The 212,405-nt window shown below is 41.6% G+C and overlaps 13 protein-coding genes and 1 long non-coding RNA gene across 40 annotated transcripts; 8 read left to right on the forward strand and 6 right to left on the reverse strand.

Annotated features, from left to right (window-relative positions):
• Positions 1 to 3,639: 3,639 nt before the first annotated feature.
• On the reverse strand, positions 3,640 to 34,653 carry SBNO1 (strawberry notch homolog 1). 5 transcript variants are annotated; one of them, XM_083804431.1, is made up of 33 exons: positions 34,421 to 34,599; positions 28,252 to 28,385; positions 27,562 to 27,666; positions 26,511 to 26,820; positions 24,695 to 24,736; positions 24,218 to 24,318; positions 23,040 to 23,136; positions 21,779 to 21,939; positions 21,014 to 21,147; positions 20,788 to 20,878; positions 19,713 to 19,874; positions 19,024 to 19,159; positions 18,843 to 18,948; positions 17,417 to 17,570; positions 15,759 to 15,941; positions 15,535 to 15,632; positions 14,783 to 14,934; positions 13,977 to 14,174; positions 13,508 to 13,678; positions 13,245 to 13,414; positions 12,061 to 12,192; positions 10,727 to 10,862; positions 10,216 to 10,328; positions 10,040 to 10,111; positions 9,481 to 9,580; positions 8,885 to 8,959; positions 8,469 to 8,615; positions 8,296 to 8,390; positions 7,986 to 8,078; positions 7,427 to 7,564; positions 6,637 to 6,713; positions 5,872 to 6,065; positions 3,640 to 5,057 (listed from the first exon to the last, which is right to left on the reverse strand). In XM_083804431.1, exons 2-33 carry the CDS (start codon positions 28,381 to 28,383, stop codon positions 4,915 to 4,917), a joined length of 4,218 nt encoding a protein of 1,405 aa, XP_083660557.1. In that variant the 5' UTR covers positions 28,384 to 28,385; positions 34,421 to 34,599; the 3' UTR covers positions 3,640 to 4,914. The 5 variants fall into 5 exon arrangements, with proteins under 5 accessions (XP_083660557.1, XP_083660558.1, XP_083660556.1 ...); XM_083804432.1 differs by lacking the exon at positions 34,421 to 34,599 and adding an exon at positions 33,516 to 34,070; XM_083804430.1 differs by lacking the exon at positions 34,421 to 34,599 and adding an exon at positions 30,018 to 30,304.
• Positions 34,654 to 35,344: 691 nt separating this feature from the next.
• On the forward strand, positions 35,345 to 48,586 carry KMT5A (lysine methyltransferase 5A). Of its 2 annotated transcripts, none has more exons than XM_083804446.1 (8): positions 35,345 to 36,203; positions 38,604 to 38,698; positions 40,735 to 40,891; positions 42,020 to 42,236; positions 43,004 to 43,088; positions 43,421 to 43,480; positions 44,495 to 44,685; positions 45,846 to 48,586. In XM_083804446.1, exons 1-8 carry the CDS (start codon positions 36,146 to 36,148, stop codon positions 46,054 to 46,056), a joined length of 1,074 nt encoding a protein of 357 aa, XP_083660572.1. In that variant the 5' UTR covers positions 35,345 to 36,145; the 3' UTR covers positions 46,057 to 48,586. The 2 variants fall into 2 exon arrangements, with proteins under 2 accessions (XP_083660572.1, XP_083660571.1); XM_083804445.1 differs by lacking the exon at positions 35,345 to 36,203 and adding an exon at positions 38,034 to 38,274.
• LOC310883683 lies at positions 36,364 to 38,254 on the reverse strand. The gene is made up of 2 exons (XR_014573646.1): positions 38,115 to 38,254; positions 36,364 to 36,712 (listed from the first exon to the last, which is right to left on the reverse strand). It is a non-coding gene; the product is annotated as an uncharacterized lncRNA (long non-coding RNA).
• Positions 48,587 to 49,925: 1,339 nt separating the features above from the next.
• Positions 49,926 to 54,168, reverse strand: RILPL2 (Rab interacting lysosomal protein like 2). Of its 2 annotated transcripts, none has more exons than XR_014573644.1 (4): positions 53,814 to 54,168; positions 52,895 to 53,046; positions 50,696 to 51,294; positions 49,926 to 50,245 (listed from the first exon to the last, which is right to left on the reverse strand). XR_014573644.1 is itself a non-coding variant. In XM_083804460.1 (4 exons), the coding sequence occupies exons 1-4, from the start codon at positions 54,165 to 54,167 to the stop codon at positions 50,221 to 50,223; spliced, it is 642 nt and encodes a 213-aa protein (XP_083660586.1). In that variant the 5' UTR covers position 54,168; the 3' UTR covers positions 49,926 to 50,220. The 2 variants fall into 2 exon arrangements, 1 of the variants encoding a protein (XP_083660586.1); XM_083804460.1 differs by having other exon boundaries at positions 50,696 to 50,806.
• On the forward strand, positions 53,069 to 56,187 carry SNRNP35 (small nuclear ribonucleoprotein U11/U12 subunit 35). 3 transcript variants are annotated; one of them, XM_083804458.1, is made up of 2 exons: positions 53,069 to 53,680; positions 54,976 to 56,187. In XM_083804458.1, the coding sequence occupies exon 2, from the start codon at positions 54,979 to 54,981 to the stop codon at positions 55,774 to 55,776; it is 798 nt and encodes a 265-aa protein (XP_083660584.1). In that variant the 5' UTR covers positions 53,069 to 53,680; positions 54,976 to 54,978; the 3' UTR covers positions 55,777 to 56,187. The 3 variants fall into 3 exon arrangements, with proteins under 3 accessions (XP_083660584.1, XP_083660583.1, XP_083660585.1); XM_083804457.1 differs by lacking the exon at positions 53,069 to 53,680 and adding an exon at positions 54,246 to 54,386; XM_083804459.1 differs by lacking the exon at positions 53,069 to 53,680 and adding an exon at positions 54,446 to 54,872.
• A 967-nt stretch (positions 56,188 to 57,154) lies between these two features.
• On the reverse strand, positions 57,155 to 81,434 carry RILPL1 (Rab interacting lysosomal protein like 1). 2 transcript variants are annotated; one of them, XM_083804444.1, is made up of 8 exons: positions 80,870 to 81,434; positions 77,351 to 77,501; positions 72,100 to 72,218; positions 70,697 to 70,915; positions 67,195 to 67,367; positions 66,652 to 66,744; positions 62,473 to 62,560; positions 57,155 to 60,005 (listed from the first exon to the last, which is right to left on the reverse strand). In XM_083804444.1, the coding sequence occupies exons 1-8, from the start codon at positions 81,173 to 81,175 to the stop codon at positions 60,000 to 60,002; spliced, it is 1,155 nt and encodes a 384-aa protein (XP_083660570.1). In that variant the 5' UTR covers positions 81,176 to 81,434; the 3' UTR covers positions 57,155 to 59,999. The 2 variants fall into 2 exon arrangements, with proteins under 2 accessions (XP_083660570.1, XP_083660569.1); XM_083804443.1 differs by lacking the exon at positions 62,473 to 62,560.
• Positions 81,435 to 83,851: 2,417 nt separating this feature from the next.
• On the forward strand, positions 83,852 to 89,828 carry TMED2 (transmembrane p24 trafficking protein 2). Of its 2 annotated transcripts, XM_083804461.1 has the most exons (4): positions 83,852 to 84,091; positions 84,989 to 85,181; positions 87,332 to 87,439; positions 88,311 to 89,828. In XM_083804461.1, the coding sequence occupies exons 1-4, from the start codon at positions 83,912 to 83,914 to the stop codon at positions 88,433 to 88,435; spliced, it is 606 nt and encodes a 201-aa protein (XP_083660587.1). In that variant the 5' UTR covers positions 83,852 to 83,911; the 3' UTR covers positions 88,436 to 89,828. The 2 variants fall into 2 exon arrangements, with proteins under 2 accessions (XP_083660587.1, XP_083660588.1); XM_083804462.1 differs by lacking the exons at positions 87,332 to 87,439; positions 88,311 to 89,828 and adding an exon at positions 85,599 to 87,313 and having other exon boundaries at positions 83,864 to 84,091.
• A 290-nt stretch (positions 89,829 to 90,118) lies between these two features.
• DDX55 (DEAD-box helicase 55) lies at positions 90,119 to 96,820 on the forward strand. The gene is made up of 14 exons (XM_083804439.1): positions 90,119 to 90,290; positions 90,553 to 90,603; positions 90,692 to 90,778; positions 91,053 to 91,144; positions 91,258 to 91,320; positions 92,032 to 92,181; positions 92,662 to 92,851; positions 93,108 to 93,190; positions 93,516 to 93,647; positions 93,769 to 93,861; positions 94,423 to 94,537; positions 95,295 to 95,463; positions 95,801 to 96,093; positions 96,585 to 96,820. Exons 1-14 carry the CDS (start codon positions 90,183 to 90,185, stop codon positions 96,750 to 96,752), a joined length of 1,794 nt encoding a protein of 597 aa, XP_083660565.1. The 5' UTR covers positions 90,119 to 90,182; the 3' UTR covers positions 96,753 to 96,820.
• A 109-nt stretch (positions 96,821 to 96,929) lies between these two features.
• EIF2B1 (eukaryotic translation initiation factor 2B subunit alpha) lies at positions 96,930 to 100,948 on the reverse strand (the record flags this gene model as incomplete). 2 transcript variants are annotated; one of them, XM_083804448.1, is made up of 9 exons in its annotated part: positions 96,930 to 97,372; positions 97,808 to 97,933; positions 98,141 to 98,216; positions 98,667 to 98,735; positions 99,592 to 99,704; positions 100,183 to 100,299; positions 100,385 to 100,521; positions 100,614 to 100,715; positions 100,786 to 100,948. In XM_083804448.1, 9 exons carry the CDS (start codon positions 100,946 to 100,948, stop codon positions 97,217 to 97,219), a joined length of 1,059 nt encoding a protein of 352 aa, XP_083660574.1. In that variant the 3' UTR covers positions 96,930 to 97,216. The 2 variants fall into 2 exon arrangements, with proteins under 2 accessions (XP_083660574.1, XP_083660573.1); XM_083804447.1 differs by having other exon boundaries at positions 100,777 to 100,948.
• On the forward strand, positions 100,815 to 106,406 carry GTF2H3 (general transcription factor IIH subunit 3). Of its 3 annotated transcripts, none has more exons than XM_083804453.1 (13): positions 100,815 to 100,956; positions 101,094 to 101,173; positions 101,497 to 101,606; positions 102,005 to 102,168; positions 102,410 to 102,472; positions 102,727 to 102,756; positions 103,080 to 103,108; positions 103,193 to 103,267; positions 103,758 to 103,811; positions 104,523 to 104,591; positions 104,721 to 104,856; positions 104,940 to 104,976; positions 105,059 to 106,406. In XM_083804453.1, the coding sequence occupies exons 1-13, from the start codon at positions 100,947 to 100,949 to the stop codon at positions 105,126 to 105,128; spliced, it is 927 nt and encodes a 308-aa protein (XP_083660579.1). In that variant the 5' UTR covers positions 100,815 to 100,946; the 3' UTR covers positions 105,129 to 106,406. The 3 variants fall into 3 exon arrangements, with proteins under 3 accessions (XP_083660579.1, XP_083660580.1, XP_083660581.1); XM_083804454.1 differs by having other exon boundaries at positions 101,500 to 101,606; XM_083804455.1 differs by lacking the exons at positions 102,410 to 102,472; positions 102,727 to 102,756.
• Positions 106,407 to 106,613: 207 nt separating this feature from the next.
• TCTN2 (tectonic family member 2) lies at positions 106,614 to 117,493 on the forward strand. Of its 2 annotated transcripts, none has more exons than XM_083804437.1 (18): positions 106,614 to 106,780; positions 107,124 to 107,237; positions 107,528 to 107,601; positions 108,676 to 108,871; positions 109,100 to 109,200; positions 109,438 to 109,634; positions 109,869 to 109,992; positions 110,606 to 110,750; positions 111,414 to 111,479; positions 112,151 to 112,279; positions 112,935 to 113,012; positions 113,311 to 113,391; positions 113,782 to 113,893; positions 114,285 to 114,388; positions 114,804 to 114,960; positions 115,682 to 115,807; positions 116,318 to 116,406; positions 117,201 to 117,493. In XM_083804437.1, the coding sequence occupies exons 1-18, from the start codon at positions 106,702 to 106,704 to the stop codon at positions 117,314 to 117,316; spliced, it is 2,088 nt and encodes a 695-aa protein (XP_083660563.1). In that variant the 5' UTR covers positions 106,614 to 106,701; the 3' UTR covers positions 117,317 to 117,493. The 2 variants fall into 2 exon arrangements, with proteins under 2 accessions (XP_083660563.1, XP_083660564.1); XM_083804438.1 differs by having other exon boundaries at positions 106,615 to 106,780; positions 110,606 to 110,741.
• A 454-nt stretch (positions 117,494 to 117,947) lies between these two features.
• ATP6V0A2 (ATPase H+ transporting V0 subunit a2) lies at positions 117,948 to 135,816 on the forward strand. Its single transcript, XM_083804436.1, has 20 exons — positions 117,948 to 118,199; positions 119,306 to 119,384; positions 120,815 to 120,912; positions 121,474 to 121,611; positions 122,142 to 122,242; positions 122,967 to 123,093; positions 124,197 to 124,279; positions 124,628 to 124,721; positions 125,048 to 125,260; positions 125,688 to 125,838; positions 126,619 to 126,758; positions 127,720 to 127,877; positions 129,375 to 129,465; positions 129,766 to 129,884; positions 130,346 to 130,556; positions 131,088 to 131,207; positions 131,498 to 131,617; positions 132,823 to 132,940; positions 133,547 to 133,718; positions 134,631 to 135,816. Exons 1-20 carry the CDS (start codon positions 118,083 to 118,085, stop codon positions 134,731 to 134,733), a joined length of 2,553 nt encoding a protein of 850 aa, XP_083660562.1. The 5' UTR covers positions 117,948 to 118,082; the 3' UTR covers positions 134,734 to 135,816.
• A 217-nt stretch (positions 135,817 to 136,033) lies between these two features.
• On the forward strand, positions 136,034 to 204,594 carry DNAH10 (dynein axonemal heavy chain 10). Of its 10 annotated transcripts, none has more exons than XM_083804406.1 (78): positions 136,034 to 136,339; positions 137,399 to 137,544; positions 138,349 to 138,454; positions 139,806 to 139,921; positions 140,441 to 140,633; positions 141,332 to 141,489; positions 142,231 to 142,461; positions 143,116 to 143,306; positions 143,748 to 143,970; positions 144,700 to 144,894; positions 145,525 to 145,695; positions 146,431 to 146,607; positions 146,940 to 147,113; positions 147,438 to 147,607; positions 148,347 to 148,498; positions 148,896 to 149,060; positions 149,754 to 149,961; positions 150,845 to 151,001; positions 151,983 to 152,456; positions 152,914 to 153,072; positions 153,475 to 153,591; positions 153,664 to 153,766; positions 153,993 to 154,171; positions 154,852 to 155,063; positions 155,379 to 155,535; positions 155,949 to 156,182; positions 156,282 to 156,404; positions 156,554 to 156,787; positions 157,299 to 157,522; positions 158,008 to 158,277; positions 158,367 to 158,550; positions 158,832 to 158,966; positions 159,580 to 159,732; positions 160,298 to 160,486; positions 160,596 to 160,742; positions 161,953 to 162,144; positions 162,312 to 162,430; positions 162,604 to 162,762; positions 163,081 to 163,216; positions 163,342 to 163,464; positions 164,764 to 164,898; positions 165,202 to 165,418; positions 165,900 to 166,019; positions 166,930 to 167,075; positions 167,499 to 167,651; positions 168,216 to 168,476; positions 169,149 to 169,321; positions 169,703 to 169,796; positions 170,927 to 171,094; positions 171,408 to 171,596; positions 172,105 to 172,276; positions 173,202 to 173,405; positions 174,195 to 174,275; positions 174,702 to 174,899; positions 175,554 to 175,715; positions 176,252 to 176,426; positions 177,277 to 177,458; positions 178,220 to 178,356; positions 179,265 to 179,482; positions 179,867 to 180,088; positions 180,715 to 180,862; positions 181,388 to 181,667; positions 182,059 to 182,288; positions 183,378 to 183,651; positions 184,097 to 184,201; positions 184,705 to 184,859; positions 185,598 to 185,752; positions 185,989 to 186,172; positions 186,801 to 187,001; positions 188,179 to 188,388; positions 188,781 to 188,876; positions 189,550 to 189,721; positions 190,221 to 190,352; positions 190,857 to 191,068; positions 191,141 to 191,308; positions 191,581 to 191,761; positions 192,851 to 192,996; positions 200,786 to 204,594. In XM_083804406.1, exons 1-78 carry the CDS (start codon positions 136,108 to 136,110, stop codon positions 200,789 to 200,791), a joined length of 13,650 nt encoding a protein of 4,549 aa, XP_083660532.1. In that variant the 5' UTR covers positions 136,034 to 136,107; the 3' UTR covers positions 200,792 to 204,594. The 10 variants fall into 10 exon arrangements, with proteins under 10 accessions (XP_083660532.1, XP_083660530.1, XP_083660531.1 ...); XM_083804404.1 differs by lacking the exon at positions 200,786 to 204,594 and adding an exon at positions 199,713 to 200,778; XM_083804405.1 differs by lacking the exon at positions 200,786 to 204,594 and adding an exon at positions 199,872 to 200,778.
• On the reverse strand, positions 193,709 to 211,772 carry CCDC92 (coiled-coil domain containing 92). 4 transcript variants are annotated; one of them, XM_083804449.1, is made up of 4 exons: positions 211,652 to 211,772; positions 198,368 to 198,575; positions 197,989 to 198,030; positions 193,709 to 196,540 (listed from the first exon to the last, which is right to left on the reverse strand). In XM_083804449.1, the coding sequence occupies exons 2-4, from the start codon at positions 198,495 to 198,497 to the stop codon at positions 195,765 to 195,767; spliced, it is 948 nt and encodes a 315-aa protein (XP_083660575.1). In that variant the 5' UTR covers positions 198,498 to 198,575; positions 211,652 to 211,772; the 3' UTR covers positions 193,709 to 195,764. The 4 variants fall into 4 exon arrangements, with proteins under 4 accessions (XP_083660575.1, XP_083660576.1, XP_083660577.1 ...); XM_083804450.1 differs by having other exon boundaries at positions 211,656 to 211,748; XM_083804451.1 differs by having other exon boundaries at positions 198,368 to 198,514; positions 211,652 to 211,748.
• Between the last annotated feature and the right edge of the window lie 633 nt (positions 211,773 to 212,405).

The following is a 212,405-nucleotide window of genomic DNA, read 5'->3' on the forward strand; positions in this document are numbered from 1 at the left end:
TTCTCTCCTTCATGTTTTTCTCCTCAAAAAGAGAATTGTTGCCTCTCAAACTGGGTGTACAACCTAAGCAGCAAAGGAGGCCAACACTGCTCTCGGCTGTCTGCAGCGTCAGCCCCGGAGGTTTCCCATGTCTCATTCTGCACTCACGCATGTTTGTGGTTGCATTACTTCATTACTTCTGCCAACTTTGTCAGCCTTTACCATGAGATTCCGCGACACGGAACCATACAGCTACCAGTACATGACCAAAACACTTCTTTCTCAGCATTCATTTTTAAGCCTGTATTGACCATAGAAACTACCAGAAGTATTTTGCTGCTATTTGCAGCTGGACGCTTCTTACAATGACTCTCCAGTCAATGGACTTTGCAAACCACTTAATTCTGGAAAAAACTGTATGGGCACAGTCCATCCCAGCATGAGCAAAAGGGGAAGGGCAAAGCTGGTGTGACAGCTGCTGGAAGCTTAATAAGCTAAATTAGAAACAGACAATTCAATGAAATTCTCATCCATCTCTAACTTAGATCCAAAGATACGTGTTTTTATCTGGCAATTAAAAATGTGCACCATTTTCCAAAGGTATAGAAATTCCATTACCTCTGTTTCGCACATTTACACATTACAGGAAGCTCAAAACTTTCCCAGGAAACAATCTACAAGAGCAGCATCTTTTCTACTGCCAAATTATCCCTCTTTTCTAGAGTGCTTTTAAGACAGTTAATATTTAATATGGATATAGTAATCAACCTTTTACACGTTAGGCTAGTGGGCAGGTTCTGTTGCTGATGTATTTAATTACCTAGAACTCTTCTTGTAGGAGCTCACTGAATGCATAATTGGAGATACCGGTAGGTGGAAGAAAACTGAAATTTACCTAGGACTGAAGCTTAAGATCTGAAACGCACTGAAAAGACTAAAGAAAAACAAAATATGTTTCTTTCTGATACAGGCACTAGAAGTGAACAGTACAAGTCAACTGGAGGATAGTGGGAACCAATTTCTTGCAAGAAAATGCATTATACACTAAAAATATCAAATAAAAACACACAGCATGAAAAGGACCGTGGAAGACAGACAACTGATAGTCTCGAAAAAAATGATGACAACGTATTAACATCTACAACGTATGCAGACATCCCTTGGAAGTTTTATATATGCTATATATATTTCAAAGTACACACAAATTGCCTATTTGGCAAGTTGAGAAAATAGGAATACATCTTGGGAAGGTCATGAAGAAAAAAAAACACACAAAGGAAAACAAGAGTTATTTACATTCATTAATTCAGTAGCCTTTAACATCTCTATATACATACATATTCTTTCTATATATGTACAGACTGCAATAGGATCTGAACGAAGCTTATTCCAAACGCAAAAGAAAAATACAAAAACTCCTTGATAATTCACTTGACAAATGTTTACAGGTTGCAGAGCTTTCTTCATTTACAAAGAAAATACCACACATCGAGTAGACAACTAGCATCTTTGGGGAACTTTAAGTCCTTACGAGAGGTGTATATTCCTAACGCACCACACAGCAATTGGAAAAAATCCGAAAACTTGCTGTGCAGAGTGGGTTTTTAGGGGGGTTATAACTGCATTTGCTGTGTCAGACACATCTTAAGTATGAAACTAGTTAACAAGTCAATATTCAGTAGCTGTCAAGGGACGTTTAAAAAAAAGAAAACCCAAGTTTTTTTATCCCTTCATTTCTCGAGTCAACTTGAAGAAGTATCCTCCCCTTCTACAGCATGCTTCCAGAACTCACCCAGTACAGGAATTACCACCAGCATCTTACATTTAGGCTTGCCTCTGTTATCAGAAGCATCCATCCTTTATAAATTTAACATCCATTTCAGATGCTGATTTTTGTGAAACAGTTCTGTTGTTCCAGAAGTAACAGATATATCCAGAGATACAGATACAATTCTAGCCTTATAATTTATATGACGCGACAATTGGTCTCTCCTTTTTCCTCCCTTTGAGGATGCTTTTCTTACAGGCAGTGCTGCAAGATGTTAACACATAGCTGTCCTTAGCTCATCCATAGTGCTATTCATAGTCCTTTTCTTCCCCAGGTCTTACCAGCAGTTAATACAAAGACATATTAGCAAATAACAATTTAAAAGATCTAGCAGGATTTTTTAAGAGAATGTTTCTGTAGCTTGAAGACTAACTTTCCTTCTTTGATGTTAACCTTTGGGATGTTGCAACACTGGAGCTGTGGATGCAGCTGTGTTAGTAACAGAATGACAGAGCCAAGGAATTGATAGTGGCAAGCGGGAGAGAACATGCAAAGAAGAGCAGGTAGGGGGAACCCATTACTGGAATAGGAACAATTCTTACAGCTCTTTTAGTATGGTTTTATTTTTTCCTCCAGGTAACACAAGTCTATGGGAAATTTAAGAGGGGTGAATGAACAGTATACACCTTCAAATCCTGAAATTAAGTGGTGGTATTTAGTTATCGATACAGGTAACATCCAGTTAGTTGTTGCTCAACCCAACCACCGAACTTAACATAGTCGGATGAGAAGAGCACTCAGGAGCTGAAGTGTATTTAAATAACCACTTGTTACAAGAATTGCTATTTCATAGAATCAGAGAATAATTTGGGTTGGAAGTGGCCTTTAAAGATCTAGTCCACCCCGCTGCTGCCAGCAGGGACATCTTGTGAATTTACTACTCCATTTTACTGAGGGTTAAGATGGAAAATACCATGTCACCCTCACAGTACAGAAGTTATTTCTACATTGATTAAAAAAACAACTGAAGTCCACATACACAGCTTGCTGTTACTAGCAATTTGGTTCACTATCTGTTGCAATAGTAATCTGTCAACATACTTCTCAAAATCCCATTGCTTTTCCTGGAATGGATGCCAAATACATCCAATGGTGGGTACATAACACATGAACATCCTCCCCCACACCCTGTCTGTGGTCTTGAGTTCTCCAATGCATAATCAGCTTCTACTGATATCACAACATTCAGGCAAGCTTCCCTTCACTACCAGAGGATTAAAAAAAAAGCCTCAAGACACACCTACTACCTGCATTACAAGTACTTTAGAGAGACGTAGCAGGTGCTAGAGCAATAGCATGCATGCCAATTTATTCTGGATCTGTATTTCCAGTTAGTCAGAACTGTGTGCAAGAATCACCCCCCGACCATTTCAAGTCGTGGAGCTGAGGAGAGCAGGCTGAGCGCCTTCCCCAACAAGCACGTGCACCGTTACTACATGGGGGTGCTGGCACTGGTAGCACTAACGGAGCCTCAAGTGAAATAATCCATGCAAGGGAGCTCGCTTCAGCCTGAAGTGATGGAACTTCTGGCCCCATTACTTACGGAAAAACTCTGTGACACTTGAATCTGGCTCCCTGAAGGTTTACAAAGTGACACGCTACGATGAATTGCTGCTCTGGCAGGAGACCCTTATTTAAAATTTGCATCAAGGTTTAAATACAGTTTACTTCTTGCCTCACTAATGAGCTCAACTGAAATATTTGGACTGCAAGACAGAAGCCTGGTTAAAGCAGACCAGAACATGCCAAGTCCTGTAAATTCCAATTGTAAAGACTTGTTAGTTTTTGTTTTTTTTTGGAATACAGTGATTGCCTAAACAAGACTCCACTTCTTGTTAGTACAATAACTTTTATTTGACATCTACAAGATCATTATCTTGTAGTTTTTTTGGACAGGTTTATACAATCTCAATTTTTCAATAGTGCAACCTGTGCAAGCAAGAAATGACAAACATTGTCCTTCACTTTCTTATAAACATCTACTATTATAGGCAAAACAAAACTTACCCATATTATAGATAAGTGACTATTCACATTTGTACATTACAATTTCTTTTAAACAGCTCCAGATAAACTCTACAATGTCTTACAACATATTAAACAGTATTCAAGTTACTGGGTAACAGAAACAGCACATACAGCGGAACCCTCAAGTGTTTCCCATTCTCTAATTTACAGCTCAAGTAAGGTTTCATCTTACAAGTGACAAATTAAATTACATTAATGAAGTAAAAAATATAAGATTGTATGCGAGATGGAAGTGAATTTGCACTTAAGTTTCCATAACCACCTCGGATTAAGGAAATGCTTCAATTTAAGGAAAAATAGGCATCCAGCCATCTTTGCAGTACACATTAGGAATACCATTAATACATTAAAAATGAACTAATTTTAATTTAAGATGTTTATCACAAAAAGAACATGTTGTAGACTCAAATATATAACCCCCAGGAGAGAACCAGAAAAAATGCAACACCTGGGTATAAACACTATAAAAATGCAATAACCAATGCTGTACAACTAAGATTGTGTTTCTCTCTGAATTCCTGTCTCGTGTATTTATCCTGTCCATGCCCGTTTCCAAAGACATGCACTGTCAAACAGAAACTGGGAAGGAACCTGAATGCATGATGTGCAACCTCTAGGTTTCATGCTTTTATAAACTTATAAATTGAAGAGAAAAACCCAATATATATTTTCTATATATATACTCAATACATGCATTCAAGGATATCTCCCACAGCAATGGCATTGATGCACTGCGTTAAACCCTGAGCACTGTATGACAAGATAAAAATAAAGCCTGCTTGGGGACTTTCAAGCATTTTCAAACAAATTGTGGTTTGTAGCTTAAAAGGCCAAAAGTAAAAGCAAACAGGAAGCACTACAGAGAGCATAAGGAAAGACAGATGCACCACCATGAACAACTGCTGGCTTTCAGTTCTACCAACCTTTTTAGATCTCTTTATTTCCCAAAGTATTTGAGAGCACACAACTGAACTGAAAAAGTTATATTTCTTTGGAATCTGTCCCTGATTTTTATGCAAGTGATATGCTTTTACAGCCTTTTCCTCAAACACCAAAGTCAACACCTGTAGTTTGTCCTCTTATGCATTGTTGAAATTGGTGATGCTTTGTGGGTGATGCTGCTGCCATATCTGCTGCTGTTGTACTGCAAGCTGTTGAGACTGGTCTGACGTCGACAGGAGGTTTACAAGGGGCGATACACAATTTGCAGGAATGATCAAACCTGAAAACAGCAAGAAATCAGTTGTTTCACAAGCATACAATTTTGTTCCTTAGAACTTCAGGCCAAAGGCTGATGATTCCACCGTTTAATTTAGGCAACACAACGGTGCCTGTTTCTAACATCAATCTAACCAAGCACAGCTACAAGCTTTGCCACGTAAAGCCAGAATTCAGCTACTGCTGCTTTTCTAGTCTCAAAGAAATTACAACAGCATGAAAATCGAAATACAAAACACCTAGTTTCAACATCTTATAAAACTGGCACTATTGTGACTTTACAGATAACGGAAAGTCAACATTTGGAAAAAAAAAAAAAAGGAGATTTCAGGCTCTAGGGTATCTATGTTATGAGAGCTTCCCTAAACGGTTTAGCAACAAGACATTACACACTTATCTCAAAGTCACTCTAAGCTACTGGTTACTTGTGTTCAAAAACCATGAAGGCAACCATTTCAAGGGCTCACTGTTACTTGTGAGAAATGGAAAAAAAGTTGAGCCCTTATTGTTTCAAGGGCAGGCTGGCTGGAACATGCTGAATTTTGGTGCTTGTGAATGAAAAGAACTGAGAGAATAAATGTTCCAAAGCCTGTCTGGAAAAAGATTCTTCCTTCTTTAACTTGAGTCAAAACAGTGTTTGTATCCCCAAATCCACATTTTAATAGTACCTTCTGCCCCTCTTCAACATACACACAAATAAGCCTTTTCTCCTGTAAGCATCTTCATAAAAAATCTCCTACATGGCTCTCAGAGGGACTTGTAAGTTACAGCCACCTTCTACCTCAAAATGGAAATAAAGGAGCAGACAAGCCACTTACCTACGATCCTCTGACCGTCTTCTGTTCTTAGACGAACTATTTGCATTTTCACATTTGTACCACTCACAGAGGCTAGAACGCCTTCTACTTTTGTCCAGACGCTCAATACTGAACCACACAAGACATAGTAAGTTCGACAGCGGAGTCCCACTTCACAAACTAATCCCAGGCCTGCCTTCTTACAATTGCCTCTCCTAGAGGAAAGAGGAGGAAAAAAAAGCTTTCAAACCAAAGTTCAGTTAAAAATAAGCCTTGAAGTTATTCAATATTATTCAGAGTTAAATAAGTGCTCCAAGTATACAGTAAATGGAGGATACTTTATCGTCCAGCCACAGAATGCTTCTGCTGGGAAAGTTTTGAGAAGTTTTTGCCTATTTATAACCTCATCTTCACAATGTACCGCTTTAAATCAAAGATACTACTCATTTAAATCCACTAAATCTGTTACATATGAAACCAGTACCTGATCAGCAAGTTTCAGAAGTTCTGATATTAACCTGAATGTTTTGCCATAGTGCTGTTCCTCTGGAATGAGGACATCAGCTGCTGAGTTCAGACACACTGCTAGAAGAGGTAGCACGAGAGCAGCTGTTGCTGAACAACTATTTTGTCTCTACATGAAGTATGAATATTCCTCCCCTCCCCCAAATAATACCTGAACTATTCTACCACAAACAAGGTCTCACAAAGACAGAACACCACAACTGATAAACCAGTTCAGGTAAAACAGCTGAAGAAAGCATCTATCTGCATACAAATACTAACCAATACGCATGTGTGCAGGTGTCTGCAGAAGAATTGTACTGCTCTAACCAGTGTGGTAGAGCATCTTCAGAAGGTACCTGGAGAAGTAATTCAAAGCAGAATTAGTAAGACTGATAAGTAAAACACATCAAGACTATAATAGAACAAATCCAATTTGTTCATTATTATGAGAAAATGGGGAGCACCAGTGGTGAAAAAGGTACGGTATTCTATAATTCCAAGAATATTCAATCAAAATGCAGTCTCGAAGGATGAACAAAATACTTAACACAGTAGAATCTCAGGAAGAATCGTGGAATTTCAGAGTTTTCCAGTAATTAACCTGATTTAAGTTTCACTTCAAAAAACAATTAAAATCAAGAAGTTGTTTTTAAACAGAAGCCAGGTATATGACCAGCCTCTAACCAAAATAATCCACTGCAGTATTTAAGAAAAAAACACAAACACATTAACAGTAAGCAGCTGAAGCTTCAAAATCATTCCTTAGAATACACCATATGTAGCTGCTTATCCAAGAACATGCCTGTACACCTTACAGAGAAGTAAGGCTTTTCCTTGCCAGCCCTGAAAAAACAACTCATTTTATATTACCACAATACAAATTACTCGTATTCAGAAAGCTTTGGATATAGCAATACTGAAAGCATGTAGCCATACTTGCAAAACCTCAGATACAGGCTGTGCTATGGAAAAACAATCCATAGCTTTGATTTGACGCAACTGTATACAAACATCAGAGAAAAAAAGAAAACTTTTTTAAGTTTGAAACTAGCATCATTTTAATAGTTACCTTCTTGTATTTCTTTTTCAGGTCTGCACATGTTTCTAGTTTGAGCTGTTTCCCAGTATTTGGTCTGTATACTAAAAAAAGCTTCTTTTTAGGATTCACTTCCTTCACGAGAATAGCGGTTTTCTTGTTATTTCTTATCTGGAAAAAAATTAAGTTTCAACATGCTGACAAGCCCTACGTTAAACAAGTCCATACTGTGTTCTTAGCCACACTTGATAATAGCATATGCTCAATAAATAATAACTTTAAGGAGTATCACTATATCAAGCTTTCCTTATAGTGAAAGCACCTGGCTTTCTTGATGAAGGTTTTAAACGAAAGCTCCTCACTTAGGCTCACAGTTCTATCCACAAATACCCAGAACTATTAAAAATGAGTGCTTCATACTTAAAGTTTGAAATAAACTTAACATGATTCTTGAAGTAAAATTAAAAGCATTCTGAATAAACTGAACAGTGATTGACTTGAACATTACATTTTTCAAACTAGACAGCTTATTTGGTTAGCCCCAAAATAGACTTCTCTGAACATAATCATAGACACAAGCAAAGGATCTTACCTGTAGTGATAAATAAAACCCATCGTCTGGACCTGTCTGTTCTGCCCAGAGCTTAGTCGCTTCATCCCAAGACATTCCTCTCTCTACGCTGATCTAGAAGAAAGCCACACAGGGGTATTTGAAAAGGAACAGGCATTCGAACAGTTACAGAAATGGGAACTAAAGGACCACAGAACCTACTATCACCAAGTGAAAGGCACGGAACCCCTCACTCAATGCAAGCTTAGCTCATCACAGTATTTTAAGAACTTACTGAAAAGCAAGTTTTACTAGTTCATACCAAAGAGGGGGAAAAAAAGGAAAAACTTACTGTGTATAATTCTACATGTCCAGAGGTAGAATATCCGGGAGTTAAAAACTTCTTAACATCTGCCTTCCTTACTTTCTCGTCCCCAGAGCCCAAATCTTAAAAGGAAAGAACAGAGTTATTCCTCTTGTCTTTTCTTACCTCATTGCAAGAACATTGAGATGTTGAGTACTCACCTAAGATGCCCATATCGTATCTTCCATTCTTTTTAGCATTTTGAATGACTGCATTTAATGTGTCAGAAAAGTACTGGAATAAAGCATTCTGCTGATGTACTTCCATACCAAGAATTCTATTCAGAAATTTTCCTATATTGTTATAATCTAAGAATAAGAAATACATACATCAGGTCAACAAAGATTAAACTTAACGACAACAAGCTTTCAATGAATATTCAAAGCATCTCAAAAGGACTACTTAAATCCATTCTTTCAGAAACGAAGAAAACATTCAGAAATTCTTCAAAGAGGTCTTTTTTTTTTTTTAAAGATAGTTACAAATTCAGTTCTGCTGTTAGGAATCCACTATCATAATATGAGCGTACAGGTGATTTTTCTTAGTGACATTCTAAAGGTAGGCTAAAAACAAATACCTTTATCAAGCGTTAGAATTCCAGATCTGTCTTCTACATTTATTAAGCCTACACCAATCAATCCTTGACGAACATCTACGGGAAAAAAAAAGTTAGATCACAGCTGCTTTGACATCTAAAAATAAACCAATGACGTAACAACTTGTTTAATCAACCTTGTTTCAAGACTGAATCCCATAACTTCGATACCCCCAAATACATTGCTAGCAATTACCACGTAATATATTGATAAGACAGAACTTCGCCTTCTGTCCTTTCAGAAAGCACAAGTAAAAAAACTACTAGTGACATTATACATGAACCCATAGGAGAACAAGATACTTTAACTTTCACCATTATCTGTTATAAAAGAGCTGTACTTAATACTTTGGCCAACCTGATACAGAACATGCGTAATATTGATTGAGAGGGTTCACTTATCTTGTTTCATATGTGAACTTCAACATTCAGCAAAAATACATAGGAATAAAATCCAGTGAGAACCAGCCGATCAGTTCAAAGAGCAACAATATTTTCTAGCTCTAGAAATACTTGCGTTTTCTGCATTGTGCAGAATGACTAAAACCAAGTAATTAAATCCAGTGGATTAAAATTACCTTTGAAGAAGTCTCCAGGAAAATCAGGTGGCGGAGAGACCATTGGGGAGTCTAAATTCACAATGGATTTCATAACAATCTCTAAAGCATTCCTGCCATACTGCATAAGAAAAAAAGTTGTTTTAACAACATGATTCAGTGTTTGTGCCTCAGCTCCAAGCATACACGGGTTAAAACAAGCATTTCTGATTCACAACGGAACTTTTCACTCTTTATTAGCTTTTCAGTTATAAGTTACACTACATAACAGCCCAGTGTTAATTTCTAATTACAATTGCCAAATTAATCTTTTAATTTTAAATGAAAAGACATCATTCACTTCTGACCTGGATTGTTAGCAGATGCAGAGAAGTAACTTACATGTGTATTTCTGCTCTATGTTTTCTGGCTATTTGTAAAGCCATGATCTTAATTCTATTTCAAGAAGAGGCCTTTCATCAGAAAGTAGTAGTTAAAAGTATAAAATGCTTCACATGAGATGGAAGAGATCCTTCCTCAACAGGTCATTTGTGGAATAAGCACCACAGCATGAACTTTCAAACAAAAATAGAACTGTCACCTTGTTGTCAAAATTGAATCTGCTGAGGTCTCGAGTTTCTGTAGCCCGTCTGTCACCATGGGTGAGGGCTCCCTGTTAAGACACACCTTTGTGATTAGAACAAATTAAGGAAACAATAATTTAAGCTCTATTTTCTCAAAAGAAGGATCAGATTTCTTGGAAGGATCAGATCTTACCAAGCTTTCCAGTCTTTTTGCAACTATGGATGCAAATCTTTGCTCTCCAGCCAACTCAGAAATTAGGAATACATACTCTGGAGCAGTCACTTGGTTGGACCTGTGAGTCCTTCCTGGATAGTTAAATAGAATCACATATATTAAATAAATTCCACTTCAATGAACATTTGAATTTTTGAGAATTAAGAAAATAGTTTAATCCTACTGAAAATCAGCTTCTGCTGTAATACAACCAATGGAAAGTGGTACAAAAAAAATAGAGTTTTGGTAACTTCATAAAGAGATTTGATATATGCAAAACAAACTAAGCTGTGGTGTAAACTTGTTCACTAGGTTTCTTTCAAAGCTTTTGAGACTATTAGCTATGACTATTAATGGAGGTGATTCTACCCCAGGTGAAGGAGATTGGAAGGGTTCCTTAAGAGGCCACTTAGTCATTCTTTACATGAATTAACTGTAAATTTAGTATTACCGAATCTGCTAGGAGAAAGATACAAGAAGAGCTATTTACCAAACTGCTGTATTGCTCTATCCGCACTCCATGGCAACTCCAGAGTCATGTGAACTCTCCGCCTCTGATTCTTAGCTCTACGGTCTGCTTGCAGTGAGATACCAGAGCTGGCAGCCTCCGAGATTATGGCAATGTTCTTTTATTAAAAAAGAAGATATTTAGTAATAAAGCCGAGATCAAGTTTCAGTTTTCAGTTTCTAAGAAAAAGATGATGTCTGGAATAGTATCACTGTCATTTGGTCTTAATATCTCAAGAAGGGAAAGAAAGAGGGGAGTGAAAAAAAGTCTGGTTCTCTATCATAGTTAGAAATGCTAACAATTTTTTTTTTTTGAGAAAGTGTTTTTCACTTTTTGGCAACACCTTTCTATGCAAATGAAAAAAGGCAGTATGTTACAGTCTTGCCATTCTAAAGGACACATTTCTCTGATGGGAAGAGGAAGAAAAGAGAAGGGACAGAGGGAGACCTGTGCAACAGCAAGCAACAGAAAAGAATTACAGAAAGTTGTGGCTAATACCGCATAAGGAAGAACACGTGGCCATTCTGGTATCTGCATTTGCCTTGAAAGAATTTAAGCTCTTGGACTGTGTGCAAGTCACTTACAGGAACATGAATATTTCCCCTCGAGTGTAATAACAGATCACAGAAGTTCCATGCAACAGCTACATTTACTTGATTTGCCCTCTTGTGGTAGCATACCCAAGTGAATCAGTTACGGTGTTTGTTTTTTCCTCCTCCTTTTATCAGCTCCAATTCTATTATTTTAGTCATTATTTCCTTTCAGAGTACAATTTAAAGGACAAAAGCTATTGCTCTTCCCAGCATTACTTCTCCATCTGTGTTAAGGTTAACAAACTCCCACCGTTTCTCATTGAAACTTCTTCTCCCCCTATTGCACCAAGTCAATCTAGTTTTTACCCCTCTCAACTGTTTGCTCTTTGTAGCAGAAGTACACCTTAATCCAGATAAAGGAATCCGGAAGACATGGAAGGTTTATCTGCTTTATAAACACATGCTGTTTCAACAAGACTAGTTTAAGGGTTCTAGCTTTCCAATTGGCACATTTGTATGTGCCTCCTAGGAACAAGCCTCCATGCCCACCCAAACAAGAGCCTGACCTATGAAGAATGCTGTAGCCACATATTAGATAGAACTACTCATCACACTGGTTTGAAAAACAGAATGCACAGCACTGAATAGGAAATGCTTTCTAGCTGGTACTTATCGTACTTAAAGTCACTTACAGTGAGATAAAAGTAGACTGAAATATTCAAGTTGTTGCTCTATGTGACTGACTCATCTAGCAAGTTCTTCTAAATCGTATTTAAGAGCTACCTTATCTCCATCCATGAACCTCTGCTTTTCTGTGATGTTCAGAATTTCAACAGGCACATCAAGTTCAGATCTTGACTCATAAGATATGCTGCCATCATCATTGCTCACAACTCTCCCTTTGCGGCCTGTCATCTTTAAAAACAAGAAGGGAATATAAACTCATTATGGTAATACCAAAATTATTACATGACCCAAACTTCAAGCAGTGATGCTATTTATTCATATACCAACCTTAAAACACAAATTACTGATTCTGAAATTTACCAAGTACAATACTCCAAGCACAAAGCTACCTTTGAGAACCTGCATTATATTTTTTGCTTGACGTCATTATCTGCTATGTGGAACACTTATTCAGAGGTGGCTCATGGAATCAAAAGTACAACAAGAACATACCTATGAAGAAACATATACTATACCACTGTCCATAGCGGAGCTGTTAGTCATCAAATAATTCTACAGACTACTGTTGAAGTTATGTCTTAAAATGAAGAGTCTAATGCCTGTCAGAAGTGAAGAAAAGCTGTCACATACTAAGAGCTTGCTATTTTTACTCCTGACAACAGCAACTGGGGACATATAAAAATGCTCACAACTCCAGAGGACTCCAAAGGTACTAAGAAAATGAGCTGAAATGGTAGCTGAGATTGTCAATAATTTTAACAGGGTCTTTTAAATCATGATGATGTTTCTACCTGAAAGGGACAGGTAGCTTAGAGACATGTTCCTAAGATTTTTGAGAAAGAGATACGATCGCTCATCTGACTTTCCACAAATTCGGTTTTATTATACAGGTTCTTAATCTTTATTGCTCTTATGTACCAGCTTCAAACTGACAACAGCTAGTTTGAACTATATACCACTATTAAGAGAAACAGGAACTAGTGTTATTTATCTAATAAGAAGCTACCACCAGTCTCAGAAATAACCTGTTTATCCATCAGAACTCTTGCCTGTATTCCAGTAAAATCTTCCAAGTTTCTCCTTCACGCAGGGGCATTCAGCAAAACTAGGTTATATTCTCATACCTGTGAGATGTCTAAAACTGATGAACAACTTCTCTTTTCAGATACTTAGGCAATACATTATCTTGAATGACAACAGTGATTTACTGCTGCCAGATCAGTAACATACAGCTGCAGTAGAAAAAACATCATTTTCTCTGACCGTAAACATCAGCCTACCTCTGCAACATTTTCAGGACCACCCAGTTCATCTATAAGCTCATCCAGTGTATTAGGTGGAAGATCTTCAGCCAGCTTTTCCAGTTTATCAAGCAGTTCCTTCTTCATTTGTTGGGCCCTTTCAACAGCATCCTGACTTGTTACAAAGCTGCTGTTTGTGTTACTGTTTGCTGAAAATTAAGAGGAAAACCTTTGATTAGAATTTCACTGATGAATTGCTAAGGTGAACCAAACAAGTGAATTCCAAAGAAATTTATTCTTACCTGATGTGTTGGTGCTAGAAGTAGTGGTACCAACAGTGGAAGTAAAACAGCTAGGTCGTTTTGAGCCAAGACCAGAAGCTAATAAGGCACTTTGAATAGAATCTGGGTCTATACTTTTCTTCTTTTTCTTGTCTTTATTTTTTTTATGCTCTTTTCTAATTAGCCAGGGATCTACGATTAAATGAAATATTTTCAAAAAGTTTACAAGTATTTAACAGAAAAATGCATCCCTTCCTTTGAAAACCAATGTTCTCATTACAAAAGGTGACTTACAGAAGCCTGAACTTTAGTGTGTAAAAATCTGCTGAAGAGATGCAGATCACTCTAGAACTAATTCCTGTCTCAGTAGGATTTAACTACACACTTATCATTTGCAATCATATTTTTGGCTCACTGAAATATTTAAGACTTTACGCTTACTATATACAAGTACAGATACTTCCTTCATGAAGCGCTTAAACTGCCTTACCATCTTCATCATCTTCACTGGATTCATCTCTGAATGGATTGAAGTCATCATCATCTCCAGAACTCAAAAATCTGAGGCTCTCATTATCACTTTCTTCATTGTCTGAAGCATCAGACTCGCTTTCACTCTCATCAGAGCTGCTACCTGCAAGGCCACCTGTTTTACGAGCTTTTTTGGCTTCTCTGCTTACTTCTTCACCTAATTCCATCACCACCCCAGGACAAAAAGGTAAAAAAGTTAGTTTAGACCTTGTAGTCTACTTTTGACATTTGTTTTCACAGCCACTACGTACAAACTGAAAAAATATTCAACATTAAAAACAAAACTGTTTAAAATAAATAAAGTTTTTTTTTTAAAATAAATAAAGTTTTTCCAGTAAGCCCTCCCCCCAGCACTTTTAAAATCACTTTTTTTTGGTAAAACTACCACCAGCCTGTGGAAAGAGGGTACCAGGCTTCTCTTTTCTTAGTCATGAGAACAAGGAAGCAGTTATTTGCTTGACTGCATCAGGAAGTGGTCTGATATACAAGCTGCTTTGGGACACAATCCCACACTAGTTATCAGCCCAATTTTTGAATGAAGTAATAACTAAAATTTACAGACTGTATTATTTTGGCAGCTGTTTTAAATCTATTAACAGAAATTTGTAACAGAAGTCTTAGAGACCTGTAATACACACTCTTTCCTGAATATTGGTACTGATACTTACATTCCCATAATTTATTTTTTCCCCTCAGAGTTCACTTTTCAGCAGTTGTAAAACTGCTATTTTCACTATGATACTAGTGTAGCAACTCAAGTGTTACCTTTCCGTTTCTTTATTTTGTTCTCCTTGCAAGGGCTGTCTCTGGGTGAATTGTTGTTGCTTTGAGCAGTCAAGTCAATTCCCAACAAGCTAAACAGTTTCTTCCTGTCAGGAGCTGGAAAGTGCTTTTCAATAAGAGACTGGAATACTCCTCTGTTTAAGGAAAAGAAAGTTCAGTCCAATTTGCATTCATCTAAAGTAGAAACTTGTAACATTTGAACAGCTTGACTTCTGTGAAGAATTATTCCTCATGAATGCAATTACAGATGCACCCTGTATAATTATCACCCATGTTACTGTGTTTGTCACCCTCTAAAAAACAGTGGTAGGAGACATTTACTTTACAGCACTGTTACTTTTAACTCATTAAATTGGATTTTGGTGTCAAGTGTTATTGCTACTGACATTTTCTTACCGCTCAACGTTTAAATGATAGATTAACTTAAATTATTAAGATCTTCAGCAAGGTAGTCTCAGGGTTGGATCTGGCTCATCTGATAAAAGTTCTTCTGTAAATGCAACATGCACTTGACACATTTACCCTCCCTCCCACTTTGAGGTAGAACAGTACCAGCTGTTCCACCTGAAAGCATCATTTAACATGGCATCAGCAGAACCAGGAACTAAAGAACGACTCATATAAGTAATCCTGTCAGACTTCACATACAGGCAGCTTAAGCACAAATTGCTACATGTATTCCAGTTTTCCAGACACTTTGCTAAAGCGCAATTCTGACAAACATCATATCTTACTTTGCTGTAGAAACAAAGTCATTCAGTTCACCACCACCTTCCTCCAAAGCTTCTAGCGTCCTTGCTTCTCCTGTTGACTGCAGGCCAATAACAACACACTAAAAGACAAATTAACGCAAGGTACACGTTTCAATACCAGAGAGTACAAAAGCATGTTCCTACCATGCCTTTTAAAATATTTGTTATAAACAAAAATATTTAGAGGTAAGTCTTCATCAACTTACTTTCCCATTTTTGATTTCTTCCCGAGCTAGCTGCACCACCCTCTTCACTTTAGATGCTATGCAAAGGTACTTGAAAAACCTCTGATGAGCTGACCAAAATTGACCCCACATAGACTTTTTCATTCGTTGTTCTGCATCAATAAGATCAGCCGCTTGTTGAAACCTTTCTCTAGCGCTGACCCACTGAAAAAGAGAATGTTAATTGCTTTGTGTGTCACATTTCAAGGCTATATAGATACATTCTTTAGTATCCAAATAAAGATAGAACTGTAAAGTTAGGATACTATGGGACTGCAAGTCAAGAAACTCCTTGTACATCAAAGCTCACAAAAAAGAAGTTATGGCTGAGTAAAGTCAAAATGTAATTACTTTCATAATGAAAAGCAGATATTTACATTACTGCCAATGCAAATACACAGTTTTTTCTAATTATCTACTTTCTCCATTAATATATTCAGGCTACAAAAGCCAAGAGAACTGCCCATAATTAGGCATAAGCAACAACCAAAAAAAAAAAAAACTACTGCTTTCACATTTACAATGTTTTGTTATACCCTTTAAAACTTGTCTAAGACAAGAACGTTAAAGTAAGACTTCTGCATGCTTTTAAGTAAGCTTTGGATACGAGTCTAATGACTTTTAAACAACTTCATAAAGTAAAATGCTGTTTTGAAGTTGATGTTATAGCTGTCAAAGAACAATTTTAATTATTGTAGCTATGCAGCATGAATACTGAGTCATGCTTAAGCATTTATTCAGCAGGTAAAGACCCTGTTCATTTTAAGCTATGTCCAAGGAACAATTAAGCTGTGTCAGGAAGTTCAGATTCCCTATTAGGAAAAAGTTCTTCACTGAGAGGATGGCAAAGCACTGGAACAAACATCCCAGGCAGGAAGGAGGATCACGGCTCTAAGCCTGTGTTCAAGAAGCATTTGGACAACGCTCTTACATATATGGCTTAACTCTTACGTTGAGCTATGTAGAGTCAGGAGTTGGGCTCTATGATGGGTCCTTTCCAACTCAGGATATTCTCATTCTAATATTTTTCCTAATACAGTGGTGACGGTGTACTAGAAAGTGTACAAATGAATGTGTTTTGTGGACAACGTTAGGAACAAGAGATAACCAGCCAAGAAATAAACAAAAACATTAAAGGCAACGACAGCTTTGCCAATTTAGACTTGATCCACTGCACACGTAAAACTACCGTCCTGCACTGTTTTAACTACAAGCACAGCTCTACCATACTGCTTCCGTGAAGAAGTGTGTGCAGTCTCTCTGTCTAGTGCTTTTGCAGCTTGTTTTCATCTCAGTTGCCTAAAGAGGGAGGACTGGAGCAACTATAACCAGCAGGAGAACAGCGTAATCTAAGGCAACAGTGACCAAGGTCTCTGAAGCGCTGCAAGAGGGCTGCGGATCTGTCAGATACTGGAAGATGCACCCTAAACTACAGCTTTTATGACTCCAAACAAGAACTAGCAGCTTTTGCCGAAGTCTTAAATGCAAATCTTTACACTAAGATGGTACAAGTAGATGCCATTCCTGTCTCTCAACAAGCAACACGACTATATTTTATTTCAGAAGCATTTAAGTTTAATGCAAGTAACTTCAACCTCTCAGAACTCAAGACAGAAGCAAATTTAAAGAAGCATTCTTACCAGTTTCACAGATTTATTGTACATTTTAACATATTCCTGTGAAAGCAGAACTTCATCAATTTTGAAAGTTACACCTGAAAAACTCAACTGTCTAGCTATGTACATTCCTCTCAGTTTCATATCCATAGCAACTATTTCCATGGCACCAACACCTCTAAAATAAAACAAAAAGTGAATGTTAGCATTTTCAAGAGCAATGATTTGTTAAAAACACAAAACAAAATTCAAGTGCTTTACAAATAAATAGCATGCTTACAAATGTGGAGGAATGTTTTCAAAATCATTAGGAGTGTTTAACTAAACAATACTAATAAAGAAGGTCTCGAAATCTAGCCTCCACATAAAACTACATCCCTGCTCCATGAGTACTATGTGTACTCCAGCAGGTATAAAACACTCAGATAGCTACTTTTTCCCCAAAAATGATCCAGCATGCATTAGGATATCAACTTATTAACTGTAAGTGAACAAAGAAGTTGGTCCAAACATATAACAATATTTTATTGCAATTTTATGAACTCCAATGAGGACTTAAAATAATGGATACAAACTATATTAAGTTATTCAGATTTATGCTGGTATGAAAATAATTAAGTTACCTAGTAACTTAAGTTCTCTTCAACAGAAACGCACCTTTAGCAATACCTCAAGAGCACTGAAGTCAATTGCAAAGCTAAGCTACTCACAAGCTCAGGCCTGTAATTTCATTATTGCTCATTTGATGCATACTCAGTAATAAAGCGGAGACTACACTTGCACAGTCTAGAAAAAGCATGCATCATGTAGATGGTATGTGAGAAGATGCATACTAAGCCCTATTGTAGCATTCTGAAGTGTTCAAAAATCCTTGTCAAGTAGGCAAAACAGAATATATTAAAATGCTCACCTACCAAAGAATGCAGCAGTGGCATTATCTCCCAACCTCGCACATTTAGTTTTCTTTAAAAGGTCTGAAATACGAAGTACCTTTCAACAGCACACGTCATTTCTCTGAACTGGGTTCTTATACCAGAAAGCTTAAGAACAAGACTTCTTACTGTTAAGCTGCCTAAGCTGAGCGCATAAACATTAGAGGGCTTTTGCATATAGGGAGACACTGACTATACCGAGCGTACTTGGTATACACAGTGTGTTTTCATGATTAGCAGCAAAACATTTTCACCTCATACCACCACCCATGTTTTGAGAGGGCTATTCTCCTAGCCGGCTTCTAAAGCTCTCAAAGTCTTCTGCACGTAAGGGAAGCATCTCATCTTTCACCACGTAAGATAAATTACATTTTTGCTAGATTTAGAAGCTAGAGGCAGAAAGTCCTTAGTGACTGGATGAGTTTGAGAAGGACTCTGTGCGAGCAAAGACAAAGGAACTGGAAAGCACATTCAATCACAACCATATGTGTTCTTGCTATAGCTCTTCAAATTATTACCTTCTTTCGACAGCCTGAATAAAGTCACTGAATTCCCTAAATGGAGTTCCTTCACCCCATATTCCAAGACGGTTCATGTATGCCATATTTCTTGGCTCAGATGCACCTAGGAGAAGAACACACTTTGTACCAGTGCCAGTAAAAGCACACAGACATTTAATGCTAACCAAGTAGTACATACCTGTGGCACTAGCATAAACAACCCTAGCTTTTGGAAGTTTATTTTGAAGTTCCAGTACAGCCAGACCTGTTTTTGTCGGTTTTGATGAACCAACAGGACACAGATTCTTGGCTTTATGACACTCATCAAATACAATCTGAACCATAATTAAGGAAAAGGTTTGTTACACTGATTTTTTTGTGTGAACTTAGAGTTAAGAAGAGAAAACAAGAAAGTCTACTAATTAGAGATAGGTTACAACAGTAAATTGCACTTTTTACTAGTCACATTTAACAACTTTAGGAAAAATATTTAGCTAGTATTTAATAGCACAACTACCCATACTCTTCAGAATTGAATCCGTTAGTGTCGTCGATACTCCCAGACAAAAACACTTAATATACTGGAGAAAGGGAATGTGTAAGCTTAAGATTCTTAAATACCATTTTAATTTTGTGTTCTTTATAGAAAATGCAAAAGCTCATCTCTTGTACAAGAGTTGTGTAGTAACAATATGACGGTCGTAGACTGCCATGAAGTTTTTAAGACTTCAAGTCTACTGTCAAAGCATCAATGCAATTCATTACTGTGTGACAGTACTGTGAGAAAGAACAAATACAAAAGTACCAGAAAATAAAAACATGGGATTGTCTTTAAGGATGTGTGCTCAAACAACAGCTTTGCTACAACCAACTCCAGATAAAGGATACGACTCCATCAAAGTCTTCACCACACCAGTGAAGAAGCTGCTTTAATCTGGTCTTGTATTTACCACCAGACTGACTTTCACCAATAAGAGAGGAATATGTGGCAAAAATGACACCCTTCTTCACACTTCCATTGTGTTTGGAAGAAATCTTCCCATACTTGAACTGCCATAGAGATAAGAAAAATTATTCAAGGGATTCCTCCTCAGGACCATCTCTACCATATGACTACGGCATGCTGGTGTTCTTAACCTTATGGTTTGTGTACTTTGAAACCCCTGGACCCTACATCGCGCTTAGGGTATATCTGGCTTATGGGAAGTTGGTTAAGAGGTTTTACAGCACTCTGCTTAAACATATACTTAAGAAAGACTAGATCTGAGGCCTCGAAGATTAACAGCCAAGTTCTTCAACTTGACGGTTTCCTTAAAGACAATTAACATTTTTGTTCCAATGCATTCCTTAAAGCTATTTAGAAAGCGTATTTATGGCTGCTACTATAACTGACAATTTCTAGAAGCTTTACTGTATTTTAGAAAAAAGCAAAAATACTAACTCAAAAGGAATTTTAAGTTCAGACAGTGAACTCAACCACTAATCACACTTCACAATTTATGTAAGTGGCTAATCCTAAGCAGACAGCACAGAAAATAACTTCATGCGCTGCTGCTGCTTTAATACATTCTGAGAAAGTCTATTATACAATAATTATACACAAAGTGTACTACATACAAAATCTGCACTGGTGGGGTAAAAATGAAAAAGTGCTACAAAGTCTACGTGATTTAAGGATTATTTCAACTTCTAGAAGACACTCTACTAGTAGTATCAGTAGTGGTTTGAAGAATAATGTTTAAAAGTCGCATGGTAAGATTTAATCCTACAAGGGGCCTATTTACATGATTATCTTAAAGCACTGCATGGTTCTCACAAGATTAAGGCCTGTCAAACAAGACCTCGACAGCAGTTTTATTGAAATCAGTACGTTCTTGCTCTTAAAACAGTTAACATGCACAACTTGTCACACAAGCGTACCTAAAGTTTTGCCTCAACTGTACATAGTAAAAAGTTTCCACACCTTGTTTAATGAATGAACCAAAATGTTTTTTGCTCCAATATCTCTCAAATCTCTTTCAGCATCATATTTCAGATCATTCGACACGCTAAACCTGAAGATATAAAAAAGCATTTAAGTTACAGCAGTTCAAAAAGCAGTTGCTAAAACATTTCTCAGAAGAGATTACACTGAATTTAAGTGCTATAGTTACTACAGTGTCTGCTCTAACAAGTCCTTACACACTTACCAGACTGCTCTTTTTCTGCCTAACAAGTAATTTTCATAGATTATCCCAGCTATGGTCCTTCCTTTTCCTACACCAGCACCATCACCTATCAAGAATCCAGCTCTGTCTCCATTGGGCAGGAATGTTTCATGTTGCTGTAGGAGAAAACAAAAACTTGTACTCATTCTCCAAAACACATCACTGCGGATTGTCATAAATAAGCCAACATAAGAAACATCCTATCGGATGAGACCAGTGGTCCACCCCACCAAGCAGTTTCTGACAGCATGAAGAGGTTTTATTGAGAGAGAGCATATGAGCTTGACTGCTCTACGTGGTCCTGATCCCTGCCTCCTTTCCTCAGCACCTGGAACTGCTGTAAAGGATGTGCATCTGTCTAAGTCCTTTTAGCATCCACTAATAGATCTTTTTTTTTCAAACCCTTCAATACAGTCACTGCTTACTGTGTAAACATTCTCTTATCAGTTTCATCAAGCTCCCATTTGTGCCCATTTTGTGGAATCTGATGAACAGTTCCACTGCCTTCTTGATTATGTAAATCTTGATTTTCATCCCCCTTTATTCTTCCCTCTTCTCCAGCCTTAGGCCTAGCCTTTAAGTCTCTTTTTCAGGAAGCAACTTCTTCCTATGACCATTTTAGTTGTCCTCTAACCTTCACTACCTTCCTGATTTACAGAGAGCTGCATAGCCAGTATCAGACATGTGCCCACTGAAGTTTTTAATACAGCAGTAAAACACACAGAAGAGATGTAACATCTAGCATACCTGGGCTGCGTAAGTGATCGCTTCAAGTTGCAAAGCTGACAACCAGCCATTATCAATTGTTTCTTCTGATATCGATGTCTGGTACCACACATCAGGAGGAGTTACACTGGATAATGAGCTGGTTTCCACTACCGGGTCAGGATGACGTAGACCGATTTTTACTGGTTGGAAAAGTAAGGGGAGGAAGGAAGAGGATGAGAACATCATAAACAGATCTGTTGCTACAGAAAAGGTTGGTTTATTTACTAAAACAAACTGCAGTTGACCACTGCAAAGGTTGAACTCAAGAAATACGCTTCAATGTTTACTCAAGTCTAAGTTGCTTTAAATTATCACATACAAAGGAATACATCAACCTGGGTTTACATAACCGCAATTCTTAACTGTTTCTCTTTTAACCACCTTCCCCCAATTTTAATGAAGTTGTACAAAAGCTCATTGTATAGAAAATTAAAAATATTTATGTACTCGATATGTTTGAAACTGCCCTGAACTTTGCCTTCTCCAAAAAATAGAGGCAGCCTCAAATGTCAGAATCACAAAAGCAACATTCTTCTCACTATTTATACAGGGCTGTTTTTAAGTAGTACAAGAAGAGAAAAGATTTAGAACAGACATGGTTTAATTACTGACAGATATCTCTGACAATAAAAATTAACCATTTAGCTGCAAACCCCATACAATTTTTTTGCTTTACTTTTAGAGCTGATCATCAAGCAACTAGTAAACAAGATTAGGCCTTTTTGTCACTAATTCCAATAAAGAGGGGAAAGGAGAAAAGAGAGGAGATGGCAATTAACAGCTGTAAGAGATGCGCTTCCTTTTTAGAAGAACAAAAAGGCAATTCTAAGAAATAAAAGTCAGGAACAATACAGGAAGAAAGCACTTAGGGTAAACTTCACACTGAAAGACTCAAAATGGATTTTAAGGATAGTAGTGACCACTCAAACTTTTTATAAGAAATTCCTCTGCTGAGACAGAAAACTTAAAGGTAAAAAACCCGATTTCAGTTCAACTCTATTTATGAAACAGGCACTGCTCAATGAACTCCTTTTCTGTTAAGGAAAGGAACATTACCTTCCAAAACTAAGTGCTATAGAAGAAAAAAATCCTAGGGAAAAAAAACCACCATAAATTCAGATTTTTTCTTCATTCAGATAGAAACCTATAGGACTTATGGTGTCTGCTATTCACTCCTCTATAAGTACTAAAGATATCATCACATTTCAGCATTTTAATGCATTTAAGCTTTAGGTCATACATTTTATTGGCATATACTCAGCGTAAGTTTCTGCATGGCCCATTTCTTCTTCATCTTCTTCCTCAGGTTCCTCCTCCTCTTTTACTGCTGGCACTTTCTAGAACAGAGGAATATCTGCATTAGAGTACTAATAATGTGCTGTTTGACTATGTCCTGAAAATTAAACTGAGAAACGTAATGAACATAAACTTGCACTTGACTGTTTTCTTAGCACATGTAATAAAGCAGCTGGGCAAACTACAGAAGGAAACGTACATCTCTTAGGCTCTGAAGAAATCTTCAAACACAACATCATGGAGCTTCCTCTCCCGTATAGAGGGAATCACTACTACAGCATTTTAAATCCAAGCTATGACTTAAAGAAAACAACAAGTTAAAAACCTAACTTTCAGGTACTCCTGTGAAGTCTCTTCTAGTTGCACATTCATTGCACAATTTCACACCTTCAGGGAACAGTTACGATAGTTACCACAGTTATATCCAGTATTCTCCCAAACTTGACAGTTATCCATTTTTACTGTGATTTTGGTTAACGTAAATATACTAATATTTTAAAACACTCTCTAGACAACAACTCAAAGTCTTTCACAATTAATATTTAATATTTGCCCAAAGAAAATTTTTTGTGCCAGTTACTGAGGAGCACTGCTCATCACAAATTTCAACCCAATTCCATCAGTGATGATGATGAAACTCTAAAATACGTTCTGGTGCTGTAAACATCTATTAAAATTTAAGGCTATTGAATGATACTCTATTTACATCTTAAATCAAACCACCCAAAACGTCAGTCATGCTAGAGAAAGTCTCCTAGTTTCCTTGTTGCTAGTTACACAGAGATACTTTAAAAGAAGAAGGTCTTAAAAACACACAGCGAGCGAGGTGTTTATCAGCTTTAACTGGAGCACATCCTTTCGCGTCCACACAGCGAGGTCCTGTTAAAGGTAACTTCAAGAAATTGCCATTTAGTATGCAGGCTGCCTGGTCTACACAGCTGTTAGTTTTAGTCATCTAATCAAGTACTCTTAGCAGAGAAGCAAACCTTTTGAAGAAACAGATGCACTCAGTACAATTCTACCACAACAGGCAAATACAAGTAACCACCGAAACCAGTCACAGTTGGCTGGGGCCGATAAAATATAAACTCATTTAGCAGATTAACTACTTGTACTACTTACCATAGTAGGTGAAAAACTTCTCATTTTAATATCATTTATCCATATTCTTGCTACCTCTTTTGTGGAAGCCTCCTTCTTCACTGCACCATTGCTTAGATCAGCTACAAAAAAAAAGAAAAAACACCCGCTGTGTTTTACGGGAATTCCCTCTAAACGCTGACTCAGATTTCAACACTTCTCTTCCAGCTCATTAACAGAGAAGGACACTACTGTTCAGTAGGACACAGGTGCTTCATAATGCTATCAATATTTGTGTCCAAAACTAACGTGTCTGAGCACACAAGGAGTTAGGTCCCACTACTATTTAAAATTTCCCATGCAATACCATCACATTTGATACAGGCGTGTATTAGTTTCAAAATAAAAAAGAGACCTTCACCAAATCTAGACACAGTGTTTAGAAGTACTCCACCTTGTGAACCTCTGGAGTTTAACAACAAACCAGAAAGCTCAGTGTTTCAACAGAAATGAACGTACCTGGTTTGGTGGCATTTACCACCTTAGGAACTACAATTATGTCTGAAAAAAAGAAAACCAACTTTGGTCTCAATTGTTTAGAGTTTATAACAGGATCCTTCAAGATGGAGATTTACTAACTTGCCTGTCTTCACCCACATTTGGAATCAACTAGCAATAGGGCTCAGTACAGAATTAAAAGAAATTAATGCAAGGAAACATGTAAAACAATTAAAAGAGCGGTCAAGCTTCCATGAGGTCAATAGTCAATACATATTAGATTTCATGCAACTGACCCTAGAAAACAATTAAAACAATTGCACAGAAAGCATTTGCCTCAGAGAGGCTGTTTAATTTTTATTTTTTATTTTTTTTTTTTACAATCTAGAACTTCTGCTGCCTGAGTTGTATGAAAAGACCACGCTTCCTTCCACAAGCTTCTCTGCCCCAAGTTTTCTACAAGTACTTACCATTTTTTTTAATTATTTTTGAATAAGAACGAAAAAGGTCCAAAACCACAAGCACATAAATAAGACTAGAAATGTGGTTCTAAAAGTCATGTCTCCTTACTTGAGAAGATGCATATTCCACTACTTTCTGCAGCTGTGCCACTACACCACCTATTGGGTCTTGATAATTCCTTATTCTTTACATGCTTCTGTGAGCTTTCATTTAGTACAAAGAGGTAAGTCTGAGATCCTAAAAAACTCTTTCCTGTTCTCCCTCACTGCTTTTCCTGCCTCCCACCCCTCAACTTCAGTAACTTCAGTTGGTTTTTTAAGTTCAATTTTTGTTAACCACTTCAGAACAATGAGCAAGGAGGAACATTCTTGTTTCCATCCTAACAGCTGGCTTCGTTTAGAGCGCATTCTACCTGCAGATGAAAAAGAGGCGTACTTTCAACTCTGCCTATAAAAATCAGTAACATTTATTTCAGAGACAATGATAAAATAGTAACACAGAAGAAGCCTGTGTACCTCTCAGGAAAAGCAGCAATAGAGATATTTTCAAACTCAAGTAGCCCAATCTTACCTCATGCTAAAAGCAGAATAACTCAAAAAAATGAAACCAATACATTTCATGCAATACTTTAGACATTAAACTGCAATTTAAAAATAGGTATGCACGCAGTTTTTCCCCTTTTATTTAAGCTAATCATGTAAGTTAACTACATGTTAGAAATAGCATACAAGAAAAGACTATGAAAGGTATCACAAGGTGAAGATTTAGAGCGCGGTAATAAAATACTTCTGGCACATAACACCATCTTAAAGCAGTAACATGGAAGCAAACAAAGTTTTTAGCACCTTTTTTTTTTTTTTTTTAAACATAACAGGTCTGATGCTTCCCATGAAATATACAGGGCTACCAAGATTCTCCTTTCTTGGGAGATACTTTAGAGAAACACTGTATGATAGGAGTACTACAGAGCTGTTTTGGAAGATGCAAGGGAACAAGCCCATCTGTCGTAGTTCCACAGCAAACATACAGCAGAACAAGAACTCACACAGGCTCAAGAAAGCTAAGCCATCAACTTCAGTAATGCCCACAAATTAATTTTACGAATTTGCCAGCTGCATTTTAAAACATCATTTTCCTCATTCCTTATGGTAAACTGAAGGCGTAACTTTTTTAAAGCCTGTTATTTTGTATTACTTCACCCTGAATTCTAACACTATTAGAGTTTGAACAGAATTTATAAGGTTTTCTGCACACTTTCATTTTACTGTGATATTCCAAAAATCAATCAAAATATAAGATGTACAAATATCTTCACACAAGATTATTTTACCATTTATCCAAAATACTGTAATTATGAAGAAAGAAGAACACTCACTTGCTGCTGTTGCTACTGGTTGGGCAATGTTAGGAGGTGGCTTCAACTTCATTAGTTCATTAAGACTATTATTCTTCAGAAGATCTTTCAGCTGAATCTGGTCCTTCGAAGGTGCAGTGGTCAAGGCATTCCGTACTGCTGGTGCTGCAACTGAGGGTCGAGTAGTTGTGCTGGTCTGAATGATTTTTGCTACAGTAATAGTCTGCCTCGTGGTTGTAACAGGTGTTGTTTTTGTCATCACTATTGTAGTCCCCAAAGTTGGAAGCTGATTTATTTGATTCAGCACAAAGGTTGTGGTGGATGGTGGTTGCTACCAACAAAGAACCAGGGAGATTTTTCAGACGGCAGTGAAAAAAGCAGACTATTAGCCTTTCAGCTAGAGCACAAGAGTCACCATTTACGAACTCTGTTAGTAAGAATTGCCTTGTGGTACAACAGGCTGAGCACAAAGTGTCTTTCAAAACATTTACCACTATATTGCTGTTCGTGTTTTTGCATTTTTTAAAGGCAAGGGAAAGTAAATAAATAGGATGAAGGATTAAACATCTAGGCACAAAACATAACTTCCATGGGTATAGAAACACTAAACTGAAGAAAATTTCCAACATACAAACTATCTCCACAGTTGTGGAGTAAATAACTTGGATTACTTGAAGTACTTGGGGCAACCTTTCAGACACGCTGCAGATCTGGCCTTTTATATTCTCCCTTCAGGTGCAACTACCACACTTGTGGTGCTCAAAATTATCTGCAGTTACAAAAGGTGATGCATAGTTCAGGCACAGGATTCAAGTTCCCAAAGCTTTCATATACCCAGAATATGCATGCAGGGGAAGTAAAATGCACATTGGACACCCCAAAATGTTTTTCTGCATGCTGCTTGTCCTCTTTGGTGCTCCTTGCCATGAAAATCCTATTAACCCATGGGTCTGTTCAGCTCTCACAGGCTCAAAATACATAGTACTGAGATGACGGCTAACTGGCATGATACAGTCCCAGCTCTTTTGTGACGTTTCACTAACATACACATACAAAACCCTGAAGTTCTTACCCGAACATTTAATAAGGCTGGAGTTGATACAGTCTCTGGTTCTTGTTTCACAGCAGCTGTGGCCTCAGTTTCCAAGCCTAGCTCTAATGCACTAAGTGGCACTGACTGCAGAGGGAGGAAAGAAAGAATCACTAGGTACTGGTATTAGCAGGAAATCAAATTCAAGTCTGAACACCCACCCACAAAATGAAAGTTAATAGGGAAGTCCTTAACTGAGCTTACTAACAAAGGCTGCACTGAAAACAAAAGGTCATCAAGTGGTTATTTCCATCCAGAAAAGTTGAAGACCATTAGTTAACTGCAGAGAAAACGTTATTAGGTTCGTGACGTCACTGACATCTCATAGGAAGCAGCCAGATATTAAGAGTGTGCACATTTTAAGGGAGAGCAAGACGACTCCAGTAATGCAGAGTTCTCTATGGCCACATGACAGTACATCCCCATTTAACATAATGAAACCAGGCAAGTTAAATATATGACTATACTGACCTAAATAGCGTGTTTCAGATTGTGTTAGTATAAAGTTTAAAATGAACTGACAAGTCATTTTCCAATCTCAGCATTATGAAGCAATAAATTCATGAAAATTCCACATTCTTTGAACATTTGCTATGGATCCTCCCTCCTCTCCCAATACATCAAGTACAAGCTCTTATGTCCTCTAGCAAACAACAATGTTCTTGTTTTAACCTGCTGAACAGCTGGAGTTGGAGCTGGATTTGCAAGAACCACGTCCGGAGAGTCAATATCAAATAGATCATTTGGACTGATTCCACTCTCACTCAAAGCAGCAAGCAACAGATCTTGTCCTGGCTCCACCATCTCTAAAAAATTAAGATCATAAACACAAGTTACATTTAATTGTGACTTACTGTGCATGTGCACACACATTTAAAGTTTCCTTCCCTGTATTTAAGAACACGTGCAGTGCAGTCACCTGCATACATAGTTTCACTTTCTGTATTTGCTCCGGCTCTTTTGTTCATTTCAAAAAAATATTCTACAAATCTTTTCAATATGCCCAAACTTAGAAGTAGGTAGGAAAAAAGTTTGCTACGCAGAATGCTATGACACTCATTAACTTACAGAAAAAAGATGGCCTTTTTAGTCTTCATCACACTACATTTTTAAGCATGACAAGAAATATCAAGAGGCAGAAGTGGCGAGACTATTATGCTAATGATGCATCTCTGTCAGTAAAGCACACCGCACGAGGGAAGCACAATTAAAATTCATTTAGTTTATCTTGTAACAACAATTTAGCGATAAAAAGCTTGTAAGGGAAGCTTTTATTTCTTGCGTACCGTTTCATTAGGTAGTAATTCATTCATGGGAGAAATTTTGTTTTGCATAGGGGAAAGAACAAATGTTCCATATAGTAGTACGTTAGCTACACATTAAATAGGACACCAGCATCAGGTCACAGGCTCCTTCACGTGTAGGACAAGCAAAATTAATTCCAAAAAGCTACGCTAGGCAGTGTATAAACTTCTGAAAAAGCCAAATGCTGTTCAAGACAGATGTGTTTTGCTCTCCTAAGGAAGTCCTAAGAGAAAAACTGAATTTCACTTGTTACCTCAGCTGTTGCTTACATATTCCGAAATACACCTTAAGCAGAAATTCATTTCACTTGCTTTCCGCACCACCACTACCACCCATTGGTAACAAAACAGAAAACTAACAAAGCTGAACACATACTTTGAAGCAGATAAGAACACAAAAACATTTGCCATTTCAGACACGTTCACAGATGAAGCAGCATTCAGTCGCTTATCCTTCTCTACGGGTACACTAAGCCACAGCTAGCTGGTCGGTCACACACATTACCTAGCACGTTTGGCAGAACAGGTAATTCTTGTAGTAAATAAAGCCTCGGGCATTTAATTCTTGCTCTTCCTAGCTCTAGTAGGCCCAATAATAGGGAGAGACCTTCTTCTAGTGGACCAACTCTCAGACGGTGGCACCGCAGCCGAAGGAGTTGACGTATGGTACAGGGACAAGCGGGAAGATGTACTTTTAAGCCTCAAAGACTGTTCTGTCCAGAAGAATACCAAAGCAACAAAATAATCGGTGGAGCTCCTACTAACCCAACGCGATCCCATTAAAGGCCATTTGCTATGTCAGAACTATACTCTGACCTTTTTTTCCCTAAGAAAAATAAAGCACTTGAGGTGATCAGCTAAGTCGGCAGAACAGCCTACTTTGTAGTTTATTGGCACGGCAGATCTGAAGATAGCGAGCAGACAAGTTACGTGTCAGCTCCTTCAGAGGACATCACCTCCCACGAGTCCGTCTCCTGGAGTCCTGAATGGGTCAATAAAAGCGAGTAAGAGCAGACTGCTGGCTTTACCTTTCAGAAATATTAAGCCCCCTATCTCAGAAAAGGGGTCTATAAATGCATACAACCACTGAAATGGGAAGGATAAATCTAATTTTCATCAGACTAAAATACTGACCCATCATTTTGGTTAAAGGCTTACAGCATTGTTCCCTGATTATAAACTGGTGGGAGGAGAAAGATGAAGCCTGCAAAACGAAGTTTTGGCTTCTCGATCCTTTTGGTGTTCAGAACTTCAGCCGTTGCAGGTGAGTTTGTACAGTGGGGGGAATTAACACTGGTCACCCCTTCAAACTGGCGGCCCTGCAACACTTCACAATTGTAACTTTGCAGCACTCATTTGGGAAGGAGCAGGCACTCTTCTGCACAGCGCAAACACCTTTGCTCACAGTCAAACAAGAACACCTAAATGTACAAGAAGAGCGACAGTTAGGTCATTGTTCAGCCTGCACGTAGTTTTCCTTGAGCCACCTCTAGAAGGAGGTATGGCTAGAGCCCAGTTGAGAGATGCATATGCACCTCTTTACAGAACAGGGGCATAGGAAAACAGAAGCTTGGAGCTGTTTACTTCAGTATTCTTTTGTCCTAGTTCTCTTTAAGATAACTTCTAGTCTAGTACTGCAATACGAGGCAAGGACTTCCTATGAAATTAAGGCTCAAACCGAGGCTAGGAAAAATAACAGCACCACACACACAAACGCATCTTCCCCAACCACTCTAAAATGGTGCCACAACCTATCAAGTCTGTTTAAGGTCAAGTTTAACATAACAATTGCCCTGAACACTTCATTTTTAACCCTTAAAAACACAATGGCTTGGATATTTGAATCAGTCTGAGTTCCAAAAACCAGTCACAGAAGTAATTTGTTAATTGCTTGCTTCAAAGTTTCTGCGAGATGAGCAGCAATAAAAACTAGCATAGCAATTCCTAGAATTCCAGAGTGCATACGGTCAGCTCCGAACCCCCACTTTCCTACCAGAGCTGTCTTCATCCGAGAAATCCCCCAGCTGTATTCCTCCCATGCTAACTCCTATTTGAACAGTCTTAAAAATTAGCTTTGGCTGGACTGTTAGCAACCGTTAACAGAAACAACAGCAATTGTTTACTTGTCTGTCACACAGCTTGGACAATGAAAGTTTGACTAACTAGTTTCATTTATTTTGTTTCTGGATGGTAGGAACAAAGCTGCATTGTTTGAAACTAGAACAAAAGGAATTCTGAACTTCTAGAATTTTTACATTAAAAGCCCTGAATACTTGGCACCAGTTTTAGATTTTGTGAACCTTCCAAGTGCCACCGCGCTGCCACCCCCCCTTTTCTCCCATGTAGTTTTAGATTAGTAAGGAAGAGAAGATTAAAAAAATATATAGGAAAAGCTGCATCTTGATAGCTTATTTTATTTTTGTGACATACACTAGTCAAGCCTAAAACGTTATCAGGCTGAAACAGCCCCATAATCTTGCAAGGTAGGAGGCTTCCTAGTTAACATAAGTGAAAGCAACTTTATCAGGCTCTGCAGCTCAGCTTTGGCAATACTATATAAGGACCTGTTTGCCACATCTTAAAAAACTCCAAAAGAAAATATTTATAACAAAAAGTTGTGAATATTACAAGCTGTTCCCTGAGCATTTCACCAGTCGAAGAGCCGTTCTGAGCATGCAGAAGCTTGCAGACAAGGTTGTCTATGTTTAGTCAGGCTGTCCAGTGTCACAGAGCAAGAACCAACCTGTTAGATAAAACTAAAAATATGGATTTATAGAATTTCAACTGTAGTATCCCAGCTATTCTTTGCATTAAAAGAGAATACAACCTGCTGCCATTTCAAGAAGGCCTAGGAAAATATACCAAACATTTTTGTAAGGTGCTATACTGCTGAAGAACACGGCCTGAAACTTTGACAAAACGACAGTTTCCCTATCACTGTGCATTATGTAAATAATTTCTGATTTAAAGAAACAAAACCAGAATGCCATGTTTAATATTACGACATGTATCCATGCCAACCTGGCTCTCTCCCTCCCTCCATTTTAGCTTTGTTAGAAAGACAGAAAACAAAAAAAAAATGCTAAAACACATGGTAAGCAACCTGCTCTCCATTTCCCCCAAGAAGAGTAGGGTAGAATCTGAAACCATAAAAAGGTTTCACTCCTAAATCTGTCAGTTACACATTGTAACGCCCTATAGGGTAAGAACCTATAAAAGGCACAGAACTACAGTATCACAACTTAGCCTGAAGTTAACATCACAATCAACTAGGGAATCTATTGCTAAACCCTTCAGACAACCGGCCTCCGGCATGCCCAACCTGCAAACTCGGTTTTATTGCTCAGCCTTCGACACTACCACAGTTAAGCAACTAGTTCTCCTTTTATTAGGAGGAGCTTTCAGAGGAACACACGTCACTCAAGCTATATTAGAAGCCATGTGAGGTATCATGCAAATCATGATGCAGCCCAGAAAAGCAGATGTGTCCCCCAGTCCCCACCTGCCTGACCTGTGCACTACTGGCAGCAGAAACATTTCACAATCCCCTCGGCGGCAGCCTCGCACAAGAGATGTGTGAGGGCTGTTAACTCCCAGTCCCGCTCAGCAGGGTTCGCTGGATATCCACATGGGTTCTGCTCATCCCACCTTTTGCCTCTAGAAAGTAGCCTGGGTAACAACAACAGAAACGGAAACAAAAAACCTGAGCTCAAACCCAAGGCTAATTACCCCACTCACCCATCCTTACACCCTTTAACCTCAGGACTACTGCTTAACGTTGCAGGTAAATGTACAAAGTTATCTCTAGATTTCTGTGAAAATCAGTCCAGCCCTGTAAATACCCTACCAGTTGTTCAAACACTACTTCTCTCTCCAAAGAGAAACTTCGGAGGACACGAGGCACAGCTCAGGATACCACACCGTGGGATTCAACCCTGCCCTAAAGCTCTCTCCCAACTGCTTTATGAATTTTACAGCAGGCAGGACGTACAGAAAGAAGATGGGAAATCCAGTTTTTTTCCTTAATATTAGATGGCTGAACAATGCAACAATTTGGTGTGAAATCAACTTTCAGACTAGATGTATGGAGGTTAAGTTAGCTGACAGGAAAGGTTTTTAAGAAATAAAAACCCAGAAGAGATTATCACAGCACCTAAACACCAGAACCCTTCCTCGGTTTTGCTGTGGGAGTCAGTTCCAGGTGTAACCCAAGGCGCAAGCTCCTAGAGCAGCTATCAACCAGTTCTGACACCAAAGAACTTGTCTGAACAGTCAGACAAACTGCCCACATTTTATTTTTAAAGACTAAGATCACTTTCAAATATAACAGCACACCAGCAAGAAAGATAATAGAAAAGAATCTGAATGTCAGGCTGTTACACAACTCCTACCATAGTAAATTATTTGTTTGACATCATCATCAAGCTCTTCGATTTAAGAAACTAGCAAAATATCCAGGCATTTTTACTCGTTACTTTAATCCAGACAATTTATGTACTTCAAAAGCAAACAGTCTATCGCTGAGTTAATTCTTAACTAGAAGTTTTGTGTTTTTGTGTAAGAAATCGTCGTTTGCTCACGCTAATAATTTAACAGATTAATTTAACTCCTTTTTACGCGTAAGGCACTAACCTAGCCTTCAGCGGGCACCAAAGACCAAGAACCACGCCGCAAGCACCTAGAGAAAGAGCTCCGTGCTCCTCGTTTCACCCCTCCAACAAAGCGCGGAACCCGGCCGGCTAAAAATAACAGCGGGACGAACGCGGGGGAGCCCCGCGAGGCCTCCTCTCCCTCGGCCCGTCAGGGACGCAGGGAGCGCTCCCCCTGGCAACCCGGGGGCGAGGCGCGGCGGCCCCGCAGGCGGCCGGGGGGAGCCGGGGGGGCTGAGCCGCCGCCACGTGGGGCGGACAAAAACTTCCGGGTTGGGCCCGGAGCGGCTGCGTAACCCCGGTACCGGGGGCTGCTTCGGCTGCGTAATGCCGGTACCGGGAGCTGCCTCGGTGCGCGGCCTTCCCCCGCCCTCCCCCCCCGCCGCCGCCGCCGCCGCTCCGAGGAGCCTGAGGAGAGGGGAAAGGGCGCAGGGCGGCACCGCGGGGCACCGGGAATCCCCTCCGAGGGCAGCACGGCGGCCCCGCAGCCCTGAGGCGAGCGGCGGGGGCCGAGCACAAAGGGCCGGGGGGAGCCGCGGCGGGGAGGCCGGGGCCGAGGCCGGGGACCGAAGGCAGAGACCGGGGGCCGAACGGAGGCCGCCCGCCCCCGCGCCGCCCCGCTCCTCACAGCCCCCGGGGGCTGCGCCGCCCGCCCGCCCGCCCTCCCGCGGCCCAGCCCGGCCTCCACCCCGCTCCCAACCGCCCCCCGGCGAGGCCCGGCCCGCGCCCAGACGCCGAGGCAGGCCCGGGGCCCGCCGCCACCCCCGGCCCCTTCCCCCCGGAGCCCCCCCCGGGCCCCGCTGAGGCGCTGAGGGAGCCCCGGGGGCGGCCCCCGCGCGCAGGGAGCGCCCCGAGGCGGCCGCGGGGAGCGGCGCCGGGCTCACTCACTCGCTCGCGTCTCGCTCCCGGTCCCGCCGCGGCCGCTCCCCGCAGTGCCCGCCGCCGGCCCCGCCGCTCTCTAACTGCCGGCCGCCATCTTGGCCCTCCCTCCCCTCTCACAGGGGAGGGGAGGCCGGAGGGGAGGGGGAGGGGGGGAGGGCCGCCCGCCGCGCCGCCCCACGTGACCGCCGCCGCGCACCGCCCCCACGCGACGCCAGGCACTGCCCGCCGCTGGCGCGCGCGCGGCGAGCACGTGACCCGCTCCCCTCCTCCTCGCCCCCCCCAAGGCCGCGCGCGCGTCACGTGACCGCCTGGCGCCGCCGCCTCGCGCCCCTCCCCCCGCCCCCGCCGGGCGTTTTGGCGCGCTCCGGCTCGCGCTCGGCCATCACGTGACGCGCCGCTCCTCTTCCCGCCCCGCCCGGGCGGCGGGGGAAGGCAGCCGGACTCCGCGGGGGGGGGGAACAAAAATAAAAATTAAAAAAATAATAATAAAAAAACCGGCGAGCGGCTCCCGCGTTCTCAAAAAGCGCCGGGCCCAGCCCCGGGGCGGCGGCCGGAGCCGGGAGGGGCCGGGCCGGGCCCGGTTCCCGGGGGTGGGGGAGGGGAAGGCGGAGGCGAGCGGCTGCAGGCGGTCACGTGATCCCGGCGCCTCCAAGATGGCGGCCGCGGCGGGGACGCGAGAAGCGGCGCTCTCGCGAGACCCGCCTCCCGCGGGGCACCATGGGAAGAAAAAAGGGGGGGGCCGGGGCAGTGCTGCGGGGTGGGAGCAGTGCGCATGTGCGGCGGCTGGGCGAGGGTGGTGCTCGCGCGCATGCGCGCTGCTGAGGCGACGGGGAGCTGTGCTTGTGCGCGCTGCTGAGGCGCCGCGGGGGGGGGCGCTGTGCTCAGGCGCATGCGCGGTGCTGAGGCGGAGGAGCGGGGACGGTGCTGAGGAGCCGCGGGGGGGCTTGGCCCCGGCCCGCCGCGACCCGCGGGGCTGTCCGGGGGTCTCCGGGGCCGTCCGGGGGTCCACGGGGCCTGGGCACACTCCTGCGCCCCCCCGCGGCGGGGATCGCCCCGTTCCCGCCGCTCCCCTGACAGGAGCTGCCCGGCCCCCTGAGGAGAATGCGGGCGAGGCCGGCCTGGGGGCGCCCCCCGGCCGTGCCCCCCCCCGGCTCGGCCCTGACGGGTGTGCCGCAGGGTGTGGAAACGGCTGCCGCAAAGACCTGGCTGCTTGAGAGCCCGCCGGCTGCACGGGTTGGCTCTACATCTGGGAAGAGCTTTGTGCCGCTGAAAGCCCTCAGACTCGATTTTTTGCTAAAAGGAAGTCTTCCGTCAAAAGGTTTACCCAGTTGTGTAAGAGCGCAGCCATTTCGAAGGATTTTCATAAAGTTGAAGCAGGCATAAAGTGTGGGCGGTCGTGAAATCTGCTTAAAATGTTAAGGACTGCTCATTCAATTTTACCGAAGTCCACCCCCTTCTTTTTATTACACAAAAAACAAGCAATAAAAGTTAGGCAATTTAAGATTTAAGTAATTTAGATTAATCAGTGATGCTTCAGACACTAAATGGAGGAAAAGATGACAGACGTCTGGCCAGAGATGAGAACAATTTAAATGGCACCTCACATCTCGACTGTTGCCCTCTACACACCTCAAGTAAAGGCACAAAGAAGTACAGGTCACGTGCCGTGTATTTAACGCTAAATGCATCCGTACAGCTCCACACAGTCGTGACAAGAAAGTGACATTTTTGATGTCTTGGGTTGAAAAGAGGCCTGGGAGCAGAGTTTATGATCATCCTCGACTGGGAGGTGAGTAACCCGCTGGTGGCACTGCTACTCCCTGCTCACGTGTAATTACCACATGAAGAGCTGTCTGCAGCACTATTTCCCTATGACCTGAAATACGAATTAAGTATGTCACCAAATGTATTTTGGTTAGAGAAAATATTTTTTACCACTGGGCAGATGCTACTCTGAATGCATTTTTATAATCAGGGAAATGTAATTGATGCCTACTAACATTTTACTGTACAACTCTGTAAAATAACATTGCTTAGCGTAGCGCTCAGCAGTTACCCTCAAGGCATTTATTTTTACTTGCTTTCCAAGGGAGAGGTACAGTGGCTGAAACACAAAATTGTCAGCATTTCATCTCGTAGAGAAGTAATCTGCGTAAATGTTGTGATGTTTCACTGCAAATTTGACAGGTGAGAAAGCGAGACGTGCAGCAATCACTCGTGCTCAGTTGGAAATACTTAAGCACATCTTTGCGGCGTATCTGAAAGAAATTGAACTTTCAGATTCAGAGGCAACCAGTCCTAAAAAAAAAAAAAGTGTTTAAGAAAGGAGTTGAAGTGTTAATGGAGACTGGGTGTATTTACTCTCTAAGATTTTCTTTCCCTTCTGAGCAAACCCAGCGCCTTGCTCGCTATTTCTCTTGCTGTCCATTTCACGTTTCGCTGTCGGAAGGCAGCGCTCCGAGGAGCTGCTCCGACGCTCTCGGGGAGATGAGGTTTGGGTCCCCGGGTTTCACAGCTGGTGCGAGGAGGAGCCCCGCTGCGCAGCCTCCGTGGGCTGCGGCCCCATAACGCTGGAACTTCCCCTCGGCGCCGGCTTTATGGCCCCAAAAAGGAGGAGCTGGCGCGGGGAAGCCGGCCCGTCCTGCGGGCTCGCAGCGTGAGCGCTCCGTGCTGCGGAGCGGGGGCCAGCTGGGGCTGACGCCGTTTCCTTTGTTGCTCTAGAGATGAGAATTATTTAGCTTGCTTTGCCCTCTAGCGGCGGCCTGGACGGCTTCGATGCAAACCCGGTTGCTTTGTTTAGCATACACATCCATAAAATATCAAGAAATATCTGATATTTAAAAAAAAATAAATAAATAAACTGAGCGAAACTATAGGAAAGGAATTTCCAGAGGTTGCCCGGGATATTACGAGTACAATTCCCAAATTACTGCAGGAAGGGAACCGTCGTTAACAATTCATGCGGTATTTTTCCCCGTGACACCGTAGTCACGCCAAAAGCGCGGCGTGAATTGGGGTGGAAAAACCTGCAAAGGCGTCAGTGGGCAACCACTCGGTGCCACGGCGGAGGCTCAGGGGTCGCCCTGGGCACGCAGACAGCTGCTGTCGGAGGAGCCTTGGAAGGGAAATAGGGCAGAAAGAAAAGGGCCAGGCGGCGCCTTGCGGCTCGGTGTCACCGCTCTGCCTACGCACCAGGGAGGCCGTGCGTGGCAGCTTCCCGCCCGCATGCTGACAGCGGAGAGGAGCCTTCGGCCTCCCGCTGGTGCTCCCCCCGTGCCCCGGGTTTTATTGCTAGTCCCGTCCGGACATCGGTAACCTCCCGCTATTTCACCGCAGGCGCTGCGGGCAGGGCGCTGACAGCTCCGCAGGCGCTACAGGCGGCAGAGGCGGCCCCGCTGTTTCCTGCTCGGGTCCCGGCCCCGGCCCCGGCCCCGGCCCCGGCCCCGGCCCCGGCCCCGGCCCCGGCCCCGGCCCCGGGGTCGCCCTCCCCGCCCCCACCCACGTGGCGCAGCCCCGCGCCTTTGGGGGCGGTCCTCCGCGCTCCGCCAATCAGAGCGCCCGTTGCCCTTCGCGCGGGCCAATCAGCGCCCGCGGAACGCGCGTTTAAACGCCGTTCCCGGGAGCTTGCCCCGGCTCCGTTTGACACGGAGAAGGCGGGCTTGAGCCACGAGAGCCAATCAGAGGGCGCGGCAGCGCTTACCGACGGCGCTCTGAACCAATGGGAGCGCGGCGCAGGGTGCGGCGTCTCCCCGCGGAGCAGTTGGCGGCGGCGGGGGAGCTCCCGGGGAGGGCGGCGGCGGAGCCCGGCCGCGGGGGGCTGCTGAGCGCCGGGCCCGGCCGCGCCGCCGCCATGGCGAAAGGTGCCGGGGCTCGGGGAAGGGAGGCGGCGGGGCCGGGGGTGGCGGCGGGGCCTCCGCGGCGCGGGGCAAGGCGGCGCCCGGGGCGAGGCGGCTCCCGGCGGCGCGGGGCGGCCGGGGCGCGGAGGCTCCTCCCGGGAGGTGCCGGCGGGACTCCTCCCCCGCGCGGTGTGCGCAGCTCGCCGGGAAGGGGCTGGGCCGCCGCGGCTCGGCCTGCCGGGAGGCAGCGAGCCCTTTAAACATGGCGCAGGCCGCGGCGGGCGGGCGATGAGGGCGGCCCGGAGGCAGCGCCGGCCATGGCTCAGCCGCCGCTCTTCTCCTCTCGCTCCTAGGGAAGAACATGCCCAAGGCCAGGGCGGGCGGCGTGGAGGAGGCGAGCCCCGAGAACGCCGAGAGGAAGGGCCCCGGCCGCCCCCGGGCCGGTGGGGTAAGCGCTGCCCCTGGGCCCGGAGCGGGGCGGGAGGCTCCCGGGGGTTGCCGTGCCCCTCGGGTTCCCCCCGCGGAGCAGGGGCGGCCGTGCGGAGCCTCAGCTCCCCGGGAGCCGGGTGTGTGGGGCTCCTGGGGTGGGTCAGGAACGGAGGGAGTGTGGGGGGAGCTAGGCTGCGGCCGTGTCCCTCTGTGCCCTGCTGCCAGCTGCCCTGCATGTGCCGGGGGCTGCTGTCAGCCAGCAGGCAGGCCCCAGGCTGGGCGGTATTCGTGACAGCTCTGGTGCCCTGTGGTCGTTCTAGAGGCGTCTAGCCAGAGGTTGGTAATCCCGTTGCATTTAAACCTCCATGGAAATAACCGCGGGTATTGCATCAAAACCCAGCCTTCCTCAGCAGCTCTTAACGTGCTCTGCTGTGCTGAGAAAATGTTTGCGCTGGGTCTGAAGCCTGGCACAGACAAAGACGTGGCAGCCGTGCCTCTGCGCCTGAGAGCGTAGCAGGCAGGGAGGTGGGAATGGGGGAGGAGGCCGAGCTGAAAAAGTGGCTGTTTGGTGCCTCTTAACAGCGTGCTCAAAGCCAGGAGGCTTCCTTGGCAGGTGAACTGCTGCAGTTGGCTGCTTCTGGCTTTTTCCAGAAATGCTGATATTTCAGGTTCTCACTAAACCTAAAGATTTTCTCAGTGCAGGGTTCACTGCTTGCATTTGTTAAAATGCAATGTTTTCACAGTACTTAATCCTTAAAGTACTTTTTAAAAGAAGCAAGTCTCATTTCTTGATAGACTCTTTGGTAATATTTCCGTGGGAGGGAAGGCTCCAATGGACTTGCTCCTTCTCAGGTTGTTCTGCTGTAATCTTAATTCTTACTGAAACTTGTTTATGGTCTAAGATTTGAGCCTTTAACTGATCTTACTTTGAGTGTTACTCATGTCATATTAACTATTAAAATTATCTTCTGTATTCTATTGTGTGCTTTGTTTGCTTTACTAGTTTTATGGGACAGCATACACTGGAGCATTACTTTAGTCAAGTGGCATCTTTGAGCTGTTTTGTTTTTTTAACCAATGGGAACCTTTGTGTGCTTAACAAGGATGCAATTTTTTTTGTTGTTTCATCTGGGGCTGCAGTGCCTGTAAGTGCTTTTAGTTGAGTTGAAATATGCCAAGGCAAGCTTGTTCTGGCTGAGCTGCCCCTGTTTGCCCAGATGCTGAGGTTTACAGTTGCAATCCGCGTGCCTTCTGCATGCAGCACGGTCAGGCCTGGCCAGGTGGCAGAGACCATAAAAGCAAAGGCGGCCCAACTCCACGGAACTGCGAAATCTGTACTCCTCACCGCTGATGTTCTCAGAGCCTGAGCCCACACACAAACCCTGGTCTATGTGGTGTTTAACCACGCTGGAGCCCTTCACCATTTCCCTCCTGGGACCAAGCGTTTTGCCCAGGCTCTGTTGTGTTTCTTGTGCCATGAACAACGTCTACGCTTTACTTTGTGTGTTATAACGGATGAAGAAAAGATAGCATTGTTTATCTCCCAGACCTTACTGAGAGATGTCACTCAAGGTAGGCTGTCCAAAACTGATTCCTGTCTTCAGTGTTGCTCAGCAGAGCGTATAATTAATGGCAGTGATATTTGACGCCTTATGAGAGTGTTTGGGCAAGCTCGTACCTCTCTGACTGTGAGAGATATGTCCGAGGCTTGGGCAGTTCTTGCTGTGTTATTTGTACTTCGCTTGGCTTGCACTCTGAGTTCACATTCTGAAGCGCAGGACGGAAACTGTAGTTATGAAATGTGGTAGGATGGGATATTCATATGAGCGTCTTCTTGAACTGAAAGTTTGCATTAGTAAAGTTCTCCAAGTGCTTACCACAGTTATGTTTTCATGTAGTAGAAATAGCAACGGTAGCAAACATGTGGCATTACAGCAATATAATTTCCGTTGGCACAGTCAGCTGTTAACCCTGTTTTTGCTGGGTGTTGTGGGTGCCAGCTGGAGGTTCCTGGCACGTCTGTAACGTACTGATTTTTGTGTGGCTCTGTTCTAGGAGAATGTGTTTATTGGTCAATCCAAAATCTACAGCTACCTGAATCCTAGCAAAACTCCTGGTGCTCGCCCCCCACTTCAAGAAGAAAACTCGGTCATGTATCACGAGGTGAAATGTCAGGGCAAAACACTAAATGAAACCAACAGAAAAGGAGATGGTAAGCGTGATATTTGGATTACTGGCTTTACGAGACATTGTTTTTTCCCCCTGGTTTCAGAACTTCAGGAGACCTGGCAGCTCCCCTGCCCCAGTCGCTTTCCCAGTCCTACAGCTCTTATCAGCAAACGGACTCTACGGGGGTGATGGTGTCCTTATCCTTTTCAAAACTTAGGTCATGGATTTACGGGGCATTGATGAGAAAACAAATTAGCTGGTTTCTGTTTAAAGGTGTGGTTGTTAACTGTGGTAATCTTTCAAAATGTTCTGATGCAAACAGTTGTAGCAAAATGTGTTTTAAGCCCCATTTAACGCAGGGAGCATGAGGCTTTCTGGGAGCTTACAAGCTTTAGCTCCCCAGTTTCAACAAGGTGAAGATGTTGTAGCCTGTTGTGCAGTGGAGCTGTCGCCTGTCAGCTGTGCTTCATTTCTCTAGGGAGACTGAAGCATCTGTTTTGTCATGTGGGGCTTCAGCCTGGTAATTTGCCGTATATAAAAACTTTATTCAGTCTTAAAGCATGCTTATTTACCTCTGAATCAGTGAGCTGAGCAGGAGGATGTGGTCAGCTCAAGGTACGATGCACTCAGCAAAGACAATGGAATGGGTGTGGATTAGGCTTTTTCTTGCAAGTGCCTGTCCTTCAGGTTCCTGAGTGGTATTGACCGCTTTGTACCAGCATGCGAGGCTATTGATCACAGCAGTGCAGGATCCAGAGACTCACACTCCTTCAGTGCGGGGTGCTGATTCATCAGCAGCAACTTGATAACTTAGAATGCCGAAGGCATTGACTGGCAAACTGAGCACTTGTCTCAAATACTGCACTGAAGGTGCTATGGGTTCAGGTCAGGTTTGCTGCTCGGTTTTCCGATCACGACCAAGTACTTGAGCTCTGTTTTACCCTTTCCCTTTCTCTGTTCGTGCCTCCCTCTGTGCTGCATGTAGTGTAGCAATGACTACTCAAGAGTCTAGTAACGGTCTGTCTGGGTTCTAGCACAAAGAGATTGTATCATTCATTCCCTTCCTCTTTCTCCTGTTTGACAGGACTAGAAACCATTGGAATTCATTTTAAAAGCACTCTGGTATAGATGATCTTGAGTTCAGAGCCTTACTTTATTTTCCTGTCACCAGAAAAAAAGAACGGTAGCAATATAATAGAAGGTGCTATGAAACCAGACGACCAGAAAGATAAAGAAAGTGGGTGCAATACTTCGGTACCCTCTTCGGATCAAAACCAAGAAACTGCAGAAACTGAAAAGACACCTCTGCCTTCCGATGGTGCTGATGAGGCCAATGCAAAGCCAGCTCAGAAAAAGATGGTTAAAACAAAACGTGGACCAAGGAGAAAGTAAGTGGCTTCCGAATTGTAAAAGCTGTTCTGCTTTCTGCCCTTTTGCACTGTTGGACATGACCTACATCTTATGCTCAGGGGCTATAGTCAGACTTACAAATAATGTTTCTCTTGTTTTTAAGCAAATGGCTATGTTTGAGGGAACAAATTTTAAAGATGGCTTTTCCTCAAGACTAGTATGTTTGAAAGTATAAAATAGCACCCAAAGTAAAGTACGTATCTTCTTGCAGATGACCTTTTCTTGCAAGCAAGGCTTGTGTATTTTAACTCAAGTGGAATACTTGCTGATCACCTCTAGAAAATGAAATTAACAAGCCATTAAGACCTACTTTTCTGTTGACAAATGGGAGTGTTTCTTGTCAGAAACAGGATATTGGATTAATTGCAGATGGTGGCTTTCTGGCTGAGCTGGAACCCTTTCTCATGTCGTTGGAGTAATGTAACCTAGTATTAATGAATTCTTTGCCGAACAGTTTTCGTTACCTAAATTTTAGAGAGCCTTCTGGAAGGGCCAGTGGGGTTTCAGAGTTGTAATGTGACTTTCAGTTGATTTCCAGTGGTATCTCATTCCTGTGGATAAGGGACTAGTAGAGGACGTAGCTCTTGGCTTGGGAGGAAGAGCAGTGATGAGAAACATTGATTCATACTGATCAGCTTTCAACATACCAAGCTGAAAGCGAAAACTTTTTTACAGATACTTGTTGTAGAGGCGTAACTTCAGAAATGGTCTGATATGTGTGTACCCTATTTTTCTTCTTCCCTAGAACACAAGGAAGAACACCAAATCGAAAAGTGACAGATTATTACCCGGTTAGAAGGAGTTCCAGGAAGAGCAAATCTGAATTGGAGGTAGTGCTTCTTGTTAACATCACATTGCCTATAATGTTGCAATTTAATTGAACATTTGAGAAGGTGCATAACTATCTGTAAATGGCTTCCACTGGCAATAGCCAGTTCACTGGAAGTATTGTTAAGAACGCTAATAAAATACAGAACTGTTGATCCATTTCTTTTAGGATAGAATCTACATTTTTGGGGGTAGAAATCTAAGATTTTAGGAGGATGGGATGGTTTGGAAAAATGAATGTCACTGGCTAATCATTTCCTCTTAGCTGTGGTACAAACTACAAAAACTATGAAAGAATAACGTGGTCTTGTATTTTGTCTCGTTTCTTCCCCAGACTGAGGAAAGGAGGAAAATAGATGAACTAATTACAAGTGGGAAAGAGGAAGGAATGAAGGTAACCGCAGTGCCAGCCCGAGTAGCCGTGCACAGTCTGTTGCTCTTAATCTGTTTAAAGAGAAAGTTGCAGAACTCGGAACTGCTGCAGTTCCTTGGTTGAAAGATGAAAGTGGAGCACACTCTTTTCATTTTGAATGGGTAATATTTGACTCTGGAGACCATATTCTTCCAAAAATGGGGTTAGATATATCCCCTTAATTGTAATATGTATGAAAGGTAATGCCCATGTATCCACTGAATGGTAACAAATTCTCTTATCCTGTCTGCAGCTAGTTGCTGTGGGTTCTTCATTATGGCACTGAAGCTAAATGATTCTACTGGTTCTCCTCCCTGTGGTAGCAAATGTTAGTTATTGGCACCAGCTGCTTACTGTTTGGGTTACTCTGACCACCCCTTCTAGAGTTTAAAGCAGAAGTAGCTCCTGGAAGTGCAAGAGAGCTGTGATTCTCAAGAAAAAAAATGCAAACACTACCAACAAAAAAAAAACTAGCCTGTAGTTAACACTGGATCTTCTAGGATAGTGACAGGAGAACTTTCTTGGAGTGGGAGGGTTGTCCGGGTTAGGCTGGGGGCACAGGGGGAGTAATAAAATACACTAGTGAGTGACAAATGTAATTTCTGTGATTGATCTTTCTGTACCTCTGACATTTTTTCCTGTGCCTGCTGATGGTGCCCTTGAAATGGAAAAGCTTAGTCCATCAGTAGGGGTAATTTAAAAGGAAAAATGGATAACTTCTGTGTATGTAATTTATTTAAAGTAATTCTTAATTCCTTGATTAGATGATGTTTTATCAAAATCCATGATAATTCATAGGTTGCGTTCTGAACTCATCCTGTTTCTTCCATGATATCGTGCACTGTGCTTCCATGGCTCTGTCGGCAACACACAAGTACCATGCTGTAGCAGTTTTTATGACAAATGTGACGCACACTGATTTCCTAGTAAATGGCATATTTGCAGTCATGTAAATACTTTGTAATTTCCCAGCTGATTTTCTTTTCAACTCAACAGATTGATTACATTGATGGCAAAGGGAGAGGCGTAATTGCTACTAAACACTTTAATCGAGGAGAATTTGTAGTTGAATATCATGGGGATCTCATAGAGATCACTGATGCTAAAAAGCGGGAAGCTGTGTATGCTCAAGATCCATCCACAGGCTGCTATATGTACTATTTTCAGTACCTCAGCAAAACGTACTGGTAAGCTTCTTTTGACGTAAGTGTAGTAGTTGAATGGTAGAAATACTGAATGCTGTTTTTTCTTGTGTTTTCGTACAATTTTTTTTATTGGGAGCCATGAATTAGGGAATCTTCTTGGAGCACTGTTTCACGTTTCACAGTCCAAGAGCCTCCTGTATCTCAAGGCTAAAAGGAATGGTGGATGACTCAAAGCCCTCATCTCTGAAGCACAGCACAAGCTATGTGGAAAGCTGTATCTGCTTGGATGAGACTTACAGCTTTGCCATGGATTTCTGCCTAAACTCACTGTTCTGTAAAATTGATTACTTCTCCTGAGTTGTAATGACTCTTTTGAAAAGCAGTAAGGACAGACCCTGGAAGAGCAACACCTCCTTCAGCCGTACTTGCCTGGGTCTCTTTTCTTTCTCTAGTACCTGGCAACCTCATGTGCATGCTTTATCACTGTTTGCTGTTTTATTTGCCCCAAACTCCAGTTCTTCTAAAGCAAATGCTCAGACAACCTTCTTTCTTCCTTGGCTGATGCTACTATAGACTGGAGGCTACTATAGACTGGAGTGTGGGTTAGTTAATCTGTCTGTTAATTACCTTGAAGAGCTCTGCATTCTGAGTATCTGCCTTGCAGTCTAGATGTCATGGCAATAGCTGCCATTGTAATTCTTAGAGCAGCGAGGCACTAGAGCTTTAGGATGAGTGTGTCTCTGGAAGCGGGATGTGTAGCATTTGTGTGTTCTCAGTCTCCTCTGTGAGTAGAGGCTTTTTCACTTACTTACTCTGTGGAGACTACTTAGCTTTGACACAATTTTCTTGAGGGAGATTTTTTCAAAGGTATCAAGCCTTTCTGGTGTTATCCTGCATTTGGGTTGTGCTATTCCTCGGGAGCAATTGAGAGCTTCTTAGAAACAGGCAACTTGAGAACATAGTCTGAAGCATTCATTTTTCTGGTAACTTACAAATCTCCCAGAATTACTTTGGTTAACCTACACAGTTGTCTTACATGCTGTTTAAACATATGAATATTCTGTAACGATCTTTTTTCCTTCATTTTTTTGAGCCTTGCGTGAATTCCTAAATCTTTATCTGGCTTGCACTTTGGTTTTTGTCCCCTGACATGACTTGTGCGTGACATGGAGCAATCCTGCACTCTGTTCTTGTTCTTTCAGTGTTGATGCTACAAAAGAAACTAATCGTCTGGGAAGACTGATTAATCACAGCAAATGTGGCAATTGTCAAACAAAGCTCCATGACATTGATGGTGTGCCTCATCTCATACTGATAGCTTCCAGAGACATTAAAGCAGGTGAAGAACTGTTGTATGACTATGGAGACAGAAGCAAAGCTTCCATTGCAGCACATCCATGGCTGAAACACTAACTCTTCATCTTTGGGTGTGGTTTTGTGTGTGGGTTTTTTTTTGGACTGAGCGCTCTACAAGGAGTCAGTGGATTTTTATTTTATTCTCTCCTGCCCTCATTTCCCTCAGCTTTCTTAGTGGACTGCTTATGGTGTTCTGAGCTCCTTGAAAACTACCTTTTTGCTTTGCAGTTTTTAAATTCCTATTACAGATTTCCAGGCAGGCTTGAGTAATTGATATTAGATTGCCAAAACTTTTATATTGTAAAAGGAAACCCTCCCTAAAAACTGAACAGTTTTTCATAGTGACCAGTGCCACCTGAGCATGCGAGGACTTGCACAGATTGAAACGTAATCATTTGGGTTGTGCTTCTACTTTTGCAATGAAATCTCATGCTCCGTTTTGTGGGGTGATGAACTTGGCATTAGCTTTGACAGCAGATGTACTTTTGTATGCTGACTCCTACATTCAATGGCTTGTCTACTTGTCAGACTTTTTTTTACATCCCAGTGCTGACAGGATTTTTTTTGAGATGATGCTGTTGTTTCTATCATTCTCAAATAATCTGTGTTAGGGATCTAAGTTTTTTCCAGTGCGGTGTCTCTGGTAATGAACTTTAAATGCACTTGTGCTGAGGGAAATGGATGGTCAAATTGGCTGCTTTCATCAGAGAAATGACTCCAAGCCAAACGTGGATGGATTTTGATAGACTGGGTTGATACTGATTACAAATGTGGAGCTGTAACTTCACAGTGAGAATCAATGCTTGACGTTACTTATTTTCTAAATTTGAGATGGTACCTTTTTATAGTTGACGGCTGATTCTTGGAGGTGTCTCCTAGAGGGTTTTAAAGAAGCAAAAGAAGCTCTCTCCAAAAATTTTTTATTGCCTTTCTATGCTAACTAGCCACATCAGAAGCTATTTATTTACTGTGAATGCTTGAAATAGAGCATAGTGGTTCCAAAAATAGGAGTCATCTTCATATGCAGCTTCAAACTGTAATGATGGAGTTCATGCAATGAAGAAAGTAGATTCCTTATTGCCTGGTCCTGTAGGTCTGTCCAGCACGGTCTGGTCCCACTGTCCTAAATGGGAGCTGAGCGCTTAGCATCTTACAGATGTTTGTAACACGGCTGTTGGAGAACCAAATGTGTGGTATAGGCGGGCAATATACAATGCAGGTCCTTTATGTTAAAGATTAATTCTTACCGGTTGGAATTTTAGCCAAGGCAGGCTTGGCATGTGTGTAGATGAAGATGGCTGTGAGCCATCAGCCACGCTTGCTGCTGGAAGATGTCGGCAAGGGATCTGTGGCTCTGTTAATGTCTTCTATTCCTCACGTCTTGAAGGCTGCAGCTGCTCCAGCTAATGCCCTCTAGGACAATCTTACATGCTTGCCTATGTGATAGGTTAGACAGCAACAACATCGTGGTTGTATGCTCCAGCAGCAAGAGAGGTGGCTTAGTGATGTATTTTTTAAATTAAAAACTTGAAGACAATGTCTCTGTAAAATAAAGAATATATTTATTATTGATGAAGTGGCTGCTATAGTACCTGTCTCCATTGCAGATCGTTAGCATTTTGAAAGAAAGCTGTGAAAATCATTAGCCATTAAATGCTTAATGTTATTTACCATTTAACACTAGGCAAGCTCAGCAGAGAAAGCCTTTGTATTTTCACAATTTCTGAAGGATTAACTGGAGACCTGTTACCTTACATGTACTGAGTTACAAGTAAGCTTCTTTGGCTGACTTGTTCTAGTTGGCAGTGATTTCTCTCCGGTCTCAGTAACAGAGACGCTACAGCAGTGTACAGTACCCTGCTCTAGTAGAGTGCTTCCCTGAAGTCAAAATTGGAATCAAATGCTTCTTTATTTGTTCTCTATTTAAACATTTGCTTGTTCTCTATCAGGTTAAATAGCTTAAAACCTCTGTTCTTCGGCATCACTTTCGTAAACAAGAAAGGGAAAATCTCTCCCTATTTTACATAAAAAGGAAAATGTCTTCTCTGAAATGCTTAACTGGTAATCAAGTAGCACTGCATCGGAAGATGGTAATAAAGCTGATATTGCACTGAGAATGTATCTTTTACTTTTCTAGGAGCTATATATACAAGTGTATGTATATATGTGTGCATATATATTTGTGTGTATATATTTCAAAATAATTTTCACAGGAACACGGAGTTCTGACTTTATCCTTGTGCCTTATAGGAAGGATTTGTCTTCTAAATAAGGTTTGAAGCACTTAGCAGGGAAAGATGCCCTTGGCTTGGGAGTTAAACGTCTTTCATACGGCTTGTTCCTCTTTACCAGAGGCAGCAAGGTTGCTTTAACAGGGCTTCGACCCACCATAGCCAAGGAATTTGCTTCCCTTCTGAGAGAAGCTGGGCAGTTCACTTGACACCAGATGGAATGCAGCTATGATGGTGCCAGAAAAGAATTGCCCCAAGAGGTTGGGGTGCAAGAGGTTGGGGTGCTCTTCTGTCCACTCTAACTGGTGAACCCCTGCTTCTAGTTTTCAATAAAGAACATCTTCAGTGGCAACTTGAATAACTGCAGCATTCCTTGTCTCCTTCAACTAACAGTAAAGAAGGGCTGTGTTACAGTCTTCTGTACCTCCTCATCAAGCTGGTACTCTTACAGACGTCTGTTTAATTTCTGTACTTCATCTGAAGTTGTTTCATTAAGATTGGATAGTGTAATTATTGTGGTTTTGGGCGTAATCCCCAACCCCTCCCTGGATCCTGGAAAATACATCTTTGGATGAACCACCCAGGAATTTGCATTTCAGAACACGTTTATATCTTTCCCATTCAGAGATGTGGCCTGGCTCTTGCCAATGCCTGATACTTTCTTTTTTTTCCTTTAACTCTAAACCCTTGAAAGAGGATACAGCAACTTCCTTCTCTGCTACCATGCTCAAGAAAATCTCAGGCATGTGAGCAAGGCTTATCAGTATGCTGAAGATGACAAAGTTACTTCATAATTTCAGCAATGATTTCAGTGCACTGGCTGTGTTAACTGTAAACAAACCTACCTAGGTCAAGCATCTTTGTCACCTTGCTAATGGACAGTTGCCAATAAATTCTGAGCCTGAACTCCTACCTTCTGCAGAGCCACATTTGCAGTGTGTGTCTGAGCAGATATGCAAGGTGCCCTACATTGTTCATGCTGATAGCATACGAGAGGGAATCAAAAGACTTCAGAACCCGCTTTTATTTCTAAAGAGCGTAAGATCATAGTTGGGTTCCTGTCACTTCTCTTTTTATGTCTGTTCAGACTCTACTGCTCTTGAAATTCAGCTTTTCTAAATGTAGAATCTAATTGGTATTTTTCAAGCTTTTTCTACCCTTCTGTTTGCCCTATATCATTCTGCCAGTGATAAGTGTCATTACTTAAGCTAATACACAGCTCCTATTGGCTAACTGAAAAATAGAGCTTATGAAAAATAAAACTGTCTACCACATAAGGCCTTCAGCTGTCAAATGAAACGTCTGCTGCATCTGTTCCAGTTTGAGTTTGTCTGTGCCTCTGAAATGTTAGCAGTCCTTGATGTGTGTGAAGCACAATGCTTCAGCTTTTCCCTTGCTGGATTGTTCTCTACCTTTCATCTTGACCCCAAAGGGTTGCTCCTGCGTATGCACCTCTAATGCAAAGAAGGGCAGAACAAAAGCAACGGGGGGCCTTTCTTCAAGCAGTTGTGTGTTAAGGTAAAGTAGGGAATTACTTTCCATATAACATCAGTGAGAAGTACAATTGGAATGGGTGCTTCTTTCCCAGCGCTTTGCTACGAAGGCACTTGTGAATGGCATATATCCTTTATAAATAAAATCTTAATCTCATAAAATCATTTTGGGCTGAGCATTTTGATAGGCAGACCAGATAAATGTGTGGCCACAGGCTTTTTTAATAAGAATAAAAAAACACTCATACAAACATTTATTCTTTCCAGATGGGTAACGTCTGGCAGGAATCCAACAATGCAAGAAGTGTCAAACAGTTTCTAAAAAAGTAAAGTAAAACCTTCTGTGAAAGAATATTATACAACAGAATTCTTAGGAGATTGCTTATTCTCTACAGTAAGAGTGATGCTTTATTTTCCAGTCCTTGACTCCTAACTCCTTCAGAGGCTTTCAGCAGTGCCATTTCTGAACACAAGGGGTTAAAAGTTCTCAAGGACGTTCATTTTCCATGTTTAAAAGAGAACCTGCAGAAGAAAAAAGTACAGATGGAAAAGAAGGGTCATACAGTGCGACTGCTGTGTCCTGCTATTCTGGGGAACTTTTAAGGACAAGGCTTGAGAGTGTGGGTACTGCATACAGCTGCATGCATACAGTGTAAACAAACCTCCAGGGACAGCTGGCATGAGCTTTCATGTGCTAACCAAATCACACAGTTTTGTTCTGAAATGCTGATTCTTTATAGAAAAAAGTGATACCCTGCTTGCCAGGGTGGAGCTTGCTTTCCTGTGGAGTACTTTTTCCACAGGAAAGGATTTCCCTATCAGGTTTTAATTTTATAGAGAGGAGAAAACAATGTCCAGCTAACTAGGCCAAAGTTCAGATTTCATCCCTGAATTCACTAAGTGTGAGGCGTGTCCTTGTCCCATGTTCTGCCAAAAAAGTTGGAAAAAAACAAACAAACAAACACAACTTACAGACGTTTGGTGATTTTCTTCTCTTCGCTGTCCTTTCTGGTGCTTGGGCTGCTGCCACAGGATTTTTTTTCCAATTTTTGAGTTTGGTCCTTTGTCTGTGAGATGATCCCACTGGCAAGAGAAGTGGATTTTTTTGTGTGTGTGTGTGGTTTTGTGCATAGCATGGTATAGCATTGCTGTCCGCATTTAGTCCTTCAGTGGGCAGCCTGGGACATGGGTGAAGGGGTGTTCCCAGGACAGGCACGGCAGCCTGGCCCACTCCTTTTACTGAATTATTCATATTTTCCTTGAATAACTACTGCATTGTAATTTTGCTTAGGCTATGCTGTGATGAGAACACTAAAAAAAGTAATGAGCTGACTTTTCAATGAAGGAAAAATGGCAAACCATAACACAAGTGAAAGGGAAGTGTAGTTACACACTGGATTTGTTTAAGAGTCCAAAGACAAAAACAGGATGCAGACACAAATAGTGACGTTCTGCTTGGGTGGATCCATGGTACCTTCAGCGCAGCCATGGAGGCTCAGGCCACGCAGCTGGGAACAGAAGGGAGATTCCCAGCTTTCCCTGCAAGGCAGGTGAGTGTTCCTCTTTCCGTCCTATAGAGCAGAAAAGAAAGGCTTTGCCTGAGCTGTAGATTTTGTCAGGCTGCTGTCGTGCTGTTATACTTCACAAGGCTGTAACCACATTCTTCAGCTTCACCAGCTTCTCCTGCTTGGAATCAGGCTAAATTTTTACCAATTGCATATTACACTGTGTTTTTGCAGCATGCTAACTTACTACCCTGAGCTGACCTCTTCTATCTGAAGAACCGAGTGGATCAAAGCTTGTTACTGCAGTAGCTGAAGGCCGAAAGTAGCTAAGCAGCACTGGTTTCTGGCCATCAAAAATACATACATTTTAGAATACATGTTCAGATTTATCCTCTTCCCCTGCAGTTTTATGTGAATGCCTAAAGGGAAGGTGGTTTTTGGCTTAACCTGTAACACTGTATGAAGAGAAAACCACATAGCACTACTTGAACCGAAAAGTAGCCTTGATGCCTTTTCTAGGTACAAAGCACTGTGACATTCACTCAAAAATGTAAAACATTCATACCGTTAATTTTTAACTTGGCGTGTAGTGAGCTGTGTAACACAGCTGCGAAATCAAAGGCAAGAAGCTGTTCCAATGGTTACACTGCAAAGGTAGTCAGATGGGATGGGGAAGTTGGTGCCTCACTGTTACATGAGAACTGCTGCTGTGCAGACAGTTTGTAAACTGACTTTTTGGATTTAACTTTAACTTCTTGGCTTAACTTGACTCTTACAGACGAGGCAAAGGGCAGGCTTAGCAAATCTAAGAGGTTGTTGCTGAGATATCTCAACTGAAATCTTATGTGCTCAGTCATTTTGTGTCTAGATTAAAAAGTAATTTCTTGCCCCAAAGAGCTTATAATACAGCCAGACGATGAGGGGCACAGGTGGGTGGGGAGAACAGCCTCGTAGGTGAAGCAATTTGTAGCACCAAGAGAAAGACCCTTCCTACATCCCATTCTTTGGACCACATTGATTCTCCCAGGCTGTTCCCTTTTAGAAAGACAGAGATCCTTCTCTGAAAGAACTTGTTTTGCATAATTCAAGTGTCTTAAACAACTCCCTGTTGGTACTCCTTAACAAATAAAATCTTCTCAATGATAATGAAAGGACTTAACAGTCTGCTTCCTACGTTAATGCAACACTCACTCTGGGGACAAAGGAACAGTAGATAAGCTAGCGTACCCCCATCTGTACCCAACAGGCACGTTGGAGGAGGAAGGAAATTTTGACTAAAGTGAGATGGAAATCCCCACGATCTTCTGGTATGTGGCTTTAGACAAGAATAACACGTGTGCAACTGCTGTGACTATGTAGGTTAATTTGTGTGCATGAGAATCCAGCTTGTGTGTGGAGTTGCAGTAACCGCATGTGGGCTTTCAGTGGGACAACCACCAGAGCAGGCTGCTAACTGCACAGACTAAGAGGGAGTTTAGTTTTAAAAATACGTTGCATAGATACTTCACTGTTCCCCCGTATTTCTTTGCTCATTTGTAGGCTCTTAGGAGCAAAGATGTCTCTTACACGTTTGGACGGTTCCCATCCCAAATTAGATGCTCAAACCTGCAATACTTTGATCTGATAAGCTCCCCAGACAATGTTATTAGTTCTTTGCACGCTATACCTTTTATAGCACTGTAGCTCCTCTTGCACCACTAGAAGCTGAGCTTTCAGCTGGTTACGCTCCTGCAGCACTTCTCGCAGCTCTTGTAATGTGAACCGAGGGCGATTTGGATCCGTGAGGTCTATTACCATTTTGTCTGGTCCAAGGTTGAGCTGTAAAATAAAGGGGTGAACGTGATCTTGTAACCTGTCAAAAACTGGGCATTCCTAAAGTAAAGTCTCAGAATTTTATAAATCATAGTAACTCTTAGTATCTGTTTTTCACAACCCTGACTTTTTTCAAGCAGTTATTGTTTTTCATATTTTCTGTCTTCCCAAACCAAGTAGGGGGCCTACCTGTGAGGCCCTGACCACATCTAAAACCAGCCTGTTCCAAAGAGTTTGCAATCTCATTTGCTAGGAAGCTGAAAATGAAAGCAACTTTTCTGGTGGTGAGAGAGGCTGAGAAACCTATGATCACACCAAAACGCTGTAGCAGACAGAACAGAATTCTGCTTTCTTGAGGCCTTTTTATTAATGTCCTTTTTTTTTTTTTAGTCATGTTCATCAGCTTTCCTTGTGCAGAGGACGAAAGCTTTATTGTACGATAAATGGCAAAGTGTCTGCATGGGACAGACTGGTGCTGAGAGCTGTACAACTGAGGATTTGTACTCTGAAAACCTGCAGCTGCGTGTTTAAACTTCTGTGGGCTCTACACGTAAACCTGCAGCGAGGGATCCTCAGCGAGGGATCGTGGCCCCTCCGAGACCCCTTGGGCTGCGACAAGAGCCTGCTGACGGTGACAAAGGTACCCTCCGACCCCTCTGGCGTTAACGTGGGTTTCGTGACAGGCGTGTGGCGGCTCCCGGGGCCTGTCCCGGGGGCAGGGACCCCCGCAGCTCCCTGGCAGCCCCCGACCCCCGCCGGGGTCCCGCACCCACCTGCCGGGCGCTGCCCGGGGCTCCCTCTCCCCTCAGCGCCTCCACCTCCTTCCTCAGGCGGTCCCGCTCCAGCCGCAGCCGCTCCTCGGCCAGGCTGCCGCCGCTCACCAGCGCTTCCAGCATCTCCAGCACCCTGACGATGCTGAACTGAAGCCGGGCCGCGGCGGCGGACGCCCGGGGGCCGGCGCTGAGCTGCAGCAGGTCCCGGCCCACCACGGAGGAGATGTCGTACACGTCCTCGGCCGTCAGCTGGAAGGGGCTCTTCTCCAGCGCGCTCTCCGCGCCGCCGCCGCCCTCCTCCTCTTCCTCATCTTCCTCCCCTTCCTCCTCCTCCTCCTGCCGGCCGTGCTGCATGCCCGCCGCTGCCTCCCTTCCCCGGGGCGGGCCGGCCGGGCGGAGCGCCCCCCCCCGCCGCCCTCCTTCCTCCTTCCCGCGGGGGTTTCCATGGCGGAGCCCGCTCCTCGCCCTGCCCCTTCCCCTCAGCGCTCGCCTCAGCTCGGGGGCGGGCCCGGGGGAGGCGGCCGCTGCTCCTCGCCTCCTCCTCCGGCCCGTGGGGCCGCGCCGTGAGGAGAGGTGAGGGGAAGGGAAGGGAAGGGGCCGGGGGGAGCCCTCAGGACGGGGGGCTCCGTCCCGCCGAGCCCCGGGGCCCTCAGCGCCCGCCCGGCCCGGCTGCAGCGGGGCAGCGCCGGCCGCAGGCTCCGGGAGGCTCCGGGAGCCGCGAGAGGGCCCCGCTGGGCCCCGGGGCTGGCTTTGGAGGCTTTTTTTTAAATTTATTTCTAAGGATTGTTGTGTTCTGGGAAGAGTTTTTCAGCGTAATGCCGTGGGAGGGGGCCGGCACCACCCCGTGAGGGGTTTCGCAGCGTTTTATAAATGTTTGTGCTCACAGGAGCTGATAGCTGCTGTGGTGGCAGAACGCTGCTGCTGAACAGGCTGGGCCTCAGCACATGCCCACACCAGGAGCCTACGTAATGCTGTGGTGTCCTGCTGAAAAATTAGGATCTAACAACAGTGACATGACCAGTTTGTCATACTTTCGGGGATTCTTGGACGAAAAATGCTGTACGGCAGTGCTGGAAGTGCTTCTCACACCACCTGCTTTTGTTTATAAAATGTCAGCAGTGACCTGTGAGTATGTGTAATGTTTTTCTTTTTTTCCCTCTAGACAATGAATGACTGGGCCCCCATAGCAAAGGAGTATGACCCCCTCAAAGCAGGGAGCATCGATGGCACGGATGAAGAGCCCCATGACCGTGCCATATGGAGGGCTATGCTGGCACGTTACGTACCCAACAAGGGAGTTACGGGAGATCCTCACCTCACCCTGTTTGTAGCAAGGCTCAATCTTCAGACAACAGAGGAGAAATTAAAGGAGGTCTTTTCCCGGTACGGAGACATCAGAAAGATCCGTCTGGTTCGAGACTTGGTCACAGGATTTTCCAAGGGTTATGCGTTTATTGAGTACAAAGAAGAACGTGCTCTGTTGAAGGCCCACAGAGATGCCAACAGGCTGGTTATCGATCAACACGAGATCTTTGTGGACTTTGAACTGGAAAGAACTCTTAAGGGATGGATTCCTCGGAGGCTTGGAGGTGGGTTTGGAGGCAAAAAAGAATCTGGGCAGCTACGGTTCGGAGGACGGGACAGACCTTTCCGAAAGCCCATCAATTTGCCAAACGTGAAAAATGACTTCTATGGAGAAGGCTCAGCAGAGAAAAGAAACTGGTCTCGAGAGGGAACAAGGGACTGGAGAACAAGGGACCGAGACCATGAAAGGAGCAGAGAAAAGAGATGGCCAGAAAGGGAGCGGTCATGGGCTTGGGGTGAAAGCGAGAGAGAGAGGGACTCCAAAGAGGAGAGGAGCAGAGGAAGAGACAGGAAGGACAGAGACAGGAAAGACAGAGAGAGAGACCGGAGCAGAGAGAGAGATACCAAGAAGCAAAGAGATGATGATAAGCATCGATAGCTGACAGCACCTCGTCTTATGGGAACAATGGGAAGTTTGGGTGTGGTGACTACTTTTATCCTCCCCTTCAATAGCGTGAGCCAAGTCCTACTGCCCTTAGTGCTGCCCGGGACCTGCCTCTGCTGTCCTGGTAAATGAACTGGCGTGGAGGAGGTGATGCAGCAGGTTCTTGTCTCCGCAGTCTCTCGATAAAGCTGCTGCACCTTCTGGAGGACATGGACATGATTCAGTTGCAGATGTCACCGTCAGCTTGGGGCTGTGCGCTGCGTTCCCTGAACTAGCAGCGGTCGTGTTACTGTCCTGTGCCTATGACTTTCACCTGCTAGCAGCTCTCTGTAGTTTGGTTCCTAGTGCAGTTACAATACCGTTTGTTGAATTGTTCTTCAGAGAAATTAAACTTTTCTATTAATATTTTGAAGTGGTAAATACTGTAAGAAACTCACTACATGTACTGGCACCCCACTGAAATTGAGTACACACCTCATTTGATACTCAGCTTGCTGCTTGGATTAGTGTTTGTGAGAGAGCTCCATATTTAATTCTTTGTGTGTCAGATGTTCACACTCATTTTGTGAGACAGATGCCCTTTATGAAGTCACTTGTGAAGGAATAGAAATGAAACAATAGCAGCAAACTAAGCGTTTGAAAAATGTGGCCTAAACCAGACGCTGAAGGGAAGTGACTTTATTTTCTTGAAGACACTGGGACAGGTGAGATCCTTTGTAATACTCCATCCTTAACTAGTTCTGTAAGGTATGAGAAGCATGTAATAAGAAATCTATTTTTAACATCATGGGAGGGTGTAATTCCCTTTATTAGAGGAATGCACACCACAGAGGAATAAGCAGGTCAGAAAACATCCCCAGTCATTATGTGAGCGGTCACTGAAGGACGGTGTCATGGCTCGATGCTGTGGTTGCAGCTGCATCCAGCTCTCCTTTCTCCCTCTCTGCAAGTGAAGTCCTATCTGCGCAGGGTTTAAATCTTGTTCTGGCAACTGGGCTTGCTGCTGGTTCTAGCTGAATTGGGGAAACCAGAGGGCAAAGCCCCCTCTATTTTCTGTCAGGATGTGTGTACAGGATGCGTATCCAGACATGCATCTTCCACTGAGGAGATTACAGCGCTCCTCAGTGAACCAGAAAGGATCTGTGGTGTTCTTTGCCATCATCAGCAACTCCTAAATATGTGATAATATATTTTAAATCATATTTTTGGCAGTTTTTGAATGGCAGTATCCTAAACGTTGCTCGGTTTGAGGCTGTATTTCCATTTATAAGCCTTTTTCAGGGGAGAGAAGACAGACCTGTACACTCCATTCCCAGAACAGGTAGTATTAGACTTCCACAAAGAAAAAGGACACAAGTCTTGCAGAAATACATGTTTTTCAGAAATATTTATTAAACCGTTAAAATTATTTACTGCCCAACCAAAACAAAACCAAAAAAAAATTCAGTGATCCTGCACTTTGGAGACAGGATTGTTATGTCCCATACCTGACAACATCCCGGCCCCTTTTTTAAAAGCAGATTTTAGTTAATATTGAGAAACTACACGACAGATCTTCAGCTCTTTACATACTCATCCCTACATGCCATCTTCTCAGATGACGCTTGGTGTGTATAAACTCAGCGCTTCTAACGTGAGAAGGAGGAGCGAGGTGGTTAATACTAGCAGGTCAGGAGTGACTGATTAGATTTTTGAGGTAATGGGCTACAGAGATGAACGGGGAAGGTTGTACTGCTTAGTGCCATTGTTCGAAATCGGCTGCAGATTCGACCCAATAGCGCACTGGGCTCTAGCGTATGGGACTAGCTGTACGTGCACTAGGCCAGGAGCGTTTTTAATACATGAGCTTAGATGCTGGGGGAAAAGAGTTCAGCCTGGGGGTTTCTATTATCCCAGCTCAGTGCTCTTAGCTGATTTGAAAGCGATGTGCTTATCCAGGCTGGGAATCTGCTGCATTCTTGCATTGTTTCTGATCACTGCATCTCTTCTGAATGTGTCAAATGACTGTAAACTGCGCTAGGGAGAGACAGGAATCATTCACAATTTATTTAACTGCCTGATACAACTGTAGTGTGCTTTTTATTCCTCCGCCCTCGTGCGGAAGTGAAGTCAGGACGTTAGCAACTTAAGTGTTACAGTAAGACTTCCCCCATGTAAGAACTGACTCTCATGGCAGGGGAGAAGTGCTGCTCTTTTATGGATACAGCTTTCTGGAAGCATAAAACTCATGATGTGTTACCAAAACGTAACCAGGCAAAATTATCTCTGCCTAATATTAGCATCAGATGCTAGTGTCATTATTTCAAGTGGAAATGCCTTCCGTGTAAGGCCACGTTTCCCCCTCCTGCCCCGAACGGCAATGACGCCTGGCAGGCACAGTAAACACTTCTCTACCTAGGACCCGCTGAGGGTCTGTGTTCAAACATAACCGTTACAGGCGGGAGCAGAGCAGCGTTCAGCCTACCGCGGCAACAAAATGGTTCCCTGGCACAGCTTCCCAACAAGTGAACCGTTTGCTGCCCATACACATTTAGGAAGCCGGTTGTGGATCATCCTGGACTAAAAACAACTGGCCCGCACTCAACGCCGGGCTCTTCACAGAGCAGACGCAGTTGCTGCACTGCCACCAGCAGCCCCCAGCGCTAAGCAACACGTGCACAAGTTGCGCGCAGCCTTGCTGTAGCTCGAGAAACTCCTCTCCAGCAGTGCTCTGCTTCAGCACAGGCTCTCCTGGCAGGCAGCAACGTTCACAGGTGACCTCCTCACCACCTCCCTCGTGAGGAGCAGCCAGGGGGTGCATTTGCGCTCTCCCACCGGGGCAGAGCCTGGTGAGGTGCAGAGCCAGGGTGCCACACGCAGCGGTTAAGCTGCACGGAGCTTTAGTGTTAAGTTTTTTTTTTTGTAAGTACAACCTCAGGCGGTCCCAAGGGTCTCACACATAATTACAAAGCAGATCTAAAAACCACCTCCCGGCAGTTCAGCCGTGTTCACGTGCGGGGCTTTAGGGGACAAATTAAGGCCCCTGTAATTGCGGGTTACCCAAACATCAATCAACAGCAGCAGAGCAATCTGCATATGCAGAATTTGCCCATTCTGCCACCCAAAATAGTGTTCAGACTAGTCAGAAAAAAGGTTTTGAGTTGGGGTCATCTCTAAGTCAGTTAAAATAGCTCGTGTCAGCTACTTGAGGATGTCTTTTACTCTGAGTTAGGCAGTCTTCTCTAGGCAGAAAAGTGGAGTGTGACTTAAATCTAAACCTGGCTGTGGGAAGGGGACCTAACTCCTTTACAGCAACTGTCTGCTACTTCAGGGGGGAAGTCCCTGGTAAGAAAAAAAAATAAGTGTTAGAATCCCTCATAGTAAGCGATTTGTTTTCCATTAATACTGCAGAACTCATGGCAAAATGCAAGGCACGCTCACCTCGTACATTGGTTTCTTCATGCTTTAGGCACTATAAGCAGCAAGGGAAATGTATACACTCACTATCCCTCTCAAGGCTACTCCAGTTTATCGATTTGTATCAGGTGAATTTCCAAGTGGTTACTCTGCAAAATGCAGGTGCCAGCTGAATGTAACAGGACAGAGCAGTGCTAAGACCTGCCACGGAGAGTGGCCGGCTGCGGTGTTTTCCTCTTGAAAAAAATCCTAGCAAATTAAGAAAAAGCAAACAACCCAAAAATTTAACAAACAGGGTAACGGAGTCTTTGCCAATAGATATTGTACACTGCAAACAAACTTCTATTAATGGCACAGGTCCTTTTTTTTGGTTTAGAGAAGCTCGTGTTACTGTAGTTAATGCGTGAACAAGAACGTGGACTTGTTATTCAGCACGAAACAAGTCATCTAGAAGCTTCAGCATCCCAGGGCATCGATGACTGTTACTGCAAAGCTTGGACTCTGTTTTCAACAGTCACCAAGTGAACAGTGCAGGATCCCCTTGGAGGAGTACAGCTGAAACACAACCACTGAGGTGTGCGAGGCAAATAAAAACGACGAGCTGCCAGATTTGTTCACAGAAGCTTCTTGTTACTAGACTGTCGAGATCTACTGCAGGAAGCTGACCACCTCAGGGTTTTAGTCACAGGTGCTGCAGGGCTTCTTGTCCTTGTTCGGTGTAGGCGTCATCTCTATTTGAATTTGACCATTCGCCAAAAGTATCCTGGAAGTGGACGTTTTTCTGTGATGCCTGCATACGTCTCTTATCACGAGAGAAGAAACTAAACCTTCCGGGTAGGAAGGAGGAGGAAGGGAGGGGAGGGAAAAGAAAGAAGACTGTTTACCGTCTTGGAAACACTTCAAACCCCCGACACGATACACAGCACAAAAAAACACAGAGCAAAAAAATCCATTTGCATCTGCAAAAACTAAGGCAGTGAAGCCTGATGGGAGTGCATGTCAAAATGTTATTAGAGATGAAGTCATTGCAATCTCAAGCAGCTTTGCTACGGAAGCTTCACATAAGCTCTAAATGCTGTTGACTCTGCAAGGTGCAGTTATTGTTTTAGGTGTATAACCCGCCCCTTCCCCAGCCCTGAGATACAAAAGCAACAAAATACAACACGTTAGTTTCTCAGCATAAGTAAAGTGGTATCTTTAGCATTAAATCTGTATAATTTACCATGAAGCAGAAATAAAGAGTATTTTTAGGGGTGCCAGCAGGGAAATTCTTAAGATAAAAGAAGTGAGCCTCCACAATTTTTTTCCACGTGAACAGATTTTGATTATACATAGACTAGATTCCTGCAAAAATAATTGAACAAATGCACGTGGGCTCTCAAGAGTTTGCAGGATGAAGGCTCTGAACGAATGCACACAAGTGTGCACGTCATTTCCTGTCACACAGCTTGGGTGCTCTAAGATAATGACGTACGTGAACCAACAGCCATTAAATACAACGACATATTGCCAGCTGACAACACAGCTAAAAAATAGTCGGAAAAACCCTTAGTGTCATTCTCATTTGTATGGCGTGAAGTTACTTGATTAAGCAAAGTCAATATTCAGAATGAGTTCAGTACAAGAGGTGTTAGTGCAGTGTTTAAGTCTGCTGAGAAATGCAAAAGTTTTGGTTCCAACTGCCGAGGGTTCGATTTGGCTGCATGCCCTTTTGCCCTCACTGGTGCACTTCACGGGGAAGCACTGTTTTGCTTGCACAGGACCACGCACAACGCGGTGCTGATCCAGGACAAGAATTGCTAAATGCTTCTACAGTAAGAGATTACACAAATATAAGCGCAGCTCTTGCAGCAGATGGACTATTTGCCAGGGCATAAACCTGGCCCTATGTCTGTACCCCACTGTCGTCAGCGTTCCTCCTGTGCCCGCGCACCCTTCAGCCTCCGCTCAGTACCACGATCCCAACCATCCCAGCTGTCTCGTGCAAAACAGGGCATCCTGCCTCTGATGTCACATAAGAGGCTGAATTGAGCATCAGGTGAGGCTTAAGGCAGCTTTCCCACAAAGACATCCCATCATATGTGCAGGTAAGGACACTGATAATTATTTATAAGCTGTTCTTGACTAGAAAGTGATATAAAAGGCTACACAAGTGCACCGCAAGGTAACGGATGTTGCTAGCAGGACCTGAACTTTTGCATTTCCTGGCTTCAAATTGCAGCCTTAACAGTGAAATAAGTCTTTTGCACTTAATTAGTCTCGTACTTTTCTACCACTTCCATCACAGGAGCTCAAATTCACACACATATGCTCTATCTTTTCAGGGCCAGGTCCAACTCCAGCTGACACGTGACGTGTGCAGTCACTAGGGCTTTCTGCTGGGCACCTTCAGTCCTGCGTGGTCAGGCCAAGCACCCCAAAGTCCACACAGAGGACTGCTCTATTTATGCAGTAAGTTTCAAATGTCAGCCTTCAGTAATTTTTCACTTTTTATCATGAAATAAGTAAGAGAAAAATGTTTTCGTAAAATCTCTACACCAAGCAGAAGGATTAGGGGGTTTTATTCCTTCTGAAACAATGAAAATGGTTCTTACAACTTGAAAATGTTTATGGAGGATGTTTCAAAAAAGCCTATTTGTGGAGAGGAAGGGAAATCTGAATACTGTGTTGCTGCTGTAGATATAAAGACCTCTAAAACAGCAGCTCTAATGCAAAAAGGGTTTGGTTTAACAATTATCAGCAAGCACCTCCTCCAGGGACAGCCAAGAATAGGGTGACAGAATTGATTATTGAGTGTATACTCTATTCCAAAATACATAATGAGAGACAAAATCTACAGTGCATAGAGAGAAAGAAAACATGGAAGCAACAACCTATAATTAAAACTGGAAATTACTGTAGATATCAGCCATTACATTCTGCAAATCTAACTGATTTGTAACAAGTCATTAGGACGACATTTATTTTTTTAAAAAGCATTCGTGTGAATTATGAATAGGCTGGCTTAGTAAGCAAAATTAACAGATTCTGGTTAAAAATGCATATTCCAACAGTTTTGTAAGGAGTAATGATTGGTTTAGCATGGTAACAGTAAGGCAAAAGGTGGTCAAATGTCAATAGTTGGATGAGCACGGAGGACTATGACAAGTTGTGCACTGACTGGTCATTCTGATTGGCACTTTGTGCTTCTGTGATCCCACAGGCAGCCGATGAGAATGCAACCAGCAGTGCATGTTAACAGAGGGTCATGCAAAAGGAAAATACGGTACCAAACATTTAAAAAAAAATTCCTACAAGGGACACAAGTCTTCTTATTGGCTGCAATGTGGGATCGTCTGGAATCAATCCAGCTGCTACCATGGGCATTATGGCTGTAAAGATCCTGGTCAGGAAAGTACAGACACAGAAGAGGTAAGACTGGAGCAAGGGAAAGAAAAAGCATTCCATTAAAAAGAAAAGAGGCAAACATGATACACGGGGTTACTTTGAATTATCACACAGGACATACTACAGGGAGAGGTGGATCTGCATCACCTAAGACAGCTCTTCTCAGTGAAAAACTCTCATTTAGAAAAAGCAGTCACTGAAACAGTTTAAATTGCTCTAGAATTTCTAAAAGATACCACTTTTCTGTTGTGAGGCAGCCTGCAGTCTGGGTTGGATTTCATCAGGGTATCACCACCTCTAGCAATGCAGAGCAGAGTGCGCATTTTTCTTCCCAAGAAACAAACGGGCACGGACATAATGAAATGAACGATGAAGGTGTATGTTAAGAAATACAAAACAGGACTGTGCTGTGACTACCGGCTATGTGCACAGAAAACAGGGTTAGACAGGACGAGCATTACAGTTAAAAGACTTTACAAATTAACATTTGTTAATAGTTGATAGTTTCGAGGTAAAAACCAACACCACAGCTGAAATCTTAAAATCATCTCCTGTGCAAGCTACTTGGTTAAAGGGCCTTGGTACCTCTTCCAGAAGAGCCTGCATTGTTTCACATGCAGAAAGATGCTAACTGCAGGCAGCTCAGTACTGGTTTGAGACCTTGCAACTACTCCAGCAGAAGGACTTTCTGGCTGGCTAGCAGCAAGATCATTTCTTTGTAAGGATTCAGCACTTTCACTAGGCATTGGACAATCATGCAACTTAGAGGCTGAGAGAGCATGCCAGCTGGGTGCTCAACGCCCAGCCAGCCCCACACAAGCCTGCCAGCACACCTTCATCCATACCTGGAACACCCTCTGTTTTTCTAAGGGTTCTCCTCAGAGGTTCTCCCTTGTGCCAAATATTTTTTTGAACTGTGGACTAATGTCAATTGAAAATTAAGTTGAAATCACGAGAGACATTTCACTTGTGACCAAACGCAGCTCTCCCCAACACAGCCACCCTTAACTGCTATTCTTAAGATTCCAAATGAAAACAAACATTGTTCTACCATTAGCAGTAGCTAGGACTTGTACTTTTACACATTGTGGCACACTCAGTTAGCTGCAGCGATCAGGCAGACACATCAGCTTTTGTAGGCTGCAAGAATAGGAAGAAAACGTATGGCTGTTTCAGGCATTACATCAGTGACAAACAAGCACGTATCCGTGAAGAGAAAACAAAAGGGTGTTTTCTGCTCAAAACAGAGGGAGCATTTTCAGTCCTTGTACTCTTCCTCCTCAATAAAGCCTCCTGGTTATATTATTTCATCGAAATTCTGACATGTGATGTGGTTGAGACAAACGCAGTATGATGAGATCAGAACCCAGTTTGCCCCAAACCTGCAAACTCTGGCAGTGAAAAAATGTGGATTACTGTGACTTCTGTTTCCTTTTCTTTATGTGGGTGCTGCACAGAAACATCCGAGCACATCTTAGATGGCACAAGCTATATATATCTCATTCCCTGAGATACTGCATGGTCAAAGAAAAAGGGACACACCACACAGACAAGGATAAAAACTTCTCCTAAGATGACAGCATCAGTCTCTTACTTTTGTACTTCAGCTTTTTGTTTAGTTAGGAGGAAAAGCCTGAAACAGAGGGCAAAAATAAACTACTTTCATTTATAAAAGCACTCCGCACGCAGATATCAGCCTTACGAATTTTCCTCACGCCATTAGGGTACGCAGAGTTTGTGTGTCAGCCTGTTACCAAGGCGTCATAGGTGAGGTGCTGAGAGTGTTCGGCCTGTGACAGGGAGAAAGCAGCTCTGGAGACAGCTCACAGCAGGCCAGGAGTGCAGGTGGAGGTGTTAGAACAGGACAGGACAGACGCTACACTTGGGTTCCTTGTTTCTCCCAGCAGTGAAATTTCCTGACTTTTTAAAGCCGACAGCTACACCCCTGCCACCAGCCCCTTCTTAACCACTTTGAGGACTGCTTGGGTTGCAGGAGTAACCATCTACAAGCACAACGTTGACGAGACACACAGCAGAGGGGGGCAAGGAAAATAAACCCACGCGTGGCAAATCCCATCCAGACAGGCTGCAAAAACACGACAAATCCGAAAACAATTACTGTCCTTCACGTTATTTAAGTAGAAGGTTTTATCTTCCCTTACTTAATGTGAAGGCTAAGTAAGGAGAGAGCAGAAAGAAACTTGGGGATGGAAGATGGCAGCTAAAGAAAGTAATTCCATCCCAACAGCAGGCTCAATATGCCCTTTCACTGTCCAGCAGAAGAGGACTCTTACCTTCTCTGAAAGGGGCCAAAAGAACACGTTTTCACTTTTTATTGTGCGAGTTTTCAATTATATAAATTTAACCCAGAATCTGAGAAACAGGAAGATTAGATAGGCACCTGAAAATGTGCATTGATCAAATGGCCTGATGCTCTGTGGGTACTCGCTGATAAATTAACTGAGAGGAAGAAAGCAGCAAGCACCACAACTAGTTGAAGACCCGAATGTTCCTCCTGCCATGGCTCCCTGCACTGTGATGTCTGCATGCAGACGGCAGAGCCAAGGCTGACACCCAGTCAGTGTGTGCTTTGACTTACAACGTCTGGTTACGGTTTTGTGCTGCCTTTTCTTCATAAATCGAGCATGGGAACTGCAATCAACACAGACTGGGTATGCTGACAACAGCCACCCCCCCACAACAGGGCAAGCTTTAAAAAGTACTAAAATAAATTTAAAAGAAAAAGAAGCATTACAGGGGAGAGATCTTGTGAGACAAAGTATTTTTACCAGTTACAGAATGAGTCCAAACTCAAGTGTGATTTCCAGTCATACGACAGGAAGGGCTCTCAGCAAACAAAGCAGCACAGAGGGAAGCTGGAGACTCTTGAAAATGATCAAAAGTGCCCTCCTGACTTTATGGGTGTTTTGGACCAGCACAGATCTTCCCATGAAACTTACTCTTACAGAGCTGCTGCTATTATTAAACAAAATCTGGAGGTTATGGACATGGAGACAGGATGGAAGAGCTTTTTATGTTGAAACAAATGATTGTTCCAAAATCCTTTATGCAGTTAAAAAAGCTATGCTTCTGGTATCAGAAAAAAATCCAAAGACTTGCTGTGAGATTATGAGACTTAATTTGGAATAAATCTAGAAGGAAGGAGTTTCAACTTCACTTTTGGACAGCACCATTAAACACTTCACCAGGAGAGGGTGGGGTTCTTTCTAGGCAAGAAAGCTGGCATCCTCTCCAGCAGGGCAGCTGTTCAGCAAACAAAAGGTTTTGTGCTGTAACAGTCAGAATCTAAAGACTTTGATCAACATGGAAACAAGCCCAGCAAGGTCATGGTGAAACCTTATTCTCCACACCCAACTGCCAGAGGTCTGCAGTTGGCTTTACTTGTGAACATCTTCTTTACACATCTTCTGAGCATGACCTGGGGGCCAGTGGTTTGCGACATTCCACCACCTCAGGGACTGTGCGTTCAGGAGCTGGGGCTTGTGCTTGAACAGGAGCAGTGCTCCTTCAAGCCTTGCATGCTGAGATTGGTGCTGACTTCAGTTCTGGGCACACAGGACAGGCTGAGTGGTGCTCTGGATAACACCACAACTATTAACACCTCCCTTTGGAGTATGACTGCATGGTGGAGACAAAAAAATCCTCTGGGAAGATCAGGTGTCTGTCATTAGGAGCTCACTGGCTCATACAGCTATAATGAAACAAAGCAACACGTGCTCTTTTGGCTAGCCTGAATTGCATACTTAGGAAAGAAACAGAATTGGAGTGGGCTTCTTGCACACATCCATCTTGCCTATAAACACAAGCACATGGAATAGTTTTATTCTCTACTGCTGTCTGCATGGAGGGAGCAAAAGGTGGCACAGCAAAATCTGAGATTGGAAGCTCACCTATAAGTAGGCTGGAGTTTTGGCCAAAGCCTACTCTTGTTTCATGACACCTATCCAATGTTCCTTTCCGAAGAAAACACTTGCAGACATTCAGGATCTCTCCCATATACATTAGGGATGTGGCTATTAGCATTTGCAGACTATATCCAGTACCCTTAGAAAATACGCTACTTACAGGCGTTTGATTCCAGATTCAGGCTGAGTTGAGGGTTTTGATTGAATTATGGGCGGAGGTTGAGGGGTTCTAGTTTCTTCTTCTGTTTCCTCACTTGAAAGAAAGAAAAGGTAATTAATATTGTCCTCCAAGCCATGGAAGCACTTTCAGTTCTAAAATTCAATCTGAAGGTGGACTGTTCATGGAGAAAGGGTCTCCTTTCAGTATTTTCTTCCCATTTTGACCAAAAAAAAAAAAAAAAAGTAGAAGAGGAATGCATGGAATGTTCTATAATATGTTCTATTATATGTTCTATAATATCCATTTTAGACCTACGATTACCCTCACTTTTTAAGTTCAATTTTTTAAAATGCTTCTAATCTTTCCAAGATTCAGGGGGAATCTGGGAGCTGGGAGTTAGGGACGGATATAAGTTTTTCCCAGTGTTGAGAAACCAGATATAAAAGCTCATTGGAGACTATTTAAAAGCACATTTATTGTTTCTAGACCTGCTCTATGGCTCCTCTGTGCATAGCATGTAACGGGAGAGAAGACCTAACCTACCTTTTGTAATATAAAAGCTCCTCTTGAAGTAAAAACACTTTAGATTTCAATTCATTCCTCTCATGAAGGACATCCCGGAGCTCCTGCAAAGTGAATCTTGGACGATTTGGATCTTTTAAGTCCATTGCCATCTTTTCCGACTCCGAGAGGCAGTCGTCATTGTTCGGTTCTGTCTAGGAAGCGAAACACAGGCTTTAAATTCACTGTGCGAATGCATTTCTGAGGAGTTTAAAATATTTATCAGTCTAATCCCCAACCTCTTTCTTTTCGGCACTATTAAATATTCTTTTAAGAGGAACAGCAGTTTTAAGAGAAAAAACACAGGAGTTTTTTATTTTATTTTTCATGTTAAAAACTGTCAGCAGGAACAGCTCAGAGATCTGATCGCTTTGTTCTTTCTTGTGCTCAGATCGACTGATGACACACACAGGGCTGGTGATACCATGGCAGCTCTCTGAAAGACGATCTGAGCGCTGTTCTACCTCTCTTCCCTCGCTGCTCAGGGGAACCTTGCAGATGAGGATGACCTAAGTGACCTTCAGTCAAAGCCCTGTGCTCACAGGAACCTTTCCCAGAGTTGTATTTTTGGGAAGACAAACACACACAGCCCAATTGTTCCTAGCAGCCTAAAAACTGGGTCCAAAGTGGGCCACCACACAGGTGTAAGCTTTCTTGTGGAGAAATTCCTCTGGAATCCAGCCTGCTAGAAAGCCTATTGAAAATGTAAAGCCTCATTTTTGATAAACAAGTCTGTTTAAGGAATTTATACTTTTAACAAATAGGGTAAATCAAACGTCAGCCTATTATATAAATACTGAAAAAATAGCATTGCAAAAATCTTAACAGTTCCTTCCAGTTCTCTCACAAAGAGAAAGCTCGTTTGGGTGTAAATATATTGAGTGGAGATTTAAGTTCTTATTGCCTTAATGCCTTTATTTAAAAATGCAGGATTGGTATTAGCACTAGGATCTAGCTACGAAGTGGAAGAAACCTGCAGACAAAACAGCAGAGCAATGTTCATCTGTCCATTTGTTTGATTCACCCCAGTAATCCAAACACATTCCTTTACACAGATCGTACTAAATAAAGACAGATGCACCCTAACAAGAAGTTCAAATGAAACTACCCAAACACTTTTCTTCTTCACCCTCCTAGACTAGAGTCTGATCTGGCTTGTACAAATAACCTTTTTTTTGCTAGATTTTGCTCAAATCTGCAAAGACTGAGGGCCGGTAGCCAATGCAAATGTACTTGCCAAAGCCAAAAAGCGATGTCCATGGCAGAGCACGCAGCTATTCGAGCTGCACGCTTGCCACTGCAATTCCTGTCTAACCATCAGCCTGGCACAGAAAGCGGGGAACGGCTCTAATTAGAAGAGGCACCATTGCCACGGAACAGATGAGTTAAAGAGAGGTGAAGAATGCATCCTTTCTCCCCAGAGACTGAAGACACTTTCACTCCTGCTGGCTTCGGGCCTAGGCTCGGTGGCCCCATTTACAAAGCGGGGTGTCCTGGCTGAATCAGCAGCAGTGAAGTCATCCTTTCCATTATTAATACACTGCTTGCCCAATTCAGCAGCGACATGTTAACAGTGGCTGTTACATTCCTGGGGGTACCAGGGCACCCCATCAGCCTTTGCCTCTGCTTCCTGATGTATGGCCCTGCCTCCTACAAGAGAATTAGATGGTTTGCTCTCTGCTGCAGTCCCTCAGGCACATAAAATGCTGCTGTGCTTCTTCAGCGGCTTGGTACTGGAGCTCTTACCAACACAAGCAGCCACACAGCTCTATACCATAGTGCTCCTTGAAGTTCTTTCATGCTGTAATATCCCTTATCCCACTTCTTACTCTAAGAGCAGCATTAGGAAAGGGAAATACAGCACATTTGCTTGAATAAGACAGAAGTAGTGTCACATGCACAAAGGAAAGTAATAGGAACCATGAAGAAGACTAAGGGATACAGCAGAGCAGAGAAACATCCCCTTGGATTTGCATTCTTACTACTCTGATCTCAGCACCAAGCCAATTTGCAGATTTTCATTTTGCCTGTTCCAGCAAGTATTTGAGTATGCAAGCAACATTTGCTTTTCATGAACATTTGTGCTAGTAACACTTCACTGCACAAATTCTAGTGGGAAGCAAAAGCAGGAATAGGGCCAAAGTTGTTTCCTCTAAAACATGCCTTCAAATATTTATATGTTGATTCTGCAGCAATAGAGCAGCTCTGTCCCGACAATTAGATCAAAATGCCGTAAGCAGTGCAAGAACCAAGTGTGCTCTCACTCATTTTTGCAGCACAAGACTCCAGCTTTCCTGTCACTTCTTGGATTAAGGAAATCCTTATTCAGTTGTGAACAATCAGTGAGGCAATGGATAGAAGCACGGTCAGGAAGAACAGAAAGCACAAGTCTCTGCAAAGCTTGTATTTTCAAGTCTCTGGATACTCACGGGTTGCAGTGAAATGCTGTGTTATTTGTTGGTCATAATACAGCATATCATGGAACTGTGACTGCACTGTGTTTTGTTTCTACCCCAAAGGTTTATACGCTATTAATTGTAAAGCCACTGTAAATAAAACCCGGAAGATACAAATAAAAAAAATAATCCACAAAACATGCAACAAGTTGTACTGGAGTTGCAGAAGGATGTTAAAACTGAGTTGCTCAAAACAATATTCAGAGGAAGGGGGAAAATGCCATTCTTCTCCAGACGCAGAGCCACAGCTACCAAGCTACAAATGCACAGCACAGCTTTGTTCTGGACGTGGTAACGGCTGCGTCTCATGCATGGTTTAGGCAGGAACCATTCTAACCGCAGGGCTCCTCAGCAGTCACAGACCCAGAATGACCATCACGAGCATCACAAGATTCCTCTCCCTGAAATGACTGAATGCCAGAAGCCGGACTAACGTTCAGGCCTGTTCGTCCCACTGCAGACCAAGATGTGAGACAAATCTGGTGTTTGTAAAGACTCAGCAGAGACTTTTGTAAAGAGTGTTTGTAAAGACTCTTGGAGATGCTGTTCCTAGTCCAGTCACCGGCACAACCTAGGCTTGCCTGCGCACACAGCCGGGGAGAGCTTTAGCAGGGTGACAGCAGCCAGCCCTCCCTTCACCCTTTGTTTTTCATTCTTTACGTTACGTCCAGAGGCCTGAAGAGGACAGGTAGCATTTTAAGATTATGAAACAGAGCAGAGATTTCAGGCAGAGCAGGCATATTCCACTGCATTGTGAGCGTTCTGCCCTCAGGCACTGTCTGCCTGCAGAGTTCTGCATTGCCTCTGGGACCCCTTCCAACACAATTTCTTTCCTCCTGCGGTTCTCACGCCACCGCTGTCATAGTGCTGTGCACCTTCAGGACCTGTTGGGGCTTGCAGATTTGCATGCTCAACCACCACTGCTCCTGATGCACGTTGATCACATTTAGCCAAAGAAGAGGTGCTTGATACAAAGACTGAGGATCTGTAAAAGGCTGATTTTAAAAGTGATTTATACTGCCTCTTACCTTTATTTCCTCCCCATTTTGGCTGTCCTCACCCTGCAGTTTTTCCCTCAGTTTCCCCAGCTCTGCTCGTAGGCTGCCCATCTCCTGCTCCTTGGTTTGCAGATATGCTTCTAACTCCACCTTCTGCTCGATCAGCGCCTTTCCCTGAGCCTCAACAACAGTGATCCGGTGCCGCAGGTCGTGGTTAATTTTCATTAACCTGTTCTGTTGCTGCTGAAGCTGCAAATGTAGAAGGTCAGTAGAAGTTTAGTATCCATTCAGCCATCAGCCATAATGGCCAAGTCACAAATATTATGTTAAAGACCAAGTACTGAGTTCCTGTTAAATCTGATCTGGAAAATTCTCCTCACCCCCTCATTCATTTTTTAATATCTTATCATCTAATACCGTTGCAGGCACCAAAGCTTCTTTAAGTGGTTTCTAGAGTAAAAAAAGCGGTACTTTCCCCAAAGCACAAGGAATTCTCCAGCTAAAACCAAATCTATCGCTTCCAAAATAATGTTTCAAAAAAGCAAAATTCAAGAACAGGGTGGATTACAGGATTCTGAATCACATCTTAAACCCAGAGCAGAAAAGAGAAAGACAAGGCAGAGAAATCCTTACTATTCAATTTGTAAGCACTTTCCTTTGAGCCCGTAGGTGAGGCTGGGAAGCAAAATACATGTAAGGAGGTCATAACAGAAAGAACCACGACATCAAGTGACTGCCAAGGTCACGATGGAGTCTGTGACTCACTTAAGACTAAATAAACTCTTTTATCTTAAATCTTTTGTGCACTCCCCATCCCCTTGGGGACCTTCTGTTCATTGCTGGCAAGTGTTAAGTGACCCAGGCTGGGCTCAGGCCCCTTCCTCCCTCCCTCCTTCCCCTTCTGTGTGCACAGAGGTAATCCACATCGCATCCCCGGCGTGCGAGTGCATGAGTGGAGTCCCTGCTGCCAAACTCTGTGGACAGTGTATAAAAAATACGCAGTACCTGCTCACCCAAAGCAGGGGTGGGTGAGAGGGTTGAGGCATGGGGGTGCTGAGGGAGGCTGCACTGCCAAAGCAGAGATTCGTGAAGCCAGAGCAAGTCACCTGTCCTGTTTCCATGAAAGGAGGGAGGTGTCAGGTCTTCAAGGAAACAAACAAAACAACAACCTGTCCTTCCTCCTCCTTCCTCCCTTGTCACACTGGTTTCCAGTCACGTTCCGAGTGTGCCTGGTCCCTCCAAATGCAGCAGAGGGCGTGTGCCTGCACCGCCTGCCTAATCATTTGGGGCATTCCACAGTTATGCTGGACACGTCAGTTTCTGGACTGATAATCTGACATTGCTTAAAAATTCCACGTTAACTTACATTTGAAAGAAGGCTACAGAAGCATGGGTGAGAAGGAAGGGAAATAGGAAGAGCAAGAGCCACTTACAGCCTCTACATCCTCATTTTTAAGTCCGAGTTCCCGGTCCTTTGCCCTGATTTCATCCCTCTGTTTATCTACAACTTCCTTCAGCTTCTTCATGACTTGCCGCTCTCTCTCCGACATTCCTGGTTAAAAAAAGGAACACAGAAAACAAACTAAGGACAAGCAGGAGCTGCTGAGACTAATAACAGTGAGAAATATTTGGATAAAGACTCTGCAAGGTGCCTGCTGGTGGAATTAAAGAGAAGCTGCTGGGAGGTTATTTGAAGGTTACTTTGAGGGCAGCAGGGAACACAGATGACAAAGTCTGCTCCACAAAGCCTCTGCACAGAAACTCCTTGCAAAAGGAACCAACACTCCTCAGAAACATTTACAACAGCGGAGTGATACTGCTGTATCTGCTGCCTCCGTGGTTTTACATCAGTGTTCACATCATGGCCCTTGGAGCTGGTTCATTTGTGTGACAAGCTATAGAAGCAGCTGGCCAAGACGTTAAATTGTAAAAAATAGAGATTGTTTGGACCCTTAGCAAGATCTGAACAACATTTCACTATTGTGGACTGCATCTAGATCTAGAACAGCTGAGGTGCACCGGACTGTTTTTGTATCGAAACCCAGCTTCGTACTGGGTGAGACAGAGATGAGTGGGGAGCTTCCAGAGAGTACCTCCAGCCCAAATCCAGACATTCAGCCTGAATTATGGTCACTTATTTTGTCTGCATGTCTTGCAACCTGTTCCCCATCCTACTGTACGATAATTCATCTTCAGGGTACTTGTACTTCAGAGAAAAGTAACACGGGGCCTTTCACTTCGGAAAGATGTTTGGAACATTGCCAGGATTCCAACATGGAGCCTGTTTGAAGATGACTAAAGGATTACCTTAACCTGAAGTCTGACCAGGGAATCATGAAGAAATGTCATGAATCACAAAACAGAAAGCATTATTCCATAATCTGCTATTACAGAGATGATCAAGAACTCCTGGACTACAGCAATGGGCTCTTCAGAGCCCAGACAGATTTACCACAGACCAGAAGATTTACCGTGTTAAGATGATAAATCTATATAAATCTATTGCCCTAACTTTTTCTTGTCATTGTACAGAGATGTGCAATCTGACGACCCTGAACTGTCACGTAAAATCACCTTGCACAACATCCCAATAGCTTGAGGACGAGAGGCAGTGACCAGGGCAGCGTGTGGCTGCTTGTCTGTTACCTCTGGCAAAGCACTTAAGTTACTTGGGTCCTCGGCTTCCTCCACCCATGAAAGCAAGTAGTGATAATTCACTCAGCTCCCTGGGATGGCTGGAAAGCTACTTCCTTCTGTATTAAGGCAGTTCCCACATGAAACCCACTGCATGCACATCCAGTGGAGCCAGCTGCTCAAGTCTCTACCTTCTGACATCAGCTCTGACTACTGCTTATGTTCTTCCTTCATCAGAGAAATCCAAAATTGCTCCCGTAAGATGGCGTATGTTGCATGCCTTTAGGGACTCCAGCTTACAGAGCTTAGGAACAGTAGCTTACAGCTACATTTGAACTGGTGGATAATACAACGGAGCAAGACAGACCTGAGAGAGACAAAGGGAGCAGTAACTCTGGTGGGTGTGCACTTCTGCAGCAGCTGGGGGTTCCCATGGGGGTGTACAAAGTGCATCACTGCAAACAAGGAGAAGAGCAGCTCCAGTCCCTCATTAAAAAAGCACCTGGAATGTCCCAGAGCAAAGACCGGGTAACTGCTCTGCTGGGAAAAGGACAGGGGAACAAGGCTGGCTGGGAAGCTAGTTCAGAGGACGTGTTCCCATCAAAGCCCAGAAATCAGCTGAGTGACGACGTGGTGTTCATGTTCTCATCTTAGGTTCTCATCTTTTTAGGTTCTGTGATAAGTCTTCCTGCTCTATTTCGGGAGCCTGGTCCTCTTTGTGTTGCAGGCTCTAGTGTTTTGCAGGATACTTTTCATTCTTCACTGCAATAATGGCTCATACCCACTCGGGAGGACAAGTAGACACTGACACACGCTGCTGCTTGCTCTCCTAAAAGATCCACGCTCCTATCACAACACAGGGCTGGAGGGCTAGAAGCCTGTACTCAGCTCTGACACCTCTCTCATCCCTAAACCTCTGACTTAGTTTCCTGACTTGCAGGGACATAGGAAAAGACAGGAGAACCTTGTTAACATCTGAAGGGAGCTGTGTAGAAGAAAGAAAAAACAAAAACAAACAAAACACAACCAACCAACAACCAAACAAAGAGCCAGACAAGGACCCTTGCACCAGCCAGCACAACAGAGCACCGGAACCTTCCCACAACTTGTTCTTGTTTACTTGCAGTTCTTCACCACTGCTGTATCTGCAAAACCCTGCTACAGGCTCTTGGATCCACCCCTTCCCAGCCACTCTCAGGGCTGGGGCCTAAAACATCAGCTGTATTAAAACAAAACAAAACTCCAAAACTTTGCCTTGAGGTACGGAGGAACTGCAGTGAGACTGACCAGCAGTTTTACCCCGGTAGGACCTCAGAATAGTGAGTGCAGCTATATTCATTAGTATTTGTGCAAAGCTTTGAGATTTCTAGAGAGCAGGTGCTATTTAAAGAATAAAGTACCATTTCAGTGCTGACTGCTTTTCCTCCCACTGTACTCAATTTTCTCTATAACATTTGGTGAGCATCAAAGACTCAATTGTGTGCACGGATCACTACATTATCCTCTTTATTTCAGGAGGAGAGGAAAGGAAAGGTGGGAAGTGTTTTGGAACAGTCACATCTTCTTCCATTTCCCAGGCACTAGGGAAGAGGAGAAGGAAATCACTAAGTGTCCTAAATGTAAAGTAATTATCTCTAAATGACTCAAACTCTAATATCTGCAACATCTTAAAGGGCACACCCAGCTGGCTTCTACAGGCACATCCTATGAATTCAGAGCTTCCTGTGAATTGCTGCGATCACAGCAGTGTTCTAAGGAGCAAGAGAAAGGAAAGCATTTAAAAAAAAAAGAAAAGAGAGGAAAAAAGACCATCCTTTATGTTTATGCTCGGGGACCTGTTTACTGTTGAGTTTATCCAACGTCTGTTGCAAGAAGCCAAAGCATGGTCAGGGTCTGTGGCACTTCCTAAACATTCAGAAGAGAAATTTGCCTTCACTTTGGAAAGGGAACGGCAGGCTGCTCGGCAGCTGAGCCCGAGAGGTTTACACGACTGTCGGCATCCCGCTGCTGGTCTGTATTACCATCGCCAGCCCGAGAAGGCAGCTCCTCTCGCAGCAGAGACGCAGCAGCCTGCTTGTCCTGTTTGACACATGGGTCAAGTTTGCTCGTGGCATTTCACTAGGATATTCTGATCCGCCAGCACCAGCAAATAAGCGCTCAGTTTGAGCTCAGGGAGGAGGAGTGTTAATGGAGGTTTCAGATTCATCTTTAACCTCTCCTACGTATTTTGTATTCTGCCACATGGACCCTTTCATACAAACACTGCTCGGCTCAGACTCTCAGAGAGCACATGCTCCTCCTATTTATACAGGGTTGTTTGCCTTTCTCACAAACACCTTCATTATGCTGAAGCAAGGCTCTGTGAACTATAATACGACTATTAATTGGCAAGATTGAATCTCAAAGCCTTAGCACACCCAGATCGCTGGCCTCTGTTACCCGTACTAAAAACAACTCCTTTAACTAACTGTCTGGTGAGCAGGCAGCAAGCTGCTAATCCCAGGAGAGTTAGCCACTAAAGGAAGACATGAGCACACCACCAAATCATGCTGAGATACGACTGGAGTCTGGGCAAAGTTAGTCTAGCCAACAAAGCATTTAGCTTGAAAACCTGCCTCTGTAGAGTCTGCCTGTATCAGATCAAATGATGGAGAGGGGAAAAAAGCAGCATGACTGCTTTTTAACGTTATCCAAACGAGTAGTTTGAGACAAACCTGACTCCACTCATTAATGACAAAAATTCCTACAAATGAAAAAAATTGGGCTTGTTATAACAAGTCCCACTAACAAGCTGAGGTTACTGTAAGTGAGGGTGATCTGACTTAAACTGATCATTTCAGCTAATGAATATCAGTGATCCCAGAATCTCATCTCCGGAATGGGTTTTGTTTGTTTTGTTATACTTGCGTAGACACAGTAAAAATAACATGAAAAGCATGTGTGGCATTTGCTTGGCTAGCCGAATGTAAAGAGTATGGCTATATTTAAATACAAGCACATGAGCTGCAGCGAGCTAGATACCCACTGGAAAAAAAGACGAAAAAACAAAGGGGAAGATGGTTCTTTATAAGAACATGTCAGTCTCTGTGGCCTGTGACACATCACTGCCATTCTGACACTTTCCATGGAGTTTGTAGGCTGGCATTAAGCTACTTCTTAGAGATTAATTGGCTACTAAATTGAAGGAGCTGCATTTGTTTTAGAAAAGTGGAAATCTTTAAAAGTTTTAATAATTTTTGCTTTGAATTGTGGAGCAAATAGACATCTGCTCCTCTGCCCCTGCTCTTTGGAAAGAGCTATTTGCTGAGCTGTGGGTAAGAGCTGGGGACAGCAGCTGTTTCAGTTGCTGCAGCAAAATCTACCTGCAGTTGCCAGTCAGAACCTTTTGTCTTGAAATTCATTCTGCCTCCAAAAAGAAGGTGCTCATGAATTAATCAGTTATTTCAGCTCTTCAGGATTCACCCACATCCTGGTTTATAAATCTCTTCACCTACTCTAAATTGGATGGAAGTGTCCTGAACAGGTGAGAGAATCCTAAAGGGAAGTAAACCAAGTAAAATCACTCTCTCAACATATTTTTCTAGCATATCTCTGTATGACAGATTGATGTAATTCAGACAAATCTTGATTTGTTGCTTTACAAACAATTATCCTGGGTAGATTGACAGTTACACTTATTTTTGTGCATAACGGTGTGAAATTGCTGAATGGATTATTTTTTGTGTTAGAGAACGTAAGGAGGGATTAAGAATGTTTTTTACAAAATGCTAGCTAAAAAGAAGAAAAAAAAAGCAATAGACCAAAAAATGATGCTAAACTACTTTCAGAGATGCTTCTCGGCCAAACAGAAAGCTGTTCAGGCTTCTCTTTTCCTCCTGCCCCCACCTCTTATGCCTCCAGCGTAATCATGTGTTCAGAAATTTTCAATTCAGAAAAAAACCTGCATTAGTCTATAGGAAAAAAAAAGCCAGAATATCCACTCAAAATATTTTGATAACGTATTGCTTTTTATAACAAAAGCAAGTACTGAATTTGAAACACCAAACTTGCCTTCATGCTTCTGAAATTCCTCTTCCGTGAAATTAATGTCTTTGTGAGACAAGTTTGTCATCAGTTGTTTATTCTCCTCCTGCAGCTGTGCAATTTGGGTAAGAAGGTCCTGTGCTTCCCCTCGCCAGACATCCTCCACCAGTTCTAATTCCTAAAGGGTAGATTTAAACACGTTAAGAGTCTTGGACTGGACTATTTACAGATCAAACCAGTAACAATACTACTACAATTCTTACGGAAAACAATTAAAGGAGACTACTTTGAATTTCTTGGAAGATATCTACTTTTGTGATGCTAGCGTCAAGAAACCATCTGAGTACCAGTCTCCATACGCTGAATGTAAACACACGAGGAGTCAATTCCTGATGCAAACGTTTTTGACGCGTGAGTTACCCAAAGAGTGCCTCCTTACTCCCCGTTTTTCTGTGAGAAGATTAAGGGGATTGCTGTGTTAGACAATACAGCCAAACTTGAGCAAGAATTCCCTCCTGCATCACAGAAAGCAACCACAAAAGCTGTTATAAATGCCCCAGAAACATCACAGCGCAGACAAGGGGAGGCAGCGTTAGGCGCGCTCATTTGGAAGGAGCAGCATCTCTAATCTGAATTTCTGTTACAAAGCACAAGTGAGTGCCTGAGACTGTGCCGCAGACCCAGAGCTCCTAGTCCAAATGGTAAACACAAGACAAAACTGTGCTGCTTCTTACATAAATCGTTCTGTATGGAAGTCTTGAGGGACATCTACGTGAGCGGCAGCGAGAAGGGTCAAAACACCAGCTCCCATTTGTCAGGACACCGTGTGTCAACAGCAGCTGTCACCAATCCCAGTAAAGGTCAAATTAGGACAAAAAGTATAAGGGCTTAAGGAAAAAGGGTTGTATTAGAGCTTCACTTGCTCCAAACGTCTTTGCCATAAACCATACTTCTGCAGTGGGGGCATTCTCTACTCCGTTTTCATGTATGTGCTTCAAACAGAAAAAGCTGCATGCAAATCACTGGAGCCGGGCTGAGTCACTTGCTGACTTTCGCATTCATCCAGCAGGCCCCTCTCCTACCTAACAACAAAACACCCAGACAACAACCCCGCCAAGCACAGCTCTAGGCTAAAATAAGCTCAGCTGAGAGATGAAAGGATAGCTCTCTGCTTTGAATGCACGCTCTGACACTGGGAAATCACGTTCCTATTGATTTCCGGGTCCAAATAAAATGCTATTTTATTCCAGCATTTATTATTGCATCGCTGTCATTTTATAACGTCTGTTAGTGTGCTGTGAGGTTTGCAGAAAACACTGACAGATAAACAACATATAGAGTGTTGTAAACTATGCAGACTTAAGAAAATTCCATGAATCACAGCTATTTTTACCTGAAACTCTTTATCCTGAGAAATACAAATCTGCAATGAAACTGTTTATTGCCCAGTAATACCTAGATGATTTACAGTGATGCTGCGTGTTTTAACTCTGTAGCGAGAACAACGTGCTGACCTAGTTTAGAAGATGAAACAGCACATTCATCAGTTATAAGCATACTGATAAAAAATAGAACACGCAAAAACCCAGGCTAGCTAAACTTACCTAGTGTACAGGGAGCTACCCTGTAAACACACAACGATGCTAAGGTTTAACCTGGCAAACGTTCTTATTTATTGCTACTGAAGAGCCCAAGGAACTGGAGCAGAAGCGAACTTTTGAATCCTCGCTAGCAGAGGTGTCCGACAGAGCAGGCAGGAGACCTGCGGGCCAGTATGTGCCAGCCAGCTCGGGACACTCCAGCCACGCAAGGATTCCCACCTGACGGCTGAGTGCTCTGAGTGCTAAAACCCCACCAGCTGCTGCTTGCCAAGGTCCACTAAAAGCTGCCTGGATTGGCTTTTGGATGCTTCTTGTTCACAAATATATCTCAGTCTCTGGCCTCTTCTGCTTACCAGTACCTGTCCTGTGAGAGTTCGCCTTGAAACGCTCGCACTGGAAGACAGCAGGATGTGACTCTACTGGACTACAGCAATGCAGCGTGCTGGCAATCAACTTACTTAAAAAAATGCATTGTGTATTTTATTTTCCCCATTCAATGTTTTCACACAAGTTTCACGTGGATTGTCTGAACGCTCCGTGAGCCACTCTGTGACTCCTGGAGAAACCGGCAGCGTAAAGGTGGTTAGCTGGCAGGGACTGGGTGGCACCTGGCAAGCACAGCTGTATGCGGCTGACATGTTTAGAAAACTTCTTAACACAGATGTGGACTTCAGAGGCACCTACACAGACTGTCAGCTTTTCCAACGATACTGGCTGCTGCTACCAGGCCCAGGTCAATGTCCATTTCACCAGGCAGCATTTTTTTAGTATCCAGAGGTAAAGAATTCCTGCTGGCTGACAGTACAGCGGTCTCTGGCAACCCAGCAGAGAGATCTGACTGCAGACACAGTACGGGACCAGCACAACAGCCCACCCGCTTGCTTGCATGATCTGTTAGAAGGACAAAGGCATGGGTTTGGGACATGCTGTAATTGCATCCATTCTCTGGACCAGTGGCCTTCATACTCTGGAGACTTACCAGGGCTTTATACACTGAAGATCTTCTACCATACTTTTCAGGACCCTGTTCTAAGACTCCTGCAAAACGTTGCAAGAATTGTCCTGTATTTTTCATATGCTAAGCAAAAGTCCTCTAGCTGATTCTTTTAAACAGATGTAAAACTTCCTCAAATAAATTTAAACTAACTCTTGGAGCTTGGGGTCTCACTTCCAGAAATTCCCCATGTCCTCTTTAACGTGGACCTGTCTGCGCAAGCAGGGATGGGACGAGGCAGCAGCGACGATTTAGCAGCCCCTTGCTAGAAGAACCATTTATTTCAACCAGTTATCTGCCTGGTGTGAAAATTAGATCTGGCACTTCCATTGCACCAAGTGGAACAGCTCATGCTGTCCTGCTGCATGAGGGTAACAGGATACGGGAAATGATCTCCATCCACCTCGGGCTTTCACGGGGTCAGGGGACGCTGCAACCACCCCGGGTGAAGCCGAGGGACTTCGTGCTGTCAGAGGATGGAGCAGGAGCCTGGGGAGCGCTCCTCCCTACTCTTCGGCTCAAACACTGACCTGAAATCCTCAGTCCTCCGGCTCTCTCCTATGCCTTGCCTACCCGATGAGTGTGCCAGGAAGACCGGAGGAGCTCCGGAGAGACAAGGGTATCGCAGGCACTGACTTCTCCTGGCCTAGCAGGAAGCGGCGCAGTCAGGAGAAAGGCCAGAGCGGGGACCTGGAGGGAAACGCTCTGGGAAGGAAAGGCGGTGACTGGGGAAGGGCTGGGGGACGGGAAGGAGGCAGGGAACTTCCAGGAGGGAATTAAAACACCCCGACGACAACCACACACCCAAACCCCCGGCGGTGGTGAGGCAGCATCCCCATGGGGCTCCCCTGGCCTCCAGCCTCTGGTCCCCCCGGCCTCCTTCTGGCTCTCCCCGGGGTCCCGGCTCTCCCCCAGGCCGTCGGGGCCCCTACCCCCCGTACCCCCCCGCACCTTCTGGTGCTTCCTCTCCTTCTCGATGCGGTCCATCCTCTCCAAGCGGAGCCGGTCGAGCTCCAGGCGCAGCTCCTCCAGCTCGGGGTTGATGTGGTTGCGGCTCACCAGCACCTCGAGGATCTCCAGCACCCGCACCACCTTGGGCATGAGGCGGGCGATGGCCTCGCAGCCGTGCTGGTCGATGACCCGCTCAAACTCCTGCCCCACGGCCGAGGCGATGTCGTACACGTCCATCACCGTCAGCTCCGCCGCGTTCTTCTCCAGGGCGGGCGGCGCCACCACGCCAACGCCGCCGCCGTCCATGGCTCGCCCGGCCCCGCGGAGCCCTCATAGGCGGCGGGGAGCCCCCTCCTCACGGGGCGCTCTGCTGGCCGGGGACCCCCTGCCCGGCTCGGCTCGGCTCGGTACGGCCCGGCTCTGCCTGCCCCGGGGGGACGCGGCTCGGAGGGCTGGGGGGGGCTCGGACTTGGCCGGGAGGGAGGGGAGGGGACGGGGAGGGAGGGCAGGGGAGGGCGAGGGCTCCCCGCCGCCGCCTCCTCCCGGCCTCGCCCCGAGCTCGGGGCCAATGGAAGGCACCGGGAGGGCCGGGGGAGGCCCCGCGCATGCCCGGGACCGGCGGGGGGAGGCCGCCGGGGGAGGCTGGCGGGGCTCGGTGCCCGCCCGAGCCTGCTGCGGGGAGAGGGGCCCGGCCGGCGGAGGGCTGCGGGGCGCGGGGTGCCGCCCGCCGTGCTCGTGGCTTCTGCCCGGGGAGTCGGGAGGAAAGCCTCGTGTGGGTGCTGGAGGGAGCGCGGTGGGGTTGGGGAGCCCGCCTGGTGCTGCTCGAGGCCGTACGCAGCGCTGGTAAGGGTTCACTGCAGTGTCTATGCTGCTACAGCACCCAGGGGTGACCACAGCCCCCCTGTTCAACGCTGTCCTGTAGGCACCGGGACAGAAGGCAGGGAGATGATTCCTGCTGCAAAAGAGTTAACGAGGGCTGAGGTAACGGGGTGGATCCGCACAAACATAAAGGGAACCACAAAACCAAGTTTTCTGTGATAGTAATGGTCTCGCGCACGATGTTGTGGGGTTTAGGTCCTTGCTCTGCAAGAGCAAAGAGAGTCTTTATGCCCGTACATGTGTTCAGGGTATCAGTGGGGATGTCATGTACAGAAGTAGTTTGCTGGCACAAATCAACTTAGTGATGGATTATATTAAACAAAGATATATTTTTCTGGTTAAGATTTTCAGTATTTTTGCCTTCAGGGACAACCGTGCACTTTTGAATGTTGTTAGAGTGTTTAGTAAGAGGTGCTGTGGATGAGACTTTAGAGATAATTGTGTCCTGAATTGCTTTAGGTCCCAATTCCACCACTTGCTGTACGCAGCGCAGGAATTCTGTGTTAAATTTTGGACCAGAGACGGCAAGTGATGTCAAACATTGGAATTAGTCAATGGAAATAAAACTGAAGTTACAAAAGCAAAGCTTGGAATGACTAATACGTGCTGCATGTTGGGAATACAGAATTAATTCTCTTATTTTTGGCAGATGCAAAATGCCAGTGCAAGTGAATGGGAGGTTTAAGTGACATGAAAAACAACACTGTGACACTCAAACTTATTTGTGCCACTGTGTCAGCATTGCGTTCTGTCACACGTGTCAAACTAGCTTATGTGCTGCCAGCCGGCTCCTGTCTTTGTTGACCCAGGCCAAGAAGGTAAAAAAAACAACAAAAAGCCTCCAAACATCTGAGTTTGACATTCAGTTGCCTATTTTATAATAATAATCAACGATATCCTGTGAAAATATATCTACATGTCGTTTGTGAAGCTTACTGCCAAAATGGAACACCACAGGAAGTTGCCCAAAGTTCCAGGGAGAGCAGGAGGATGAATAATGGCACAGTCATCTTTTCCTGGCCAGCGCTGCTTACGAAACCATGAAACATGGTAGCAGCGTGAGCAGAACGTTTGGAGAGGGCTCTGCAGAACCTCGGCGGATCAGATGTGACGGGAAGTGAGAATTTTGTCCGAGTTAGCGATGAGAGCGCGTTCATACCACCAGCACTCAGTATCAACTGATTTCCTGTTATATACAAATGCACGTAGAGGAAAAAAGTAATAATTTAGAGAATGTGCTAGTGGCAAAACACTTTGAGATAGATATAAAAGCAGGATAGCACATTAGGCTACTGAGAGGGGAAGATATAAAGTGGGCTTGATCCGAACCGTGACGGCAATGGAAGTTTGGGGTGACGCAGTCAGGTCTGGTACTCGGTCCCCAAGCGACCTGCAGCTCCTCACGCTCGTGCTCTGTCTCGCTGGAGGTTTTCCCTCCCGTGTGCCCACACCCTGCGCCCGCCCTGCCTCAGCCAGCCCTGCCAGCCCTGCCAGCCCGAGGTGACCGGGGCGTGCTCACACGCACCGCGTTCGGGTTGCGCCCGTCAGGCACCTGAGGACACCTGAGGAGAACCCGGGGTGCGGTGACTTGGGGGGCTCGCTGAAACGCGTAAATATTTCTCAAGGAAGCCGGTTTGTGCTTGGTGTGTAAACGTTACGGGGCTAATCGCAGCAGCCAGTCACGAACTCGAGCGCAGCCGCCTGTCCTGACGGGGAGCTCTCCGGGCTTCCCCGGGGCCGCCCTGACCGTTACCGCCCCCCCCCCATCCCGGGGTCGCCTCAGCGCCTCAGGCCCCGCGCTCCCGCCCGCGCCGCCCGGTTGCCAGGCGACGCCCCCCCTCCCTCAGCCAACGCCGCTCCTCTGCTCTCCGATAGGCCCACCTTCCCCGCCGCGCGCTGATTGGCTCCCCCCTCCTCCTCTCCGCGCCCCTCTCCGTCCTCATTGGCCGCTCCGAGCGCAGGCCCCGCCCCCTTCCCCGCCCCGCTCTCCCCCACCCCATCCTCCCTTCCCTTTGTCCCTCCCCGGCCGCCGTCTCCCCGGCCCGTACGTGGCAGCGCCGCGGCGGCGCCCAATGAGCGTCGGCCCCGTGCCCCCGGAAGCGGCGTGGCTCGCGACCGGAAGCGCCGTCCCCTCTTCCTGCCGCCCCGCCGCTGGGCTCCGCCATGTCGGCGCTGCGGGCGGTGCTGGCGCTGCTGGCCGCGCTGGGCGCCCCGGCCGCCGCCTACTTCGTCAGCATCGACGCGCACGCCGAGGAGTGCTTCCTGGAGCGGGTGCCGTCCGGCACCAAGATGGGGCTCATCTTCGAGGTGGCGGAGGGCGGCTTCCTCGACATCGACGTGGAGGTGAGGCCCGGGCCTGCCCGCGCGGGGGGCGCGCTGAGGCGAGGAGCCGGGCCGGGGGGGGCTGGGGGGGGGCAGCCGGGCGGCGGGGGGCTGCCTGCGGCCCGGCTGCGTGCCCGCCCGGCGCTGCTCGGTGAGGGGTTTTCCTCTGTAAAGCGTTAAAATCTGTAGCGGAGTAACGAACGGGAGTTGCTCTCGTCTCGGTGGAGGGCGCGTCGCTGCTGGCCTGTGGTAACGTCAAGGCGAGAGAGCCGTTGCGGAAATTGAACGTAATTCTTTAAATTTGCCCGTTGGCCCGAAGCAGGAAATAGGAAGCTGCGAAACCCCGCTCGGTTACCACCGGTGGGAGCTTAGCAGCTGGGCCTGGTGGCCTGCTGGGATTGGAGACATCAGGCCGCGGCGAGCCCGAACGTCTGCTGCCATGGCCATGTCAGAGAAGGCAGTTGTAGCAGTGCACAGTATTATAACCAAAGCAGTGTTGACATACTGCAGTATACCCTTTCTTCTTTCTATTTTTCTTCAAACAGCAGAGATAAGGTTTTCTCCGCAGTTGTTAATTTGGCTAACGGCCAGCCTTGTGGCCAGCGTTGCAGCCAGCGTACCTCTCCCTTGTTGAGTGCCTCTTATCTTGAGGACAGATGGCCAGTAACCTCAGCCAGAGGGCGAGGCTTTTACGTGGCTCGCCTTACTGAGAGTGCTTTAGAGATTCCCGTGCAGAAGAACGCAGCATTGCTTTGGGTCGGGGGAAGGAAAATACAAAGAATGCCAGGCCAGTCAGAGCAGGGGTGCTGTTGGTGAATCTGACTGGATAGCTTCAGGGTATGCATGTGGTCTGTAGTGATGCATTTTAAAGCACTGTATGTTAAATAAAATGTATGATATTTTGTTTTCCCTGTCCAGATTACAGGGCCTGATAATAAAGGGATTTATAAAGGCGATCGAGAGTCCAGTGGAAAATACACATTTGCTGCCCACATGGATGGAACTTACAAGTTTTGCTTTAGTAACAGAATGTCCACTATGACCCCCAAGATAGTGATGTTCACAATTGATATCGGGGAAGCTCCAAAAGGGCAAGATATGGAGACAGAAGGTGAGGAAGACTCCTGGAAAGAAATTAGCTCCGGCTTGTGAGCTTTTCCGTGCATGCATGACTCGTGAACTTGCCTGGGATTCTCAGAATTCCTGTTTCTTCAGGCGGTCTAGTTAGCTGTCCTCTTGCACAGCTAGAACGGATACGGATGTTTTTAGACCTCGTGACCCAACTTAATGCAGAATCACCAGGGAATCTCTTGGCCATCTGCAGAAACTAATGCTCTCATCCTTTAGTCTTTTCATCAGTCTCATTCTCTGATTTCTAGTTTGCTCAGCAGTACGTAGATTACCACATGCGTTAGTTGAGCTCTTTGATAAATGTGCTAATTAAAAAAAGCTCTTAGCCGTGTAAGTTACTGTTTTATCTGCAGCCTTTTGTCCTGTACTTGTGTTCATCTCTTACACTTTTCTCTAGGTGGTGGAGATACCTGGGATGGTATGTGTCCTGATTTTTGAAAGCTCATTAGCATCTTGTCTTTTGCAAATGTTTATTCACTAACAGCTAACGTTTGCTTTTTCTCTGTAATGTTTGTTTGTAGCATGAGAATGTCTTTTTTTAATAAACTACATAAAAGGTCTGATTCTGAGCAATGCTGAGCACCTGCAAGCTTCCACCGAGGCGTTTATGTACTTAGCAGCTCTTGGGATCAGGTCCTTCAGCTGGCCGTGACAGTTTGTCTTCAGGTGGTTACTTGTGGCTAATGGAAGACCTGATTAGGAGGAGTTTTCGGGGGAATTGAACTAAAACAATGAACATCCAGGAACGTTAAATATTTTAGACAGTGTTTACTTTCACTGAAACTCGTGTTGGATAATCAAGGGCTTTTGGAAGCAACAAATTCCATCTCGGTTATGAGTTAGCAAAAACGTTACAAGAAAACTTCAAACTTTTGTCATTTGCTGTAAAATAAACCTTTGGGTATAGAAATCGCTAACTGAAGCTAGAAAGAAGAGAAGCCTTGTTTTCTGTTTTAGTAAGCAAATAACGGTGTGCCTTGAGTGCTTGATAGCTCTTGACAAAACTTAACATATTCCTAACTTGAACTTTTTATAAGTCTAAGTTAAATCTTTTTATTGAGTCTGAAGAGACACTGTAAATATGCATTGTAAAGAATATTAATACAGCTTTATTTTTTAAGGCAAACACTTTCCCTTGAGTGTGCTTCTAGTGGGTTTAAACAATCCCTGCAGCTGTGGTTTCTTCTCTTACTAATAACTGCACGCATTGCAGTGACCAGTTGGCCATGAAAATAAGGCATTTACAATATTAGCAAAGTGAGTGTGGTTTAGACATCTATTTAGGTTTTAATTATGGTTTGTATGAGTGTTATTCTGTCCATGGAATGACTGCTTGAACTTCCCTTGGTGCTAGAAAACGTTGAAAATCACTTACATCGTTCATAATTTTTATAAGTGGGCAGTTCTTTGAGCATGAAGGTGTTTAAAGGACTCTGTGATCGGCAGGGCACTAAACCTCGGGTCTGTGATCTGTCCATGTGCTGAATTATCTCAAGATAATTTCCTGTCATTATTAGTTTATTTTCCTATTCTTCTGCTTTCATGGCGTACCAGAACCCGAGGCCGGTTCCTGCCCTCTGCCAGGCCCCTTTGGCAACGTTTCTGCTGAATGCCGTGCTTCAGCTAAACAGGAGGATCACAAGATGTGCCACTGCTTCAGAAAGTCATCTCGTTTTGCCAGCATCATGATCTTAAGCTAATTCCTCAGTTGTTCTATTTTTGCAAGCTTAACAACTAGAAAAGGCTGTTATGTTAAGATAACTTGCTTGGAATATATTGGAAGGTATTTGCAAAATAGCTAATGGTATGGTGCTGAGCTTGTGCTCTTATGGAGAGCTATGTCCAGATGGGATACAAGCAGGCTGCGCTGCCTGACCTGGGTGTCCTCTGCCACCTAGTTGGATGCAGAGAAAGGTGTTTTCTCACTTGTTAAATACCGTGGAAGTGTGTTAGGAAATGTGGCGATATGATAACAAAACCTTATTGTGCTGTGAGGCTGGGAAGTGCAGTCGTACGGATTGCATTTCTCAGAACTTCCCCTGTGACAGGAAGCTAATTACAGCTGTTCATATGTTCTAACAAACTGGTTTTTGAGTCAATAACAGACTTTCTTCTGAAATTATTCTGCAGCTCATCAGAACAAGCTAGAAGAGATGATTAACGAGTTAGCAGTGGCCATGACAGCCGTAAAGCATGAACAGGAGTACATGGAAGTTCGTGAGAGAATACATAGAGCAAGTATGTGTCTTTGACTTAAATGCCTCGTCCCCTCTCGAATGGATTTTAAATCTATTTTTTTAGGTTCAAGTTCATAGCAGCTTTTTCATGTTACTAAAAAGAATTCAGAACAAGTTCTGAAAGTTCTGCCAATATGGTAAAGAACATGATTGACACTTGCTATCTTCTTTAATTGAGCTTGTCTCTCACGTAATGAAGGTTGTTATGCAAAATAATCTTTGCTTAATTGGTGTAAATTCTGTAGTTCTTTGAATGTCTTACTCATGAAGATAGCAGTAAAGGTATGGTTCCTAGCACTGGACTAGGACTGTGGTTCCTAGTGCCTGTCAAGAATGAAGGGCGGATGTTTTTAATGTGGACATACAGCATTATGTTACAACACCGGCCTCTCAATGCTTTGAACCTATGATTATTTCCAGTTTTATGACCGTTTTTTCTTTTGTTACTAACGGTCTGACTTAAAGTGCCGAACCTTTTAGAACCAGAGATAAAGAACCTTTAGAGATCTGCAGTTCCCCTCTTGACTTTGAGACCTTAAAACGTGGCTGTTGCTTGAAGCAGCAGGTGGCATCTGGTTGGCAGTTACATGCCTCTGTCGGCCTCTTTGAAGGTGGGCAGAATACAGACAGATGTTGCAGTTTGTGTCCAAAGGTGAGGTTAACATCTGCTTGCCTAGCATAGGTTGAGCTATTCAGAAAAATAAGCCCCTGAGCTCTCATCCATAAGACTGCAGAGTCTCAGAGCACTTGTACTGACCCGATACAAATATCAGTGATGTAACTGGAAGTTTACGTGCAATTGTTCAGTTCCTATGACTAAATAAAATATATTTGTTTGTTTTAAACTGTTGTTTATTTTTTTTCCCCAACAGTTAATGACAACACAAACAGCAGAGTGGTCCTCTGGTCATTCTTTGAAGCTCTTGTACTAGTTGCCATGACACTGGGACAAATCTACTATCTGAAGAGGTTTTTTGAAGTCCGAAGAGTTGTTTAAGAGTACTGTTCCTGGTCCTGGATTTCAGTTCACTATCTACCAACCATCCTGGTCACAAAAAAAAGTCATTTAGTTTCTAAACCCTCTTTACTGAACTGTAAAACTTATTTGCTTACGTTCCTTCCTAGTTAAAAATGAATTGTTTTTATATATCTTCTGTAGCAAAAGCTATGCTGAAATCTCATCACTTGATTGGCATATTTTTTTCACTTCAGTCTGCCTAGTCTGTACGCTAAGCGAGGTCCAAGCAAGCTGCAAACGCTGTAACTCAACTGTAGTAACAAGCAATGTCGGTGTCTTTTCTAACTTTCTGTTTTCATAAGTACTTGCAGTTCTGTCTAGGGAAAACGGTACAAGGCCCTAATGTGACTTGCATTTTTCACATCTTTAACCCTGCAGTAGGTGTTACAAAATTGAAAGAGTCCCTTCTTCACGTGTAGAAACTGCCAAGGAGGAGCGATTGGAACTTTATTCTGAGGAACTTTATTCTGATAATGAATGGAAGACAGGTGACAACTTCCACTCTAGTATGTATACCTGGTTAAAATTGAAAAGGAAGTCTTTAGTAACTGTCCCAAGTACTCCAACTTATTTCTGAAGCTTTTTAATTCAGTAGTCGATATCAAAATACGTTCTCTCCTCTACCGAGTGTTCACCATATGGTTTTTAGTCTCTCACCGGTTTTATATCGAAGCCAATCGTGCAGTGTCTTGGCAAACAATAGTTGGCCCTTTGGTTTTTGCAGCTCCAAAGCTCAGACTGTTGGTGCTATTGCAGAATGCAGTAGTGTTCAGGAAATCTGGATTCCAGATGCCAAAGGGTTAATGATTCTGGGGGTTTATTGCGATGCTATGCAGCCCTTGTATTTAAGTTCAGTGGCAGTCTCTGCCATTATCTGGTCATAATTAGCATAATGCTAAATACTGGTGTGTTTTCTTTTCCAGGCACATGTAGATTTGTTTTTGTATAAAGTTACTTTCCTTGGTATCTGATGATCGGTTTAAAATTAAAGCAGCGTCTGGTGTGGGTGCTGAGCCAGGATTATGTTGTGACTGATGTACATTAGTTGTAATCATTTTTGGGGTGGGGGGGGGACCTTTTCCAGGGGGGAGCCTCTACAAGTTACACACAGCAGTTTTGTACAATTAATTTAAAATTTGTTACAGGTTTTCATGTTCCAGGTAAAGATTTTTCAACCTCGGGCAAACACTTGCAGCAGTTCTTCAGCAAGGTGGCTGTTACACCTTATTGCAACTGTTGTGTGCCAATATTTTTGTGTAAAACACTCAAATTGAATTCTAAGATGTACATTTAAAATTGCTTGTGAATCTACATATGACCCAGGTTCGATAAAATAAACAAATTCTTTAAAAAAAGAAAAAGAAACAAGAAAGCTTGTCTCTTTCTTCTTTGACCCTGCGAGGGGCTGCTTGGCACGTGAATTTTTTTTTTCATGAAATATTTATTTGGGTGTTGGGAATTTGTTAGGCTGCTGCCTTTGCGTTGAAGGAAGGAGACATAATTGTACGCTGGCGTTGGTGCTACTGGGCTCTGGCACTGCCTCCAGCAGTGCCTTAATGGGCGATTTCCCGAAAAAAGGGGATTTTTTTTGTGGTGCTTGAGCGGCCGCAGTGGGGCATCGCGCAGGGCCGGAACCAAAGCGCCGCGCCGCGTGTTTCCGGGGGGGCCCCGCCGCTGCCGGACGCTGTGAGGAGGGGCCGGGGCCTGGCGGCGGGAGCGGCCCGAGATGGAGGCGGTGACGGAGGGGCGCTGGGAGGCGCTGCCCGTGGCGCTCAGCCCCGGCGTGCTGCGGGCGCTGCGGGGCCTCGGCTTCGCCAGCATGACCCCGGTGCAGGTGAGGGGGGAGCCCCGGCCCCGGGGCTGGGCCTCGGGGGGGAGGAAGGGGGCTCCGGACCGTGTGAGCGCTGTGCGGGCCCTCCGCCGGGGCACCGGGCTCGGTCGCAGCCCTGAAGCCTCCCCTCAGGTTTTGCCCGCGGGTGTCCCCTCGCTCGGGTGGCTTCTAGAGAGCTCTGGTGGCTCCTGGGGGAAATCTGGGCTCTGTGAGATTTACTTCCAGCAGAGCAGGTTGAACCGTTGGTGTGCTGTTTCTCTTCTAGTCCGCAACCATTCCGCTCTTCATGAGTAACAAAGATGTTGCTGCGGAAGCGGTGAGTGTCGTGAACCGGGGGAGCCTCTTGGTTTTCTCGGTTTGTCTCTGGGGCTAACGAAGGGCTGATTCTCCTTCCGATTTCACAGGTAACAGGCAGCGGCAAAACCTTAGCCTTTGTAATTCCCATCCTAGAAATTCTTCTCAGACGGGAACAAAAATTGAAAAAAATGCAGGTAAGATTAAGTTGTTCGGTTCTGAATGGTTTACTCTGTTCTTATGATCCCTCAGTAAGATTGAGGAGCTCAGTGAAAGCACCAGTCAGTCAAACTGAATACATGTAAAGTGACCATGTGCTCAGCTCACGTATACCAAGAACAACAAACTGTGTAAAAATTGAAAACAAATACTGGGTTGCTTTCTTTGCACTTACCTTACAATGGACAATTTTCCCACAGTCTCTCTTCTATTTGGTTGCTTTCCATAAATTCCTTTTGTCTTCTTGTGCAGGTTGGAGCTATAATTATCACACCGACAAGAGAATTAGCTATTCAAATTGATGAGGTATTATCGCACTTCACAAAACACTTCCCCATGTTTAGGTGGGTGAACTTCAGGCTTTTCGTGATCTCTGTTCCCTTTCCTTTGGACTTCTGTCATTTGTAAACTTGCAAAATTCAAAGATGACCTAAATCTTTCTGTTCTCTTGTTTTAGTCAGATTCTTTTAATAGGTGGTAGGAATCCCATGGAAGATGTTGAAAAATTTAAAGAACACGGGTAAGTTGATTGTCTGTAATTTTTACCAGTGTTTTGCAACTGTGGTTTTCTCCTTGTCATTAAAACTTACAAATTATGAATTTGGGTCTTGCTGGTGGTAAAATTTGGTGGTTCTGCATAAAAATGTTGGGTATATGGTAAAGAAATTGTGGATTCTTGAGTGGGATGCGCCATCCTGAGACGGTAATGAGACGACAGGAAAGGCTCATATATGAAATTGGTACCATTTACATGCTGTCCTGGTAAATCACAGCGTACAGCGTGGTGAATTGAAAAACTGTCTTCACCGACAGGTTTTCAGTTCCTTCTTTTTTGTAAACATTGTACTAGCAGTAGAGTCTGACGAGATTGAGTCTGTGTTGTATAATTTTCTGGAACTGTTTGGTGCTGATACTGATGGGGAACCTTTGGAGCAATTGTATTTGCTGCTGGCTTTTTCGTGGAGGCACCAAATATTTCTTCTAGCTAACGGTTGCTTTCCATAGTCGATGTTCTAAACTTTTACTGCTGCAGATAGCGTGCTTTCTCCTGAGGGCTTTTTCTCCCATCAACGTACTGTCTGAGAGGTCCTGAAATAGGAATACAGTGGGAAATAGCACAGAAATTGTTTTATTGAAGAGTGCAGATTTGTGCTGTGTTAATCCTAGCAGTTCCTCCGAAGTCTTTACCTTGCGTGGTTACAAAATTGCTGTATGTCCTTAACCCAAACAGCGGGAACATCATTGTAGCAACGCCAGGCCGCTTGGAAGATCTGTTCAGAAGAAAAGCAGATGGGTTGGATCTCGCAAGCTGTGTGAAGTCTCTCGATGTGTTGGTGTTAGATGAAGCAGACAGACTTCTCGATATGGGCTTTGAATCAAGGTATTCAAATAATAAACTCCAGTTATACTTCTGAATTTTTAAATGAGTTTGTATGTGATTGATGTGAATGAGCCTGGCCTACAACAACCTCTGAAACGAGATTTGTTCCGTTTTGGTCTTTTACCTCTCTTGGCTCTGCAGACTACATAAAGCAGTTGCTAAGAGGGGAAGAGAATCAGGAAAGGGTGGTTCCTTGATGAGTACAGAGTTTAAGATTTCTTTTTTTGTGATGTATGTTAGCATGTACTCATTTAAGGATTGGTATTTACACACTATAATGACTTGAAACACTGTAACAAATAAACTGACATCCTTTTTCTCCTTCTTGAAAAGTTATGATGATTAACTGAATAGAAGAGGCTGTAGAGTTGGCGCTCAGTAATAAAAGCTATTTTGTTTATGAACTCATAGTTCCAGTGATTAAACTTCTTTCTGAGGAAGATCTTGGGACATTTATGTTTTACATGTGCTTACTTGCAGTTTAAATGCCATTCTGGACTTTTTACCCAAGCAGAGACGGACAGGTCTCTTCTCAGCAACTCAGACTCAAGAGGTGGAGAACCTGGTGAGGGCAGGTCTCCGGAATCCTGTCCGCATCTCGGTGAAAGAGAAGGGAGTGGCAGCAAGCAACACACAGAAAACTCCAACGCGCCTGGAGAACTACTACATGGTGAGAACTCCGTGCCTTGTGGTAGTTTGTTGCTCCCTCTCCCTTTTCCCTGGTTCCATCAACAGGTTTTTAAATCATGGCCAGTTAATGGCCACATTAGCAGGGGAATCAGAAATCTCAAAGACACAAAGCTCTTGCAAGTCCTCTGAAGATCAGTAACCATGATGGGGAAAAAACCCCACTAAATTAGCAACTGGCAGGTCAGTTTGTATCAAGTCCATTTTCTTATGTATTTTTTTTCCTTTGCATTGTGTAGATATGCAAAGCAGATGAAAAGTTCAATCAGTTGGTGCACTTTCTTCGACAGCACAAACAGGAAAAACATCTAGTCTTTTTCAGGTAATTCCATGCAGGTTTTCTTGTGAAAACAGAGTGGTGTTTTATTACCTGAATTTCAAAACTCTGCCCTGTGTTGACAAGGACACAACTACTTTAAAAGTGTTTCATTTTAATAGCAGTCTTATAGAATATGCTAGTTTTATACATACTTTTAAAGTAAAATGTATATATGTTATATATGGTTATTAAAAAAAAAGTACCTATTTTAAATAAAAATAGGCCAAAGTGGCTATTTTTGAAAGGGCTCAGACTGCTCTAGCTTGACCGCCTAAATCAGATAAAAAATACAACATAATCTTTTGCATTTCTGTCATCATCACAACAGCACATGTGCCTGCGTGGAATACTATGGGAAGGCTTTGGAGTCCTTAATTAAACAAGCAAAAATAATGTGCATTCATGGGAAGATGAAACACAAACGTAACAAGATTTTTACCGAGTTTCGGAAGCTCCCAGGGTAAGACCATACAAATAGGCTAAGCCAGCTAAAAGTAGTAGTACAGGATATGGAATTGTGTCTGAAAATACGCTCTTCTCAAATGACGGTCTAATGAAAAAATGCTTTTTCTTCTTCCTAGCGGCATTTTAGTTTGCACTGATGTGATGGCCCGGGGCATAGACATTCCAGAGGTACACTGGGTTTTGCAATATGACCCACCTAGCAGCGCAAGGTACAACTTCAGATCTTAAGAACCTTTACTTGTGCTCATGTTACTGTACTGTTTAGATACAAATTGAGAATACACAGCTGTGGAAAACGCGTTTACTTTTTGCCTGAAAATTGGTCTGAGTTTGTGCAAAATAATGCACAAACAAGGGAGGATCAAACATTGCAATTTTTGTTGTAACTGCTGTGAAGTTAAATGGCTTTGTGTGTGTCCTACAGAAGTCAAACAGGTGGTCACCACTTGCATTTGTGTGAAGAGGCTTTCTGTTCTAAGGGTTAGTATGAGAATACCAAAGAACTAAAAAGGAGAAACACCAGGGTGAATGAGAGCAGAGAGCGGGTACAGAGCTCTTCAAGGAATGGTACATTGGAAGCTCACTTGAAAGGAGCTTTTCCATGTGTTTTAACTTCTATTGTCATAATTCCTGGTTGCTAAAATTATTTGTTTAGTTCAAAAATAACCAGCACTCTAGGTTTTCCATTCTGTTAGATTTGCCCTCTTGCTCACTAATACTTTTGAGTCAGACTGAGCGTCTCCTATTAAATGAGCCCTGTTTTGTTTCAGTGCCTTTGTGCACCGGTGTGGTCGAACAGCACGGATTGGCAATGCCGGCAGCGCACTTGTATTTTTGCTTCCCATGGAAGAATCTTATGTTGACTTTCTCTCAATCAACCAAAAGGTTAGTAGACTTTTATTCTGTTAGGCAAGGGGACAGGCAAGCTCACCAGAAGCTTACTGACAGTGATGATGAAATCCAAATTCATAGGGCTTAAGGTCATACGCATAGATCATGTTTTAGCAGAGTCAAATAATTAAAAAAAAAAAAAAAAAGACGAGCTGCTTATTAATCACCAAATTCAGCTGTTAGAATGCGATGGCTACCTGTGTTTTTTTAACTGAATCTTTGATAGGAACATGTGATGCATCGATTAAGGAAAGGTTTTTCTTTTCTAATAGTGTGTAGGTCGAGCATTTCCATAAGGCAGCACTGCCTTACACTGCTTCTGCCTCAGATCCTGCCACTACTGCTTTGTATGCTACACCCTCGGTGCTGCTGAAAAATGGCCAGAACAAATTTATTTTTAACTTGAATATTTTAACTTGAATTATTTGCTGGTCCTGCATTTATGGGATTAATTGTATGCATTCTCTAGAGGCCTGCTAATGAGAACATAGCTTGATAAGGCATGAGATGAAGGTGTTGCCTTCTCTTGAGCTGTACTGTGTGAGCTCTTCTGCTGGGCTAGGATGATTGTTTGTGGGGCTGAACAGTGAACTGGAGTTTTAAAATGACACAGTAAAAGACGGGGAAGGGGGCTCAAAGCTTACTGAAGATTAACTGGGAAGAAGTGTGTGTTTGAAGTTTCACAGCACATTTTAAATCGTTCAGCTGAACTTTTCGTTTGAACTTTTTCTGTTTCTTTTTTGGTTTTCAGTGTCCCATGCAGGAAATGAAACCACAGAAAAATGTGTTGGATCTTCTTCCAAAACTGAAGTCTATGGCCCTGGCTGACAGGGCAGTGTTTGAGAAAGGGATGAAAGCATTTGTGTCTTACATCCAGGCTTATGCCAAACACGAGTGTAATCTGATCTTCCGAATAAAAGGTAATTCACAGCAGGGCTGGTCTCTTTTACTGTTCTTCAGAAGACAATGTTTGATTTGGCAAAAAAAACATAGTAGTGTTATTCAGCAGCTACAACTGCCCATTCCTGTTCTCAAAGTTACTTCCTGCAGCATCAGATTCTGACAAAACTCCTATTTTCTCAAGCAATTCAGACAAAACATTTAATTAGCAAGTTTGACTAAAACAGACATAAGCGCAAGTGCGACTTAGCATTGTTACTAGTATAAAGTATAGAATTCAAGATAACTTTAAAAGTCACAGAAAAAAATAACTTATTATCCAGGAGGAAACTGACTTTATAAACTTTATTTTAACAGATCTGGATTTTGCTAGTCTTGCCAAAGGTTTTGCCTTGTTAAAAATGCCGAAGATGCCTGAACTAAGAGGAAAATGTTTTCCAGACTTTACTCCAGTCACTGTTGATACAGACTCCATTCCATTTAAGGATAAAAATAGAGAAAAACAGAGACAAAAACAACTAGAACAACAAAGAAAGGAAAGACAGGAAAGTGGGGGAAAAAAGAAATTCATAAAGAACAAACCCTGGTCAAAGCAGAAAGCCAAAAAGGAGAAGAAAAAGAAAGCAACAGCAAAAAGGAAACGTGAAGAGGTAAACCATGCCCGTTCTATTAAGCTACATGTCGTTGCTATAGCATAGGTGCGTACTTTCAAAAGGCAGGGAGCAGTGGGATTTTAGTCTGACGTAAGTGAGATGCACTGCAGAATTACAGACTGAAAATTAACTTTCTAGGCCCTTGACAGGCAAAGCACAAAAATAAAAAGCACAGAAGCTTTTCAGAACCAAACACAAAACCAACTTACTAATGCTAGTGAATAATGCTGCCAGAATAGGCTGCATGGGTTTTTCCTTTTAAGAGGTCCAGCAGCACTTAATTGGACAGTACTTCGTTGTTGTTATTGCTTTTTTAATTCTCAATAGGTGGAACAGAATTAGAATGTTTCCTAGGTAGAACCTGAATATTATTTCGTGCTTGGATACTCCTGACAAAGTCTGGGTTGTAAAATTCTGTTGTGTTCAGATGTATAGAATGAACGTGGTTTGGTGTTGAATTTAATTGTTTGTTTTTCAACTGCCAACAGGGCTCTGATGTTGACGATGAGGAGATGGAAGAGTTGCTGAATGACACAAGACTGTTGAAAAGATTAAAAAAGGGGAAAATTAGTGAAGAAGAGTTTGAGAAGAGACTAACAGGCACCCAAAGCAAAGTGAAAGCAGAAACTGTTGCTGACTTAGAGTCTGAATGTTGACAGTTATTCTAGCCAGACTTTCATGTTGATGCTGCCTATTTCAATAAAACTGTATATTTATAACAAAATAATGATGCAGAGAGCAGAACTGATCTAATTTCTTCATAAAGAGAGCTGACAGGTTTCTTTTTTCAGGTACGTACCACAGATCAGCAAGTGACACCATACCTCAGAATGAGTCTGAATGCACCACAAGGTATTTTATTTTACAGTATCAAAATACTCCACCCATCTTTAAAACAATTTATTTCAGGTCTTCAGAAGCTGTAGCGACTTGGATTTTTTTTTTATCAGTGGTCCATCCACTGGTGCTGCTTTGCCTTAAATTCAAGAAGGCTCATAATTACTTTAATCCTTATAATGTTGTCTTCTTACCACATCCATATAACTTATATCATCTTCCGATTTCTTACAGCTGTGATAGTCATTGAAGATGACACATTCTGTACACAGTGTCCTTTTTGTTACAGGTAGAGTTTAATAAGTTCATCACTGACAGCTGACGGAGTTAACACACCAAGGTCTGTAAACAGTAATGTGATTAGTGATGGTGATGTGTAGTCAATCCAGGGATGCTCCTCTGTTAGATTCTGGCTTGTTTTCAGAGTGTCTGCTTTGTACTAGAAGGAAAGGAGACCATCAGTTATTACACATCTGCAAGCTAAAACCTCTTGGGCAAGGGTGGTCGTGAGCAGATGTTTGTGGTAAAACTGAAGGAAGTCAATTTAAAAACAAGGCACAGGCTGCCACCTTGGTCTCAACTGTTTTATCTTCTGTACGAACTACAGTTTGTAGTTCTGAAGTGTCTCAATCCAGCTATTTCTTGCCCTCAGCTACTCTTCCACCCCAAAGGAACCACTTTAGGAAGCCAGTGATAGTATTAAGACAACTTATGGCTGTCTGACGTTTGACTTTACAGTGGAGCAACTCCATATTATGTCAAGTAAGCTAGAGTAGAGACGTCCAAATAAATGAAGACGTGCTTAGAGGAAAATTATTCATAGACACGTAAGTGGATCTTAGCCTGCTAAGAAAAAAAAATGTATTCCTCTTACCTTAAACTTATCTGGGACATCCTGCTGATTTAGAGGGAAAAGCCTTACAAACTTGAAACTTTCTGCTACCACATAAAATGGTTTATTCTGAGCTTTGGCGCACACAGCAATTTGATTTGTGCCGATCTGTGGAGACATACAGAAAACAACATGCAGACTTGGTGCTAGTAGGACGTAATGTTGCAATATTTTCAACAACAACAACAAAACTGACATACTGGATAACACCCCAATAGAGCAAAGATATTTCAGAAATCCCTGAATTCTTCAAATAAATTAAATTTTAAGAGTCCAGAGTTTACAGAATGTTATAGTAAAGTCACTACCTATTACCTTGTTAATAATGCCTCCACTTTCAACTACACCTTCAGCACCAACTAAGACCAGGTCCACTTTCTCCATAATGTAGCTGTTGAAGGGGAAAAAAAAGGCATTTTGCACTTAAGCAAGAAGTGAGATTCAGATGTGTAATAGTTTCTTTTGTCATGTTTTGGATTTATACTAAGCAGTAGTAATTTAGTAGTTAGCTTAAAAAACACGACAATGATAACACATGGAAAGTAGGAAAAAATGTAGCCTTTTTGTTTAGCACCTCAGTTCCTTTTTCCAAATATCCCCAAGACCTAAGATACCTTAGGTCTGCCTCCATTCTTCATTCTAATAGGCAAACATCAAATACTTGTTTTGTAGCAGGCATGTTCTGCTAATCATGCACCTAAAGGTGTAACTTGTTTAGCTTGTTTGATGGCTATGACAAACTAAGGAACAATTTCTGTAGAAAGAAGCTGCTAAGAAACTTAACACAAAATGTAAAATAAAATTGTGACGAGCAGTATTAAGATTTAATGATCAGGCTTACCCAACTGCAGCATCCAGAATCACAGTCACAGGAATGTCCAGCTTCCTCAGGGCTTTTGCCATTTTTTGCCTATTAAAATAACACATTTGAAGCTAAGAAGACTTTTTAAAGACAATGCTAGAAAAATATTGTCTAAAAGACTGAAACCCACAACTGCCCATATTTGCTTGCCAGCAATTTTGTACCCCCTAATAGAAAATAAGTTATCATGTAGAAATCGAAACAGATTACAACAAACCCTGCAGAAGTAAAGCGAGCCTGTTTTAGCAGTCAGGAATTACAGCTATAGAAAGATGAGTCAGTGAACTATTAAGATGACAGATTACCTAAGCCATCTCAGCTTTTCCATCAACACGATATAAGAAATAACTACCAGCAACGCACCCCACGCTTTAAGCGAGGCTGATAAATCATACCTACTTAATTTGGCTGAACATACTTGATTCAAGTGAAAGTGGTTAGCAACACAGTATGCAGGATATGCTCTGAAGAGGGAAATCTTGCTCTCTTGCTATCGGTAACGTAATTTATTTGGCATCTTCAAACAATGTCGTGTTGTTATCTAAATGTTTTACTGTGTGATGCTTAAGACAATGCTGGTTATTTTAGCCTACTTTTGAAGAAGGCAACTAGAAATCAATTATTTACTGTCTCCCAAAGGGAACGGGTTGCTTAGCATGGATTGAGAGTTTGTAAACCTTTGAGGAAAACTTGGGTAACACTGTGATGAGGATATTAGTATGGGAAATGGCTTGCCGATACTGATTTTTCACTTTTCCAGAATAATGTGGTATTATTAGTTATAGAGTTATCATTTAAAATGCTACAAAAAATCCTCGTAGCTTTTTTAAAAATATGGCAGATTTGACACTAGCTGAAGCTTATCCTACTAACCAAGATCAAACACAAATTAATGAATACTTGCCCTGCTTGGTCTGGCTGTGATTCAGTAACATAAACGCTGAATCGCTTCTTTGACTCAACAGCTGCTTCTAACACTCTGAGGACCACTCTTGAGTAGGCATGTGTCAATATTCGCTGTCAAAAAAGATCAAATATTACTTTTCGCTGAACTTTAGAAAAACCTTTAGTTCTGTTAGTGGTGCCAGAGCTTTTACTTCACACATCTGTCAACATTAAATAATAATATGATGTTTGTATACGACAGAACACAGGATGGCAAACACTGTGAGATGGATGTTACGTGGCCTGCCCTGACGCTGCCGAGGGGTGACAATCTAATACTTTAAATGGAAAGTTGATGTTGTGATGCTTTGGCACCTCATAGGAGTAGACCACAGCTTAATGTTGAATTGCGTGGGAACTGCAGCGGATGGGGGCATGAGTCTTAACAAAATAAAGCAATGGGTGATGCTATCCGTATGTCCTTGCAAAAGCCACATCAGACAACACTGCCACGAACGTGAATGAACTTCACTCCCCTCCTCCTCTGTTTTTCCATCAGTGCAAGCAGCAAAGTGCCACAACAAGAGCAGCCCTGCCTCGGCCTACTTACGGCACCGTCTCTGATGAAAGGATGACAGAGCTTGGCGATTTTGTTCCTTGAGAGCGAGACTTTCCTCAGGAAAATCTCCCCGCGCTCGATCATGATTTCTTTGCATTTGGAGTAATCCTGGAAGAGACAGCGAGACATCTGCTGCGAGCCCGCCGGGTCTCGGTACCAGCAGCGCGGCCGAGCGGGAGGCGGCCGCCCTTACCGAGTACTCCAGCGAGGTGAGGCTGATGAAGCGCAGGAAGAGCTCCCCGCCGGAGGACACGGCCACCGAGGAGTCCACGCGGGACAGGGTCTCGATGGCGTCCAGCAGGCTGCTCCTCAGGCCCTGGATGGTCTCACCTGGGTGGGGAGGGAGGCAGGGGAGCGCGGTCAGGGCTGGGCCCCGGGGCTGGTGCCCGGCCCCCGCCTGGCCCCGGGGGCCCGGTGCCCACCTTGGTCCCGCTTGAGGAAGCCGAGCAGCGCTCGGATGGCGGCCACCGCCGAGGCCACGTCGGGGTCGTCCCTCAGCTGCGCCCTGAACGCCTCGATCAGGTCTGAAAGGCAAAAGGAGGCGCCTCAGGCCCGGCCCGGCCCCACCCCGGCCCCGCTCCGCACCCCCGTTACCGTCCGTGCTCATGGCCGCGGCCCCCCCGCCCCGCTCCGCTCCGCTCCCGGCCGCCTCGCCGGAGCCGTGGGCATGACGCAGCGCCCCTCGGCGTGACGTCACGCCGGGCCCTGGCGTCATTTGCAAGCGCCGGGAGCGGCCGGCACCTCGCGGCGGCGGCATGAGCGCGGGTGAGGCGGCGGCGGGCGGGCGGGAGCGGGCCCCGGGCAGGGGGGAGCTGAGGGCGGCCCTCAGGGGGCCCGGCCCCGGCCCCTCGGAGCCGGACCTGCCCGGGGAGCCGCGAGCCACGGCGCTGTGTCTGTTGCAGACGATGAGCTGAGCCTGCTGGTCATCGTCATCGACACCAACCCCATCTGGTGGGGGAAGAGGGCGCAGGGGGAAGCGGAGGTACGGCTGCTGCTGGTGCTGGGCTCTGAGGGAAGGGCTCTTATTTCCTCAGTCTTACCGAGTGGGCAGTGAACAGGGGTAGCCTTGGGTTCCTGAGCAACGTTTGTCTGATAGAACGGATGTTGGAATGCCTTTTTAAAAAGACGTGCTGCTGTGTGTCCGTCAAAGCCTTGTATAAATTCTCCTTATGAAGAAAGGAAGCTCCACATCTTAAAATCCAAGTTCTTCCAACTGCAGTTATTTGAGAGTTTTCTTGTGAATTGTTTAACTGTAGATGTTATTGTACTGTTTCTGATTTCTTTCTTTCTTTCTTTTTTTTCCAGCAGTTCACCCTATCAAAATGTATCGATGCGGTGATGGTACTGGGAAACTCACACTTGTTTATGAATCGTACCAACAAGCTTGCTGTAATAGCAAGCCACACACAAGAAAGGTATAGGTGCTTCTTACCTATGTAAAAGTTTAAAGTGGGCTTTCCTATATATATCTCCTGATACAGTGTAGCTGTAAACTGATTTAGAGCCTTACGCAAAGCGAGAAAGGCAATGAAAGTGACGAGTTTCCTATTTAAGTGGGTATTTTTTACCCAGATGTTCATGAGTCTAAGAATCTACCCCTAAGTGCAGGAATGGTATGTATTTCCTTTTTTTTTTTTTCTAATATCTTAGAAGGAAGACTGTGAATGTGGGTATTACACCATTTGGGGTTTGAAGACTTCCTGCCTTACGTTGCATTTTTAATGTCTAAATTATTTGAAATTGCATTTCTGAATATTGCTGTCTAACAAGGTTAAAGTTGAAACAGTAATGCTTCTTACTTCCTTTCTTTCAGCCGTTTCTTGTACCCTGGGAAGCGCTGGGCTTGTGCCGATCTCCTTGGAGATGGCAGTAGTTCTGCAGAATCTAATTGTTCTGGCAGCAAAGATGGAAAATATGAATTGTTAACAGCAATAAATGATGCAATTGCAGAAGAGATTAAAGATCTCATGACAAAAAGTAAGAAAAATACATTTTTAGGTTTAATATATGGAATTGCAAAGCACTTTGGCTCTCAAGGAGTTGTAGGAATTTCCTTTATTTTGATAGTATGAATTTTAATATATTTAGAGTAGATAAGTTTCTTATGTTGGCACATGGAGCCTCTCTATTAATCTAATATGGCAAAGACAAAACTTGTAGAATTTAGTATGGTCAGATTTAGCAACTGTCTTTGTAATTTCTGTAACTTGAATTGCAGCTGACATGAGGGGCCAGCAAACAGAAACTCTGTTAGCGGGATCACTTGCTAAAGCACTTTGTTGTATCCTTTCTGTTATGGAACTTTCAAAACCTTTATCTGTTTTCTAAGACTGTTTCCTGTAATATTAATTGTGCTTCAATATGGGCTTTACTATTACTGCATTTTATAATAACATTCAAAACTGAAATGGTTGATTAATAAGTGTGGATTGTGCTCACTAAAATGTGTGTTGGCTACGGTGGTGAATACATGGTATGGATGCTGCGGTTACTTCCAAGGAAGAAACGTAAAGTCCTTAACTTCATCTAATGTAGTTATTAACAAGATGAGCAAAGAGGTAAAAGGTAATACCTTTCTTTTGAGTACTTACATAAATATTTAAATCAGAATAATAGAAAAAAATGCTTAACGAACAACTTTGAAATTTCTAATCGATATGTAATTGCTTTTGGACAATAAATGAAATGGGTTTGCATTCATAACTCTAAATTAGTGTACAGATACTTGTCACACGTTTCTGCTGCTCTCTATGCCACTGGGGCTATAAGACAGTTCCATATACATATTTGAACTGAAATAAATTGAAATGCTAAATGCTATAGAATTATAAGGGCAAACTACAGGGGATGAATGTACTCATGCATTTTATTTTCTTTTCAATACTTAGCCAATCAGGAAATGAAATCAAGGATTTTGGTAAGAGCTTTGCTGTCACTTTTCTGTTAGTCTTTAAATCCAGAGATACTGTGTAGGCTAACAAGTCTGAATTGCTTTATTTAGGTCATAAAAGCTGCAGAAGATAGTGCATTGCAATATATGAATTTCATGAATGTGATCTTTGCAGCACAGAAACAGGTGAAGTTGTCATTTCATGTTGATCTTTTATTAATATGTAAAAGCTTAAAAAAATTGTTCATTTTTCTTATGATTGTGATCTGGTTAAAGAAAGCTTGAAACAAAACCTGTCATGCCCAGGGGGAAAGCTAATCAAGCTTAAAAAAAAAAAAAAGATTCACATCACTACATCTTAACATAAAGGGTTTGCTAGACTAGTTTAAGATCACTATATAAGTACGGACAGTAGCCTTTTTGTCCTGCCTTGCAGGTAATGTGTACAAGGTACTTTTGGTGATAGTTCTTTTACTGCCATGTGAGAAAAGAGGGATGCTGGAAATTTGGATTTGTGTTCTGACCAAGGGAAAGAGCTTTGTTATCGCTGTGGTGGTCCTGCAGCTGTAAAAACATGTATGGTGATAACACTGGTGAGGGTACATTGTTCATAGCTGAATTTCTGTTATTTTTTGTTTGTTTGTTTTCTTCATGCTTTTCATCTCTTTGCTTGCAGAGTATTTTGATTGATGCCTGTGTCTTGGACTCTGATTCAGGTCTTCTACAACAGGTACAGACTTTATTTTACTTGCTGTTTACATGAATTCATAGGTACTTGATGCTAGACAGTTTGTCATATTGTAAAGGGAGACATTACACCTTTTTATATGACATCTTTTGTGCCCTTTTATTTTGAAGTAGATCTGTATTCATTTGTTCTTCCTTTGGAACAATTACTAGAAATTGTTTCCTTCCTTATAAGGCTAAACATATTTCATAGCAATTCACTTTGTTTTTGTTGTTCAAAAAACATAATGTGGGATAACACAGCAAATACTGTGAGCTTACTAGGGTGTAAATTATGCCTCATGGCACATTATTTGGAGATGCTGTTTTTCAGAATTCTTCTCAAAGGAGGATTGGGGAGGGTAATTACCAAAATCCTATAAATTTTTAGGTATCACAGAGACTGAGATAGGAGTTGAACTATTGAGATGAATGAGAATAACTTTTCTCTTTGCATTTGTCTCTGGATGTGAGATCATAGTTTATTTATTTTTACACTTCTAATATTTTTCTTTTCATAACAACAGAAAGAGAGATACTCCATGATGGGAACAGTTGCTCCCATTTTAATTTTTGTCAGTACTTTCATTTCTAGTTCTTTGAAAATATTTGGTTAGAATTTGAAACATGCAGACCTTGAGCAGCATGTGGATATTTAAAATAACATGTTAATTTAATCAGACATAACAATCTGATCATGCTTTCTGTTTTCCAGGCCTGTGACATTACAGGTGGCATATACTTGAAAGTGCCCCATATGCCATCCCTTCTGCAGTATTTATTGGTAAGTCATTTAAAAAGCACTTTGAGTGCTTTTTCCTGTGTCAGACATGAAATCCTACTGACTTCATTGACATGTTCATACAGCAGTACCCTTGCAATTTCTAAAATACTTTGTCCTCTGTTTGTATAGTGGGTATTTCTCCCTGATCAAGAGCAAAGATCACAGCTTGTGCTTCCACCTCCTATTCATGTTGACTACAGAGCTGCGTGTTTCTGTCATCGAAATCTCATTGAAATTGGTTATGTATGCTCTGTGTGCTTGTCAAGTAAGTTTATAAATGTCTAAGACTATAATTTCTTAAATTTGAAAGGAACTATTTTAATGACAGACAAATCTTTTATTTTCCAGTATTCTGCAACTTCAGTCCTATTTGTAGTACGTGCGAGTAAGTGTTTCTTCTTGTTTCAGAGTTGGGTATGAAAATACGTTCAGTGTATCTGATAGCTCCTTTTTTATGTTTTTTTCAGGACTGCTTTCAAAATATCACTGCCACCTGTCATGAAAGCTAAGAAGAAGAAATTGAAGTTAGCTGCATAACAACACTACGTAAATACACCATTATCAACTCCAGTAATTCCATGAAATGGAATGTACTAGAGAAATTGACGGCACTTTTTATAGGATGTGAAAGAGAACTGTATGCAGTCTTATGACTTGTTTCTTACTGGATAAATATTTAAATCATATATTTTCTACACAGTAACAAATCACTGTATTACCATGTAACCTGTGCTGTTTTAAGTACTAATTCTTAATTGTAATAGTAACCAGAAGTTGCAGCTTGTTAAGATGCAGATCTTACAAAGTTAAAAGGTATTCTTGCCATTGCAAAGCTTCATACCTCCAAATTATTTTCAAAGACAAAGCTCTGATTGTTTTTAGTCCTATGTTGGTGTAAAGGTAAGTTATGACTACTCCTGATGTGTAGGTTCTGAGTATTACCACTGTGTCATCTGGGGACTTCAAAATTCTGTTAGCCTTTGCTACCTATTTTTTGAGTGCAACAGGGTCAGTTTCAGAATAAAGAAACCAACATTTTCAAGATGGTTTAGAAATCCCCCCCTTCCATTTAAAGATGTTAATTCCCCTGCACGTGCATGCTCACATTTTTCATATTCTTTCATTCCCTTTGATTGTGATTTTCTCCCAGTTGGATATCTGCTCTTCTAATCAATATCACTAGAATAATACTGCCTTGTAATACAGAGGTAGCTTTCCCAAGGAAGTTTATTAACAGAAAACTCTACATTCATGAATTGCGTTTTTTTTTCTTTCAAATTACTTCAATAAATGCAAATTAGGTGGTTAGTCTTAACATTGTTTTTTGAAACTGGAAAACACAAAATGTAATTCTCTGTAGTAAGACAACAGACATATCTTTGCTTGTTTGTTTTTAAAGTATCATGGTTTTACCTTTGGCATTTGATAAGCAAAGTGGAAAGATTTTGGAATGGTGTTTTCTGTATCAGAATATGAGAGTATGCTGTGTATTTCTGAATGTTGTTTTGGTTAAAAAGATGATTTCTTACTGTAAAAGGTAACTGCATAGTTTGCTGTTTTATCCTGCTGCTAGTAACTGATGTTCTTAAAGGAATATAGAAAGTTATTTCCTACTTAAAAGAACTTTCCTTTCTTAAGGTGCATACAGGAATTTGTGTAGTCTCAATGCTTGCATCAGGTTTTTGTCAGCGTAACTTGTAATCAGGGCCCAACTCTTAGTGGCTTGTTTCATCACCAAAAGCCATTTTGTTTGAAGCCTGTATTTATAATTTCCTTTGTATAAACCATTTGTAATAAAACCTGCTCCTTTTCGCATACAGTTATTGCTGTGGCTATCAGATATTTTTAAGGGTGAACCACACGGACTTGTAACAATTCCATTGTGTAAGAGCAGAGGAGGCGTCTTGGGGAGGGAGGATGCCTCTGTGGAGGATGTCTCTGAGGGGCCCCGGGCCCGGCCTTGTCCCGCTGGCGGCGCTGCGGTGCCCGCCGTGAGGCGCCGAGGGCCCCGCCGCCTCCCCGCCCCTTCCCGTTGCCATGGCGCCGCGCTGCCGCCGCAAAATGGCGGCCGGGCGCCCGGCTTCTCGGCGGCGGGGCCCGCCCTGACGCGATGGCGGCGGCGGGCCTCGGGGCGCTGCTGCTGCTGCTGCTGCTGGCGCCGGCACCGGCACCGCGGGCTGGGCAGCCCGGTGGGTGCAGGGGGCTGGGGGGTGAGGGGAAGGCTGCTGAGGGGAGGGGATGCGGGGGTAGAGCGGGACCTTCCCTGACTGACTGGTGATGGGCTGGGGCGGGAGGACACGGAGCCCCCGAGGGGTGGCGTGGGGACGTGCACAATGTAAACACCGTCCTGTGGTAGGCAGCACGAGATAATTTTGTGCCTTTGGGGACAATTTAAGTGTCCCCAAAGTTAAGTGGGTGTAAGAATCTAGCCTAAGTGTGAGACCTGAATGTATCTTACGGATAGTGCCTTTTTCAGTTTGTGTGTATTAAAATGTGTCCCCTCCCCCCCCCCGTTTTTTTTTTTCTTTTTAGTCTTTCAGCCTTCGTTTATCCATATGTCTGGGCTAAGAGTTGATTCGATTTTTCATGGAAATTCTTCAGGAGTTAATTTTTATATAATTTTAAATCCTATAGATGAAGAGACAGGTAAGAATGCTTTTTTTCCCCCTCAAGTACTATGTAAATACCTTTTTTTTTTTTTCTCCTGCTAAAATTACTGGAGCAATACAAGTTCATGTAGTGCGTTAACAGATAGTTACTGTTTTAGTATCTCCTAAGGACTTGTGCTGGTTAAGCCCTTAGTCCTCTGTTGTCTGCTTGTCAGCTGAGCTTAAGGATGTGCCTACTTGAAGCCATAGGAGAAGTTTAAATTTAATACTGATTCTTTTCAGTCTTTTCTAAATGAAAACACAATATATATTTTTATTTTAATATAGGAAAATTGCAAGTTTCAAATTGCAGTGGAAGTAAAACAGATGGTGATTGGAATTTGAGCGTAACGCCTGGTGTGGTATGTAAAATACTGACTCTTCCCTAAAACAGGGAGGATTGAACTATCATACGTTAAGGGCTAATGAAATGTCAACAAAATGTTAATTTACTGACAACCCGGTTTGCGTGTTGTGCCCTTGCCATTTTTCCTTGACGTACCTTGACATACGAAGCTGGTGAAGGGTCTGAAACACAAGTCCTATGAGGAGCGGCTGAGGGAACTGGGGTTGTTTAGTCTGGAGGAGGCTCAGGGGAGACCTTATTGATCTCCACAACTACCTGCAAGGAGGTTGTGGGGAGCTGGTGGTTGGCCTCTTCTCACAGATAATAGCAATAGAACAAGAGGGAATGGCCTCAAGTTGCGCCAGGGGAGGTTCATGTTGGAAATTAGAAGAAATCTCTTCTCAGAAAGAGCACTCAGGGAAAGGAACAGGTTGCCCCGAGAGGTGGTGGAGTCACTGTCCCTGGGGGTGTTCAAGGAAAGGTTGGATATGGTGCTTAGGGACATGGTTTAGTGGGTGACATTGGTGGTAGGGGGATGGTTGGACCAGATGATCTTGGAGGTCTTTTCCAACCTTAATGATTCTATAGTTAAAGACTGTTATAGATCTACTGGAAGGAGCTGGTAATACATCAGTGTTTTTATATAGAATGAGCTCTAGAACATCCACATCTATTACAATTGTCTTCAGCATTAGTTACGTTACATATAATTCTTTAAGGCTTTTGTCAACTCTGTAGTCATTTCAATTTTCAGCTGAAGGTAGCTATAAAAACTGAAATTTACTTTTTTGGTTATTTGTTCTTTTCTTTAAAACTGCGTGTGCGATTTCTGAGGGAACTTGTTCTGCAATGATTCCTTAAAATTCTGTGTACAGTTCATATACTCACTTTATTTGCATATTCCAGTAGCATACCTTTTGTCATTCCGACTTCAACAAACACCTGATTTTTATATTGGAAGAATATCATTGCATTGTGGCAATGACAAAGTGGTACCAAAACTTCTCTTTCGGGAACTGATGAGTGATACAAATAAGAGTAATTTAATATAAGCTGTCATATCTGTCAAACTTTATTCTGCATTTTTCAGGATGCATCCAAAGTGATCATAGGCCTGACTAGAAATCTTCAGTTGTGTTTGCCCAATGCCACTGACTGCTGCACAACACCTCTCTGTGTGCTGGAAACACTTCAGGTTTTAGCTTGCCGTGATTCAGTGGTTCTGGCACATCTCCTGATTCAAGCTGAAATATATGCCAACTCTTCCTTTACAGGAAATGTGTCAGGTAAGTGTTTAGATATGCTCAAGAAGAAATTTTATTTTCTTTTCCTGTATATATGAAAAAAGAAAATCTGGGATTTCAGCAGCAATGATTGATCCGTATTAATTGTTAATGAAATTTAACAAAGGATTTATACACGGTTGGAATAAACTGTGATGTACAGGGCCTACTTCTTGTGTTTCCAGTTCACGTGGTTTGATTTGTCTCTTCTTTTTTGTAATTCTTTTATAGAAGATGCATCTGTCATCCCTAACCAGGTGTTTCAGCCCTTGGGCCCTTGTCCTTGTGACTTGACGGATGGAGCTTGTGATGTTCGTTGTTGCTGCGATCCGGTACTTCGTACTAAACTTTGAAATGTTTTCAAAATTTCTAGGTTCTGGGGAAAGTGAGGAGAGGGAGAGGTACTGAACGTTTCAAGCTAGAAGGAGGGCTTGTCTGGGTGTTCTGGTATTCCTAAGAGTATATAACACATCTCTCTACAAACCTGGTTTGTTTACCTGTGAGTAGGCTATAGTGGCTATGGTAATGCAACTACTGAACTAAAAAGTGACCGCTCTTTTCCCTTTCAGGAGTGTACACCAGATTTGAAGCAGTTATTCAATGGATCATGTTTCACTGGAGTGTTTGGTGGGGATGTAAACCCACCTTTTAATCAGCTGTGCTCTACAAAGACTGATGAATATACTCCTGATTGGTTTCCCTTCCTTTGCGTACAGTCTTCTCTTAACAATACACCATTTCTTGGCTACTTTTATCATGGCTCTATGTAAGTTTTATGATATTTTTTTCTTGACACATGCATTAGCCATGCTACTGAAACTGTAACCTGTTTTTTATAATGAAAGTTATTTTGAAATTGGGATTTTATTGTGTGAACTTTAAATGCAAATGGAGAAATGTAATTGGTACTATATGAGAACACGGTATTTGAGAGCAGATGCATAATTATTTGCGTGAGATAGGGAGTAAAGAATTGTTTAATTTTTGAACTTAATTGCAGATCTACACCCGGAGTTCCTTCATTTCAGATCCCTTTACAAACGTCTCCTGTGAAAGTTTTCACTGGTTACAGTCAAGGAGATCCAATTATGACAGAAGAAAATGAGTATTTTACCATCCCCCAGGTAATCATGTCCTGTTTAGGAGCTTCTGATTCCTCTTGGCTTGTTTGACGTTCTTTATCACGTTCCTTATGTCTTTGTAACCAAATTCTGCAACTTGCTGTTGTGAACTGGTAAATATATTTTTCACCTAGCACAAAATCATTATTAGAAATGAACATTATCCTTTCCGTTTCCCCTACCCAACTCCCAAAGTGGTAATGTTTTAATTATTTCAAGAGCTAAAAACAAGCTTGGCACCCCAATTAGTAGTTTATGGCTTATCATATTTCTGTATATATGTTATTTGTCTGCTGTATTATGGAGTGCTATAGTTGGTTTCCCCTTGTCTCATCTAGCTGTATTCTTTTAATTCCTTCTGCGTTTTAGAGAGAGGCTTGTTAGTTATAATTACTTTGACGAATTGGGATGGAGCTAGACCGTGCATTATAACTATTTTGAAAGCTGTCCATTTTAAATTTTAACCTCTTTTGTGATGTTTTGATAACATCAGATCACTTGTTTGTCAGTCATATATGGCTACAGTACATATTTGGAGCATTTCACTGACAAATAGTTTTAAAATGTAAAGCAAGAAAAAAGCCCAATGTACCTATTTCTGTTGAATTACCTGCAGCAATCCATGGCGGGGCAGTGTGTTGGAAATGCCCCCGTGGCTTATCTCCATGACATTGACGTTAAGTGCCCCACTGATCTAGCATCTTACAAAGAAGGACTGCCCCACGATGTGAGAATAAACAGTGGTACAGGAGGTATGTTGGGTAAGCCCTAACAGAAATGTATTGTATGTTCTCCCAGCTGATAGAACAAAATAAACCAGAGGACTTTTGACATGGCAGCTACGTGTAATGTCATTGATACCTGGTAGCTGTAGTTCAGCCTTTGGGGTGGTTTCTGACAGCCTTCTAACAAGCTTCCCACAGTTACTCAGGACTTAGGATATAAGAAATCAATGGTAAACAAAAGCCAATCCCATTGTCTGTTTCTGGTGACTCATACTGAGTATGGCTACACATGACAGAATAAAGCATCTCTTGCTGTTCTCCAATTGTTGCAGAGCCCTTTTTCTGTCAAAAGGGTGCAGTATCATTTTAGAATTGGTGAGAAGTGCTTTTTTCTGCATTAACAAAGCATATACTTATGAAGTGTCTTTCTGGAGTTTGAGATGGCATGATTACCAGCATGAAGATAATTTATTTTATACCGCCTAACTAAGTTGTCTAATTTTTTAATCTATACTACGTTTGTAAGATCCAGAGATAATGAGCTATGCTCTCATAATACATAAACCATTTGGTCCTTTACCAAAATTAATTTTCTAAATAATTTTATGCTCCATTTCCATAATAAAAATGATTGTACCTTGGATGTGAAAACAGTATCTGTTAGTCAGGATTACTGCAGTATTTGTTTTTTATTCTCAGATTTCATCCAACAAAACGTGATCTATAGGACCATTGCTGACACGGGCAAATTCATCGCTAAAAGCGGTATGTCTCTTCCATTTAATAAGTGCACTTCTTACCTAACCTGGATGATACAGTTGATTTTGATGCCTAAAATGTTTACCTGCACTGATCCTTAGGGGGGATCTTGTATGTCTTCTAGTACTCAAATAAATAAATGGCAGGACATGTGGTCTGTGTAAGCAGCAGCTGTGTATGTCTGTATTTTTGGAAGCTCTTGTGCCTCTTTAAGGACCTTTTTCAGCCAGTGAAGCAGCTCTTTGATGTAGAACAGTGGCTCCCAGTTGGTGAGGGAGTACTGCAGCATAGATGAAGTGTTGAAACCAAGCTGGTGTGTTTGTTTTTTCTGGGCAGTTATGATCCTCTTAGAGGGATGAGATGAAATGAGGAGGAGTCCTGAGTCCAGAGAATCCCATCGACTGATGAAATAACGCCCAGTGCTGGGCTCTTGAGAGTTAGCTATGAAAGGACCTGCAACTACAGATGTTAAAATATTGATAAGCTAGAGGACTGTGCTGTAAGTGCAGCACTCTGTCCTTATATGATGGGACTTAAACAGTAAAATAACTCTCCAAAAGATCAATGTTATAATTTCCAGAATTTTGGTAGAGATTATTAAGGTGGTGTTTTTCATTTACAATACAGCTTTCTAATTAGCAATGCTTTTAATTGTGTGGTTTTATTTTCTTCTGCAGAAAGCCTTCCTACTACTGAGGTTTTGTGTCAAAATGTAACCTTTGCAGAGAATTATACGTTCATTTGCAAAGATGAGAACATAGAGGGAATAAACGTCACAGTCTTCCTCGGACGTTTATGTGATGGAGGTATCATGAGATTTCTTTTACATATTTTTAACTTACTTTTATAGAATATAATGGAATAGTTCAGTTGGACTGGACCTTTGAAGAGCATCTAGTCCAACTGCCTGAGTACTTCAGGGCTAACCAACAGTTAAAGCATATTAATGAGGGCACTGTACAAATGCCTCCTGAACACTGACAGGCTCGAGGCATAAACCAACTCTCTAGGAAGCTGGTTCCAGTGTTTGACCACCCTCACAGTGAAGAAATTTTTCCTAATATCCAGTCTGAATATCCCCTGGCACAGCTTTGTGCCGTTCCCGCACATCCTGGCATTGGCTACCAGGGAGGTTCCTCTCTCGTTCCCCTCCTTGGGAAGTTGTAGAGAGTAATGAGGTCACCTCTTGCCCTCATTTTCTCCAGACTAGACAACACAATTTTTTTTTCTTCAGCATGGAAATTCTTTGATAGACTGTGTTAATTAGTAATTCTGCTTAAAAAGAATTTCCTTTGGATTCTGGAAGAAAACTTATGGGTCTGATTTCCATTAATTTCTATTATTTTGAATCTTATGTTACTAATGAAGGATGGAAGTTTGCATCCTATATAGAGTTGAACAGAATACTTCTTGCTAATTTACTTATTTAAAAGTGAAGTTATTTTTTTCTTATTTTACCAGAAATACTGACACAGAGATTCACAGCCAAATTTGTAAGCTTGAAGAGTAATAATGCAGAAGAACTGTCTGGGAATCCAGGTATTAGTTCTTTATTTTGCTTCTTAAAAGAACAAATTTTTGTACTGAACTGATCGTTATCAGTGACCATATTTTATACCTCTTTCATACTTTGTTATGTTGCTAGCCTCACTTTCTTATCTTTATCGTACTGTCAGTTGTAATAGTGGTGATTGGCTTTTAGGCTAAATATTGATTATTTTAAGTGATGCTACTGTAATGGAAAAGTGATTACTGCAAGACTGATGATATGTATTATTAAAACAACCTTAATGCTTGTAGATTCTTACAAAATGTTCGCAATTTCTCCTACATTTAGGTTATCAAGTTGGAAAACCAGTGAGAGCTGCAAATATGAATGCTTCTGATACTTCTGGCAGCCTAAACATTTTGCAGCCAGGTACTGACTTGCGAGGTTGCGACTTCAACTTCTTTTACTGCTAAAATGCGTTTGTTTTTTTTTTGTATATTTTACTTCAGAATCTCCTCTATGCCAAATTTTGCTTTTCCTAGACTATTTCCTAGCCTTCATTCAAACTACATTGAGGAAGCCTGTGTTTAATACCTGTGTTACTGAGCGCAATGTACTTTAGGTATCCAAACATATTGCAAAGGAGACAATTAAAATGGAATTTAATATCAATATTTCTAGTTGAATGGACTTGAATCTATTTGAATTATACTTCTTAGTGTTTTGCTTTCTAATATTTGATGTTTTTGCACAAAATTGAAAACTAGAGATGAAAAGGTAAATATGAAAAACCTCAAATAAGATGTTTTTGATTTACAGCTGGGAGAGGTTTATGTGCATCAGCAACTGATACACCAGTTTTGTTTGGATTAGATTCATTCTCTGGATGCATACTAGAAGTTGGTATTAATGAAGACTGCACACTTTTAAGGTGAGCTACATAAGATGAATTGTTTTTCCCTGTATCCCTCTTGCTGCTCCTCACCTGATTTTCTACAAGTTTCTACCAGCAACATTGATACGTTCTTTTCAAATGTTCTTGCATACATTTCAGCTTTCTGTGGTTGACCCTTTTTTTTTTTAAAAGGGAGATTATAAAAATTGTTTCACTCATATATCCTCGTATTCAAGTGAGGATTATGTTGGAGTGGGATGCTTTGTCATTTTGTACCTTTTGCAGATAACTCAATAGTTGAAGCTTGTTTTAACTAAATGATAGCATCTTTCTGAGGAAACTGATGTTATGATATAATAATACTGTAACCCAGAGTGGTTTACACTATAGATTTACTTTCTGCTTAATATAATGTTTTTATTTTCAGGGGAAATGTAACTGAGAGATTGAATTCATTAATACAAGCTACTCATGTTGGAAAGAGGAGCAATTCAAGTTACAGTGATGTAAATGACTGGGTGGAAATTATACGTAAGTGAGGTTTATGTTGTTATTCGTAGTCTAAATGTTTAAAGTATGCTCTTGTAATATGATTAAATCATCTCAAAATAGAATCCAAATGTAAAGTCAAGTGCCTGAAGATACTGATCTGTGTCTGGATCCATCCATCCATGTATACATTCACGTGCACACACACATATAACTTCACATGTATATATATACTGCAGTAAGATGTGTACAGCTGTCAGTCAGTAGATGTAATGACTTGGTATTTTTAGTTTTCTGTGGATAAACTATTCCTTTATGTATATTTATATAGAGAAAATGTTTTTTGCTCTGTTCCTGTGGGACAGTTAACAGTGTTTCACTGGAATGTGACGATAATATAATTACTGAAAAGATAGTATTTTCTATAATATTTTCATTTAACTCTGTTCTTCCACAGGTCTTGATCCATTTAATCCTAATACAAGTGTGAGCACTGGAAACTTGAAAGGCATTTGTCCAGATATTCCTGCAAATCTGAATATTCGCATAATTTTTGCTGATGTGGGTGCAGTACAAGGGATTCCCCGTCAAGAGATACTCGCTGTGCAGATCAGGTAGAACAGAGCTGTGTCTCTGGCTATTTGACAAATGAATGTTTCATTTTGAGACTCACTTTTGTGTCATACTCTGATTAAACTTTACAAACATACATATTAATTCCAATTTTTACATGCATTTTACTTGTTTGGAACACAAATTCTTCTGAACCTAACCAGAGGCTGAAATTTAGGTTTGCATATCTCCTTCTGAAATTAAAAAAAAAAAAAAAAAAAAAAAAAAAAAAAAAAAAAAAAAAAGGAAAGAAAAAAAAGGCACAAAGATTGCCCACTGGTCACCATTAGTTTCAGTGAAGTATTAAAAAAAATTTATGCTGCCAGTAATAGACGTATGCAGGGCATTCCATCAGAAATCAGAAGTACGTTTTAATTCCTTGCTGTGGTGGAAAGGACAACAAAACAAATGTCTTGTGTTCTGCCTTACCCCAGTGAAGAGCTGCTTCTTGAGAGCTATGGTAAATGTTTTCTTCTTTCCTGAAACTGGGGAGTTTCATATTGCTAACACTCTTTTTTTTTGAAGTCAATCCAAATCAAATAAATAGGATTGTGTTCAATCTACCTCTTTTTCCAGCCTTTGCACATTCTCTCTGCAGTGTTGAAAATCCAGCGATCATCAACCTCCTTCAAAATCCTGTATATTTTGTCCTTTCATGGCTACGTTTAGGCTCTGCATTTCCACTTTACAGCCCTTTAGTAATAGTTATTCATGTTCTTACAGTTACTCGACTGTCATATGGCAATTCCAGTGTGGGCTTACCTGTGAAAACACTGTCAGCTTTCTTCCCATCACTGCTTCTGTTCAGTTCATCAAAGTGCCAGCTCAGCCACCGATTCCAATGACAAGGTAATTCTTGTATTAAAAAAAAAAAAAAACAACACACAAACTTGTCACTAAGTTAAGCAGATGTAATGTAAAATGCATTGATCAAAAGGTTATTTTGGTTTGCTGGAGTACAGAGCATGAAGGACTGCTTCTAACATTTATTGAATAACAGTTCTGTAGGTGAGGATCTCCCCCAGAAGCAGGCAGTGTGGGAAGGCCTGTAAATTACTCTGCCAAGTTGTCATTTGGTTTTGGCAGAAAGCGTCCGTGCCTTTTATTTGAGTGGGCAAAGACTGTTGTGCGAGGCTCCTAAACTATCTATTGTCTGAAGATTTGCTCATCACAAAAAGAAACACCTGGCTAAAAATGGCAGATAGGGAATAAAAGGGAGGCCTCTGGTTTTGTTAGAGGAACTAGATGCTTGTGTTTTTTTTTTTTTTTCTTTCCTGTAACCTGGCCACTTTTCCAGCTCTTTTTTTTTCTTGTCCTGGTGTTCTGGTGGTACTGTAGGTAATAGACATGTTTTTTCAGGTTTCAGATTAATTATACGGAATTTGACTGCAATCGAAATGATGTGTGCTGGCCACAACTCTTTTATCCAGTGACACAGTTCTACACAGGTAAGAATAATAAGCAATGCAGAATGCCATGAACTGGCTGTATTTCTTCAAACATAATTAAATGTGTGGACTTGTTCTGAAATAATGGTTTGTAGTAGGAAATTGGAATTTCAAAAATGTGCTCCAAAAGTCGGGTTAAATGTTTTTCTTAATAATGCATTAATTTCTTAGTTAGGCTTGTAAAAAAATAACTGCTAAGAGTGCTTTGTTGATTGAAATTCTGTGAGCATCTGTTCGACAGATTCTTTTTCATGCCCGTTTAGAGTTGGGAAGGAGGTATGCTTTCTAGGGAAAAGGAGAGAATGTTGCTTTATGATAGGGTTCTGTTTCTGTGTCTTGTGGTAATTGTGGTGTTGTGTTAGTGTGGGCTGTTGCCCCTGAAGGGAGACTCTCTCACTTTGCCAGTACGTGCTGTTCTGTCTGCCCACGGAAGCTGCAGCAAAATCTTGCCATGTTGGTAAGAGAAAGAACTTTGAAGTTTCCTTCGTGAAAAACTGTGATGGATTATGTCTTGTGGGAGGCTGTATAGATTAAATATCTGGCATTTCAAAGGGCATCAAGGCACTTGGACTCTGTTCTGAGAGCTGCATGGACAGAGGTACCTGTCTGTTCTGTTATCTGCACTTCAGGGACTCAAGTTATACAAAGTACAAAATTTTATAAGCGCAAAGGATCTTCCTTGTTTTATGCTCATTTATTCAGGCTATGTATATGCTTGAATCTGTATCTGACAGTGGGTTGATGTCCAAACTGAAGCTTAGCATGTGCTTATACTTTGTTTTCTTTTTTTGCAGGAGAACCCTATTCCCAATGCCTTGCTAAGGGCATGTCACTGGCATTTCTTGTATTCCTTGCAGCAATTTTGAGTAACCCTTGGTTTTCTAAAGTATGGGATAACTTCTTGATTTAAAAATGTTGATGTAAAGAAAACCACTTTGTAAATATTTTAAGGATGTTTTGGTAAAATTTATGGACGGATATTGTATTTTGCAGACATTTTATATGAACACTTTAAAGATGCATGAAATGAATTCTCTCACACTGCGCAGAAACTGGTTGTATTAATAAAAAATGAAAGTGATAGAATTAAGTTTAGTTGCTAGAGCATTTGGAGCAGCAAGAGCACAGAGCTGGCTTCAGCAGCGTGAGGTCAGCTGGAGCGGGGCTGGGGGTGTGTCAGTCCGGGTGAGCGTGTGGTGGGCCCCTGGGGCAGCAGGCCCAAGTAAACCTGGCGTATCCACCTCTTTTTGGAACAAGGGAACCGAGTACTGCTGCCTTTGGACAATAACAAGGCAGTTTTTTGAGGGGCTGTAATTTGATTTGGTAACTACCTGCTTGGAGCTGCCTATACCCCACAACACACTTCCTACCGCTTTTCTTGCGGCTATTAACCACTGTACCGCCGCAGGCACGTTCCCCTGACTCAGAGGGGCCCCTTACCACCCTCAGCCTTTTATTTTCTTCTTTCCACTCCTTCCACGTGGACCCCCTTGGCCCCGCCCCCCCCAGGCCCCGCCTTTCCTCGCTCGGCCCCCGCGGGGCCCTGCCCCCGGAAACGGCCGGGCCGGGCCGGGCCGGGCCGCGATGGCCGCCGCAGCGCCGGGCAGAGCCGGGGCCCGCTGAGCTCCCGCCGGGTTCCCCCCCCCCCGGAGCCCGTTCCCGGGCCGGGCCCCGCCATGGGCTCGCTGTTCCGCGGCGAGCCGCTGTGCCTGGCGCAGCTCTTCCTGCAGAGCGGCTCGGCCTACGAGTGCCTCAGCGAGGTGGGCGAGCGCGGCCTGGCCGAGTTCCGAGACGTGAGTAGCGGTTGTGGAAACAACCCCCGGGGCCCCCGGCTGGGCGCCGGGTGCGGGCCTGGCTCCGCGGGGCGGGGAGGGAGGGCCGTGGAAAAGGTAGCGCGGGGCCGCGGCCTTCCTGAGGCTCAGGGGAGGGCCCGATCCCACCCCTCACACGGGCGGTGTAACCTCTGGCTTTTGTGGAGCATCCTGTGGAGAGCCCGTTACGCGCCTGAAGCCACCCTGACTTCGGTCTGTAGGTGCACAGCCAGATGTGCCCACCCCGCTGACGAACTGATGGGAACGTCTCAGTTCTACAAGCTTATTCCTTCACCATCACACGCTGCCGGTTTGTAAAAATGCGTCTGCTCCCAGAGCAGCAGTTCACCTTGAAGGAAGCCAAGTGCCTCGCTAATAGAAGATGGGTTGGGCAATAATTAACTTTGTTTCTGCGTTGTCTCATCGTAATTATATGATCTTTGCTTGCTGACTAAGACTTTGGAATTTCTCTCAGGTATTCTTCATAAATGTAGGTTATAAAACGGTAGCAAGGAAAACTGGGAAAACTTAAATAAAAATAACAGCTGGTTAGCAAATACCGCAGGTAGGAGGATCCTGTAAGAATCATTACACGGGTATTGTGTTTAAAGGCCACAGATGCCATTTCAAGTAGTCCTGATTTTAAAGTTGAACATGTAGCCAGAGACAATGCACGCTCATGGAGAAGCGTGGAAAAAGATCTGGTCAAAGCTTAACATTTCGAATAGAATTTATGGAAAAGTATAGCAAAAAAATGTTTATAGATAGGTTCACGTTTATTAATTGAAGTCTTTAAGCAGTACTTTAAAACTGTAGGAATAATATGGGGGTGGTTTCTCCAGTAGACTTGAGTTAGTTTGTTATCAGTGTCTTTCATTCTTTTCACTCAAATAATTCTGTTTTAGTAAAACCTTGCTATTTGAAGACTTCTGTCTTTTTTTTAAATAGCTTCCTAGCTGAAAAGCAGTTTGTAGAAAGAGTGCGCGTACGGTACATGCAAAACTGGCTCCATGAAGTCAGAGAAACAATTGTGTTTTTTAGGGGTGTTTTTTATTTCTTTACCTAATAAGTGTTTTATCCTCCTTCAGCTCAGCCCAAACGTAAGTGTATTTCAGAGGAAATTTGTGAATGAAGTAAAGAAATGTGAAGAAATGGAAAGAATACTTGGTGAGCTTTATTTTCATACCTATTTTCATCTCATCTGTGGCTTTATTAAAATTCACTTTGCAAGAGGAACTACAGTGGAGGTTTCAGCTAGAGCTTTTCTTGTTTTTTTCCCAGTGTTGCACCATTTTAATGTTTTGGAATCTTATAAATTTTTCCTGTCTGTGAAAAAATAAAATACACGTACTCAAGTACGTAGTCTGCAGCTCTTTGGAGCTGGAGATGGCTTATATGACTGCAGTACTGAATTGGGTCAGAACATACAAGTATGTTCCTTAATCTGCATTCATACGCTGTGTCAGCTTTGAGCGTATCACATGATTGTTTAGGTTGGAAGGGACCTCTTGAGATAACTTAGTCCTGTCTCCTGCTCTAGCAGAGTGAGCTAGAGCACTTTGTCCAGGGCTCTGTTCAGTGAGGTTTCGAATACATCTAAAGGTAGAGACTCTAGGGCCTCTGGGCAGCCTGTTCCAATATTTTACCACTACCCGTTTCTTAGTTTTGTATATGTAAAATTTACATATGGTCCAACGCGTGTTAAATATATCCGTGTTTATTTTTTTTTAAGCGTAGAAGTGAAGAAGAGTTGTTAATGCGTTGCTGATAAACAGTTGAGACCATTTCTGTATTGACTGCTTAAAATACTGCTTGGACCATGGAAACGTTACTCTAGATATTCCCTTGACTTATAAAATAAACCCAATTTCTCATGTAATGCAACTCAGTGCTGTTGAACTTCCAAGTAGTCTCCAAAACATTTTAAGTTACTAATAATTGTTTTCACATGATAGTCAAGGAATAGAGAAAGGACATGAAGAGCGTTACAGCCAAGATGCAGATTACTTCAGTATACCCAGAGGAAAAGCCGCTGTTGAAGGATTCTTTTATTGGAATCTCTTATCAGAGCCACGTGCTGGTCATGCCAAACATCCCAGTAGCTATCGTGGCAATCTCACCACCCAGCATGAGTTGCATGCGTTGTCAGGGTTTCTTAAGCCTCCTTGTTTGAACACCTTTTATTCCAAACATGGATTGTTGAGCAGCACATCAGTTTTTGGCGGATGGCATTAGGAGCAGAAAGTAGCAACAAAAACATATTATGAAAAGTCAAAAGCTTCTTAAAAAGTGCTTGTGGTTGGAAAGTTTCAGTCTGTGGTCTCTGAAGATAGTTTACTTCTGCAAGCGTCCATGGGAGCAATGCTCACTCTCTGTCTTGTATTGCGAGCACTTCATAAGCCGCTCTTTTTCTCCATGGAGCACTGATCTTTACCCTTTCTCTGTGCTCATTTTGAAGACTCTTTGTGTATTGTTGCCAAGATAAATTAATAAAATAATTAGGGCTTGATGCTGCAGTGTGATCAGTGCTCTCAATAAGAGCTGAAGATCAACTGTGCAATTTTCAGTTTCATTTCCGATTGTTTTTTTTTCTCCAGGGTATTTAGTACAAGAAATTAAAAAGGCGGATATTCCTCTTCCTGAAGGAGATGTTGCTCCTCCTGCGCCCTTGCTGAAACACATTTTAGAAATCCAGGTAATTTTTTCACACTCCAGATGCCCAAACTGTTTTCAGTTTAAAATATAAATAAAAAAAATAAAAATAAACATTTCAAAAACAAATAAACAAACATAGTAAAAAAAATAAAATAAATAAACATCCATGTTTTCCAGGGTGTGTGAGAATTTTATATGCCCAAGGCTCTGTTTGCCCGTGTTGGTTGTGTAATGAAACACGGTGCTCTTTTCTGTGAGTGCTTATAATTTTGAATGGCATTCTGTTCTGCTCTAATTCTATCGATAGAATAGGTAGCTGTCTCACCCTCACGTTCCAAGTTCTAATTCCAAGTCTGCCTTACTTAGCTCAGACACAAATTAGGGTTGTAACAACAGACTTAATGGATGCTAGTGGAGGATCAAGCATACTCAATACAAAGAGATCTTTGGCAGGCTGAGGAAGAAAATCTATGGAGCTTAAGTTAATTAAGAAATTGAAAAGTTCCTGTTGTTAAGCCAAATTAACTTGCTTAAAATTCATCCTCCCCCAGTTTCCAAAATGGTGTAACTGATTCTGTATTGTTTTTATTTCATGTAACAGGAACAGCTGCAGAAGCTGGAAACAGAATTGAGAGAAGTAAATAAAAACAAAGAAAAGCTGAGGAAAAATCTGCTTGAACTGACAGAATACACATGCATGTTGGATGTCACACAAACGTTTGTCAGGAGAACAGCAGAGGTACTACTTGTGGTGTTTGACTAGAATTGTGTGTCATGTGATGGTTCTGTTGCGTGCTGTTAGTGCTTCTAGTTAAGTGCACGACTTCCTGTTGGGCTTTACAGCACCATACATTGTTTGTTTGTGCTCAGTACCTAGCGAACCTGGCTCACAACTGCTTGTGCTGTATGTACAGGCATTAGGCATATGCACAGCAAAACGCAGCCCTGAAACTTAGGAGCTTTGTGATTTCTCTGTTGATTCATCTGAATGTTACTGCTGATGCCAGCAGAAGATGAAGTCATATTCGTGTTATTTTGATGTGTAAATTGTGCTGAGAAATTTATCACGTAACCTTTGCAACAGTGACTATAATTGCTGAGTGACTCACTTGAGATCCCAAGATATCTCTGTTGTCTGAATTGAGTGCAGGAAATGCTTTTGTATTTTCACTGAAAGAATTTACTTAATTAGCTTTTCCTCTATAGAATCATAAATGAACCAAAATATTTTTTCTGAATGCTGTGAATGATATTTCTTTTATTTCATAGTATGAATCCCATTTACACATGAATTATGAAGAATTTCCATCTGTGGAAAACGAGCCATTTGTGGATTACAACTGTATGCATAGACTGGGTGCCAAGCTTGGGTAGGTATGGTTCAGCCGAGGTATGCCAGGTTGTTGTGGTGTGCTGTTTCAAAACTGCTGGATGAGCTGCTCTAAATAACAGGCTAGTTTCTCAAGATGGGATGTTGTGTGACTGCAGTGATTTAAGAAGAGCCAAACCATTTTAGACCGGGTGTCCCAAATGCATCTCTGAAACAAAACTGGATTCTTTAAAGGGATAAGGTCTGCACCAAGAATACTGTCATAAAGCTTTCGTCAGACCAAGTATGTGTGTTTAGAGCATTTAAGATTTTCCGTAATTTTGGTACTTTCTTCTACTGTTCAAACTGTTTGTCTAGGATAAACACACAGTTTTTCAATGAGCTGTCTGAGTCAATTGTAAATGTAACATTATTAACGGTATTGCCTACTTGCCTTTAAAATGATATATGGAAACAGCTCCCTGCAATGTCATTTTTAGAGTACCTTACTGAATAAAAAATTAAGAACCTTACTACTGCAGAAAGAAATTACATTAAATATTCTAGTTGTTTGTTCAGGCCTATAATCCATCTGTTTTCCAAATAGAAATTGTGTCTCTATTTTATATACCAGTTAGTTCCTATATAGGGTGTGGTGTTTCCTTCTCTGGAGTTGCTGGATGTGAAATTCTTGTGACTGTGATCTGGAGAGATGATGTGTTCTGAGATTTTACTTCATGGATTGTGACTTACTTTTCAAATGTGTTTTTTTCTTTTTTTCATAGATTTATATCTGGGTTAGTTCATCGAGCAAAAGTTGAAGCGTTTGAAAAAATGCTGTGGAGAGCCTGTAAAGGATACACTATTCTTACGTATGCAGAGTTGGATGAATGTCTGGAAGATCCAGATACAGTGAGTAAACATCGTAACTATCGGTTTATTTTGTTTGTACTCTTCATGTGACCTGAAAGAATTGCTGCTCAGGTCTGCAGTGAATGTAAATAATTTCCTAGAGCCTTTGGAGAGAAAATCACTTTCGAATATTATAACTGGCAACTTCAAAATTAGAGGTCTCAATTCCATCATAACACTAGGAATGGTTCAGCTTGATGCGTGCAGAATCACAGAATATCCCAAGTTGGAACGGACCCACAAGGATGATCGAGTCCAACTCTGGGCTCCACACAACGCTACCTAAAAATTAAACTACGTGTCCGAAAGTGTTGTCCAAACACTTCTCGAACTCCAGCAGGCTTGATGCTGTGACTGCATCAGACTGTGACTGGGAGCCTGTCCCAGTGCCCGACCGCCCTCTGGGTGCAGAACCTTTCCCTAACACCCAGCCTGACCCACCCCTGTCCCAGCTCCATGCCGTTCCCTCGGGTCCTGTCGCTGTCCCCAGAGAGCAGAGCTCAGCGCCTGCCCCGCTCCCTTTGTGAGGAAGCTGCAGGCCGCCATGAGGCCTCCCTCAGCCTTCTGTCCTTCCAGCTGAACAAACCAAGCGACCTCGGCTGCTCCTCATATGTCTTGTCCTTTATTGCAGAACTTTATTGTGGAATAGTTGTGTCTTTGTTTGGCTACCTTGATCAAAATGCGTGGCATAGATGACTGCTTGGATATTTATTAACCAGGTCTATACAGGCCATTACCTTTTAATAATCCTTTTATTTGTTCATTCAGTAGTTAAAGAAAAATGTCTGGAATATAGTCAGTCTTCTATGAAGATTTTTCTCTAAGCTTACAAATTTACTTTGTAAATTAGCAGCTGTGGCTGTCCAATATTAATTTAAACTTTACTTTGATTTTTTTGATTTTTTTTTTTTGTTACTAAAAAAAACCTTTGAAATATTGGTACACTTGAATTTTATTTTTTGTTCTTAACTAAAATGGTGGAATGTTAATGCTACTAACACTTCTCTAACTACACAGTAAAATAACAAATTTGAATAAGTACAGCATAGGAGAGTTGTCGGTTAAAAATAAACTGTATCAACTTACCCTTTTTTTTTTTCCAGGGTGAAACCACAAAATGGTTTGTGTTTTTAGTGTCCTATTGGGGTGAACAAATTGGCCAGAAAGTTAAGAAGATTTGTGACTGGTAAGAAGCAAATTTTATATAATTTCTTTATGTCTGGATTATTTTTTTCTTCGTTTTCCCCTTCCTCCCCTTCCTTGGAAATGTTGATTTCGTGCAAGGTTTTGAAGTTAAATTTGTTTTTTTCCTAGCCCCTCAGTTGCATCTAGCTTTATAATTATCTCACGTACAAATAAATGTATGAGTCATTTTATCTGCAGTCTTTATTAAGTATTGGCAAAACAGTGACTGCCAGTTGAATCTGGTCCGTGGTTATTAGACGGCATGTTGCAGATTTGACGAGGGCCTGGGGCTGGCTGTGTTATTTTTCTTTAGGTTGGTTATTTAGTACAGACTTCTGTGTTTCTGTAGTTATCACTGTCATGTGTATCCCTATCCAAATACCATGGATGAGCGTACGGCAGTTGTTGAAGGACTAAACGTTCGTATTCAGGATCTTTGTACTGTGAGTAAATTGCAATGTATTCCCTTTGCTGTAGCTACTGCACTATAGGAAATCACTTAACGTGTCACAGTATTAAATACATTAATATATTTCTAAAATTCTTGTGGCTTTGCATCTGAACTTGACCCTATGTAGTGTCCATGGTCTGGAGTTGCATGTATTTATTACACTTTAGGGTAATTCCACTGCCTAAAACAATGCAGTGCTTATTGCAGCCTCCCACAAATGTAGTTCATCGTTGAAGAAATACTTGGTGCTTTACTGTTGTTAACATAATTGTTCCTACGTTTTCAATGAAAGCTTTTTGTTTTTCTTCTTGGACGAAGGTGCTGCATAAAACCGAGGATTACTTACGTCAAGTTTTGTGTAAAGCATCTGAATCCATCTATACGTGGGTTATCCAAGTAAAGAAGATGAAAGCCATTTATCATGTACTCAACTTGTGCAGTTTTGATGTCACAAATAAATGTTTGATTGCTGAGGTTTGGTGTCCAGTGGCTGATCTGCAAAACTTGCGCCATGCGTTGGAGGAAGGTTCGGTAAGTCAGCTGAATGCTCACGGATGTTAGAACTTCTGTCTTCAACTAAGTATACACATAAGGAAAGAAAAGAATTTAAAATAGGATGAAAGTCAGTCACAGGCAGGTCTCGGTCTCTGTGTACTCATATTAAACAATTTCTTTATGGACAGAGTCTTTTTTAAAACAAATTTTATAAGGAAATTATTAAAATTTGTTATTTCCTATAAAGTAAGGATTAGAACACTGTATGTTAGTGCTTTTAGAGGAACAGGTTAATATAATTTTTATTTTTTAAAGGCACAAAGGGATAAAGGTTAGATTTGAGGGTTACTTCAGGCATGTTTCAAGATCAGTGAAACTGTTGATAGAGAAAATATTTTCACTTTGATTAAATTGTCAACTGAGTTTTCATATAAATGTATCTTCTCTTTCTGTCTGGAATTAGAGGAAGAGTGGAGCCACAATTTCTTCATTCATGAATACCATCCCAACAACACAACCCCCTCCAACTCTGATACGTACCAATAAATTCACTTCAGGGTTCCAAAATATCGTTGATGCTTATGGAGTTGGAAACTATGGGGAAGTTAATCCAGGTTGGTCCTCCAAAATCTGAACTGTGAGCTGTGCTGCCATTATTCCTTGCCTTGTAAGGCTCTGTGTTTAAATACTTTGCTAAACTAGCCACCAGTGATGGCAAAACAGTGACAACCGTACTGATTATTAGTAGCTGTTTTAAAACTTCAGCAGCTCATCAAAAGTACAAATGGTGTTCCAAGCAGTAAGATGGGATTTAATTTTAGTGCGTTATTTCAGCGTAAAAACAGCAGTAGCAATTGCATATTGTTTCTTTATATGCTTTACCTTGGATAAGAAAAATATTTAGGGAAAAGAAGAAGACTTGGTAATGGCTACTGTTCTTGCTCAAGTGTGAAGCTCATCACTTGAAAAAATCCTGCTTGTTGTATAGCCCAGTTAGTTTAATATCTTCATGTATTTTTATAGCTATCTTGACTATGAGAGTATCATGTCACGCTGTACAGGGGAATGTAAGGTATACTACAGAGTCAAAGTAACTGGAAAATAACTTTTATTTCCTGGATTCATATTATTATCCTTAGAATTGTCATGTCAGCTGATGCTCAGCTGTGGAGTTGTCACTGCTCAAGGGTGTCATATATATAGATAAGTAAGCTTTAAACTGAATTACATTTATAGCGTGGGTGAGATGTCTGTTAGCATGGGGTGAAATGTCTTTCAAACTTAAAGCTGAACAAATCGAGAGGTTAAAAATACTTTAATTGCTCACACATAATTCAGATACCACCATCATCTATTGTGCTATGTGCCTGAAATCTGTTACGTTGCCATTTCAGCTCTCTATACCATCATCACTTTTCCCTTCTTGTTTGCTGTTATGTTTGGAGACTTTGGGCATGGTCTGCTGATGTTCATCTTTGCACTCCTGACAATACTGTATGAAAACCATCCTAGGTTACAAAGATCGCAGGATGAGGTAAAGAAAATTATAAATAACTTAACTTCCACGAGCAAGATAGTTTCAATTGGATAGTTACTGCATTTCTGGAAAGTAATATTTTTTGTGCATGTATTAGATGGTTTTTTCTTTGTTTTAGGATTTTCCATGTTTAAAATTACCATATTTTTCAAGATTAATGCTTGTTAAGATTAACAATGCTTGTTAAGATTAATCTTAACAAACTATATTTTTATTTGAGAGAGGGGGCTTGTCTTTCCTTCTGCTAAGGCTTCTTAGCGATGCGTGAATTTTACAGAATGTGGTTACAGTGACTAACCTGAGGAGAAAATGGCTTTTCAAATTCTACCTTCTTTTATTGTTTCTGAAAATGAGTTGTAGTTTGAAATTCATAAAACCTAATTTTATCTAATCTTTTAATGACATAGGCTTGGAAAGCAGGAACACTTGCATGTCTTATTAAAAGTATATTTAATTAAAATTAACTTCACTTCTTGAAAAACAGTTCAGGGGAAGAAATGTGTCTTACAAAGACTATTCATTAGTGTAAGGATATCAGTGGGAAAAGTCTCAGTTTGTGTCATGGGAGCTTGCATGGGGAGTTCAAATCTCTGCATTCACCTTAAACCAAAGTTGTCTTTCTGAATATACTTGCTGCTAGCTCTATGTCCTAATTTTGCCTTTGCATATAAATCGCTTGGCATGAAGTTGCAAATGTGGAGAGATGAATCTCAGGCATTTAGTGACTGATATTTTCAAATTGCATATTTGCATGCTTAAGGAAAAGGTTTTTGTTCCATTTTGATTGATCTTGGGTTTCCTCGTACTATTTATAGGCTATTTGTAAGGATTTTTAGTTTTTAGAAGTTTTGTGAGGCGAAAAATGTTTCTTTTAGAAAAGTGTAGATAGCAATTATTCATATAGCAGATGATGAATGATGTTTTCTTTTTTTCTTTCTTTTTTTTTAAATACTTACAGATAATGAAAATGTTATATGAAGGCCGATACGTTATTTTATTGATGGGTTTGTTTTCTGTATACACTGGACTGATTTATAATGATTGTTTTTCAAAGTCATTAAATATATTTGGTTCCGGATGGAATGTTTCAGCAATGTTTGAGCAGGAGGTTTGGCGGTGAGTAGCATGCCTTCATTTGCTGTATCATTAAAGCAAATCTACTTCCTGCAACAGTTTAACCCTTTGGCTTTTTAGTTGTCCTTTTATTGAGAGTAGTAATGAAATCTGGCAAAATCTAGTTAAACTATCAAATGCTAGTGGGCTAAGCACTAAGTTTCTTCTAAAGTTTCATCTACTCTTAAAATAAAAAAAAGCAGTAATAGTTATTTAGAAACAAAATGAAATTGCTTACTTAAATTGGAAAATCCACAGAGAACACAATTTCTTCCAAAACTGCTGTTGGAATTGGAATATGTATAATTCAGTCAGTCTGTCAGGTTAATCTCTTATTTACCAATGCTGCTTTACTGGGTTATCTTGCTGTCATGTTCTCAGTCACCGAGAACATTTTCTAGACTTTTATAATTAGATGTAGATGAAAATCAGACTCCTTCTGGACCAAATTTTGTTGCAGTACCCTCATGCTATCTATGCTAACTAGGAACTTCTATTAAAAACTGCAGCTAGCGTAATTATCTTATTGGTGGTAAGAGCTCACATGCATTAATTTTAGAGGCAATATTTCTTGGATTTATTCAGTCTCTAAAGCTCCTTAGAGGTGTTTGGCATCTCTTCTTGTGGTCTTCTTGAGATTAGTTCAGGATGTTTATTTACTGGTAGACAGCAGTTTTCATTTAAATTGTTAAAAGTGTACGACTGTTCTGCTGTAACTAATTAAAACAGATAGAGCAAAGTTTTTGAGAGAAATAGAAAACACAGGGCAAGTTTTGGAGAAACTCGTCCCAAAATACAGTTCTGGAATTAGGCAAGAAGCATTGGTATCTACTGTAAAGGTACTAACAATGACATAAATTAATTACCTAGCAAATATTAGTCTATGCACAGCCTTTCTTGATAGCGCAAAAAAAAAAAAAGGCTGTGAAAAAGTAGGTCTGATAAATCACATAAAGGGGGATAACCTCATTATTTTAGGGTGTTAAGGCCTTTTGGTATTTAAATGTTCACAGCTTGCATTTCCAAAACAGGAAGTGGCTTAAAGTAGAGTCAAAACTACTGACTTTGGTTCAAATGTAAAAGGTTGTGAGTAATTTGTTAATTAAAAACTGTTTGAAGTTATAGTGGAAACTATACCTTATTTTTCCCTTTTACATTTGAATATTTAGTCCTTTGAGTGGTTGTTAGTGAATTTTATGTAAAAGCAAATTGGGAGCTTTTACAATGAGGCTTTATTCTAGGAGAATGCGGAGTTAAAAAATCTAGAAACTTTCCTTTCAAAGACAGTGAACTAAGCACAGATTCAGAGCCTAGATTTTTGTTGTTATTTTTACTGACCGGATCCTTTGTACTTAGAAGTTGCTTTATCCATTTATAGGCTGAATCTGGGTGAATGTTTTTGTGATGGAAAACAGGGGTAGTGTCCTGCAGAATGCAAACTACATATTGCCACAATGTTTAAACCATGTTAGATCTGATTGTGATTTTCTTTCTCTGCAGTCTTGAGGATCTGAAGTCTAATCAATTTTTGACGCTGGATCCAAATGTTACTGGTGTATACAATGGAGCTTATCCCTTTGGAATCGATCCGGTTAGTTTTATTCTTTTAAATTCTCCTTTGTGATGATCACTCATCTTTAAATTAGACTTTGGTATGTGTATTAGGAAGATAAACAGATTTTTTTTTTCCCATGGTATGTTTTTTCTCTCAATTCAAAAAGTTTGTTCATTTATGAATCAAAGAAAGATTTAACTATTTTCACAAAACTCAGACTTCAGTTGTGATTTCATTTTGAGGTAGAATTCCGATGTCCTAATAGAAAAAGAATACAGTTTTATTCCTTCTATTACCTTGTTCTGAAATGTGTGTTTTGTCTCATTTCTTCCTCAGATCTGGAATTTGGCAAGCAACCGTCTCAGTTTTTTAAATTCTTTCAAAATGAAAATGTCTGTGATTTTTGGAGTAGCTCACATGACGTTTGGAGTTGTATTGGGAGCATTTAACCACTTGTAAGTACAAGAAGTTAAGATAATATTATCATTACATACTTTTTGTCAAGTCTTAAATTATAATAGTTAACGTGGTAAGAGAAGTGATGATTTATTATTATTATTATCTTTTTAAAAACCAGGATAATAGTAATTGTATTAAGACAGTAACAGGGAGATTTCCTTTCACACAAATTAGGTAATGGGTCAGTATTATGCCAAAAATCTGAAGCGACCGATAAATAGGCTATTTTATATTATTTTTTGTTAAATACAAATACATGCTTCATATGGTCTTGATTTCCACTGAAATACCTGGTTAAAACTTTACTGAATACGAAGAAATCATTTTTTTAATTCTAATTTTAGTCCTACTCTATGAAAGTGCAACCACTGTTCTGTTTCATTGAAATCATGTTTGGGCCCCATACTTATTTTGATCTTTCTTGGTAAAACTTTTTTTTCCCATTTTTATCTTTCAGACATTTCAAGAAGAAGTACAATATTTATTTGGTTTTTATTCCTGAACTTTTATTCATGATGTGCATCTTTGGCTACCTTGTGTTTATGATCTTCTTTAAGTGGTTAGCATACTCTGCAGAGGACTCTACATCTGCTCCTAGCATTCTGATTGAGTTTATTAACATGTTCCTGTTTCCTGGTGGTGAAACAGATGTCTTTTATACTGGGCAGGTTAGTAATGTTCTTGCAAGCTTCTGATGATCCTGTGTTCCCTGTTCAGTTAACTGCTTTACAAGTCATGTTCCCCTACGAAGGGGAATGTATCAGACTAAGGGGAAAATGAATAAACAGTACCATTAAATAATATTTTCATTCTTTAATTTTAAGATTTTATGTAGTGCTTGTAAAAATATGTTTCTAGAACAAAATCACCCAGTTTAGAGTTGAGGTTAGAGAACAGGGCCATATTCTTGTGATTTTGATTCTTTCCTGTGTACTGTAAATAATCTTAGTACACTGTGCATCAGTCATGTATTAACTTAGAACCAAGTCCTGAAGATGCTGCATGCCTATAACCCCATTTAAGGGCCTGATTAAGTAAATACTTGCATGGATTTTCAATTTGGAGCACATGCCCACTGAAATCAGTAGTATTTTTCTTGTATTTTGCTCAAAGAGGTTTTTAAAGGAAAATGGGAAGGCTTTTACTAACTTTGATTTTGGAACCTGATCTCATTTTCTTTCTTTCCTACTTATGAACAGGTTGGTCTACAGAGGTTTTTACTGAGTCTTGCTTTTCTTTCTGTTCCCGTAATGCTTTTTGGAAAACCACTTTATTTATACTGGTTGCACAGTGGAAGACGAGGCATTAGAACGTACAGGGTGAGTATTGAGATACTTTTAGATATTTCTTCAGTATAGAAAAACTCAGCTAGTATTATTGCATACAGAATAATGTCCATAACTAGATGCTTCTATACAACGTGGAACATTTTCATCTGTAATGTATGATAATGTTTTGTTCCTCTACACTCTGGTCATTTTTGCCTTTGGGAATGTTACTTCTTGCAACTTCTTTAAACAAATTTTAACTTTGAGAGCCCACTCTCAAAATCCATTTTAAAACTGGGAGTCCACTTAGCAAACAGACACGATGCATTTCAATTTTGCAGAGTGGCTACAAGCTAATTCGAAAAGAGAGTGAAGAAGAACTCTCTCTGCTGCGATCTCATGATGTGGAAGAAGGAAGCAGTCATTCAGACAGTGGGCACAGAGAAGGGGATGAAGAGGAGGTAACTATCTTATTTAATTTCTAATTAGTATGTCCTTGAAAGCAAATTAGAAGTTGAAAATCAAGAAGATGGTTTGTGTACTGAGTCCATGGAAGTTTGTAAGAATATCAGCCGAGCCTTTACAAAGACCTTGATGCATGAATGCAATTCATGTATTTTTATTTGTTGCTATTTTATCATTATTTATTAGTATGTTCAGATTGTGGTACAGCAAACCACATCTATCTGTAGCGGAGAACATGAGGAGGGCTTTATTTGAATCAGACTACAGCGCTGTTTTTTTTGAATTGAAGAAGTGGTATAAATTTTCTTTTTTTCCTGCGTGCTTTTATGGATCCTTAACATTAAGGAAAGAAGATGACTGTGCAATTTCCTGTTAATTAACCTTGACTTTTCACCTAGAGAAAACTTTTTATAGTTGAATATTAGATGTGACAAAGCCTATTTCTAATGGGGGTTTGAAGATGTTAAATTGAATTCCTAGTCCTAGCTATTATTGCTATCTACTGTGGTCAAATCTGTAAAAGTATTTACTGTTTCCACGGATTTCATGTACATTTAAAGCCAGGAAACTGCTTCAGTTTCCCAGTGTGTGGTCTACATGTAGTGGTTACTTCACTGGGAGCAGTAGAATTTTGCTAGCTACGTGTAGAAAATAGAAGAATTGTTTGCTTAAATAAAATGTCATAGTTTCTTGCAAAGTAGTTGAAACTTGCAGTGGTGTTAGGCTTGGTGCTCTATTAGCAACAAGCACATGCATTTAGATTTTAGTTATTAATGTAATTGTTTCTCTGTCACTCCTATTACTAATAATTAACCCTGGTTTTAACGATTCAAAAAATGACATTATAAACTTGCAATATCAATAGAACGGGAATTGGAGATGTGGTTGGTTTTACTACCTTTATTGTTCAAGTGTTAGATCATATTCCTTGCAGAAAAAATAAATTTGCATACATCTTTATCTGTCCACAAAGTAATTGGGGAAACTAACGAGAAAACAATAGCATCTGATTTTTTGTGGTGGTTGTTGTCCTGTAATAAGGATTTTAAATGTGCCAGTGGCTTTTTTTTTTTAATTTGATATGAAGTCAGTGTATTACCCCTTAATGGCTTTTCTGTATAATAAGATTTACAGATGAATGTTTTTTTTTCATGCCGTGCTATGTTGTTCAAATGAATACAAATATATTTTCATATTTTAGTTTAATTTTGCAGATGTTTTTATGAATCAAGCAATTCATACCATTGAATACTGTCTCGGATGCATTTCTAATACAGCCTCATATCTGAGACTCTGGGCATTAAGTCTTGCTCATGCACGTAAGTGTTTTTGTCGTTTTTTGGTTGATTTTAAATCTGTTTTGATTTTTAATGCCAGGTAGAGGGGGGCTGGCCTGTTGAAGTAATACTACTATGAAATTATCTTTTACTTAATTAAAAAAAAACAAAACTATTTAATAACCATCTATGGAAAGCCCCAAAACTAGAATTGTAACTTACTGTTTGAAACCTAGTAACATTTTTCATTGATTGTTCTTGGCTGTGTGAAGGTTGATTTATCTGGGTACAATGTTACATAATACTGTATCAGCATCCACAGTACCATTTTTTACCTTCCATTAATTGACCAGTTTGAAAGGTATTTACGACTTGCTGAAGTCATACTATCATAGTGGAAAATGTTGCCAACAGTAGACCTTATTTTGAAACTCAGATGTACCTTTAAGCATTTCTTGAAGGAAAAGGAAAAAAAAAAAAAAAAAGGGGGGTAGTGTAGGGAATTGCTTGTAGTTCCCATATTCAGCAAATCCTGTAATCCTGGTTAAGCTACAGTACAGGTCAGGTACAGTAGCTCACTTGGTGGATGTGTGCAGTATCAACATGAATTATGAAAGTTTTATTTTTTTATTTTTTTATTTTTTTCAGAATTATCAGAAGTTCTTTGGCAAATGGTGATGAGAGTGGGTCTTCGTGTGGATACAACATACGGTGTCTTACTGCTAGTCCCCGTTCTAACCTTTTTTGCTGTGCTAACAGTTTGTATTCTTTTGGTAATGGAGGGGCTTTCTGCTTTTCTCCATGCTATACGACTTCACTGGTAAGTTTTAACTCACCATTTTATAATTACTTCACTACACTGTATACTGGCTTCTTTAGCAGAATTTTTATTTCAAAATATTAGGTGACTTTTTAATAAGTGTAAAGTTTAATAGTCTAATGTTATTTTAATAGATTTTATCTAATTGCATCAAATAAATGGCTTGTTAGTTGAATGTGAATATTCCTCTGGAATACTTCCAGTGCATTCAAATACTATATCCGCTTATGGTGTATATTGACCTCTACCACATTGAGTTGATTATTATGCGAACTATGAACGAGGACATTTGATTTATAGTATTTTAGCTTTTCATACTGTAGAATATTAGTCACTTTGATAAACGTTTTTAATTTCCATCTGGCTATATCACTGAATGGCTCCAGTCTGTTTTATTTATTTGGCGCAACAGAACGTTATAGTAGTGAGCAAAACTTGATAAAGTGGGACTGCCCACCCTTAAATATTTTAATTCTTTTTAGTCTTAACATCAGGAGCTCCGCATGTTAGAGTGGATTCAGGTACTTAAGTTGGAACTTGATAAAATTTACAATGTAAGAAAAGACAGACACTTAGTATCTAAACACATGATACAGAGCTATTTGCATTGCTAAGTATTGTCATCATGATACTGTAGATTTGCAAAACAATTAACTGCAGTTAACTCAAAAACAAATTAATAAGACGGAAGTGAGATATGAGCCATAACAGTAGAATGTCTGGATCTTTGAGTCTCCTGAGAAACATCAAATTTGCCTGTGATTGTGATAGGAAGGTTAAGCAGCTGCACAGAAAGTGTAAGTGATGGGATTAGGATTGGTTTTGTTTGGTTTCTTGTGTTGTACAGTTCCGTCATTTGACAATCAGTCATTTTGGATTAATATCCAGATTCTGTTTTTTATCTTGTTTCAGGGTGGAATTTCAGAACAAATTCTACACTGGTGGAGGATACAAGTTTACACCCTTCTCTTTTAAGCACATTTCTTTACATTTTAATAAAGACGATATGGCATAGTTTGGTTGCTGTCAGCAGAAGTGTTTGGGATTGTCTGTTCTAGTAGGACAGTGTTTTTCACTGATTGCCTTATAATGCAGCCAAATAATTTTGTAATATATACCTCCCATAGAACTACATAACAAATTTGGAGCATCTTGGAAAGTATAGGTATAAGCTGTACATTTTTCTTGATAAACTAATGTTGTAAATTAATTTTATTCTTAAAAATAAAGTGTTACTGCTTGTCCTAAAACCAATGTTGGCATTTTTTTGTTAAAGCTGTTTATTTTCTTGACCAATTATTTCTTAAGTTATCTGAAAGACTTTCATCATATTCGACATTCATTACTACTCATATAATCATATACTTAAGCAAGCTACCATCTCATGTACTTTGGGAACAATTTAGCAATGCAACAGAAGCAACGTCTGTTTTCAGTATTTCTTCCAGAAGGATAACAAAACATAATATAAACTTGTACATAGCAACACGACGTGCTCTTCTTTGGCCGTATTTAAAATTGCACTAAAAATGTTAACTTCATGTTCAGAGTTCTGCCCTGAATTACTACTTTATTTCAGAAACCACAGTCATATTTAATGTTACAGAAGGAGGCAGGGTTAGGTGTGGGGATTTGAAGTATCAGCCCTCTTATTTCTCTTTTGTGAAGAATTTTATGATACCTGCTGGTCTGTAAAGCACCTGCAGTGATCTTGATGGGTAAAAGCCTCAGAAAAAATTTGCACTGTCTAGAAGATTTTTGTGCAATGGGGTGTCATCATGTAGAAAGTTTCTACTACGAGTAAGTTTCTCACCAAGAATAAAAAATGGGTCTTAAAACAGGTGTGCTTATGCTTGGCTACCCCCTGACAGGAATGCCTGGTTTGTCTCATGCTGAACCAAAGCTGTTTTTACCCAGCAGGATGGGGGAGGGCTGCAAAGGGGTCCTTTTTTTTCCATGTGTAACAATGGGGATATTGCCATAATGCTTAACAGCTGTGAAAGGGAGATATTGCCATACTGTTTAAAAACTGTGCCAGTTAAAATTTGTACTTATTTCATACTAATTCCGAATAAAAACACTGTTTACGCTGTTCAGAGCCGGCCCTTACATCCCTGTGTAGCCATTTAGGGCCCTGGCCGTGCCTCACACAGAGCCCGCCGGGCGGCAGGGGCTGAGGTAAACGCGATCGGGCGGGAGCCGCGCGCGAGGCGGCCGTTGGGCGGGAAGGGGGCCGGGCGCGAGGCGGCCGTTGGGCGGGAACGGGGCTGCGCGTGAGGCGGCCGTTGGGCGTGGGGCGGCCGCTGGGCGGGCCGCGGCCGTCGCTCCTCCCCGAGCCGTTACCGCGGCCACCGCTCAGCGTCGGGCGGCCGCCCGGGGCCTCGCCGCCATGAGCCTGAACGACGTGCGGGTGCGGTGGCTGCGGGACCAAGCGCTCGCGTCGCTGGGGCTGAGCGATCCGGCGCCTTTCGAGGAGCTGCTGAACCGCCACGGCGGTGAGGGGGCGCGGACCGTGCTGCGCTTCTTCAGCCGCGGTGCTGAGGATGATGAAGAGAAGAAAGCCGCGGGGGTGTTGCTGCTGCGGGTCGAGCGGCGCCCCCAGGAGACCAAGGAAGCAGCGGGTGAGGCTGTCCTGCTTGCCCGGCCTGCGGGACCCACCCCTGGGTACTGCCTAGTCCTGAAACCCTTCCCGCTGCCCTCTGTCTAGCTGTTTCTCCCTCTTTCAGGCCCCTACTTGTCCCATCTGGAGTCCCAGTCCCTCTCCTTACCCCATTCCCTGACCCTCCATCCCTTGAGCTGTGCCCAGTTGATAACTCAAAAGCTTCTGAAACAGTTACTTGCAGAGGCAAAGAGTCCTGCTCTGGTATTTTATATCCATAAAAGAATTTTGTTCTTACTGTGTAAAAAAGGACCATCAAAGTTAAGCATGAAGTCTGACGTGTGTATAAGTAGATTAAAGGAATGATGTGACCGAACTTTCCACTCTGCACCTCTCAGTGGTTGCAGCTACAACACTGCAAGTTGGTGCTTAAAGGCAGCAAGATGGGGAGAATTAATATTGCTTCATAATAATTATAGCACACAAAGAAGTGTGATCTTTACAGTTGGGGATGCAACTATGTTTCTTCCACCTTTTAAGTGTCTAGAAGCCTGTGTTGAAAGGGGAAGGAGACAAGGTGCAACATCTGAAAGACAGGAAAAATTACATTTCAAGTTCTTGAATGGCCCTGGAATTCACGTAGTTGTTTCTTGTGTTACAATGTCTTCACCTTTGCTTCTTGGGCGTGGCATTGCTACAGCTGTTTTCACATCATAGATCAGTCACAAAAAAAAAACTTAATTGTTTGAAGGTTCCTTTTGCAAAGTGCCTTCATCTTGCAATTTGTTAACCTACTTATTTTATACTAAAAAGTCAACAGTGCTGGAAAATGCTGATAAGGATGTTCTAGATAAAGCCCAATTACCTGTAGAATTTAGCATGGTCTCTTCCATGTTTGGATTCAGTCCTTCAGCAATAGTGCTGTCCTGTGGGAAAATGTATGGATGTCTGATTGTTGAAAGGTGGTGCTGTAGGGAGAAGAAAAAGCTCAGTTACTTAATTTTAGAAGAAAATTGGAAGGATCCATCTTACGTGCATGGAATACCTGTTCTTTAAGTGAGTTCTCTTGTGTTATTCTTAGACACGACTCAGAAAAGTAAGACATCTGATCCGGAACCCTCAGACAATAAAAGTGTGTCAGGTCATGTATCAACTCTCTCTAGTGTGTCTGAATTGAGTGAAGTAGAGCAAAGACTTGCAGCTGACAGTGTGGAACACACACCCCATGTAAGTCTGTTGTATTCACTCTGTTCTTTTGGGGTATGAAGATGCTGGCTTTCTGATGCAAATATTTCAGTAAAACTGGTGGGCTAATTAAGGAGGTACAATGCAGACCAAGGATTCAGAGCAGAACAGAACATTTTACAAGAGCAGCAATTTTCATTGAAACAGCTGGCCTGTGGTGCCTGCTACAGCCTCTGAAATTGACTGACATTACAAAGGTAATTTACTTGGCAAAACTCTATGTTTTTAGAGAGGAAATGCGGTAGTGAGTTACTCAGCTACCACATTAGCTATTCCCAGGTTTGCTTGTAACAGAAAGGTTGTAGTTAGAATGATTGCTAGATAAAGACACCATGGGAGGATCATGTAAGGGACAGTGAACAAAGGCTTTTGTACCTCAAGGCTTTTGCCTAATTAGACACTTGGGATGGAGTCTGGTGTTTATAATTAAACTTAGTTTATGACTGAGATGCAGTGGGAGGGGGGTAGGTGCTTGCACATTCTCAGAAAGGCTCTATGGGGGGCATTGAACTGTGGTCCATTTTTTTATGTTTCAAACACTGATGCTCTTGGTCCTGTTGGTCTGGAAATTATCATTGTTTACAAAGCTGATGCTTTTTACTGTTAACTGAGTGATTTTTTTAAACTTTTTTTATGACACCTGTTTACTTGGACAGCAATGTGAAGATAACGTAGTTAAAATAATGCTTCTGTTCCATTGCTCATAGAAGGCAAACATTGTCTTGCTGTTAGGAAACTTGGCAGCAAATAGTAACAGCCATTTTTCCTTTTTATTTCGTGTTTCAGTTAACAGAACAGAAAGCTGACAAAGTGTATTTGCATGTGGCTCTTGATGAAATTCCTGAAGAATTTGTCTCAGATGTTAGTGTCTATTTCTTGAGAGACACCAAAGGTATTTGTCCTGAATAACTGCTGGCTCTGTGTTTCCAGACTTTTTATCAATTATAGAATCATTTAGGTTGGAAAAGACCTTCGAGATCGTCAAATCCCATTGTTAACCTGACCTGCTGAGTCCCATCACTGTCCCTTAGCAACACATACATACATTTCTTAAATATTTCCAGGGATGGGGACTCCACCACTTCCCTGGCCAGCCTATTCCAATCCTTGACCACTCCCTCTGTGAAGAAATTCTTCCTAATATTCAGTCTAACCTTCCCCTGGAGCAATTTGAGATCATTTCCTCATATTCTATAACTTGTGATCTGAGAAAAAGGGACTGACAACCTCCTCACTGCAACTTCCTTTCAAGGAATTGTAGAGAGCAGTGAGGTCTCCCCTCAGCCTCCTTTTCTTCAGACTAAAGAACCCCTCTTCCCTCAACTCCTCCTCATAAACCTTGTTCTCCAGTCCCTTAAGAAGTAGTTCATACTGAGGAAAAGTGATAATGGCTGGGATTTAGGATAGTGCCTATCCATTCCTAACTGGGTAGGAATGCTCTCAGAGTAGAGCCAGGAATCAAGAACACTTTTCATGTTAAATTTTTGGAAAATTACATATCGTCCACATTTCGCCAGCAGGGATGAAGCTTTCTAGCTGGTCTCGGAGGAACTAATGAGATTTAGTTACTATAACCACTAGAACTGTGTGAAGTGCGTTGAGAATGAGGAGCTGTATGTGAAAGGTGGACCATAAGGTGGTGATAAGTGCAACTGGGGTATCAAACCTCCTGGCCTGACTCAAATTTTGTTATACAGTATCAGCATGTGAAATAGAGGTTCTATTCTGATAGTTCATACTTTTATCATAAAGCCAATGACAATAGCTACTGTTTCTGGTTACAGTCAGACTTCAGTATCTAGTTCCACTCCCACAGTAAACAACTTCTAAACTGAAACAAACAAGTATTTCCGTGCCTATTTCCAGGAACAATCAGCCGTCTGTTAACTCTTAGTGCCAGCCACTGATTCCAGCATACATTTATGTGGATTCACTGAGCAGCAGCATGTGTGGTTTAAAGCTACAAAGTATTTTGTATGTGCCTATTACTTTCAGTTTTTCTAAAAACATGAAATATGAGAAAAAAAACTTCATCAAAAAATCTGCAACATTAAAACCAGCAGCAGTTTTGAAAGTGGCTTGCATCAAGCCTAGTTTATTTATTACAATGGCAGTTTGCTTTATTGGAGTTTTAACTTGTTATGGAAAAGAATTTATACAATTGTTTTCATAATTGTGTTCTGTACAATTATTAATTATTTAATTATTGTATTCTGTATGCTAATTGTTTGTATACTGTTTAGAAACAGTTACTGAACCTAATGACCTGACTGAAGCTAATGAGGTTCTTCCTAAAATGATAGAATTTGGTTTACTGACTGATGGTACTCTTTTGGTGCTAAAGAATGTAATCTCACAGGTAAATGTTTTACAGCTTTTATATGCGAAGTTTTCAGTTTTCCGTGAGTGATTTGCCTATTTAGTATTCTGCTGACCATGTAGACTACATATATGAAATCCTTTCATGAATGACCTTCTTATGCCAAAATGAAGTTTGGGGTAATGCTTTTTATTTTGTTTCCCAAAATTTTATAAGGATGTGGAGACAGTCATTATTTCATTGAATTGCCTGACCCTATATAAGAAACATTTAAGAATGTGACACCACGTACCTTTATTTTGTGCTGATAGACTTGTGTGAAAGTATGCTGGAGCTATTCTCCTGCAGAACTTGCAGAGAGAATAGTCCTAAAGAGGTGAAATGGAAAGAGATGTATTTAAGTTAAATTTTAGAACAACCTATCCAAATGCTTAAGTGAATTACTAGTAAGGTTTTTGTTTGTTTGTTTGTTTGTTTGTTTATAAATACAAACCATCTAATCTATGGTACCTGTTTGAATTATACTTACTTTTGCCTTCTCTCTCCTATAATTGACAGCGGGCTGAGGAAGCTTCCTTATATCCAGATAGCAAAAACACAGACTCTGAAAAAATAAATTTATCTGAGACTGAGCTTGCAGGAAAGATAGAACAGCCTGTGGAGTACTGTAATATTCAGATGAGGAATGAGCTCCTAACCGACATGCAAGAATTTTCAAGTGTTATTCAGCAGACGGTACAGCAAATTGAAGGTGAGTATTCTGCCTATGCCAGCACTGTGTTGATTAGAGTACAGAACAATAGAAGGAGGTTCACCTAGAAATGGCTTTGTTTAGAATAGCAAATGCACACAATTTCTGGGGAAGCTCCAGATCTGATTAAAGTTTCTCTTGCTGATCACAGTAGTATTTTTACTGCTCTGAAGCATAGCAGACAGTATGGTGAAATGGACTAAATCAGTTTCAAACAGCCTGGAGTAAGAATAGCAGAGAGGGTAATCATGCCTCGTTTCTTCCCAATGTTCAGGGGACTCAGGCCATAGCAGGATATAGAAGGCAGAAGGCCAAAGCAGACTTTCACACGTAGTTTAGCATCGTGTCTCTGACAGGGATTAGTGTCACACCATTGAGGAGAATGTAATGGTCTTCAGTAAACAGACCGATAATCTTCAGCAAAGCCCTAATCCTAATTTTTAACAGTTAGAGGCTGTGTTGAAGCTTGAAAGCTGAGAGCTTTTCAGTTATTTCTAGGAATATATCTTCGTTTGCACTGTATTAACTGTGAAGCAACTGGATGCTTTTTGTCATATTCTCAAATAGGCAGAGCAGATGGTATGTTACGTATACTCAAGTAGCTAGCAAAATGGAAGGTTTAAGCCATTTCAGTGATGTTACCTTAACAGTGCTGGTGGAACAAGACGGTTAATTTCAAATTCCTTTTCTCCCAACAGGAGAGATTAAACTGGACATGCCAACTATAAATCTGAACAGCGATGCGAGTGTTCTTGCCGCAGTTCCAGAAGTGGTTGAAGCTCTTGAAAGTTGTGCAATGACCTGGCAAAAATTAATATCCACAGCTCTAGAGGAACAACTGAAAAGGGTTCCACAGGTGATGTTGCCCATAGCACCAAGCTTGTTTTGCTCCCAGAGATATTTCTTCATTTCCCGCAAGAATCTCTCTGAATGGTTTGTGCTCTGTTTTAATCAAACTTAGTGTTTGATTGCTGGAAAGCCCATTTACTAATTGAAGTAAAGTAGAACAAAGGTAGTGAGTACCTGTGTGACTGCAGGAAATAGAACATAAAGCAATTCTCTGCAGATCCTATCCACCTGGGAGACTGTGGAAAACCAAGGCACTTTAGCTAGTTGCATTCTTACTTCTAAAACCAGTGAGATAGACATGAAATATTAAAAATGCAATGCTTTAAAAAAATATAGCACTATATTTTCCCTTGAAAAATCATCTCTCTCAAACAAAATACAATCTAATTGTAAGGTTCTGATTCTGCAAACAGTTACACATATGAGTAATACCATTAAACATAATAAGACGTTTCATGTCTACGAAATCAAGTGGGCATGTATTTTTGTAAGCATGGAATCTCCAGATCCAACTCAAGGATGTAATCCCCATGAGCAGTTCCCCTCAGTGTGTGTAAAAATTTTGATTTCAAAGAGTTTCTTCTTTTTCTGTTTTTGTTTTTATTTTTTTTTTCATAGTTGAATCACATCTGGGTTTTCTCAGTATACAGTGTATTGAAAAAAAAGAACAAATATAAACCTCATCATAGGTATTCATCCTCGAGTAATTGTAATTTAGAAATTTTATTTTTCTCCACGTATCTTGTAGGGCAATGGTCCACTTGCAGAAATTGACTTCTGGCGTGAAAGACATGCTGCTTTATCTGGTCTTACTGAACAGACAAAGCTTCCAGGAGTTGAAAAAGTCTTGGCAATACTACAGGAAGCTGAATCTGAGCAGAGCAAAGATTTACAGGCAGTCTTAAGTGACCTCAGAAAACATCATGTGGAAGCTCTAGATAACGCTAGGTTCCTTTCAACTCTTGAACGCTATTTGAAGGTATGCATCCTTAAGAAAACTGGAGTTGTAGCTGTATTTACCTGAGTTTGGTTTCTTTGTTGGTCAACTATTATTATTATTTTTTACTTTTTATCATTAATAAAGATATACTCTAGATTTTTTATATTTAATAATAAAAAAGCTTGCTTATTTTGTCTGAATTGCTGCTGTTCTAATATCTGAAAGCAGAAGCACAGAGCTGTGAACAGCTTGGTTTGTAAATCACAGCTTTGGAAGAACGAGATAGCACAGCTGAATTAAGGAAAACAAAGATTTCTCTACTCCACTTTTTGAGGTAACTTCTATCACTGGTTAGAGCTGATATGTCAAGTTTAAGTTCTATTGAAGATTATCCAAATAAACAGTTGGGCCAAAACCAGTTTTAGGACATCTTTTTCAGAAAGTAGAATACTAATGAGACAGTACCTGACAAGCATTTGGAGCAATAGATGCAAATCTGCCCATCCTTAACCATCTGTGTAATTTGGTCACCAGGGTGTTTCCTTGACTGGGTTCTTTATTTACTAATGTCTAATGTCACAGATTTTCTTAACTTCAGCTATCTGTTGAATATTGAAGAGAATATTGGTTTATACAATATTGATCTGTATTTACATGACAACTTATTCAAATTATTTAAAATATATTTAATAGAATTTAACACATGGCACTGGGTTTGATGTTGTCATGGACACAATTCCTTTGCTGATGAATGCCCTGAGAATGGTATGGATTATCTCACGGCATTACAACAAGGATGAACGGATGGTACCCCTCATGGAACGAATTGCGTGGGAAATTTCAACACGGGTTTGCAAAGCCGTGGATTTACACACACTGTTTAAGTAAGTACTGGATTCCTATTTAACTAGGCTGTATTTATTAAAAGCTTTGCTAGTTTTACAGAAAGTGTGGTCGATAACACTTGCATTGAATATGTTTCAGTGTTTTTCACTATCTGAAGTTGTATTAGAAGGTCAATTAAAAGTCAATTAATGTTCTAGTTTTCACAAATTACTCAATCAGCCTGAAGAAATAGGTGCTTGTCCTCTTTTCTCTTGAAAGGACATAAATCAATAAACACAATGCAAATACTGTGGTACAAAAGTGACGTAAATATCGTAAAAATCAGTCCTGAAATAACTCTTTCAAAATCAGTTTCACTGAAAATGAAGGCCTTGCAGTTGTAAGTTTTGCCTAGATCTTGTACAACTAGAAGATACTAAACCAGGATAGATTGATCCAGTTGAAATATCATTTTATATCTATAATTTTTCTATCTATAGTATCTTAACTCTTTTGATTAATAGAGAAGATAGAGCTGCTGCAAAAAAGAAAATAGCAGAAGCAAAAAGTACTCTTGAACAATGGAAGAAATCTTATTTTGCTGTTCGTGACCAAATTGAAGCATCAGGAAGAGAGCAACATTGGGAATTTGACCGAAAGCGTTTATTTGGAAAAACAGATTATATGGCTTCCATCTGTCAAGATCTGTATGACATTTTGCAGGTACTAATATAGACAGTAATTAAAGAGGACAGTTTGTGATCAGTGTCTTCTTCAGGAGAGGAGATTCTTTTGTATTATAGTTGTTGAAGTGTTAACAGCCTTTTTTTTTTTGTGTGTGTATGTGCTTAACCTTAAGAGAGATGAAATAACTCTTCTCAAGGTACTGGTTGGTGCCATGAGAAAGGTATTGCTGTGTACAGTACTGTTATTAACCTGCAAACTTGTAACAGTTGTTTCACAGATTTGCAGTTTTCACGTCTTGTTAGTTTAATGGTATCATTTTAGATAAAATAATCATTTAAGTATATTGTAATATAAAATTTGACTGTATATAAATCAATGTATCAACTGCAGGATAATATACATGTAAGATATGTGCTATGTGTAGGCTCCTTTAGGGTAGGGTAACTAGAAATACTAGTTGTCCATCGATGGCCACACGTTATGTGGACTGTGTATGTAAAATCCCTAGTGGAATAAAAAGAAGTAATAACTGAATGTTATCTGTTTTGACAAATGTGGTGTTGGGCCTGTAGAGTGTTTTTTTTTTTTTTCCATAGAGATACTTCATGTCTTGCATAGGAATATGCAAAAAATGTAAATCACAGCAAGAATTGATTGTTCTCTGGGCTATAGTTACCTTTAAAGGAAACAATAACAGAAGAGTATTAAATAGCAGAGAAAAGCATTAAAAATAAAGCTTTCTGTTATGTTCTTCTGAATTAACAGGTTGTTGAAGAGTTTTACAATATATTTGGTTCTGAACTGAAAGCTGTCACAGGTGATCCAAGACGTATTGATGATCTACTGAGAAGGGTAGATGGACTAACTAGTCCAATGGAAGAACTGACTTTTGACCCTTTTAGCATCAAAAGCGCACATGATTGGAAGTTAATTATAGGAGAATTTAAAAGAGAAGTTTCAGTAAGTACCGTGTACTGTAATTTTTCCCCCTTATTCCTTTCTATATAAAAATCTTTCTAGAATGTCAACGTTTTCACTTAAAGAATGAATGCTTTTTTTTTAAAAAAAAAAAAGAATATATGAATAAATATATAAATGAAAATGTGAGAAATTTTACCAAATTTTTAAAGTTAGTATTTTGTGTTCAAGTTCTTTATCACTTCACTTAATCTTCTAAACCAGTGAAACATGCTTTATGTTCATTGGGAAAATAACTAAATCATGAGTGGAGACGATATATGACCTCCCTATACTCATGTGCTGACATATCTCAGTCATGTTCTACAAAGAAATCAAACTTCTCTCTGGATTTATTCCTCCCATTCAGCTAAGAATACCCACAAATGCAAGTTGTTACAATGCCTTCTATGACTTATATAGCTGCCCAGCAGACACTGGGTTAACACTAATTTCCTGTAGCTTACTGGAAAGCCATCATTTTACTATTTGGTCTTATAAGTTACTAACAGTAAAGATATGTCTCAACACTACTGAAAAAAGATATTTTAATATTGCCTTCCTTTCTGGGTTTTGCAAGATGAACCTCTAAGAGACAGGATTTCTTGGCCTTCTTCCTTTGTCTCTGTCTAGGTTATTGAAGAAGAGGCCAAAAACTTTATTGATGAATCTTTTAAGACCCTTCGATCAGCAGAAGCTGCATTTGACATGCTGTTAAACTTCAAACACATCCGCACTCGTGAAACCATTAATAAGCAGATGATGATGAAATTCAATGATGTTTTGGACCAGTACTGTAAAGAGGTATTTAATTTAGCATTTCTTAGGTAGTATATGAAATTCTTTAGTGAAAATAATAAATCTGTATATATGTCTAAACACATATGTAGTGTCATTTACCATCCAAAAGACTGACAGGTTTAAAAAAAACATAGTAATTGTTCTCACTTTTCTGGAACCTGTACAAGAAATAGTATGGTTAATTTGCTGAAATTACGTGCATATCTGTATATTTGTAGCACTGTACAGGAACTGAAAGATGTTTGCATGTGCAATGAGGATTGTGGCTATTCCTTTACTTCGTGAGCAGCAATTCAACAGCAGTCCTTCCTGAGAAAAGCCATCTTTCAGCTTTCTTGTGCTGGACAATAAGTTCACAATATGACCAAAAGGAGTCAGAGATTAACAGTGAAGGCAGAAAGAATAACTTCTGTGAAGCCCAAATATTGGAAAGTTTTTGCTATCATAGCATTTCTCTTGGTAATTCAAAGTGTTTAACACTCAGTTAAACACTGGGTTTATCAATAAGATGTAATCTCACAAAAAACACTGACAAAACAGCAGTTCCACAAGACAAGGAAAGGAAGGTGTTCTGTGTACTGCAGTTAATGCAAACAAGAGATGAATAAAAAAATAATGAATTATTTTTATCTTGTTGCTGGAATTAGCTTCAGAGCCTGTGCTATGTACCAGGTTAGATGCTTACCATGGAACAACAAGTGGAGAAATGATTCTTAGCAATGTTTTATTCTCTTTTAGGTCGAAAATGTTAAGCAAATCTTTGTTCAGAACCTCAAGGATCCACCTTTGTTCAAGAATCATCCTCCATTGGCTGGAGCGATATACTGGTCCCGATCCCTTTTCTATCGGATCAAACACACTATTATTCGATTTCAAGAAGTAGAGGAGTTACTTGCTAGTGAACGTGGAAAGGAAGTATGTTGTTTCTTTTGCTGTTTATTGAGGGAAGAATACTTTCCTGACACCATTCTTCTAGGGAGGTGAAAACGCTCTTATGTGAACAAGAATGTCTTTGCACATAGTAAGCTATGTTAGACGTGAAAAGCTGATTGGTACCTTCCCACTGTTTCCTGGAGAAATAGTGTCAGAATATATGACAGAACTCAAGAACCTGAATTCTTCATCACCAGTATTACAAGGCATTATTTGCCCTCTCATCTGATAAAGATCAGAAACCTTATTAAGACAGGGTAGTGGAACATTTCTCGTGATCTTTAAAATGAATTATACAGAATTTTTCTTTCTAGGTAAAGCAAATATATCTTCAAGTGGCCAAGAGGATGAAAGAGTATGAAGATCAGAAATATGATCAGTGGAGAGAAGGAACAGAGCAGATGCTCCCACTGTTACTGAAAAAATCTCTGCTGATGGTCGTTACTGGTGAGGCAGCAAACCATATTAATCAAGAGACTTCTGAGCAGGTGAGAGAGGAAAAATAACATACCTGATTTCTCTGTGGGAAAGAACTGAAACCTATTTGATGATCGGTGAGATTTTTCAAAGAATGATGTCTTAAAGAGAAACACTGTTTTTTAATGGAAAATTAAAAAAAGTACTGAGATCAAAATTGAAACTAGAATGCTGAGATTGCTGTCAAATTTTAAAGGCATTTCCACAATCTGAATGTTAGCAATTCTGTCTGACTTTTACCTACTGTCTTATCAAATGTCCCCAAGAGTTAACTTTTCCCTTGTGTTGTAGCAGTCTGGTGTTTCTATGCTTTCTGCTGCTTTCTTGTGTTGTAGACCTCAGCAGCAGAGGAGCCTCTCACCACAGAGGAAAGGGTGCAGTTCATAGTGAATTTTTCTCCTAGACTCCAAGAGATTATAACTGAAACAAAGTACATGGAACAACTGGGGTTTCCAGTCCCAGAAATAGCAAGAAATGTGGCATTACAGGAAGACAAATACCTTGGGTAAAGTTATAACAGCATACCTGCTCTCATACAGACTTACAGCAATGTTTCAAGTGATTTCACTCCAAACCAGAGTGTGCCATGAGTCATCAACTTTTGGAAATACGAGAGCTCGCAGTGACTTTTTTTAAGGGTAAAATTGCTGATGGCCGTGGTACACTAGCAATCTTTTCTCTTTCGCTGTCTGCATCCTTCTCCCTGTAGCACTATGTTTTACAGATGAAAACCTCCTCAAAATCTGAAGGAAAAACAAGGAAAGAAAGTACATTTTTTTTGCAATGAATTCTTAATGCCATTTAGATTTCAGTTCACATTTGAACTCACTGCCACTTTTTTGTACAGCCTTGGATAAGTCACTTTTGCCCAAATTATCACAGAATTTAGGCACACAGGTGCAATAAGAGCCCTAACTGGATTTTAAAGTTTACCTGTTGAGTTCATGTATGTGATTCAAACTGAGGCTGTCTTAAATACTTCTTCTGGGTTGGGGCAGGAGAGGATGGTCTAGCTGCTACTGGAGTCATACATGATTTTTGTTTTGTTTGTGAGAGGAAGTGAATTGTATTTATGATCAATACATAGTCAGTCATTATTTCTGCAAATTTTGGTTTATGTGGAAGTTTGAACAGAATGAAGAAAGTGATCTGCCTTTTTCAGAACTGTATTTCCAGAAAATCATGATTTTTATTTTTTATTTTTTATTTTTTGTTGTTGTTGTTATGTTTCTTACACTCATTAGATATACAAATGGATTAAAAAACATGCTGGATCACTATCACAACTTAATGGGAACATTGAGTGAAGCAGAAACCAAACTTCTTGATGACCATATTCAAGAGCTCTGGAGAGTATTCAAATTAGGGCACAGAAGACTCAACTGGAACTCCCTAGGTAATGGAGATACTATTTTATAATGGCCTTTGCTACTGATTTGCAGTTCAAAAATTCTCTTCAATTCTGCATTCTATTTGATTTGTCAGACAAAAGCTATGCATCCTTAAACAGGATAGCCTATTGCCATGGTGTAAGACAGAATAGTATGTTAGACAGGGTCTGATCCAAGTGGGTATTTCTTATGTTTTTATTATATGTAAAACACTGAGTGGAAATGGATATAGACTGTTAGAGCTAGAAGGGAGCTAGATGAAGGATTAGGTGAGAAAACATCTAATCTGTCTTTCTGCAGAGTATCAGTTCATTCTCAAACATATCTGGTTGTTGACAATTTTGATGCATTGGTGAAAGATTTGGTAAAAGAAAGAAAACAAATGATTGTAATTTATTTCAGGTATTGGTGACTTTACAGTCCGATGTACACAAGCCATCAGGAAGTTTGAATCACTCGTCCATCAGATTCATATTAATTCTGAAATCATAAGCGACAAACTTCTGTTGATAGAATCAACAAATCTTTTTAAGTTTCCACTTCCAAAAAATGGTGATGAACTTCCTAGTAAGTCTTTCATTTCTGAGCTCCGTGATGTTTTATTTTGCTCTATCTGCTACTTTGCATTTTTAGTTGCAAAGATCAATCCTTATAATAGTTACCAGAAGTTACAGCAGTAACAGTATTTCCTGGTTTAATACAGGAAGCACAAGCAGAACTTCAGTACCCTAAGCTGACACTGTCAATGAGAGGAACTTAGAGACAAGTATATAAATAGATCATTTGACCTGTGTTTACCTTGCTTTTGATTACTTTCCCCCTAGCTTTCCCTTGGATTCTTCTTCCTTCTTGTATGCAGTAATGTAGTCTTAGAGTTGCAATCTGCATGGAGTGTCAGCTCCCATCTGGGCTATCTCAACTGCACTCTTTTCTGCAGAGGGAAATTGCAGTGAGGTGATCGTCTCCCAGGCCTCCCTTTCGCTTCCAGTGACAGGGTAGGGGTGATGGACCACATTTCTTCCAATGATTTGTGAGTCTTACAGAGGTTACTTTCACATCTAATGGTTACTATTGAATAATTGAATCCATATAAAATCAGAGGGCTGAAATATTAATAAATTAGCATTACTAAATGAAGATATTTTTCTAGTGTGCAATATCAATTTCATGTTTACAAATAAAGACCAGCTAATTGTTGCACTACTGAAATCTGTTAGATCTTTTGCAGTTATTAACACTATTTTTTGTAATCTTTTGCAGATATGAAAGATTTTTTTGTATATGTTAAGGGTGAAAGAGCAAAAGATACAGAACTCATGGTTAGAAATTATACTGCCATTCCAAAATTGTTAACAAAAGTAGAAGGACGGGTTGCCAATACAAACAGTGGCAAATCTCCAAAGTTAGCTTCCTATTATGCATACTGGGAAAACAGGATTTATCAGGTGTTGACAGAGTTAATTTTGAAGTAAGTCAGTTGTTTGCTTTAATGGGTTTTTACTCTTTCATCTTTAGTATTTTCTAGATCTGTTGTTCTAAACTCATGTATACTGGTATTCTGTTTGAATACCTTAGTGATTTGCAGTTTGAGACAGACTTGTACTGTTTTTTTTTGATTTTGTTTGTGCAAAGAATGGAGAATTGATAACAATGTAGAGAAGAAACCCAAATTCTGAGAAAATGGATATTGGACATGTTGTTGCCAGAAGAGAGAAATGCACCTCTTCCGCAGTGTATATAGTTCCATATCCCAGCTTTATTTTTAAAGTCAATGCCTTGTTTTAGTAAAGAATACAATTTTGAAAATTTGGTGTCTGGGTGCCAGATGCATCCCTGTAATGCAGAGAATACCAGTACAAGAACAAAGGTTTGTTGGATTATGCTTTATCTGGGCCCAAGGAGGTTCCTGTAGCTAGATATTACAATGGCTTTTTACAGAATCTCTAACAGAGTGCTGCAGTGTTCTAGAAGCTTCCCAGCCATCTCTCCTCGTGATCCATGTCTTTTTATTCTAGTCCATGCTCAGCTGACTTCTGTGGGCTTCCCTGTCTGGGCTGTTGCATAGGAGTTGACCGTAGTCTCAGGGTCCTTTTGCACCAGTGTATTCCCACTCCTTCCTTCCAGTAGCTTCTTTTAGCCAGCCAAGTTTTTGCATTAAATCAGTCCTAGTGGGACAATTTTGCTTAGATACACATCAGTGTTTCCCGCTGAAATAACAGTTAACTGACTTCTGACAGATCTGCTTGCAAATCTAAGTGCGTACCTTATAATTGCAGTCTCTGTTGGACATTCTGTGGAGGGATCAGTACCTGATCATTACTGTATGTGACATGATTTTTTTCCTCTCCCAGGAATTTGCGAGCTTTTAATGAAGCTGTTCTTGCAAATGTGCCGTTGTTCCAAATAGAAGCTGTTTTATCTTCTCCCAAGATAATCTTGCAACCTAATGCCAACAAGATTGACAAAATGATGGCACAATGTATCCAAGACTGTGTTGAGGTCACTAAGGTGATTTTTGATTAAAATTTAATTGTTGCCAGATTTTGCTTATGATGATTATGAATTAATTGGGCAAGTGTTAATGACAAAGGGAAGATTCATATTGCTCTTTCTTGAAATCAAAATATCCAGTACATAGTTCTAATTTTACAGACTGTCTTAACTTTGTAACCTGATAACAAAGGAGAAAAAAAAAAAGCAAAACACAAAAAACCAAACCACCATAAAGCTTTACGCACTTTTTACTTAGGCAAAATTATTTGCTACTCTTCAGCAGTTTTACCATTGTAAGGACATCATTTGGTTCTATAAATCAGCATACATCACAAGGAAATAGTTTTCACTGCAGATTTTTTTTTTTCTGATGTTTAAATAATCAGATGGAGTAACAAATATGGGTAGCCTTCTCCATATTACAGCTCTCCACAAAAGTAGCAAAAAAATAGTTCAGAAAATGTTAGGAGAAGGACATCTAGGACAGCAGGCTAGCAGTAGATGGAATATATAGCTTGTTGACAAAGATGTGGCATTATTTTCTTGCATGAGTATGGTCATGCCTTCCAGAAAAGAAGCCAAATATTGTGGCAGTGGTCCTGCCCTCTGATGATGAAAAAATGGTTCCAGATATCACATGAAATGAATAAATTTAGATCAAGTGTGCTTCCTATGCTCAGATTTGCTGTTCTGTTCTACTGCTGCATCCAGCCTTTTTAATGTGATACCTGTTTCCCTGTGCAATGCTATATTGCCATTCAGTGGAGATTTTAAAACAGACTGAACAATGCATGGGAAGATTTTGTTAGGGTGAAATTAACTCTTCTCTCAAGTGTTTGTGAAAATACAGTCTCTTCTCATGCTGTCAGAAAAACAATTAATTTGAGAAATCATTCACACCCCTTCCTACATAGTCTCCTAAATAATAATGAATTATTTGACTAATATGACTCTCTAAAAAGTAATTATTTTTCAACCCTGTCTTGAAAACTCTAGCATTTTGTGCGATGGATGCACGGCACATGTATTGAGTGCCCTCCTCAGCATGTCGAAGATGAAGTTATCACTTTCAGCTTTTACAGTGACATCTCCCAGAACCCTCTGATAATGGAGCAGGCTGCTCTCATCACTCAGAATGTCCACAAACTCCTGGCTTCTCTCAGCAAGTATTTGAACCACTGGAAGAGGTATCGCTTTCTGTGGGAATTAGACAAAGACATAGCTATAGAGAAGTTTGCTGCAAAAAAGCCTGCTTGTGTCACCTTTGATGAAAAGTTGCAGTTCTATATGAAGATAGCTCAAGAAGTGACTCAACAGCCCTTGATTAAAGATGAGCAAATTATCAGGCTTCAGATGGGTCCTTTAGTTTCCATGGTGGAAGAGAATGCTAGAGACTGGATGATTTCACTTGGGAAGCTGCTTAATGAGTCTGCAAGACAGGAACTCTTCAGTCTTCAGGAGGAGATTGAGGTAGGTGTTCTCAGTTCTTCTTGTCCTATGCAGCTAGTACTGACTAGCAGGTGACCATTTGAACTACTCTCTGAATTGGTTGAAACTGTCTGGTGTACTCTGGTATGTCATACATAAGGAGGTGAGCCACCACTCTCTGTAGCTGGTAAACAAGAGAAAACAGTCACACACACAAAAAAATAGGACTTTCTCACTCCTGTGCTTGTGAAGGGTCCAACTAAGTAATTCTGAAGTTCCCTTTAAAACACTGCTTATAACTATTTTTTGTAGTAAAAACATCCCTACTGTAGTGGTGTTTACTTTGTGTTGATTTGTTGTTGTTGTTATCTTTATCCCATAGACTAACAACGTAAATGAATCAGCACATTATTTACTTGTGTTTTGTGTTTCACTAATAATTATAATTTTGGCTAATTGCTTTCCTGGTGTTGCCTCTGGAAATTATTTATTTTTACAGAGACTATCACAGAATCTTCAGATACCACCTGATTCCCTGGAAGAGCTCAAAATTGTCCTCGGTACAATTGCAGAGATCAGAGGCATGTCACTCAAGGTGGAACTGAAATATTTAGACATCTGGGAGAGATACCGAACTCTTGCAATGTACAGTATTCCAGTAAGTGAATGTTATGCCTTGTCTCATAAAACAATTTGCGTTGGAGCATGTGGCACAAATACTTCACATGTGAACAAATAAATGTTTTCCTGTTAAGACATTTCACAGAATCACGGTACTGCTGAGGTGAGAAGGGAGATTGTCTAGTCCAAGCTCCCTTCTCAAAGCAGTATCTCCGCTTTAAACGGACATACTGCATGTGTTTAAATCTGATTCATAGAATCATCTAGGTTGTAAAAGATCTTCCAAATATCCAATCTAAACCTCCCCCAGTGCAACCTGAGACTGATTCAGGTCACTTCAAAGCTGTTTTCATGTTTTGCACATTTACAATGTGAGTACATCTTCTTTATTTTCTTGTGACTAACTATTGCTTGTGTGAGATTACTTGTTTTGTTTTAGATAGCTGAAGAAGAGCAAGAGATGGCAGACAAGATTAAGGAAAAGTGGGAGGCTCTCTTCTTTGAAGCATCAGAAGTTGATCACAACCTTGGAGGCATAAAAAAGAAATTCACAGAGGTAGTATTTGTAATTAATTAATTAAGAAAATAGAAATGGAAAAGAAAACAACTTAAACACTGTTCTCTTTAGATGACACAGCAACAGATTGAGGACTACAGTAAGGAGATAGCAGATTTCTTCCATAAATTCATGGCTGAAGGGCCTGGTGCTGTTGGGGAAAATCTTGATAAAGGTAAATGGATTAATATGTGTAAAGTGATGCTTTTACAAAACTAGTCTTTAGAAAATTCTTCAAATGTTATATAAAACAAGCAAATTATGATTTCCTTATTGACGTAAAAACTGTTCAAATGGAAATGTGACATTTTCACTACTATAATTTCTACAGAAATGCCATCTTACTTATTCCCTATGATTGATGGGACTGTTTATCTAGAAAAATTTCTCTCCTTTCCCAGGATTGGAACTCATGGCCATTTTTGAAAAAGAAGTGGAGAAACTGGAAAAAGTTCATCAGGAACTGGGCAGTGTTGAGAGACTTTTTGACTTGCCAGCTACAGTGTACCCTGACTTAACAAAAGCGCAGAACGATATGAAAGGTCTAAAGCAGATCTATGAAATTTATGAATTACAAAAAGTAAGTGTATGCATACACACACGTGTATTCAAAGCACATACCACACATAAAGTTGGAGGGTAGAAGAAGAAGCTGCTTTAGTTATTATCAACTCTGTTTCTGAGCCTTTGCATGAAATAAGCTGTGACCTGTAAATGACTGTCACCATGAAATGAGTTTAATGATGTTAGAGAAGCAAAACAACATCTCTAGAGTGAACCAAACACATGCTCTTATCAGATAGGAACAGACCCCAGTCCCCCAGAAATTATTGGGTGGCCTTATACGGCACGAGTCTCCTAATTATTGCAGTTGAACTACATTTAGCTATAGTGTGTGTACAGGTGATTATGTGTTTCTCAGGCTTTAACTGATCTTAACTATTTTTAATAAGTTTTTTTTTTGAAATTAAAATGCCTTGATATCAGCAGCCAGATCAATCACCTGTAAAGTATGCTCTTACAGATGATTTTCCTGTTGTCTGTATTTTTTTTTGATTTATTTGTTATACAACTGCTTGTGTTTTGTTCTGAATCTGCCTTGAATGTGAACCTGTCTCTTCCTCTGTTTGTAAAATGTTAATACAATTATATGTGCATACTGACTGTGGTCTCTAGATCCTACTGTACTGATTTTTTTTTTTTTTTTGGTCAGAAATAAAAAGAAATATGATTTTTTCCTTCTGGTGACCTTGTTCCCAGGCAGCTAAAGAGGAATGGTCTCGGACACTCTGGATAAACCTCAATGTCCAGTTTCTTCAGGAAGGAATCGAAGGATTTCTTAAAGCCTTTCGAAAGCTGCCCAAACCAGTCCGCAGTATGCCAGTGGCCTTTCACTTGGAAACAAAAATGAAGGCATTTAGAGACTCCATTCCTTTGTTACTTGATTTGAAAAATGAAGCTTTAAGAGAAAGGTTTGATTTGATTTATTAATAAATAAATAAATAAATAAATATAGAGGAAGATTTTATTTGTTTTGTTAGAACTTTCAATTTTAGTTACAGGGGTCATGCTGTGTCCTGCAGCTTGAAACTTTACTTTCTACTTAATGAACTGATATAATAGCATATACTGTGATTACGATGACTAGAGTACTTTGTGTATTTAAAATACTAGTTCTTTAAACAATGCAAAACATGGTTTCATTATTATATTTTAAATTACAATTGTTTTTATTTTTACTGTATTGTGGTGGTTGGTATAGTTGTTGATGTGTCAATTTAAAACAGGCATTGGCAAGACCTTATGGAGAGAACAGGCACAAGGTTTGAAATGACAACAGAAACATTCACTTTGGAGAATATGTTTGCTATGGAACTTCACAGACACTCAGATATTATCAACGAAATAGTTGGAACAGCTGTTAAGGAACTTAGCATTGAGAAGGTAATTTAAAATTTGTAATAAAACTAAAAAGACAGATGACAATAGTTTGTTTTACGTGAGATCTCTATTGGAATGGCAGAAAGTTCTGCCATCTTCAGGGAGGTGCTGTGAAGTAACTAATAGATCAATAGCTCTGTTAATAAGCTACAGCATGGCACAGAATCTTAATTGTCTTGACTTCCGCAGCAGTATATTGGATTTCTGCTATTACATTAAGCAAGTCTAGTTTATGAAAAAGGATCTGAAATGGAATTTATTCTGTTTTCATCATGATGTTGTGAAATAGACCTCCTTATAAACCAGGGGTGAAAATCTGTGCAAAAAACTTTTCTGAATTAATTGATTTTAAGTTAAGATTATAATTCCCTAGTTTTTGAAGACTGAAATGTGCATCTTTTTATGCTCACATGCAGGGTGTGAAGGACATAGCAGAAACATGGGAACAAATGAAATTTACCGTACAGATATACTTCAAAGGCACTGAGAAGAGGGGCTCTATTCTGGGATCTGTAGATGAAATTCTAGAGGTTCTTGATGATAACAATGTCAATCTTCAGAGTATCTTGGGCAGTTGTTTTGTGGGTCCTTTCCTTTCAACTGCTCACCACTGGGAAAAAACACTGTCTTTGATTGGTGAAGTAATTGAGGTAAGGAGGAAAGTGCTGGACTAAATAATTAATGCTTATTTATAATCAGGGTTTTCCATTGTATTTTTTTTGTCTTTGATGGCAACATTTGACTCTTAGATCTGGATGGTGGTTCAGAGAAAATGGATGTACCTGGAGAGCATCTTTATTGGTGGAGATATAAGATCACAGCTTCCAGAGGAAGCCAAAATATTTGACAGCGTAGACAGGATGTTTAAAGAGGCAAGTAACTGACTTCACTTGTGATCAGCACAGTTATTTAGTGTGTTTTGCTTTTTGTTTTTGCTGTGTGTTTTGTCATTAGCTAAATATACTTTAGTATAATCTATTGCTGTTCGGTATTTTCTAGTTTTTCTTCTCTTCCCATGTAGATAATAGATGAAACTGTAAAAGAACCAACAATAAAAAAAGCTTGTGAAGCCCCAAATCGTCTGTCAGACCTCCATCATATAAATGATGTGCTGGAGAAATGTCAGAAAAGCTTGAATGATTATTTGGATTCCAAGCGAAATGCCTTCCCAAGATTTTTCTTTATATCTGATGAAGAGTTGCTTAGTATCCTTGGCAGCAGTAACCCACTTTGTGTCCAGGAACACATGATAAAGGTACAGTGTCTGGCTTTCCAAAGTGCCCTGTGCTTTTAGGTGTTTTTAAAAGTTGAACAGACTATATTGTACATGCTCTTAAGGGTGCACTAATATTTCTGGCATACAAAGAACATCCTGGCAGCGTCTTGAAGAAACTTCTGAATAAATAAATCAAATCTGATCAATGGTCTCTCCTGGCTCTCATACTGGACAGTAGTGGTTATGGTAGAGAAGATTCAAGACACACCAGAATGATCAATCATTAAAGAACCTTCTTGTAGCTCCTGATAGGTCTTTATTTCCTAGGAAAAAAAAAAAAAAGTAATTTGAGCTAGATCATTTGCTTGTTTACAGTGCAGTTGGGCTGCTGAGCTGTATGTCACCATTTGTATTTGATTACTTAGAGCCAGATCCATTTTTGCTTTAGAGTCCATGGAAATTTCCCTTCAACATTAAATGGGGGCTAGGTATACTTAAATCTCCAAAGCTTGGTTTCTCAAATGCCAGTGAGTTTCTTTGTTGATTTCAGATGTATGATAACATAGCTTCCCTGAGGTTTCAGGATGGTGACAATGATAAGAAAATCGCAACAGCCATGCTTTCAGCTGAGGGGGAGGTGATGGAGTTCCGGCAGGCTGTAGCTGCAGAAGGCAGAGTGGAGAATTGGATGACAGCAGTGCTAAAAGAAATGAGACGAACAAACAGACTGCTTACTAAGGAAGCTATTTTTCGATACTGTGAAGACAGAAGCAGGTGAAATGATCAGTATCAAGATAATACAAATACCTTATATGTTATTACGAGCCTGTAACAATATAGAAAATGAGAAACTTCATTTTTTAATTTATGCACAGTTTAGCCTGTATTTCTGTAAGTGGAGGGGATATACATGTATATCCAGCATTTTAACTGTCCAGAAAAAATTGTATTATCTATTGTATGTTATTTCCTAAGCCTTGAATTTTAATTTTTAGTGATGTGTGCAGTGTGTTTTTCTCATTATGGATTCTACTCGGCAATTGTTACACATGGAATAGGTAGTTTTTCTCTGAGAGTATTTCTTAGGCTTTAGAAATAAAACATCACACCTTGATGGAATTCTATACATCTTTATAAACCTTTGTCCATGTTGTAGTTGTTGCAGAAATAGGAGGAGCTTCCTTTTTTTTTTTTTGTTGTGATGAGTTACTTAAAATAAACAGTAACTCAGACTCCCAAACTATATCTTTTTCCCACAGAGTTGATTGGATGTTACTCTACCAAGGCATGATGGTGCTGGCTGCTAATCAGGTGTGGTGGACATGGGAGGTGGAGGATGTCTTTCGGAAAGTGAAGAAGGGAGAAAAACAGGCAATGAAACTGTATGCTAAAAAAATGCACCAGCAAATTGATGACCTGGTTACTCGCATTGCAGTGCCTTTGAGCAAAAATGACAGGAAAAAATACAACACTGTTCTCATTATTGATGTTCATGCCAGAGACATTGTTGATACATTTGTAAGAGACAGGTAAACTCCCCAACCTCTTGAGAAAATACCATATCCACAAATTGTATTTCCATCCTTTTATCTCATATAAGCACATCTCTCTTGTGTAGCATTCTGCAGGCTCAGGAGTTTGAATGGGAAAGCCAGCTGCGTTTTTATTGGGACCGAGAGCCAGATGAACTGAATGTGCGGCAGTGCACAGGCACATTTTCATATGGTTATGAGTATATGGGTTTGAATGGACGTCTTGTGATCACCCCGCTTACAGATCGTATTTATCTTACACTCACACAGGTATATATTAAAGTAGATTTTTGCTAACACACATTTTAAAAATATACTTCCATGCAATCACATGACTGGCAACTAAGAGATAACGTTGAAAAAAAAACGCAATGTGAACACAAATATATCTGAAATAGGTGGCAATAGCCTTCTCAACTGATTGCCTCAAAGATAATATAGAATGCATTCACAGATAATATTTAAAGCTTTTTGTACCCACAGGTTTGTTCATGATTTTGCTACCAGCTTAATACAAATGCTTTTCTTTGCTTTTTGGTCTGTCTTCAAAGGCTTTATCAATGTTTTTGGGAGGAGCACCAGCAGGGCCAGCCGGTACAGGGAAAACAGAAACAACCAAAGATTTGGCCAAAGCACTGGGCTTGCTGTGTGTAGTGACGAACTGTGGAGAGGGCATGGATTTCAAAGTAAGAATTTAAGATCTGTATTCTCTGACAGCAGTTACTGTTCATTTTCAGTGCCCAGGGTAAGGACATAATTTCAACTCTCGAATAAGAGTAGTTGGACCTACTGAAGGTGTCAGATCTGTTGTCATGAATGCCTTGTGCCAGGCCCCAAACAAGTGAGTATATTTGATAATTTGATACATGGAATTCAGGTTGTAAAATACCATGGACTGCATTATTCAGACTTGTGTAGTCATGATATGATCAAGAGTTAACCATTCCTCCCATAGAGATGCTGTACCAATTGATAATGAAATATAGTAAAAAAAAAAAAAAAAAAAAAAAAAAAAAAAAAAGTCTATTTTGAATAAATTCTCAAAGGAATTTCAGGATTCTATCTATGCTTTAAGCAGGGAAACAATGACTAGGTGATATGTACCTGAGCTCATCATGGGCTATCTGCACTTGACAAATAATTATTGAAAGACCTTATGACAGATTGCTAGTTCCTGCATATATGGATATCCAGAGGCTTTACCTGGTCATTAGGACTTTTAACATACTTCAAAATTTGCTGATGCTGAATTTTTTTATGTACTCATTGCTGAGATATTTTTCTGCTTGTTTTTGTTAGGCAGTTGGTAAAATCTTCTCTGGTCTTGCCCAGTGTGGAGCATGGGGATGCTTTGATGAATTCAATCGTATCGATGCTTCTGTGCTTTCAGTCATTTCTTCTCAGATTCAGACTATTCGAAATGCTTTAATGAATCAGCTGAAAACATTTCAGGTAAAGATTAAAAAAGAAGAGCAATTGTGAAGGCTGATCTTGTGCTTGAAGCCAAGATTCAGGGCTAGACACCATCATTAGATCGAAGGGGTGTTTCTTTGGTAATTACTTTGTGCTGACCATTTCAAATTCCAGAATATGTACTCTTACATACTTTCAGAGATATTAAATCTTTCCTTATTTCTTAATCCTTTCCTAGCTTCTTCCTTTGTGAAGTGGGATAAGAGTTATCTAAATAGGATAATAGTAACTAAATGGGATAATAGTATAGCAGTAGTTAGCGTCAACTTAACTTGATGTGGATTGTGAGGCTTAATTTAATGACGTTTATTGGAATTCAAAACCCTCAGACAAAAAATTCTATTGAAAAATGTGAAATGTCTTGATGTTTATGTCCAGGATGCAAATAATGAGTTGAATGTACCTACACGACTATCAAAAAATGATTTCTTAACATGTTGTGCTTACTGGGTGCCCCAATATTTCTGTTTTTCTTTTTTATCAAATGATACTATTTATTTCAGCTCCAAATGCACATTGTTCTAAAGTTTTCTTACACTTTCAGTTTGAAGGACAAGAAATTAACCTCGATAACCGAATGGGCATTTTTATTACGATGAATCCTGGTTATGCTGGCCGAACTGAGCTCCCTGAGTCTGTAAAAGCTTTGTTCAGGCCTGTGGTTGTTATTGTACCAGATCTTCAGCAAATCTGTGAAATCATGCTCTTTTCTGAAGGATTCCTTACAGCAAAGGTAAAAAAACTGTATTACTATGCGTACCCACATATACACCCATGTATGTGTGGTCAGTGTTTGGTCATGACTTACATATTTGTGATTATCTAACTTAACTCTTAAACAGATCCTTGCCAAAAAGATGACAGTGCTATACAAGCTGGCAAAAGAACAACTTTCTAAACAACATCATTATGATTTTGGACTGCGAGCCCTTAAGTCAGTGTTGGTGATGGCTGGAGAACTGAAAAGAGGATCAGCAGACCTCAGTGAGGTAGACTTACCACTTAGTTACCCTCAGATTATCCTTTTTCATTAGGAATAGGATGTGTTGACACATCTGCTGTTTGTCTGCTTTGGAAATAGGAGCACTGGTGTTATTTGTCTCTGTATTTTCTCACTGAGTTTCATCATGCCCTCTGCCAGCAAGTTAGTATCAGAACTCAAAGTAGGGAAACCTATAAAAAATGAGGTGCTTTACTTCTTTGTATATATTTCATATGCAGTTTTGATGTTAAATCTAGGATGCAAATAGCCTCTGGGTGAATGATTGCTGGTTTCTGAACATAAACCCAAATTGCGTGCTCCAGTCATCATACCATAAAACCATAGAGCAGCTTTGGTTGGAAGGGACCTTAAAGAACATGTAGTTCCAACTCCCCGACATGGCCAGGGATGCCAGCCATTAGATCAGGTTGCCCAGGGCCTCATCCAGCCAGGTCTTGAACACCTCTAGGGATGGGGCATCCACAATTTCCCTGGGCAACCTATTCCAGTGCCTCACCACTCTTTGAGTGAAGAATTTCCTCCTAGCATTTAATCTAGATCTCCTATCTTTTAGTTTAAAACCATTCCCCCTTGTCCTATCATTATCTGCCTGAGTAAAGTCACAGTTATTAATCATACAGCTCAAGCATTACATCATACTTATAAATGAAAGTTTTTCAATGCTGCATTGATTTTTATGGCTTTCTTTTACACTTTTTAGTATTATTTCTATGTGTACACTTGTGATACCCAGTTGCTTAGGGAGATTACTATTCAAATTTCTGCCTAAAACTTGGAGAAACCTGAAGGAAACTCTCCTACGCAACTATTTACAGACGCACAATACAGGTTGTCAGGAAGTTGGGGTCTAAATAATGCTCTCAAGGGAACTACAAAACTTGTGAATGTTTATAAAACAATTGAGTATTTTATTGTTTGTTTTAACATCAAATCAGGGAAGCTATGGAATGAGCCACTCAAGCCATTTGGCATTTGGTTAATATGGTAGAAAAAGGCAGTGTATTATTCTTAGCTATTGGTCAACTTAATCCTTACAAAACGACCTTTATTTCTACTAGTTAACTGATGCCAAGAAAGCATTCTCAAAGCTATACTAAAGTAATCAGGTAATGGTTTTTAGAGGTGTTTGAAAGTACTACATGTTAGATAATTGGTTAGCTATTTGGTAGAGATTGATTCTGCTATATTTTGTTTAGGAGGTTGTACTGATGAGAGCTCTACGAGATATGAACCTTCCCAAATTCGTGTTTGAAGATGTACCTCTCTTCCTTGGCCTAATATCTGACCTATTTCCTGGCCTGGATTGCCCTCGAGTCCGCTACCCTAACTTTAATGATGCTGTAGAACAAGTGCTGGAAGAAGGAGGTTATGTTGTTTTACCAGTCCAGGTATAAAAAATGTTAATTGCCTGACTTTTGTTGTAAACATTAGGCTGGATGTGCATTGCTGCACTTTGGAGTGATTCCAGGAAAGCTAAGCAGATACAGACCAACTGCTGATCTTGTCCATAGAAGATTTGTGGACAGCAGTCTATTGAATTAATGTTTTTTTTTAGGTGGATAAAGTTGTTCAGATGTATGAGACAATGTTAACTCGGCACACTACAATGGTAGTTGGACCTACTGGAGGTGGCAAATCAGTTGTCATTAACACTTTGTGCCAGGCCCAAACCAAGTGAGTATATTTGATAATTTGATACATGAAATTCACGTTGTAAAATAACATAGACTGCATTAGTCAAACTTGTGTAGTCGTGACAGGATCGATAGTTAACTGGAATATTTGCTTGGGTTAACATGAGATGGTACTATGTCATCTTAATATTGATTTTCTTGTTGTGTTTCTAGGCTGGGATTATTGACAAAACTTTACACACTGAACCCTAAAGCTATGAGTGTGATTGAGCTGTATGGGATCCTTGACCCTACCACACGAGACTGGACAGATGGAGTACTGTCAAATATTTTTCGGGATATCAACAGGCTTACAGATAAGAAAGAGCGAAGGTAGACTGCTAGAAATCATTGTGATGATTTTTAGATACTAAGTTTTACGTCAATATTTTATTTTTATATAAAACAAAATATTTTATACTGTGCTAGTTCAGAAACAAATGCAAAATAAAGTGTCTAGGGGGTCTTTCTGTCTCTTGTGAGTTTCCAGCCTCAGTGAGATGGAGAGAAACCATGCACTTATCAAAGATGCATGGGAGGCTTCAAAACACTTGGATTGACATTGGTACCTTTCATGGCACCTCTGGATTGTGAAATATGTAAGTAAAATCAGAGATTAGTCACTGTTTTCCTTGGATCCTGTATCCACAGGTACATTCTGTTTGATGGAGACGTAGATGCTCTCTGGGTTGAAAACATGAATTCTGTCATGGATGACAACAAGCTACTGACCCTGGCAAATGGGGAGCGGATTAGACTTCAGTCACACTGTGCTCTGTTATTTGAGGTGGGTAATGAATATACCATTCAATACATGGGAAGGGTTAGATACAGCTGGGTCTACAAAGCCTGAAAAGTAGTTACTCTGGCTATTCTTTAAGTGTATGGTTATCTAGTATGTTCATTTTATAGGTTGGTGACTTACAGTATGCATCTCCTGCCACAGTATCCCGCTGCGGAATGGTCTTTGTAGATCCTAAAAATCTGAAATATAAGCCTTACTGGCAGAAGTGGACACAAAAAAGAGAAAATGAGGTGGGAATTTCTGCACTTGGTCATAGACTATTTATTAAATACTGAACTGTAGACAGATGTTAAAAAAAACACATCACCTTTGTAAAGTCAGTCTGATTTTTTGAATTGCCTTCCAGTTCACTTGTCATTAAGGTCTCTGTTACTGAGTTTCATTAAGTGTGTAAGTTGGCCTTCAGTCCTTGTTCATGGAAAGATGCTCTATTAGGATGGACTCCAGTGAGAGAGGGCCTGATTTCTAGAATTAAAGGCAGAAAAACCAACTCACATTAAAGAATATTGAGTCTATGGCCCTTTTAAATGCACGTTGATACTTTCTTTGCAGTCTTATGTTATACTATGACAAAAATAAAATACAACATACTAATGTAGAACAGTTTGTTTGAAGAGAGAGCCTGTGTTCTATATCAAGTTTAATTATAAGCCCAAGTACCCATCTTCTCCTTCATTCCTAAATTGATTTCCTAATGCATATTAATTTATTTGAATATTTTAGTAAAAGTTACGGGGTTAATTAATGATCTTTCATCTTTGTGTGGTATCACCTGCTTTTCATGTAAATGAAATTTTAATATAAAGTGCTCAATTTTTGTCTGTATGAACTATTGTGTTTTATAGAATAAGTATCTTTTGTGCAAACAAATATGATTCAAAGTCTTACATTCTTTCCAAAAGTCCACACTTAACTGACGCATCAAGGTCAGGAGAGTAGTTGCCTTACACTCTCTCCCTAGTCAGTGCAGTAAGACAGGCACTTCCGGAGTGTTGTTAACATCTTAGCAAGGAGGAATTCCATGTTCTGTACCTGTCTTTCTCTGTTATGTAGGGGGTAACCTAATGCAAATATGATCCAAATGTACAAACCTCAGCTAAGTACTTACAATCTGGGACAACAAATCTAATCACTAGGCCTGTGGCAGAGGGCTAAACAGAGTTCCCGGCTTTTCTAACTTGCGGTTGCTTCTGAGCAGAGAAGAAACAATAAATCAGTTTACGTGATCTCCAAAGAGTTAAGTGAGATTGCTTAGGTCCTTGTTTCTTACATTTAGATTAAAAACTCAAGTCCACAGGGAACTAAAGTAAGACAACTTAGTTGCTACCGTCTGATGAATCCAGATCCTCACCTGCTGAATACCCAGTCTATACAACAATGTCAAATTTCTCCATGTGACTGTACCCTGTCATTGGTAGAAGTGATTCCTACAAGAGTAATTGTATTTGGTTAGCCACATGTTGATGGTAAGCTTTGCTTTCACAAATCAGCTTTCCGTGGGATGAATTCTTGTCCTTTTCTTCCTTCAGCAAGAGAGAATTGAATTGAATCGTCTCTTTGAAAAATATGTGCCCTGCCTTATTGATATGATTACGGAGGGAATTGTGGATGGCAAACAAGGAGAAAGGCTGAAGACCATTGTTCCTCAAACAGATTTAAATATGGTGAGGAATAGAAAGTAAAGGTTGAAAAAATTTATCTTAAAAGTGAAACTGAATAATGAAGAGACTAAAACCTCCCAAGGAAATCACAGGAGTAGAGTTCACACTTGAAATGTCAGTTTGCTAACAGGAGACAATAGAAAGAGTCAGTTCCTAACAATGCTCTTCTGTCATTAAAACTTATATCAGTAGATATACCTGTAAGAAGAAAAGATCAGCAAACACTCAGGCATCTGAAAACATATTAAGAGTTCTTATGTATCTAAATGGTGATTCTATTTATAGTTTTGTCTTGTTTTTCAACAGGTGGTGCAGTTGACTGTGATGCTGGAAGCTTTAATTGTGGTACAACCTGATGATCTTGATGTTCTGGAGTGCTTCTTCTTGGAAGCTTTATATTCCTCCTTAGGTGCTGCTCTTCCTGATACTGGAAGAATTAAATTTGATGAATATGTTAAACACATTTCCTGTATGTCAACTGTTCATGATGACAACATCCTTGCTAAGCCAGGGGAGTTGCCAGGTAGGATTTTGTCATAATTTACTCTGAATCCCTTTGATTTTGTTAGAAAAGTCCTAGTTTCCATAAAGGTACAACATTGTTCTTCCTTCCAGCTAGCTATCCTGGCTGCAAAATACCTTTGATGTTCTCTGAGTATCAGTAAAAAACCCTTATAGTTACTGATGCTAGATGACTCTTAGCAACTGGTTTATCCGCACAGAACAGTACTTTTCTATGCCAACCTGAAAAGATACACAGTGAAAGGAAAAACAGAAAGGGAAAGGAAAACCAGTGGAAGGGTGCTAATAAGCAATAATATGATCCAAGTGCAGGACTAGGAAAATTTTATTTCATGTCTTACTGGGTTAAATGATAAGTAAATGGAACAGTGTTGCATGGCGTGGTCCAGAAATCTTACCCTTCATTTTCATTTCAGTCAGGTTATTTTCTTATGAAATATTTCAATGTCCTAGAAAACTTCCAGCTCTTTAATGGTTTGCAGGTCAGCTGCCAACTTTGTATGACTTTCATTTTGATGGTATTCAAAAAAAGTGGGTACCTTGGATGAAACTTGTTCCTGAATATATTCATAATCCTCAAAAGAAATTTCTTGACATTCTAGGTAAGTATAAGATAAAATATAGTGATGTTCTGCTTTTAATTTATAATATGTGGCCACTGAGTGGGTGGCACTTAACATGAGACCTCCTCTTTCTGTGCTGAAGGTCATCTACTCATGTTCAGTTTCTTGTGATAGCAGAAATCAATTTCTTTAATGTTCTTGTCATCATTTAACAGGGATAGAGTTGATATATACAGCACTGTGTAATAATGAAATGAGGAGAAGATGAATATATTTTTTTCAGTGCCTAAAGCTTATTAGGAGAGTTAGAAGAGCAGAAAATAGATTCACAGTCTGCTCTGCCAGAAACCCTAGGAAAAATCTCAGATCAGTGGTTCAAATGCTCAGTAGATAAAAATTACATTCTTAAGGCCATTATTGGTTGTTACTTATAGCACTGTAATGGTGAAAAGTGCGTTCCATAGTTAACGGCAAATTGACCCAGGCTGTTTTATAGTAGGATTCAGCAAGCAAAGGTTAACTTCACTGACACGAGAGATAATGGTATGATCTCTGAAGTTGCTCCTGATGGCAGGCTATTCACAAAGAACAAAATTAATCTCTGTAGAGTTCAGAGAAAATGTTTAGGATCCAAATAAGTCCTGATTATGTCCTTGAAATAGGGATTAAATGGAGCTTAACCAGTCCATGGCCCTCCTATATGGAGGAAAAATTATTTTCTAACAGATCTATAGTAGAAAAGATCCCAATGATAAAAGCTGAAAAGAGGTAGTAAAGCAATTAAAAATTTCCTTCGACATTGGTAGTGAATTGATATTTCATATTATGTCTTTGTGCAACTGCACATTAATACTTGGTGAGTCTGATACAGCACTATTCTATAAATATAAATCCCCCAGCTGTAGTACATTTTAATTTAACCTGCTGTCCTATTCATAATCTTTTGCAGTGCCTACGGTGGAGACAACACGCACTACTTGGTTGCTAGAACAGATGGTAAAAATAAAACACCCAGTTGTTCTTGTAGGTGAATCGGGTACTTCTAAAACAGCAACTACACAAAACTTCCTAAACAATCTGAACAAGGACCTTAATGTATGTATGAGTCATTTTGCCTTTTTTGTAAAGCTGCCTTTTCATGTTGTGTCCTTGTGTTAAATTTCCATTATGAAGCCTGAGCCTTTGGGTAGCAATATTAACTTTAGCCTCACATGGGTTCAGAGATCTGACTGCAAGCTCAGACCCAAAGTATGTGGATGATTTGAGAATACCTAAAGATCAGAAATGTTCTGTTTTGTTACTTTATAAAGTAAAGTAAATGTATATTGTCAAAGATTTAAGAACAGGAATTTTACTTTTTTGGTCATGTGTAATTAAAGTGAATAACTGGACCAGAGGAGTGTTTCCTGTATGTCCAATAATTTAACACAAAAAATATTTTCTAGAATGATCCAGTTAAAAAAAAAGAAAAAAGAGAAAGGTAAAAATCCATTCTTAACCATTTCCTCTCCTTTGCAGCTGCTGCTAGTGATTAACTTCTCTTCTCGTACAACGTCAATGGACATTCAGAGAAATCTAGAGACAAATGTAGAGAAACGAACTAAAGACACTTACGGCCCTCCCATGGGAAAACGTCTCATTGTTTTCATGGATGATATGAATATGCCAAGGGTAAGTTGCCAATGGTTTGCAAGGTAGTTTAGAAACATCTGAGGGGGGCACTGCTGTGGTCCCTTCATATACAGATCCATCTGTATGAAGACACAATATCTTGTATTACAAGTCAAGGAGATTCGTGGTAAGTGCATAACTGGATTTCAGCTTAGGAACTTTGCAACAGTTGGACTTGTGAGCAGCATGAGGTGTTTCTGTCTGTTACAATATTTGTCTTCTATGTAAAAAGTATCTCCTTTTGAATCACTTCTTTATGTCAATAAAATCATTTTTCTGTGGCCTGATACTGGTTGCAGGTTGTCTCCTGTAGAAATCTTGCCTTCCTCTTTGCAAATGGGTCAGGAGAGTATGCGTGTATGAAGTTTATCTTGGAGAAGAGGCACTTCTGCCATACGAGACATTGGAATGAACATTCACAACCAGTGTCAGAGCTTTACAAAGTGTCACTTAGTCCTTGTAATGTTCTCTTGAGTAGGGAGCACAATGTTTCCACATTTATAGCAGTATTTGGCCTGGTGATGTACTGTGCTCAAAATATCTTGCCTCTTTTCTGTTACAAAGGTTGATGAATATGGAACACAGCAACCCATTGCCTTGTTGAAGCTGCTACTAGAAAAAGGTTTCTTGTATGACCGTGGTAAGGAGATGAACTGTAAAATTCTCCGAGACCTGGGTTTTATTGCTGCCATGGGGAAAGCTGGAGGAGGTCGGAATGAAGTTGACCCTCGATTCATCTCACTCTTCAGTGTTTTTAACATACCTTTCCCTTCTGAGCAATCACTGAATTTGATCTATACCTCCATCCTAAAAGGCCACACTGCGGTAATTTCACTTTTTAAAGGGTTGCTTAACATGTTAATAATTTTGAAGTAGACATTTATTTCTGTATTGTCACAAAACCTGAAATCATCTGTTATTGCCTGCTTATTTAGAATCTCATGCAAACTTTTCCCTTCTTGTATTTTTCAAGAGATGTGTTTACAATTTGTAGATAAATTCTTGAATAATATGTGAACTTTCAAGTAAGGAGGTAATTTGTGAAACTGGTACTTTTCATAGGTTGAAACCTGTGAATCGTTTGGTTATGGTTCCTATAACCAAATACACAAAGGTCAGCAAAGTCTATCCCAAATGACAGTGAAAAATTCAATGTAATGCAGTAGACTGCATTACTATGCAAGTGAACTGCAACATCGAGTTAGAAGAGAGCAGTTTATTTTTTCACTAATGGAAGTGCTGTAAAAAATCCCAGTCATGGAGTATGATGTTATTTTCAGCACTGTGCAAGCTTCGGAGTGAAGATGGACCCTGCCCAAAACATTTAACTTCAGAATGTTAATACCGCACAGGAATATGAATTTCTAAAAATATTTGCCCTTAGTTATTTGAAATATGCCAAGTAGGGTTAAAAGCTAGAAAGCAGAATATATTTGATAGTATTCAGTTTTGTCTGGACAGTTGCATGAAAACATCTCTTCTTTCTCATGTTTGCAGATGTTTAATGAGTCTATATCAGAAATCTCTGAGAGGATGACAGAGTGTACTTTGAAGCTTTATAAAATGATTGTCTGTGACCTACCCCCTACTCCTTCCAAATTCCATTACATTTTCAACCTACGGGATCTTTCCAGGGTCTGTAATGGACTTACTCTTACAACCCCAGAGAGGTAGGAATATAAAAATTGCCTTCAGTGGTCCTAAACCTATTTATATGGGATGAGGCTGGGTGAAAATGAGGCAGCTTGGTAGTATGAGAAATCAATCACATTTTGTCACTTTTCTTTAAACTTTCAGCAAAATGAGAAGATGTTTAGGAAAATCCTAAGTTGTGATATTACTACTGATGACAAATATTGATACATTAGTCTTTCTTAAGTAAGATATCTGGAGGTAATAATGCAAACTATTTTTTCATTCTTATGAAGAGAACAATACCAGAAGAGTTTTTTTAAAAAAAAGCCCAGACTTCAGTCAATGTTACTAACTCTATGGCCTTAGGAATCCTATCAGTTTGTTTGGTGCAGTTTGATATTTTGATGTTAATGCAGGTTTCAAACAGTCACCCAGATGGTGAGAGTTTGGAGAAATGAGTGCCTGAGGGTTTTCCATGATAGGCTGATTAATGAAACAGACAAAGCATTGGTGAGTAATTTCTTTCATTTTTTTAGTAGTCACTGAGTATTACTGTGGCAACTAAGCAGTATTACCACCTGTAAAGCAGTATTACCAACTGTTGCATTCCAGTCTTGCACTCGTAATGCAGATTTGTCTAAACACAATGTTGCTCGATTAATTTAAAACTTGGTATGCGGAGTTTTCGTTTCTAAAATAAAGTTACAGTGGCAGAATAAGCGAGCAGATCTGCTGAAGGAAAAGAAAGTGTGACTGGGTTTGTCTGTCCAGAAAGGTTGGTTAGCAGTGGCACAGATGCCAAAGTGTGAGAGCTGTGCAGGAGAAATCTCAGGAAATCACTCCTGCTTCAAATTAGTATTTTCCTTTAGGAAGGATTCTATCAGAATGTGACTTTACAAACTAGGAAAAAGAGAGGTAAGAGCTAAGTTTCATTTACTCAATTTTCGTTGTTATGGAACTCTAAAATGCTCCAAATTAAATCAAGATGAGAGAATTAAGCATTAAACATTAAATCAAGAGTGAATTACGCCAGTTTTATAGCTTGAGGATTAGGAAAGGATCTGGGTAAAGTTTACTTGCATGTAAGCTACTTGCAAAGCAACTTGCTTAGATAAAAAGAAGTAGACTTAGGTGGCTTCAGATTTTTCAGCTTAAAACTTTTTCCTATAACATACAATGACAGATTTCCAGATCAATTTTCACAAATCAAGGTAATTATATTGCAGCTTTTCTGTATTTCTACACTTAATTCAGATTTGCAAGATTTGTGAGAAATCTTGGTGATAAGACATCAATATGAATGCTGAGAAGAACATTCATTAATATAATATTAATACAAATATAACATTTTTTTTTTAATCAGGTTTGTTCTTTTTTGTCTTAAATGTCTGCAGTCCATTGACTTGAATGGTTTCTGAACTTCCTGTTAGATCATTTTATATCATAGAACATAAACAATAGGAGGCTGTGGTCTGTGGATCTTCTGGTGACATACTATTCCCTTGAAATCAGTCAGTGTTTGAGCAAAGACTCTGCATTATCAGTGTCACCCTTCTGAGTGTTCCTGGACCTAGACATACCTGCTTTGTTGTGTTGTACCTGCTTTGTTAGGTTGCCTGACTCATTTCATTTATTTGAAGGTACAAGGCCATATAAAAAAACTGATTGAAGAGAATTTCAGAGATGAATTGGAACAGGCCATGAGGGATCCTATTCTTTTTGGAGATTTCAGAATGGCACTGAGTGAAGGAGAGCCTCGTATTTATGAAGATATCCAAGACTATGATGCGGCAAAAGCTCTCTTTCAGGTAGTGTGCTTCGGCTTGGAACTGTGCATGATTTTGTCTCTCTGCATGCAGAGTGTGCTGGAGCCTGCCTCAAACAGTAAGAATTCTCTTCTTCTATGTGCACATTGCAGCAGTGAGCATAGAAGAACAACCCTCCACCCCCTTCTGTGGTCTGGAGTAATGAAAATCTATGGAGTTGGCTGTGCTTTCCAACTGTTTCTTTTCCCTGATGATCTTTTGAAGCAGTAATGCTGCAAAATAGATTGTTATTTTATTAAAATTATTTATTGCTTCCTTGGTTTCCTAGTAACATTCTGACCATCTTTCTCTGCAGGAGATTTTGGAAGAATATAATGAAGTTAATATTAAAATGAATCTAGTCCTTTTTGATGATGCCTTGGAACACTTAATCCATGTACATCGCGTCATGCGGATGGATCGTGGCCATGCCCTGCTTATAGGAGTGGGAGGCTCAGGAAAGCAGTCTCTTACAAGATTGGCTGCCTTTACAGCCGGATGTGAGGTTAGTGACTGTGCATCTTTGCAGTGAAAGAAGAAAAGGAAAGCAATGCTGGAATCAGGATTAAATTGAAGGGGGTTAGGAAGAGAAAGTCAGTCAAGATACAGTCAGGCTGACATCTCTTCCCTGGGAAGAGAAAAACATTGCTTGCAGGTCTAGACAGTGGATGATCTAGGCAGGAACCCTGCTGTGATTGATACTGTAATATTTTAGACAGGAAATGTTCCTCCCTCAACAGCCTCTTACAGAGGCTGTTGGCTTGGAAGGGAAGAACAAAAAAGGAGGGTGAATGCAAAGTGCAATCAAATTTTGGAAGTGCGATCCTGCAGGGCTGTACAAATGTAGTTGTTTAAAAAGAATGTAGCACTTAATTTTTTTGATACTTACACATTTACTGAAGTTAGTATATAAACCAAAACCTTTTGATCCAATCTAATTAAAATTGAGTTTCATAGTTACCATCATGTCTTGCATCCATCTTTGTCTTCTCAGTATATGTTTGCATCCTTAGGTATTTGAGATCATCTTGAGTCGAGGATACAGAGAAAATAACTTCCGAGAAGACTTGAAAAATTTGTACCAGAAGCTGGGTATTGAGAACAAGTCAATGGTCTTCTTGTTTACAGATGCCCACGTAGCAGAGGAGAGTTTCTTGGAACTCATCAATAACATGTTAACTTCAGGTGACACAGGCAGCCTGAATTACTGCCAATTAGTATGCTTGTGAATTGTAATCTTGTGTGCACACTTCGTCCAGCTATTACAGTTTCACCCTGTGTCCTCTGCTGCTTTAGTTAGTTGCAACTTTCAGTACTACCTGAAATTATCTTGGCCTTAATGATGGCTTTTTCACATCATCTTACTGTCATTTATATGCATCTGGGAAGGCTATAAGGGTTAGTTCACGCTGATCGTAGTGTTGCAGGAGTCTCAGATTTCTTCCAAGACTGGACTACATCTTCAGTTGCATTTAGTCACAAGCCCACCTTTTCTCTCATTTGCTTTGGAATTGCATTCACCTGAAATGCAACAACTGCTTATATGTATATTCTAAACTATAATTTAGTATCTTTTATTGTATACAGCACCTGAAAATGAGCAGCAGCTGGCACTGTGTGACCACCCTCCCTATATAAGTTCCTATAGAGTCTGATTTGAAAGGAGATGTATTAAATCTCAACCCTTTCCTTTGTGTAGTTCTCCATGTTCCATTCTGCGTATGGCAGTCATTAGGTAATTTATACAATATTACCATGTGACTGAGAGAATGAAAATGTGAATTGATGGTTTGCAGACACTAATGATGATTTCCTCTGCAGAGTTAAAAATGTTTTGTGTTCTTCTGACATTTAGTTTATGTTGCTGAAGCCCAAACAAAACCAAATTAATTCTTCCTCTAAATCCCCTTGTATCATCCTAAGTACTTTATTTTCCGTAGTGGCCTGGGATGGAGAAGGAAGAGAGATTAATAGGTTCATCCAAAACTGCCCAGAATCATTTTTGCTGAACTAAGTTTAAAACCTGTGACTCTGGTTTCTCATCTTCTCTGTCCCCAGCACTGTGGTTACAGGTTGTTCTCACTAGCATTCTTCTGTCCTTATGTTCCAGGAATGGTGCCAGCCCTTTTTCCAGATGATGAAAAAGACACCATAATGAGTCAGATTGGAGATGAAGCTACTAAAGCTGGTGTGAATCCAGCTAAAGAGAGTGTCTGGCAATATTTTGTAAACAAATGTACAAGCAACCTTCATATTGTCCTGGGAATGTCCCCAGTTGGGGACAATCTGAGAATGTGGTGCAGAAATTTCCCAGGTATTAATTGTATACACTGGTTAGTCCCTTCCCTGTGAAACACAGGTTTGCAGGCAAGAGAAAATCTCCAGCAGGCACTCACACTTCATGGCAACTAAAGCTAAGAAGAGCAGGTTTCATGATTAGACACTTGGGTAATTTTTTTTCCAGTTAATTACCACATATCAGTGTGTATTATTGATTAACATTTACCAGATCAGTTCATTTTCCAGCTGAATGGTTAGAAATCAATTAGTCATCTTCATTGACCTGGAAGTGTACAGGCAGCATATGTCTGCAGCCTCTCTTCTGTACTTACAGAGGAATGCATCATATTAAATCATTATGAAACTAGGATGGTGGTAAGTGAAACATTTGTGTATCCAAAAGCAAAAGAAGAGCAGGATGAGAGGGACACCTACTGAGAGAAAAACCACCTGAGCCAGGTGGACATTGCTGTATAACAGGTGGCTGAAAGGAGTCCTCAGAGACAGGAGCCCCATGAATGAGGGGTACTGGTGGGAATCCCAGCCCAGATATTAAAACATCTAGTTGCTGCTCGACTGTATCCTGCAGAATGTTACAGTCTAAAGAATAGTATGATAGTGTTAGCAGGACACAGATGCAAAGTTGACTGTTTACTATCAAAATAGAAGCATTGGCTTTGTGATAATTATTGTTCCTAAGTAGGAGTCAAATAAGACAGATCCTGCAAATTCTTTATGCAAATGAAGCACAGGACAATCTGGCAGATTAAGGTCTAGTTTTACAAAGGAATTGTTTCAGGTAATATTATGCTTTTATTTTAAGGTCTTGTCAACAATACTGGTATTGATTGGTTCTTGCCCTGGCCCCCCCAAGCCTTGTTTGCAGTTGCAAAATCCTTTGTAGGTATGTAAAGTGTCAGTATTTTAACTCCTTAACACTTGGGCTAGCCTAAGAAATGTGTTCTTTACTTTAAAGTTATTGTAGGTCTCATTTTCCCATTGTCACTGCTGTTGTAAGTCTACATGGGTAATGCAAAATCCTGGTCAAAAATATTTTTGGATGCAATTTTCCTACTCAATTAGATTTTAAAAAACTGGTGAAATTCAGTCTCCCAACTCTGGAGACAATGTGACCTGGCTACCTGCTACCAGGAGGCCTGTGTTCTTTTCTGAACTCTGTCTTGGCCTTGCTTCTTGCTCCAGAAAGCAGACTTTTATTTTTATTTTTATTTTTTCGCCTGGCTTAAATGTATGTTAAAGAAGGAAGATGGTAATTGACATACTCTTAAAAAAAGTCTGATTTGTTTTTATTTTCTTGGCCCAATTTTAGGAAGTAACACACGTGTTCCAGCAGAGATTTCCAAGCCGGTGGTTGAGCACATGGTCATGGTACATGAATCGGTAGGGGATTTTAGCAAGAGGTTTCTGCAGAAATTGAGACGTAGCAACCATGTTACACCAAAGAATTACCTTGATTTTATCCATACTTATTCAAAATTGTTGGAGGAGAAAAATGAGTTCATTTCAGGTAAGGCTGTGTAGCCGTTTTCTCCTTTTTAATAAACAATTTAAATATTAAAAATAAAATAGTGAAATGTGGTGAAAATGGGTGAAAATCCCACATATTACCCACATTATGCAAAAATAATGTTATCTATACTATTTCAAATGCTGTGCTGACATCAGTTTTTGACAATGGATCAATATCCTGGCCATATATATGAATGTTCATAATCTGTCTACTGGTATGTTTTTCCCAAAGTCTTTTGTGGATGAACCTGAGCCAGAGTTTCCAAACCAGACACTCCTCTGCTTGGGAAAGAGTGATTAGATTTAATACCAGCTCAGCCTAGCTCAGGGTTTCACATTCTTCCTCAAGCAGCAATTCTTACTCATACTTCTGTGGGCACTGAAATATGTGAAAAGGATAAAACATCGACAGTGTAGTAGGAAAAATAAGTTGTGGTGCCGGGCCACTATGTGGCAGCTCAGGTGACGTTAACACCATCTTGGTTGAGAGGTTTAGGAAACAAAAAATCTCTCACAGTGATTTTCCTTTCACAACTGAGGTTGCCCTGCTACGAAGTGCACCTATAAGCGTATTTACCTTCCATGACATTGTCTATTGCTGTGCAATAATGCCAATGAATCAGTAATATTTCTCTCTTTTTTTCCTTACTAGCACAATGTAAAAGGCTGGATGGGGGCTTAGATAAACTGAAAGAAGCTAGTATACAGCTGGTTGAGCTGAACAAGAAACTTGCAGAGCAAAGGATTGTGCTAGCAGAAAAGTCAGCTGCTTGTGAGGCTTTGTTAAAAGAGATTTCGGCAAACACAGAAGTAGGTAGGTGGTTTACGAATACTGAAGAGTCCCACAAGCTAAGCAAGGCTTACATAGTCTGTGTTGGGTCAGAAGACACTCTAAGAGCTCAGACTGCTTCTGGAGTTGACCCTCTTGTTCTGTCTGTGCTGATTTAGTATCTTGCTAGAAGAATAGGTCCTGTATCGTACTCAGATTGCCATCGCTTTGCACACCTAACTACTGTGTCCTGCGCTTGTCTTCCCTTACCAAGGTATAGGGTGTAATGTGGGAAAGAGAAATTAGCAAGAAAGGGACCTTGTCATTCAGAAAATTGCTTTTAGAGGAAAGACAGAGGGAAGCATAGGAGGAAAAGAGATTATGTATGCTTTGTGTGGAACACTAACAGTGTTCCTAGACTGATGATGGATGGAGCCCTGTAAACATTGGCAGGCTAGCAGTAAGGGGTACTGAGTTGATGGTAATTTCTGATTTTCAGCCAAGAGCACATCTATATTAGTACATGTTCTGCACACAAATTTTGAATAATCCAGTTATGGTCCTGCTTTTACAATTCATAGCTGAGGAGAAGAAAAACCTGGCTGAAGAAAAAGCTGCGGAGATACAGGAACAGAATAGGATTATTGCTATGGAGAAGATGGCAGCTGAGACCGCTCTGGCTGAAGTCATGCCTGTTTTAGAAGCTGCCAAACTGGAGCTGCAGAAGCTTGACAAGTCTGATGTTACTGAGATCAGGTGATTCATTTGGATGTACAGTAGCATAAACTCTTGGAAATTCACTGGGAGACCCTTGTTTGTAGGATCTGAACTTTAGCTTCACCTTCCTCATATTCACAGTGTGTGGGTAAAGGTCAGGACATCAGTTGTCCAGGAGCAGACACAACAGAATCTCCTGACTCCTAGCCCAGGATGTCCCCTGAAGCCTGTTCTTCCTGTCCTTCATTTGATGTCTTCTCTGTAATTTCTACCCTGTGTCTGATGCACTGGAAACTGCTTTGGTTTCTGCTCGAGGAGTGGCTGTCCAAACCCCTTCATTCCTCCTCAGTTTTTGTTCTGCATGAGAAGGAACATATAACAGTTACTTTTCAGGGATGCTTTGATAGCATCAAAGTATACTTCTCTGCTGAATTACTTCCTCCTTTGTTTTTATAATACACCTTGTATTTGGGGGCACATATGAAAGTACATCCAGTCCTTGGCTCTCCCAGAAATAGTAACCACTTTCCGTTCCCTGTCATGCTTTTTTATTTTCTTTTTTCTAGTAGATCTGTGGATTCATCCTGTACTGCTCCTCCCAAAGGATAGCTGCCTCACTGCCCTAGGGAAAAATATGGATCATGGTTTTAGGCCTTCCACTGCTGAAATCCTGTAGCCTATTATTGATCAAATTGCCCAAATACAACAATTGGTTTTGAGCTCATATCTAGTTATTTGTTTCTTGTCTGGGCTGGATTATGTTCTTCACTTTGGGTAGGATGTCTTATGTACTAGCTGTTGTTGCATTGTGATGGCAGTCTTAATGGGAAGCACATGTTTGGCATCATGTGCTTTGTCTCCTCCATTATCTCCTTCACCTGTTTTCTAGATCGTTTGCGAAACCCCCCAAACAGGTGCAAGCTGTCTTGGAATGTGTTCTTATAATGAGAGGGTACAAAGAATTAGACTGGAAGACAGCCAAAGGAATGATGTCAGAGGCAAATTTCCTGCGATCCCTGATGGATATAAACTTTGATGGAATTTCTCAGAACCAAGTGAAATCTATCCGAGGTAAGTAACTGACCTGTGTACTTGGAATGAATGTAGTAATTTGTTAATGTGGTTAGCTGTGTCAGTGGCAATCCTTCTGGTGTTCTTTGGAAGGATAGGATTCACTTTGTGCAAAGGAACAGCCATGTCTGGGGTGCTGCAGATGTTGTGCTTTTGGCATTACTGGATTTTTCAGAGTACAAACACCTTCTCTGTGTTACATCCAGTTTGTGCCTTAGCTAGGGCCTCATACACTTTGGTTTAGAGCAGGCAAGAAACAAACAGGACAGCTGAGCAGGCCCCGTTTGCTTTTAGATACTTAGAAAGTAGCATTACAGCCTCATCCACGTGGTTACAATTAAGATGTGATATGTACACAGTGGAAGAAGATAAGCTATATATAAAGCTTTTTGGCCAAACCTTGCAGACGCTCCCAAAGTTGTAATCCATAGCTCCATTAAGAGGTGAATTTGATTCTTTCAACAAAATGGCATCTGACTTCTGTGGAGAAAATAAACCATGATACTGAGATATGCTTAACAACTCCTGTATGCACTCCTTTTTTGGAGAAAGAACTTGAGAAATCAGTAGCAGTATTTTTTTGGTATTGTTCTAGCCCGGTGCCTTCATCTTACGTTCAGAGTCTCTTTAATATTCTGACAAATGTTTCATATTTTCTGTCATATTATTGCTCAATATTGCTGGTATGGAAACCTTATTTCTTTGAGGATTTCTGCACTATAATTAACTCACTTTCAATATTTTTGTTTTTGCCCATTTAGCTCTGTTAAAGAATCTTAATACTACTGCCACTGAAATGGAACTTGTTAGCAGAGCAGGCCTGGGAATGTTAAAGTTTGTTGAAGCAGTGATGAGCTACTGTGATGTAGTTAGAGAAGTCAAGCCGAAGAGAGAGAAGGTAGAGTGTATGGATTCAAACTCTGAGGAGAACGAAACATGATTGTAATTAGAAAAATAACACTTAGGAATTTCACAGACAGCCCCATTTAAGAACTCTTTGAACTGCTTAAAAAGAGGTGTTTATAAATATTGCAGTAGGGGTGAGGAATGTGATATTCAGTGATAAACTGCTGTGTTTGTTGTGCTGAGATGCTGTGGTATGGGTTCCCATCCACTACATTGCTTGAAGAAGCTGGAGGAATTTGGTCAGGTGGCATTTGGTAATCTAACATGGGTAGAAAAGCAGTTTTTTAATTGTCTACTAAGAGCATACTTCAAAATGAATGGCATTTGGGCAGATGAGAGCTCAGTAGTACACAATATCCATGCCCCTTGAGCACAGACCTTTCTATTAACTTTTTTTTTTTAAAAAAAAAAAAAGACTGGAAACTTAGCGGTGTTACCAAAGGAAATCTAATGTCCAGAAGATGATGTCAAGAAAATTTCTTCAAGAAAAGTACTTTATATGCATCTAACTACTGATAAACTATATTCACTAGATGATGGGCCTCACAATTTTTGAGGTCATTGTTATTGAGCAGACAGACCTCCCTTTTTGTACAGGGTAATAGTCTTGCAGACCTACCAGGTGTTGGTAGGACTGCTTCACATGCTTAATATACCTTATGTGTTGAAAGATCTAGTTTAGGAGATTTATCTGCTTTGTAACTGCAGTTTTAGACCACAATATATATATTTAGGATGGGGGGAGGTGGGTGAAAAACTGTGCCAGTTATTTTGACTTATACTGTTTATTACCAGGATGCTTTAAAATACATGAGATAGCCAAAAGAAATCTGAGAATTTAAGATTTCTCTCAAAAGCCTTTCTTTCCTCTGATACTCTTATATTTCCTTCTTAATGTAGGTGGCGAGGCTAGAACGGAATTATTACTTAAGTAAGCGGGAACTGGAAAAGATAAAGGCAGAACTAGCTACAATTCAGGAAGAGCTTAAAGCTTTGGGGGACAAATATCAAGAGGCAATAAAAGAAAAGCAACAGTTACAAGAAGAAGCAGAGATTATGCAGAGGAGATTAGAAGCTGCTGACAAACTCATCTTTGGCTTGAGATCTGAGAACGAGAGGTAAGTCTAGATTCAAAGAGGATTGTTCTTGACATCAGAGGGCCATGTGCCAGGAATAAAATATATCAAACTGAGACGTTTTTGGAAATGCCTCTTCCCGTGATTTTTTTTTTTCTGTGAAGAGTTAATATCCATTCTAACTAATATTCATGAGACCTTGAAAAATAGTAACAACAATTTTTAATGCAGAAGAGAGAGGTGAACTAAGATTAAAAAGGAGAAGGTTCAGACCAACTCAGTGTCTGATGCCATCACAATAATGAGAACTACTGACTGTAAGTTTCAGGGCTGTCTCAATTTGCAGCTAAATTAGCAGCAGTTAATGCACATAATCCCCATCCCCCTGGTACAAACTCACCCAGGATTCCCTTATTTTTCTATCAGGTGGGCAAAAGAATTAGAGGACTACAAAACACGAAAGTTGAAGTTGCTTGGAGACTGTCTGCTCTGTGCTGCCTTTCTGAGCTACGAAGGAGCATTCAACTGGGAGTTTCGTAATGAAATGATTTATCAAGTGTGGCAAGAAGATGTCCTCTCACGAGAGATCCCTCTCAGTCAACCATTTAGGCTAGAAAGCCTTCTGACTAATGAAGTGGAGGTTAGCAGGTATGTCCAGTAAAGAAGTCCAATGACTACTGTATGTGAAATCATGAAGTGGGAGTCTGGATCTGAATCTGTAGCATAGAATTGGCATTGTGGATGGAAGTGCACAGCCATTCTAGGGAAGACAGCATTTTACTTTCATGCCTCAAAGATGGCAAGGAAGGAGACTTTTTTTTTTTTTTCCTGGTTAGCAGAGGCTATTTGCTATAACAGACCATTGTTCTTTATGTTCCAAGGACATTCACTGAACCTGCACACATATAATAACTTTTTATAATTTTTTTTTTGTGAGTTACCTATAATATGTGTTCAACTCAAGGCCTAATAGGAGTCTTTTCATTGAATTCAGTGAATTTGGAAATAAATGCATGCCCAGGTAACCCATATTTCAACTGCTGCAAGACTCTTCAGCAAATACAACAGTTGGTGTTTTGAGTGGTGTAGTTACAAATGACTCAGACGAGTCAGGCCGAGTTTTGACGCCGCTCTTGCAATCCCATACATCATATGTTTGCTTGTGTTTCTAATACTATGCTCAGTGGATTGCATAATTTTACTGACTACTGAAATGTCCTGTTCTCCACTCAAATTTTCATTCCAGCTTAGTCTTTGATCCATTGCCTTCCCAGGTGGGTTTCCCAAGGATTGCCTCCAGATGAGCTCTCCGTCCAGAACGGCATCCTGACAACATATGCAAGCCGCTTCCCACTCTGTATTGACCCACAACAACAGGCGTTAAATTGGATTAAGAAGAAGGAAGAAAAAAATAACCTGAGGGTAAAGATAAACATTTCACCTCTTTACTTGTTGTTTTAAGAGCTGCATCAGTACTTGTTACCTTGAATGGGGAACAATTATGCAGTTATATACAGACAAATGTGGTGACTATTGTGTCTCTAAAATGGATAGGGAGTTATCCCTGTTCACATGACCTTCAAGTCCTCGGGACTGATGATTTTTTTGGGATCTTGGACAGCCTCAGTACAAGAAAAATAATATAACCAAAAGGCTGGTGTTGCTTGTGTTCTATCTCAGCTCCAGGATGGAATTTTCATGTAGGACAATAGCACAGTCAGAGGCATAGTTGAAAGAATAATTCTCCAAATGGAAGTCACTCTCAACTGATCAGAAAAAACAGCATTTTTACTGTTCTGTACCAGTGTAGTTTATATCATTTATAAGAGTAAAGGCAAAGAGCAACATAGAGCAATCTTCATTAGTGCTGGCAGCTATTGTAAAAATAATGGTGTTCAGAAAATTGAATCAGTCCTGTTTGCATATCTTCCCATTATTCTCTTGCAGATGGCTTCCTTTAATGACCCAGATTTCCTTAAACAGCTAGAACTTGCCATAAAATACGGAAATCCTTTCTTGCTGCATGGTGTTGATGAATACATTGATCCTATGATAGACAATGTCTTAGAGAAGAATATCAAAGTTGCACAGGGGCGAACATTCATTGTCCTGGGTGACAAAGAGGTTGACTACGACAGTAATTTTAGATTGTACCTGAACACCAAATTAGCAAACCCAAAGTATACTCCCTCTGTGTTTGGCAAAGCTATGGTTATCAATTATACAGGTAAGCAATAGTGTGTGTTTAGTAACAAAGTAGTGATTATGCTGTAGTGCAAGTTTAGGGCCTGTGTGGTTATCTGAAATGACAACAAAACTCTGAAATTTCATAGTCTCCCTTATACTTATCATCTGACTTAATATAAAATTCTTCTCTCTTCTCTCTCTTAATTTGAAACGTAGCTAAACATCTGTTCTTAGACCTGCCAGGTTAGGATGCATTGGTAGAATCAATATATACAATTACTAACCAGGTCACTCTGTTGTATTGCTGTAGTTTTATGAGATGTTTAAGATGAAATGAACTGTCTAAAGGCTGTCCTTATTTAAAAAAACAAACAAAAAAAACCAAACAAAACAAACAAAAAAAACCTGTGTGTGCTGCGTTCTATCTGTAGTTACACTAAAAGGCCTAGAGGATCAGTTGCTCAGTGTCATTACGGGTTTTGAAAGAAGGGAATTGGAAGAACAGAGAGAACGTCTAATCCAGGAGACAAGTGACAACAGAAACTTGCTGAAAGATCTGGAAGACTCTCTCCTTCGGGAGCTGACCTCCTCTACAGGAAACATGTTGGACAACTTAGACTTGGTGCAAACCCTGGAAGAGACGAAATCCAAAGCTACTGAGGTACCAGCTCTGTTTTTTTTGGGAAGGATATCTGCTTATAGAACTTCTTTCATTTTCATTGTGCTTCATCTTCTTTCATCCTTGAAGCTAGGAACTAGTTTGAAAGCAGTGAAGAAATCTTTTAAGTTTGTTGTATCTTTCAGTATTGGGCAGTATTTTTTTGCATCAGAGAAAAAAATCCTACCTTCAGGAAAGTCCTTATAAGGACCAAAGTAATGGTTCTTTATAGCTCTAAATCAAAGGCTTTGTGATGTATTTCTTTCAGCTCTGAAACAATCTTCATGTTGGATTGTATCAGATCTGAAATGAAAAATGAAGATATTTGTTATTCAGAGGATGTTGAATCTCTGTCCTCGGAGGTTTGCACCACTAGATCAGGTCAGCTGGGCAAAACCACAGCTGACCTGATCTAGTGGTGGTGATAGTCCAGTACTGTGCAGAAAGTTGGACTAAACATCCCCAGAGGGTTTGTCCCACACTATTTCCATGATTCTGTGTTAATCTTTGCCTTTACTTTCCATAAAAATACAAGGTGGGACTCGTTTATTCTAACCTTTGATTTTTACAGTTCATACTTCTTCTTTAGGGTTACTTGCCCAGATTCCCTATATAGTCAACAGAGGGAGGCAGGCACTGGTAGGGCATGATTCTTTTTACTTAGTTCAGATGTCTCCAGTTGGATGGGCACTGTGCCTCAGCAGTGTCTTTTTTACTCCTCAGACTATAAGGGGACATGTAAGATAACTAGCCCTTATTTCTCCACAGAGTCCTGTTTGCCTTACTCTAAGAGAAATTTTGCTACGGTATTTAAAAACCTTTAAATCTATGATTTAAAGATGACTTGCGTTTTTACATAAATACAGTCTTTTTAAAAGTAATAATGGATGTTACTAGTCTTTAGTATCTTGCCTCCTGGTGTTCATATGGTTTTAATGCATGCCATTACACGCAATATTTTTAGGTGCTAAATGTTCGCCATTATTATTTCAACATGGCTTAGCCACAGAATAGCTTTGCTTATTGTGACGTGTTATATACACTATGGACCCGCGTGTTAATAACATGTGCATAATATCTATATATGGCTAGGTGATCGAAAAACTTGATCTGGCTGCGACAACAGCGGTGGATATTGATCAGCTTCGAGATGGCTACAGACCAGCTGCCAGGAGGGGAGCCATCTTATTCTCCGTTTTGTCTGAAATGTCAGTTGTCAACATCATGTATCAGTACTCCCTGGTCTCCTTCTTAGATGTTTTTGGACTCTCTCTTCGGAAATCCATGCCCAGTCCTGTTCTTCTGAAGAGGTTAGAAAACATCATGGATGCATTGACTTTTAACACCTATAACTACGGCTGCACAGGTTAGTGCAATTTAGCGATACTGTGGTGTTCAAATGCTTGGTAAAGCCATGCTTTCAGTTGGTTTACATTAGAGGCAAATTACCAAACACAAACAAATTCACTGCTGTTCAGATCTCAGCATTGTTCCTGGTTTACTCTTGCTACTTCTATTTCTGTTTGAAGAAACTATGCATGTTACAAATATAACCTAAAAAAATGCTTTAATTAATGGATTTACAAATGGCAAATTGCTGTTATGGATCTCGCATTCCTGGATATTTCTCACAGATGCCATTTTGATTCCAAACATGTAGCTGGTCTATACTTCTGTAAGCCTGACCCAAAGCCCTATCTTTGATCACCCAGATCTTTGTGGGGTGACCAGAGGCAGGATGTAGATTTAAAGATTGCTCCTGTTCCACGTTTTAGCACCATATTTTTGAAAATATTTTCCTTTTAATGTAGGTTTGTTTGAGAAGCACAAGTTATTATTCTCCTTTAATATGACTATCAAGATAGAGCAAGCTGATGACAGAGTTCCACAAGAAGAACTTGACTTCTTTTTAAAAGGTAACATGAATATTTATATATATAAATGTATAGCTATATGTGGTGATAGCTAGGAGATCTTTCAAAGGTAGATTTTGTCTAGATATGATTTGCTGTGAGAGCTAGCACCTGAAGTCAGCTGAAATATGTTGTTTTACACAAATTGTGGATTTTTACTTTTTTTTTTAATTTCTTAAACAGTGAAGAGGCTAATCTGTTTTCCCTTACAGTTGTTGACAAATCTTGTATTAGCCATGGACAATTAGAATGTTACCTGAGAAAATAATGTCTTGTTATTTTCTAACTTTTTATGAATAATTTTAGAAATGTTTGAGAAGATACAACTTTGGCTTTTGCAAGCACTTGTGAAATGGCATATTTACTTTAGCAGACCGGTTTAATCTCATAGTGCTTCCAGAGACAAATTTCCAAATGGTTCCTCTGTGCAGTGGGGACTATATGTGTGGTCATGTATTGGAGAATTTATGCCATGGACAGTCACTCTGGTTTCTGAATGTGACTAGGCAATATTTCCCTGGAGAAGAGTACACGAAAGAAACCGTTCGCTTGGCTTCCAGATCAAGGCTGGGAAGACCTAATTCGCTTGTCTGAACTATTTCCTGAGCAATTTGAATCTCTTCCAGATGATGTGGAAAAAAATCCAGATGTATGGAAAAATGTACGTGCTTTTCTGTAATCCTGTTCTCTCTCCTTGTTTTTCTTCTGGAATTGAATGTTCAAGTATGATGCAATGTGCCATAGGACTCTGTAGGAGGCATGTCACCACTGGCTTTTTCTGTCAAGGCCTTCCTTTTCTTCTTGAACTCAGTGATTGGCTTATTTCCAGAAGAATTAGGGCTCTTATTTAAATGACAACCCCCCCCGAATTGTCTCTGATATATTGTACACGTTTTATTTTCCAGTCAAATGCCTTAGATGAGTTCTTTGTCCCATTCGAGTCAGTGGAATTTTTGCTGTTGGATTTCAACAGTCAATATTTCGCTGTTGTTTTTGTACTGCTAAATTGTACTTTGATCTTCTTGTGGCAATGAGTTTTATAGGCTAGTTACAAACAAAGGCTTTCCTTTGTTCTGCATTCAGTTTCATTCCATGTCTTCTTGCTTTACAAGAAGTCTTTCTGTAAGCAATCTGTTAATACTGTTTGTTGCTGTTTTCTATATCTTAAGAGAATTACTTGTCATAAAATTAAAGTACAGATATGTTTCTGGATTTGAATGCTTTATGTTGAAAAAAGCGTAAAATCTTTCAATATATCTTTGCAGCTGGTTGAATTTCTTCGTTCTCCTTGAGTCTCTTAGCCCTTCCTCAATCAAATAGCTTTGCTCTGTTTTTCCTAGTAATTTCATTGATAGATCCATTTGATCTGTCTGCATTGTCTCCCACCTTTTCTTGCCAGTGGTATGACACAGATGCTCTGGAGCAGATGCCATTCCCCATGCAGTACCAAAACAGTCTCTCAGACTTTCAGAAACTCCTACTTTTGCGGTGTTTCCGAGTGGACCGGGTATATCGGGCAGTAACAAACTATGTTACTCTGACAATGAGTGAGAGGTAAGTCACCCTCGTTTTAAATCAGAATACTACTGTTCAGGTATTTCACACAGAACTGGAGTTGTAATCAGTTATGTAACTGGTTTGTATACTTTGTCTAAACAGTAGAGCATGTTTTGTCTCTGTTCCGTTTGTATGTAGTCTGCTATGAATGTTGATGTCTGTTTAAGAGTCATCTTTTACACATGATGGCTACTTTTTTGTAGAGCAGCTTATTGTGCTTCTTTTCCTACCAGGTATGTGCAGCCCCCTGTGATCAGCTTTGAAGCTATCTTTGAGCAGAGCAGTCCCTACTCACCAGTTGTTTTTATCTTAAGTCCTGGCTCTGATCCCATTAGTGACCTCATGAAACTGGCTGAGAGGACAGGCTTCGGAGGGGACAGACTGAAATTTCTAGCCATGGGACAAGGCCAGGAAAAGGTAAGTTCAGTGGGAGGTTGGGACATTCTGTCGGCAGTGAGTTAGTGTGAGAATGGCATATCATGCTGTTATTGTCACGGGCCTGTCCAAATTTCCTTTCCAAAGGCCTGCTTCATTTAAAATGGAGTTTCTTTGTGCTTCAGACATAGCGTACCATATGCCAGCCTGGGAATAATGCTTTCCTGTAATGTGAGAGAGAGCATTTGGCTGTTAGGCTGATTTTATGGGTTTGGTTAGGCTACGTTCAGAATGAGGTTTTCATGTTAGAAAATAGTTGAGCTGAAGACATTGCTCTGTAGCCTTTCAAAGGTTAATCGGTGACCCTGTCTCTGTGTAAGGACATGAGTTGATTGGAAAACAGTGTTTGTTACCATAAACAGGATCCTGCTGCTCTTTCTGTCTTTCTTGTAGCTTTCTTTTTTGGTTGTGGTCACAGCTTAGCAGCTGACTGAATTTGCTGTATTTTTGTTCAGTGGGAGAGTTCCAATTAGCTTCGCTTAGACACCACTTCCTAGGCTCTGATCGCCTGCTAGCAGGAAGAAATCCATTGCGCTAACCCATTAGAGCCGGTTTGCTTGCAGGATAAAGGGAGAGTTACTAACAGACGGTTCTTTCTTTCTCTCTTAAGATTGCTCTGCAGATGCTGGAGAACGTGGCGGTTAGTGGAGAGTGGCTGATGTTGCAGAACTGTCACCTTTTGGTGAGGTGGCTTGTCACTCTGGAAAAGGCCCTGGAGAAAATTACAAAACCTCACCCAGACTTTCGCCTCTGGCTGACTACTGACCCTACCGAGGGCTTCCCAATTGGAATACTGCAGAAGTCATTAAAGGTACCGTGCAGTGGGGAAACCCCAGTCAGGAAAGCATGGCCTGCTTATTCAGCAAAACAGAGGGGCTTTGGGAGGAGCATGACCTGAATGTAGGATGTTGACTTGGGCTGTATGGCTTTTTGGCTTCATAAGCCAAATACATTTTTCATCATCCTGTTTATCTTCTGGTGACTTTTTTTTTAGCTTTGGGTGAAAGCTGTTCAGCATTTTTTTCATGAAGCAGTTATTTCAGAGTAGAGGTTTGTGAGTAAACCTGGAGATGTGACAAATGCTCTTCAGACTGAAATGCTGCCACAAGTATATCCAGAGTCAGAAATAACCCTGTCAGTCCCAGGTGCTGAAGTACAGAACCGAGGTCTGTGCCTAGCCTGGCAATAGTACCAGCAGAGCAGACACTGTAATAGGATAATGGTTTCCAGCTGCCAGTTCACAAGCAAGCTGAGCTGATTATTTTGAAGGCACAAGCCATGATGCTGTCCTAATGTTCTTTTCTCTGGCTGCTTTACTTCTGTTGTGGTGAACCACTCCTGTAAACATAACTGTATTTCACAGATTTGAAGGCAGTGGTATAACAGATCCACCCAATATGCGCTCTACTGTATCAATGACAGCTCTAGAGTAATCATCTCCAGTAGTGCCTAATTATGCAGCGGGGAGAAGTGAGCATCAACGTACCTTTGATTTATGACTGCAGATATGCACTTTGTAGGTCTAGCAATGCGCGGTGAGATCAAAGGTTTTATAGCACTTTGAAAATGTTACCAGGAAGCTGGCTCTGCCTTCATTTGATCACCAGTAAAGACATGTTAGAGACTGTTAAGACATTTTACTGTCATGATATGTAGGACACAGAAAAATGTGTAAAGTACTGATAATATTTCAGTAAATTTGATCTTCAAGTATGATAAAATATTAATGTCTTTCCAGTAACATGGCTATTTCTAAAATAATATCAATTTTCTCTTTACATGTGTATGTTTACCTTGATGTACTTAAAAGGTCAGTTTCATGTCTTTACATAAGAAAAAATCCCATATTGATATGAATTCAGGAAGGTGATCGATTTTTTTTTTTTTCAAGTTTGCATTGTGTAACTGACTTAGAGAATGTGATACATTCGCTGTTTATTTTCCTGAGGCAATTCAGTAATTGATGGCTTCCCTGATTATTTTCATAGGTTGTAACGGAACCACCTAATGGTCTGAAGCCAAATATGCAAGCCACCTACTTCAAAATTCCCCAAGAAGCCTTAGAGCAATGCCCACATCCTGCCTTTAAATCCTTAGTCTATGTCTTGGCATTTTTCCATGCTGTGGTTCAGGAGAGAAGGAAGTTTGGGAAGGTTGGCTGGAACGTTCCGTATGACTTTAATGAATCTGATTTCCAGGTAAGAAAATAGTGACAATAGCTCTTATATTCTTGACTTGCTCAAATTATTTTTGAAAACATGATATATCCAGATTTAATCCTTTTTCACAGTGACATTTTGCCTCTCCCTTTTCCCTTTTGTTTTCTTTTCTGCTGCTGTGGACTCATGTAGACTCATGATCTTCTATAACGTAAATTTTGGCCACTAAAAATAAGATTCCCAGTCCTTCATGATTATATTGCATCCCTTGTGGGCTTCCTTTCTTAACAAGATGTACATTTAACTTTCTAATTCTTTGAGGAAGAAACTATTGTTAGCTTTCAAACAAGAACTATGTGAAGTAAAATCTATGGACATGTATAGATGATTTATGAATCTTCTTATCTCACACATTTAAAAAACTTTATTAGGTCTGCATGGAAATTCTGAACACATACTTGACGAAAGCTTTCCAGCAAAATGATGATAAAATCCCCTGGAGCAGTCTCAAGTACCTTATTGGTGAGGTGAGTGCCTACAATGTCACTAAGGAACATGGATGGTTAAAGAATCCTGACAAATGAAGCTTCCTTTCTGTATGAGCTACATCATAAAGTAAAGCTGGTTGAGAATCTCTCCTGGGCAGTTGTCTCACTGCCTGAATGAAACAGGGCCGTTGTGTTTAACTGCACAACAGGGGAGTTATGGGGCTTAATTAATTTGGAGTGAAAGAGCCCTTGGGATCCTCTTATGAAAGGTACCGAATGGCAGTGTTACAGTATTAGTAGTAAAGTGGAGTACTGCTGATGTGAGCTGTATGAAAGGGTATTTCTAAAGCTCTTGCAGTGCTGTATGTGGTACGCGCTGTGTAGCAGCTGGCCAGTTCAAAGTCAGGACATCTTACAAGATGTTGTTATTCTGCAGCATTTAATCACAACTGATATGTTACCTAAGGGAGTTCCTGTTGCACACAGATCACTAAGACTGGCTGTTAGAAGTGGGCCCGAGCAGTTACCATACTGAGTCAAACACTTCATGTGTTCCCCTTGAGAGGGAGCTAGAGAAGCCTTGAAGGGAAACAGCATTAGTCATCCAGTCACTGCAGCAGCAAGTGCTTTGGACCTTTCAGTGATTTTATTTTGTAAACTGTATTTGCTGCCCCAAAAGCCAGTGGTATAATATTAGTATTATTATTTCTAGGTCATGTATGGTGGACGTGCAATTGATAGCTTTGATCGTCGCATTCTGACCGTCTATATGGATGAGTACCTTGGTGATTTCATATTCGACACATTCCAAACCTTTCATTTTTATAAAAATGATGAGGTTGATTATAAGATTCCACGAGGAACTGTAAAAGATGACTTTGTTGGTAAGCAATGCTTTTCCTGGCACATAAGTTAGCATTAAAAATAAATAAATCTACTTACAGTATTCCTGCTCTCCCCATGGCCAGTGGTGGACATGAGAAATTGAAAGTAACTTCAGGCGTAGTATTTGTACATATTGCAAAGTTATAATCCACAGCTGATAATGCTTTTGCCTTATATGAGCAGGCCCTCTTAACATGTGAGCTTACCAGCCAGCTCTTTGCAGTTCTTAAAAACTCCAACAAAGCCCTCCCCAAGTAAACAGCATGTTTGAAATGCGGTACCTTTCCATGGTGGGGTGGGTGTGGCTGTCTGTCTGTATTTCACGCTCTAAAATGTTTATTCAGTCCTTGCAGTGTTTCAAAACCAGCTATAGCATTTGATTTTTTTCAATCATAACAATAAGAAAAACCACTCATGGAATTCTCTGCAGCATTCTTTTGGTCTGGTAGCTGTGGCTTAATATATGGCATATTTATGAAACATGTTTTTGTATTGCAGTAGCGATAGAATCTCTGCCGCTTGCTAATACTCCAGAGGTGTTTGGGCTTCATGCGAACGCTGAGATTGGGTATTATACAAAGGCAGTTCGTGATATATGGTCTCATCTTCTTGAGCTGCAGCCTCAGACAGGTACATTCACCATCCCTTTGGACTGTTTTCACAAATAGGAACTAAGGTGGCGAGCTCTGTGCTAAGAGACTGTGATGCCAACCGTGCCCCTGCCCACTTCAGGGGGTCTGGGGCCTGGCATGGCCGCTGCAGCCAGTAGCGCTGCCTGCACCCCGCACGTTGCCACAGGCTGGCACGCAGAGGTTTCTGCAGCTGCACAGGTTAGTGTTTGCCTGCCAGCACAATGTGTAGTGGCCTCGTGGAGCAGAGGCAGCAAAGAGCAGGGACTGGGAGGCAAGCAAAGCAGCGGAACTGCTTAGTCCTGCCAGCATGCAAATTGTTCAGCATGTGCCCTGAGGCACAGTTTGAGGCATGCGGGAAGTCTTCTAATCCAAATGTCAGTGCCACAGGGACTGGGCAGAGAATTTGGTGCCAAAAGGTGAGTCAGCTCTCAAAATTGTCTTAGAGAATAATAGAAGGGATAATTTATTCATATATAGTCTCACTAACCCTTTTTTGTTTCAGGTGAATCTGGTACAGGAATCAGTCGAGATGAATATATTGCACACGTTGCTAAGGATATAGAAAGCAAGATACCACAAGTATTTGATCTTGCCCAGATACGAAAAGGTTTTGGACTAGACATATCCCCTACAACTGTGGTGCTGTTGCAGGAACTGGAACGTTTTAATAAGCTGATCATTCGCATGGCAAAGTCGCTGGCTGAACTACAGCGAGTACGTAAGGGCACAGCTACTACACTTTATTTGTGCCCATTCAGGCACTCAGGACTCTCACTGTCTTTCCAGGCCTTGTCTGGGGAAGTTGGAATGAGCAGTGAACTGGACGATGTGGCTCGGGCTCTCTTTAATGGACAGATTCCTGGAATCTGGCGGCGGCTGGCCCCTGACACACTAAAAACACTTGGAAATTGGATTATTTTCTTTAGAGCTAGGTATAACCAGTACACCAGCTGGGTGAGTAAGACACTCCAGAAAGCTCTTTTCTTTTGTTAATCTGCATGATATGCTGTGCAAGTTAGTGCTGGAGTGCAGAAGTCATTGAAACCACGCTGCTTTAAATAAGTTACTTGAACTAATGTCAATTAACACCTAGAATGAGACTGACTCACTGCACAACGGTGGAGTTTAGGAAGCCTAGCCACTGCCTTTAAGCTGGCTGGCCTCTGAGTTGAGTGAGGTGGTAGGAGAAGAGAACAAGTGCTGCAGGTTGTCTTCTCTGATTGCAGGTTAATGAGCGCGAACCACAGGTAATGTGGCTCTCAGGCCTGCACATTCCAGAATCGTACCTGACAGCTCTTGTTCAGGCCACCTGCAGGAAAAACAGGTGGCCCCTGGATCATTCCACCCTCTACACTGAGGTGACTAAATACAGGACTGCAGAAGACATCACTGAAGGGTCTATACAAGGTAAGTGGTTTTATGATCATTTGAGGGGGAAAAAACAGTTAATTGGGGCCAGAGGAGTGGGGGAGAGGGAGAGAAATTGCTTCACCTACTGAGTGGAATTATTTAGATCATACCTCTGCAGACAATACGCATGGTTATGGTTTTAACAGTCCGCATGATTACAAGCTGGAAATCAGCTAGGTTCAGGTTCCTGCTTTGCTGCCGAGCAAGTGTATACACAAACGATGATCTTCTTCAGCTTCTTTCACACATACCCCCATATATTTCTTCAACTTCCAACCTCTCCTTGGCTCTCTCTTGCTTATTATCTCTGTATGCATTTTCTTAATGGGAGAAACATTATAAACTTGCTAAGACTAAGTAAAAATGCATTTACACTGCAAATAATGTATTTAAGCAAAAAAAAAAAAGTAAATACAACTATGTTGTATTACGTATTGTGTATTTATCTCTTAGAAATGTCAATGTTCTGATCACTAAACGTAACAACCTCTGGCTAAAGGGCCAGGTAAGCAACTCTTTTCGAATATCACACCTGACTGGAAATGGAGAAGAAAAATCTGTTTTTTGCCAAATATAGCTATCAGTTAACAACAACAAAAAAGGTCACTTCAAGCCTAGATTATTCTGTATTTACCAACATTTCAACAAAAATGCTTGGTATTCATTTGTATTAGAACAACTCTGTCCAAACCCACACCTTTTGTCAGCATGAGCTAACCTTCAGTCCCACAAGAGTGAACAAGTTCTCTCATACCTTGGCTATTACTTGAGCAAATACTGAGGATGGTATCCACTGTGGGGAAGAAAACTGGTAGGAAATTGGTATTTATTCCTGTTTATCATATATAACACAGCTGAGCCAATTTTAATTTGAAAATGTTTTTTTAAACCCACAGCTCACAGCTGTATTATACGAACAGACACCACAGGTAAATAAATATACCTCTGTGTAGATGCAGTTTGAAAGGATAAGTTTTGTCATGACTGTATTAATGCCAAGGACAGCCACTGCAGAAACAACGTTGCCTTAAACAGTGTTTTTTAGTAGCTTGACTTACACAAGATGTTGCATTTCTGCCTTTACAGGCTGCTTTGTTTCTGGCCTGTTTCTGGAAGGCGCAGACTGGGACATAGAGAACAGCTGCCTTACGAAAAGCAAGCCCGGAGTGCTGGTGGTGGAGTTACCCATTCTGAAGATAATCCCCATTGAAGCGCACAGGCTCAAACTCCAGGTACTTTTCCTCTAGGGACTCTGAGGTACATTTGTTTATTAACTTCTTCCTACTTTTAAATCTCAGTAGCTGCTAGTCCTTTCCCTCTTAGCACAACCAGAACCACCACTAGCATTTTAAAGTATGCAGTGTGAAACTTCTCCTTACATTAACAGAATGAGTGAGTTTCTGAAGCCAACCATCTCTCATAGAGGCTCCTCTTGTTTCCGCTTTCACACACTTTAAGAACTATTCAGTGTCTTCCTTTCCTCCACACTCTTCTAGAATACCCTCCGGACACCGGTGTACACCACCTCCATGAGAAGGAACGCGATGGGCGTTGGCCTTGTTTTTGAAGCTGATCTTTACACCACAAGGCACATGTCCCATTGGGTGCTTCAAGGTGTTTGTCTCACTTTGAATGCAGATTGACAGCTTGAAATTAGGCACTAGATTTTTCTCATAGAATTCACTGCTTTAGGGAGGGAAAGAAAAAACAAACAAAAAACAACAAAGAGGCAAAGATTCAGCACCCTGGGTGGGGTAGTGTTCACTTAGGCATACCTGACCTTAAATAGTATGTTACAACTAAGCTAGTAGTCTCAATAAACACATTGGAAAAGGAAGTATTTTTCATCATTTGCTTTTTGTTTTAGAAACACTCCAATTTGCTGTGTACAGATATAGGAAAGATGTAGTAAGTTTGTCACACACACAAAGAATAAGGTTTGCCTGTATAGTTGTAAGAAACATTTTTAATTGCCCAAAGCATCGCTTCTGCTGGGTTTAGAAGCGATGCCTTCCATCAGCCTTGAACAAGTGGCAGGGTAGTTCACTCATACACTAGTAGCCATCATAATATGGCAACAACAACCAAAAAAACCCCAAAACCGAAACCACTGCTGGGTAATGCAATACACTTAGACGTGGTAAACCCCGAAATAACAAGCTGTCTTTAACCAATCATTTTTCAGGAACACAGCCTTCTCCCTGTCCCTCCCCACAATTCATGAAACAAATCCTACCACACAACTGACAAGGCACAACACTGACGAGTGTTTCTTGGGCTTTAAACTAGCAAGTGACTGAATTGTGAAGGTGCACAGGCAGAGGACACAGGAGGCCTTAGGGCTAGTGGACATTCAAATCCTCTCTGACTGGCAACAACCCTGCTGTAAGTTATCGTGCTACACAGGAAACTTAGCAGTACCACAATTAGGAAGAACAGCTGTCTTCATCCTGCCAGTGCCTTTTTTTTTTTAGGGAAGCTGACAAATAGTTATCCAAGGCTCCCAAGGGACACACACACCAACACACAGCTGCAGAAAAAGCTTAAGGGGTTAAGACTACAGCTGGCAAGAGGAAGGAAAGAGGGCAGGCAGAAATCCTTCACCAGGTTTCACAAAGGTTACATGTTCCAAGTTTTTGAAGGCACATCATAAGCTTAGCAGCATTTGGGAGCCATTTTTTCTTGCTTGTCCTACTCAGAGGCTGCAGACAAGAGTGAAGCAGAGGTGAGCTGGAGGTGCTGATCAGAATTTAAGAAAAAAACTGTCAGATTTGTGCTCCCTTCCCACAATTACATACTCACACTGCTCTCAGTATGCCTTTCTTTCCTAGAAAAAGAGAACAAACATAAAAATCAAGTAGTCTAACAGAGATGTTGGGGGTACCTGTTGCTAACTAGGCAGGAGTAGGGGAACCAGGACAAGTACAAGGCAAGCGTGTCCCAATTGGCCGAGATAAAACTCGAGGATGCCAGGTTCTCCTCTTGTATGAATTGGTTACGTCAGTTACATTTCAAACTAAATGCACACATTTTAAAGGGACAGCGTGGGCTTCTAAGCTGTTAGAAGCCCGTGCTGTCTGATGATACCCAGAACAAGTCTACGGTTTTCAGGAAACAAAAATAATCCCTTTATAAAAAAAAAAAGTGCAAGTTAGAGCATAAGGAACCATTCCCATATTGGATAGTCGGTTACATTTGCTCCCTGAAAAAGGAGCTCTGAGCCAGTATGGAAGGTGCCACAAGTGCAGTGTACTGACTAGTGTAAAACGTGCAATGAAGCCATTCAATTTAAAAAATAAAAAATAAAGAAGTGTTCATACTCTTTCTGTGAGAACCATTAAACCATTGAAAAGAGTGCTTTATCCTCTCCTTCCCCATTTTTTTTTACTTAAAGCTACAAACCAAAGTATTTAGGACTAATAAGTAATACTTGCTGGGACTCTCAGGATTTTTGAGACAGAGAAACTATGAACACAATTTGCAACCAAAAGCCTATGAAGGTAAAAAGTCCTTAGTGCCTCAAAGTGTAGCTGCAGCTGCATTATTTTCAATGCTACCATGAGAAAAGGCTTTGTCATGGAAGTTAATGTTTGTGTACGAACTGCTACATACACAGTGGAGAAAAAAGACCTGTTGCTATTTTAAATGCTAACAGCCAATACCTATTGCTGCAGGTTTAGCGCTAAGTTTGCTTTCATTAACATTAATAACACAGCCTGCAGCCTGTGCCTTTGTCCACATGTGTAGTTACCATAAATGGAGCAGTGCTCAGAAGCAAGCGGTCAGGTACCCCTGATTTGGCCACAGCATTTAGTAGTTATATGCCTTGCCATATGAACACAGTCCTATTAGGGTTCATTAGAGGAGAATAATCTATTAATGATGTATCTGGAAGAAGTTTGGCATGCATGGGGCATCAAAAGAAACTTTACTGCAGGTGCTATTTATCCTATAGGATCACAGTGCATAAAAAGCAACAGAATAGAGCAAGTGATTTTACTTAAACAGTTCTGTCTGTCCCTGAGTGCTTTCTGACCACTTTGCTTCCGTTGACCTGATCCACTGCCAGCGTTTCAACCTCCGGCTGAGGCTGGGACGGCGCGACGTGGTGGATGCGATGCGCCACCCCAATGTGTGCCTTGTGTGGCTTCTCTCGGGCCGGACTGTGTGATTCACCGGATGCTCGATCTGAAGCAATCGGTGGGATAACCAACGGCCTCTCCTTGATAAGGTGCACCTCTGCCGTTTCTCTGGCCAACAAAAATGGAGTGGGATCAGGCATGGCATCCACAGGCTCTCTTAACAGCAGCTTCCGGCTATCCGATCCTATTCTGTAGGCCTCTTCAAATTCAGGGTTGAGTGGTGTTGACAGGCTCTTCTTCATTCTGCGTCGTGGAGTCTCAGGCAGTTTATCTTTGGGAGGGGCTGGCTTATAGTTGGACAACACTGGACTGCCAGAAGGGGTCCCCTCTGAAGTCCCGCTGGAACTCAGCAGCTTCTTCTTAGTAGCGTGCAGTTGAGAAGTTAAATAAGCAATAGTGCTTGCTCTCTGCTCCAGTTCACTTGACAGCATATTGAGCTTATGGCTTTTCATTTTTAACTCTTCCAAATACTTCTTTTCTCTTTCTTTAATAGTGTTTTCCAGCACCATTATCATAGCATTCTTTTGCTCCAGTTCTTTCAATAATTCATTGTTTTCAGCCTCTTTGCTTTTCAGTTGAGCTTCAAGATCCTCACACTTTCTTTTGAGTTCATCGCTTCTTGAACTACCATTTTCTAGAAGAACAGGGAAATAAGAAGTGTTTCAATTTAATGATAGTCATTAAGTTAAACAGTGGAGCAGGGTTCCTTTTGACAATTCAAACCCATAAGAAGACCCCAAAGGCTAACTTGTGCTAATACTGTAAGAATCACTTTATCTTCAGAAGCACTGGGATGGCTCTTACAGAACAGATGAAGAGCTACTGCCACTCACCACAGCTTAAAAGAAAGCTGTTGACACCAGGTAAAGATGCTTCACGCATTGAGGTAAACAGGGATTACAGAAACCATGCTTGCCATACTTGCTCAGAATTAGAGCCATTTTGCAAACTGGCTGGTCATTAAGAGGATCTGCTCTCCCAGCAAGCACCAGACTGGCTGGTGAGCAGGCCGGAACAGCTGTCCCAGCTCACCAGGAAGGCATGCCCAGGCTTTAGCTTTGGTCCCCCATGGACAGCTGAAGCCTGTGACTGTGGGCAGAGACGTTCCTCTTCACTGCTGTAGAAGTCTCTCTGGGGATGAGGTGTCTGAGCCTGGCTGCCTTCTCTTCACAAGAACACGCCCCCCTGTACACCAGGGGATCTTGCACTGTGGGCATGCCCTACAGGCTGACCCCGTCTCCGCACCTGTGCCCTCACACCACACATGGGGCGTGTGGGGTGATTTTGTCACTCTTTAGTTTTTGCAGCTGGACAGCTTTCCAACTGTTCAGCAGGGACCTTCAGCCCAAAATTCTCCAATAATACAGCACTCTAGTCACAGAACTTTCAACTATAAATTGTTAGACATTGTCCCCTCCACAGTGGGCAATGTTCATGTCTGTCACAGCACCAACACACTGGCATTACTAACAGACCACCTACTCTAAAAATCCTGTGATGAGAAGTATCCGACAAACACTGCAATATCAAAAATTAATGCTGAGCCCATGCAAAGCAGCTCAGTTGCCTTGCTAGATTTGCCGGTGTTCTCTCTTATCCGCAACACACATCCTGTCCTACACTGTCCCTGGTCCGGGAGGTTACACCCAGGGAGTCTCTCATTCCTCTGCTTCACCTGTTGATAACATCACAGAAAGAAGAAAGCTTTGTGGTATGATAACAATACCAGCTAAGTTTTAATAAGTCTCTCTCCTGCCTCTAAAATTCCGTTCCTGCTCGCAATGCATGCAGCATACGCAGGGAGCTAGGGAACTGATTGTCTCTAAACAGGGAGGAGGCAGCAGTTCTGCACTCTCTTCCTTGGTCTTTCGAAGATAGCCTTGCTAAAGAATTTGCGACATTTATTCCATAAATAACCATAACTCTGGAAAGTAGAAAGCTACTCTTGTATCTTTTGAATTTATAGAGTCAACATCCCTATGCAAAGTATTCTCACCTACTTATAATGGAGAAAGTAAAACATTAAGAAACATGAGGCAGTTTAACATGAACACTAAACAAAAAATGTTACGTATTCCTTACCTGACAAGTCTGAAGTCTTTACAGTCAGCTCATAGGTTAAATCTGAAGGGGAAAAAAAGTTGTTTAGCTTTCTTTGTTAGAACAACAACAAATAAACCACTTGGTGAGCATGTTCACAGTAATAGGAGATCCACTGCAAAAGATCAAATCTGTAAAAAACCAACCCAACCACAGAACAATCCCATGACAGTTTTTTTTTTTAAAAGGCAGATCTCTGCTTACTGACCACACTGTCATGCCCTGAAATACACGCACCCTAACTATACCCCAATGGGGGGCTCTGTTGCAGAGGATTCACTGCTCAGGTAGGAAGCAGTTACCCCATTCTTGTGAGAAGAGTCAAGCACTGACCCAGCGTATCAGCACGCTTTCCAGTTACCTGTGCAGTGCTGCTGCAGGCGTCGAATCTCAGCGTGCAGGCCTTTCAGTGTGCTGGCGTGCTCCCGCTGGAGAAAGAGTAGATTCTTCTGGGCACTGTGTAGCTGGTTCTCCAGGTTTGAAGTTGCCATCCTGGCATGCAGTCGCTCTGTCAGTAAACAGATGTAGAACGGTAACACGCAGTTATCTTGCGGATATAAAGATCCTCACTACAACGAGAATCAACAGAAATAATTGAATTATACTATTAGTGAATTGATATTCAAGCAAGCAAATACCCCAAAAGTATAAATGTTTTTCTGTTTCATGACTATTTCAATTAGTAGTGCTCTTGGTTCATAGAAAGCCTAATTTAACTCCATGCCAGAGCAGCACAGGGAACTCATTTGTTTGGAGTTAACACATTTAAAGGATTAACTTCAGACAGACTAAGTCGCTAATCCTGTTACAAGATATAAGTGGAGTTCTGAGAAATGGGCTAGTATGTCCCTCTGTCTTGTTGGGCGTTTTCCATGTACCTCGTGGGTTACAGGACTCAGTAACATCTCTGGACAAGAAAGAGGAAGAAAGGACTAAACCGCATCATCACTAAAGAGAAATGCAAAGTTAGGAGCCCTTAACACCCAGCTGAGCCCAGCAGTGTGCGTGCATGTGGCTGCTCAGGGGCGCCTTAGCTGAGAAGCGCACACTGGAAGGGGGAGGAGAGCGCTCTGGCTGCTGCTGCATTTCAGCTGCACTACAGCATGGACGCAGGCCCCATGGCACTGCAGCCTGGTGTCCCACACGGGCCCCAGTGACACTGCAGTGAGGCTGTGGAAAAGCACAATGTCCCATTTAAAGACAAAACAAGCAGATATTTGTTGCTCAGGTTATGAGTAAAAGGAGAACTCTTACACCACTGGGGTTTCCTCGCAGAGCAGTCTCATAAAACTAGGCCCCTGGCCACAGCAGTGCTCAGATTCAAATAAAGACAGAAATGGTTTGCAGTACGATGCTGGGAAGCATCTTTGAAGACCCCTGCTGTGTTACTACTGCTCCTTGTAAGGCAACAATGGTTTTAAAACATTGTATACCCACAGGCCAAATGACAGAGAAACACCTGTCTAGTAGAGCTGGAGACACTGACTCCCAAATGAATTCTCTGATAAAAGCTGAAAGTGTCTCCTCATACAAGGTGCAGCCAGATGCTTCCCTGGGGCTCCCTTTGTGACATCTGAAGAGTACCTGGTGAGCTGCAGTGGCAGGATCACGCTCCAGAGGAGCATGAACAGGAGTCATCAGGTCCCTGGTAGATCTAATCACTCAGTCTGTCATGACACTATTTTCTTTATTGTCCTGCTTCCTAGGGAAATTTCAACTCTAAAATAAGTACGTTAATGAAAAAGTGCAAAGATGACAGCATGCCACCCTCCTGCAGCCTCAAAGCACAAAATCACTCAGCACAAAATACTTCTAGTTGCTCTTGAACTTCACAGTATGACCACTGCCCCTCTCTGCATACACAGGGTGCTGTAACATGAGCAGCACTGCTACAACGAGGGCACACAATGCTGCTCCACCTACAGCTGTTTTACAGAGGCTGCTGGATCTACCTGAAAAGAAGGTTCCAGAAACATATGCCCTCAATTCCTCCACGTTGCTAGATTTCTCCTTTCTTTAGCAAGGAATCTGTCAAGCTTGGGAAGCCTTCTCCTCCTCAGACAGCCCAAGAGCACAAGGACAGCACAAAAACAGGTGTACAGACAAGTTCGAGAGCGCCAGGCTGGTGGGGATACTGGGGTGAGGGGCAGTAGCTCATGCTGGATGGGAATCGCCCAGGCCATGCTGGGAGAAATGCCGTCTTTTCGGGGTGCCGCAGAGGACAGCTGCTGGCCTGCTCCCAGGAGCGAGGAGGAGAGGGTTCCCAGGCGCCCTGTGGCGCTCTGCACACAGCTGCTGCTGCCGCCCACCATCCAGCAAGGAGACGGGGCCAACAAAGCCGCTACCACACTGTGTCACACTGCTGCTGCATGAGGAGCATTAGCCTTGTCATTTCAGTACTAAGGCTAAATTGAGTTATCTGTGTAGCTTTGTAAAAGCAATTCCAGCATTTAGATTGCAAAGATAAGACTCGGGACTCTCACTGCCTGGACAACCATCTGCAATGGCATTACAGCTACAAACTGTAATTGTGGGACCACGTTGTGCAAGAGATGGACCTTAATTCTGTCCCCTGGCTACCTCACAGGCAGCCTTAAGTGGTTCATATTGCTAGGTAAAACATTTCCCGTTGGGCTCTTTTGGTATGCAGTTTTGTGACAAAGATTTTATTCTACAAGTTTAAAGTTAGTAGAACATACAGTCAGAGAACACACCATGCGTTTGTCATTCCTTAAGATAACACAGACTCGTTTTTAATTTTATATCTTTCATCCCAAAGATGTAACCTGAGGAACATCCAAATGACCCCAAAGAAACACCAGAGACAGAACCTTGATAAAACATTTGAAAATTAAAAATGTACGTATATACACACACACAATCTTCCTGACTTTATGTGTAACCGTAACTGACATCATCATCGATGACTTATCCCTACCACAGAAACATGTATTTGACTGTCAAAAAATAAAGTGAAGGTGTAAGAGACTTTCACGGAATTGATTTCTATGCAAGAAGCGAAACAGAGCTTTCAGTTACTTTATAACGAAAATGAAAGATCAGGTTCAGTGCTCAAGAAGAATGAGGGAAACAGTGCCAACGTGCTTTATTGCGTGGAACTGGTCAGTTTGCAATCAACACAATTAAGAAACAAGCAAGGTACAGATCAAAAATACTCTCAAAAGAGGTTCCTGGGTTGGCTAAATAAGAAGTAACCTCAGTCGTGCATTCAGGCTCCTGTGCAGCCACTACATGAGAGCGGCTCACTGAGCCGGGACTGCTTTCTGCCCTCCGGCAAGGGGACGCACTGGGAGCCCCGTGGCCAGCCCAGGAACCTCTCCTGCTGCAGCCTCAGCTGGTGCCTCACGGTCACAGCAGTTACTGCGGGCACTGTTAGTTTAAAGGATTGTTGCTGCTTTTGCTGTTACATTTTCAAAGTGACATCATCTTGTCTGCAAAGCTGACTTCAGACAGACAGAAGCTACTGAATCATCCAATTTTGTAAGTGATCATAATACTCTTATCGACCGAGTATGAAGCAGGTTTTGTTCTGCTGTCAGAGTCCATTCCCTTAACACAGCTGGAGCTGAGACTGCGTGGTACACCAAGGCTCAGAAGGATTTTTACTAAGAAATGTATTTTCTGAAAAACACAAAGCACTGACAGTGCTATGTGACAGAACGGTCTACATATAATGTCCTGGAACCTTTCCTATCCCACTTGTTACTAACCACTTATAGGCTTTATGCTTCTAACTATAATCCCAACAGAAAAAGTCTTCTTCACCAGCAACAAACTTTGATATGAAATGTTCATAACTCAATTCTTGAAAATAAATGCATTTTTAAACTAGCTCTGAATGTGAGAACAAGCAAAACAAGGCCGTCACTGTTGATTCAATTATTCAATTATTTTTTCACCTTGATCTCTTCCACACTAAAGATCACACTAGGATTACCTCATCTGAATAAGAACAATCAGAGGCAGGCTAGTTTTATGGGTTTGGGAAGAAAAAAAACAAACTATCAGCACCAGAGCATCACCTCCCCTGCAGCACTGGTACATGATCAGTGAGAGCAGTTCCATCAATCCACTAGCAGTTTTAGCTGCAGCCCCTCCGTGGTAAGTCGTTCCTCCTTCCTCCGAGGATAAAGGACCAGAGGGCTGGCGGCCTGCAGGCCTTCTGCAACCCTCCGAGGCTTTGCTTCCTCACTGCAGCCTTGCAGTCTGCCTCTCTCCTTCAGCCATTGCAGTGGTTGTCTAAGAAGGGGAAGGCTGCTGTGGTAAAGTCACAGTTTCCACAGAATTCATGGGCAGCCACTTCAATCCAGTCCCCATTCTGCCCTGCCCTATCATGTCTTCATAAACAGCACATAAAGCACCACGCAATTCGGGCACCTGTTCTCAAGAACAGGTGAGACAACCACAGAAACAGGGCAGGTGTCTTGCAGAGACAGTCACTATGCAAAGCCACTTATGCTGAGAAACCTGCTTCAGCTACACAAATTAGTATTCATACGAATATACTCCAAGACACTATTCACTTCGTAGCTATTTTACACTAAATCTTAAAACACAAACGTAGGCTTATTTTTAAAGCCTGGAATATGGATGAAATAGATTTCTACTGAATCTGCCAACTGAGTTCATTAATACAATATTAAAAATATTTTAGTTTCTTTTTCTCCCCTCATTTGTGCATCAGAAATTTCCCTTTGAGTTTAGCTGCGAATATGTTCACACCAGCACCCCGGATAGCTCTCAGATACCAAGGGATCACATGCGTTTCACCTGCCTCTTGTTTTTCCCTATAGGAACTTTTTAGCCAGCACCTAACCAGAAAGCTGGCCAAACTACCAAAGCAGAAGCCAGCCACAGAGAAAATATTTATCTCCCTAGAATAGCATCGAGTCCTTTTATGTCCCTAGAGATAATACAACCGAACTGGACAAAAGGTAACTGAAAACACGGACAGATGTGCATTACATCAGGCAAACCTAGCCAACTGATACATTCTGGGGCAAGTTTACCAAACAGACCGTGTCAGAAGATCAGAAACACAGCACTAAGAGGAGGGAAAAAACCTCCTGGCACATCCCAGAACAGCGCTCCTGAGAGCTGGGAGCTCCAAGAGCTGGACACCACTGGTGCTCCCCCTGGGAAACCTAACACTGTGCTACGTACAGAAAAACCTACAAGTCATGCCTCTACCACCACCCTATTTACACAGCTTCCATGGCTTGTTCCGATTTCTTCAGCTCTGTCAATGGAGTTTTATTTTTCTTGCTTTGCTGGTGCAGCTTGTCATTTTGGAATTGTTTACTGTCCTAAAAGTACCACCGAGCAGACTGATTGCTTTTACTGAGGAATTACTCCGCAATCGATATGAAGGACTTAACTTCCCTACAGAGAATACTGGCTGGCACCACTGTTTAAAGACTACTCTGGCTATGGTCTACTCCACCTACTCCAAGCTCCCTAAAAATTGTTAACCCCCTGTTTGCTGGTACCACATGTAGCCACAAATCACATCCAACAACTGGTCTCACGGGCAGCTGAGATCTTAGGGAAATGACTACCAGTCTTCAAAATCTACTCAGGTACATTCCTGTTGGAGTTTCTAAGAAGAAATCCTATAAAGTAGTTGCGGGATTGCAATAAGCTCATTACATCTCCTGCTCTTCCAGGCCTTAAGGAATGTGAAGCCATGGATATGGTTACAATCAAAAAGCACAAGATAGATACGAGAAATGCAGACGTCACCCAAGTCCTTAAGAGCCAGATGAGCAATCTTTACTCTCACCATGGAAATCAGCAGGACAGATTTCAGAGCAGCTAAGGCAATGCTGGGAAGAAAGCTGTAACCGCATACCGCAGAGTAGTTAGGTAGGGCTCTATGGTTTTTCTTCCTTCTTTCGTCTCCAACACAAGTTTTTTTTTTTTTTTTTTGAAATGCTTGCTTTGTTCTTACACAAAAGTAACTGTGAAACACAGTGCTAGGCCAACTCCAACTAGGAATGCATGGGTCACTTGATAAGGTTGATAAAACATTAAAAGGGGCATCGCAGTATTCAACACTGCACTGGTAACACACCTGGTTCACAGGAAGACCAGCACTAAAACCAGTTTCCAACCTGTCACAGTCGCAAAGCTTTATCTGTATGGCGTCCTGCATTCCACCCTTAAACATACAGTATTTCTCATTTCCTGATCACTACAAAACATTTCTAGATATAGCTAGAGATTTAGATCTGGAGACAGCCCACCGAGCAGTGGATTTAGAATTTCTTATGAATACAGTCTGGGAGAACAAACTGAATGAAGCAGCACTCCTTCAGAAATGTGAAGTGCAACACTAATCCCTGCTGCACCTAAGTCCTCACCTTCTCTTTACTACGGGAAGGTAACTGAACATTCTTGTAAGCTCACCCTAAAAAGGAACTGTTCCATCTCTTTCCTGAGTGTGTGTGCCCTTACAAAGGGAAAAAACGTCTTAAATTTAAAATAAAAAGAAAGGAACAAGAGCTTCCAATATCCAACATCATCACATGCTCACCATAAACAACTGCCAACATTTTAACAGCCAAATCCTACCTTGTAGATGATGAACAGGCTCCAGGCCTTTTCTGATCTCAAGTATTTGGATAGAATTCAAAACATTTCAATGAAATGAGTGTAATTTTCTGGCTGTGCATTATTAGGTGCTGGTGCACAACGTCAGAGCATATCCATATCTCACTGCAAAGTAAGGAGAGGGAGATGCTAATCTATGATTTTAGACACAGTCTAAAGGAATCTACTGCAACGAAGCCCAACTGACCACAGTTATTTAACATTTTCATTCCCGTTTGGTATCCACTGAACAAAATAGAACAATCTCCTTCAAAATAGATGGGGCGATTATCACCTGGAAAACCACTTCAGCTCCCTCCCAACAAATATCCAAGTCTTTCTGGAGAGACATTTGGGCAGGCCAGCTTTTTCCTCTGAACTGGTATCTAGCTGTTGCCCCCTCAAAATGTGACAAAAGCTGCCAAAACGCTTTTTGCATGCTGTACAAAACACAATTTCGAGAACTAATTAAGGACATGGGCTCTCTCGGAAGAACCTTGTAAGTGATAGTCCCCATTTTGCAGACTGTCACTGAACTGACCAAACATTGCTCAGTAATGTAGCTCTAATGATAAAATGCCCAACTGCTGGACACTTAGCTGTTCTCTGCTTAGATCAGCTCTCCCATCTCCAGAGACTTATGCCATCCGAGAAGTGTTTGGTCAGCTTGTTTCGAAGGACACACAGAGAAAGCCTGCAGTCTCCACAGCCAACTCGAGGGCTTTGCTGAGTGTCCTTCTGCTCAGACATTTCCTTTACCTGCCCGGCCGACCCAGTACTGCTGCACGTCTACCGACATAGATCCAGCAGCACAGCCCAAAGACAGCCTGCTACACAGGAGCAGATTTATGACCCCCTCCCCATGCCCCTGTGCATTAGACCGGACCATGTTCACTAGTCAGCAGCTCTTGAAGCCGGCCCTGCCTTTCAGACTACACCCTGGGCCACTGCAGCCACCTTCAGTACGCAGCACAGCTCGTAGCAACAACTCTGGACCCTATTCCTGTGCTTCTGTGTCAACGCGTATCAGTTCTTATCGCATCTAACTGTGGTCCCAGGACACTGTTCTCACGCTCTTTTGGTTTATGTCTTTAAAGCCAGACAAAATTAGTTCTTTCCTGGGGACAGCCGATGGCAAAGACGAAATGTGCCACCCCCCTCCCAGACGAAGGATGACTGTTTTCTCAGCACCCTTTCTATTTCTAACACTTTTTGATGTTGTTTTACTGGGTAGTTTTTCTGCCCTGTTTCCTCTTCATTTTGTGATCAGGGATTCCGCAGACTCTTTACAGGGAATCTCTGAATATCCCTGAAGAAGCAAAGTTTTAATATTCTAGTAAAAAGAATAAAATTGTTTTGTTACTGTAACAGCAGTGGGTATGGCAGCAGGAAGAATAATTAAGAGGACACATCTCTGACAGCAACGCCTTCGTTCCTCCAGATGCCTTAACCTAACAGGCTGGTGGTGCAGGAACCACCGACTGCTTACACGCTGCCCTACGTGAAGCCACGAGGGCTGACAGGGACAACACACACAGTCCCCGTCCTTGAGACCGCACCACCCCGGGGCCGTCACAGCGGAAGCAGACTAAAAATAAGTCAACGGTGAGACCGCTGCCATGCCAGAGACTGGAAGAGAATCAAATCAAAGGGAAGCAGTCCTGCAGCGGCATTTTAGACCTACGTATTTTCTGACTATTACCAAGGTATCCTGACGCTATAGCAACCGATGCTATGGCTGTCAAGAAGAAAGGGCTTACTCTGGCAGAAGACGTTGAAAATGACTAAAGTCGGGCATTAGGGAAATGGGGAAGGCATCACCTAAATAGCACCGATTACTTCAAAAACAATACTCTCCTTTAACGGTGATTTTTTTTTTAAGTTATATTAAAACCCCTCATGAGTAAAGGGGTAATTTAGCAGAACAGGCAGGCTCTCATCAGTAGCTCCTGATGAGTGGATTTTCTATTTTATTCACCCCTTCATTCATCCTGGGGAGAAAGGAGTTTGTCACTGTAATACAGCCTCCATCAAAGCTTTCACAAATCGCACCCCAATCACAACTGGTCCGTTATAATACTGCAAAGAAACATACTGCTCTGTCTACTAAAGCCAGTTTCTTTTGTAAGAAGGGCAATGAAAAGGAAGTTAGTCTCCAATTCCCCCCAACACTAACATAATATCAGTGTTACACATAAGAATGATTCTGATCCTATTACTTTCACAGTCATTAAGTTCTCCGGCTTCAGTTAAAGCTAAATCAGGACTTCACCTTGTATAGCACCTGTGGGAGGTGTACAAGGATATGTTAAGTACAACTCCAAACTCACGCTTAGAAATAATACTGTGATGGAAAAGTCAGTTTTTTCCCTTACGAACACCACTTTGTGTTATCTTTTGAGTTCACTCTCTATGATCAGTAAGCGATGCGTGAATCACAGAAGGAAGTCACAGAAGATATATTTGTGTCATTTTTAAAATGTCCCAGTTTTAAAGGCTTAATGAAATGCCAACCAAAACAATTACTATGGCTGGTTTCACATAAGTGACTTCTTTTTTTCCCCTCCCACTTAGTAGGAAAATAACCTGCCACAATGCAGACATGCAACTATTCAGCTATCCAGCCTAGCCACGACTTTGCCTCACAGCTTCCACTCGGATATACTGAGCAAGTGTACTGCCACGTCTGTGAAATGCTCCAAATCCACCTTCCCCCGGACTGCCTAGTGCTGCAGGCCAGGGAGGTGGTCCCGCTGACAGAGCCACCTTCCCACTGACTGGTTTTCACTGAGGGGTTCACACTGCAGCCACCTCAAGGGGAAGGGGGAAACGGGTGAGCAGGGCAGGCGGGTGGGATGGGCACAAGTGCCTCCCGAGGCAGCGGTGCCAGCTCCTGGCACTGCCCCGAACTCGAGCTCCCACTGCGAGGACAGCAGAGGGCATGATTTTCAGAGTTCACCCGGGGTGAAAGGCGTCAAGAGAACTGGCTGGACCCAGCTGCAGAGCACAGCTACTCGAACTGCTCTGCAGAATAAAACAACAATTTTCCAGGCAAGTTTAACAGGCTGAGAAGTATGTTTGTTCTCTAAAGCATTCTGCGACAGTCTTTTCCTAAGGCATCGATTTGATTGTTTGAGAACAGTCAAACAGATGAAAATTACTCTCCATTTTGCTGAAGTAAAGGTTTTGAGAGCTGCTGCTGACAGGAATCTAGGGGCAGTGATTACCTATGTCTAAGTTCTCCCCTTAAAAAAGTACAAGATTTTTATTAAATAATATCATGCTGAGACCTAGGTACCTTGTACTCTTACCTACATAACCCAGGTACCTGGAAGACAGCAGGGCTAACAGAGTTTGAATCAAGTTTTCATGAGGAACGGAAAGCAAACAAGCACACATACTTGTGTTACAAAGGAAACCTGCCACTAACGACATCATTCAGGCTTTTTCCACACAGACACCTCCTGAGCGCAACACCTCTGCCCCACAGCAGTGTGATCGGTGGCACCTTGTGTGCCCTCCCTCTGGGCACCGCCTCGGATTACCGGGAGCTACCGCCCCTGGTGAACTTTCAGCCTTTCTACAGGCAGGCACTGTTCTGTTTGGGTGGAAGTCATGAAAAGTTACAGTCTTCAGTCAAGCAATACTTTTAAATAACTTTGATCTTGAACCCTGGCTCTCACCCACATAATTAAGACTGACAAGCAGCAAGATATTTTAATGATATTTTCAAGTAACACCCCAAGTTTTCCTAGGAGTGAAATGAGAATAAACGTGCTCCTCAACAGCGGGAAGGAAAGGGATCCATATAAAAGGCTTTTTTTTTTTTTTTTTAAAAAAAGACTATTTTAAAACCAGCTTGCAGATATTCCAATACACTCAGAATACATTGTTTTCAGAAAAGATTTGCCACATCTCTAACTTCTCGTAGCATGTAAATGTACTGCTCCCATTTATAATACCATGCTCCTTAATATCATCAAGGGAAACGAGCTGGTGCAACATCCTCAGACAATGTTACTCACTGATCCCATGGAGATACGGACCGACACCCATTATCAGACTGCTGGACAGCTTCACTTAGAGAAAAACAACTTTGCTATCATTTAAAAACGAACACAGAGACAAATCAGGCACACGCTCACTGAACATACTACAACCAGATATATAAAGGATGCCGGCTCTCGAAGAAGTGCAGGAATCGGAGACGAGGTACAGCAGGCAGCACCTGAGCACCAACACTCAAACCTGGCTCTCCGAAATACAGCATTCATCATCTTCAGTTGCTCTTTCAGGTGGTGCCTTAGACGCACGCACACGAGAGGAGCCGGGAGTGTTCTGGCATGCTGCGGATGCAAAGGGAAGCCAGCCTCCTGCTCAAACAAAGGGCAAGTGCCGCGCTTGGGCTCCACCCCGGCGCTCAGCACCACGTCTCCAAGGGACAGGACAAGCGCTGCCACAGCCTGGCCTGCCCACGCTGCTGGTGGCTGCCCAGCACCAGCTGACTGCAGCATGCTCGCACTGCCGACAGCGTGGAAGCAGAAACAAGGCACACAAACCTGTGCTTTTCTATGTCTCACAGCCACTCCAAGTACACGCGATGTTTTATTGTATGCTGCAGCAAACTGACATGAACAAAGCTGCAGACAGCCAGACCACAGATGGTTCATGCAACTGCCTTTTCTCAACACCAACACCCTTAGGTCTTTCTTTTCTCAACCTGTGACTTTGTTTTTCAAACAACCAGCAGCAGGAAAACAAGGAAGATCCATGCACTTGTCTACTCAGACTACACCTATTCCCCCTAAAGCACAACAGTAAGCTACCCGACACAGGGATTTCTTCAGTAAGTCGCTGCTCATTAAAAACCCACTGCTGTTAGTTACTAACAGACACATATATACAGATACACAAATATATAGCATCACTTGTTACTTGTCAGCAAAAAAATTCTCAAGCATTATGAACTATTTCAGAAAGGTGTTAACTACAATTTGCTACGTTATTTTTTTACTACAAAAAATGAGGTGAAACGTGAACTTGAGCGAAAAATGAATTACATAACAGCATTCTGTTTACACAAGTAAGCATTGCAATACATTGTGAATCTTGAGGATATAAAAGCAACCCTTTAATATTTTGCAATTTTAAAACTCAATTTCTTAACCCATGGAAAAGCAATAACACACTTAGAAATTAGTGCCTAATGGTATTAAAGGCAAACTAGTTTGTAAACAGGACAGTAGAGGGGCTACAGTTGTAGTAATGTTCCAAAAATATTTTACCGTACATTATGCTTCACATTCTGCAATAATAGGACGAGAGTTTTTCTTCTCCCTGCTGCTGCTAAAGGACCCACTAACGTGGCAGATCTGAATGAACAAATATTTTGTCCTTAATACCTACAGCCCCTTGAATTACGGCACATGGAAGAACAGTTTGATTTTTGTAATTACAATGATAAAAAATTATACATTTTAAATACATTAAAAAAATTAGAAACCTTAGAAGTATGCAATTATACCTGGAATCTTAAGTAAAGGAAAGAGCTTTATGGAATGAAATAAGGTTGCTATTTCTGAGTTTACAGCAACCGCTGGACCTAAAACTGCATAGAGCATTTGGACTGGTCACGAGGCCTTTGTCTTTTCTAAGGCGATAGGGGCGGAAACTTTACAGATACACAAAGCAGAAGTATGGTAATAGGATGAAAACAAGCAGTTATGCATCAGTTTAGCCGATTCTCTAATATATTTCTACATATTATATAATAAATATTTTCTGCTTAAGCAGATGATACTTTCCTCTGTTACGGCCCTTTTTCACTAAAAATCACTGCTGGAACCTCAGCACAACATTCACATAATTACAAGCCTTTTATTATCCGTTCATAAAATGCTAGCCTTAAACAAATCAAAAGTGATGCTCAGTTCAAGAACATGAATGTCCGTTTTTGTTTAAGAGCATAAACGTCCAGCTTCCCTCAGAGGTTCAGTCACAATAAAGCACTACAGGATTACATTCGCTAACATGCCGGTTATACAGAAAAAATGCACTGTATTTAGTCTTATCTGTTTATTTATTTATTAAATTGAGAAACATAGTTTATATTGCCAAAGCCTCAATAAAGCCTTTTAAGCTTGAGCATCTTACCATCGAGGCAAAGCCAACAAGTACCCCGGGTGCCTCCTGTGCACCTGCAATGCAGATCAAAACGGGCAATTCCACCCTCCAGGCCGCCTCAGCGTCTGGGCTTTCATTTACCTTCAGGGGCTCGGCTCTGCCCAATTTTGCTGCCAAGCTCACACCCCGCTGCTGTCACCCACGGAGGCAGGGCCCCTCCTTCCTCCCCTGTCCCACCCCAGGTCCCCGGTGGGAGAGCCTCCCCGCAGCTGGCAGCTCTCCATCTCTGAAGGCGCGCCGCATTTCTTCGCTGCCAGCCCCACGGACGACAGGCGTTCCCTCGGGAGGAACCCGCTCGTCTCAGCCCAGGATTGCTCCCCACCCGCCAAGCCCACGCACCTGCTCCTGCCTCACCAGGAAAAGGGCAGCGCCGGAGGCTGCGAAGCAAAACCCCTGCCCGGGGCGGGGGGCGGCAGCCACGGCGGGGCCGGGCTGCGTTTTCCAGACAGCGCCACCAGGGAGGGACGGAGGGAGGGAGGGAGGCGGCTCCCCGGGGCGGGGGGCACCCGGACGGAGGTCCCCGGCCAGCAGAGCCGGGGGGCGGCAAGGAGCCGGCAGCCGCCTGCCTCCTCCGCTCAGGAGCACGAAGCGGAGCCGCCCAGCCCCCGGCCAACTCCCCCTGCCTCACAGCGCCCGGCCCGGCCCCCTCGCGCCGCCGCTCCTCACCTCACCGGGGCCGCCGCCGTCCCCGCCCCGGAGCCGCCTCCTCACAAAGGCCGGGGGGGGGGGGGGGGGCGCTCCCCTCAGCCCCTCACGACGGCGGGGGGGGGACGCGGAGCCGTTAGGGCCGTTAGGGCCGCATCCCCTCAGCCACAGCCCCGCCACCCGCCCACCGCCGGCCGCCCCTCACCTGCCTTCGGCCCCTCCGCGGCCGGCAGCGCGCAGCCCTCAGCCGCGCCTCATGGCGCCCGCCGGAGCCCAGCGCCCCGCGGGGCCGGCGCTCACCGGCGGCGGGGGGGGGGGGGACACGGACGGGGCCGGGGGCGTCGGCGCAGGCGCAGGTGCGGTTGCGGCAGCCCGGCCCGTCGCTATGGCAACGGGGAGGGGGGGCGGCGCGGCGCGGCGGCCGTTGCCGCGTTCCCGCCCACGGGGGGGGGGGGGAAGCGCGCGCCTGGGCCGCGCGCTGAGGCGCGGGAGGCGCGCGCGGGGGGCGGGAAGCGCGCGGCGGCTGCAGGGGGCTCGCGCGTGGCTGCAGCGGGGCGCGCGTGCACGGGCGCGTGTGCAGGCTGCGGGCGGGAGCGGGGCCGGCTGTGCCGCAGCACGGTGACAGCGCGCGCGGGGGAACGAAGGAGAGCAGCCGAATTCGGGGGATTTTTGTGTGCTGGGTACGTGTCGGCACCTGTCCCCGCCTGCCCAAGTAGCTCCCGGCGGCCACACGTGCGTGCGTTTTGCTGCAGGACATCCGAAACGTGCACAGCTGCATCAGGACCGCTGCGTGGGCATGCTGCTAGGGGTGGCTCTGCGCTCCGTGCCCACCTCTGCGCGTGCACCGTGTTTCTGCGCTGCTCTCTGCACCGACACACGCACGTGAGCTGCACTCACACCAGCTGGGCAGGTCCTGGGTGTCTGTGCTGTGCGTCTGTGTTGGCTCCACGAAGCCACGT

Source organism: Anser anser (genome assembly GCF_964211835.1).
Source record: "Anser anser genome assembly, chromosome: 18".
In the NCBI taxonomy this organism is placed as follows: domain Eukaryota; kingdom Metazoa; phylum Chordata; class Aves; order Anseriformes; family Anatidae; genus Anser; species Anser anser.

What these genes read in the sequence shown, in the direction of transcription:
- SBNO1 (XM_083804430.1), bottom strand. An exon ending in CAGCCTTATTAAATGTTCGG is followed by an intron (nt 26,821 to 27,561) that starts GTAAGAACTTCA and finishes CTTTGTTGGTAG; the next exon opens with CAACCACCATCCACCACAAC. An exon ending in ATTCAGGCTGTCGAAAGAAG is followed by an intron (nt 17,571 to 18,842) that starts GTAATAATTTGA and finishes GTTTTATTTTAG; the next exon opens with AGGTGTTGGTGCCATGGAAA.
- KMT5A (XM_083804445.1), top strand. Translation starts at nt 38,133, where the DNA reads ATGGGAGCGCGGCGCAGGGTGCGGCGTCTCCCCGCGGAGCAGTTGGCG. An exon ending in AAACGTGGACCAAGGAGAAA is followed by an intron (nt 42,237 to 43,003) that starts GTAAGTGGCTTC and finishes CTTCTTCCCTAG; the next exon opens with AACACAAGGAAGAACACCAA. An exon ending in AGAGCAAATCTGAATTGGAG is followed by an intron (nt 43,089 to 43,420) that starts GTAGTGCTTCTT and finishes TTTCTTCCCCAG; the next exon opens with ACTGAGGAAAGGAGGAAAAT.
- RILPL2 (XM_083804460.1), bottom strand. Translation starts at nt 54,167, where the DNA reads ATGCAGCACGGCCGGCAGGAGGAGGAGGAGGAAGGGGAGGAAGATGAG. An exon ending in CCCCGGGCAGCGCCCGGCAG is followed by an intron (nt 53,047 to 53,813) that starts GTGGGTGCGGGA and finishes TTTATTTTACAG; the next exon opens with CTCAACCTTGGACCAGACAA. An exon ending in AAGAAAATCACCAAACGTCT is followed by an intron (nt 50,246 to 50,695) that starts GTAAGTTGTGTT and finishes TTTCTTCTGCAG; the next exon opens with GTTCTCTTTTAAACATGGAA.
- SNRNP35 (XM_083804458.1), top strand. Translation starts at nt 54,979, where the DNA reads ATGAATGACTGGGCCCCCATAGCAAAGGAGTATGACCCCCTCAAAGCA.
- RILPL1 (XM_083804443.1), bottom strand. Translation starts at nt 81,175, where the DNA reads ATGGACGGCGGCGGCGTTGGCGTGGTGGCGCCGCCCGCCCTGGAGAAG. An exon ending in GGAATTTCAGAAGCATGAAG is followed by an intron (nt 72,219 to 77,350) that starts GCAAGTTTGGTG and finishes TTTTTTAACCAG; the next exon opens with GAATGTCGGAGAGAGAGCGG. An exon ending in GAGCTTTTATATTACAAAAG is followed by an intron (nt 66,745 to 67,194) that starts GTAGGTTAGGTC and finishes CTTTCTTTCAAG; the next exon opens with TGAGGAAACAGAAGAAGAAA.
- TMED2 (XM_083804461.1), top strand. Translation starts at nt 83,912, where the DNA reads ATGTCGGCGCTGCGGGCGGTGCTGGCGCTGCTGGCCGCGCTGGGCGCC. An exon ending in GCAAGATATGGAGACAGAAG is followed by an intron (nt 85,182 to 87,331) that starts GTGAGGAAGACT and finishes ATTATTCTGCAG; the next exon opens with CTCATCAGAACAAGCTAGAA. An exon ending in TGAGAGAATACATAGAGCAA is followed by an intron (nt 87,440 to 88,310) that starts GTATGTGTCTTT and finishes TTTCCCCAACAG; the next exon opens with TTAATGACAACACAAACAGC.
- DDX55 (XM_083804439.1), top strand. Translation starts at nt 90,183, where the DNA reads ATGGAGGCGGTGACGGAGGGGCGCTGGGAGGCGCTGCCCGTGGCGCTC. An exon ending in GATATGGGCTTTGAATCAAG is followed by an intron (nt 92,182 to 92,661) that starts GTATTCAAATAA and finishes GCTTACTTGCAG; the next exon opens with TTTAAATGCCATTCTGGACT. An exon ending in TTCTCTCAATCAACCAAAAG is followed by an intron (nt 94,538 to 95,294) that starts GTTAGTAGACTT and finishes TTTGGTTTTCAG; the next exon opens with TGTCCCATGCAGGAAATGAA.
- GTF2H3 (XM_083804453.1), top strand. An exon ending in GGGCGCAGGGGGAAGCGGAG is followed by an intron (nt 101,174 to 101,496) that starts GTACGGCTGCTG and finishes TTTTTTTTCCAG; the next exon opens with CAGTTCACCCTATCAAAATG. An exon ending in ATGCTCTGTGTGCTTGTCAA is followed by an intron (nt 104,857 to 104,939) that starts GTAAGTTTATAA and finishes TTTATTTTCCAG; the next exon opens with TATTCTGCAACTTCAGTCCT.
- TCTN2 (XM_083804437.1), top strand. Translation starts at nt 106,702, where the DNA reads ATGGCGGCGGCGGGCCTCGGGGCGCTGCTGCTGCTGCTGCTGCTGGCG. An exon ending in CTTTACAGGAAATGTGTCAG is followed by an intron (nt 108,872 to 109,099) that starts GTAAGTGTTTAG and finishes ATTCTTTTATAG; the next exon opens with AAGATGCATCTGTCATCCCT. An exon ending in TACTTTTATCATGGCTCTAT is followed by an intron (nt 109,635 to 109,868) that starts GTAAGTTTTATG and finishes ACTTAATTGCAG; the next exon opens with ATCTACACCCGGAGTTCCTT.
- ATP6V0A2 (XM_083804436.1), top strand. Translation starts at nt 118,083, where the DNA reads ATGGGCTCGCTGTTCCGCGGCGAGCCGCTGTGCCTGGCGCAGCTCTTC. An exon ending in GTATTCAGGATCTTTGTACT is followed by an intron (nt 124,722 to 125,047) that starts GTGAGTAAATTG and finishes TCTTGGACGAAG; the next exon opens with GTGCTGCATAAAACCGAGGA. An exon ending in ATCCCTTTGGAATCGATCCG is followed by an intron (nt 129,466 to 129,765) that starts GTTAGTTTTATT and finishes TTTCTTCCTCAG; the next exon opens with ATCTGGAATTTGGCAAGCAA.
- DNAH10 (XM_083804410.1), top strand. Translation starts at nt 136,108, where the DNA reads ATGAGCCTGAACGACGTGCGGGTGCGGTGGCTGCGGGACCAAGCGCTC. An exon ending in ATCTGTATGACATTTTGCAG is followed by an intron (nt 143,971 to 144,699) that starts GTACTAATATAG and finishes CTGAATTAACAG; the next exon opens with GTTGTTGAAGAGTTTTACAA. An exon ending in TTCGGCAAACACAGAAGTAG is followed by an intron (nt 175,716 to 176,251) that starts GTAGGTGGTTTA and finishes TACAATTCATAG; the next exon opens with CTGAGGAGAAGAAAAACCTG.
- CCDC92 (XM_083804449.1), bottom strand. Translation starts at nt 198,497, where the DNA reads ATGGCAACTTCAAACCTGGAGAACCAGCTACACAGTGCCCAGAAGAAT. An exon ending in CCTGCAGCAGCACTGCACAG is followed by an intron (nt 198,031 to 198,367) that starts GTAACTGGAAAG and finishes TTTCCCCTTCAG; the next exon opens with ATTTAACCTATGAGCTGACT. An exon ending in AAAGACTTCAGACTTGTCAG is followed by an intron (nt 196,541 to 197,988) that starts GTAAGGAATACG and finishes CTGTTCTTCTAG; the next exon opens with AAAATGGTAGTTCAAGAAGC.